Below are 288358 nucleotides of genomic sequence, written 5' to 3'. Positions count from 1 at the left end.
CCCACCTGCCTTCAGGGTTAGCACAGTCAGTGAACACTGCAGATCACTTTGTACCTCCTACCACGTAGTCTCTGGCTGTTCACAGGCAGTGGGTGACCTGGGCCAGCACTGGAGCCCCTGCTAAGAGGCTCCTCCTAAGATAACCAACCATCACTGGAGACCCTCCTAAGAGAATCAACATACCTGGAAATTGGCTCAGACCACAGCAGAATACCACCCAATTAGCCCCATAAGTGTCATACCCGAAGGGCAGTCTCAACAGACACCAGAGCCCACTGGGGCGAATTCCACTCAGTGGGGTAAGCCCCCTGTACAGCAGCCTGTAAGCTATAAACATGGCCGAACCCCATAGCCAATCAGCCTGAGGGTCAATCCCACCCGCTGATGTGCCAATAGCAATCAAGGCTCAACTATAACAGGAGGACACACACAACCCACACAAGGGACACTCCTGAAATGCCCGGTGCACGTGACCAGGGAGACTGTGCCAGGGCCCCACAGGGCACCTACTACATAAGGCCACCTGGCCAAGACTGGGAGACATAGAAGATCTACCTAATATGTAGAAACAGAGGCAGCCAAAATGAGGAAACAAAGAAATACATCCCAAATGAAAGAATAGGAGAAAAACCCAGAAAAAAAGACTAAATAAAATGGAGGCAACAAACCTACCAGAGACAGAGTTCAAAACAACGGTTATAAGGATGCTCAAGGAACTTAGGGAGAACTTCAACAAAGAGATAGCAAGCATAAAAAAGGGACATAGAAATGTAAAAAAGAACCAGTCAGACGTGAAGAATACAATAACTGACATGAAGAATGCACTAGAAGAAACTACCAGCAGACTAGATGAAGCAGAGGATCAAATCAGTGATTTGGAAGATGAAGTAGCAGAAAACACCCAATCAGAACAGCAAAAAGAAAAAAGAATCCCAAAAAATGAGGACAGGAGACCTCTGGAACAACATCAAGCATAACAACATTCGCATCATAGGGCTACCAGAAAGAGAAGAGAGAAGGCAAGGGATTGAGAACCTATTTAAAGAAATAATGACTGAAAGCCCTCAACAAGACACCTTATAATTAGAATGACAAAGGTTAAAGACAAACAGAAAATCCTAAAAGCACCAAGAGAAAGGCACCTAGTAACTTATAAGGGAGCCCCCATACGACTGTCAGCTGATTTCTCAACAGAAACTTTGCAGGCCAGAGGAACTGGCACAAAATATTCAAAGTGATGAAAAGTAAGGACCTACAACCAAGATTACTCTACCCAGCAAGGCTATCATTTAGAATCAAAGGACAGATAAAGAGCTTCTCAGACAAGAAAAAGCTAAAGGAGTTCATCACCTCTAAACCAGTATTACAAGGACTGTTAGAGGAACTTCTTTAAGATGAAAAAATAAATCAGAATTATGAATAATAAAATGGCAATAGCACATATCTATCAACAATTACTTTCAATGTAAATGGATTAAATGCTCCAATTGAAAGATATAGGAAGGCTGAATGGATAAGAAGACAAAAACCCTTATACATGCTGCCTACAAGAAAATCACTTCAGATTGAAAGACACACACAGACTGAATAAAAGGATGGAAAAAGATATTTCATGGAAATGGAAACAAACAAACAAACAAAAAATCTGGGGTAGCAATACTTATACCAGACAAAGTAGACAAAACAAAAGCTATAACAAGAGACAAAGAAGGACCTAGTAATTCCACTTCAGAGTAATTATCTGATGAAACCCAAATGCTACTTCTAGGGGATGTGTGTATCCATATGTTCTTTGCAGCATTGTTTACAATGGCCAAGATGTGGAAGCAGCCTGGGTGTCTGACAATGGAAAAATGAATAAAGAGGAGGCGGTACATATATACCATGGAATATTGATGGGCCATGGAAGCCAATGGATTCTTGCTATCCACGGCGGCATGGATGGATCTGGAAGGTACTGTGCTGAGTGGAGTGTCAGACAGAGAAAGACAGATGCAATGTAATTTGGCTTATATGTGGAATCTAAGGGGGAAAAAAAACTGAAACAAACTGATAGAAACAGAGAACATTTTGATGGTTGCCAAATAGGAGGGCAGTTGTGGGGGTGGGTGAAAAAGGGGAAGGGATTAACTATAAATTGGTTGTTATAAAGCAGTCATGGGGATGTGGGGTATAGCGTAAGGAATATAGTCAATTGTATTATAATAACTATGTATGGTGCCAGATGGGTACTAGATTTTTGGGAGAGGATAGATGGGAAGGGGGTGGGGGCAGGGTGAAAAAGGTGAAGGGATTAAGAAGTACAAACTGGTATTTACAAAATAATCATGGGGATGTAAAGTAAAGCATAGGGAATATAGTCAATATTATGGTAATAACTATGTATAGCGCCAGGTGAGTACTAGACTAGTCAGGGATAGGCTTTCCAGGTGGGAATTCCTGCCCGTTCTCAGGAATTTTTTTCACTTTCCTGAAAAAAAATCCTGAGATATAAATTTATATCCCAAGATATAAATTGTTTTCTGTTGTCCACGATGAAGCGTTTCCACAAAGTGACAGCCGATCTTGATTCAAGATCCACTTGGTTCAAGGAGCCGATTTTCCCAATTTCCCGACCAAATTTTCTCAGGATTCGGGAACGAAAAAGTGAAAACAATTCCTGAGAATGGACGGGAATTCCCACCTGGAAACCCTAGCGATAAATAGGAAAAATGTCTAAGAGATACATTGTGAGTAGTACGTTTATTTCCCATTGTGGGTATTACTGGGTTCAAGGAGTCAATTTGCCCGATTTCCCAATCAACTTTTCTCAGGATTTGGGAACAGGAAAGCGAAGGAAAAATTCCTGAGAACAGGTGGGAATTCCCACCTGGAAACCCTAGTCAGGGAGATCTTTTCTTAAATTACACAAATGCCTACCCACTATCCTGTACATTTGGAATTAATATAAAATATGATTGAATGTCACCTGTAATTGAAAAATTTTAAAAGGGGGGAAAAGGTGAAGGGGAATAAGAGGTCCAAATTTCCAGGCATAAAACAAATAAGTCACAGGATGTAATGTACAGCATAGGGAATATAGTCAATAATATTGTGATAACGTGGTACAGTGTCAGGTGGTTGCTGGACTTATCATGGTGATCACTTCTTTAGGTGTATAAATATTGAATAACTATGGTGTGCACCTGAAACTAACATAATATTGTATGTTAGCTATATTTTAATAAAAATCTGTTTGAAAAAAGAATAGAACTACCACATGATCCAGCAATTCCTCTTCTGTGCATGAAAATATTAAAACACTTATTCATAAAGATGTATGTACCCCTATGTTCATTGCAGCATTATTTGCAATAGCCAAGGCATGGAAACAACCTAATCATCCATTGATGGGTGAATGGATAAAGAAGATATGATACACACACATACACACACACACACACACACACACACACACACAATGGAATACTATTCAGTCGTAACAGAGATGAAATATTGTCATTTGTGACAACATGGATGGACCTTGAGAGTATCATGCTAAGTGAAATAAGTCAGATGGAAGGGACAAAACACATATAGTTTCACTCATAATTGGAATATAGAACAAAAAGTAACAAGCAATAAAACAAACAAAAATAAACTCATACACACAAACAACAGAATTGTGGTTGCCAGAGGGGAAGAGGGTGGAGGGAGAGCGAAGTGGGTAAAAGAGGATTAAATATCTGGTGACAGAAGGAGACTAGACTTCGGGTGGTGAGCATACAATAGAGTACACAGATGTTGAATTATAATCTTGCACACCTGAAAATTATACAATATTATTAACCAATGTTATCCCAACAAATTTAATTTTAATTGAAAATATAATAATAAAATAAAATGTAAGTTAGTATTCAAGACTACCTTCTCAGATTTCCTTTTCCTGGGCCAGCTCTGGGTACATCCTCCCAGAGTAACTGATTCTATTGAAACATTGGGGATAGCAGTTCTACTATCATCACCTGAGCCTTGGAATCATGAGCAAACTTTGACTCCAGAAGCTATTTACACATTATACTAAAACATTACACTTTGGAAACTGAGTGTTGAGTCAGATCTTAAGATCAGTTAACAACATATCGATTTTCTAGTCTAAATTGTCTAAGATGTTAAAAGATTTTGCATCATGTTATAGTAGCAACCGATATTTTCATTCACTTTCAATGAGTACTTTTTGTGTCAACACCCATTCATTCTACCATGCATGCTGACCCTTTAGTCCCTTATCTCCCTCCTCCCCACAACTGTTCCAATTTCAAATAGTCCACTGCCTTGTGAGTGGTAAGTATGTGATAAGCCCACTGTACATGCCTTCACAGCATACCATTGCATTGCACCTGCAATAAAATAAATTCCTTGATTCTAACAATGATACATAAGGAGGGGGTCCTAATTAAAATACTTTCTGCTCTAAGTCTCTTATGGTGCTAGCACTGTTTGCTTCAGTTCCTGGATATGCAAATCTAAATGTAGAATGAACATCTATCTCTCACAGTCAAGACCCATGGGTATCCACCTGGCGCCATGGATAACAGGCCAATACAATCCACCTGCCAGCTCTGGGCCTTCCTGGACTTTCTCTGTAAGTGGTCTATGGTTGATTTTGTCTCTGATGTTTTCATTGACAAGCAGAACAAGTGTTGGTCACATTTTTAGTTTATGAGAGAGATAGGAAACATCTCTTTTTTGTCTTCAAGAGCACATTTATGACTGTGTTTATCTTTATTTCCAACCAAAAATCCATATTACATTAAAATAGGAAATGTAACATAATAATTGAAACAAATTGCGTATTTCTATGATCACAATATTTATGAGTTCAAATTTCATGTGATCACATGGCAACATATTTAGTGAGTGCACGTCAGCAACATCCAAATTACACCTGATAAAATGGCCAGAGAGAGGAAGGTAACATGATTTATTTATCCTACCTAATCCGCTGTTTTATTTCAATCCCTAACTGTTCCCAACTGGCCAAATTAAGCCATTCTGTTCACCCTGAATTTTTTTATTATTACTTTCAGGTGTACAAAACAATGTATTAGTTAGACATTTATACCCCTCACAAAGTGATGACTCCCCTCGCCCATGACTTTTTGATAATGGCTGCCAGTATTTTCTGTTGGTTATTAGTAAAGTTTTCTTTGGCTGGTCAGAAATTCAGCAGGTGCGATACCCCCTGTTGTTCCCTTTTCATTCTTGTTGGTCCCCTGGGAGGAGCTAAGAAAACTTCAAAGATAAAAGGCACTTGCACTCACTTAGCTGAGTCACGCCCTGTGTCCCAAGAGCAGATTAAATCTGTGGGCTTGTCAGAGAAGAGAGGACTCCTAGGTCAGCTGCTCTCTTCAAGAGTGAGGGAAATGCCCTGGGCTGACCATGGTGGGGTGATCCTCTCTAGCAGGGGTGAGGCTCATGACCTCTTGAGTAGGCCCTCAGCTTCTCTGTCCCCAGACTGTGTCCATTTTAACCTGAGCTAGTCATTATTATCTTTCGTTCAAATTACATGTTGGAATCTGCAAGGTAATACATCCATTGAAGTGTCCTACTAACTGTCCCTCTACTACACGGACAGTATCATATAATGAAAGAAGTTAAGTATTTTGGACCCCAGTGGCACACTATAGGATTTCATCATGAAGATAGACCTAAGCCTTAAATTCATCACCTATAAACGTATGAGTAATACGTACCTACCCTGCCCACCACCGACAGCTGTTGTACGATCAAATCAAATGAGAATGAGAGCAAATGTGAACAGGCTTGGGAAACAGCCAAACCCTACCCAAATGTGAGCCAGGATTACTTAGGCTGGAAACATGCAGGGAGATTTTAGCCAAATTTGCTGCAAACACAGACAAGATCTACTACTTGAGGGTAGATGAAGCCCAGTGACAGAAATATAGGCTGGGGCCTCAAGACTCCTTATTTGAGGACCTGCCTGTCCAAGAACCAGGAGACTCTGCCTTGGAAAGCTTCCAGGGCTACGTGTCACCTCTTCTCTCTCCCCACTGTACTCTGCCCTCCCCCTCCTGAAACACTTAGAGAAGCCAGCAGGGCCACAGTCCTTTCCCCGTTCTCCTCTTCTCAGCTTGCCCCTCCTCTCTGCTTTGTCTGTAACCTCTTTCTACATCGAGACCTAAGTGATGAACTGAGTCTTTTCATACAGGCTTCTGACAGGTGACCTGCAGTTGAGGGTCAGCCAGGAGGAGAGAAGAAAGGGATTCATAAGCTGCCCCCAAATCACCACGGCAGAACTGGGAGAGAGTCCCCATATCCCTTTCCATCCACAGTCCCCAGATGGCCCTATTGTGACATCGCTGTCCTTAGAGGCAGTCTGTATGCTTTCTGAGCCATCCCCCAATGAGCCACACCCATCCGATATGTGGGCAGGCACAGGGAGCACACCCATGGACAACCTCCCCCTCACCTGTCGTCCGTTCTAACCTTCAGCACCTGAAGCATTTAAAGCCATGGCTCTGAGATCAGCCTGCTTCTCCTAAGCCACGAAGACGGCTTGGCTCTAAATAAGACAGGCATTCTCTCCTCCACCGTCTTTTGTTTACTTGGGACATATAAGATAGGATTCAGACCCATGTGCCCCACTATAAAATGTGGACAACTCACCACTAGCCATGAACAGGTGTTAATTCCTAAATGTTGATCTCAGGTGAAGTTATAGACCCAAATTTCTGAAGCATCGGCCCTGTGAGGGAATGAAGTTTTACGCAGAGAACGTGACACATAAAATGGGTCCCTGCCCAGAAGAGCTTACACACTAATACGTATATGGACAGGAGCAAAACATGTTTTTCCCATACGGCATGCTGTTGAGATCTTGCTCTTAATGGTATAAAGCTTTGTAAATCCTCCAGATTGAAAGATGAATTGAGGGAAGCTGCTGTGTAGAGCAGGAGGCATTTCAGGCTGCCTGTGGATAATGTGACAAGCCCAGAGACTCACAACCAGAGTAACTGCGTGGAGGGTCCTGCCAGGAGGGGCAGGTGCTGCTGCTGATGAATATCCCTTCAGACTGTCCTCCTGATAGCCACTAAGCCCCAGCAGCCGCCCTGCCCAGCCTAGCCCACAGCCCACCACGTGCATCTTCCCTTCCCAGGAGGAGCATGCCAAACGCCAGCCAGCAACCCTGCTGAGACCTGGCCTGAGTCATTATTGGGTTCCCAACACCCAACACCAAACCAGGCAGACAGTCCGTGCTTAATAAATACTTATTGTATGAACAAATAACTTAGTCAGTGTACCTGCAGAAAACAGCGCTCCTCAAAGAACTTTCATTACAGGATAAATATGAAATGCATCCTTGCTCAGTTTTATATATGAGTGTCTTTTTTTTTTTTTTTTTAGTTTATTGGGGTGACAATCATTAGTAAAATTACATAGATTTCAGGTGTACAATTCTGTATTACATCATCTATAAATCCCATTGTGTGTTCATCACCCAGAGTCAGTTCTCCTTCCATCACCATATATTTGATCCTCTTTACCCTCATCTCCTACCCCCCATCCCCCTTACCCTCTGGTAACCACTAAACTATTGTCTGTGTCTATGTGTTTTTGTTTCATATATGAGTGTCTTAATTATGTCACACTTGCAACATATGAGCATTGCGTTATAGATTGTTCAAGCTGGAAGGAACCTTAGATATTGGCTAGTCTTACCATTTCCTCTTCCACATGAGAAAACTTATCGATTCCAAGTGGGGAATATCTTAATTACTTACCAAAAGAGGACCTTAGTAACCAGAAGGCAAAGAATTACCTCCAGGTAGCAGAAGAACCACAAAAATCAGGCTGGACTTGTTGATGGTCATTATTAAGAGGTTTTTTTTTGTTTGTTGGTTTGTTTTTTCAGGTCTTTATGTTGATTTACATTATAAATCCCCATTTCACTGTAAATTCTACAAGGTAAGGTAGTATATCCATGGGTGAGAAAGAGATCAGCTTAAATGTTCTTTTCTCTCTCTTTTTAGGTTATAAAGAGATACTTAGCAGCAAGCAATTCTTTTAAAATTCTTTAAAATTTAACATTTACTGAATAGCTGTTACATGTAAGGAAATCTGATAGGTTCTCTAGAGGGATCCAAAGATAAATTCAATACCCCTGCCCACAGAGGCTCTTGATTTCATGAGAGGCCAGAGAAATATGTACAAATGATCTTGATACATCCTGATGCAGGGTAGACCACAGCACCTGCTTTAACAGAGGAACAAGGTTCAGAGAAAAAACAGCTGCAGAAAGTTGGGCCCAGCAGGTAGAGAGGAAAGGATGGGAGTAGGCCTTGAAGTGTATACCACGTGAAGGAATCATCATTAGCTGATACAAGGGATAGAAGGGAAGGAATATTTTCATTTTGCACCAACTATATGTTGGGCACTTACAAGTATAATCATGTCGTAGTCACAGCAACCCAATGGATCAGGTGCATCCATTTTCCAGAGGAGGACACTGAAGCTTGGAAAGATTAACAGTGTGCCAAGGGAGGGTCAAGGTTTTCTAACACATGTGGTACAGAGACAGGATTTCAATCCCTGTATGGCTGACTCCAACATCGGCGCTTTTCCCGCTTCACAAGGCTGCCTCCCAGGGAGGAGAGGGACAGCAAGCATATTTCAGGGACATTAGCTCAGTTTGGCTGGGTCATGAGGATAGGGAGGAAAGTGGAACCTGGATTGAGAGAATGAGACAGATGATAGTGGAGGGATGGAGGAAGAGACAAAGTAAGAATTTTGTTACTGGTTGTTTTTTAAGGTGAAGGAAATTAGAGTAAGTCTCAAGAACTCAGGGCTCAGAGGAAATGGGGTTTGAAGATGAAGAGAGGTAACAAAAGAGCAAGATTGCAGAGGAAGAAGACATGATAGAGCTAGGGGCATAGGCAGAAGCCTTAGCCTTAGCAAGAGTAAGAAACATTTCTTCCCCAAAACAGGATGAAAGGAAAAAAAGAATAAGAAATTATCCATGTAAAAGGAAAGAAGAGAGGAAGTGAGGAAGAAGAAAATAAAGAAGAAAGCTCAGTGCCGCGGAGGGGTGTGTTTCTTAACCAGTCTAGGAAAGTGGTCTGTTCTGGGGTGAGGAGGAGCAGGGTCAGTCAGGGCTTGAGCAGAGTGGAAACGATTCAGAGCAGCTGTTGTGGGAATCTGATAGGGAGCTAAAAATGGAGTTAAAGGAAGATGGCCGAGGACATAGCTAGAGTCTGAGACCAGGAACAGGCAGTGGGTCCGATTACTTTTGGTGCACAAATCCCTTCGACAGAATTCAGCAGTTTGGGATCAGGAGTACATGACAGGGTCATCTGGGAAGATACGGGGGAAGGTCAAGAGAGTAAGGGAATCAGGCACTTTTGAGAACTTTGCCAAGGAATCCAAACATGACAGCGAGGGAGGGAACAGATGCAACCGAATGGGTCCGAGATGCCCCCAAATAGGGAGGGCACCAGGGGCCACAGAGACAGCAAAGATGTTTATGGGACCTCTTCTTTGAGTGAATGGGTGAATGGGACAGAGGGAGGACACAGGGCTGTGGCTCCAGAGGGCAGTTCAGAGATGGAGAGCTTACAAATGGCCACCCTGCAGGGCAGTGCCGTCCAGGGTGTGTCTGTGCACTGAGAAGAGAGATGCAGGCAACCAGGACGGGAGGGAGACGTAGGAACGAAAACAGCCTTGCATGCATTGCAGAGGAGGAGGGCAGGGCAAGGTGGAGGGAGGACCAGGGGCCGTGTGCTGACACCATCTGCCAAGCACCTCGGAAGGGAAGTGGCTGACTGTGCGCTAGACAAAAATGGAAGAGTGAAGAAGGGTGGACTCATTAAAAGGGAAGTTTAACTTGATTTCTAATGAAATAGTGTCACAACTAGTACTGTTCCCCACCCCACCCCTAAAAAAAACTGCAAGTAAAATAGGCTTCGGAGAGTTCTCCTAAAATAGATGAGTTTCAGTAGGAAACAGCACAGTGAGAAGAAGTCAGGGTGAGTCAAGAGAGTAGGATGGTGAGGAACAGGCCATGGGTGTCATGGATGGGAAACTGCCAAGACTGAAAGCTTCACATTCAAAACAGCATCCACTTCATTGATCCTCTGCCTTAAACAAAGCCAGCCCACCCATCTATCCTGTATCCAGGGCTCAACACTAAAGGGCCTCTGGGCATCCTGACCCCTCCATACAACAGAAGTGCCAGACCACACACGCACACACACACACACACACACTCACACACTCACACACACACACACACACACCCTGCTGGCTTCTTTGTCGTCCCCTGCTCCAGATCTGCACAGGCCAACCTCCACTGCTCAGCCCAGGTGCACACACCCCTTTGACTTGAAAACAAGTTTGACTCCACCTGGTTGGACCTTGATCCGCTCTTGGACACAGTTTTAGACTCACCTCTGGCATCCATCACCACACCTGCCAGTCCTTGCCCACTTCAAGAGAGCATTTAATAATAGCTAATATTTAGTAGTACTTAGTAAGTACAGGGCATGGGCTGGAGAAGGCCTTCGAAGTCACGCCATTCTGTTGTGATTCCTTCTATAATATTTGCACCCAAAACCGTCCCACTGCTGCTGGCCTGCCCAGTGCCCAGGCACTCAGTCCCCATGACAGTCTGTCCTGCTGAATGGCTCTGTTGGAAACTTTCCATTCACAGTCAAGCAAAACGAGTCACATTCCTTTCCAATCTGATAGGAATCTGAAGACAACCATGGTAACTCAACAAAGCCTCCTCCTTTCCAGGAGAAACAGCTCCAGTTATTTATACCTCTTTCATGGGACACATACTCGGGCTCCTTCACCATCCTACCTGTTGCAGGTGTCAATGTCCCTCTTTAGGTGTGCTCCCTGGCATACAAACAGCCAGTGCAGCGTGCTATGTGCCTGCCAATTGCTAAACCCTTGGTGCACATGAACTCATTTAATCCTCACACCAATACTATGTGCCATATTTGGCACCATTATTAGTCCATTGGGCAGATGAGAAAACTGAGGCAGAGAGCAGTAAATCACTTGCCCAAAGCTAGTACCAGCAGAAAAGCCAAGAGTCAAGTCAGACAATTAGATGTGCTCAAAACCCCATGCCAGGGGCTCTCAAACTTGGCAGCCACTGGAATCACACTTGAAGTTTTAAACAGTCTTTAGCCTAGGATCCACTCCTAGACATTCTGATTTTCTTGGGCCATGTGTCATCTGGGCACCTGAACTTTTCAGAGATGTCCAGGTGATGCCAAGCCTGACAACAAGTCTCTGCTATATGACCACAACCCCGTCAGGGCAGCCTGGCCAGTGCAGAGCAGAGTTGGATTAGAGGGGAGCAATGGAAATTTCCACGTTTCCCTTGTGGATGATAACACAGAGACAGGCCCAGACGTGGTGAAGAGAGCAAGCCTTGCAGGAAGGCTAAGTAAACAGTCAGCTGGTGTGCGTTTAGAGGCACTGGGAGGCCCTCATTCTCAAAAAAAAAAAAAAAGATACGAGAAAGAAGATACAAAAAGCTCTCCTGATCAGACACTTGGCTGCAAGGGCTTCCTCTGGGAAGGACTTCTGCCACCACAAAGCCCACCTTGGGCACGGAGCATCATTTCCTCAGAGTACAGTTCCCTCCACAGTCACCAGTAGTACAGCCTCCTAACCTCCCTTCAAGAGCTGGAGATGGATGGGGAGGGGCTGCCAGCCCGCCTGCCCATGGAGTCCTCTTTACCCAGTGCTGAAGTGCAAGAATTAGATCAAGAAAGCCCTGGGGCTGGCGGCCCCACGGGCTGAGGAAAAGCCTGAACGCACTCTCCGACCCTTGCCTGAGGGGCTCACAGGACCCTTCAATCAGTCAGACATTGTACACACTTTCCAGCCCCTGCACGGGTGTTCTCTGTTGACCCTAAATTCAGTTTATTGCTTTTTAAAGCATGAGGGTGTTTCACTGGTTAAAGATTGGCCACCAGATGTTCTGTGGTTGCTGGAATCTTCCATAGCTTTCAGTTCCTTGAACTTACTTTTAGTGGTCTGGGTCTCAGTGCCAGGGCACAGGGTGAGGGCCTGACCCCTGAGTTGCTCCCAGGGGTATGGTCTACTTTTCCCTTCCTCCCTTTCGCCTTCCTCCCGCCTCCTCAGAGCCAGCCCTGCAAACTCCAGGCAACCATGGCAACCTGAGTGTGAATAAAAGAGAAGCTACCCTCACCCCCAAGCCCTATTAATATTTAATGCAAACATCTGAATGCAAATTGACCTCACTTTTGTTTTAATCCCTTTCCTGCATGTCCCTCTCTAGTTTAGATGCCTTTCATCCACGCCAGGCAACATGCTTCCCTCTGCAAGAGACGGTGCAGGTGGCAGTCCCGTTACTGGAGAGAGAAGCACAGCGTTGGGCCTGCAGACCCCACAGCTCCGAACTTCATGTTTGTAGAACATTTCCAAATGAGAGCGTATCCAAGGGGCTTTATTCTCTGTGGAGGTCATAGAGACTTGTGGGAGTCCCCGCCTGGGTGAGGAATTGTGCAAAAAGGGAGAGAACATTAGTAGCCTGGAAGCCCCTAAAAAAAGTCTGCCTCCAAACCTGTAAATACACTTTTTCCACAAGGAAGAAAAAGAAGATGGTTCAGCAGACAGCTTTGTTCCCATCCCTCCAAGTCTACGAACCTGGCTTTTTCCTGGTCTGTGTTGTAAAACTAAGGTTCAAAGGGTTTCATGTGGGGGGAGGGAAGGTAGTATTTAATTTTAAAAAGAAAGTGAGAAAGGCAAACATTGATACAAACATATTTAACTGCTTGGGACAGTAAAAGAATAGGTAGGTACTTGAGGAATAAGAAAATTGAACAAATCTGGGGTATTTATTAATGAGTTATGTACATTTCTGGTAAGTGGCTAGGGGCAAGGTTTTTGCAGGGAAGGGAGTGATGACAAAGAAGGGGTCCCAGGCAAACGTCTATTTACTAATACATTTCAGTTTTTTGGCTGTCTGTAAGTGGATACATGCGCAAGCGCACACAAATTTAGGACCTGTGAGAGTAGATCCTCTCTTGTGTGAGAGATATGACATGTGATCAAACAACACAGTGAACATGTAAATCAATGAAAAAAAAGTATTACAGTAAAAGACACATTGCTATTAATCCCCCTCAAAATACTCCACCTCACTTTGAACACACTTATCCCATCGTTCTTGCTACTTCCCGAAGCAGTTCTGGAAGTCCTCCTTCGTGAGTGTCTTTAGTTCATCCTCCATCATGACAAGGCTCCATCTTTAGTTGCACTGTCATGGCTGAGTCGATGTCCTGAATCATTCTGACTTTGGGGAAGAGCCAGAAGTCGCACAGTGCCAGATCCGGTGAATAAGGCGGATGAGGACACACCGTACTGTTTTTATTTGACAGAAATTGTCATACCAGAAGCGATGTGTGACATGGAATGTTGTCATGATGGAGGATAAACTAAAGACACTCATGAAAGAGGACTTCCAGAGCTGCTTCAGAAAGTGGCAAGAACAATGGGATATGTGTGTTTGGAGCTAGAGGAGGTATTTTGAGAGAGATTAATGGTAATGTGTTTTTTATTGTAATAAAAAAATTTTTATCTAAACATTCACCATGTCTTTTACTCACACCATGTATGTGTATGAGGTCTGACAATTAAGTTCACAAACTCATCCTAGAAAAAGTGCTATATACCTCACTGCTGAATATCACTATGGTCACCTTCAAAGTACTCCCCTTGGGAAGCTATGCACCTACACCAGCACCTAGTCCATCCTTCAAAGCAATTTCAGAACTCTTTTTCTGGAATGGCCATAAGAGCTGTCATCGTATTACACTTGATGTCATGAATGTCATCAAAATGACTTCCTTTCAATATTTCCTTTATCTTCGGTAAAGAAAGAAGTCATTGGGGGCCAGACAAATCAGGTGAGTAGGGAGGGTGTTCCAATACAGCTATTTGTTTGCTGGCTAAAAACGCCCTCACAGACAGTGCTGTGTGAGCTGGTGCATTGTCGTGATGCAAGAGCCATGAATTGTTGGTGAAAAGTTCAGGTCATCTAACTTTTTCATGCAGCCTTTTCAGCACTTCCAAATAGTAAACTTGGTTAACTGTCTATTTGGTACAAATTCATAATGAATAATCCCTCTGATGTCAAAAAACGGTTAGCAACATCATTGTAACAAGTTCGCAAATTTAATTGTCAGATCTTCGTATGTATAAACAATGTAAGGAACTGGGGTCAGAGAACAAATCTATTAACAGAGTTCATCTCAAATCTTCACAAACTGTCTGTGAGGACAAAGATGCCATAATTCCTCCGGAATTGCTTTCTTGATTTATAAGGAATGGGTAGCATCTAGAGCGAAGAGATTTAGCCAAACAGGCTAACTGGTATATCCAAGGCCATACACTAAGTCAGGGACACAGCCACGGAGACAGCGTCAGCCCTGCCAACTCCTCACCCCAGCTCGTGTATTTGGATGTGTTCACCCACTTACAGGAGGTGGCCATGCCCCACTGAGGTGAGTCTGAGATCACGGTGGAGGACAGTACTTTCCACTTGTCCTTCAGAACAGTTCAACAACATCAGGCTAGGAAAAGAAAACGGAGTGAAGAGGGATAAGGCAGGGGGAAGAAAAAAAATAAGCAGAATTACGTGGGTTATTCTCAGATTGTTAGATCTAGAAGTTCCTTTTTAAATCCCCAGCTAGAAAATATAATCAGTAATGAAGGCTACTTATGTAAATAGGAGCTTAATTTACATTCTCCATATTTTTTCAATGGGAGTGAAAGAGAAAATAAAACCCCAAACACCTTAACTTTAACCATAGTAGAAATGTTTTCTTTGCTGACGTGTGCAAAATAAGGGTATTTCAGTGGAAATGAAATGATGCCTGAAAAAGGAGGATGTATAATGGCATCAATGAGGATGGATATTTCCTCCCACAGGAGATTCATTCCACAGCAAGAGCTGGTACAGTAGAACCCAACTCAAGCTTTGAGAATCATGAAAATAAATAGCAAATGTTTATCTTTTCTAAGGACCTATTTCCTATGTAGTTTAGTAGGATCACACTAGATAACTCGATATTATTTGGAATTCGACATTATCAAAGCCTTGCCTCCATCACCTCCATAGGGTTGTTGTGAAGAATATATGAAGTTGGGAGGATTCATGGAGAATTTTAAATATGAAAATAGTATGAGAAACACAAGATAGCAACCATAAAATTAACTGTGGCTAGAAAAAAGATGGGTGAGAATCGTGTGTAGTTTGAAAAATCCTTCCTAACCTGGTACTATTTATGTCAGGAACACCAAAGGTATTGTTTTTTAAATACGTACTCTAAAAAAGTATAATTGAGTCAGTTCTGTCTGCCTGATAGAGAGATGTAGAGGATGCTGGGATCCTCTACGGCACTCCATCAGAGGTATATCAGAACCTGGGGATGGGTGGGTGGCAAAGGAGTATAATTTGTATATTTATAAACAGCAGATAGACATTTTAAAACATAAAAAAAAAAAAAAAAAGCAAACAATCCTACTGATTTAAAGCCTTGCAGCTCAGCAGCTGTGGCCAGGACTCCCAGAGTCAGCATCTCCTGGGATCCTGTTTGAAATGGGAAATCTCAGTCCCAGCCAAAGCCAGAGAATCAGAACCTGCATTTTATCAAGATCCCAGGAGAGTCATATGCACATGAAAGTGTGATAAACTTTGAAGCAGTTTTCAGCAAACAAACTCCCCTCAAGCCCCCCTTGGGGGATTAGAAAAGGAGTTTCATTGCCAATGAGAACACTGCGGACGTAGGGGAGAACTGACAGTAGCTAAGGGACTCTTCCCTGTATCCCCTCAAATAAGTTGTCATCTCCCTTCATGATCTTATGCACCGTTCTAACTAGCCTAGCTACATTGCATTAACTTTTGTGACAAAGTCTATCAGAAGTTTGCTATTTTTCTCTTCAATTAGCGGATGTGATATGTGGCCAGTGTTTCTTAACTATCATGAACATATATGCCTTTAATCTCTTCCTACACAGGACACATCCCACATTTTGATAAACATGTTATAATCAGCAGACTTTGCTTTTGTCCTTGTTATCCCATGCCTCCATTCGCAGGTGCTAACAGAGCCCCCCCAGTACAATGCCTGTACAGGACACATCCTGGCTGGCTTGCTAGACTCCTTCCCCTTTTGGAGGCATGTCTAATCCTCCACTCTTATAAATAGAAGTGCTGTGAATATTACTGTGCACATGACTGATTTTCCCACTTTCAAGTGATTTCCTGGGGTACATTCCCCTAAAGAGATAAGGCATGGTTCCTGGCTTCAAGGATCTTTCATGAGAGTGTGGGATGAAAAGGTGGCAATACGCGGGTCATACAGTTGGGCGGGTGCTAGACACTCACTCTGCCCCTCCTGGCACATTCTCCTCCCCTCTCTGCACTACTCTCAGCTCTAAGTTGCAGGACTCCTTTATCAATTGTATCCAAGGGTTCCCTTGCCTCCTACCTTCCATGGAGCTAACCAGTCGAGGCTCCAGGAGGAGATGGAGAATGGGAGGACAGGAGAACTCCCTCCCTGCCAGGCCACAAGTTGTCACTTTATGCACTCCCCTACCAAAGCTGTGGTAGGAGTCTGGGCTCCAGGAACCCCTTCTTTTTCGTACCTCCTCAGGCTCAGAGCTGGGCTTAGTTTCCCTGATGCTTAGCCCAGGGTGCGCCCACCTTCCCCTGTCGGTTTTCTGCAACCCTGCCCTCACCTTTGTAAACAGTCTGTTACTAAGTTCTCCTCGGTGACCCATTTAGACTGTGCCTTCTGTTTGCTGCCAGGAGCCTAAGGACTGTGCCAAGTGCTACGGGACTATTGACAAGGGACTCTAACCAATGGCGGGTGGGGGCATGGCAGTCTCGCTAGAAGTATCTGTTAAGCTGGAACCATCAAGCAGCAAACAGAGAGGGTGAGAAGAAGAACCAGTACACTCTAGAACCTCCTAGAGATTCTGGATGGCTGAGTCGTGGAAAGACAGGTGGCTGGAGAGAAAGGAGAGTGGTGGTCTCAAATGCTTCCATAAATGAGGGCCTGTCCATAAGCGGAATTTCATGTAGCTTTTAAAAGTTATGATCACAAAGACATTTTAATGACTCAGTAGATTCACTCAACAAATAAGCCCCTCGTGTATATGCCAGGCACTGCTAGGCACTGAGGATAGAGCTTGAACACAAACAAAATCCCTGGTCACATACCTTAATGACATTAAAACATGTTTGTGGTATAACAACAGTGAAGAAGGCAAAATAATTGATCTATGTAGATTCCATATGATCTCAGATGATTGAAAAAGCAGGAAGAAAACACTAAAATGTCAATTAAAGTCATCTTTAAGGGATGGAATTATGAGCTATTCTTATTTTTCTCTATATTTTTCTATATATTCCAGATCATTTTTTGACAATGTTTTGTTTCCATTTTTTTAAAGGATTATTTTTTAAATGTTTGGCATAAGATAATTCTTCCTTTGTAAAAGATGAAATCATTAATAATTGGGAAAGATTGTTGTGTGTCTTGTTTAATATTTTTCATCTAGCATTTTATTCACAGATGCCTATCAAACTCTATCTTCAAGATTACCCAAAAGAAGACAATGGAGCCAGATTTGGGCCTTTAACAAGGAGCCCTAAGCCATGGGGATTACATTGGACCACACATATCTGCTCCTCACGCTTCATTTCCTACCACCTCATTCACCTGGGCTGGCTCAGGACCTCAGCTGCAGTTCACATCCAGACACTGGTATCTGCTCCACTGGTTTCTTAAGTTTTCTACCCAACGCTTGGTGAGGGATCTTCCTGGCTTCCACCCTCAGCCTCACCCTTACCTCAAAGGCTCATGTTGACATTTTGATTGATGACAGCTGGTAATCAGCTCTCCTCACCCAGCCCTTACTTCCTGGACTCTACTTGAGGGCTCCCCCCGCTCCTTCAGAAGTGACACACTCACCTCCACCCCTCATTGTAAGGCCCTAGTTTCTGTCTTGTGTGCCGTGCCCCATGATATGTAAATGACATCCAAGCTGACACCCTCCATGGCCTCCAGAGGATATGGCAGGTTACCCAAGTATGGCATCCATTGCTAACTGTGAAATTTTTATTACCAGCTGTTAGAAACAGTTTTTAAAAAGACATTTACTTGAAGAGGGGAAATAATATTGATATTGAAGAAAAATAGGCATTTGATGAAATGCAGGAGCCAATCCTAATATTTTTTTAAATATAATAAAAACCTATTTATCAAGCCAACAACAAACATTACATTAAACAATAAATTACTAAAGCCATTAAAAACTGACTAAGACAAATGGCTCCCTCACCAAAATTATTCAATCACTTTTACAAGTTCTCATTAATACAATCAGACAAGAAAATTAACTAAGGAATATATTAGAAGAAATAAGACTATATAAAGATAGATACATAGATAGATAGATAGATAGATAGATAGATAGATAGATAGATAGATAGAAATAGATATATGTGACTGTACACCTAGAAAACTAAAAGATTCTATTTTAATAATCTATTATAAATTAATACTACGAAAATTTAATGAAGTACCTCATATAATAAATATACAAAACTCAAAAGTTCTTATTTATGTTAGCAACAACCAGTTTAGAAAGGAAATGGAGTTGTAGAATACAGGTTAATATACAGAAATCAATTGCTTTCCTATATTCCAGCAATAAACAAGTGAAATTTGAAATTAAAACCACAATACCATTTACATTAGCACTCCCTAACATGAAATACTTAGGTATAAATCTAACAAAATATGTATATGTAAGATCTATATGAGGAAAACTACAAAACTTTGATGAACAAAATCAAAGAACTAAATAAATGGAAAGATATTCCATGTTCATAGATTTAAAAAAAAAAAACACCCAGTGTTGACAAGATGTCAGTTCCTCCCAATGATCACAGATTCAATACAATCACAATCAAAAGCCCAGCAAGTAATTTTGTGGCTATTGACAAACTAATTCTAAAGTTTGTATAGAGAAGCAAAAGACCCAGAATAGCCAACATAATATTGAAGGAGAGAAACAAAGTTGAAGGACTGACACTACCTGACTTCAAGACTTACTAGAAAGCTACAATAATCATGACAGTGTAGTATTGGTAAAAGAAGGGACAAATAGATCAATGGAACTGAATAGAGAGTCCAGAAATAGACCTATATAAGCATATTCAACTGATATTTGACAAAGGAGCAAAGGCAATTCAATGGAGCAAAGATAATCTTTTCAATAAATGACGCTGAAACAACAGGACATCGACATGCAAAATAATGAGTCTAGAAACAGAAATACACCCCTCACAAAAATAAATCAAAATGGATCCCAGACCTAAATGTAATATGCAAAACTATAAAACTCCTAAAATATAACATAGGAAAAAACCTAGATGACCTGGGTGTGGTGATGATTTTTTAGATACAACACCAAAGTCAAAATTCATGAAAGAAAGAATTGATAAGCTGGACTTATTAAAATTAAAAATTACTGCCCTGTGAAATACAATGTCAAGAGAATTAGAAGACAAACCACACACTGGGAGAAAATATTTGCAAAAGACACATCTATCCAAAATAGACAAAGAACTCTTAAAACTCAACAATAAGAAAACAAGCAACCCAATTAAAAAGGCCCAAAGACCTTAACAGACACTTCACCAAGGAAAATATAGAGATGGCAAATAAACATGTAAAAACATGCTCCACATCATATGTCATCAGGGAAATTAAAATTACAAGATACTACTACACACCTACGAGAATGGTCAAAATCTGGAACACTGACAATACCAAACGCTGGCAAGGATATGGAGCAACAGGAACTCATTAATTTCTGGTGAGAATGCAAAATGGTACGGCTACTTTGGAAGACAGTTTGGCAGTATCTTACAAAATTAAACGAACTCTTACTATGCAATCCAGCAATCACGCTCCTTGGTATTTACTCAAAGGAGTTGAAAACTTATGTCCACACAAAAGCCTGCACAAGGATGTCTGTATCTTTTTTATTTATAATTACCAAAACTTGGAAACAACCAAGATGCCCGTTGGTAGGTGAATGGATAAACAAACTGTAATACATCCGAACAATGGCATATTAGTAAGTACTAAAAAGAAATGAGTTATCAAGCTATGAAAAGACATAGAGGAAACTTAAATGCATATTGTTAAGTGAAAGAAGTCAATCTGAAAAGGCTACATAGTGTATGATTCCAACTATATGACATTATGGAAAAGGCAAACACTGGAGACAGTTAAAAAGCTCAATGGTTGCCAGATAGAGGAGAGATGAGTAGAAGGAGCACAGATTTTTAGGGCAATGAAAATGACTCTGTACGATACTATGATGGATACATGTCATTATACATTTGTCCAAACTCACAGAACGTACAACACCAACAGTGAACTGTCATGTAAATTATGGACTCTGTGTGACTGTGATGTGTCAATGCAGGTTCATCGCTTGTAACAAATGTCCCTCTCTGGTAGGGAGTGTTGTGGGGGGGAGTTATATGTGTGTAGGGGCAAGGAGTATATGGGAAATTTCTTACCTTCTACTCAATTTTGCTGTGAACCTAAAACTGTGCTAAAAAAAAATAAAGTCTCAATAACAAAAAAAGGAAAAATAATTTTATTCATAATAGAGGAGAAAAATATCTTTGAATAAATGTAACAAGAAACATAAAACTTAACCTAAGTAAGCTACAGAATTTTATTAAAAGACATAAAACAAAGTGATGTGGGATAGGAAAACAATGAAATAATATATATCTTCCAAAACTAATAAAATGATTTATTAAGAATTCCAATCAGAACACCAGGAAAATGTTTACATGCTAGATAGGATAATCTTAACATTTCCATGGAAAAATAAATGTATAAAAATTGCCAAAAAATTTTTTAAACAAAAACGATGAGGGAGCTTGCCCTTCCACATATTAAAACTAATTTTAAAACTGTTATAAACTGCATAGAATTGGCACAGGAACAGACAAATAGATCAATGAGAGAAAAGAGCGCAGAAGCAGATCCAAGGGTACATGTAACTTTACTATATGACAGAGGAAGCATATCAATTCAAAGGGGGGGAAATGAATTATTTTATATATAATGTTGCTATAACTGGAAAGCATCTGGGAAAAAAATTTAATTAAACGTCCTGTTCGCATACCATATTAAAAAACATATTCCAAAAGAGATTGCATTTTAACATCAAAAATAAGCAATAAATTTTTAGAAGAAAATACTGGGGGGAAAATATCTTTGTTTAAAATAGAGAAGGTCTTAAGCAAAACAAGAACATCTCAGAAGCCAAAAAAGAAAGATCGAGATATTTGGCTAAAAAAAAATGTGCCATGTTGTCATGGTGTCTGCCTGATAAAAGATACCATAAACTCAAAAGATGAGCAATAGACTGTAAGATACTATTTATTTGTACCATTATGACAGCCCTAGGGTTAATAATCCTAATATTTTTTAATCATATAATTTAATAACAAGAAACAACCACCCAAAATATGGAAAGTTACATATAGACAGGCAATGTACAAGAGAGGAAATGCAAGTAACAGTAAGTTTGTGAAAATAATGCTCAATCTCACTAGTAATCAGAGAATTCGAAATGAAAACAATACTGAGATATCTCTGACAAAAAATTGAAACACTGACAGCATCAGTCCTTGTAAGAATGTGAAGGAATGGGCACCTCTCGGACATTGTTGGTAGCGGGGTGAATTGCTCTTTTTTTTTAAGAAATTAAACTGTTTCAATATATGTATGTTAAAATTAAAATTGGGCATACCTAAGAATCTGACTTCAAAATACCTATTCTACAGAAGTAAAAGCTTCAGTACTTGTATACACAGGATTTCAGTTGTAGTATTGTTCATAATACTAAAAAACTAGAAACAATTGGAAAGTCTACCCACAATCCATGGGACTGAATAAATTATAGCAAATTTTCATATATGAATTATGCAACTCTTAAATGACTTAGGTCTCAACACATTGACCTGGGGAGACACTCGTGATACAGTGTTAAGTAAAAAACAAATCGCAAAACAATAGGTATAATATGACTCCACTTCTTTAATAGAAAACAGTCTGATAGTGGTTTGCGTTTCCATAAAGTAGGAAAACAACAGGATTCATGTCCATTCTGTGACGATGAGGAGAGACCAGAAAAAGGGAAAAAGGGAATTCTTTTTGTGCTGTTCTTTACTGTTTAAAATTGTTTCAATCAACATGTGGCACTTTTGTAATTTAAAAAGAAAAATTATAAAAGGCCGAGAGAATTATGTACCAGGGAGAAAGAGGATGCGCCTTCATATCCGTGATGTAAAGCAGCACAGCCGGCAGAGGGGAGATCCAGCCCCAGCTGCCGGTGCGGGCAGAGCAGGGGAATGAAAACCACTGGGTTGCTGCAAGGCTGCAGATTTAGAAGACCGGTCAAAGCCTGCTGTCCAGCACAGATGGTAACATTAGCCAGTGCCCTGTGGCGTCACAAAGCACCAGGACACCAGTGCTAAACACACCACTACCTGGGTCTGCAGGACAGGGAGGGAGACTCAAAGCCAGCACCTGAGACCCTGTTCTTCACTCCAAGGTCACCTTGTTCGTTTCCAAGTTCACTCTGTGAGTCTTGTTGTGCCTTTGGCTTCTGGGTCTACCTTTCCCTTAACATTCCTTTTTAAAGAAAAATTAAATCTTAGGCATTCATAAATGACCCCCAAGAAATGCAGACTCACATTAGGAAATTCCTTTTAAGAAATAGGTAATTAAAATGTTGAGACTTGGTGCTATTTTGCTCACTCAAAGCTGTGTGTTGCTTAAGGGCCTTCTGCTTATCCTCGACTTCTGTTTCTAAGGAATTGCTGGTTAGCCTGCTACAGACTTGGCTACTCATAAACTAAGGAAGGAGATCAGAATTCACAACAGCACTTACTTATAAAAAAAAAAAATAGATTTGAGGGGTATTGCAATTTACCTCATCTGTTTGATTATTCATTTGTTGAATTCAAATTGAAGGGAAATTTGAGACTTGCACAAAGAGAGGAGCCTTTTATGGAGACTTCCATCTGGGGAGCAGATTTATGAGGCCTTTTGAGACCCAGAATAACTTTACTGTGATGAAGCAAAAGGCAGGACTACTCCCCTCCCCCCAGCCCCAAACCAAGGGTGTGAGGCTCAGGGAAACTGAAATGCAGGAAGATACCCAGATGGAAGGGTTCATGAGACATGGGTGAGACCTGAATAAAGCCAAACTTTTTAGAGTGAGTTAAATAAAACCGAACTGTTCTTTAAGTGCTAATTTTTTTTTAAAAATGACTTCTCAACAGGCGCTGCTCCGGGCTTTGGAAGTTCCATTTGAAATACAGGGACAGACAGTGAAGTTCCAGTGAAATACAGTAACAGACAGTGATGCAGCAGGGCAGCTGCCAGTCTCAAGTGAACATGTGCAGAATGTCATAAAGAAGTAAATGAGCCGGGAGCCCCAGCATCAGGCCTGAGTGCCCAAGCAGGCCACTCCATCCTCCACAGCCTTCCCTACAAACCACATGTTGGCGAGTAAACAGCAAGATCAATGGCCTGACGTGCCCTGAAATGGAATTAGAAGTGGGCAATTTCATAGCAAGATTCAAAGCAGGAAGCAAAGTAGCTTTCCCACAAGTTTATTGTCAGAGACATTTTTCCAGTCATTGTTTGCGTGGCTTTATGATACAGTATTGAAAGAGGACCCCCAAGTTGTATTCTGGGAGGCTGGAAAAAGTTTCAATTCTCAGTGCTAAAAATGCCAAGGATATGAAAATAAGCAGGCAAAATTGAAAGCAGGGGCTGGAACGGAAACAAAGGGGCCTCATCCATAATCTGAAAGTGATAGACAGCGGCACTATTCACAAGAGCCAAAGGTGGACACAACCTGAGTGTCCAACTGATGAATGGATGCCCAAAATGTGGTGTATACATGCAATGGTATATTATTCAGCCTGAAAAAGGAAGGAAATCCAGACACATGCTACAACATGGATGAACCTTGAGGACAGTATGCTAAGTGAAATAAGCTAGTCACAAAAGGACAAATACTGCTTGATTCCACTAATATGCAGTACATAGAGTAATCAAATTCACAGAGACAGAAAGGGTAATGAATGGTGGTTGCCAGGAACTGCAGGGAGGAGGGGATGGGGAGTTAATATTTAATAGATTAAGAGTTTCAGTTTGGGAAGATGAAAAATTTCTGTGGATGGAAGGTGGTGATGGTTGCACAACAATGTGACTGTCCTTAATGCCCCAGAACTGTACACATAAAAAAGTTTAAAGTGCTAAATTTTATGTTATGTGTATTGTAGCGCAATAAAAAAATTAGCAGGCAAGGCTCCATTTTTCATGAATTTCACAGGTACTACCTGAGCTTCTATCCCATGCTAAGAACACATGTGTAAGCATGTTGAGAAAATGGGATTAATTATCCAATTCACACTCTGCCAAATATCTCAATGAAAATAAAGAAAGTGAATACACTCAATGATTTAAATATTTCTATCCCAAAGTTTGGAGTCCTAAAGACAGATTACATATTCCAAAAATCTGATTTGCTTCTGTGCTAATTTAATTTCCCAACACCCATCATTTTTGCCTGTGGCCAAAAATATGTCTGCAAATAATCAATTCAAATGTTTTCAAGGTAGCAAGCTTATTTTGTATTAAGTATATCCTTAACCTCAAGTACCTTCAGAAGACACCGAACTATTCCTCTTTTGAGCTCTCCCACTTCAGAGGGCATGGGCCAGGTGAAGACCGGCTTCCTTCAGGTGAGACAGGAAAACACCAAGAGACTGAGAAGGTAAGACTCATCGGGGTGAAGTGCTAGTCAACAGTAAAGTTAAAAATAAATCCAGATCTCTTCCAGTTGCAGTTTTGAAACAGTATATGGCAGTGTGTGGTAGTGGGGAAAGCTAGACAGAAGTGCAACTTAATCCTAACTCTGCCATGGAATTAATGATGTGATGTTGGGCAAAAGCAAATTTCTGGATCTTGTACTTTCAGAGTTCAAGTGGAGGAAATCACTGCCATTTCACAAGGCAGAGCTCTCCACAGGAGGGTCTGGCGTAGGAAGGCTGCATTCTACCCTCAACCCCACTCCTACAAAAGTCCTGCTGGGGGTAGAGGGACAGATTACAGTAGACAAGAGACAATATTTTTTAACCACTACTACCACCACCACCACCACCACCCTCGTAATTATAATACACTCTGCATCCAACAGAGGGTCGTTATCATTGCAGCTTTGGGAGAGTTTAATGAGGAAAGATGTTGAACACATCTGGCAGAGTACCTAATGAGTAGCCAATATTATTACCGCATTGCTTCAGATCTCTCTCTCCAAATACCTACATGTGATGTACGTAAAACATGGGGCTTAGCCTTCAGAACTCCTGTGTTCTCTTACAGGTGATACGAGGTGTGATCAAAAAATATGGTGAATGTTTAAATTTTAAAAATTTTTACAGTAAAAGACACATCACCATTAACCCCCCTCAGAATACTCCCCCTCACTTCAAACACACCATCCCATCGTTCTTGCCACTTTCTGAAGCATTTCTGGAAGTTCTCTTCGTGAGTGTCTTTAGTTGTGCTGTTGTGGCTGCCTCGATGTCCTGAATCGATTCAAAATGTTTAACTTTCATGGTCATTTTGACTTTGGGGAAGAGCCAGAAGTTGCACGGTGCCAGAACAGGTGAATAAAGTGGATGAGGACACACCATAATGTTTTTATTTGACAGAAATTGCCATACCAGAAGTGATGTGTGACACTGAATGTTATCATGATGGAGAATGAACTAAAGATACTCACAAAAGAGGACTTCCAGAACTGCTTCAGAAAGTAGCAAGAAGAATGGGATAAGTGTGTTCGAAGAGAGGGAGAGTATTTTGAGGGGATTAATGGCAGTGTGTCTTTTACTGCCATAATTTATTTTATTTAAACATTCACCATGTCCGTTGATCACACCTTGCATGTCTTAAACATCGCTGTGCCAGTGAGGGGGGCCTGGCAGCCTGCTCTTTGTTGCCAAACAGTGGAAACCAGACCTGGAGCAGAAGGAGCTGCTTCACAAGGAAGTGGGTAGACCCAGGGGTGCAGACACAGCCCAGCCTCCAGCCAATCAGTGGAAGACTGCTCACTTGCTGAGGGCTGAAATGACCACAGATCTTGGGGGAGGAAGGCCCAGGGAGCTTGTCCACTGACCCTTTTGTAGCCATAACTCATATTTCTCTGGCACTCTTGAGTGGCTTTCAAATAAATCAAGCTGTGAAAGTCTGTCCAATTAACTTGGGCAAAGCCTACAGGTTATTTTTGCCTACCTTTAAATCTAGGACTGAGCACAGGACTTATGAGGAGTAAATAGAAGCATGGCAACTTAGCATAATGGTGACAAGCACAAGCATAAACATTAGCAAAATACGGATTTAAATATTGGCTTGGTCGCTTAACAGCAGGGTGACCTCAGTTAAGAACTTAACTTTTCCGGGTCTCCATTTCCTCATCTATAAAATAGAGAGAGAAAAAACTCACAGTTTTGTGAAGACTAACTGGGCAAAACATACAACACAGACATAGCATATAGTAATTGCTCAATAAATAAAAATGAATAACATCACAAAGGAGCAAGACTCAGGTTTTCTGTTCAAGTAATAATACCTAATATTTATCATTTATTAAGCATTTGCTATGTGAAAGGTACTGTCCTAAAAGTCACACACACACACACACACTAACTATCTTAAGCTTCACAGTAATTTTATGAGGTAAATGTTATTTTCTTTTCGTAGATGAAAACTCCCAGGTGCAGAGATGAAATGCCCTGCATGAGGCCACAGACGGAGCAGCAAGCAGAGCCAGGGTTCAAGCTGCTCTATGGCACTCGAAACCATTATCGCCTCTTATCTGAGGCGAGGTATGTAATCCTCACCTACCAAACAAGTATAATGGTAATGCCCATTTCACTTCCCTCACAAAGGGTTCACTGATATGATGGATACAGAAGGCACAGTGTGTGTAAAGAGATAGAGAAATACAGGGTGAAGGCATAATTAGAAACACGGATCCTGCTCAGAGAACCACAGTCCAGCAGGGAAGCCAGGCAAGGACCCGGATTACTATAACCCCGTGTAGGAAACAATCCACCATGACCGCAGTACCCACACAGGGCAACAGCACTCATTTTTCTTTCCTTTTTTCAGTGAAGAGGGGCAGACTAGCCGTCCTCCACAGGTGGAAGACCAAGGGGCACATCAGCCATCCCCTCTGGGACTTGAAAAGAATACACTTGCTTTGACTTGAGCTCACTTTGGCAGGAGAGGCCTTATGAGGAATAGCTATTAATATAATATACATACATTATATTGTCTTCATATCTGCTTTTAAGTATGTGTCATCCAGATAATTATGTATACTGAATGAGTTATCATTTATCTGTGGGACCACAGGGAACTCGACAAAACTGTCTTTTGAAGGCCTCTCCTGCCCTTGGAAGGAGGGGATGGACAGCCCTGTGACCATGGGCCTGGCAAAAACAGAACCCAGGACCTCTAAGCCACACAGTGTCAGAATGAGGAGGGTCCCCAAAGACCACAGGGTTCATCCCTGCTTCTGCCCCAAGCTAATGCAAGGAGCCCCCGAGCAGGAGAGCTCGTCAGCAACCCTTCTGGAATACTCTCGGGGGACTCACCACCCATCACTGCCCCCTCCTTATATCCCTATCCTGTGGCTTCTGACCATGAAACCTAGTAAACCCCTTGGGTAGGAAGCTCCTTAACAGTGGCTTTAACAATCTATTCACAGATTAGGTGACTTTCCCAGCACTTAGGAGTCTAAAATGAGAATGTGACTCTCTTCATTTGAAACCAGGTCTCAACAGCAGGTGTTAGGTGTAAAATCCCCTTTCCACATAGACATGGTGTTGTCATCATTCGCTACATGTGGGTCCATCTTCACTTGTCCACCATGGCCCTGGTCAGTCCATCACTATCCTTTCCCCCCTCACCTATTCTCATAGCTGAAGCTTGCAGACCGTCCCCTGCAGCCCAGCTCGGCTTTAGCACCCAGGATCAGGACCTACCCCAGGCAGGAGGGGCTCAAGAACCATCAGCCCACCTCTGACACTTACCATCATCTCTCACCTCATCCAACTCTGTCTAGTATTTCACCCAGCTGTGGGCTTGTGGGTGGCTCCAGACACCACACCCTACCCTACATTTCAGTTCTGAAAGATGAAATCTCCTTTCATTCCACTTATCTGGAAATCCTGGAAATTTCTGGAAATCTGCTTAGTATCCAAATTCATCTCAAATCCCCCTAGGACAGGGGTTCTGCTTTGCTTTTGCAAGGTATGGGGCATGCTACTGTGAGGGTGTGACAGGCCAGCAGGCAGCTCTGGACACCTGCTCTGTACTAGGTCACGAGGCCACCTGGGGTTCTGCTTATTGAAGCAGGTATCAGACCTTCCCCTAAAGTAGCCACTATAGACCAGCCTGACAGGTGGATTGTGACCCACCCCGTGCCCATCCTCACACTACGTCTTTATTCTTCAGGATTTCTAAATAGAATCACATAGAATCACCAGGGAGCAGAGTGGTCACAGGAAATAGAGAGTAGTACCAGGAATGGCAGTAAGCAGGGGCCACGAGGCAACCATAAAAAGAGCAAGTCTGAAGCAGCAGGAGAGCAGAGGCAGAGAACGCAGAAGTACCATAATGGGGGGAGATGTGTGGAGGGAGCCCATCTTCAGCCCTCTACCTATTTTAAAGGGGAGAACTAGTTGTTAGAGGAACACTAGATCTTGAACAACATTGCCATGAGACCTATGGAAATGTTTCCCACCTCCCTTTCTTCTCGGGTATCCCTACACCAAATCCCCAGCACCTGAGGCAACCCTCCCTGGTCTCTGCTCTTCACCACCTGAGAGAGCTGAACTAACTCAACAAGGATCCCTACCAGGGACTGGGTCCATCTCTGAGCCGGGATCGGGCCTCCCCATCTGGCTGTGCAGACTGAGGCTTGCCCAGGTCTGCACCAGAGCACAACAGCCTGTGGCCCTTACCAGTTCCCAGAAATAGCACATTTCCCAGAATAGGAAGACCCACTGTCCCAGCTTCTTCTGGCAAGTTCCATGATTTTCTTTGTGGTTATTTCCTCATCCATAAACTGAAAGCAATAGTACCTGCTCCACATACTCACAGGGACACTGGGAGGATCAGATGAGGTCACGGAAGGGCAGGGTGTCTGAAGCACCAGTCGCATGCAAGTGGAAGGTAGTATTATATTCATGATAAAGTCCTACCTCCCTATCAGTGCCCTGAGTGCAGCCATGTTGACATGGCGCTCCGTGCACCTTCCCCTGCCCTCTGACGGCTCCTGTGCTGCTCCTCAGACCCAAAGCCAGCCCACCGCATTGGTGTGTGCAAGCCCGTCTGGAGCTGCTTCCTTTGACAGGAACCTCTGCTCCATCAGCGCAAAGCCCCAAACTTCGTTTCTCACTGCATCCTTCTTTTTCTTTACTTTTGTACAAGCTGAACTCTCTCCCAGAAAAGTTTAATTTCCCTGGAGCCATGACCATCACTCAGAGACCCCGCAAGACTTTCCAACACCAACGGAGACATAAGGTGAACAAGAGGATGTGGGGTCAAACTTTGCCAATCTATACCAAGTGGAGTCCATCAAACTGTCCCCTTTCCCCTCTTCTAAACGTTCGCAGCCTGGATTTCATCGCTAAAAGGCACTTGAACCAATGGCCCACTCTGGCTCTGCTGACCTCACTGACCTTCAGGGGCTCTGTGGCCAGGTGCTATACAGTGGTTCTCAAAGTGAGGCCCTCGGAGCAGCAGCGGCAGCACCGCCTGGAAGCTCGTTAGAGATGCATAGTCTCAGGCCCCAGCCCAGGCCTCCTGAGTTAGAAATCCTGGGGTGGGGCCCAGCTCTGTGTAACAAGCCGTCCAGGTGTTGCTGACACATGTTCAATATGAGATTCGCTGTCCTAGATTATACACGTTGTCATCCCCTGGCTGCCCTGAGCCCACTGCACGCCTTCCTGGCTTCCATCCAGGGCGTGGTTGGAGACCTCCCCAAACGACTGATGAAGGCCAACAAGTTTGCTCCCGGCCCTGCTCAGCCTCTTTCCCTGTCCCGTGGCTGATTTCCCACAATAGCATCTCCAGAGGCCCTTCTTTCTCCCTAAACTCCATTCCCTCTTACTCTCTCCTTCATTAGTAATGTCCTCCTGTGTCGTCGAGAAGGCTGCTCAGGGTCAAAATAATGGGCTCTGCACTTGGAGTCGGAAGACCGAGTATCACCACTCACTTCTCTATGAGCTGAGGAAAGTGGTGAAGTGAGCAGCGGAGGTGAAGCATCCAGCCCCGCGCCCGGCAGGATCACCAAACATCGCTGCCCGGGCCGCTCTCCGTTCCTGTCCCGTCCTCTGTGTAGGCAGGACGGCAAGCCCTTCGTCCTATCGGCCACATCTTGTCCTATGCACAGCAAGATGGTCCACAGATCATCTGATAAATGTTAAGCCTCACCAGTCTAAGTATGGTCGAGCAGCAGTGGCAGCCCCCACGAGTGTGTTAGAAATGCAGAATCTCAGGCCCCACCCAGCCCAGCTGAATCAGATCCTACACTTTAGCAACTCCCCCCCCCCCGGGATTCGTCCACACCCTTGAATCTGACAAGTATGATTCCACAAACTAGGAAAACAGAAGATATTATATATGTGTTACTATCTTCAATTTCTCCATCAGCATTCCCTTCCTCTCAAGATAACACTCTTCCCTACCTTCAGAAGAAATGCCACCCCCTTTCCTAGGTTTACAGCAGTCATTAACCAGCCAGCGCTTTAGAATCGCCTGGGCCAAACCCTAGGCCAATTACATTAGATGATCTTAGAAAAGAGCCCAATATCAGTATATTTTGAAATTCCCCAGGTGACACTGTGAGCCCACGGGTGGGACACCCTACAAGCCAAGCATACTGCAGTTCTATAACCTTCATTCTGTCATCTCCTGGGACACTCTGCTGCCACACTCTCTGCCTCACCTCTCCAGAGAGGTACCTCCCTGCCTCTCCACTCGCTCCCCACCCCTGCTTCATCCACTGAGGCCCCCTTCACATCGCCATCCCCTAGCTTGCTTTTCCCTTTGGCTCCTATCACTGTACCCTGTGGTTTTCACTTGACAGGGATTTTCATGGACAGAGATTTTTAACCTCACACATGGACAAAGCCCCCAGCTGGATAAGAAATCTCCTCTTGGTCTCATCTTCCTTCTAACTCTCATGCGGACCTGATTTCTTTGCTAGCCAATCCACAAACATGGGGTCCCTGTCTGCCGCCTCCATTTCTTCAACTGGATGACACCCTCCTGTCCCTAAGTCTGAGAGCCTTTCCCACCACTTCTCTGAGGCAGTCACACCACAGTCTTCAGACTATCTGCTCAAAGCCCAGAGAACTTTGGTAAAAGGTGGTTGGTTGTTAACAGTTAATTGCTGTTGGGTAAACATGGGAGGAGTCTTCAAGGGACCTCCAGCATCCATGAAACAATAGATCAAAGAGGAGCCCAATATACCAAGGAAGGCCCAAGAAAGAAGATCAAGGCCCACCTGGGAAACACCTGCCCTCGGACTGGGGAGGTGAGGGGATCTTTCTCCTTCTGTGGCAAATGAACTGAAGAGTTCCACCTGGACCTGAAGCAGAATCCAGACAGGACCAGAAGAATGTATAATTCTTGAGGAAACATGGAAAAAAGCCCCACGGGCTATACCCTGGAGCCGAACAAAGGAATCAGGACCTCCTCCTTCCAGCAGTCATCACTAAAACCAGATAAAACTGGATGGACAAATGCCTCCCTCAGTGGTACTGTCACACACACACCTGTAGCTTGCAGGTATTGTTGAACTCTAGGAGCCTGACTTGAAAATAGTCATGGCTTACTACTTAGCCTTCAATCATTTACTCCTCAAATGTGTGACCAGTGCCTTGTCCAGGTGAGGCGACAGAAACACACATGTTTATGCCACAGCTCCTGACCTGAAGACCCCCAAGTCTAGAGGGAAAGAACGAAACAAACAAATTACAAAGTGATGCCAGTGGGTTAAAAAAAAAAAAAAAAAAAAAGGCAACTAACCAGTGCTCTATAGGAACACAGGGGAGGGACCTACCTACCTGTGGGGCCAGGAGCTAAGGCGAGGTTTATGGCCCTAAGGTCACCAAAAGCTCCAAAGATGAAAGCATAACTCACAAGGACCCCCCACCTTATGAAATGTGATCGCTTTCACCTTTTTTTCCCGTTGCCCACACAGTTAATTTACTGCAATCAGGAAATCAAAGACGACAAAGTTTAAGGTCTCGCATCAGAACTGTAAAATGGTGTCTGAAAAGGATCCCACTGGAGAATATGAGAATGTCCATTTCCACAAACCCTCAAAAACCTCAGCAGACTCATTGAAACAATGAGCATGTCACTGTGATAGGTGAAAATGAAATCTAATGGTTGGGTTGCTTTCTGTCGCTTTGATTACTAGTAAAATTGAGCATTTAAGTTTTCAAGTTTAATGATATGGAACTCACTTCTAGTTTGCTTCTTCCTTCTTTGTCCCCTATTCCAAAGCCATGTTCTTTTTCCTTGAACAATGTCACTTTACTTTGTCTCTGGATGTCGCCAGTCCAGTCTAAGCCACATCACTGCTCCCCTATTTTTATGGCCTGACTTGTCTCCCTGGCCCCAGGCTTCCCCTCCTCCAGCCCATTTCCTGCCATTGTGTTTCACTTGCTAAAGCATACCTTTCCTCAGATCATTCTGTCATTAGAAGCTCAGAGGCTCCAGGTTACCCAGGATAGAGTCCTTGGCTAGCTTTCCAGGCATGGAAGGGCCCTTCTAGTGTCCTACCACCCCCCATCTCAAGCCAGCCCTTTCCCACCCCTGACTCCCCAAGCAACACTGCACTCCTCCACGGCGTCACATTTTGGAGCTCCTCACTGACCCTTTTCCTAGTACTGGACAGGAAATCTACAACTTGTCGTTCTACGATGCAATATAGTTAGCCATTTTTGACTAAGAACCCAGTTTCCTATGGAAACATGTTAGATGTTGATAGGCTGCCAAAACAGTTGAAAATCGAAACAATTGAAAATCAGAACAGAGCTGAACCACAGCGCTGATGGTCTTTCCCTGCATTCAGGGCTCTGGGAGGTGTGTGGTACTTCTAGAAAGAGCACATCACATCAAAGAGACCACAACCCAGTAAAATCCCAGCTCTACCATTCACCACACTGTGACCTTGGGAAGGTTAACTCACTCTCTAAACTTTCATTTCCTTGGCGTCACAAGTTGGGGTTTCCTGTATAAAGATGCTGAGCTGGAGCTTGGCTTGCAGGGCATTTATGAGGAATCAATACCTGCAGACAGAGGAAGTGGAGGAATGCGGGACGGGCAGAGGGAGAGGCTGAACTGCAACCAAGTCTCAGCCAAGTCTCCGTGGGGCAGTCTGCAGCAGACGTGCTCCGTCAGGGTTGGCTCTTATTGGCTGGGGTGCTCAGGCCTTTATCCTCCTGCCTGGGCCCATCATCTATGCAGACAGTCCAGGATGTACGTAACATTGAAAAAGAGGCTGACTGCCGGGGGATCTCTGCTGACAGCACTCCCCCCACTGGGGAGACAAGCCTTTCCTTCAAGGTGGATCTGGCAGTGCATCTGTGCGCCCACTATACTTGCTTGTAGGAGGAAGATAATAATAGGACCCATACTATGTTGTTGTGACAATGACATAAGCTAAGCATTTAGCACATAGCATACCTTGTACACAGTGGGTATTCAGTAAATGTTTGCTGTTATTGCTACTGTCATCACAGATAGAGTCAGAATTGGAGGAAGGGTTCTCCCATTTCTTTAATTCATCCACTGCATACATATTGACCACTATGATGCATGAGGTACTCTTTACAACTGGGAGTGCTGGTCTACGGACACATGTATTCGTAGGTAGCCATGGCAGTCCTCATCAAAGAGAGAATACTTAAGCCAAGGCTTAAAGGAGGTGAGAAACAGATGGGACAGGCGTGCGACAGCCCTATGGAGGGAACGAGCCTAGAACGTTCAAAGCCGGGGGCAGAAACAAAACGAGCAAGAAGGAGTGGGGTAGGTGAAGTTGAACAGGTGGCAAGGTCACTCCCCAGGTGGGTTGTGTGCCACAACAAATCAAACTGAGATGTGGTCAAATGTCACCACCAACTCAGAGGTTTAGAAATATAGGTGACAGAGCAACATGGCAAACAACATCCTGGGAGGGAGGGGTAGTCAGTAAAATTAAGACTAGGAAATTCCACACGAAAAGTGAACTAGTTTCTTCAAAAACAACCAAAAATTATAAAACTTGCTTGGGAAAAAAGGTAAAGGGGAAACCTATAGATTAAAGAAGACAGGCATATCATCAATCCCACTCTATAAACCTTATTTGGATCTGGATTCAAACAAGCAAACTGTCTTATAATTAACGATAATCATCACCGTCTTACAATGGAGAAAATATAAACACTGAGTGGATATTGAATGACAATTAGGCTGAAATGGTTCTGGCAGCCACATGATTTAGGGAAGGCAGAGGCTGCATCTGGAATCTGCTGAGAATTCAGGGAGGCCTCCAGTGTCAGTGCTGCAGACAAGTATTTAGATAAAAACTCTGTTTCACTTTCCCAAATTCCTGTCCAATGTGTGTGGGAAGCGCAGCCCCAGGCTCCTTTGGACGGTATGGCCAACAGACCTAAGAATATCCCTGGTCTTGCCCGTCTTGCCACCCTTCCTTGTAATATTATGTGAGAATAAAGAAAACTCATCCTCCTCAAATTCCAGCCATGTGCAGAGCACAAAGCATTGCTGTCACTCTCTCTGCCTCCAACAGCCCCGGCTCCTTTCCCCAGATCTGAGGGTTCTTCACCATGTACTCAGGTCCTGATTGGAAGTTCGGCTTTGATCTCTAATTTCACTTGAAGACTGAAGCTTCACCAGACCCCTCAGACTTTCTCTTTCCTTAAAAGAAGACTCACACTGAGTCTGCTCCACAAACCCAAAGCATTGCACATCAGAAAGCACACCCCTAGGTCATTTGGCATACTTCTCTTAAGTATTGTAGGAAGGAGTTTCCTGAGTTAGATGATTTCTACTGATAATTTACTATGGATTCTGAAATAATTGACAAACGTAAATGCACAGCTCCTGGAAGCTTCACATGTGGGTAGTGGGTCTATTAGCAGCCCCTCCCCACACTTTTTAAAAAGAACACCTTTCCTTCATCAGCATACTCACATGATGCCCCTTTTCCCGCAAAACTAGCTTGTTTCACCTCTTGATATATCTGAGAAATTGTGCTTAGCTTTACCTGGTAACAGTGCTCTTGGGAGCCATTCCCACAGTCTCCCGCTAGTCGACAGATTTGCATTTGTTTTCTGTTAAATGGATGCAGATTTACTTGGAAGACACAATATCCAGAAAAGAATAACTTATGATATTCTTCATAAACACTGTTTCGTGAAGGGGCAACAGGAGAATAAAATACTTGAACTAGACCCAATTTTCAGACCTGCCACTAACCAGGTATGAGACATTTTTGCTTCTTGAAATATTTATTTTCTCATCTGTAAAATAAGACACCTGGACAACATAATATCCATGACCCCTTTCTGCTCTAAAATGCTGTGGTCTTTCTAATTTACTGCATTCTCTCTCACTCATCCTTCGTCATTTATTTCCAATGCAGCTAACAGGAATTGAATGTATGTTGAAAACAAATAAGATAATAAATGATTACAAGACAATACACAGTAAAGATTAAACACATCAATTAAAAGAATACAAAGTAGAAATACATGCATTTTAGAGAAGAAACACAAATAAATATCTGATGAATACATGAAAAGATGCTCAACCTCATTAGAAATTGGGAAAATTAAACTGAGATACTATTATTCCTCCATCAAACTGGTAAAAATGTAAAAGATTAATACTAACAGTTGACAAAGATGTGGAAAAAGGATAGTATAACTCAGCATAAGCTTTTTGGGGACAATTTTGCATTATCTACCAAAATGTGGAAGTTTAATACCCTTTGTCCTGGATTTATAAAACTGTGCTTTAGAATATGTATTTAGAATATATGTTACATCGCTGTGTGTAATAAAACAAAATTGGACACAAATGAAATATATTTCTATAGGGGGATAGTTAAATACAGTACAGCCATGCTGTGGAATACCATGCAGCCACTAGAAAGAATGAAGTAAATTTACATAAACTGATAGAAAATTACATCTAACATACATTGTCAAAAGATAAAAAGCAAGTGACCAAACAGTATGCAAACTATGGTCCCATTTCTACAAACCTCCTTTTCATTCTCCTCTCTCTCTCTGAGTACATGTGTCTGTGTGTACATGTGTTCATATATGCACATGTGCACATACATGTAGGTAAATGATGTGGATAGATGAAGAACTGGCCCCCTCTGAGGAGCAGAGGGGACTGCAGGAGGCCGCAGAGGTTGGGTGGCCACATATGGTTACGTAGATTGAGCACTGGGACATTCCTGCAGCGGACATGGTAGATTTGCATATTTATTGGTTTACAATTTTCTGGCAGCAGGCAGGAGCGCCTTTCTAAAATTCATGCCAACAAATCTTATAGGCTAGTAGCAGTCCTATGAAAGGGAATGTCCATCTTCATTCTGTATTCTTGTGCATTATTTATACAACAAACACACATCACTCTTGTGATTAAAGCAACTGGAAAACTTGAACAGTGCCCTTGACTTCACTTAGCTAACAATCTAACGGAAAAGCGAAAAAGAAGGGGACCAAAATCAGACCACAGCTTCCAGCTGGATCACTCTTTCCTACTTTTAGGATACCTTTTGCTTCCTGAAAATCTCTGCTGGTTCTGGTAAGTCATGCAATTTTTAAAATCACAAAAACCAGACAGCTCCATCTTGAAATTCCACTTATTCTCACAGTATATTCCAAAGTCTTCCCACATCTCCAGATACCCCTTTACTCCATGCTTCAAACTCTCTTCCATCGTTCTCCCCACCAGTCTCCCTACTCTCCAGTCCACAGTCATTCATCTTTGACAGCAAAGCTTCCTTGAAAGGATTTATTTAGGTCCAGGGACACACAGGGTCAGACACCAGCCAACTCTTCTCATAGTTAGTTACTAACTTCTCATAGTTAGTAAGTACTCTTCTCATAGGCCCCCATTCTATTTCTAATAAGACTCTTTTACATTTATTGATCAATCCTTACTTCCACACCTCCTCCTTCCCATTCTAATTATTGATTCACTGATTCAACACAAAATTATTGATCACCTGCTCTGAACTAAATCCTCTTCTAGTTGAATCAGACACATCCTTATCCTGAAAGCTCCTAGTCTAGTAAGGGACACAGAGGTGTCAACAAAGAATTGTGAGTCACAGTGCTAATGCGACATGTTGGCATGGTGTGGCAGCAGCCCAGAGACAGGGTCCCGTTTGAAAGAAGCAAAGGGCTTCAGAGCGGAAAGCCTGTTAGGACTGAGTGCTGAAGGAGAGGTGGGAAGGCAGGCAGGTGTGTGAAAGGTACCCTGTAGCCAGAGCAGTAAATGCTGGGGGAAAAGGGTGGAGGTTGACAGCATGCAAAGGAGTCTGGAATAGATTTGACCGTTCATTGGGAGCCACTGGAGGAAATTAAGCAGGGGAGAAACACAACAGCTCTGGTTTTTTGTTTGGTTGGTTGGTTGGTTTGGTTCGGTTTGTTTTAAAATAGCCCCGGTAGTGGTTTGAAAGACGGCCCAAGGAAGCAGGACAACATGAGGACGACCAGGTAGAAGGCCGGGTGCTGCAGTCCGGGCACAGGGCTTTTCAACACTGATGGGCTCATATGGGAAATGATGCTCCAAGGCAGGCCTGCCCCACGTAGTCCGAAATAAAATGCAGTATGGTATGCTGAACTTCCAATGTTCTTCCATTTGAAGCCAAGTTTGGATCTTAAATGAATACAGAAATTGAAAACTCTGGTTCCAATTACACATCCTTAAGACTCCTACCAGAAAGACAGGAGATGGCTGGATATGCTTCATCCAAAGGTTGGTTAAAGGCACTTGGCTTTCCCTTAGGAATCTGCACATTGGACTTCAGGGTTAAAGAAAAAACGTTGAGCTTAACTTTTCTAAGCCACGAACTAAAATTTGCCACGAACTGAAATCAGCCACTTAGAATTAGTCATTTCTATCTTCCTTGCATCAAGCACATTTGCTCATGTTTTAAAGTGGAAGTTCATTTCTCCACCTTCCATGTCATTTTTCAAAACAGTAGGGAGAAATCGGAAGGAAATTGGGCATGTAAAAAGAGAAACCCCATGAGAAGCCTCTCTCTGGGAGTAGAGAGCTTTTTTTTTCTTGTCTTCAAAACAAACGTATGAGTCAGCCTGAGAAATAGAACATCTTGAACAATTGCAAAATTCCACATGTCTCACCCACAGGTAACTTCAGTCTGATCTTCAGTATTTTACAGGGTCCGAAATGCCCAAGTGGAAGGGAGAAAATCCAGGTCAGCTGTAGCAGGAGGAAATCTGGCCAGGAAACAAGTCCATCAGGACAGAGGTTGTTAGTCAATCGTCAAGTTTAAACAGGACCCGAGCACTTCTAAGGGTGTACTGCCTGATGAGAAAAGAAGCTGGGTGCACAGGGGAATCTCAATCCTTAGGAGAAAAAGAGTTTCAAAAAGGTGGGTAAGGGATTCAAAGAGTGTTTGAGAAGACAGACACTTCTCACACAAAAAACAAACTTGTAGCTAAAAATTTGCCACTTTTCCAAGCATGTTAAAAATTAACTGAAAAAGAAAAAGTTGTGTTCAGCCCATTCTCTTTATGTTTGGGAAGATTTATTAAAGTTTCTGAACAAACTACATATAAATAAAACAGGAGAAGGCCTATGTAAAAACAAAAAGAAAGTATTTTCGTGGAAATAAACTAGACATAGACTCTAGGCTAAAATACTTAACCATTAAATACACTCACACATACACACATGCACACACACAGAGTAAGCAGTGGCCACTGCCACAACTGAATGCCTTTAACAGTCAGCATCCTGAAAGTTTGACCTTTCCCTCCAGGAGCCCAGTGTTTTCACAAACTCCATCTCATTTCTGTACACAACTTTCCCAGGATGATCCTACAGGCAGAGCCAATCTCCATTTTGTAACTAGAAAAAAGTGAGGTGCCAAAGGCTAACTGATTTGCCCCAGGTCAAAGAGTCATTAGCTGGGGCCCACCTGCCAGGCAGACAAAAAGAGTTCACAGGAAATTCTCTGTGCCTCTCCAGGCCCAAAGCCATCGACTCTAAAATTCTATTTTAGCATTTCAAAAACAATCATTTTGGACAGATCTTTCCCCAAGCCACACTGTAATACAGTTGTCACTTTTGTTCCAAGAATGGTGAAATGCTCTTTGATGGCGAAGAGTTCAACAAGCCTCTTCCTTGATCCAAACTGGTTTGCCCAGAACTCCTCGATCAACAGGTGGGAGGAAGTAAAAATCTGGGAACCAGGACCTGCAAACAAAGCCAACTCAAAACAATCCAATCGTCACCACAGCAAGTTTCCCCAACCTGGATACTAGGTTAATTCCCATTCTGGGCATAAAGCAGAACCTTTACACTTAGTGTAAGGACAACAACAAACCACTGACCTCACTAAGACATTTTCTCAATGTCCCCTACCATTGCCTGCTCACGCCTCCCCACCAGGCCCTTCAGGAAGAGTTCCAGGTCTTGGCCCCCTTGTCAGGGAATGTGCTGAGCTGTCTCTCACCTCTTGACCTTTGCATATGCCATGTCCCAGAAAACTCTCTGCTTGGTTCCCTCATCTGTGCCACTCCTTATCCACTTTACTCCTCCTAATGCTATATGTCACTTCCTCCAGGAAGCCTTCCTGATCTCCCTAGGTTATATATTTTCATAGCACCCTGTCCCACTCCTAGCGTAGAATGTAAGCCGACATGCCACATGGCAATTGCCCATTAACTTTTACCTCGTTTAGACCATGAACTCTACAAGGGTAGGGCCTGGGTCTGTCTCCTTTGCCATTGTTATCTCTAATACCTAGCATAATGCCCAGTTGTGAATAAATGATTGAATGAATATTTGAAATCAACAAACTTAGGGGCAGACATGCTGCTAGACACTGAGGACAGAAAGATGAAGAAGTTATGTATGTCTTCTGTCCTTGAATAAATTATAATCTATTAATTTATGATGACTTTTATCTTTATTTCACATACAGATAGATTTTTGCAAAGAAAAATAACTACCTGGTGGGTAACTGGTGAGAAGGGGCCCAGTGAGCCCTGGAGCTGGTTCCAACTAGAACAAGAAGCTCCTTCTCTTTGGTGTCAGTGATATTTCTGAAGTGTTTAGATTCAGATCTGGCCTTTAAATTGCTGCTTCATGAGAATGCTCTAGGCCACAAAGTAGCATCTTGCCTTAAAACCAATTAAATGGCCAGCTCCCAAGAGCAATGGGATTCCAACCTAATCTGAGTAGGGACAAAAGGATTGTGAGAGGGAAGGGAGATTCTGTTTTCCTTTTCTTTGCAGCTGTCCTTTTCACAAAAGAACTGCAAATGACAAGCAGCCTCCATCCCCTCTGCCTCCAGCCAACCCAGAGGGAATGCAGTCCTCAGACCCTCGACCTAATAATCTTCCCGAGCTCTGTCTATAAACTAGCCCCCACCCCTTGATACAAGCACCCTAGTCAGTGGTTCTCAAAGTGTGGTCCGTCACCTGAGAACTTATTAGAAAGGCAAATTCTGGTCCCTCCCCAAACACACTGAACCAGCAACACTTGGGGTGGGGCCCGGCCATCGGGGTGTTCACTGGCCCTCCAGGTGAGTCTGATGCAAGTTTGAGAACCACTGCCCAGTTCTTTATCTTCACAGTGCTTACCGCTCGCTGAGTTCTCTTGTTTATTTGTTTAAAAGCCTTATTTATTTCTCATCCTCCCTCGTGGGAATGGAAGATGCTTGAAAACTGGGTACTTATCTGTCTTGTTCAGGGCTCTGCATCTTTAGTGGCTTAGAACAGGCCTGTCACATAATGGTGTCTAATAAACAAACAAATCTTCCTCTTTTTGCTTGTGTTTCCCAGTTTCCCCAGGAGTTGGTCGTGAACAATCCCAGAAGGAGTTAAAACATCCTCCTGAGTCATCTGGCCAAGAGGCTGGTTATCTGTCAGCAGCTGATGCTAAAGCTCCAAGGACAGGAGAGTTGACAAGGCCGACCTCATGACTGGTTAGCTGAAGCCCCCAAGGCTAGAGCGCTCCCTCACAATGACTCTGGATTCACCCTTCCACAAGTCAGAGGCCTGGTGCTGTTCCATAATCAAGACATGCCAGGCCCCACAAGGGTTTTGGATCACCAACGATCACCCTCTGTAGGTGAATCAACTCGTTGCAGCCCTTCCACTACTTGTGACCTGGCAGGCATCCCTGTGTGGTCCCCCTACCTCAGAACGGGTGTCACCCTCCCCTTCTGACACCCACCCAGGGAAGCGGAAGCCAGCTGCTCATTGCAATGTATCAAACCCCATCTCGAGAAGAAAGATAATAGCTGCCACCTACTCCATGTTGTACTCACTGTACATACTACGGTGTCTGTTTTCCTCAGATGAGGAAATGAAGGCTTAGAGAAAAACCCTTCCGAGACCTTACAGCCATCATCGGTGGACCTTGACCTCTAACTCTGCTCTGACCCCAGAGCCATTCTTTTTTTTTTAAGGAGGGCTCAGCTCACAATGGTCCATGCAGGGATCAAACCGGCAACCTTGGTATTATTAGCACCATGCTCTAACCAACGGAGCTAACCGGCCTCCCCCACCAAGCCATTCTTAACCACTAAAAAATCATGACCATACGATGGCCCTGGGGCCCCTCCACAACACCAGCCAAGCCAGCTGGAGTATTTCACCCAAATACCTGGGCGGTAGGGAAAGAGAAAATGAACTTTCAGGAGGGCTTGAGCTGGGTGATTGAAGGGCCCAAGTTACGAGGACTCTTGGCTCCAGCCTCCCCCACCCCGCCATCCACCCTGAGGCCGCCACACCTCTCTTCCTGGCTTTGCCTTGGGCCTGCCTGGACAGTTAATATTAACCTGAGGTGATGAGCACTCTCGCTGGGTTCCCAGAGCCTCTTAGGAAAGTGGGATGCTGACTCACTGCCTGTGTGGCTGCCTCGTTTTTCCACAGCTCCCAGGCAGCAGCCAGAGGGCGGCTGCCTGTGCTAAACAGAAAGGCCTCCTTCATCGGGCAAGGAAGGAGAAACATGGCTGGTTTTCAGTGTCTCCATCAGAGGAGGAAGGGTGGAAGCACGTTGGCAATGGAGGGAGAATTTTAAAAGCTTCCCATGATTGGCTCCCTGCTTCTCCCTCTGCCTTCTGCATCTCCAAAGCGTTTGTCCATTTTCTCTCAGTCACACCAACTCACATGCAAAGCGAGGTGGGAGTACTATGGAATGGAGATTTATAAAGAGCACACTGGCACAAGCAAGGAAGGATTAAAGGCTACCTGTAATGTAAAGCAACCACAGAATGCTGAGCCTCTCCAACCAGCCCCCCTGGGTTGCAGAAGTGAAGGCCAGGTCTCCCTGACTCTCCGCTCTACCCCCAATCTTAGCCCAATTTCACCTCTGCCCCAAAGACAGAGTCATGTGAGGCTTGCACCCACCCCGAGCTGTCAGCACACCTCTGAGTAAAGATGGAGAAGCAGGGCATGGCACACCTTTCTTTCTGCTCCTTGTGCCTCCAACCAAAAACGGAATTAAGTAAAATGCAAAAGTCATGTGCCGTTAAGGTTGTGGCAACTGACGACAAACTTGGCATACACGTGGAAATAACAGGAGAGCGTAGGACCTACAGATTTTAAATTCCGTTATTCTGAATGGAAGCACTTGTGCCCTGCTGTTTCTCTTGATGCCGTTAAACCCAAAACCATCACAGCCATGCTATGACAGACTGGGGTACAGTGGAACAGGTGTATCCTTCCTCTCGGCTCTGATACCCCACACAAGTTTTGAAACCTCAATAATTTCCAGGAAAGCCACTCTCCACCCCTGAGCTGTTGGTAGTGGGGAGATGGAAACATGGCCTAGTGGAGGGAGGAGGGAGGCCTGACCGTACCTCCAGCAACAGTAAATCCAGCCCTCAGCCACAGCCCTGAAATGCAGCCCTGACTTTAGGGAGGCTGGAACTCCCGCAGCCTCTGATACGCTGAAACATGCCTGGGTGCTGCATGTTTGTGGGTGCCGGCTGATCGCACCTTCTGATTCACCCCATTATTAAGCCGGCAACTTGGGCAAGAAACAAAATCACCCAGGACCCAGCACTCCAGGCAAAAACTGAAGAGAAGAAAAAGTCAGAACACACAAACGGATGGGCGCACATTGTGTGACTTGCTGACCAACTTCTGCCCCAGACGGTGCTACTTTTCTCCCAAGGAGCGGAAAGCCTAGAGTAGAGAAGCCGCGCTCAGTCTGGACCACATTTGCTTCCCCAGGGACTCGTCACTTCCCACTGCTGTCACACCCTGTTTTAATACAGAACTACTCACTGGGTCGCTGACATCCCTCAGCAGCCTGTGCCCGCTGTGCAGGTTGGAGCACGCGGCTGACATCCCGCCAGCAGCCTGAGTTAGCTGTACCAGGGGCCCAGTGCCTGTCACTCCTGCACATGACCCCAATTGCAACAGTGGGTTAAAGTTCAGAGGCAGCCTGGTGAAAACATCCCGGGGGACCAGCTGGCAGATAACCCAGCAGGAGAGAACACATTCTACAGTACCTCTGAGCTGCCCTTCCAGCAGCCTCGCTAAGCAAGGCCTCCAACCAGTCTTTCTGCTGTGGATCTCCAATCACAACAAGATTAACGGAATTTTAATATTTTTTCCAAAATAAACAATGAGCCCAGTGCCTTATTTTTCAACATGCTGTTTCAACATCCAGCTTATTTTTATTTTTTATTCAATTTATTTAAACGAAAAAAATAGCTCACTCATTGATTATATTTAGTAAAATAAACCACCAGTCTTCCAAGCGGTGTTTTCAGAGCTAAGGCCAAGGAGGTGCTTCTCCTTTCAGGCTGCTCATGGAGTCAGGGTTTGGAATCCACCAAGAGACCCAAGAAATGTTGATTCAGTGAGTCAGCTCTGAGCCCCAGGTGGGGGCAGGAAGGGCAGGGGCGTAGGGCTTTTCTGAGGGGAACTGACCTTTGTCCTCCAGTCAAAATGCCTAACTGGGCCCAGAATCTTCAACTAGGGCTCCCCTAGCTCTTAGAAGGGACTTGTTACTAGGTTTCAATTATTTAGAATAAGGGGGAAAGGATACAAAAAGGAAGCCCTAGAGAAGTTGGGAAGACAAGAGCAAAACAAAAGTTCGCAGAAATACAGAGCTGTTGGACTCAAAACATCTCAGTATGGTCATTGTTTAGGTGGAACACGAGTGGGTTAGAGTTTAAAAGGAGGGAGTCGTCAGGAGGCAGTCACGGTAGGCTGTGGGTTTGTAAAGGGATCATGGGGGGAGGAGTTGAGTGGGATTTGATAGAAATGGAAAACAGCTGTTGTTCCTCAGGACTCCATCCTACTCTCTGCACTGTTTCTCTTTCTACACGCTTCCCTGGTGTCGTGTGGGAGACCCGGCAGGGTCTCTGCTCCCGCTCCCCACATAACGCAGGATATGGTGAGGCCAAAAAGGAACACCCACGGAGCCATAGGTAGGGGAGTCATACCACTATATTCTCTCTGGCGGCACTATACTCTCACTGGAGGCTGGATCCACACTGTCCGCAAACCGCCATCCACGCTTGCCAGCCCAGCCGCCATCTTCTTGCTAGCCCCCATTCTTCTCTCTCCTCTCCTCTGTAGCCGCAGCAGTTATATTAGCGGCTAATTGGCTACAGCTGACGGCCATCTACTACCCGAGCCAGCACTCCTCCACGTGAGGCCGAGAGCCTGGAAACTACTTTCTGGGGCTCTGCCCCCACACTCCACCCCTACAGGCTCTCGCCTCACAATCTACGCGACAAGCGTCTTCCGCGAGGGGACCTGTGCGAGGAGCCTGGGGGTGAATGCAATATCCTGGACACAGCCAGGCTCTCTGGGCACAGCCAGGGTTTCTCAGGGCACCACCAGTGCTTCTGGGCACGGCCAGACTTCCTGGACTTCTTAGGGTACCACCTGTCTTCCCGGACACAGCCAGGGTTTCTCAGGGCACCACCAGTACTTCTGGGCACAGCCAGACTTCCTGGACTTCTTAGGGTACCACCTGTCTTCCCGGACACAGCCAGGGTTTCTCAGGGCACCACCAGTACTTCTGGGCACAGCCAGACTTCCTGGGCACAGCCAGGGCATCTTCAGGGCTCAGCCAGACTTCCTGGACACAGCCAGGGCTCTCAGGGCTCAGCCACACTTTCTGGACACAGCCAGGGCTCTCAAGGCACTGCCACTCTCTCTGTGCCTCTCAGGGTACCCTGCTGGAACAACAGCGACTCACAATCAAGGTGCTTACATATTCTCAATGGCGGCCAGTCAAGAGACAAAAGCAAATATCCCCCAGTTCCACTAACAACAGTTCCCAAACAAACAGTCAAGCAGTCCATTAAATTAGGGATGGAAGGCAATTCCCCATAGTCCATAGTCATTCACCAGGGCTGTCCTGGGGGTGAGGGACGACCTTGACCTCACCCTCATCTCCCACGGAGGACTCAGCAAGCGTTACCTCCTGGGACTACAAGTCCTGCATCCGGGCTGCCTGAGCAGGAACTTCCCCGGCCCACAGGGCTGCAACGACCTTCGCTTTCTCCGGCCTGTGCTGGTTGGGGAACCGCCCACATCTTTCCACCTCTCCACGGGCTCCATCTCTGCAGCAGCTGCATGGCTTTTCCTGTGCTGGTGGGAGAACCGCCCACGCCCTCCCACCCCTCCACGGGGTCCAGCTCTCCGGCAGCTGCTCCTCCTGGTCTTCCTCAGACTGGGTGTTCATACGCACAAACTGCTCCACCGTCCTTTGGAGAGCTTTGGCCGGCACCATACCCTGCTCGCTGCGCCATTTGTCGTGCAGGGGACCCTGCTCGCTGCGCCATTTGTCATGCGGGAGACCCTGCTCGCTGCGCCATTTGTCGTGCAGGGCGTCCGGCGGGGTCTCTGCTCCCGCTCCCCACACAAGAACGCAGGATATGGTGAGGCCAAAAAGGAACACCCACGGAGCCATAGGTAGGGGAGTCATACCACTATATTCTCTCTGGCGGCACTATACTCTCACTGGAGGCTGGATCCACACTGTCCGCAAACCGCCATCCACACTTGCCAACCCAGCCACCATCTTCTTGCTAGCCCCCGTTCTTCCTCCTTTTTTCTCCTTCTCCTAGCGTAGCCACAGCAGTTATATTAGCGGCTAATTGGCTAACTGGCTACAGCTGACGGCCAATCAGCCACAGCTGACAGCCATCTACTACCTGAGCCAGCACTCCTCCACGTGAGGCCGAGAGCCTGTAAACTACTTTCTGGGGCTCTGCCCCCACACCTGGGCTATCTCACCCACAGCTTCAACTCAGTACAATGACCCACAAAGCTGTATCTCCAGCCTGGTCTTTTCTCCCCAACTCCAGATTCCAGTGGTCTATGAGGTAATTCCCCCACTGACCTAACTCTGACCTGCCACCTTTGTCCCCCTCATCCCCCCCCTCACCCCCTACCTCCACCTGCTTTGGCTCTTCTCTTAGCTCCCATCTCTGTCACCTACCAGAGGGAGATGTCCTGTCTGGACAATTATACCTTCTAATGGACTCACGAGCCTGTCCTCCTCTCCACTCCGGTTGCATTGTGTCCTCATTTCAGGTCCTCAATATTTCTGTTGCCTTCTACCTGGTCTCCCAGGCACCATCTTGGTGCCCTCTGATGTTTCATAGCAGGTTGTCTGGCTATGACAAGGGTCTTCTATTGTACTCTTTCCTTCCTCACTGGCTCCTGGTGAAGGAGCCCCCTGTGGGGACAGAGACAGGAGTGCAGTTTCCAGGCTCTCGGCCTCACGTGGAAAGGTGCTGGCTGGGGTAGTAAATGGCCATCAACTGTGATTGGATGGCCATCAGCTGTGGCTAGTTGGCCGTCAGCTGTAACCAGTGAGCCATTGGCCACTAATGTAACTGCTGCTGCTGCATTAGGGAGTGAAGTCGAGGGGAGAGTCGGTCAGTTGGCAGAAAGCAGACAGCAGGTCACACATCGTGTGAATCCAGCCTCCAGTGAGACTATAGCGGTATGACTCCCCTACCGATGGCTCCGTGGGTGTTCCTTTTTGGCCTCACTATATCCTGCGTTCTTATGTGGGGAGCGGGACCAGAGGCCCTCCAGGCCGCCCCGCATGACATCCTCTTTCCAGAGCATGGCCATAAACCTGGCTTTGCCCCAAGGCATCAAATTTTAGGAACAACATTTTAAAATAATGATTTTTCAAGCTTAGAGTGTACTTAGCAAGACTAATTCGTTATGACAGGAAGCTGCCAGGTGGTGCAAATGGTTAATGACACCCGTCAGTAAGTCACCCAGTAACACCCCCAGTTGATTGTGCAGTGCTCTTCCCTGTTGCCTCTCCCTGCACCTAAGTGGTTAGTTTGTACTCTGCACGTAAGACTTTCAAGACCAGGCCCATTTACTTGCTGGTCTCCAGGTGTCTTGAGTTCCAGCCACTTTGAACCACCTGAGGGTATCCAAATGGGCTGCTCTCGCCACATCCATGCCTGTGCATGGAATACCCCTTTCCTACCTGATTTCCCTGAGGACTCAGTGATTCTCAACCAGGGGCAGTTTTGTCCCCCAGGGGACACTTGGCTGTATCTGGAGGCACTTTTTTATTGCTATAACCTGGAGAGAGGAGGGTTGTTCTCACTGGCATCTAATGGGCAGAATCCAAGGACCTGCTCCATACCCTACAAAGCACAGGAAGCCCCCACAACAAAGAATGACCTGGCCCTACATGTCAACAGTTCCAAGGATGAGAAACCCTAGTCTAAATTTAGCTCACCCCCCACTCACCCTGCTCTTCCAAAGCTCTCTTTTCTTCCATGAAAGAGAGAGAAGCAGTCTCTCCGTAACAGCTCCAAACCTCTGCAGGAGCAGTGATCATGTTGCATGTGACTGTTTACCTCTCAGGCCCTTCCTGAAGCTTCTTGAAGGCAAGAAATTTGTCTTCTGCTGCTTGTGCCACTGGAAACTGGTACATAGTAAGGTCTCAGGGACTGACATACAAAGAGAAAAATAACTGAATCTGATTTAGGCCAAAAAGTATTGTCTAATGCAATGAGAATAATGTCTATGCCTGAGATTCCCGTCGTCTCTTACTTATACTACCATTAGTGGTGTGGGGGCAGAGTCCCAGAGAGCAGTTTCCAGGCTCTCAGCCTCACGTGGACAGGTTCTGGCTCGGGTAGTAGATGGCCATCAGCTGTTACCGGTTAGCCATTAGCCACTGTATAACTGCCATGGCTACACTGGGGAGGTGGGAGGGGGGGTTTCTTGGCAGAGAAGCAGAAAGAGGATTGCGACTAGCAAGTATGGTTAGCAAGCATGGATGGCTGATTGTGAATTGTGTGGATCCTACTTCTGGATCCTACTTCCCGTGTCTTGCCCAGCTGCCAGGGAGATTGGGGTGCAGGAAGACCCCTCGTTGGGGTACTGGCAGATGTTTGCTTTTGTGTCTCAACCAGCTGCCATCGAGAGTATAGTGGTATAAACCCCCTATCCATGGTTCCATTGGTGTTCCTTTTTGGCCTCACCATCTTGCGTGGGGAGTGGAAGCTGAGACCCTGCATGACACAGGGACTAGGGGGAGGGGGAATGGGGAGTTAATATTTAATGGGGACAGAACTTCAGTTTGGGAAGATGAGAGAGTCTTGGGGATGGATGGTGGTGACGGTTGCACAACAATGTGAATGTACTTAACACTACAGAACTGTACACTTAAAAATGGTTAAGATGGTAAATTTTATGCTTATGGATTGTTTTTTGCTTTGGCTTACACAAATGTGCTGCCTTGCAAAAAGCGAAGAAATAGAGGAAGGGACATCAGTCAGAAGAAGAAATTCTTGGAGAGATTGTGGAAAGGAAAGAGCCCTCAGAACCCCAGGAGTTATTACCCTCCCTACTGGCCATAGCAGTGAAAACTTAGGTATAAAACATGTGGAAAGAAAAAGGCCAAACCTCCCCCAATCTGCTAACTTACCCAGATTCCAGAAAGCTACCAATATTCAGCTAGTAGGAAAGCAAATGTGTGAAAAAGGCAGGAAAACATTTTTAAAAATCTGTTTTGGTCCCACCCAACTCAACCAAGTGTCTTCTTGATGGCACCCAAAAGGATGCTCAAAATGCAGGTCCCCCACGCTCTCACCACAGACACTGTCAGTGTCAAGGGCTCTTTATCCAATAACTTGGACCACCATTCATCCAGCCAGAGGAATGAAACTCACAGTCAGAAAGTACAGACATTAAGATCAACATGTGAAGTCAACAGGCTGTAAAAAGAAGAAAAACGGAAGCTAATTAGAGACAATGACCCTCCTCCTTTCACCACGCATGGATTTCCTGTTCCATTTGCAAAGGGATCAGGAGGTCCTTGCCAAAGGCATGTGTGTTAAAAGCCTCAGGCTCACTGCTGACCTCAGCATCCCACATGGAGCCATGCAGAAGACCCATGAGTGAGACCACACGCTCTCATCACTGAGGAATGCAGCTTCACCTAAGGGCTCTGCTCATATGGAACCACAGTGGGCCACCATGAGCCCCTTTAAGATGAATATGTGTGTTAGCAAGAAATGGATGTCATGCTGTGATTGTTGTGTGAGATAATAGCATTTGAAAGGGAGACCGTCTGGGATGATAACACAGTGGTGCCTCGGTTTTTGAAAGTAATCCGTTCCAGAAGACCATTTGAGTTCTGAAATGTTCAAAAACCGAGGTACGGTTTTCCCATAGAAAGTAATCAAAAGGAATTAATCCATTCCAGATCTTTAAAATCAACCCCTAAAACTGCAAATTTAGCATGAATTTTACTATCTAATACCATAGATCCATAAAATTTACAGTGTTCGTAAACCAAAATGTTTAGCCATGGAGATGTTCGAAAACCAAGGTACCACTGTATTCCCTTTTCAGATCATGATGGGCAGAGTTGCACACATGCACTCTAGAGAAGAAGTCTAATGCCCAGGTAGGCAGCAGGCCTGGCACACAGCCACAGCTGGTGAAGGGTGCCCCTGCTTCTTCTCCCAGCAAACCCAGGATTCGTGTTTGTTATTCCTCATGGGCCTTCAGTCCTCTCCCACTGGCTTCTAAGCCATCTTGTCAGGTAAAGAAGGGTCACTTTTAGGGGCTGGGCCTTCCTGGTCTCACCCCGACAGGATCGGTCGCTCTCCAGCTAACCTGCTCTTGAGGAGCTTCTACTCCAGTAGGAGAGTCAGCTGCTTAACTGGACCATTTAAACATAGTGTGGTCGGCGCTGTGGGGGAGACTTGGACAGAGCAAAGCAGAGGCTCACTTTCAAGACTAGTGTTCCGCTTGTCACTGGTAAGTACTACAGCAGTCGCACTTCAAATATCTCTCTAAAACAACACATGGAAATAAATTCTCCCTCCCACTCCCCCCCTGCAAGAATTTGGGGGTAAGAGAGAGTTGATACACCACTGGTTATAGAACCTAATCAGAAAGCATCTGTTCCATTCCAGAAAACATTTATTGAGCCTCTTCTATATGCTACCCTTCAGATGCCTATACAGTTGATAGAATTTTCAGTTAAAGAAAAAGTATATACTGTATTTTGCAGTGTATAATGCACACTTTTTTGCCCAAATTTGTGACAGAAAAATAGAATGCACATTATACATGAGTAGTACTAATTCCATACCTATATAAATATTTTTAATTATTTTATTTATGCTTATGAGTTAGAAGTGTAACTCTAGAAATCAATAACAATACCCATATGCAAAATAATAGCCTGGAATATGATCATTGGTTTTATTAAACTTAAGATGAACTTGCAATGATGAAGAGTTCTGGGCCTTCTATGATCCGTAAATATTGTAAATTTGTTATCAGTACATAAAATTTCTTGTACCTTGTAACTGTTCTTGTGTTTTGCAATTATTTGTTATATAAAATTTATTGTACTATAATATGTTTTAAAAAATACAAAAAAGTACCTAAATATAAACAAGTAAAAATTTGAATTAAAAAATTAAAGCAAAAGGTTTTTTTCCCCTGGAAGTTTGGGCCAAAACCATGAGTGTGTATTATACATGGCAAAATACGGTACCTATTTGATTTCAAGGGCAAAGAGAAAAAACATAGACTAAGGAAGAACTTTCCCCAATAAGATCAACAAACTCTTGTGGAACAAATGAAGAAATAAATTTTGTTGCTAGGTATGTAAATGCCATATCATGTTTGGGCATACGGTCGCAAGAGTATTTATTTATTAGGAAAAAAGATCACTTTTAATAGAGTATGAGGAGTTTGGTTTGTGTTTGATCAAATATTTCTATGTAATTAACCTCCTAAACCCAAAGCTAATGTACTTTCTATCTGGTTGGATGGGAAAACATGAAGAAAATACAGCTTCATAAGGCACATAATGGTGCTCGTGCTACTGTGCTTTTTGGAATGTGTACCTGTTGTTTAGTTATACCTTTAATTAAGCATGTGAATGTGCCCAACACATCACTGCACCCATTACAAAGATGCCTATCATTGCTGGTACATGTCAAGTGGTGCAGCCACTGTGCAAAACAGTGTGGTGTTTCCTCAAACACTTCAATATAGAATGACCATATGATCTAGCAATTCCACTTTTGGGTATGTGACCCAAAGAATTGAAAGCAGGATCCTCAAGTTGATATTTATACACCAAGATACACAGCAGCATTATTCACAATAGCCAAAAGGTAGAAACAACCCAAGAATCCATCAACTGGTGAACGATTAAACAAAATGTGGTCTATTCGTACAATTAAATACCATTCATCCTGAAAAAGAGAGGAAATCCTGACACACGCTGCAACACGGATGAACCTGAGGACACAATGCTCAGTGAACTAAGCCAGCCACAAAAAGACAAATATTGTCCTTTTTCCACTTACATAAAGTACCTAGAATAGTCAAATCCCTAGAAACAGAAGTAGAATAATGGTCACCAGGAACTAGGGGGAGGGGAAATGGGGAGTTAATCTTTAATGGGGACAGAGCTTCAGTTTGGGAAGATGAGAGAGTCTTGGGGATGGATGGTGGCGATGGTTGCCCAACAATGTGAATGTACTTAACACTACTGAGCTGTACACTTCAGAATGGTTAAGATGGTAAATTTTGTGCTTATGTGTATTTTACCACAATAAATAAAAGGAGAGGAAAAGTGGTGCCTACTCTGAGGCTAGCCTTCCCACTAAGACCAACCCATATTGTCTCACTGCCTGTGGCCTCACTGGCCCTGATTCTTCCCAGCCAGACCTTTAAAACTGTCACCTTTATCGATAGGTGACAGGTCGATGCTCAAAAACTTTGGGAGATGGAAACTTACTCCACCTGGGCAAGATTAACATATTTCATAAAGGAAAGAGAAAAGACCAGAAGAGGACTCATTTTCCATCAGTGAGTCAGTAACCCAACAGTGTCAATATAAACCAAAGTGCTTCAGTACCTAGTATGTATTACCAACAGGACAAAGGTGATGCTTTCTTTCTAGCTTTCCAAGGCCCTTCTGCATTAAGATAACATGACATGGTCCCTCCTAACTCCAACTGTCTGTGGCTCTTACTAACATTAAGAGGGAGAGGCAAGGTGTTGGTGGGTAGGCAAGAGAGGAAAGGAGTTAGTAGGGAGCAAAGAGGAGGGGAGAAAACTCAGATAAACTCATGTGAACCATTAAAAGCAATAAACTGGAAGCAGAGTGTAGCAGTTGTATCCATGACTTGCTAGTCCAAGAAGTCGGGGTTTCAGGGAAGAAAGAGGGAATTCATGCTTCTGAGAATTCTTTCCACAATATGGTAGCCTCTTATCTTAAACCAGCATTGCACACCATTTATCACAGCTGGAAAAAAGATTTTATCAGCCCCAGAAGCTCTAGCAACATGCAGGGGGATGGCAGTGGCGATTTAAGATAAAATAGTGCAAGGAGTTTCTTCCAAAGAATACCAATTGTTCTGCACTTTTAGCTGCTCTCCTTAAGTGTCAGGCATTTCCACCTGCTTCATAGACTGCAAAGGCAGCAGGAAGGAAGACAAGACACACACTTATTCTCAACCCTTCATGACGCAAGAAATGTATGCACTTAATCAAATTAAATTTCTACACATTACTTGGTAGTATTTTGATACTCTGTCAACAAAAAATTAAAATAAAAGAATATGCATAGGAAAGCGTTCTGTAAGTTTTAACCTCCATGTAAACAATGGTTTTCCACTAGTAATCTGTTTGGGCTGCCATAAAATACCACAGACTGGATGGCTTACACAACAGACATTTATCTTCTCACAGTTCTGGAAGTCCATGATTAAGGTGCCAGCAGTGTTGGATTCTAACGAGGTCTCTCTCCTTGGCTTGCAGACAGCCACCTTCTCACTCCCATTCACAGGGTCTCTTTTCTGTGCTCATGCAGAGGGGGAGGAGATCTCTGGTCTCTTCCTCTTATCATAAGAACACTAGTCCTGCTGCATTAGGACCCCCCTTATGACCTCATCTAACTTAAGTTACCTCCCTAAAGGCCCTATCTCCAAATTCAGTCACATTGGGAATTAGGGTTTCAACATATGAATGGGAGGGTGGGACACAATTTAGTTCCTAACAACTTGCTACCCTATTTGCATAGAAGTCTACAGTTTATTTGTCAATTACAGTTGACACTCAATATTATTTTATATTAGTTTCAGGTATACAGCATAGTGGTTAGACATTAATATAATTTACAAAGTGATTCCTTGATAAGTCCAGTACCCACATGGCACCATACATAGTTATTACAATATTATTGAGAAGTCTACAATTTTCAAAGCACTTTCATGAACACTCTCATTTTTTATCTTCACAGCAAATCTGGAGAGAAACAAGGCAGGTGTTACCCATTGTACAGAGGAGGAACCTGAGGGTTGGGGGGTTCCACAACTCACCCAGGGACACAAAACTGGTATGCAGTAGAGCTAGAATTCAAATCCAGGGCTGTGGGACTCCAGGCCATTAACAAAAATAAAGAGTTTCACTGGTTCAATTAAAAGACTATGTATTTAGTGCTTGCTATGACAATTTGCTGGGGAAAATGCAAAAATAAGAGGGTCCACATAGAGTGAAAAACACAAGACCTTGGGAGTCAGAAACACTCACTCATGTGCACTTGTGTCCAGGATGTACCTCACTTTCCTGCCCTTACCCTCATTCATATATTACATTTCCTTCAGGACATAGGTTAGGTCATTCCTTTCCCCCAAAGCCTTATAGCTCATGATGAACTTGCCCTTCTCTGACATGGTGGTCTCCCTCACTCTTTTGAAAATGAGTCCCTTTCTGCCTAGAAAATGATTCCAATTTTCATGTATTTACATTGTTCCCAGCTCAGCCATGGCTGCCTGGATAGAAGTCCAATTTTGCTCTGCAGCTTGTCCCACCACAACAGTTTCAGATTTGTTTTTAAAAGTTTTCCCTGAATCTCAGCTATCTGCTGAGAAGAAACTATTCTATTGATAACAGCATAAATTTCAGTTACATTACAATGTCCTTCTCCCAAGGTTGGAAAAACATGAAACCAAGAGCTGTAAATCTCTGCTGTCAGAGAGTCAGGATGCCACGTGCTCTGTCGTCCAGGGCATGCACGCCTGTGCGAGAAGTGTCGGGAGCATTCCTGTCTTTGTGTTTGCTTTCTTCTAGGAGATTTTCCAGAAGAAAGAGTTCATGCAAACTAGCACTTCCTGAGTATGCGGAAAGGGAGTAAATGTCCCTTCCCATAGTTCTATATTGTGTAGTTATATATATTCTAGGGACAAAGTGCCTGAGACATTAGTGAACCAAAATGTGTTAAATTCCAGACGTGAAATTGAAAAATGAAAAATTTAAGAAAGAAATTCCAAACATGAACATGTGAATAGCTGGACTCTCCAGGGAGGTAAGCCCTGTGTGCGGGTCCTCAGTCCGGCCTCTGCCAAACTCTGAAGCATTGAAAAAAACAGACATGCAGCTTGCTCATCCTAAAGAAGGGCATACTCTGTAAAGGCCTTGCTCTAAAAATGTATTTCCTTTGGGTTAATAAATGCACTTTGAGATTTCAATATCATGGCTTCATCAAGTAAACTAAATACAAGAGGTTCTTCTGACTAAAACAAGTTGTGTTTTCAATATGCAACATTATTTTTAAATTTTACCTTAACCAACTCTCCAGGTTAGCCTACAACCATGGGGTCTCCCAGGAGGCAGGGTGGAGTATTACATGGGACAGTCCTGGGCAAACTGGGACAGCTGGTCACCCTATTAAATTATGTGGAACTGGGAACCCATTATGGAGTGCATAAACTTTCGGGTGGGGCATTCATTTGGGTTATTTCATTCTTCCATACTCATTCTTACATTTGTCCTAAAACAGTGACACTACACTACTGTGTTTCCCCGAAAATAAGACCTAGCCTGACAATCAGCTCTAATGCATTTCTTGGAGCAAAAATTAATATAGGACCTGGTCTTATTTTACTTATAATGTAATATAACATAATATAATGTAACATAACATAATTTAATACTGGGTCTTGTATTAATTTTTGTTCCAAAAGACGCATTAGAGCTGATTGTCCGGCTAGGTTTTATTTTCGGGGAAACAGGGTATTACTAGCTTCTTAGCTCTGTTGTCAAAGTATTTAGCATTTGTACAAGTGTACAGAGTCAACACTTTGCAATGTTAGAGGGATCATGGGCAGGTGTGATGAATAAGGGTGCAGTTGGCTGTTCCCAGTGTCCGTAACCTGGCACCTATGTAGTTTCACTTTGAAAGGTGTCTGTGCCAAGAGGGTGTATGATATAATGAGTGACGCGGGCAAAGCTGAGGTCAAGGTCTGGGACACAAAGTTGGGCTCAGGGACACACAGACAAGTTTCAATATCAAAGGAGGAGACTGAGTCAGTATTGAGAATCCTGAGTAAGGATTCTCTCAAAGTCAGTGTTGAGTAAGATGGTCAGAAGCGTGCCTGGAGGGCATGCAGGCTGGGCCAGTCAATGGAGATGCAAGCTAGCAGTGGGCCCAGGGCACCTGTGGTCAGAGGAGAGAGGAATTTGGATCTCAGAGACCCAAACTGAGCCAGAGGGCACAATCCAGGAGTGATATCAACCATCTGGAACATGGCTAAGAAGCTAGAAATATGAAGGAAGAAAACCTCAGGGGAGCCAAAATCAATATCACAGACCCTCATAAAAAAAGCCTCTCTCAGCACTCCACAGAGCATGATGCTAAGCTGTTTGGTTATCTGTGTTCCACTGCAACCAAGAAGCCCCACCCAAATCAGCAGGAGATATTCCGTAAGCAAATACAGTGTGAACAGAAGGTGTGTCAACCATCAGTCTAATGGCAACAGGGAGAACAAAAGTAATAACAGGAACAGATAAGCCATTTACCAGATGTAACACCTGACCTTGATGGTCCATGATAAGAGGCAAATGGGGGCTGTTCTACTCTCACTCACTGATGCCACTGTCCAAGTTCACAGGATGGCTTAAGCCTTCTCAGATTTTCAAGATTACTCACGCATGCTGGGAGAATGGATAAATGGATTGTAGTACATTCCTATAACAGAATGTTTCTCGGCAATAGAAAGGAGTGAACTATTGCAAAGCGGAGCAATCTCAGAAACATTAAGTATGAGGGGGAAAGACAGATACAGAAAAGTGCATACTGTATAATTCCATCTCTATGAAATTCTAGAACAGGCAAAACTAATTAGCAACGATAGAAGTAAAAAAGTGGGTCGTTCTTGGGGGGCAGCCAGTTAGCTCAGTTGGTTAGAGCACGGTGCTCTTAACAGCAAGTTTGCTGGTTTGAATCTCCACATGGGCCATTGTGAATTGCGCCCTCCACAATCAGATTGAAACAACTACTTGACTTGGAGCTGATCGGTCCTGGAAAAACACACTTAAGATAAATAAAAGTTTAAAAAAACATTAAAACAAAAAAAAGTGGGTCATTCTTGGGGTCAGGGAAAGTGAAGGGACTTTCTGAGGCAGCGGAAATGCTCTATCTTGCCTGGGGTGGTGGTTACACAGGTGTGTACAAATTGTCAAATGTATTAACCTAAATACTGAAGACCTGTGCATTTTATTGTGTATTAATTATACACCATTGAAAAATAGTTTTAAAACCACTTTTATTGATGGCATTTTTTCCAATTCTAAAAGAACATATCAATTATCTGTTTAAAAATTCAAAAACAAAATAAGTTTTAAAAACAATGCAATTACTGAAGATTTTACACACACACACACACACACACACACACACACATCTCCTATGTGCCTGGCATTGTGCTAATCACTGGAATTACAAAGATGAATACACATTGTTCCTACCCTCCTACCACCAACAGTTAGAGGCAAGGCCAAATGCTTACACTATAGTGTGACAAGGTGTGAGAAGAAGACAGAAGAAGGGATAAGTGAGGATCTGGGAATACTTCCTAGCACCGGAGACATTTGAGCCGCGTCTTGGAAAACACATACATCACTAAGAATATGAGAAAAGACAAGATGAAGAATTCCAGGCAGAAATAGCATATGCAATGAGAGAGGCATAAAAAGTACTTTTATTGGGGAATAGGTAATCTGGGGTAGCTGATGCATGGAGTGCAGGAGAGAAACGAAAATTGAGAAGGCAGAGTGGGGCCAGACAGTGAAAGGTGTTTGGACTTTATCTTGTAGCCAACAAAGAGCCCATGGAGGTTTCAAGCAAGAGAGTGAACGATCAGGATTGTTTTATCAACAGGTAACTCTGCCACATAGTGGAGGATGGCCTAGAAGGGGAAGATGACTGGGCAAAGACACCAGGTACCCTATGTAAGGTGACAGATGTCAACTAGACTTACTGTGGGGATCATTCTGCAAGGAATACAAACATCGAATTGTCATGGTGTCCTCTTGAAACTAATGTAATAGCATATGCCAATTATACCTCAATTTTAAAAGTAAATTAATGAAATAAAAAATAAAAATGAAAAAAGGTTCCACTTCTCAACATACCAAATATATAAATGTAAACATATAAATGTAATTACAAAATAAAGTGTTACAGAGAGACAGAGAGAGAGAGACAGAGACAGAGAGACAGAGAACTTACCATGGCTGTAAAATCTGGCAGAGATAATCAAGGAACACACTACAGTGGTAATAAAGGCTAAGGGACTTGTCTGAAGGGAAAAACAAACAAACAAACAAAAAAGACTCCATAGAATTTAGTGATGTTAAGAATAAGAGAAAGTGAAGAGGTGGAGACAACTTAAGGCCATTCAGCTAGCAGGGGTGTCCAAACTGCGGCCCGCGGGCCAACTGCAGCCCGCATTCCATTTTTTATTGATCCACAGCAAATTCCAAAAATATATTTAGTTTACTTAAATAAACCAGGTGAGGCAATACATACTTCACCTCGAGTGAGTGGTACGGCTGTTTGTGTATTTTACCGCATATGGCCCTTGGTAAAAAACGTTGAAAAAAGTTTGGACACCCCTGAGCTAGGGCATGGGGCCGAGAAGTGACTTCCTTAATTGAGATCACAACTATGGGAAGAAAGGCAAACTGTGAAAGAGCAGATGATTTGCTTGAAGTTCCTGCAGAAATACCAGTTGCCTTTGTCCAGTTGGTATCTGGAAATAAACATCTGGAATTCAGAAGGCTGTTGTCAACTAGAGATTGAAGCTGGAGAATCATCCTCCCAACTGCAAACAAGTCCAGCCAGAACACAAAATGTTGACATGGGTGGTGTGAATCTGGGCTAATGAAAGAATTGCTAAAACATTTGCAACTAAGAAGCACACCTGTCCACAGTTAGGGTTAGCAAGGAGAGCATGCAGTTGGGATTCAGGAGACCAGGGTTCTAATTCCAGCACCCCATTGTGAGTATGGTGAAGGTTAGCAGAACTGAAAAGGAAGGGAAGAATGGGAGGAGAGGACGAGGGGTCAGACAGGAGAGAGGTAAAGCCAGAACCTATGGGAGAGCTCCTTCCACTCCTTCTGCCATTTATAGCCATTCTTCTTCCTGATCCCAGAAACGCCCCTCGTCACCCCGCCTGCCTCTTGAGGCCTTGGAAGTTGAGGGCAGTCATGACTCCCACAGGAGACATGGGCGTTTGAAAAGTGCAAGCGTTAGTGCTTTTAAACAAGATTGGCTGCATAGTTTCTGGGATCCACGTCAAAATGAAAATGTAGAGCCTCCAGTTTAAAAAAAAAGTGATTAAGAATTTCAAGACCATCTACGGCCATACCGCCCTGAATGCGCCCAATCTCGTCTGAATTTCAAGATGGTAACAATAGAGCATTGAACCAAACACAGGCCCCTTCTCAGCTCGGGACCAGTGCAACTACACAGATCACATGCCCATGAGCTTGAACAGTTTAATCTCTTTGAACTTTAAAATTCTCTGTAAAGTGAAGCTAATAGTACCACTTCATGACGTCCTGGGGAGGTCTAAATGATAAACGTGTGTGGGACGAGCCTGACTCCGAGTAAGTGCTCAATACCTGGTAGGATTTCTCCTGCAGCTGCTCAACTCCCTTTGCCCTCAGAATCTCTGGTGGGCTCTACTCAGCAGGCTCCCTCCTGCTGTTACCAACATCTCCTTAGAAAACAGTCAGCAGTAGTCCTGGCTTTTCTGGGTAAAAAGTGTTCAGACTAGACACTCATTAAATGACATGCTTCAGACACTCTTAGCAAATATAGCAGCAAAAACAGGAAACAAGGCAATGTTAAAGGAAGCTTCCTTCCCCTAGGAGTCAACTTCCATTTGTCATGTTTCAGTGCCCACACTGTATTGCCAGGCACTTGTATGTAGTGCTATAAATAACATATTCTACCAGGAACCCTAGGCTGGTACAGAAAGAAGGCGTTCATTTACTGAAAAGACTAGGCAGATGTGTATCACAAATGTGTTGATTTCATCTGCTGCATGATTATTTAAGCCCTATGCAACGTGGGCCATTGTGATGAAAGAATTAAAGAAACCTGTGTTCTTTAATTAATGGGTAGATGTGTAAAGATTAAATTTTTTTTCTGAATGTCTTGATTTGTAAGCTATAAGAGTTCACTCCATAGCATGCTAGGACCTCCATGGCAGGTCAGTAGGAAAGGGTCAAAATCAATTGAGCTGTATGCAGTACTATCACAGAAACAGATGCTCAGCAGTGTGATACCAAAGGCCTGAAGAGAGGTAGCAGACTCTGGCTGTCCTCAGTTCATAGAAATATCCAAAATGGCACAACATTACATTTGGCATCTTCTGTTGACTTTGGAGTCAAAAGCTCTAGGTACACACAGCCAGTGATGGTAATTAAGTCAATCCCAAAAAAGTTGCCCAAATGACAGGTTTGTGAGATGAACCAACCCGTTTCCCAGTCCTCTGATCAGACAAACTGACCTAAATCTCCTAAGTATCATAATTTCATTATTAAAATAAAATTTGGAGCCTTCTACAGACAATATCTTTATCCTAGAAGTAACCCTGATGTCCCTGATTTCTGGCATATCATTAGTACAAATATTTCAGGCAGTTGGGACCTTTGAGGCCCTTCAAATGACATTGCAAAGGCATCAGCCTGGCTTATCTGCGTAAAAGCCACACTTTGGTATGTAGACCCATGATGGAAATAGTTCATGCATTGTCAATATCCTTCCTATGTTAGGGCATTTCCAGTCTTATGAGTCCCACGTTTCCAAGGTAGAATACAGAAACTACTTTCTTAGCCTTCTCTGCAACTGGGCCAAAGACATGAGACTTAAACTCACCTGCATGAGTCAGGTACACCTGCATGAGATTTTTTTTTTTTCAGTTGTGTTAGGAAGTTTCTAAGAGGAATTATAGAGGGAATTCTGGGAGGATGGAGATAGGGGCATAATTTTTAATTTCTCTGAATCGCCACATATAAACAAATGAAATAACTAGATAACAAAACCAAATTGCTATGTACAACATTTATATCAAAACTAGATGACAATATTTCCCCCACAGACCCCAAAATACAAGATCACCAACTGTCACACATCTCCATGTTCTCAGCGTCTATGCAGGGGAAAGCAGAGAAGTAGCAAGGTGTGTGCTGGACCTGAGAACAGGAGAACTCCCAAATAGCCAACAGATGTGTAAAGGAGAGCTCAATGGGACAATCTGAACAGAAGCTGAAACTGGAAAAAAATTACTGGAGATTAAAAGAACTTTTGAGCAGCTACGCAAAAACAGATAGTGATATTTAAGATAAGAAAATTAAATATTCATCAAACGTTTTGACTGCAAGACTTTATGCCAAAAAAATAATAATGCATAAACATTCTCAGGGAGAGAAAATGTTATCCAAGGGTTTTAGATCCTGAAAACCTGACTTTAAAGGAAAAAGGGCACAAACTGCTAACATGCAAGAAATCAGGGAATATTATTGCCATCCATAACCTTTTCTGAAGAATGTACTAGAGAGCAAGCTTCAGACAACCAAAACGGCCAGAGAGACTGACATAAGAACTGGTGATGAGCCTTAAACATATAGTTTTCTGTACAACTGAGACTAAATGAGGTTTACAGTGGAGAGAGTACAGTATGCGATGACCATACGCTCAGGTAACTTAGATATATTAGAACTATTTAAAAATCGAAAGAGAACATATGAAAAAGATGTTTAGTCGCAGTAATTCCATTTGTGGTGGTAGCAGTTTAAGTTTAAGACTACTGTGTGTTCAATATGAGATAAAATAAATGAGTGATTATAGATATTCTAACTATTTCAGGATCAGGGTTTTCAGTGTGAAAGTAAGGATATATAGATTTAACATAGCAAAAGATAAATACAAATATTTTAAAAACTAGTCATACATGTGAATTGGAAGTACCAGTTATAAACACATGAAGTACTTTATCTTACCTTTATTTTATCTTAAAAAATATATAGTATTACTTATGTGCAATATTATATATATAGATCTAGCTCTATCCACTGAAACAATGGCCAACCCAGTAGCAACAAGCATTATTTGTGACCAGATCATGGTCTTGAAATGCTATTTCTCGGTAAAAGAAACCAGGGCTTCTTGAAGAAATGACTGGTTTTAGTTTGAGGCACAAAATGAGTCTGCAACTTTTTGTCATACCAGATAGTGAGGAAACTGCGAAAGACCACAAAGGTCATGTTAAAAGGACTCAGAAGCTAAACTGAAGAGGCTTCCACTAGCAAAAGACAACAATTTGAGCTTCAAAAATGGTAAGTGCAATTTGAGTGAAGCTCATCAAATATGTTTTTATTCCAGAAGTCATGATAATATATATTTTTTTAAACTGATTGGTCATCTTTAGAGAATGATGGGGTGATAAAGAACCAATTCATGATCTTGAAAACTAATCAATAAAGGGAAAAAGAAATCAAAAATTAAATATTTATCCTGCCTTTCCTTTACGACCTGAACAGCTGGGTAACCCAAAAGTAGATAAGGGAAAGAGTATCTTTATTATTAAAGTATTTCAACTAGGCCGGCTCGGTGGCTCAGGCTGTTAGAGCTCCATGCTCCTAACTCTGAAGGCTGCCGGTTCGATTCCCACATGGGCCAGTGGGCTCTCAGGCACAAGGTTGCCGATTTAAAAAAAAAAAAAAAATTATTTCAACTAAAATTGTTTAAAGAAATAGTAAAACTAGAATATCACCAATTAGAATAAACCCCAACGAATTAATGGATCTAGGCAACAATTACCAATAGATGCTATCGTCACAAAAACAAACATAATCAGATATCATATGTATCTTGATGAAAGAACATTTCGTAGGTGACGTTGTGTGTTACACCGCATCACATAGGAGACATGCTATATCAGGTTTTCTGACGATTAGGGATGCAAAATTTGATCACTTGATTCAGGTGATAAATGCGTGAGGTTTTGATTTAGAAAAGATTGTTTTAAAAAAATTAAAAATTTTTTTAAAAAAAGGAGGAAGTCACCCAGAATCCATTGTGGCAAGGTGTCAGAGCACAGGGAAGGCAGGCATCTAGCTTTCAGGGGCAACTTGGCAGAGGTTCTAGCAACAGTGCCTCATGCCCAATTTTGGCAGCAGTCACTTCTCTACTGGAACAGTCAGGCAATGTAATCATTGTAATTCAGCCATTGTTTCTAAGTGCAAAATTCTCCTGGAAAGTTTCTGAAATACCTAATTGCTGTTACTAGATTTCCACACACCCCCACCACCAGAATGGATTCTGTTGTTTGTAACTAGCAGAGCCTGACTGATAAAAGATCCAAAGGACTGAAAATTTGTGGTGTGCGTGTGTGTGTGTGTGTGTGTGTGTGTGTGTGTGTGTGTGTGTGTTTAAGTTAATGAGTCTCCAAATCCCATTAATTTCTCCAAATTCATTTTAAAACCTAGACTGGCTGACAAAAAAGGAACTATTTGCTTCGATCAGTGTTTGCCCTTGAAAGCCTTCAAGATGATAACCCAAAGCTTGGCTTTCACAGAACTGTCTTTTTGATAATTGTTGGGAATATATGGACAGTACTCTTTGGTTTTATATAAACCTGACAGGAGAGTGACAATGACGAGACTTTCTCAGAAAATTCTTAAAGAATCGTTTATTCTAGAAGCAATTGAGCCTGGAAACACACTCAGTGTTAATGTTTATTCAGCATTTCCATGTCTTTTCATTACCACATTTTCTTGTACTTCCTACAGGTTATTTTGCATATAACATTGTGGTGAACTGTAAAAGTGCTCAAAAATATTTGCTTCCTCTACCTAAGGGAGAATTATATTTTCTCTTCCCAATCATGGCAGGCGTGGCTATTTTACTTGATTTGGCCAACAGAAGGAAAGAGGTAACGCATGTCACTTCCAGCTCTAACAGCCAGTTCGGGCTTTGCCAAGCTCTCTTTTTCCTCTGTCCTGGTGTTCCAGTTAGAAGCTTCTCGGTCAGCCTGAGTCCCAAGGAAATGACCTGGAACAGAGCCACGGCTCACCCACAATGGACGTAGAGCATAAACATGTGGAAACAGAGTGGTAAGCCACTGAGATCTGGAGGCTTTTCACCACAGTGTAACCTCACTCGTCATGCCTGATACGTTGATTAATTGTTCATCATTGTTAATACCTACTATTTTTAAATCACTGTCTAGAAACTACATACTTGCACACTTATATCATGCTGAGATAGCTACTCACTTCTCCACTTTACAGATGAGGAGACACGACCTGTAGAGGTTAAATAACCTGACACCTCACTAGAACCGCATTGAGATCTACATCCGAGTCAGTTTAACGCCAGAGGTTCCTGCTCTTAAAAGTCTTCCCAAATTGAAAAACTCCTGAGAGACACAGCCATCTCTGTGTAACCTCCATAGCATTTATTATATCGTCCTTGGGCTCATGAAAGCACTCAGCAAATATTTACAGCTGACTGACTGAAAGGAAATGACTAAACGACAGTTCCTAAATGTCTGAATAAATGAACAAGTATTTATTGAATGCCAATTGACAAATTGCATTGTATAAAGTCACTTAGGATCTCTCACGGAACACAAAAAACCTGTAGACTGCAGCTTCAAAAACTACGTGATGAAGGAGCAGAATGAGTCAAACACGAGATTTGGAAGCAGTGTTGGAAGGAGGCTGTGCAGCAGACAGAGCACCGGGCCTGGAGTCTCAGGGCCTGCGTTCTAGTCTCTCCCACCACTGAAATGTCTCTTTTACAGAAAATATGAAGCATATTGATTTTTTTAAATTTTATTAAAAGTTCCGATTGAAAAAACAACACCCCCATAAAGTGCTATAAAGTTCTAAAAGGTTAAGGAATTGCTAAATTGAGGCATTTCATATATAATCTAAAACTCAGAACTTCTTGTAGGTGGACATGGTGAGAGGTAATTTCTCCCTGTTGTCATGGAGAAGCATGGAACCCACAGGTAAACATAAAAGCTCTCCACACACATATGTACATTTTCAATTAGGGCCAGGAGTATGCTGAAGCCAGCCTAAAAGTCTTCATGACAGAAAAGAACTTTGTGCTCTGGGTTACTGAATTCTAGCTTTAAAAAGATTCTCAAGGAAAAGAAAAAGGAACTAACACTCATCATATTGAGTGTCCTCTGCATAGACCAGGGGTTGGCAAAATACAAACCATGAACTAGATCCGGCCCACCACCTTTACTTTGTACCACCTGTGATTCAAGAATGGTTTTTACATTTTTAACAGATTTTTGAAAAAGAAGAATATTTTGTGACATGTCAACTGATGTGAAATTCAAATTTCAGTATCCATAAATAAAGTTTTACTGGAACATAGCCACATCTATTTATTTACATATTGTATGGCTACTTTTGTGCTACAAGGGCAGAGTGGAGTGGTTGTGACAGAAAACATATGGTCCCCAGTCTAAAATATTTACTACCTGGCCCTTTACAGAAAAAGTTTGCCATCCCTGCTCTAGACCCAATAGCCTATATTGATCCCGCCCTCTCCTTTTAACAATGAGGACACAGAAGTCCATAAAGATTGAATAAATGTGCTCCAAATTAAATATTGGGAGAGACACTGGTGTGGCAAATGAGAAATGTTAAGTGACAAGAATGGCAGATGGAGGAGGGGATCACAGATCCTAGTGCACATGGCTGGCCATGATGGAGAGGGAAAGCAGAGGAGCTGGCCCACTAGACAGGGTCCAGGAGTTCACACCAGTTTAGACCCTGGTGGAAAAGAATGGAATTGTTTGGAGAAAATGGAATGACAGGGAGGCAGGGAATTCCGGGAAGACAATCTCATCTGCAGCATGGAGGCTGGATTAAAGGAGAAAGCTAAAATACAGGGAAAGTCGCCAACCGGAGCACAGGAAATCATTCTCAGAAATTGATCTTTCATTCAGTGAAACAATAATAAATGAAAAGGTGGTACAGCCAAGTATGGCCTGTAAACTAGTCAATTGTATGGTGCTAATATCAATTTCCTGGTTTTGACAGTGAACCATATTATATGTAAGATGCCGCTGCTAGCGGAGGCTGGGTGATGGCTACATGGAACCTAGACTTTCCAAATGTTTTGTTCATCTGTTATTAAATGAAAACAAAAAGTTAAAAAAGCTATTAGATTGAATTATATGAACTTGTCAATATGGGGCTGTTTTTGACACATAAAAACAGCAATTTCATATAGCTAACTTTAGAATTAACTGAAAGGAAAGCTTTAATCTAATCAGTTGTATCTGAACCTGTCTGAAGAATTTTGGTAACAGATACAGCGTGGTCTGCATGGAGTAGGAGAAGTCAGTGGCTTTGTGGGGCAGCAGTGGTCATGAGGCTTTCTCACGGGTACCAGCTTCCTTTGTTCTGACCTCATGCCCACCAAGCAGCTTTGGGCAAAGAGCATGGTACACTTATTCCCAGAAAGATACACACCTCTTGACATGTAGGCTTACTTATGGTTCCTTTAAGAGTTTCTCTGTCACAGAGCAGCCTGGGTGAGTGAACAAAATTAAGTTCCGGGCTCTATAAGCCAAGGACAGTCCTTCAAGGGGTGATGGTCACGTGCCAGTTCACCCCTGTGAGGACCTGACTGCAGAGGAGGCAGCTCCACTCTCTGTGACATGGCTTCTGAGGGGTCAGCTCAGGCCAAAGATATATTAGGAGAGTGGACCTCAGAGGGACCCACAGTGAGAAATGGGACCTTTTAGCAACAGCTCAATGGAATAAATGACCCTGGTGTTCTGGCAGCCCTTCTGACTAGGAAGTGTGGGCAATATTTAGGCCATAGAAAAGGAGTACATTCTCTGTTAGGAAGTTTGACACAAATCTCCCAGGCAATATAAATCCTGGGACTGGATTGAGGGATCCATCACCCACGTGAGTAGCCTAAACAGTAGAATGCCAATAAAATCCCCAAGAAAAATTGTCAAATAAATTGCTTTAGAAAGTGTTGTTGTTGTTTTCATTTTGTGTCAAAAAACATTAACTAAAACTACAAGTCTTAAAATTAAATGCTATGCTTACCTCTTCCTTAATTTTTTTGCCTGGTTACCACACTCTTTTCAGTACTAAAAAAATATTTTAGAGAGCATTAAATATGTGGGTGAGAGAAAAAGCTGACAAAGACCATAGAGCAGACACCCAGTGAGGCGCTCGTCTGAGGAGCACTGAGTAGGGGGAGCGTACGACTCTGCCGGGGCGGCCACAAACTGGGGGCCTAAACAACAGAATTGTATTGTTTCACAGCTCTGGAGACCAGAAGTCCAAAACTGAGGTGTCAGCAGGATTGTTTCCTTCTGAGGACTGTGAGGGAGATTGTTCCAGGCCTCTCTCCTAGCTTCCAGTGGTTTGCTATAGAAATATCTTTGGCATGTAATAATATCACCCTGATCTCTGCCTCCATCTTCACGTTCATTGCGACATTCTCCCTGTGTGTGTCTGTGTCCAAATTTCTCTTGTTATAAGGACACCGGTCATACTGGATTAGGGGCCCACTGACTCCAGTGTGACCTCACCTTAACTAATTCCATCGCACGGACCCAGTACCAAATAAGGTCACTTCCTGAGGTGCTGGGGGTTAGGACTTCAATACATGAATTTTCCAGGATACAATTCAAGCCTATAACAAGGGGCAGAGGTCACTCTTCCCACGACACCTCCCAAACGCCTTCTCTTGCAGTCATTCTTTTTATGATTGTCCCTAGTTATACCTCTTTCACTGAATATGAAATTTATTAAAAGTAGAATATCTGAAGCACCTGGAAAGCTGCCAAAGGAGTAGAGAAACTCTGATGATGAACGAGCGAAATGAAATGATTTCAAGTATTAGAAGGCGTCTGGGCCTAGACATCAAATCACACGTCCCTGACCAGCTGACGAAGTTTAAGTGAGATGGACGGGTTCACACGTGGGTATGCAGGGGCCCTGAGAGGGTCCCCCCACCGGCTGTGTCAGAACCAGGACCAGAGCCCATATCTCTTTTTGTCTGGAGCTTCTCCCACTTCATCTCTGTCTGTCTGAGATTCCAGGCCCAGTCTCTTCTTTTTAACTCTAACTACATGCTTTAAATCTAACCTTTCCCCAAAACCCCTGACCCACCTAAAGATCGGTAAGTCACCCCATAATCTTTTCAGAAGGCCTGGTGTCTGGGCAGCCTATAATTTCCTTGACTCGCATCACCCATCCCCACAGAGCACAGAACTGTTCTCAGCAGAACAATTGCTGGTATTTAGTAGACTCTGGATTTGCTCGTCTCAGCAGATGGTTTTCCATGGCCACAGTCCACAGAAGGCTGTCTGGACATCTCATGCTGAAACCAAGTGTGGGCAACATTGCAGGTTTGCATAAAATCAGGTCCAGCACACCAAAGTTTGGTTACCTGCCACTCCTGTGCCCAGCGCGGGCCTCCACAGGAGTTCCACACATCTGAAAATGGGAAAAGCACTGAAACCTTAACCGTTTGCCTTTCCTCCAACTATCTGCCATTTTCCACTCAAAAAGAGCATAAGAAGTCCTCTTTCTTCCTCCCCATGAAAACAGTCTGAAAATGGTTAACACAGATTGCTAGTTAGCATTAACCACAGGGAGGGAAAATGTAAGATATTAATGTCACTTTTTTATACGGCAGTATGAGCATTTGAGGATAATAATAAACTCTTATTTACAGGGTCAAACACCACAATATGTACATATCGCTAAAGTGTGTTTGCAAAATAGGCAATAACTGCTCTAAATAGACTGTCGCGGAATGACTAATAAATAATAAGCATCTTGCCTTCAAAATTAACAACAGAGAAGAAGCATATTATTTTGGGCACTACGGTAAGAAGTAGCTTTCACTGGGAGGGGTGGGGGCTGTAGCAGAAGGTGTTCAGGCCTCAGTTCTTGTCCTCACATTACTCCCCATACAGTGGGGAGGCAGGGCCATGTAAAGTCGTGGCAAGAGCAGAGCCTGCAGAGTAAACACTGCCTGAACGTCAGAATCTAGATCTGGAAAGACCCTCCATATCCCTTGAACTCTAGCCTGCCCGGTTCTCACTTTATAGTAACTTGCCCAAGTTCACACAAGGCAAAGCAGGAAATGCCCATGGAATCTTTCTATCCAAGGATGTTCAGATTGTGGGGATTTGGTAGAGATACAATGGCCTTGAATGCAGGAGTCCAGCATTCAGCCCCAGCTCTGCTCCTGTGTGATTTGGGATAAATCACTAAACCTCTTGGGACAGCATGTGCTTCGGTATTAGAAGTGGCAGCACCTACATCATGTTGCTATAAGGATTAAATGAGATAATAAGCGTAACAGAACTGTGCAAAGGTAAAATATAGTAAATGAAAAGCATCAAGCAGTAATTAAGAAATGCTGTGTTTTTTAAAGGGATACTATTACAGCAATAATAAAATCTGAGAGAGTGAGTTGTTTTCAAAGTTGATAAACACCACCATCTTTGCAGCACTAAATAATTGCCCCTGGACTCATAATAACACAAAATATTTATTTGGATCTTTTCTGGTTTCCAAGTCCCTTTAAAAGAGCCATCTGAGTTGATTCTCACTGAGGAAACCAAGGGGGAAACCAAAGCTCAAAGACATGAGCAACATCCCAACGTCACCAAGTTAATGGATGGCAGGACTGGACTGCCAAAGCTACATGAGGTTCTCTGGCAACAAAACCACATGGCCTCTGGAAAGAAACTGCCTAGTTTGGGCAGACTAGAATCTCAAAGTGGTTGCCCATTGTTGACAAAGATTCATCAGGACCAGTACGGTTGTTGGTCTTGTTTATAACATCGCGTGAAGAGTTCTAGAGGGAAGGGTTGAGTGCCAAGCCTTCCCCTCACACAGCATGGTCCTCATACCACTCACTCAAGTGGGAGTTACTCCATCTCAGCCTCAATCTGTGGGCAGCAGAAAGTGAGTCTAGCCATAGCTCGAATGATGTCCCGGATCTCACATCCTCCCTCTGTCTGTCATCACTTCGTGTAAATCATTTCAAATCCCTGAATCCTTTCCAGTTCCTGATCCCAGGTCCCAACCAGACCCACACATAGAAGCAATAAGTCTATCCCTGCATTAAGAGAAATGTTCAGGTACCAAATCTCTGATAGATCCTTGAGGGGGAGAGAAATCAATCAAGTATCCAGATACTTTATTAGTGTGGTACAAATAGTACGCACATGTGAAATTACTCAGTTGGATGTGTAAACTCGTTTTTTATCAGATTATTTTTTCACTATAAAGAGAGCCACAAAGACACAAAGAAGATTCTCTGCTACTCGGTTTTCTGGTGTTAAAATTAGAGTTATTTCTGAAAGGCATTTTGGCATTATCCATCAAGTGTTTTAAAAACGTTCACACCAATTGGCGCAGTGATTCCCTTTCTAAGAAACATTATCAGAAATTCAGACAAAGACACACACATGAAAATATCATCCCTTACAATTGGGAAGAGTTAACCGTAAATGTCAGTGTTCACCACTGAAAGGAAATGTGCCAAAATATTCACAGTGATTGCCTCTTGGCAATGGAATTATAGCAGAACTCTATTTTTTTCCTTTTCTTTATGTGTCTCTGTATTTTCCAATATTATCTTTGGTGAAAAACAACTCCAATATCCATCAGCAGATGAATGGAAATGTAAGATGTGATGTACACATACAATGGAATATGATGCAGCCTTTATAAGGAAGGACATTCTGACACATGTTACAACATGGATGAACCTTGAGGACATCATGCTAACTTAAATAAGCCAGTCACAAAAGGACAAATATTGTTTGACTCCACTACTATGAGGTTCCTAGAATAGTGAAAATCATAGATACAGAAAATAGAATGGTGGGTGCCAAAGGCTGCAGGGAGGAGGAGATGGGAAGTTAGTGTTTAATGGGTTAAGAGTTTCAGTTTGGGAAGAAGAAAAAGTTCTGGAGATGGATGGTGATGATGGTTGCACAACAATGTGATTGTACTTAATGCCACTGAAATATACGCTTAAAAATGGTTAAAATATACATAACATAAAATTTATGTTATGCATATTATACCAAAATGGAAAATTTTTAAAGAAACAAAATGTATAATAAGTATGTGTTTTACTCTGATGATCAGGGGAAAATAAAATTAAGGGAAAAGGCTGGTTCTGACTAGATGGTCTCTCTTCCAGCTTTCGCCTTCCACGCCTTAATACCATGCTCAACATGGACCATCAGCATAAACATGCCGAGTGCCCCAAGGCTGAGCTAAAGAGAGATCTTCAGACTCAAAACTCAGGTGCCTAGAGATGCAGATATTTGAGTAGAAAGAATTAAGCCTATTTTCTTTTAATAAGTTGCTTTATGTTTTATATCCTCCCCCACCCCAGACAGAGAGAGAATGAGAGACAGAGGAAAAGAAAAGAAATTCCAAATTTAAACTCAGAGTTTTGGGGTAAAAGATATACTTGTCTTTAAAAAAAAAAAAACAAAAAAAGTATAATCACAAGAAAGAGAAATTAAGGATAGTATCACATTACCTGTGGATTTCCTATATTATGTCACATTTGTTCCATTTAGACAAGTGGTAATATTTGGCAAAATGTGCTACACCTTGGGTGGCAGGATGGCTCAGTTGGTTAGAGTGTGAGCTCTCAACAACAAAGTTGCTGATTCAATTCCCACATGGGGTGGTGGGCTGTGCCCCCTGCAACTAAGATTGCAAACGGCGACTGGACTTGGAGCTGAGCTGCATCCTCCACAACTAGATCGAAGGACAATGACTTGGAGCTGATGGGCCCTGGAGAAACACACTGTTCCCAATATTCCCCAATTTAAAAAAAAAAAATGTGCTACACTTTCCTGTTCAGTGACCTGCAGAACACAGATATGGCAGAGTCCCAACAGTGCCACTTCTCCACCTTTCCAAACCAACATGGCTGGAAAGCTGCTGTTTAAAAACCAGCCGAAGAATTATGGTAACACGGTTCCACTACTTGTAGCAGGTACAAACCGATAGGGCAAAATTAAATGACTACAAATGGAAATATGATGCATTTGTGTTTATGTGTTGATCAATTATCAAGTATTGAGTACTCACTCTAAGTTCAAAGCAAACTTTTTACTGTGGCAAATACACATAACATTTTAACCATTTTCTAGTGTACAGTTCAGTGACATTAAGTACACTCAAACTGTTGTGCAACCATCGCCAAGATCCATCTCTAGGACTTTTTCATGTTGCAAAACTGAAACTCTGTGCTCATTAAACACTAACTCCACATTCCCCCACCCTGAACCCCTGGCAACCACCATTCTACTTCCTGTCTCTGTGAATTTGCCTATTCTAGGAACCTGATATAAGTAGAATCATACAATATTTGTCCTTTTGTGTCTGGCTTATTTCACTTAGCATACTGTCCTCAAGATTCCTCCAGGTTGTAGCATGCATCAGAATTTCCTTCCTTTTTCAGGCTGAATCATATTCCACTGTTTGTATATACCACTTTATATTAGGTTGGTGCAAAAGTAATTGTGGTTTTTGCAGTTGCTTTTAACCTGTTAAACTGCAATTACTTTTGCACCAACCTAATATATTTATCAATGGATTCTTGGGTTGCTTCCACCTTTTGACTATTGTGGAAAATGCTGCTATGAACATGGGTATACAAATATTCAATGCAGGTTTTAAGAACTGGTGAGCCACATAGGTCCAGGAAAATTAAGTAGGTGACCTTTATCTCAGGTGCCAGGAAAGCACTCATTTCATGGAATCGGAATATGGTAGAGCAGGAAACTATTATAAAATCATCATCTACATTTATTTATAGATGAGGAAATGGACATGAACTGACTTAACTAGGAGGGTTTGTAAAATGTTTACTTACTACGTTTTTGGAGGAAGGGAACCCCTCTCCCAGGCAAAAATATCTACCCAACTTGTCATGCTACATACCTGGAATTCCCAACAGCAGAGATTTATTTACTTAGATGAAAGCATTGGTACTTTTACCGAGAATCTCCTAGTAAAATAAAAATAGCTCTGAGGGAAAGCCATTATTGACCCACACACCTTGTCTTGAAAGACTGGTTTTCCACAGAACAATAAGCTTAAAGTGAGGTTCTTAGGAAACAGAGACTGTACAGGACAGCTCGATGTGAGGACAGGAGGTGGTGTCATGAAGAATTTTAAGTATAAACACTTTACAAGGAGACAATTATGTCTTGAGGAGCTCCAAGTATCCAGGGGTAGTCAGTACCAGTGTTGAGAGTCTTACGACCCAGAAAAGTGAAGTTAGAAAAGGCTAAAGATCAACTCAGGCAACACTACCATTTTCTCTCTGGCTTGCTTGTTACTGTAGATGGTGCTTCATGCCAAAGTATAGGTTTTCTATAAATGAGTTGTGGCCATGACTCAATTCTGGATGTTAATGAAATATTTTGCTAGGTTTCCTCAGCCATACAAGGGAAGACTTTTTTTTTTCTTTTAGCAAAAATGAAAAATGCCCAAATGTATCACCAGCCAAGGAAGTCATTTTGCTTCAACAGGTTTCAATCTCTCCAGCTGCCAGATGTGCTTCATGATGGAGTTGAGGTGGCTCTGTCTGCAAAAGGTGGTGTTAGAAGACCAGGAGAACTTCATCATAACACAGTTCATTAGCAGAAACATCTGGACATCCCATGGGTCAAAAAGTGCTCATTGTAAACACAATAAGTATATTGGCTCCATCATAACAAGGTTGATTCTTAAGGGGAGTGTCATGTCCACCTCCAATTCCAACACTGTGAAGTGGCTCCACTATGCCTATGTGAGAACAATGAAATTTGAAAGAGGAAAGAGCTTGAGGAAAGCTACATATACAAATACGTTGGACAATGAACACAAACGATGTATAGAGCCTTTTGCAATCCTAAAACTCAAGGCCAACGACAAAAGAAACACTTCTATTTGTTAAAATAACAAGTAACTGAGAAGTAGGACATGAGATTTACTGTTGTATCTGCAGAGAAGTCAAGAGGATATGGAAACTGAGTAATTAAAACAGAACCAGATATCAGTAATTAGGGAAGTTTATACACATTACCTATACAGTTTATGAAACTAAGAATTTATCGTGCTTTCTTGAAAATCCAGAAAATAGTATTTCCAAGGTCCTGCCACTGTGATGTGTATAGTATCTGATAAGCAAAGTCTACACTAACAAAGTAAGTTCACACTAAATTAATCTAAACAATAAAAAAAAAATAGCAACATTAATCCAATTCCCATTGTGGTGATGTTTGGTTTGCTTCATTGGCAAGTTAATTGAGTCAACATCTGCTTTATTCCCTCGCATTTCCCAGTAGGCCAACCTCATATTACCTACCTATTAAAATCTTTCTCAGAGGTCTTCTTACCCTCCGTCTCACAGAGCCTAAGGAAGCACACTGGACTGTTTTCAGCTAACCCTTCACTGACAGAGCCCAGAGTACAGCCCTCCCCATGGTATTGATCACCTCCCAGGACCTGGTTAGGATGGTCAGAAATGCCAATTCGGGTTGTCCTTTCCAGCACTGGTAGGCTGGATTTTATTTTTTCATTAAAAAAATTATATATGCAGAACACATTACATTAGTACATTCTTGTTATGAAAGACTATAGAAGAAAGTATGGAATACTCCTTTTATCAGTTTGGTATACTCTATTCTTCCAGTAGCTTTTCTAAGTGTTTATACATGTCTTAGTCACTATTCTACAACTACAGTAGTGTATCTGGTTTAACAAATATGGCTTCGATCCTAGGTCTTCTGTAGGTTCCCTGTAGGATTTTTAGCAGAAATGTGAGAGAGGGTTGATCTCCACAGTGACCCCACCTCAGAACTTGCCCCTTCAACCTGTTCTCTGAATCTAGCCCCTCTCACTTGACTAAAAATCACATAAAAGCAAAGGAACTGTCTATCTCTACAAAATTCTGTGCCAGAAGGAATTGGCTCTGGCCAGACCAGAAAGCATGCTGGAGACCAGAGATCCAAATAAAGGTAGCAAGCGAGATAAAGCAGCACACCAAGGAAGGCCAGAGGGCAATGGTGCAGACCAAGTTACAGGACAGAGCCAAGGGCCCAGAACAAAAAGTGCTGGAGTATAAACATGTGAGCACAATATGATGTGTGGGCTGGCCAGCCAGATTTAAAGAGTCCAGGGTGGTACAGAGTAGAGTACAGACTGCTGGAAGCTGGGGCAGGGGACAATCTAGTAATAAATCAGGAAAGGGAGGAAAGAAGAAGACAGCTGTGACAGAGAATCTACTGGACTTGCGTCAGCAGGCTGTGGGAGAGTGAGAGCAGCAAGGAGACCCACATGACCCACAACAGGGAGCCGGTGATGTGGATACAGAGATGGGGAAGACAGGGCCGGGGGTTGTTTGGAAGGCATGGATGGATGAGACAAACACATTGGATGGAGAAGGTAATGGGAGAATTTCATTCTGGTTCTGTCTTTTTCCCTGACATTATTTATTATAGTGTGCCCATAAAGGAAAAGGGTGGGGTGTCTAGGTGAATAAGTAAGTTACTTCTATCTCCCTAAATAGCCCCCAGCCCACTTTTCTTTGGGTTATCACCCTTGCTTAAGTTCTCTTATCCCCTAGTGGGCTCTGGGCTCCCTAAGGAAAGCCCATCTGTCTTTGTTACCCCTGTAGCAGTTTAGAGAGTAATCAAAGAGGATTTCAGGTTTGAAAGACCTCCATCTTTCATACCTAACCTAGTCTCACCTACAGTTATCGGCAGAGCAGCAGAGGCTCTGAAGCCAACCTAAATTTTCCAAGTGCCCCCCCACTGAGAAAATGCAAGATGCAGGCTACGGAGAGAAGTACCTAACCATGGTCAGAGGAGTGGAATCTGTTCAGGAGGTCCTGGTAACAACTGAGCCACAGGAAGGAAGAAGTAGCAAAAGAGGAAAGATGGAGAAAGGCTACGCGGAAGAGACAGAAATAGGAAATTCTGGGCCATCTTCGTGGAGAGCCCTTACAAAAATATAAGTGGAAGCTATGCCTCAGGGAGAAAAGAAATGGGGAAGAAAATCCCCATAGCTTAGCAGTATTAGAAGCTATATAAAAACATTTGGAGACATTGTGACACCTTTTTGACATGGGAGCAAATACAAAAGTCGATAGATTAAACTAGGGTCTTGGGTAGCATGGTGCAGACCCTATCCTGGAAGAAGACTCCACAGGTGTGCCTGGGAGGCCTGGGCTCAAGGTCAACCGCGTGGCCCACCTGACCAGTCAGGATGATTTACTGGCAAAAGGCACTGAGGACATCTGTTTCAGCTAAGGCCTGGAACAGTAAAAGTCAGGAGCAAAGATGAAGTAAAAAAAGTTCAGGAAAAAACAGGTTTTGCCAGGGATGGGGATTAGGGCTTCTGAGAACCTTCATCCCAGTCCAATCTGCCCAAAAAACAACAGTAATACCAGTTTCTCAAAAATAAGCAAGTAGGGGCAGCCAGATGGTTCAGTTGATCAGAGCACGAGCTCTTAACAACAGGGTTGCCAGTTCAATTCCTGCGTGGGATGGTGGGCTGCGCCCCCTGCAACTAAAGATTGAAAACGGTGACTAGACTTGGAGCTGAACTGCACCCTCCACAGCTAGATTGAAAGACAACGACTTGACTTGGAGCTGATGGGTCCTGGAAAAGTGCACTGTTCCCTAATATTCCCCAATAAAAAATTTAAAAAAAAAAAAAAGCAAGTAAACATAAAGGGGCAATGTTGGAAGTGCTTTGCAATGTAAAAATAATAATTATAAAAAAGCTACTTTGCTTTCCTACACTTTGGGAAATACATTGAGGAGTGAACCAAAGAAGGGCCTTTCTGTGGAGTCAGAGTACATGAGACCAGCACACAGTCTCCAGCTTCTGGGACAACCTATCCCGTCAGCGCTTCCGTCTGGCACTTCTGCAGGTACCACCGTGGAAGAGACTTGCCAGGGTTGGAGTCAGTTTGTCACTAGGCAGTTGTGTGCCTGTATGCAATCCTAGGTCAATAATCATTATTTCATTCATTTCTCTCTCAAGGTCCAATCTGCCACAAACATTTTTTCCCCTTGCTTTTGTCACAGCAGGATTCACAACCTAAATCCCAGCCTTCTGAGGGAATGCCTGGGGCTCTAATTTTGAACAAGGAAGTGTGACTTGGAATCAAACTTTTCTGAGGAGTTGGAGGTGAAGAATTGGTGGAGGAGGGATGAGGAGAAGGGATCAAAAAGGTCAAGAAATGAGAATGGATGGACCAGGAGAGTGGAATAAGAAAGGCAAAAGGACATTTATTTCATTGGATTTACTTAATTTCCTATTTCTGTGCACTCTGCTTTATTGTATTTCCCTTGAGCAAGAAAAACCCAATATCTGCCACCCCACATCATTTAATTAATTTTACCACCTCAACTTTAGCACCACACCTATAAAATGGTTATGGGGTTAATGCCTAAGGGGTGGCATTTTTTAAAAAAGCAATTAGAAAGCTAAATTTTAGTGACATTAATTCTTAAATAATGTTTGGCACTTAAATCCAAGTATTTGATTTTCATAGTTTTAAATTATTATTTCACCAAAATCAAGTTGAGTAAAAACTGCTTTTGTCTAAAATGGTTTTGCAGACAGTGATTCTTAAGTAATTGTTTGGTTACATTTTCCACTGTGCAGTTTCACTGAAAGGCAGATTGATAAAAATCAGCCACACCAGTTTCTGGACATTACCTTCTCCCCAACAGGACAAGCCTCTGGGGCAGTCTGTACCTTTTGGCCTGTCCCCTCAGGGACTCTCCAACTACCTGGCTCTCCCAGGGAGATCTGCTGGCATTTGTCTGGAACAGACATACCAGGAAATGATATACCAGGGGTTGCAGGAAGTGCCTTCACTCTGGAAGAATGGTTGCTTCCTGCTTCGTCCAGAAGGAGGGAGCCACAGGGACCGAATGTTATCCGGAAGTCACAGGAAGAAGGGACACCTCTCTGAGTCACTGTTACTTATTCATCCAATGGACATTGGTTGCAGGTCTGTGTTAGGCAAGGAGCTCTGCCACATGCTGGGAATAGCAAGATGAGTTATCCTGGGCCTCCAGGCTCACTGGGCATTGGGGAAGTCAGATAGGAAGGCAGTTACAACACAGTGTTAAAGGTGCTAGACCCAAGAGAAGCCCAGATTCCCTGTGAACACATCAGAGCAGAGCTCAAACCAGACTGAGTTGGAGCAGGAGTCAGGGAAGACTGCCGGAGGAGGTGACCCTAGCACCGACATCCATTCAACTGATATTGTGTGCTTATCATGTTCCCGGAGCTGCTCTGAGTGCTGAGACAGAGCAGTGGACCCGATACTCGAAGTCCTCCTCCTTAGAAACATTCCAGGAGGAATGTTTGTGCATTAGTGGTAATGCACAAAAGAATGTGACAGAGAGTGACCACATGGCCAGAGAGGCCTGAGGAGTTGGTGCTTAAGCTGAGATTCTATTGATAAGATGGAAGAAGGGGGTTTTCAAGCAGAAGAAATGGGCTGCAAGGACAAGTTTGGTATGCCATTGGACTAGGGAGAAAAAGGACCAACGTGGCTAAAATTTAGTAGGGGAGGAGCCGTGTGAAGGGGCTGAGGTCAGGGAGCTAGTAAGCAAGGACGAGATCACACAAAGCTTTATAGATTAGAGCTACACGTTTGGATTTTATTGTATGCATCATGGGAAATTGTTAAAGGGTTTTAAGCCAGAAAGTGCCGTAGTTAGATTTGTGTTTTAAAGTGATCACCCCAGCTGCTCCGTCAGGCAAGGGAATGGGAAGGAGAGAGAGCGCTTGAAAGAGGCGGCATGTGTAAAGGCCCTTGGAGAGGTAGCCCATTCCACTGGACGTGTGTGAGGCCAGGTGCAGAGAACCAGGTGGGATGGAGAGAGGTGAGGCTGGAGACGGGGCCAGGGCCAGACCCCCAAAGTTGTCACGTGCTGTACCCTATGCAATGGCTTCACCCTGGAGGCGCCAGGCAGGTTCTGGAGGCCTTGAGGCAACAATGACATATTCAGGACCTACTAAGCTCACCCAATGGCTTTTCGATTCACGGGTGGTGTTAAAGTCCTGGATTCCCCAAACAGCAAACACCTGACTGTGGATTAAATTCTACCTTCAAAGACCCAAAACGTACACTATCTTTCAGAGTTACTAAAATGTATTAGTAGTTATCACAGTCTCACACACGAAGCACAATGGTTTTCTCATTCGCCAGAGTTCAGTGGGTAAAGTAGGGAAGTAATAACCCCCAAAGTGATTAATATCATTATTTCATTATTGTTGTTATTTACTTTCCTACTGTATCTCACACTGATCACTCGCTTCCTTCTTTAAACTCTAGACCACTCTGGTTTTCCTTCTTCTTGGATAAACCTTGAAAATATTATGCTAAGTGAAAGGTGCTAGTCACAAAAGAGCACATATTTACAATATCTTCTATATGAAATATCCCAAATGGGAAATCTACAAGTAGAAAGTCGATCAATGGTTGCCTACGGCTGGAGGGGGTTGGGGGAAATGGGGAGCGACAGCTAATGGTACAAGGCTTTCTTTCTGAGATGATGAAAATGTTCTAAAACTGATCGTGGTGAAGGTTGCACAAGAAACAGATTACAGTTGCTGGCAGCTAGGGGACAGGCATGTCCCTGTATATAATATATATGTGTGTGTGTATATACATATATATATATATACACACACACACACATATGTATATATATATATAATATGTTTTACTGTGTATCCTGTGTGCATATTAAATTTTGTATCACATGTATTCACAAATAAATAATATTTTACAAGAAATAACATTAGGAATGACAAAAGGGTCGTAATTATAGATTTGATAGAAATTCAAAAAATATCAGAGAGCCATATTTAAATGTTCATACCAATACATATGCAAATCTAGATGAAAAGGGTAATTTTTAGGAAAATATAAATGTCAAAAATTGACTCAAAGAAAAGATAGAAAAATAGACCAGCCTAATGGCCAGATAAGAAATTTAGAAATAGCCAAAAAGATACCTCATCCCACCCCCGCCAAAAAAGAACATCAAATTCAGCTAGCTTTATAGTTGAGTTCTGCCAATCCTTCAAAAAACAGATAATTCTTACTTATAAACTGTTTCCAGACATGGGAAGCTATCCAAGGCATCCCCACTCATTTAATAGGAATAAATATTATTGTACTAAAAAAATGAGTAAGGATAGCAAAATGGAAGGGAGGGAGGGAGAGCAGGAGGAGGCAGGGAGTGGCGGGAAGCACAATAGTGGTTTTTTTGACCCACACAATTGGTTCTATCAATTTTTTAATTAAAATATAATTAACTTATTAATTTTAATTGGCTGGATTTGTTGCTAACATTTAAAGAATGGGATTATTTTTATAAAAATCATGCTGAAATAAAACATATGCAACAATTATAATAAGAATAATAGAATATTTATATTTTTAATTCCCATGAATCACTGATGATGATGGTGATGATCACTAGCATTTATCAAGCACTTAGCATGTACAGGACCTTTTTATACAAGAAAAAGACGACTTTATAGAGTAAAAACAAAGGATATTTTTGTAGAAAACAAAAATGAGATACCATTTTTACCCATCAGGATGGCAAAACTTAAAAACTGAATATAAACTTAAAAACTTAAAAACGAATATAGTCAGTAAGAGTATGGGGAAATACTTTTATTCTCCACTGGTGGGAATGTAAGTTGGCGCAATCTTTGGGGGAACAATTGGAAGATACCTATTAAAAATTTAAATGTGCATACCTTTGAAATCCATTGCTCTAGGTCTACCCTAGAGAAATACTGGAAAATGTATTCAAATGATTGTGATATTAGTTTCCTATTGCTGCATAACAAATTACCACAAATTTAACAGTTTAAAACAACACAAAATTGTTATCTCAATTTCTGAGGGTCAAGAATCAGGCACATTTTAGTTGGGTCCTCTACCCAGGATCGCATGAAACTAAAGTCAAGATGTCTGCCCAGGGAATTTTCATCTGGAGGTTCAGTGCAGGAAGGACCTGCCTCCAAGCTCCCTCAGGCTGTTGGCAGAATTCATTTTCTTGCAGTTGCATAGGGAGGTCTTGTTTCCTCGTTAGCTGACAGACACAGACCACTCTCAGCAACTAGAGCCCACTCTTAGGACCTTGCCATGGGATCCCTTCCTTCAGTTCCCTCACACTTCAAATCTTTCATTTCAGAGATCCCCTTTGAAGGATCCCCTGTTTAACCGTCCCACCCATGATAATCCAGGTCCCAACTGCAGGAGTTATATCCCATCCTATTCACAGGCCCTGCCCACACTCAGAGGGAGGGGACTACAAGCAGTGAGTGTAACAGGGGTGGGAACCTTGGGGCTATCTCAGAATTCCACCCGCCACACCCAGGTTCCTGCCAGGAGAAAGATGTTCCTGCCAGGAGAGTTTGTAAAAATGAAAAATTAGGAACAACTTAGAACTCATTAAATAAGCTACAAACGGTTGCATAGACTATGCCTATCTATACTCCTGGTATGGAATACTGTGCGGCATCATTAAGTTGAATGAGATAGATCAATGATATAATAAGTTTTGCTAAAAGGCAAGTTACAGAACAATACATACAATAGAGTCCCATTATGTATAAATAAATAAATACTGACTTCCTGCCTCTACCCTTAGACTCTGTAATCCTCTATTCTGCTGCCAGAGGCCTTTTCAAAATTCAACTGATCCTGTCACCAAGCCTGTGCCCACCCTGCCCCCTGGCTTAAAGCTTGACCTTGGGTTCCCATCATTCTTGGGATAAAGCCTAAACACATCCTGGCCCTGGCCTTCCACGGCTCCCTAGATATATGGTTCTCCCCCACCCCTGAGCCCTCACCAGCGCTGTTCCTCTGTCTGAAATGCTCTCGGTCACCCCCTTTACACCTGGATAATTCAGATTAATTCTTCAAACCCCAATACCTCCTCCATGCCCCCAGACCAGCCAGGTCATAAGCTCTCCCCACACTCTCTTACCCTTCCTACAGTTTACAAGTATTCATTTATCTTTGTGCTTATTTGATTGATAATCTATCTCCCCCAATAGACACTAAACTCCAGAAGCACAGAACCTTGTCTGATTTGGCTCATTATTGCACCCCCAGTGCCTGGTACAATGCCTGCCACAAAATAGGGGCCTAGTCAATACTGGCTTCATGAAACGGCAAGTGGGGCTGGGGGTGGGGTGGGCAAGAAAGGTGAAAGGATTAGGAAGTACAAGTTGGTAATCACAAAATAGTCACCAGGATGTGTGTGGGGAATGTAATCAATAACGTTGTAAAGACTATGTAGGTGTCAGATGGGTACTGGACTTATCAGGGGGATCACTGCATAGTTTATATAAATGCCTGACCACTGAGCTATACACTAGAAACTAATAGAAAATAATATTAAATGTCAACTATAATTTTATATATATATATATATATATATATATATATATATATATATAGTCATGGGATGTAAAGTACAGCATAGGCAATATAGTCAATGGTACCGTAATAGCTATGTACAATGTCGGATGGGCAGTAGATTGGGGGGTATCACTTTGTGAGGGATGTAAATGTCTAATCATTATGTTTTTTGTAAACCTGAAACCAATAAAAAAAAATTAAAAAACAAAAAACAAATGAATTCCCTTCTCAGTCCCCCAGATTCCCCTTCTCGTGGAAGCTTTGCCATTCTGTATCTGTCCATCAGACATGCCCTTATCCTTGTGTATCTGTTTCCTAACACTAAGAGTTCAATACTGGATCATTTGCTCACAGACCGAGGTTCCCCACCAAACCGTGAGCCCCTCCCCATCACAACCAGCCCAGCACTCAGCCCAGAGAAGAGCTCAGTAACTGGTCGATGGGTGAACGAATGGACAAACCTGCCTGTCCACTGACTCCACGACACCCTTACAGGTGTCCTGTTTGGGGGTGACCCTGGAGGACCCATGAGGCTCGCTGCAGCAGGCTGGCACTCTTGTAGCAAAGACGGGTGAAGCAGGCTTTGGGAGAGGCAGACCCACTACTGTGGGTGGGAGGGAGGGAGTCCCTCTCAAAGGAAGAAAATGGTCAGTGGCAAGTTTCAGAACACGTGGTGAAAGTATAGTCAGCATCCAGGAGGCCCAATGCAAGGACAGCATGTCTCACTGGGCAGAAGGGACCCCAAGAGTAGATCCAGTGCTGAGTCAAAGATGAGAGAGGGATCCCTTAAGGCCTGTCCCAGGACAGGACTCTGTACTGCTGCCCAGCTGGACCACACGTCATATCCCAACCCTACCCCCACCCCTGCCTTTTGAGAACATTATCCTCTGCACTTACACCAGCACCCCATAGACTCAAATAGGTGACCTTGAGGAAAGGGTTCTGGGGCCAAGTTCAACCAGAAGCCTTGTTTTCCCAACACAGTCCAGACGGAGGAGGAGCCGGAGCCAGCTGGAAAGAAGACCAAGGTCAATGCCCACAGGGCTGTGTCCCATTCCAAGGGCTAGGCTGTAATGCTGAGAGTCGAGAGCAGAAAAGGGCAGAGCAAGAAATCAATGTGAGCAAGCAGCTCAGGAGGAAGCCTGTACACATAGCAATGGTGTGGGAGTTCCTCTCTAACATGGCACCTGATACTCAGGGGGTGGCTACTTACGGGCCTTCTGCCAGGTTGGCAGCTACCCCTCCATTAGGCCTTCCCAGGTCCTCGGCCACAACCATCCCCTACTCTCACCTATCACCAGCTTGAACCACTTGAAACCACCTAAGATCAGTGTGTTTGTCCCATAAAAATGGCAATTTCATGTGGTTCAATATACTACACCAAGCGCTTTTGATGGCAGAGCCTCTGTTTCATCTGTTTCCCCACAAGTCTTGCCATGTAGTAGATAAAATAAATATGAGCCAAAGAAGTTGTTGGTCTTGCCAATTTAATTTTACTGTACCAAGTAACTCACTAGTAGTTTCTTACAGAGTTACTCTAAAGCCCTTAAATAAAAATTGGTGTGTGCACAACATGGGATTGTGAACAGTGGGGCACACCTGCAGCCTGGGCACAATAAACACAAAGAGAAAGGGGACTGAGACAGCTGAGAATGTATTGGTGCTGCTCGCTATACCAGTGACTCACAGCGACAATCTTGAAAGGAAGATATCGTTGGTCCTATTTCAAAAATTACGGAACATGCCTTATAGACCAACCTTAAATATAATAAATCACACATTCCCTTAAAAAACTAGGGAACTGAGGCTCCCAGATGTGAAGAAATATATTGAACATCACACAGCTAGTATAAATGACAGTTTCTAATGTAGATCTATATGGTTCTAAGGCTGATGACCTTTCAACCTCACCACTAAAGAGATTTTCTTATAAAGCATTTCATTCATACCTAGTGAATGAACACACCTTAAAGATGAGTACATCTGGTAAAGCTTACAGAGAAGAAAAACCATTGAAAAGTAACAAAGCTGCCTCCTGAAAGATTCTGCTAGTATTATAGTTTCTTTGCTTTTATAAAAATATTCCATTCTGGTGTAAAATGTGCATGACCCAGGTGTACCTGTGTCAGGCAGTCCTTGCTGTCTATTTTTCCTGTGTGTTCCAATTCCATTTGGTGTAGTTTTTCTTGTCATTCTCTGGTACTTGGGAACTACAAGCTTGTCATGTGTTTCTGGAAAGGAGACACCTTTCAAGGAAACGGTCTAATACTCTATGCAAAATGAGATGCTTTAAACAATATTGGTAAGTCTACACAACAGGGGGCCTTTTTTCTGAGGCACACTTTTTTTGCACATAGTAATGTTGAAAACTACCCACCTCCGCTCTGCCTCGTGCACAGCAAGCAGCTCTCTCACACTTGATACCGCCTGTCAGTGAAGGACAAGAAATGGAACCTTGACTGGAATTCTAAGCCCTGTCTGTAGACAAATGTTTTCGGAGCAGTTTCTGCTTCTGCCTCCTGGCACTGCGTTCTCTTGCTCCTTGACTTCCCGAGTCTGAAACTGAAGAGCTGCAGCAGCGATGTGGGGCAGAAAGTAAAAGGAAAACAATGAGGTGCAGAGCAGAAAGATCAAGAAATGAAAATCTTGGGTTTAAAATGAAAATGCACCTTGCAAATTGTTGAGACTGGTACCCTCCAGTAAGAGAGGCAAGTCATAAGAGTTAGAGGAAATCATTATACCCAAGTCACTTCAAATATTTATTGGGCACCACATGCATGGTCCCCTAGCCCAAGTTCTAGGCCCTGGATCACATTGCTCCTCTCTTAAAATTCATTACTCTCCATTGTGCGTTCACTCAGATAAATCTGACTTCCGGAATCTAGACCCACAATTTACAAAATGAAAGGAAGGCAAAAACTGGGAAAACACAACTAGAGTTATCCAAAGGAACTTTAAAAATAAAAAGTCCTTTCTAACAAATGCATTAGGGTGTCCAAGAACATCGGCCCTTGCCTTTGCTGCCTTTAAAGGAACGTGCAGCATATATCAGGAGGCACTGCGAACAGCAAGGCTCTACTGGATTGCAAAAGACGAATCACTGCCAAGGGATAAGAGGGAAGGAGGGAAGGGAGAAGAAGCCTTTCAGCACTTTAAAAGCATATAAACAAATCACTGTCCCCACTCTCCTCCCTCCATCTCCAAGTTGCCTTAGTAAAATAAAGTTGGAATTAGGGTTAAATAAAGTTATCCAAGTTCCTCCCTCTATTCGATCTATGCCACAAATAATCCATTTTCTGCTGCCCGAGACCTTATCTGAAGTTTGTCTTAAGTTATCTGTATGGGGATAAGAGAATCAAATGAAAATTAAGCTACATGCTTAAGCTACTGGGGTTATGTAGAAAGTTGAACTCCATTTCTGCAAAATAAAGTAGCTACAGGGAATTTTCTAAGGGAATTTTTTCCTTTGGAAAAATTAAATTAAAAGGAAAAAAAATCACCAGTGCTCCAGAAAAAAATGAAGCACAAGAGGCATCAAGAGTGGGCACTGCATGAGCATCCAGTGGACAGCATGAGTGGCCAACATGAGTGGCCAGCAGCTGGCGAGAGCTGCCGTGAGCTGCTGTGAGTGGCCGACAAATGGTGGGCCACCAACTGTCTCAGCCCCAGCGAGACGCAAGGCTCATAACACCAGCACGGGCCAGGGAGCTGTGTCCTACACAACCTGACTGAGAAACAATGGCTTGAACCGGAGTGGGGGGGCGGGCGGGAGAAAGAGGGGGGAAGAGTGAGCCCTGGAGCCCACCTCAGTCACCCCGGCAACACCTGGCAGAGAAAGTTGCTGAGGGATTCCTGGGCCTCATTTGAATAAATGTCATTATTTCAATCATCACCTCAGTGAATTGTGATATAGGTTTATCCTCAAATAAAATTATTTTCAGTTTGCCTTAATTGAAAAAATATTGGTAGAGGGGAAGTCCTTAATCAGATAGAAAGCAACATGACAAAGGAAGTTTTAAAAAATTGGGAACTGTTAACTTATTTATGGTTCCTTCCTCGGATGCTGATACCCACCTAAAAAAATTCCCTTCTCTTTTCTCTCCTTATCCAAGTCGTTAAGGAGAACATGCTCCCTCCTTCCACCTTTCCCTCTGCATGACTCATGCAACAAATATCCAATCTCTATCCCAGCCTAAGTTTTTGTCAGTGTCAGGCAAAATTTAAAAGGCTTCATCTATCTCCCTCATTCTCTCTCTCTCTCTCTCTCTCTCTCTCTCTCTCTCTCTCTCTCTGTCTCTCATAGGTATGAAACAGGAGTCGCTAATCAGTTGATCTTAGTGGAGCAGTTCCACCAACACAGTGTCATAACCAAAAGATAACATGCTAAAAGTAAGGAACTTTATGCAAAATGTCAAAAAATAGTACACACACACACACACACACACCACCTTAAATTAAACAGGCAGAACTGTTCCTTGCAAGCTTTCTACTTCAGGGAAACAGAATGCATATTGCAAACATATTTTTAAAACATTTAGAGTTGTATCCTGATTTAGGATACAAAAATGAGGAAATATAAATCCTCAACCAATATGGATAATAAGGAATCTTTCTATTTGCCTACCCCCCCCCCAATAAAATATAGGCAGGGACAGTATGATAATTGCTAATATTTACTGAGCACTTATATGCCAAGCTCTGCATAGATTATCTCATTTAGGCCTACCGTTATTATTCCCATTTTACAGATGATCAACTGAGGCTTAAAGCATCTAGCCAGTGGCAGTACCAAGCTGTGCATTCAGACAGTCTTCCTACAGAGTCCACATTCTTAACCACTGAGCTGTACTAGTTCCCTGTTGAATAGGGGGACAGAGCACAGGAAAGGAGTCAGGAGACTGAACTGGCCTCAGGTCTGACTTCTGATACTTCCCACTAGCTCATTCTAAGACACTGAGTAAAGTTGAGGGAGATCTGAAAATGTTTGGCCAAACAATGCTCTATTGCTATTTTCTAGCTCTTCCATTCTGATTTTCCAAAAACCACAACTTTGACTTCCCTGAGTCTTAGGGATTGCCGGGGAAGGAAATGAGGCAATCTTTGCAAATAAGTGTTAAAAAGTTGAAAGGGCAGTGTCAGAGGTTGGCAACCTATCAAAAAGTGAAGTCAAGGTTCTGACTCTTTACATGGGGCCAGAAGGACAGGAAGGGGATGGGAGAAGGGCTATGGGTGTTCCCCAAACCTCCACACAATGACGGCAGCAGCAGACCCCTGTACTGCATAAACCAAACTCCTACTAAGTGCACATACTCGTACATGATAGATTGCACCTACAGTATGTTAACATTTATTCAGCAACCAATGTGTGCAAAGCTCTATGTTAATCATGATACACCTCAGCTTTTTCTTCCAAGAGCTGGTGGTCTAAGGAGATATGAGACAAATAATCGTGAAAATGACTCCAAAATATACACTAGAAAATAAAAAACAAGAAAGAGCTGTTATTAAAAGCTCAGGGGTAATGAAAGAGAAACAAATGGTGGAAATGGGTGAACTTAGACCAGGAATTGGGATAGTGGGGGCAGCAATGACAGGGCTTCTGGGGTAGAGTGGCCCTTCTCACTTAGTCACACATGTTTGAGAGATGAGACACCAGTGCCACCTGTGCTTTTGTGTTTTCCATTCTCCCAGTGAAATTTTCAGCCTTCATCTACCAAGGGAAGTCCTCTTGCATTGTAGGCGCTCAGTAAATATCTGGCTGACTCAATGAATGGGGGAGTCTTCTTATATTGGCGCATTTATTCAAAATGTTTTCATTTACTCAACAAGTCCTGTCATGGTTTTCAAATATGTCCACAAATTCTTTGATACTCTCCTCTTCAAAGTGTGACTATATTTAGTCACATCTAATTAACATGATGTGGCCAATATGGCTGAAATAATGGTCCACCTGAGACGAGGATATACAAGACATTACAAGTGTCCATGCTCTCTCTCGAATCACTGTCTCTGGGAAAATCATCTGCCATGTCATGAGGGTATTCAAACAGGCATTTGGAGAAGGTATGTAGCTAAGGCCTCCTGCCAACAGCCTTGTGAGGAAGCCATCCTAGAAGGCCCCAGTCAAGCCTTCAGATGTTTGGGAAATAACCTTGACTGCAATCTCATGAGAGACCCACCCAGCTAGGCTGCTCCCAAAGTCCCGATCCACAAAAGCTATATGATAGTAAATGCTTGTTGTTTTAAGCCATTAAGTTGTGGGTCATTTGTTACGCAGCAATGTATAACTCACACCGGCCTCTGCTCTTCTATGTGCAAGGCTCTGGAGATACAATGGCATGTCAGATAGTTCTGTCCCTGCCCTCACCGAGCTCAGTCTATTAGGCAGCACCGACAATTAATATAGAGTGACCTACGCTCTAATGAAATGATGAGCTACCAATGAGCAAGAGACTTGTGGAGCACAGAAGAGGGTCATCTAGCCTAGTCTAGTAGGTCATAGCTAAGTGATAATTATGTTTTCGATCCAAAGGATAAGCAGGAAATATCCAGATGTATTAGTCTGCTAGGGCTGCTATAACAAAGTCCCATAGACTGGATGGTTTAAACAGCAGACATTTATTCCCTCACAGTTCTAAAGGTTGAAAGTCTAAAACCAATGTGTTGACAGGGTTGGTTCCTTTTGAGGCTGTGAGGGAAAGATCTGCTCCATGTCTCTTTCTTTGGCTTATAGATGGCCATCTTCCCCCTGTGTATCTTCATACCATCTTCTCTCTACGTGTGTCTGTGTCCAAATGTCCCCTTTTTATAAGGACTCTAATCATGTTGGATCAGGACCCACCCTAGTGACCTCACTTTAACTTGACTGCCTCTGTGGAGACCCAATCTCCAAATAATGTCACACTCTCGGGTACCGGAGGTTAGGATTTCAACATATGAACTGGGGGCTGAGAGACACCAGGTGACACCAGGTGAAAGCATAAGAGGAGAGGGAGAACAGTCCAGGCAGACAGATTAGCATGTACTAAAGACTATACAGACCAGGTGTATGCAGCATGTTAAATTGGAGCATTATGAGTATAAATTGAGGGAATATAATAGAAACTGGGACCAGATCACATCACAGAGGACTAAGCTACTTTAAAGCATTGGAATTGTATCCTACGAGCAGTTAGCAACCACTGGAAAGTTTTAAGTAGGAGAGTCACAGCATCACATGTGCATTTTAGAAAATTCATTCTAGCTGCCTGGCTGAGAATGGACTGGTAGGAACAAGCACCCGTGCAGGGAAGACTGATTAGGAGGTTACTGCAGGAGGCCAGCCACAGGGGATGACGGGCATGAACTAAGGTGGTAGCAATGGGGTGGACAGAAGGAAAAGATTCAAGTAAGTATAGGATAAAAAACAACAGTACTTGTTGAAGAAATAGCTGTTGTGGGGAGAGGGAAAGATTAAAAGACGCTGTCCAGGCTCCTGGCTTGGGCAAGCGGTGCCTTTCCCAGAGAGACTGCAAGAAGACGGGTTGGGGAAAGAGGACACGTTTGGTGCTGGACCTTTTGAGTTTGAGGTTACTGTGAGCCACACAAATTCGTTGGGCATATGTTCCACACCTTAGAAGAAAGATCCAGTCTGGAGATAGCGGCTGGGGAGACCTTCACAACAAGCTGAAAACTGATGCCCGGATAATGAGTGAGATCTCTGAAAATGAGAGTGCCATGGAATAAGAGAATATATCTTTGCAGAGTACCAACGCTGAAAAGACAAATAAAGCATTTCCAGAGGGACGGGAAGAAAATGAGGAAATCAAGAGAACAGGTTCATTCAAAAGATGGTGGTCGGCAGCAGATTATACTAAAAGTCAAATAATAAGAAGTGTCTGTCATAGGCCGCTAGAATGCAGTGACAAGGACTTAGCTGAAGACCTTCGCAGGCACCTCAGCTTCAGAGATGCTCGTCTGAGGTCTACAAAGTAAGCTTAATAGTTTTCAATACATGAGAAAGAGTTTTTTCTTTATGATTAGGTAAAGGGAGAGCTACTCTGCCACTGGTGTCACCCCAAAAAAATCCCTTTCTAAGGAGATGCCCCCTCAAATGGCCCAAAGTTTTCCCTAAGTCCAACAGAGAGCTCACTGCGATGACCCTAAGGTAGGCATATGTTAAAGGAGCCTAGTACCCAAGATGTCGATGCGCTTCAGAGCACAGCAACTTCATCCGTCGTCCTGCTAGAACACAAGAAACAAATTCTTTTTGGAAACATGGAGGAGAGGACGGAATTTCTAGTGCTATCCCAGGTACAGGCAGGACCCCATCCAAAAGGGCGCTGGGCAGCTATTTTTTTTCCCTAGACAACACAGCCCCGCTGTCTACGTTTGAAATTAGCTAATAACCCTGCACCCATGACTTAACTTCCCAAGTCTCTATTCCCTCATTAGGAAAATAAAGGTGAGAATAGAATAACAGCACAAAGGACTGAGTGAGGATTAGCTGAGATTAATTAGCACAGTGTTTGGCACACAGTAAGAGCTCAGGGAAATATCTTTGTTATAAATTATAATATTATGCTGTGAATATCATGACTATCATCAGTACTAGATCCCAGGCACCTTCAGAAATCTGTCTCTTTGCACTGTAACTATGAGTCTGTGTGTCTTTCTCAACCCTCCCCATCCCTACCTGCACCTCCACCCCCCTGCCCTGCCCATAGCACTGCTCTCAGAGACCAGGAGCTCAGCCTCACAATTCTCATCACACACCCAGTGTTTAGTGTGCCTGGCACACACAGTAAATCAATAATGCTCGTGGTATGAGTTAATAAATTCAAAGTGTATCGACCAAAATGTACTGACGAGAGCAGAGAAACACTGTTTCCAGGAACGGAAAAAGTCTTGTATGAGGAGCCAAGCAAAGACCAGAAAGTCTGAAGAGGAAAAGATCTGAAGTTGACATCCTATTCTGGGTGAGAGGCACAGAAATCCACTCTTCAATGAAGTTCAGAGAATGAGCAAAGCAGCCTGACCGCACAGCAGGAAGAAAAGATAACAGCCGTGTGGGTTTTGTTGGGTTTTGCCCTTGCCGGGGAACCCCCTTTATAGGCAGCAGAACCAAGAGAGCAGTTACACACAAACGCATATCTCTTGGTGCAAATTTCTATCACATCATTAATCAGGAGGTAGGAGTGGCAACAGTTCTGGTGACCAGTGATGACTTGGGAACACCACAAAACAAACAAACCGCCAGCAGAATCCAACAAAACCCAACAAATTACATGACATTTCAGACCCCGCAGGAGATGAAACACAGACACCCCCCCACACCCGGCTCCACTCCCCAAAGAGGAAGTGATGTATTTACCCCAGGCAAATAATGAAGTCAACACTTTGAAAGCAGAAAAGAAAATCAAGTACAAAGGGACGGCCGGAATTCCTTGAAAGAACATGGAGGATGGTGTCTGAAAAGGCTACAGTTACCAGCATCCCATGCCTTTCCTCAAAAACCTCTCGCTCTGGCTCTGTCTCCCTTCCTCTCTCTCCCCCTCTCATCTAGTCAGCCCTGTGACAGGTTGCCAGATTCTGAAATGAGCGAAGAGAAATTAAAGTCTTCTTTGTAGACACCAAAAACTTCATGCAAATGATGTAACTTGAAGTCAACATGGAAAAGAACAAAAGGAGAGGGGGAGAGGATGTCATGAGTGGAAAGATGGCCCCAAAGACTGAAGCTCTTTATTCAGGGTATACCTGGAGTTGACAATAAAGATGTAATCTTCCACGTAATGATGCTTTGCAGTCATAGGACCTCTTAATCCCAGTTATCTGAAAGAAACATAAACACTAATTAGGTGTTTCCAACGTCTCTAGGGGAATTCCATTCTCATCCTTCATTTAACTGAGAAACTGAGGTACAGGGAAATGAAGGAAATCGCCTAAAGGATGACAGTGTGAGTCAGCAGCCTGACCAGGAAGCTGGGGCTCTGACTGTGGGCTTCCTGGTCTCCTCTATGAATATTAGAGTACATTCCCTTCAGAGAGGCAGCTTTCCAGGATGCATGGCCTGGAGATGCAGGTCGTCCTGGGGAGGGGCCTGATGCCTGACATAAGGCACACACACAGGTGGGCAGACACTGAAATTCCTTCAGAGATGGGGCTTTCCCCTTCCTTCACCAGCATTACTCAGCCTGGAAAATCAACTTCCCAGATGCCCTGACTTCCTGCTCCTTCAGTGAGTCTTCCCTGCTCACGTTCTAAAGCAGTGGCTGCACAAATCAGCAGCACTCTTCGGCCCTAGAGCCCCAGAACTCAGTTGTGCCCCAGTGTGTGCCAAAAGCTTCCAACTGACCGATGTGTGTGCTGTGCATTGTAAAAGGCTGGCACGTGCTTCCGCAAACAATTTTGTCCTTCTTAACGACCACCAGAAAGTTTGGCGATCTGTCCCTCCAAAGCCAAAAAAGGAAAAGAAAGAAAAGAAAAGGCTGTGAACTGCTTATTATAAGCTTCCAAAGCTACATGGAGGTTTATCCAACTTTAGGGAAAGTACACACACACACACACACACACACACACACACACACACACGCTAAACCCCAAGTTGCTTGAAGACTTCCCACTTTGTAATGCACTGGAGCTGGATTGTAGAGCAAAGGGCAGCAGCGATGATTCTTGAAGTTATGTCATAGATGGTGTAACATTACCTTCTGCCCGCTGGCATCTTATCAGCCATGTGTGCCTGGCCTATTTTGAGACCCATCTAGGCCTGCTACCTGGGACATGGGTAGTGTTAACAAATCAATGGATGGCTGACAAGGGTTTAACCTGCCTCATCTGGTCAAGAACAACAGCCAGAGCAAGCCGTCTCTTGGCAGCTGAATCTGTGGTTTGACATACTGCTGTTTCTTCCACATGAAATTTAGAGGCACAGCACAAACTGCAACTATGACCCAAATCAACCAAGTGGGGGGAAAAAACAGACACACCTTTTTATTTCAATTTGTTGGTTGTTCAGGCCAGAGGACAAATAGTATTAAAAGGTTGAGCTCTTTCCACGAGGCAGGGCTAAGAGCCGGAATCCCAGGCAGGCAGGCAGGCAGGCAGGCGTGTCAGGCCCCGGGCATGCAAAGGCTGTTGTCTGGTCTTATGTATAGGAGACCCTGGCTTCTCTCCTTGCCACTGGCAGGCAGCCAGTACTCAGGGCCTAACCTCATGCTATATTTTCAGCTATTTCCACAAAGCATGCAGCCTGTCAGTCTCACTGAGGGGTGTTAGCTGCTGTAAGAGGAAGGCAGTGTCTGGTCTTCCTGCTGTCCGGACGGTCCCCCCACCCCTCACCCCACAGGCCCTCCCTCCCCGGCTCGGGCCAGCTGCAGTGCTTGCTACCTGACACTTGGCACATGCTCTCAGCAGTGCTGTCTCACTGCTTCTTAGGACCCAGAAACCACTGCTTCTGGCCTTGCCGAGACACCCTCCTTCTTTCCAACTCCCAAATATAAATGGCTTCCTCCTACTTCTGTACCAAGGGAGTGGTCACGATTTATGCGGGCGTGGAAGGTATTATAAGATGTCAGCGTGTGTTACTGCCTACATTTGGTTTTGGTCTCATTAATAAGAGAGGGGAAAGAGTTTATTTCTGGCAGATGCTTTAAAGTGGGGGCGGGGTTAGAAAGGCTTCATCTCCATCCAGCTCAAAATGAGGAAGATGATGATGGCAAAATGGCTTAGGGTTCTGAAATGAGTTTAAGAGGTGAGAGTGAGTTCCATGTCAAAGCACTCGGGAGGGTAGAAGTGAGGTCATACCAAGATGTCTCTTTTTTTTAGCCACCATATGTGTCGAAGAGTGGGCTCTTTCAGCTTCCACATGTCATTACTGACTTAATAGCTATTATGTGCAATATCCTCTTAATGAACTTCTACTGGGACAAATGATAAATAAATAATCTCCTTTTCTATGGGAAAGCTAGGACCCATTTGCCCCCAAAATAATTTTTCTCTTCTTTAAGGTAGTAAGACCTAAGTAAGTCTTTCAAAATCTCCCCTTTTTTGATGACTATCTCTAGAAGTGAAATGTTAGGAAGGCGGAGTAACTAGGTGAAGTCATAACCAGCCCAGTGCCATCTATGCATAGAATGTGCAGTTGATCTTGGCAATAGGAAGCCACTTGCTAACCTACTATTCCCTGGGAAGTGAGGAAGGAAGAAGTGACTATGACGGATGGTCTAAGGGAACAGCTGTCATTATTTTGGTTCAGTTTACAGCAATTCTTGCCTTTCTATAGATGAGAATAGGCAGATGCGAAGGACATTAAACCTAAGAGCTGGAGAGGAGGCCCACAAGAATTTAAACTCCTCTCTAAGGAGGAGAGAGTAGCCTGTGCTGATTAAGGGTTTGGAGTCATAGACCAAGGTTCAAATCCTACTTCTGTCACTTGCTGGCTGAATGACCTTAGATAAATTACCTTACCTCTTTATTGTGTAAATTTCCTCATCTGTAAAATGGAATAATGATAATATTCACCTTCTAGGGTTGTTGTGAAGATTGATATACGTGCCAGGTGCAGAATAAGGGTTTAGTAAGTGTCAAATAATTATTGGAAAATAAATGAAGTAAAGAGGATTTGTTAATAAACAAGACTCTCCCAACTAATCCCACCTCCAATTATGACTTGGGAGCTCAGTGTATCATCCTTCACACTGGACCAACTCACATGCCATCTGCTTGCTTGCTTGCTCTAATAATCCAAGACTAATGTCCCCTAAAAAGACAAAAAGAAAAAGAAACGATACCTTGCTGAAGGCAGAGTGTATAGAGAGCAAGTAGAGAAATTTAGAGAATACAAATTTACTCTGTGTTAAGGTCCTTCTGAAACACTCTGAACATCGTTTGCATTTCTCACAAGTATCACCTAATTTTAAATTTCCATTACTGTAATGTAAAAAGCTCCCACGGAGATCTATATCCTGGATATTTCAGGTGTGATAGTGTGCATAGATTGTGAAAACTTTCCTTGGCTTTGGACACTAAAGTGAGTGTATTAGATAAGTATAAAAAAGTGGCAAGAAGTTTTGCCTAGAACTCCCAGTTCTGACGGCCAAATGATAAAACAAATCAGATGAGTGCATTGAATTGTCCCTGGTACCATTTTATCTCTTGGGTCATATAATACATAATTAAACAAAAAAGTTATCTGTTGTTTAGAATAAGGCTAGAAAGGAAATTTGCTTTACCAAACTGATGAAGAAGAGCCTCTCACCTAGAGAGCTGGTTCTCCTCTTTTGCCCCCTTCACACAGTACAGCTGACCCTTGGACAATGCTGGGGTTAAGGATGCCAACTCCCTGCACAGTCGAAAATCCACATATAAATTTTGATTCCCCAAAAACTTAACTAACAGACGACTGCTGTTGACCAGAAGTCTCAACATATAACATAAGGTCGTTTAACATATTTTTGCATGTTATATGTATTATATTTTGTATTTTTACAATAAAGTGAGAGATATGAAAATGTTAAGAAAAGCATACAGAAAACACATTTACGGTACTGTACGCATTTATTGAAAAAAATCCATGTATAAGTGGACTCACGCAGTTCAAACCGGTGTTGTTCAAGGGTCAGTTGTAGTTGCATTTTCAGTATTCATTGTTAAAAGATACATAAGAACAAAGTGATAGTATAAATTTAGAAAAACTTTTAAATGAATTTGTAGTTTATTAATTAATGACACACATATAATTGGACAGAGTACATTTCTGTGCCAGTCATTTTATTATTCAGTCTACAGAAAGTGTTTGATGCACATAAAGCATCTCTGACCTCTTGCAGTAACTCGGTGTCCCGGAGGGGGTATTCAGCCACCAACTGGGACCCCCTGACTTAGAGGTGAAACACGATGTGAAAACAGGAAGGGATGCTCAACACATCCTTAAACTGTTTCCTGTAATTTAAGCAAGGTGAGATAAAACTGCTTTCCACTAAACATCTGAGCACATGAAGTTAGTCTCATCTTGAAATTAGTTTCATTTCTAGGTATGTGCTTGGAAATCCCACCCATGTTACAGTTTTCCAGCTCTCTACAAAACAAGAAGTATTGCCAATAAAATATTTATTGAATGATAATGATCTTGCTTATAACCTCTGTGGTGTCTATCCCTTTAATTAACCACATTCATTGTGTTGTCTTTGTGATATTTTGATAGTTTCCAGATGCAGGTATACCTTATATGAATAGAAAGGGGAAAAAAAAAAAAAAACAAAGTAAGTCAAAATAGAACCAGAACTGTAGCTACCACATGTGTTTTAAATATATTACCCATACAATTAAGAATACAGTATTATAAACCAGCTCTATAAATCTTATAATAAAAACAGTAACACACCAACTCTTCTTAGCCGCAAAGAGGCCCTTAATAACACTATCGAGGCCATGATGATGTGGCTTTGAGATTGGCTAATAGTCCGTAGGAAGAATGTTAACCCGCTGAAATAAATCCTAACACACCCCCTTCTTTGTATCTAAAGTGAAGGGGAAAATATCTTCTTGCAAGGCAGAAGCAGCTCAGCATGTGCCTCACTTCAGTATTCCTGGATATCCTTCGGATTTTTACTACCATTTAAAAGTGCTAAGAAAATTTAATTTTCAGACAGGGCTTCAGGCACTGTTCTGTACGGAGCACAGTTGAGAACTTTTGCTTTCAGCTTCAGACCTCAACAGATCAGGAGCGTGAGGAAAGGTCTGTGTTGATGTGAAGAGAGTTTGTAAATTATAAGGCGCTAGTCTATGCAAATGTCAGCAATTAAAATGACTGATTATGTTTCTCCCTCTCCTTGACTCAACTGTTAGGAAAAAATAACTTTCTGAAACTTCCAGCAAGAAGGTATTTCACCATTACAAAGAGATTTTTTTTCCTGGGGTGGGGGGAAAAAGAAGTGATAAATTTTTCTTTTATATAGACAAACGAAGTCTTATTTTGGAAATTTTTGAAGATACACAAAAGTGGAGATAATAGTATAATGAACTCTCACATACCATACCTACCACCTCCTAGCTTCACTGCATGGCATTGTATTTCATTTATAGTCTTCGTTTCCTCCCCTCCCCCACCAAAAATGCTGGATTATTTTAATACCAGACATCACATGTATTCAGTGCAAATATTTCACTATAAACATCCAAGAGAACTCCTTATTTATTTATTTATTTTAATTAAAGTTCATTGGGGTGACAATTGTTAGTAAAGTTACATAAGTTTCAGATGTACAATTCTGTAATACATCATCTACATATCGCATTGTGTGAGGACTCCTTTTTTAAAAAATAGTATAATCACAAATCCACTCAAACTAGTAACAATAACTCCTTAATATTCTCTAATATGTAGTCAGTGTTCAAATTTTCCCCAAATGTCCCTTATTTATTTTTTATCAAATATATCTTCACCTTTTAAGGATAGTGGCTGTTTTTAAGGAACTCACATAGCTGAAATGTCCTTGCAGTTCCTCTTAGAAATATTAAGTAAGTGCTTAGTCATGGGGCATTTTATCACAGATTTAACAATCACTCTAGGCCTTTATTAAGATGGGCCCACACACTGAATAACAGGAGAAACAGACTCGGCTGAGGCTATTTCTCACTATCTCTTACTGTAAGGCAGCACTTTACAATGCAAAGAGTTGGGAGTCAGGAAACCTTGATGCTAATCTTAATTCGGTCCTTACATAACTGTGTAACCTTAAGCAGATCCATTTTCTTCTCTGTCTCAATTTCTAGGCCTGAAAAATGAGTGGGTTAGCCTATGTAATCTCTAAATTTCCTCCTGACTCTTAAGATTCAACATGTGTGATGTTATGTTCAGTTGTTTCAAATATTATATCTACATGATCTTATTTGTAAAGATGAGAACGTATCTATTATAGAAGAGAGCAAGGTATCTGAAATCCTAAAATGTGTTAAATCCTGACTCTAATTCTCCTGGGTAAGTCGTTAACATTTCTAAGCCTCAATGTCATACTATATTACAATTATTTATCTTACTTATCTATCTCGCCTAACAGACGTAACTTCTACAGAGGGGTATTTTCTCATATTTATCTATCATCAAAGTCTCGTGTCCTGCCTGGAACCTGGTAGGTACTTTGACACACACTTACAAGGTCGGACAATTAAGTTCTCAAACTCATCCTAGAAAAAGTGCTACATACCTCATTGCTGAATATCACTACGGTCACCTTCAAAGTAATCCCCTTGGAAAGCTATGCATTGATGCTAGTGCCTAGTTCACGCTTCAAAGAAATTTTGGAACTCTTTTTCTGGAATGGCCATCAGAGCCATATTACTACCCTTGATGTCCTGAATGTCACCAAAATGTCTTCCTTTCGATATTTCCTTTATATTTGAGTAAAGAAAGAAGTCTTTGGGGGCCAGATCAGGTGAGTAGGGAGAGTGTTCCAATGCAGTTATTTGATTGTGGCTAAAAACTCCCTCACAGACAGTGCAGTGTGAGCCAGCGCATTTTTGTGGTGCAAGAGCCATGAATTGTTAGCGAAAAGTTCAGGTCGTCTAATTTTTTCACGCAGCCTTTTCAGCACTTCCAAACAGTAATCTTGGTTAACTGTTTGTCCAGTTGGTACAAATTCATAATGAATAACCCCTCTGGTATCAAAAAAGGTTAGCAACATCGTTGCAACAAGTTTGCGAACTTAATTGTCAGACCTCATATATAAACAAATGGATGGGTATGCAAGCTGAGGGTCAGAATGATTGTTCCATCTACTTTATAAGATTATTATATGCTGAAATGAGCTCATATCTGAAAATGCATCTTTTATATTAAAAACATTAAATGTTATTATTTGTTTGAAACATTCCAAGTAGAATATTGTATTCACTCATAAAAATCTGATCTTGCCTCTAACCTTTGCTAAGGGATGAATAACATGCATTTTTTTCTTTCCTGTGCTAAATTTCATCCTATTTGGGAATTTTTATATGCTTCTTTCTCTTTGTTTCTAATTAACATTATACTTCTATGCACTCACTCTTTTTTTCTTTTCATAGCAATCTTTTAGGGGGATTTTTTGGAGTAACTGGTTGATAGCTTAATGCCAGTTTTATTTAAATAAGGCGTTTTTATTAACTTCTACAAATCAAACTAATGCAGGAGGTAGTGTAACAGCAACTGTATATATCAGATACATGAATTTTCTGATGATTTGTATGTTCACTGGAACTAGTTCCCTAAAGATGATCCAGATTCAGTTTCTATTGTAGCCAAATATGAACAGTTCTTTCTGCCTTTGGATAGTTCCCCAAATGAGCTCTCTTTTTTTGTAATGACATTAATCTAGTTTATCATTTAATGACTCCTGGTTATACTCAAGTACAATTTGAAAGGTGAACATTTCCCTTAACTGTGTTCAAATCTGGCACAAGCCCTACAGCAGCATTTCCTGAAAGGAATACCAGTCCTAAGCAATGGTGCTCACAAAAACTGGTGACTGGACAAATACATTTAGGAAAGTTTGCATATTACAACCTCTTGTCGGTGATTCACAAACACCTCAGCACACAGAAGATTCGGAAAGGCCTTGCTATAAAGCTATATATTGCATTTTTGTGTGTGTGGTATAACAAATAAATCCTTTAACTCAGCATTTCTCTAACTTCCTTATTGCATGTACCACTAAGGAAAAAAAACCACTGCCAATAGGGCTTAATGCTAAGATGCCATCAAATATGACATCAGGGATGTTAAAACTCTAAAATAAGTGCGTCTTGGAATCGATGAAATGTGGTATATGACCGCAGAGTCCCCCCAGCACCCTTTTATTTTTCAAACATCATCCCTGGACATAGAGGATCTAGTGTTCTCCAGAACAACACTCTAGAAAACAGTGCCCTGGTCTAGAGCTATCACAATTATTTCAGAGATACAGAGTAAAGGCTTTTTTTTCCTATTAAGAAGTAAAAGAACTAATAATTTTGAATTTAAAAAAAAGAGAGAGAAGAAAAGAAATACTGGTCACCCGTTTGGGGTGTGAAATAGACCTTGTTCAGTTAGAAACTAATTTCCAGGTCCACATCAGAATTTAACTGACCAGTTGGGTTCAGTGAGCATGTAAATCTCTTTAAATTAAGATGGCATGTAATTAAATTATTCAGCCGGTTGACAGGCTTCTCCACGCAGGTAGTTTACTTTCACTTGAAGTAACTGCTTTGCCTCTGAGAGGCCTCACACCCCGAAGTGACTCAACTTCATAACATCGCCTTTCAAATCTCTAGCACTTTACAAGCAATCGGCTTGGGCGTAAAGCGTCAGTAACCCTACAGTGAGTCAGATGAAGTTTGTGAGTGTTGGGGGGAATTTGGAGGATTAGTACATCTGTTTACAGGGAAAGGGTGCTGTGGATGGCCAGGCTCTTCAGGCTCCCTATGCATGGGTACACAGCCCAGCCCAAATCTGCCCAATTACATTCTCTCCATCTTGACAATCCGACTCCTGAGGGGGTGTGGGCCTGACTTAGGGACAGCGTGCACCACCCCAGGCTGCCCCAGGTTCCCTGTCTTCCGCCGCACGCCCAAGTTTAGCCCCTCAGACGCTTCTGAAAATCTGAACTGGATGAATCCACCTTTCTGGACGCGGGATCTGGGGGTTCCCCCAAGTTCTCCAGTCTGGCGGGACCGGCCAGGGCCTCGCGCCGTGCTTCGTGCCTGGAACAAACAGCCGATGACCCCCGGAGGGCCAAATCACCTTCACACTCGCCTTTGCCCACCACCTCGCAGCCCTCTTCCCTGCCCCAGGGCTGGTCTCCCCCGCCGGCCTTCCGCCGGACTAGGGCCTGGCTCCCCAGGCGGCGCCCACCTTCCCTGGCCCGGAGGGGGATACGGGGCGGCAGGAAAAACTTGGGCGAGCTCGGCCGCGCTTCCCAGGACGCTGCATCCGCCGCCGAGATGCTGGCAGCCTGGCGACGGCCTCGCGCGGCCCTCTCCTTATTTATCCACCCCGCACAGTTTCCATGGCTCCGCCGCCATCCTCCGCCCCCTTCCTCGCTCCCAGCCCCTCCGGGTGGGGGCCGCGGGGGGCGTGCGCGGCTCCGGGACCGCGCGTCGTTTCTAAGCTTGGGGCGCATGGAGGCGCACCCCGTCTTCCCCCTGGGCAGCTGTGCCACTCCTGCAGCCCCAGCCCAGCCCTCTCCTACTCGCCAGTACCCCGGTCTGTCCCCTGCGGGGCCCGGCGCCGGGGCCCCTAGGCGCAGCAGCGCAGCCCCCGGCCCGGCGGCGCGGGGGAGGGGCGCGGCGCAGTCAAAGTTGCTGAGTTGCTCTGCACGCTCAGAAGTTGCAGCTGAGACGGCAGCTTCCCGCCCCCTTCCTGGACTCGGCGGCTCGGAACACACACCCACCCGTCACCACCCGCTACCTGCCCTCACCCCTGCGGCCCCCGCCTGACTCGGCAGGCTCCCTCCCGGCGTCCGCGAGGAGCCCAGGTTTCCAGCGGAGGCGGGCTGAGGGCGGGAGCACCCCACCTCCCCGCTCTGCCGGGTGGGGGCGGGTATTGAGGGGGTGGAGGATCCCTTCCACCCAGTTGCCGCGCGGCTGTGGCGCTTTTGCACTTTGCAAAGCTGAACGTCTGGGCAGGTTTCGCCCGCCGGCCTCCGCGCCCTCCGGGAGGAAAGCGGGGTGTGCAGAACGGGACGGGAACCCGGCGGAGTTCCTATCCCCTCCGGCAGGGGGCTTAGCCAGGGGCGGCGGGAGGGGCTCCACCGGGGGCTGAGGTCGCCAACAGGTGCTCGCGAGCCCATGTGACTAGGGAGGGGCCGCGCAGGGGAAGCCGGGGATGGTGGCGGGGGCCGGCTGTCTCTGGGTACCCGGCAGAGCCCGACGGTGGGAGCACCCGCCGGCGGCAGCCTGGGGATTACTGGCGGGTGGCAGTTTCTAGCGCCGGAGCCCTCGCGGCCTGCCCAGGAGGAGAAGGAAGAGGAGGGGGAGGGAGGGGATGCGAAAGTGGGTCAGGAATGTAACTGGACGCTACGCACCCCCCACGCACCCCCTCCACCCCGGTTGCGGGCAGACGCGGCCAGAGCCAGCCTTGGAAAGCGAGTCTCTGCTGTTGTGGTTCCCCGGCTTTATCGGTGGACGGTTACCAGGGAATCCCGAGGGATGTTTCTCTGTGACCCTTTGGGAAGAAAAATTTAGTTGCCTCAGTAACCGAGTTTGGCTTGGATGCAATGATACAGTAAATGTTCTAGGTGAGCCTGGCCGAGAGGAGGCTGCAGTTGCACTAGGGAGTGGATTAACTTCTTTACTGAACCAAACGTGAAAGGAAGGCCGGCGAGGAGGTAGTTTTTTGCCCTGTTTCGTGTTCGTTTTTTACTGGTCCAGAGAACATAAACGTTTTTGCGTTAGAGTTCGAGTCTCCCAAATGCAGGCCCAGGCTGCCATAAATTTATCAGAGTTCTTAACAGATGCTAACTTGATTGATACAAAGATTTGAAGTTGGTATCCTAAGAGTTAGAAGGAGCAGGGGACAGTGACAGTTTTGTAATTTGGAAACTGCCTGAGAAACAAACATGAAAAGGCCTCTATTAAAAGAAGAAGAGGGAAAAAAAAAAAAACACCAAAAACCCCAATCCTCCTCAAAGCAGAAGAAGTGAGAGCAGGCCAGTCAGTTCCCCCCTGAGCACAGTGGCACTTCACACCCAAACTTGGGATTAAAAGAGGGAGGGATCCAGATTTAAAAGTGATGGGCTTTGGGTTTGAATGCTGGTGACACAAGCAGAGTCAAGGAAAAAATAATAAAAGATGAGACTGCAGAGAGAAAGCTTAATTGTGTTGAGTTTGCAGCCCAAACTCTTCTTGAGCACCTTTCCTGAATTTTGTCCCATTGTTCCTCCTGTTGGTTTTGTCCAGTGGACTTTAGTCACAGAGTGCAGGACCAGGCTGTGGATGCAAGGCCCAAAGAAGCATGAAGCCTAAAATAGAAACTTGTGTAGCTGCTGGAGTTTCATTCAGAAGCAAAAAGGGTGTGTTACCCTCTAAAAAGTGTGAGATCTTAAGAATTATCTGAAAAGCTGACTTTGGAATTAATGTAAATTTCTTATTTCCAAGGCAACCCTAAATAAAGAAATCTAAACTGAGATGTATTTTGCATTAAAGAGTATATTTTCATAGAAAGCAAAAACTAGTAAGTTGAATCTTTATAAATTGAATCATGTTCTAAATATGTAAAAGATTATTTTGTTGTGAAAACTTATGGAGATCTAACCATCCTCAGTTTGCTTTTATTTTTTAAACTTCACTGAGTTGTCTCTTTAGTAGAATGAGAATAATAATCGTAATAATAGTTGGTCTCCTTTGGGGTGATAGACTGGACTTTTTACATTACTTTCTAGATACAGGATCTTCAGTTCAACCGGCAAAAGCCTTTATTTTCACTTATGGTGTTTGCCTAAACTGTGGAAAAACTATAGTTGAAAGCTGACAAATTCCATACATTGAATAGTCTTGCATTCTGAATGAAAATGGCAGGGTTATACAAAAGTTTTCTGGAAGTTTGAAAAAAAGGAACACGTTCATGATCTTAGATTTTGTCACTCTGTTAAGGAACGTGATTTCCTTCTTTGTGAGATAATTAGGCTTTAAAATCTTGGTTCAAACCAGAAGTGTTGCTATAGAAATGAATTGAAAATTTAAGTTAAAAATGAAGTGACACACTTCCCTTTTCCTCCCATCACTTCTCTCCAACCCCAAATTTCATCTGAATTCATGAAACATTTATATAGAGGGTGATTTTATTTATAAATCATATTTATAAAGCAAATTAAATTAAGGAATGAATATCTATTTAAAAAGGATTAACAATAGGGTCCTTAATATTGTGAAGTAGTCTATATTTAAAACATTTGTTACATCAATTTTTGGGCACTTTTCAAGAAATCATCTATGTATCAGGTTTTCACATAGATTATTTTGGACAGTGCTCATTTGTAACCATTTACTCACTGCCACCCCGAAAATATTTTCATGAATGAGCATGTGCTTTATCTTAGCCACCTACTTTGTGTATAGAATTGTGTTTAGCACTCTGGAGATTACAGAGAAGCATATTCATGTTCCTAAAAGAGTCGAGTCTAATATGGTTTAGTTGGGGACGAAACCTAGATGACGTTTAAGTTTAACTGTTCAGGAGTTAAATAGAAACACCAGTTTAAAAAAAAAAGTGCATATATGCGTAAGAAGAGATGATGCATTCGTAGATGAAGATTACAATGAGTTGAAAAGTGGACTAATGAGAGATTAAAACAATTGTTTTCATCTATTTATTCTCTAAGATGTTCACAATGAACCTGTATTGCTTCTGTGGAAGAATCAAAGTTTGCTTATTTTAGGAAGATGTTGCCAGGCCCACATTGTATGGTTGACTGCCAATGGGAATTCAGTCATAAAGTGCCTGGAACTTCCAGGGGGAGGGCGCAGAGAGCAAAGGGTGAGAGGGAAGGTAAGAGAGGACACACCCTTACTTAAGAAAGGCTCCTGCAGCATGCTTGCATTCTGGGAGGGCAGCTGTCAGGTGGCAGCCATCAGGAAGTGCTCTAGAGGGTGTTGGTAGAACTTGAACTTAGGTCTTAAAGGATATACCCAATTTTTATAGCTAGGGAGTGAAAAGCATTCCTAGTGGAGAAGTGAGGTAAGCCAAGGGACAAGAAGTTCCTGGGCACATTTGGGGAATCTGAATAGGTCAGCTTTGCTACAGGCGATGGATCAAGTATGAAATTGTCATTTGAATGATAGGTTAGAGACAGACCAATAAGAAACCATAAATGCTTGGCCAAGTTTGGTGTTAGGGGGCACCACTTCTTGTACCTTTTTGGCTATGAAGGTAATGGGGAATTGTGACAGGATTCTGAGTAAGGGAAATACACAGTCAAAGTTAGATTTGGGGAAGGTTAATCTTGTGAGTTAGATTGGAGTGAGGGTTTAGGGACCACAGTGGTATTGCAGGGATCCAAGAGGGACTAGAAAAGGGTAGTATCACTGGGAATTGGTTGGATGGCAATGAATTGTGAGTTGTTACAAAAGGAAAATTGACAATATTTTATAGTGTTTGGATGTGGGGGGCAGTGGAGTTGAAAAGTCAAAGATGACTGACAACTTAAATCTAGATACCTTGAGAGGTGGCACTGTCAACGGAAATTGAAACAGGAAGCCAGAGTTCAAGGTAAACTGAAGCGTTGATTTGAGAAATGTAATTCGAAGTTGTGATTGGTAGCTCGGTTTAAGAAAGATGGATGGGGCTTGGCTGAAAGTAAAGGTGTGAGTCATCTACATAGAAGTAGGTGACTGTTGGTTAGAGGTACAGAATGAACTCTTAAATTTGAACTTGATGGCAAAGGACCGGTTTCAGGGGACATTAGAACACACACACACACACACACACACACACACACAATTTTTCAAAATTCTCTTCCTTCTTCATAAAGCACAAAGTAGTCATTCCTGGGGCTTTAGTTAGAGATACTTATTGAATCAGTACTGTTGAACCCAGGTGCTTTAACCCAGCAGCTCCCTAACCTGGCTGATCACATTAAAGAGTCCCACCCCATGGGCACTAAATCACAATCTCTTGGGCTAGCAGTCCGTGTTTTTAATAACCTTTACAGGTCACTCTGGTGTGGATTCCTTTTGGGGAACCAGTGCGTTCTGCAGAGCTCCCCCTGAGCCCCTGTCTTCCCTGGGGAGAGCAAGAGTTTTTACTTTTCATATGTTGGTTTCAACCTGTTCTTTGGCTTTTGTGTCTGATGGACAGCTATTGATTGGCAGTGCTTGAAGTTGTTTATATCTAGATGACCTGCTGCTTTCCAAATTTAGCACTGGTTTGGAAGCCCGGATGGATGTGTTAAAAGTCTTCCTCCCTGCTGGTAGGAAGAATTGGGGTTGAAGTACCATGTGTGTGCTGAGTGACTCACACTGTGTCCATGAAGCATGTTTAGGCTGATGCAATAACCTGGGCCCTGGGCAGACCACTTCCTGCACCTTTGGCTGTGCAGACCCAGGGTGTGGTATTTGGCAGTATTCTCAGGAGGAGACTGGCTGATCCTCTCCAGGGAAGCTGAGTAGTCAGAGGTAAGGCGAGGCAAACTGTCAGCTCTGAACAGCACAGGTATTCTAGTTTAGCGAGAAATGAGGAGTCAGAAATGTGGGGTTAGATTTCTGAAAGGTGACGACTGTTCACACCTCTTTCAAGGAATACCTGTTTCTGTTTATTCCTTTGTTGTCTGAAAATCAAAAGTCTGTCCTGTTGAGCAGCAGCAATCATTTGGTCACAGCCAACTTTCAGGTGGCCTGATGCTAACGATCTGGCTACAAATGATCATTTGCTCTTCCTTTCCCTTCTTGTTTATAAGCTTATAAAGAGACAAATTCACACGTCCACATCATTATAGGTCTGGTGGACTAACGGGCAGAAACTAATGGTTAAAATTGATGGTGAAGGTTGTAGGGGCAGAGGCCTCTCCCCCTCCCCCCACATAAGAATTTAAACTCTCCATTTTTCTAAGTCTAACTGTCGAAGCCAAGGGTGGGTTATTTTGTTGTTGAGCTTCCCCCGTGCCCCAAGAACAGTAGAAGATGACAGAATCTACGTCTGGTTTTTTTCCTTAATTGTGGTAAAATACATATTGCATAAAATTTACCATCTTCACCATTTTTAAGTGTGCGGTTCAGCACTGTTCAGTACATTCACTTAGGCATGCAATAGAATCCAGGTTTTTAAAATTAATTTAGAATATGAGGGAGTATTCTAAAAATGTCACAAAGTGAAACCCAGGTTAGACAAAAAACTGAATGAGAGACAATGGCATTAAGTGCAAACAGAGCATTCATAGTCTCTTCTAAGGGAAGGCAGATGGATGGTTCTTGCAGGATGGGCTTGCCCAAATACATCCTGTCACAGCAGCTAATTATGAAGTAAATCAGTACAGAGGAAAGCGGCAATTTTGTGCTTGAGATTTCTTTAAGAAACTAGAAATAGTGCTACAGATCTTGATACAGATTTTTTAAAAAGTTTTCTTGAAGCTATGAGTGTAGAATGAGAGAAAATGCTCAAATGTGAATTTACAGAATTTAATTTACACAATTTCCTGGAGTTTCCAGAGCTTGTTGTTGTATGTTCTATGGAAATACCAGAGATGCCAAAAAAAGAAATGTATTGAAGTGGACACTTTGGTCAACGTTGCTCAAGCAGTAGTTCGCCGTAATCAGAAGTGTCTGGACGCTGATGGTAACCACTTTGAGCACCTCTTGTAATTACAGGAGTCAAACGTGACTTGTATTCATCTTTTGTTATCGGTATATATTGAGTATTACAATTTTAATACATTTTGTTTGCCTCCCCACCTCGTTATTTTCTTGACGCACACTGAGGGGTAGGCAATATTTGCAGCTGTTATCCTAGTATTTTTAGTGAAATGCGTCTTATTATTTATGAAAATACGGGTATCAAAAACCAAAAATATTCTAAATGAGCAAGAACCTCTACATTTATTATGTAAATGATCACATCAAATGAAACTTTTTAAGGTTAAATTAATTAAGATTCACAGAAAAGATTGGAAACTTTATTGCTGTTCATTGGAGTTCTTAAGTGAACCCAAATCTACTAACAGGACACTTTTTTTTTTTTTACATTAGAAAATTTATTTTCACAACCCCTTACTGTTTGCACTCAGTCATTCATAATACCCACAAAACAGGTTTGAAGCTAGTCAGTCCAACAGGATGTCGACTGCAGTTCCGAAGAAGTTGTGGATTCGTGTTTTACCAGGGGAGACATGCTTTCATTTATCTTGCCTGGCTTTGGAGATGACCAGCCTTCCATTTTAAAAAGTGCTGCCGAATGTGAGAAAACTTATAGACTCCTCCTGAATTTACCTTATTCAGAACTGCTTTAGTAACTTTTGCTTATCAGTCCTCAGAAGATGTGTTAAAACCAGTTTGGCAACTTTTTTTAATATAGCATGCTAGAGGGCCTTGAGAAAGAGTTTTGAAACAATATCAGCGTTGGAACTAAAACTGATTTTCTTTTTAACAAGAATATTCATGATGTATATTTCTGTGTGCTTGGGAGACTCATCTTTTAAAAACCAAGATTTCATGGTAGGACCTAATTACCAATGGAAGTAAGGGTAGCAATACCAGGCAATTCCTGCATAGTCACAATTCTGTACACACCGCACGCAGTATATTATAATTTACCGATTCTGTTTAGAAGCAGACATAGATTTTTAAAAATATTTTGTACTCATACAAAAATACAGTGTATCAGATGAGAGAGAGAGAGAGCTCTCTCTGAAGGATTAATTTGGGAGTCAATCACTTGAGTGATTTGAAGGGTATGAATCAACTGTTTCATACTGCAGTTTTAGAAGGGTTTTTCCTTTCCAGTGCAGTGTAATCATGAGCTTCAACTGATTTCCCAAAAGGAAAGCAGCAGTTACTTCATCCTGCTGCATCACAAGTCTATAAAAAATACAAATTCAGATGGTCCTGGGGGTCTAGCATATCTCAAGTTTGACTTTTCTTTCCAAGCTGAGTTTTTACATTTTGCTAGAAAAATACTCCAGCTTTTAAAATCAAACCATCCCCAATCTACATGAGCCTATTTTATGGTGAAACTGGGTGATAAACATTTCTGTGCTGCATGTTAGTACAGAAATACATTGTTCCACAGCCATGCCCCTTTGCTTTGTCATTTCTGTGTTTAACAGGACCTTCTGCCTCCTGAAATGTCAGCCTAGCCCTCAGACTCCTGTGTATTTAGCTTTTGATTACCTTGGTCCTTGGCCAGCCTCACCTTCGACACTTTGCATAGGCGGTCTAGGTGCTGCTTGATGTTGAGCTGTTAATCTTTTTATTATTTCCTGTCACTTTTCCCCATGATTGATGCTCTTGAGCCTGAGGGGGGAAAAGTGATGAAAATGACTGTGAAAAGGACTATTTTAAGTTGGATTTGGGTCTTACCTGAGACCATAAAACGATTGAAAAAGCACACAGTCTGTTTTGTAAGGCGGTGCTTGAACACTTTGTAGTAGAAGTGAAGAGGCTTTTCCTGGTGTTTTTTTGCAGTGATTGGGAGCTCTCGGTCTCTGGTGTGAGGTATGGTAGAACTCACACATGGTCTGGATTCAGTTCTGTGGGAAGTTTTACAGAAAGGGGTCCTCTTTCCTTTGAAATTAAAAATAAAATTATTTTCGATTGTAGGCATTACCAAAACGCCTGTTATCTCCCCAATATTCCCTCTACCCCATAGCTGATTCACCAGTTCTTGATTTGACTTTGGAAGCTCTGCCCTCACCCTCCGCCCAGCCCTTTAGCATGCAGGGTAACCCACTAGAATATGAGGAAAACAGTCTTAGAACCTCTGCTGTATTTTCAGTTAGTACTTCTTTTCTCTTTGTTAAAATTGTGGTAAAATAGATAAAACATAAAATTTGCTATTGTAATAGTTTTTAAGAATACAATTCAGTGGAATTAATTATATTCAGTGTGTTGTACAACCACCACCACTGTCTATTTCCAAAAGTTTTTTCTCCCCAGATGGAAACCTCATACCAATTAAACAATAACTCCCCATGTCCACCTTTACCCTCTAATCTACTTTCTGTCTTGTATGCCCATTCTAGATATTTCATATTAATGGAATCATACAATACATGTCCTTTTCGGTCTGGCTTATTTCACTTAGCATAATGTTTTCCAAGTTCATTCATGTTGTAGCATGTGTCAGTGCTTCACTTCTATTTATGGGTGAATAATATTCCTTTGTCTGTGTAACCACAGTTTGTTTATCCATTCATCTGTTGATGGACATTTGGGTGGTTTTCATACTTTGGCGATTTTGAATAATGCTGCTGTGAGCGTGGCTGTACAAATTATCAGTTCAAATCCTTGTTTCCAGTTCTTTTGAGGAACCAGCACACTGTTTTCCACAGTGGCTGTACCATTTTTCATTCCCACTAACAATGTACAAGAGTTACAATTTCTCCCCATCTTTGCCAGCCCTTGTTTTTTTCTTTTTCTTTTTCTTTTTCTTTTTTTTAAATCATAGTCATCCTAGTGGATATGAAGTGGCATCTCGTGGCTTTGATTTTCATTTCCCTGATGACTAATGATGTTGAGCATCTCTTCATGTGCTTATTTGTCAGTTGTATGTCTTCTTTAGAGGAATGTCTATTAAGTCCTTTGTGTTGTCCATTTTTGTGTCTATGTTTTATAATGTCTAGTAGTAGTATATAGTTTATAAATTAAAATATGCATATGCTTGTATATATGCAAAATATTTTTTAAATGGGAATATACTTTAAGAAGTTTGGAGATCATTATTATTATGGACAAGAGTAATGATCCATTTTATTTATTTGCATGACATTAGCAGGAAACTATTGATGAAAATTCTTAAGCAAATCTGATTTGATCAAATATAATGTGTTTACTAGAGTGTCCCCATATGAAACTAACCACATGATCCCAAGGATATCCTTCAGAATGTTTCATTTTGGTACTTACCAAAGTAAATCTTGGCTGGGCTTCAAGTTAGACTTGCCTATGCTCAATCCTATTTTGTGGTTAATAATGGCATTTCGGGGTTCTAGCGTATCTTAGAAGAGATAGAAATGGTTTTCTATGCCATGTCACATAGGAGAGCCAGAAGGCATAGAATACATCTAAAGGGAAGAGTTTGGCTCTAAAATAGTAATAGTAATTATTATTAGAATGTCATTTATAAAACTCGTTGGATTATATAAAGTGGTTAGCTTTTGGGGGGATTGAACTGGCCTATTTAATGACACAGTAAGAGCATTTTAGGCCTTGGGGGTTGCTTTTTTAAACAGGTTTTCCTATTGTTCTATTCTTTGAAAGTAAACTTTGTGAAGTTGCCCTAAAATACCAGCTTCTATCAAGGGTGTGACATCACCATCCTAGCACATCCTGGTGTATTTCTTGGAAAGTGTCCACACTGGCAGGCGTTTTCCAAATAAAACATTTGTTTCAGTAAACAAGTGTTTTATCCAGCAGCCCAAGTGGAGAATTTTAAAACCAGTGTTTGTTTTGCCAGCAAACATTTTGTTTCAATCCTTGCAGCTAAACAAGTGGGTAAAATTTAAGTGGCCTCCTAGTAAAAACAAATGCAGAACTGGTTTCAGAAAACTGGCTGAGCAGAAGAAATCTATTTGATGTCACAATGTCAGTTTAGATATTCGGGGAAAAATTTTACTTTCTGTATAGTTTTGTACTTACTTGCAGTCAGAGTGGAAAGTCTTAGGTTTGGCAAGGGCTCTTAATTATTTTTTTTAAAAAATAAGGAAGATAAAGATGAAGAAATATAGAAGAATTGTTAGATAAAAAGTATTGTATTGCTATTTTTAAATTTTATAGCTTGCCTTTAAAATGTGACTAAAATATCATCAGGGATTTGCTCTGCTCTGCAGTTCTTAGGTCTTTTCAAATTATTTTAATGGTAATTCCTCAGGTGTATAATACATCCCAACATCTATGTTAATTATCAGGGTTTGTCTTTTAACTTACATAAAAATGGTAGTAAAATCAGATTTTGGTGAGCTTTTGGTTGCTTTCATGTAGGACTCCTTGTAATTGAACATTCTTGCAGTCTTTAATGGATTATCTTCTGAAATATATCTTTGAATTTTTAAATTTAGAAGTTTGTGGTGTGCTTTTCTTTTTGAAAAGCAGGTCGCTTTCCTAGTTAGGAAAATGAATTGTACTTTCTTAAGAGGATAATCATAAATTATGAAATATAGCGTACATGCAGAAGAATATAGAATTTGGATGTATATGCTTTAATGAATAATTGGCAAATGGACACATATGTAGCCCCCATGCACATTAAGAAATAGAATATTGCCTTAGAACCCTCTCTACTTCAAAACCCCCTTCCTCTTCTCTCCACAAGGAAGCTTACAATTATGTAGGTATCCTTAAAGGGCATCAATTAATTTTACAAGTGTTTGGTATATGTTACTTTTTACTTGTTTGTCTATCAACAATATGATTGCAAGACTTAGCCACGTTGATGCCTATAGCTGAGCTTTTTGGTTTTCACAATGGGGTATTAATCCATTTTAGTGTTGATGGACATTTCAACTGTTTCCAGTTTTTGGCTTTTATGAAAAAAGACTGGTAAGAACATATGTGTGTGTGTGTATGTGTGTGTGTGTTCTTTGCACACACACATATGTGCAAAGGATTTCTAGGGTGTATATTGGAGGTGGCTTGCAGGGTCATAGGATATTTGTGTGTCTAACTTCACACTATAATTCCAAACTATTTTCCAAAATGTTTATAATCCCTCCAACAGTGACTGAGAGTTCTTGTTGCTTCACAGTTTCACCACCGCTTGGTATTACTAGATTTTCTAATCTTTGTCAATCTGGTGAATGTAATATGGTGTCTCATTGTGGTTTTAATTTGCTTTTCCCTGACTGAGGCTTATAGGCCGTTTGGATACTCTTTTATTTTAAGTGTTTATTCAAACATTTTGCCTATTTTTTCATAGATTGCCTTTTTCTTACTGATTTGTAGGACTCTTTTATATATTCTGGTGTGAATCTTTTGTCGATTTTATGTGTTGCAAATATCTTTTGCCGCTTTGTCACTTGTCTTTTTACTTTGTTTATGATGCCTTTGGAGGCACACAAACTCTTAATTTTAACGTTGTTGGGTGTATTGATCATTTCCTTTAAGGTCAATACCTTTTGTATCTTGTTTAAGAAATTCTTCCTGGGGCCGGCCTGGTGGCTCAGGTAATTGGAGCGCCGTGCTCCTAATGCTGAGATCACCGGTTCGATTCCCACATGAGCCAGGGAGCTGCGCCCTCTATAGCTAAGATTGTGAACAACGACTCTCCCTGGAGCTGGGTGGGCCGCTGTGGGCTACCGAGTGGCCCATGGCCGGCAGCTGGCGAGGTTGGCTGGCAGCTGCTGTGAGCGGCCAACCACTGCCTCAGCAGGGGGAGTGCAAGGCTCATAACACCAGCACGGGCCAGGGAGCTGTGTCCTACACAACTAGACTGAGAAGCAATGGCTTGAACCAGAGTTGGGGCAGGAGAAAGGGGGGAAAAAAAAGAAATTCTTCCCTATCCTAGGTTAGTGAAGATACTTTACTGTATTCTTTAGAGTTTTGCCTTTCACGTGTTATTTTATTCATCTAAAACTGATTTCTGTGAGTGTTGTAAGGTAGGGATCTATTTTTATTTGTTATCTAAATGGATAAATGGTTGTCCAAGCACGATTTATTGACGTGCCCATCTTTCCCACATAATCTGGAATATTGTGTGTGCCATTTATCAAGTGGCCATTTAGGCGGTATCTGTTTCTGTGCCTTCTATTCCACTGTTCTCTTTGTCAACCCCTGACCCAACCCTACACTGTGTTAATTATCACAGCTTCACCGTGAATCATGACATCCAGGAGGGCCTGTTCTTCCCCCTAGTTCTTCAGTCATGTCTTGTTCTTGGCTTTTTGCCTTTCTATATAAATTTTAGAAACAGCTCAAATTCCCTAACAGAACCTCTTGGAGTTTTTATTAGGACTGCACTGAATCTGCAGACCAAGTTAGGGAGAACTGACATGTTTACAGTAGGGAGTCTACCACACTGCAAGGCAGTGTGCGTGTGCAGTCTTTAAAAGGATGGTACCCAACTTCCTGGGTTCAGATCCTGGCTCCACTCCTCAGTGGCCTTATGACCCTGGGGAATTTATTTAACCTTAGTGTGCCTCAATTTCCTCACTTGTAAAATACGGATCATAATAGGACCTACCTTGTAGGGTAAGTGAGAGGATTAAATGATTAAATGTGTTGCATATAATATGTGTAAAGTGCTTAATATAGTGCCCGGTACGTAGGTAGCACTGTGTAAGTGCATGATTTCTCTATGTTTATTTATATTCTCTTCAATGTCCCAAGAAAGTTTTATAATTTTCTTTATAAACTATATATATATATATATATATAATATATAAAATGTATTGCTACATATACGTATAACATAGAAACATATATATAATATATATTCCCAGGAACCTTAACATTTTTGATGCTGTTATAAGTGGTATTTTTAAAGTTTTTTTGGGGGGTCTACAATGTGTTTTATGAGCTGATTATAGTAATGCTTGATTAATAATTATTAAGTTCTTGCGTTGCATACGATACTTCTAGGAGCTGTCAAGATATTTGGATATTTCCATCTGGATGATTGCCCATCACAATTGCTGCTCTGGTTTCATGGGGTTGAACATTTTATGAATTTTGCATAATTTTAAACCATTGTATCCCATTGACTTCTGTTGTTGAAAGCCATCTGAGAATTGTGGCAGTCTGGTTTGTTTTATCTTGTATATCAGGCTACTTTCAGTTCATTATTTCTTTTAAATTTATGAGGTTATTATATTTCAAAATTTGCTTATAGACTATCCACTGAGTGCTTCAGACCCTTGCAGGTTTTATTTCCAATGCTTTTGTTTTTCCTTAAATTCTATAGTAAAGATGCCACAGCCTTTGAGAATGGAGTCACAACTTTGTACATTGACTTGCATCCAGCATAAGTAAGCTTTATCTGGACAAAAAGCTCATGTTGTTCCTTTTTCGTTTGTCGCACAAGCATCTATGGTGTTATAATTTCTTTTTTTTTAATAAAAAGAAAGTAAAGGAAAAAAGTAGAGAGTCCCCTTGACTTATGTGTTCCTCTGGTTTCAGTTCTGAGCTTTCTGGTCATGTGGCGCTTCACCTCCCGTGGGAGGTGAAGACCCAACTGTCAGGCTCTGTATGATTTCACTTTGTGTCGTAGGAGGCAGAAACTCAAAGTGAAACCAATGACAAAACCAATATGTTCTTAATGGTTTTTACCTAAACCATAAATCTGTCTCTTGGAGGGAGAGGGGAATCACCCAACATTTGATCCGGTTTCTTCAGCATGTTCCAGAGGAGTATTTGTCAGTTCACTGACCACCGACAGGGACCCACTCAAGAGGTTCATTAAAAATGCAGATTCCTGGGCCTGACCTAGACCAATGGAATAAGACAAGGGGACTGGAGGAGGCAGGGATCTGAATATTTGAAAAGTTTCTCTGGTGGTCCTGACAGTCAGCAGGACCTGGCCACAGTGTTTAGGTATGGAAGGCTCAGGTTTTTATTGATCACATATCACTTAATGGAACATTTCACAAGAGGTCTGAAATGATACAGCCAATACCTATCCAGTGCCGTGTGTCAGGCACTTCACGTTTAAACCTAGGAGTAGTGTATGGTTATTAGTGCCATTTCACAGAAGAAGAAATTGAGGCACAGAGAGGTTAAATAACTTGCCCCACAGTCAAACAGCTGATGCAGATTTGTCATTGTCTTTATGGATCCTCAAAACAAAACTGATCTTTGTTAATTATTAAAAAAAAACAAAAAAAAACAAAACTGGTTTACAGCAGACATGGGCCCCAAGGATCTACTTGGATCATAAGCGTACCTTGGTACTGTGTTATGTGCCTTACAGATTATTCCTTTAGGAAGTCCTTACTGAGCATTTGGACTCCTCATGGCCTGGGATAGGGATTCCACAAAAGAAACTTACAGTCTCTCAGACAAACTAGTAACTTCTTGGCAGATACTAATGCATAGATGAGAGGACTTTGGGATGGAATAAAGGAACCACTGTTCATTGAGCTATACCTTGTACCGGCCTCTGTGATAAGTGTTTTACATGTATTTTCCAATTTATTCCTCACCAGAACCCTCTTAACTTCTATTAATAATCAGTTGAACAGGAAACTAAGGCTCAGTAGCAGAAAGAAACTCGCCCGTGGTCATACAATTTGTACATCTCGTGGTTGTGATAGGAAAATAATGCCTCTCTCTCTCCAGGGCCTAGCCTTGTTCCACTGTATTTTCTGCCCTTCGCTATGCAGTCAAATAGCATTTTCTGTTTTCTACAGAATTGCTGTCTATGTGACAGTGACCCAGACAGCCCTGTCATTAAGATCACTCTGAGGTTGATCTTTTCATGGCTTATAGTGTCATTCATCTTTCGCTTGGCCTGCCCCTTTTCACCCCCTGGTTCTTTTGTCTTTGCCTGGCCTCTGGGCCAGGTAAGAATCCTTCGGAGGTAGGTTCATGGCCTCTAGCAAGATTGACAGGTGTCTAGGAACTGGAGGAGGCCCAGATATTTTGAAGGAACATCATAGCATTGCCCATAAGTACTCCATTTGCTTACCACTGTGTGAAAGGGGGTGGGCCTTCTGTGCCCTAATTGGGCTCCTTAATTTTCATGACAGTATGTTCAGTTTCTGGTATCATGCCATGTGCAGGTGGGAATTCCATAGAATTATTTTTGAGCCATCTCAGAATTTTAGAGTATTTGGTTATAAAGAAATCTTAGAAATCATCTAGTTCAATTTCTCCATCTTACTGAAAAGGGAAGGAAAATCTACATATTAAGTGACTTGTTCAAGGTAACAGGTTAGTGGCAGGACTAGAACCTGGTTCCTGATAATACCCAGTTCACTACCTTCATTCTACACCTTTAATCTCATTTTATACCGGCACTGCCTTAGTCAAGCTGAATCATGTCATGACTAAGCCATAAGAATTCTAACTTCAAAATGATTCATATGGTAGGGCTTTCTTTTAAAGGCAGATTTATCTTCCTTATTATGTATTATTTAGGCTAGTGATAAAGTTATTTTACATCTCTAAACATACAATGGCAGATGCTGGGAGAAGCTCTCCTAAAATATTGTCAGGCCTGCAGGAGAGTTTAATACCCAGTAAAGTGGAAAACCTACTCATGGATATTCCATTTGCTTACATATGTTTTTAATGATGAAGAAGACCTAACAAAGAGATAATAAATGGGAGAGTTACATATTGTTGTTATCATCATTATTACTTTTTAATCTATTCTAGGCCCCCTACCTTACTGTGGAGGCCTCAGACACACAGGCTTGGGTTATAACTTATGCCATCCCTCGATCCCAGTGTCCTTGGAGAATGAACATGTGACTGGAGGAGACCTAATACAGAATCCATTCATTAAATGTACTGTTTCGTTCATTAAGAACAATCCCATCAGTGCTGAGTGAAGGCAATGGCATCAGGGCCTAGCCTCTATCTCACACTTTGTCCTTCCGTTGCACTTCATACTAGTCTTGTCCCATTGACTTCACCCTGAGATATAGTAGAAGGGCCCCAGGGCCTTTTTCTTTCCATTGCAGCATTTTAAGGAAGTGTAATATTCGCACAGAAAAGTGCACATATCATAAAAGGACAGCTCCCTGAATTTCACCAAATGAACACTCCCTGGCAGCATTTGAGTACCACAGACCTGGTTTCATAACCTGGCTTCCCCGCTTACCACCTGTGTAACCTTAGGCAAAGGATTTGACCTTTTTGAGCCTCAGTTTTCTCACCTACCAAATAAGAAAGAAATATTAGGTTGGTGCAAAGTGATTGTGGTTTTTGCAATTATTTTTCACCTTTTAAACTGCAGTTACTTTCGTACCAACCTCATAATAGCATTTCATAGGTATTTGTTGGGAGTGAAAGATAATACGTATAATTTACCTGGTGTTCTTCTTTCTTGCCATAATCCCAGGAGAGTTTTTGCAAATGAACACCCACTAAGTGGGTTAGATGTATGTAGCTGAAAGTTTGTAATGTTAAGTAACAGCTCATAGGAATCTAGAAGTGTATTTAATAATATAGACTACAGAAAACAAATGTCTAAAAGTTTCTCTACTTTCTATTTTGCTACAACTGATTTTGGCCCATTCTCTTTAAGGGCTCATCTGAGAAACTTGGTTTGAAGTAGATTAAAGACTCACGCTATGTGTTTGTTCATATGTACCCTGCTTCATCCCAAGAAGGGATTACAGAAATACACGTAGTATACCACTGTTTAAAGATGAACAAGTGTGTGAATTGAGGCTAACATAGAGTTGTAAGCTAAAGTCTGGGTGAGGTGGCTAACACAAAATTCTATCATGAAATCCAGACCATTTGCCAGATGTGGGTTTCAGAGCTGGGTTTGCGCTTCCTAGCACTCAAAGCAAATAAGGGAAATGATTAGTAGTAAGATTCAGAGGGCCCTTGTGATGTCAAAACAAACCAGTTGTGCAGGAGAAACAGAGTTTTATCTTTGGCACGCAGACCTTCCTTCCGTGGGTCTTCATTGGAGAACATGATGTAAAAAATGGTAGGATTCCCTGTAATAAATAAAATTATCTGATTTATAGTGCTGTGTCTTAGGCTCTGTCTCAGTATACACAGGTGGCACAAAACGAATGCCTAATTGAGTAAAAATAGTTTTACAAATGACCATAAACTGATGAAATTCTATTTTCCATTTTATATTACAATGATACAATGAAAATCAACCCAGGCGGGTTTACAGGTATCCGATAAATCCATTCATAAAGTTTCTAAGTCTACCAAACAGTGGCATGGTAAATGGGAAGTGTGTGTTTAAGCCGGATGGGGAAAGAAGACTTTTCGATTTCTCTTCTGAAGAAGACTCTAAGGAGGAAGCATGATTTTCAGGAAGCGCTTGGGAAAATGAGGTTGAGAGAAGCTGAGATAGAGTGGACTTTCGAGGTATCAGTTCCAGTCGGAGAGAGGATGCAGGTCTGTGCCTTGAAGGACTTGACTTTGGGGAGGTGAAAAATGTGCTTCATTGAAAAAATTATGGTCCCCTCACCACTGAGAAGCAGGTGTGGAGGTAGGATAAGGCATCAGTTTTGGACATCAGGTTTGCAGCCCCCCGCGTGGGAAGTTATATTACACACACACACACACACACACACACACACACACACACACACCCTTGTTAGGTTAGCTAGAGTACCTAGCAGATTGCAGCTAAATCAGAGCATATACATAAAGGCAAATGAAAAAAATACGGTTCAAATTTGAAATGCAGATGTTAGTAAAATAAAACCACCCTTAATAGTAGAAGCAAATATGTTTCATCGTCATCATTGGTGAAGCAATGGGTCTCAAAGTCTGGTTTGGGGAAACCTGGGGATCCCTGATATCTTTTCAGCAGGTCCCTGAGGTCAGAACTGTTTTTATAACAATAATAAGATTTGCTTTTTCACTCTTTCACTCTCTAGACTAACCCAGAGGGTACGATGTGAGGTATCACGACAGACAGCAGAGAATCCAGTCATCTCTAGAGCCCAGCATTAAAAGAGATGTGCAAAAACGGAAAGCAGTGTACACTTCTCGTTAAGTTTGGTTTCGGAAAACAGTTATTTTTCACAAAAATGTGCTGCTTATGTTAACGTGATAATCATTGTTATTTTAGATAAGTTAGATTTAGATTAATTTCTAACATGGAAAATGCCAGTTGATAAAACCGACACACACGGAAGCTCTTTGGGGTCATCAAAGGAGTCCGGAAACCAAAAAGTGCGAACCGCTGTGTTAGACGTATGCGTACCATGGACTGTGTTGGTGCCAGGCACTACTAGTGGCACACAAAGCAGTGTGGTGCCTAAGATCTGAGCAACGCTCCTCTGCCACGCTGCCTGGACACAAACAGATAGGTAAACACACATGATGGTTCCAGATACTGTTGGCATTTCCACTTTGTTTATTAATGTGTTCATACAACAGATGTTTACTTAACACTGGGATTTTGACAGTAAAACAGAAACAATTTCTGTCTTCTTGGAACTTATTTCTAGTAAATGTTGAGAAAGCGGATTGTTAAGCATTTGCAGTACTGTATATAAAAGGTCAGTATATACAGTTGGTATCCAGTTGTGAGTCTGGAATTGGAAGGAAGTGAACCTCTGATTGAATGAATACCGTTTATGGGCCAGGCCCTGTGCTGAGTGCTTGTGTGTGTTATTTAATTTTATAACAATCCTGTGTAGTATATAACATCGTGTGTCTTTGTAGGTGAAGAAATTGAAACTCAGAAAGGTTAGATAATTTGTCTAAGTTGCCAGCTGATGAGAGAGAGAGAATCAGGATTTGTGCATTTTTATAGCATCTTTGATTTAGGTAGTCTTTCTATTACAAAGAAACAATAGACTTCCCCTTTAACCAGCCCTACACCCCTGTTAGAGAAAGGGACTGGCCTTGCCATGCTGTGGCAGTGTGTCTTGGACCATGTTCTCACACGTGCAGAGAGCAATGGTATAGAAACTTCCATGTCCAGTGGGGAACCTTCCGCCACAGAAGCAGCCAATGCAATAACCATGGCAAGGCCTGTTTTCTCAGGCCGTCGTTCTGCCACAGCCAGTACCGATGTCAAATCTCTTCTTTCTTTGCTAGAGAAGATTATTGTGAAGGGTCTCCTAGAGGTGATGTTTCTGGACCTGTAAATGGTGTAATTTTGACGCTGATATGTGTGGTGGGCCCGATCTAGGAGCACCTATGGCTTCCAAGCCAGGAAGTTTCAGCCCCTTGGGTTTTCCTGGCAGCTGTCATGGCAGGTACTTCTGGTCTTGGAGGGGCCTCCTCTGAGCTCTCTAATGCACCCCCTCCCTTCCCACATCCACCCTCCCAGAGAACTTTCTCTCTCAACTACCAGAAGGATATTGTCACCTGTGGTCAGAGCCCAGTGTAGTGACTTCCCTGCAGAAAACAGTGCAATATTTGTGCCCAACTTTGGAATCTTTCAGAAGTCTCAGAAACTGGAAATAAGTCTCTTTCAAATGGAGAGCACACATGCATACACACCCATAAATATTCTTCATTTCAGGATGGAATTAGGGCCTCTGCTTGCCAGATTTTTGAGTTATATCCTAACTCCATGCATATCGTTCTATAATTTGCAACACTCATTGTAAGTGTAGCTGATGAAGCATGGAGAGGTAGCTGGTAGTGTAAACCATTTATCATATATTTGAGTTCAAAACGTTCAGTTTTACCAGTTTCCTCTGGATGGTTTCTTCTGTTGAAAAATTACTTACTATAGCTATGAAATGAAGCCCTCTCCCTTGTGCATGCCGTGTTTCATCTCCTCATTTTCCTCGCCTTTCTGGTGGCTGCTCATCACAGCATTTAAGTAGCTACAGTAGTCTCGGCGGCAGATCTCTTGCCCAACTTATGAATCGCTCCCTAATCTTTGTCCTGTTAGCTTGGTGAACTTTTGGTACATGCGCAGGGCAGGCAGGAACACAATACCTCTGTGCTCAGAACGGTTTTCCCCCTTTCATCCCACAATCCTCCTTATCACTGTAACTCTTTCGACATGGTTTAAATAAGGACCCTTCCCTTCCTTTCTCAAATCTTGAGTCTTGGTTTGCATCTGAGGAAAGGGAATAGCAATTCAAGTAGGGTATTTACAGCTAAGTGTGTGTTTAGCTGACAAGAGGCATTCATAAATTTACTCCCTTGTCTCAGAAAACGGGTTGTCAGCTTCTCCCTTCCATCTGGCATTTCAGCAGCCCTGTCACTTCTTGTCCTCAGGTAAGGCACGTCGTTCGGGACGGTGCTGTGCAGCAGGCTGATGCCCTGCAGAGTTGTCTGAACAAAGCAAGTTAGAATTGTTGGTCTAGTTTAACCACAGCCCCTTTGAAGAGAGTCAGAATCCGTATTTCAAGTAGGGGCCAACCCAGTCGGAGGGACCCTCACTGGTCTGGTTTCTGGAACAGTGGTTGTAAGGTGGGGACTTGAGAGTAAGACAGGCTCACCCTAACCTTGAGCAATTGAACCTCTCTAACCTTGTCTTCTACAAAATGGGGGCATATATCTGCCTCCATGGGCAGGGACAAGGGTTAAATGGATCAGGTAAGCAACCCACTGGGCTCAGGATTGAGTCAAGGCTCTTGGTATATGCGAACTTTTATTTGTATCTGACTTCATGATCCAAACCTGTTCACAGTGCAAGTTTTTGTTGCTCTGAAAACCCCCCTACAATTCGCATTAATAAGGCCAAAGGAGACATGTCCGTGAGGGGATCTTTAGCTGCTTGGAAAGACGGAAGAGACAGAGAACAGAGCAGGAAGTAAAAGCAATGCTTCAAGCAATTTGAGACGCTGGGAGAACTGCTAGAGAGAAAGGCTGGAGGCAGATGAAAAGCACACAGAGCAATGCACGCTCCCGGAACCGTCTGGGTGTGTTTGCACCCCAGCCTGCCGGCCCTTAGGTGCTTTCCCCTCTCTTGCTGACTTACTACTGACCGGGCTGCCACCAGACAGCTGCAGAGCTTGGCAGCGTTCTGGGAATCTGTACCAATGCCACACATCCCAAGGACAGAGCAGACACGGGTGGTGCTTGCACACAGCAACATGGCCTTGTCAGGCCGCTTTCTGACTGATGCTAGCTAGTTCCAGTGAATGCTTTCAGATTCCCAGGAGTGAGAAGAGTACTAAGCTGTGGGAATCAGGAGGCCTGAATCCAGGCTCCCACTTTGTGTAGCTTTGGACCTTCAGCAAGTCACATCTGCTCTGCACCCAGTTTCCTATACATACATAAGTATTATGAATGTGTGCGTCTGTGTGTGTGTACACTATACTACACTACGCAGGTCCTGAGATCCTTCCCACACTGATGTGTATGCATTTGAAACGCTCTCTCCAGCCCTTCTTAGAGGCAGCACCACCCGCCAGGATTAGCATCTGAGGGGCAGTCTCTGACAACCAGCACCTCTTACACCCCGATCCATTTTTGAAAAAGTATAGTTTTTGGACTCTGTTATACACAACTGTGACCAAGGTTGCTGAAACAACGAACTCACCATTTCCCAGCATACCTTGCAGCCCAGCTGCTCTACTACTTCCCCCTCAGTTCAGCCTTTCTCGGCTTCCACCTTGAGCCTACTTCTGTTCTGCCACACAGCCTGAGAGTTAGAAACTCATCAATGAATCTTTGACTCTTGGTGTGCTCTTCCTGAGTGAATTGTAACTTCCTTTTTTTCCCCCCGCCTAACTTTGCTCTCTGATCTCAAGGGCCACATCCAACAGGATGCTCAGGTTAAAAAAAAAAAAAAAGTTTTTTTTTCAATATCTCTTTCTCTATTAATCAAAATCCCTTCCGTTCAAATTAAATGCCTTACACAGAACTCATTTAGAAGACGAGCTGTTCGCTAGAAAGTGAAAGTAGCCGATAATCCTTTTTTATATGTGAAAAAACTGGTGAGTCATTTAAATCTTTTTCCTCCTGGTAACTTAGAAAAAATAAGCCAAGTTCCTTGAATTTGTCACCTTTTATTTTTCTCTCCTTGTGCCCACGATAAAGATGTTGTAGAGGCTTTTATGTTCCACACTCCTGCTAAACTCTTTAGGTAGGAGAAATAATTGGCTTTTTCCTTGAGAGGAGGGTAGTAACAGACTGTGTCTGAGCTATTCTCTTGCAAATCCCCGTGGGTACTGAATAATAAAGTCTGTCTAGCTTCTAGTCTGCAACTCTTCTCGCTTTCCTTTGAACAAGGGCAGTAAGTTGCTCTTTTTCTGCCCAGTTCTCGCACTGAAAAAATCCAGTAGGTGGCCAAAGAGTCTTTAGAAGACTAAAGACAGCTTCACAGAGCCTTTGGACCAGGTTTTAAAAAGAAAAGTGTGCTTGTATCTTTGTACAGCAAACAATGCTGGAGGAGTTGAATGGTGCTTCAGGACCCTGGCTTAGGAACAGGTGACTTATTTAGGCAAGTTACAAATTGACATGTTTGACTATAGCTAAATTAAGTTCTCAAAATAATCCCTGAAACTGGAGCTCAGACCGCTGAAGCAAGTAGTGAGACCAGACCTCTCAGCCAGCCTCCTTTTACCCTCCTCCTGTGCTGTCATCCTTTGCAGCTCCACAGAAAGAGCCTCTCAGGTATTCTCTCCGGAGCATGAAAGAACTCTGTCAGCACCACAGGAGCCAAACCCCAGGAGTTCTGTGGGCTGAGAACTTTGCCCTGTGTGAATTACTTTTGTAAAAAATTCTAAGTTGAGGAGATGGCGATAAGGAAATTGCTCGGCACTGTTTTATGGTTCCAGCATTCAGTTTCCTGTGGTGTCCCGTGTTCTTTGATTTGAGTCATGCGAAGCCTAAGAAGCAAGCACAACCCTGCTCTCAGTTACCTAGAATGGACCACGGCTCCGTGTATGTCCCGTGTACTCAGCCACAGGTTCGAGTATGAGCTGTGTGTCACTGGGATGTTGCCAGGAGCAACTGCATCTTTGAATAAAATATTCACTGAACGTGACTGGTGCCTTTAGCATTCGTGTGACAATGGTCTCCCTCTATATATAACATACGTGATATAAATATATCAGTAAAATATACAGTACATAAAATTTACCATTTTAACCATTTTTCAGTGGCATTAAATACCTTCACATTGTTGTGCTGTCATCAGCACCATCCACCCCCAGGGCTCTCTCATCTTCTGAAACTCTGTCTCCATTAAATACTAACTCCCCATTCCCCCTCCCTCCAGCCCCTGGCAACCACCATTCTACTTTCTGTCTCTATGAATTTGACTCCTCTAGGTACCTTATGTAATTGGAATCATGCAATATTTGTGCTGTCCTGTCTGGCTTATTTCAGTCAGCATGTCTTCAAGGTTTATCTGTGTTGTAGCAGGTGTCAGTACTTCGTTCCTTTTTAAGACTGTGTAATACTCCATTATATGAATATACTACATTTTGTTTATCCATTCATCTTTGAACATCTGGGTTGCTTCCACTTTTTAGCTGTTGTGAGTAATGGGTGTTCAAAATATGCTTTCGATTCTTTTGAGTATTTATGCAGAAGTGGAATCACTGGATCATAGGGTAGTTCTATTTTTAATTTTTTGAGGAACTTCCATACTGTTTTTCGTAGAGGCTGTACTATTTTACATTGCCACCAGCAGTGCACAAGTGTTCCATTTTCTCCATATCCTTGCCAACAGTTGTTGATTTCTGTTTTTTTGGTTTTTTTAGGCATCCTAATGAGTGTAAGGTGGTATCTCATGGTGGCTTTGGACAATAGTTGCTTTAACATTGATGTTTGGTGGCATGCATAGCTGGACTGTGTTTCTGTGTGATGGAACAAGGCACAAAGAGAAGTCTCCTTCCCCTTTTGTTGTCTGCAGTCTAGCGATCTAAGCATAAGTTCTGGTCTGCCCCAGCTAAGCTCTTTTGGGCAACTATAGAGAAAAGACGTGTGATCAGGACTTGCTCCTAGCTCTATCTGGAGAAGGGAGCATGTAGCAACTTGGTGTGGGTTGGGATTCCTTGAAGATCTTTTTCCAAAGCATGAGGGCAGGAGCAGAGGCACTTAAATTGACCTGTCTGCTGAGGGGTGTGCTTCTACTGGGAGGCTAACTCACCACTGACACATTTTTAGTTTTACAGAGATGTCCTACTCCTTCCACTGCTTTTTAGAGAAAACAAAAGCCTAAGTTTCCCAGGGTAAATAGAAAAATGCAAGACCTATTTATTGCAGGTTTATGTTTTAAGTGGAATGATGGCTTTTTAGATGATTTTGAAAATTGTGTCTCCAATCCCAGATTCTGTCATACAAGGAGATAACACATAAAGTTCAATATAGGTAAGATTAAGTCTAATTAAATTAGTAATATGATAATGCCATTACATCAAATTTGGGAAATTTGGGAAATTTGGGAAAAAATATAACCCATTTCCATCACTCTGATATTTTTTTTATCATTTTGGTAAAATTCTCTCCAGTTTTTTTTTTCACTTTTTTTAAACACATAGTTGTAATAATACGTGCATAAAGTATGTAAATAAAGCTTTCCAAAAGGCTAATGCCCATTTACAATGCTATTAGCAATATAGCATATGAAAATATCCACTCATTTCATTACATCTTGGTGGACTTTCAGTATTTTTCTAGAGAAAAATTAAACACTACTTTGCTTAAATATATATTTCTTTTGTAATTTTTATTACAAAATATTTTTTTCTGTTTTTTTCTCTTCTTTTGCTTTTTAAATTTTTGACATAGAGAAGGTTCAGCTATTTATAGTTTTCATTTTTATATCCCTTTAATTTCTAATTTTATATAGTCTAATCCTATTTGCATTCAAGTTTTAAAATTTCTTTCCCCTCTACCATAGTGGTATGATACATTTTTTCTTTCTCTCCGGGAGTATGACACATTTTGTCTTTATCTTATTTTTCTGTTTTAAAAATACATCTCTTGTTACTCCTAAGGAATTTATTTGATGAATAGTGTGAAGTAAGAATTTACCTTGATTCCCCCCATCCCAGATTAGTAGCCAATTATTCCAACAATGATTAATTACTGAATAATTCTTTCCATCTCTGATGATTGCTGGTGCTTCCTTTATCGTAAACGGAATTCTAATAAGTATATTAGACAGATCTATTCCTAGTTTATCTATTTTGTTCTGTTAATTAGTTTGTTTTTTCTTGCATAATCCCATGCTCTTTCAATTATAGACTTATAATTGTTATAATATATAGTACCCCTTCTTCCTATAGTTCTTTACAAAATTTTCTTTACTATTATTCTTACCTGTTTGTTTCTTTTAGACACGTGTGGGAATTATCTTGCTATATTTCTCCCTATAAAATATTTTATAGAATTGGGGTTCTGATCAGAATTACATTTAACATATAAATTTAGAATATACATTTTAAAATAAAAGTTTATTCTTCCTATCTAAATCTCACTTCATGTTTATTTCTTTGTGTCTGTCTGTCTCGGTGGGTTTTTTCTTTTATTGATTATGCACAAACATAGTTGAATTTGTTGCTCTGTGAAAGGGGTTTTTTAAATTGGACTTTTGTGATGGGTATTCCTTTCATATAGGAAGTGTGTGTGTGTGTGTGTGTGTGTGTGTGTGTGTGCACGAGCGCGTACACATTATAACTATCCATTTTACAGAGCAAAGCGTTGAAAAGAATAGTCTGTGGAGTCTTTGGACTCAGTCAGAGTTTGGTTTGAATCCCAGCTCTACTACTTACCAGATATCTGACTCTGAGAATATAGCACTGCAGTGTGGGAGATATAGATTTCAATAAATGATAGCTATTACTATTCTCTTTCTCTTGAATATAATTTTCCATTCATTTCTTTGGGTTTTCTAGCTAGACAATGATACCATCTATAAAGAATGATAATGTTAACTTTTTTCCCCCCAACATTTAAATCTGTTTATCTGTTTCATGTCGTATTGCATTGGCCAAAAAAGCTTGCAGAACAAAACTAAATAATTTTTTCTTCCTGGGAGATTTTTATTCTTATTTTTAAAGGACTTCCTCTAGCTTTTCACTATGAAATATAATGTTGGCTAACTGTTTTACTTGTTTGTTACTGCCATCATGATATCATTTAAATAACTTTAAGATGATTATGAGCAACTTCACTTTATAAGTATCTCATATGTATAGACAGGCACACATATATACATCTATCTATCTATCTATCTATCTATCTATCTATCTATCTATCTATCTATATATGCTCATAAATGGATGATCATCATGTAGCAGTTAAGAAATAATGACCTTGATGTGGCACTATTCTGTTTTTTTTCAAAAAAAGATGAATAGCTGCAGTTTACTTACACCAGCCATGGCCCAGATGCCAATGCCTTATTATGCATGTCATATCTTCCCCCCACACACACTTTTTAGAATTAGTTTCAGGTCTACAAAACAACATAGTAATTAGACATTTATATAATTTATGAAGTGATCCCCTGATTAGTCTACTACCCACCTGACACTACACATAGTTTTTACAATACTATTGACAATGTTCCTCATGCTGTACTGTGCATCCCCGTGACTCCTATAACTGTCAATTTCTACTTCATCCCTTCACCTTTCTCACCAAGCCCCCCAAGCCCCCTTTTTGTCCTTATAACAAATCATTGCATGCTTACCGTAGAGAAATAAAAAAATAGAGATAAGCAGAATGGCAAAAGAGAAAACCCCTCATAATCCCACTACCTGGAAATAACCACTGGTTAACTTTTTGGTGTTTACCTCTTCTGTCTTATAAAATTTGTATGTAAGTATAACTTTTTGTTGTTTACAAAAATGGGACTATCTACTTGTAGTAAGCTTTTTTACTTAAAAGTATAGCATGCATTTTTTAAATTAACTGTTCTTCTCAAGGATTATTTTTTTAAAAATTTTAAGTATAGTTGGTATACAATATTATATTACTTTCAGGTATACAATATGGTGATTTGACATTTTTATACCTTATAGAGTGATCACCCCACTGATTATAGTAATCATTTGTCACCATGCAAACTTATCAATATTGTTGACTATTTTCCCCTACCTTTTTCACCTACCTCCCCACTACTTTCCCCTCTGGCAACCACCCCTTTGGTCTCTGTCCAGGATCATTTTAATAAGTGTAAAGTATTCATTTCATGGATACATGATATTTTTAATAGTTATTTTCATATTCTTAAACATGTTGCTTCCAGTTGCCTTTATGTGTAGTATTATCACAAATTTGTCTTACCATAATATCAGCTAATACTGTCTTGCTCCTTTAGGCTCTTCTCATTCTATTGTGTCTCCATGTAGGCAATGGCATCCCAACATCCTAGCTTATACAGTAGTTCTGATAAAATTGTTCTAGCTTACAGGTATTTTCTACACTTGGGCAGATAAAGTTTAGGCTTGGGAGGCTGTGTTAGTCTCCTACGGCTGCCATAACAAAGTACACATTGTTATTTTCAGTATTTACAAATGGTCAGGGTTTTTCACGGCTACCTAATTGTGTGATTTACTGCAACTTCTTCAGCACTTTTTACAGTGGAAAACTCTGATTTGATCCTTTGACCTGGGAACATGGGGACCTGTTCTATGAGCAAGGTGACCAGTGGCCAGGCAGTGTGGACAGAGTCATTGGGAATACTAAAGCATTGGGAGTGGTCTCCACTTAAAAGTACCGTTTGGGGTACTTAACTGACACTGCAGAAATTTTACTTTGGTTCTATGCGTTCCTCTTGAACACACAACACATACATACTTCTTATTGAAGAAGTATTTATTTCACTTATTTATACTCTGGCTTGTGAATGAAGAGCTCTATCTTTCAAAGAAACAAATATTGAATTATTAGTACAGGTATTTTAGCAAAAAAAGAATCTTCATCCAATGAAAGTAGAATCATTTTTTCTAATATCTGCTATTTTGTCTGAAGTCAGAAGGAGGGATAGGTGACCCTTTCCGTGTCCCCTGAAGCTAAATCATTTAAAAGTAGTAAGTAATGAACTGATGTCATGGAGGGAAAGTTGGCTTAGAAGAGTTATTCAATCTTCCCTAATATTCTAATATCTTTCAAGCAACTTGTTTAGTTTAGGGATATGCTAACAACTCATCAATCTAAAACCCACCTAAGAATCAACAAATAAGCAACTTTTGGCTTCTGGGCAGCAAAAGAAGATGCTTGTGTTCATGATTGTTTTCCATGCATTTCTAATGATCTTGGTTATCCACTTTCCTAACCACTGTAGTTTAGAAACAATCAATCAGAAAGGGCAGAGGAGCTTGCTATTGGGAGGCACATACTGAATTCAGAAAAAAGTGACAAGCCATAACCAGTTAGTGAGGGAGGACAAAACCAGACAAAAAATCAAATTGGAATTTACTGTGGAGTCCTAGGGTATCCTAGCAAATAGCTATTACATACCTCAAGGATGTCTAATTTCTTAGGATGTGACCATCTTGTAGCCTAGTATAAATCTTGTTTATAGAAAGTTATCTTTGTATCACAATCCCATATAATATTTGAAATGTATGATATCATTTTGTTCCTATATTAACTTTCTGATTTTTTTTGTAGAAAAGGGAGAAAAGGCGAGGCAGTGCACAATACATTTTAGAAAAAATTTCTACTCCAAATGGTTAAAATTTAAAGGGAAAACTGTCAACCATCAGAAATAATGCATTCCTCAAGTTACCTGGGTAGCTAAAGTAATAATTTAGGATAACAGAAGTTGTATAAAGGTGTTCTCATAGCCCACCCCTAAGACTGCCCTGCTTGTCTGAGAGAAATAGTTTAATTGGCTGCATTGCTAAGGGGACTGGGAAATTCTAAATGACATCTCACCCCTGCCTCTCACCCTTCTACTATAGTCGGCACTCCTAGGCAAACCCTTCCTCCAGGAACTGCCCCCGTGTGTCCAACCCTTTTCAGGTCATTCCCGCCTCTCCTATATGCCTCTTCCACCTCTGCACACTGAAAAGTCTATTCACTAAGAACCTGCAGTATGCCAGTCCTGTGCTGGTTTTGGGTTAGAGAAATCATTAGCCAAGACTTGTTCCTGCCACGAAGAGACGTCCTGTCCACGAAGGCTGTGGAGCCCCTTGTTCTAAGAAACTCTCATTCTCAGCCTTCCCCACAGCATTTCCCCTACCTCTACACTCCAGTTGGAACTTGGTTTCTCCTTAGAGATATCACTTCATTCAAAAGCGTTTCCTCAGGAAGACTATTCTCCCAGTTCACGGAGGAGGCCATGGAGTCTACGAATGTGTTTCCTACTGTCCTTTCCACACCTGGCTCACCATCGTCTTTGAGTTCCTCCTGTCTGTATCAGTCAGCTCGGGCTGCTGTAACAAAGTACCACACGCAGGGGGGCTTTAACAACAGAAACTTATTTCCTCAACATTCTAGAGGTTGGAAGTCTGAGATCAAGGTGTTGGCAGGGGTGGTTTCTTCTGAGTCCTCTCTCCTTGGCTTGTAGATGCTGCCTTCTCTCTGAGTCCTCATTTGGTCTTTCGTGTGAGTGTGTGTGTGTGTCCTAATCTCATATAAGGACACCAGTCCTATTGGATTAGGGCCCACCCCAATTACCTCATTTCACCTTAATTACCTCTATAAAGGCCTTATCTCCAAATATAGTCACATTCTGAGGTACCGGAGGCTAGGACTTCAACATATGAATTTGGGGGACACATTGTAGCCCATAATACCTCCTTTGATGTTGGTGTCATCTGTTTATGCCTGCTTCTCATCTGTACCCCAATCACCTACTGATCTCTAAGACACCCTTTCTTCACCGTGAACCTAGAGACCAACTTCACATTTTTCCTCTCGAGCCTGTCCCCTTCTTCATTTTCAGTGACAGGACCATCCATATCAAGACTCATGTCCTGTCCTTTTTTTTACAGTTTTCTCCATTTCCTGAACCCTGTGAGTAGGTTTTCCGCTTCATCTCAGAAGAGTCATTTGGTTCTCTTTCTCTTCTGAGGGCTCCGTCCCTGTTGCCCCAGCCTCAGCCCCCCTTCTGTCCCTCACGCCTTGCCTCACCCTCCCAGCCACTGAACCTGCTTTCCTTCCTCATCTTCTTGTCCCCAGACCACTCCTAGTTCTCACAGCCTCAGCCCCCTTCCGGTGTCATCCCCTTGTGATGGATTTTACTCATTTCAATTTCCAACCGTCAGTAATCCCTACCATATGTTTTTTGTCCTCTGTGGCTCCATGGCATTGAAGCTAAAACAGGGCTGAAGTTTTCTACCACTGAGTCCTGGTTTCTTTAAGTCTCAGCTGCATGCTGCTCCCAGGCTCTCCTACACTGCTGCTTTGCCAGAGCCAGGGCCACCTAATGGGAAGTCCCAGAGCTTGCCTTCTTCTCCACTCATTTCTCAGTATGTTCCTGCTATTGTGTTTCCCTTCCCTTCTATCGTAAAATGTAAATTAGCCTTCTTTTTTCCCCAAGGCTGATCTCTCTACCATGTTTTCTCTGCCATAGACACACACACACCCCTGTCTTCAAAGGTTGTTTCTGTCTCATAGATCTGTATTCTCTCCCCCCTGGATTTACATTCCTTCCTGTTGACATGCATGGTCTGGGTGGTTTACCCACTCTAAAACCCCTTTCCCAGACTCTGATAGTTTTCAAGGCACCGTTGAGCAGGGTGTCTCAACCTCGGCATGACTGCCATTTGGGGCCAGATCATTCCTTGTTGTGGGGCCGTCCTGTGCATTGCAGGATGTTTAGCAGCATCCCTGGCCTTCGCCCATAGATACCAGTGGTACCCCTCCCTCAATTTGTGACAACCAAAAATGTCTCCCAACATTGCTGAATGTCCCTGGGCGGCGGGGGAGTCACACCAGTTGAAAACTGCCGGTGTAGACGTTAAGAGGGCAGTCTCTGGTTGATCATCTCTGGGCTCCTGTCCTGGGTACATAAAATATCCAGCTACCACTTTAGAATGTAGTCTGCACGTATGGATCATAATACTTGGAGAACAGAAAGAGGTTTGTACTTTAGGTTGAGGTGAAGGAGAGATGGTTAGAAACCAAATTAGCAACACTTAAATCTGCACATTCACTTATCTTTCCAATTAAATCCTTGTTAAACAACTGCACAGACAATAATGGCCCTTCTGCAAAAGTCCAAGCAAGAGCATTTTATTGAGATTAGTCGAGACTATCAAGTAGGCATTGTTATTAGCACACTAATTCTCAATTAACTAACAATAGCGGTGACAGCAATACAAGAGTGGGGTTCTGGGGTCAGACTGCCTGGTGTGCATCTCATCTCTGCCTCTTCCCAGCTGTGTGATGTCTGGACTCCAGTTGAGTCAGTTGCAGAATGGGAACGATAATAGCGCCTACCAGATCTGAGGCTGGGTGGGAGTAAGCAAGATAATACACCTGAGGCCCTTAGAACAGTGCCTGGCACATAGTAGGTATTCCATAAATACTAGCTGCCATTATGCTGTTACTTTCCTTTCTCTCCCTTTTATCACCTAACTTCTCACAAAGCATGGGCTTCATTTCCTCTTCTTCCAGTTACTCTTTAACCCTTTGTTTTCTGGCCCCTGTCTTCTACTCTCAAATCAATTTACTTTCTCAGATCTCACCCCCTTTTCACCTACTTGCCTTGGTGTCTCTACATTTTAACAGGTAATCACCTTTTCCCTTGGCAGCCCCCACTGCTTTGGCTGTTCTGCTTCTTTCGAGGTAAAAGAGTGCACTTGTCACTCCTCCTTCAGCCATCTAATTGCAGACATTGCCCTGGGTTCAGCCTCTAGCCCTTCACTGTCCACCCTCTCTGTCCCTCAGATGTCTCTCCAGGGCTTTTTCCTGGGTCTGATCACCTTTCGTCTTCCACACACCACCCTCCCCCCATGACTCGTGCCCCTGGTGAATGGACCTACCACCCATCCAGGTACCCACAACTGAGACCAGAGAAACCTTCCTAATTCTCTCTTCTTCTCACCCCAAAACCAACTGAGACCAAGCCCAGTGGACTCCATCTCTTTAATATCTCCTACCTCTAGTACATCTCCTACCTCCACCTATCCCACTGTTTTCGCTTTAATCCCTGCACTGTCATTTGTCGCTCTACCACTGCAGTGGTTTATTTTGGTGGCACACTCCTTGGTCAGTGCTCCAGAGGGATTTTTGTTTTCCTTCCTCTCATCGAATTGGTCAAATTCTGTTGAATCCATGTCCTAATTATGTCTCAAATCACTCCATTCCTCTCCACCTCTCCAGCCAGTGGTTTACTAGGTCCTTATTATATCTTAGATGGATCATCTATTAATTCCTAACTAGCCTTCCTGTCCGAGGCTTCCAGACCCTTCTCCACAGTACCATGAGGGATGCTCTGTCTCCCCTATTCCTTAAGTCCTTTCAGGGCTTCACCATTGGATAAAATCCAAGTCAGCAGCCAGCTGCACAGAACTCTGGGCGGTCTGGCCCACAACATCCTCCTCCCTTTGCTCCAGCTACAGAGTGAGGTATTTGTAGTTTAAGAAACTGACCTTGTTTTACACCTCAGTGCCCTTGAGTTTACTACTCACTGCTCCCTCTGCCTGGAGGGCCCTGCCCCGTCCTCTCTGCCTGGGGGACACCTACATATGAGATTCAGCAGAATGTGTCACCTCATCCAAGTGGCCTTCTCCAACATCCACATCCTTTTTCTTCTTGATCCTCTTTCATGGCCGAGCTCTGTGTTTTCCATTTATTTTTGCCTCAAGCTCAGTATCACCTAGTCTTTCATCTTCTACCTCAATGAGTTCTTACCTCTGACTTTCTCATGTTGTCCTTCATTCTCTCAGGCAACTGGCTAAGACCCAGGCATCATCTTGGCTCTCACTTCTTCACCCCCACATTCCTGGTCCACCAGTTGCTTTCTCGTCAATTCTTCCTCTGAAGTGGCTCTTGATCATCTACTCTCTATTACCTCTGCCCCTACCCTCATACCTGAGGTTTTCCATGGATCATATTAAAAAATTCTGTGTGAGATAGCTTCAGCTTGTTTACCTTTCAGTCTCATTACCTATATATTCCTATATATATTGTAATCCAGCCACACTGGAATCCTTAGTGATCTCTGAAGAGGACCCATGACTTGCTACAATAATGCCTTTGCAAATCTGCTGTTTCTAATCTCAGTCTCCACCTATGAAATTTCTAGCCATTCTCCATGGCTCAGCTCCATTGCTTTCTCTTCCATGAAGCTTTCTCCAATGATTCTTATTAGAAGTGACCTCTTTTCTCTGAACCCATGAATTTTGTATCTATTTGATGGTTCCTCCTTATTGTTGATTTGCATTTCATGATTACTTCCTGTGCAGAGATTAGATTCTGAACTGTTTTAAGGCACAGGTTATAAATTACCCATTTTTGTATTGTTTCTCCACTATAGAACCTAGCACACTTTTTAGCTATTACAAATAATGCTGCTATGAACATTCATGTACGTGTTCTCCTGTGGATATGTTTTCATTTTTTGTGTATATATATACAATTTCATGTATATATATATACATACCAGCTTTATTGAGATATAACTTACATACCCTACCATTCACCCATTTAAAATATACAATTCAGTGGTTTTTAATATATTCAGAGTTGTGCAACCATCACCACAATCATAGAACATTTCTATCACCCCAAAAAGAAACCCCACACACATGAGCAGTCAATCCCTATTTCCCCCCAAACCCTCAGCCCTAGGCAAACAATCTATTTTCTGTCTCTATACATTTGCCTATTCTGGACATTTCATATAAACCGAATCATAAAGTATTTGTCCATTTGGGTCAGGCTTATTTCATTTAGGATGTTTTCAAAGTTGATCCAGGTTGTAGCGTATATTGGTACTTTATTCTTCTTACGGCTGAATAATGTTCCATGTATGGATAGATCACATTTTGTTTACCCATTAATCAGTTGATGCGTATTTGGGTTGTTTCCACTTTTTAGCTATTACAAATAATGCTGCTATGAACATTCATGTACGTGTTCTCCTGTGGATATGTTTTCATTTTTTGTGTATATACCTAGGAGTGGACTAGCTGGGTTATATACTCAATGTTTAACATTTTGAGGAACTTCCAAGCTGTTTTTAAAGGCGGCTGCACCATTTTACAATCCCACCAGCAATGCACGAGGGTTCCAATTTCTCCACATCCTTGCCAACACTTGTTTCTGTCTTTTTTATTATAGCCATCCTAGTGGGTGTGAAGTAACACCTCATCATGGTTTTGATAGCATGGCTCTTTTTACCTATTAGATGTTCAACAAATAGGTATTTGTCCAATAAATGATATTTATATGTAATATGAATAAACACACCTTTGAACAGGTTGACTTATAAATTTATTAATTAGCTAGAAAAAATGAACACAAGGCCTATATCATTAGATTTAATTTTTAAAAGTTACTTTTAAACTGTTTTCTCTCTTTTTTAGTTGCTGATGTTATCTAGACATAAAAGTAGTGATTTATCATGAAAATTCATGTAACTTTGCAGGTTTGAATGTATTTTATAGAATAAGTGAAATTACCAGCAAAATTCCAACTTTGATGTTGTTTCTGGTCAAACTCTACCACTGAATGGGGAGACCAGGAAAGGCTAACTCCTGAATCCAGGCAGGACAAATGAATAAAGTAGCATTCCCTAAATGGACCTTCCTTTGCTTTCTCATTGGAACATGTTAAAAGTCTGAAGCTCCATACACCAGTTCTGTGGTGACTGTGTGAACTCTTACTCCTGTTTAGAGATTTGCCCATTTCCTCCAGGGGCAGGCCTGTCTTCAGAAAAGCATTTGATAATATACTTGGGGACATGGGGTGGGGGAGGGGGAGACTTAGAAAAATGCAAGTGCCGAAGTTTCTCTCGATAGAATTTTCCTCAGTAAACAGTAGACCATGGGAAACATAACAGGTTCTGAAAACTTAATTTTGATGACTCTGGACGTCAGGGAAACAGCCAGCTGAATCAGTTCCCTCCTGGGCTGTGGTTTAGCCTACTTATCTCGTCAGAGGTAATGGCCCAACTGCTTTTGCTTGGTTCTAGAGAGTTCTATCTGGGCCAGAACCCATCCATTTAGTCCATCCCTAGATAGATACTTTTATCTGCAGCCCTGAAAACCAGCGTTCCCCTGAAAGTTGCAAATTAAAGGCCCATGATTGGGCCTAAAACTTTGTATAATGTGCAGGTGTCCTCAGAGAAGTCCGTGTGGTGGAGTCAGGGTGAAAGGTCATAGTAAGTAGAGTAGCCAGCTTTCTGTATGTATAACATCATCTTGCCTAACTAGTCTCAAATGCGTGATTCTACAGTAGTAGCCAGCTTTCTGTATAACATCACCTTGCCTGACTAGTCTTAAATGCCTAATTCAATAGTAGTATTCTCTGCAACCAGTTAAGAGGCATATTTGTCTTGAGGATTTCAGGTGTGTGTTTATTTTCCACAACCACAGTCACTCTTATCTGTCTGATGATGTTTCCAAAGCCTGAGAACAGGCCCTTTCAGAACCTCAGTAGGAAAAATATTAACAGTTGGAAACATGTCAGCTGCTTCATGGAGGAAGCATAGCCCAGGCCTGGTTTCCCTGGGCTGAGTGATAACTTGGGCCTCAACAGCAAGAGCTAAGCGTGGTGGTGGGAGCTGTAGAGATGGAGAGTGCCCTGCTTTTCAGAGTTGAAACAGGAGCCCTCTGAGAGAAAGAGATATTGCATGTGGCTTCCCTGATGCCTCAGAGGGCGATATGGATGACACAGCATCAGCCGTTCCATCGCGGGGTGGGGACACTGGCTGTAGGAGCCTCTGCCATCCTCGGCCCCTTAGGAGCCAGCAGACCCCGCTTAAGCATCAGTTGTTGAGTGTGGTAAAGGAAAAGTGACAAAAGCCGAGTGAACGTTGAATTTGTTGGACGGAGAACACGCTCCGGAACGGCAGCACCAGAGCTAAAAGAACGGGGCCCTGGGAGAGAAACAGCCCAAAGTTGGGGGCGGGGTGAAGCGCTGGTTCCTTAATCTCCTGACCCAGCATCTACTCGCCCCACCTGGATGCGGAGCAAGGACCGCGTGGAGAGGGAACAGCGCGGGTGGGGCTCACCCTCCCATTTGTTTCCTAGACTGTGAGCGGCGGCGCCAGACCAAGTGACCGCGACCCCACGCCACCCCCCTCCCGGCCTCCGAGGCGCCCCTCTCGCGCCTCAGGGGCATCACTGCCTATCCCCTCCTCCGTTAAAATAGTGAAACAAACTCTAGAGTGATGTGATGGAAAGCTGGGGGCGGAGAGTCGCTTGCAGTGAGGGGCTAGAGAGGAGGGGGCGAAGTGGTCCAAGGTGGCCGGCCGGCGAGCGCTGGGCTGACCAAGATCCGGCTCAGCTGCGGCCGCTGAGACCCTTTCCCTGGGGCGGCCCGGCCCATCCTCTGGCCCGGGGCGCCTGCGGAGGCTGTGGGGCAAACCTGGGGCCGCGGTGGGGGTGGGGTGGGGAACTCCACCTCCATCCATCCCGGGATGGAAACTGCGGTCACCCCGCTAAAATCGGGGCGGGGGCGACAGGCGGGTACCGCGGTCCCTCCCACCCCCCAGCCCGAGACGCCGCCGCCGCCGCCGCGGCCGCTCAGTAACACGTCCCCAGGAGACTCGCAGGAGCAACACGTGATGTGTCTACTTATCAGGGTGAGAGGGGGAGAGCGAGTCTCCGAGCGTGCGGGCGAGGAAGCGGGGCGGGGGGCCGAGGCGGGGGCCGGGACTACGGCTGGGGCGCCGGGGTCGTCAGCTCCTCGCCCACCTCCCTCCCTGTGGGAGAAGAGGAGGAGGGGAAGTGACTGCGGAGTTGATGAACTTTGCACATCCAGAAACGCCATTTTGATTCCTTTTCCGGAACAAGTTTGCATCTCTCCTCGTTCTCTCCCCGAAGCCCACCGGTCCCTACGGCATCATGCCTGGGAGCCAAGCGCCCTGCCCGGCCGTAAGTACGCGCCCGGGGTTCCGGCTCGCGGGACTCGGGTGGCAGCGAGATGTCTGGGGCTAAGAGGGAGCGACCTTTTAAAGAACTTTTGGGGATGGGGAGGGTGAAGTCTGTGGAGCGCGTTGTACTTTTTTAAACTCGCCGTTTCCCAGAGCTGAGGACCCGAGTGCCCCACGCCGCGCTACGTGCGCTCTGGCGGTGGGGCCGGACGGGGATGAGCTGGGCAGCCCTCTCCCCTCGGGCTGCGCGCCGGGCCGCTCCTCCTCCTCCCCTCCTCCTCCTCCCCTTCCTCCGCTCCTTTCCCCTTCCCGAGCTGCCGGCTCTGCCAACCAGCTCCCAGCGCGAGCCGCCGCGGTCGCCGCAGCGCCCCGCCGCCAGGACCTGATGCGCATCCATATTAGCCGTCCGAGCGCAGGAATCCGGCCCGACCCGCGCCGCCGCGCCCGCCGCCCAATTTATTTTTAACCAACACCGCCGGGACTCGGATGGTGCACGCACCGCCGGCCAGAAACATCTTCCCAGCGCTGCTCTCCATCTTCCGCCCTCGCTCCCCCGACATCCTCCCCCCCATGTGGGAGGGGAAACTTTTCTCCTACATACTTTCGAGTCCCTCTCGGGCCGAGCAGCGCGGAGATGACGGCGCCCGCCCGCCGCCGCAAGGTATCCGGGGGTGCCCGTTCGGAGTGCCTGCCTGGGGTGCTGGCTCGGGGTGCCTGCTCGGGGCTGCGCGGTGGGAGCATCCGCCGCGCCCTGCTCTGCGGACTTTGATCCTCCCCGGCGGACGGCGCCGGCTGGGAGGGGGCCGCGGCCACCCTGCGCCCTCGCCCGTTCTAGGCTCGTGGCTGTGGGTCACGAAGAGCACTGTCCCGGGTAACTAGGGGAGGAGGGGGCCAGAGCCCTGTCCGCGTATTGTTCCCTTGCCCTTCGGTTGGCCGTGTGTTTTCGTGGGAGCCATCGGTGTGGAGCGGAGCCTGCATCGCGGGGGGGCTCGGCGCCCGGCGCCGTCACGAGCACAGGAAGGAGGCCGGGAGCATCCGAGGCGGGGCCGGCCGCCGGGGCCCGCTTCGCCGCCCAGCTGTGGAGCGCGCTCGGAAACTTTTGTCCGCCGCCCGCTGGACCAATTTTTTGCGAGTTCTGGGGCTTCCCTTCCTCCTCCCATCCCGGCCCGCTGTGCGGAGCCGGGGTGGGTGGGGGCGGCGTCGAGAGGCTGGGGACCCAGTGCGCCCCCCCACCGCCTTGGGCCCGGCCCCCTGCGCCCCCTCCCCGCTCGCGGTCTCTTAGGAAACTGCGACCTTAATGGTTGCTAAGGAGCAGAGGAGGTCCTTCCCGTCGCCGGCCCCCACCCTGGGAAGCGGCGTGTTTTCTGAACCGGGCCGAGGGTCGCGTCGAGGATGTAGTTAGTGACTCGCTCCCCGGCTACCTTCCGGGCCGGGCGAGGCGCGTGAGTGCGGGACGCGGAGGCCGAGCCCGCTTGTTGGCGAGGCTACTTTACTTTTCGGGCGGGGGGAGGCGGGGGCGGCCCCGGAGAGGGAAGAGGCGCTGGGGGCTTGAGGACCCAGGGGTCGCGGGGACCAGCAGGCCGGCGGGCCGGTTGACAGGCGCAGCGTGCAGCTCGCGTCCAGCGGCCGCGGTGCATCCGTGATGGGTTATAAAAGAGGAGGAAAGTATTTCTCCTTGCTCAGCAGATTTGCCCTCCCTCGCTCCTTACTGGTTAGAAGATAGAACGTGAGCCCAGATCCGGACGAGCAGTTCACATTCCATTACGAAATTCTACACGGCTTCAGAGCCAGCAGCAGCACACATTCGGGGCACTTTGGAGTTTTTTCCCTCTTTTTGGGGGGATGGTGATGGTGGTGGAGAGCGATAGAAAGAAAGGTGAATAAAAATACAACTTTTTGGTATGCTGAAAAACCTGTCCTAGAGTTTTCATCAGTAGCAGAATTAACCCTCATGCTTGTTTTAGAGTTTAGATTTAAGCTTAGCCTTTTGAAAGCCAGTGGAAATAAAGTTTTCCTGTTCGATAAGGAACCTGGAAAATAGCGAGGTATTTCTGTCTTGAAGAGGAGACTTGAGGTGATTTCTGCAAAGGCTGGGTTGCTAATGTGCATCCCATATTTTTTGAGATATTTTTTTCTTTTAGACATGCAGTGGTATATGCATGCATGTGCGTGTGTTCTGAAATAAGTTTAATTGAAGTGGAAGTTGGAGAAAAGGGAACTGCAAAGAAAAGAATGGTTTTCGTTTTGTTTTTTGGGGTGCCCCGGCCACCACCACCACCCATCCACCTTCACAGCCCTTAAAAGCATCCTCTAGATCTGGTGCTTTTTCTAGTGGGCAGGTATGATTCTAAGACATGTAACCCGGAAGTCTAAGAGGCCAAAGTCTTGGCTGAAACTTTTTTCCTCTTGTTTGCAAACGTTTAGTTCTGTGCTTCCTTCAAGAGTCACAAAGAACTTTTGAAGGAATGGGTTTGAAGTTATTCTTCAAGTAATTTAAGCAAAGGTGAGCCACTAATTTTAGGGTTTTGTTTGTTTTTGTTTTTTTACCTCTGCCCTTTGGAGGGAGACTTCTGGGTTCGGGCTGATGGATCCTGCTTTGATGTGTTTTGAGCTTTGGTTACACTGATGAATTAAACATTTGAATGGCTTTTATCAAGTTTTAAATGTGTGAAAAAATACCTTCCCTCCTTCACCCCTTTTACAAAAGAAAGGGAGAGAGCCCTTTGATTTAGTTATTTGTTTTGCTTGTGCTCCATTTTCGGTTGTTAATGAACTTGCACTGTTTTATCATTTTTAAAAAAATACTGCTAAACTGATTGCATTTTAGGATGTTTTGTTCTTTAAAGAGGACTTGCTGGTTACGTGATACTCTTAAATGCTTCAGATGCTTACTGTTATATGGTATATCATTCTCTGGGTTGTTCTAGATACTACTTATTTCTCATCAGAAAATCAGAGTCTAAGCCCTTATGGCAGAGAAGTGTTTATGTGAAGGGGAAGATGGGTCTGACTCAGCTGGCAAGGTGGTGCGTCCATTCCTAACTGTTTACGTCATCCAACAAGTGACCTTTTGATTGAAGGGTCTTTTATTTTAAATTTCTTCATGCTGAGTCCTGCGGTCTCATTTGCATCCAAGACAGGTACAGAATATTGGAGGAAAATAAAACCTAATGTTGTTAGTTCTGCACCTGATCAACAGCTGTTTATCAGTTACATGCTCTATGTCAGGCAGGAGCTAGGTGCCATTAGGTAGCTTTCATTTTTACTGTTCAATTTTGAATTGCTGTGTTGGTCCACTTCCTACGTCAGTTTAGAAATCATATGCTCATTTTTCAACATCACTTATTACCTTCAGCAAAGGATATTTCCTGATTAATAAAGTTTTAAAACTTCTACTTTTTTAAGTTTTGTATGGCATAGTAAATATAAATCGAAGTCCTACAATAATTGGTTAACCATGTTCACTAGAAACAGTCAGAAGTGAATCCTTTTGATGTTTCAATTCATTATCCTTCTGAAAAGTAGGTGATGCTTAAAAGGTCATAGGATAAGGGTTGCTAAGCAGCTAAACAGAAGGATGCTAAAATTAACCAAAGCATTTTTGAAAAGGAGTCCTTCCCTGTTTTACATTATTTACTAGATTTATTTAATTTCTGAGTTCTCTGTGTCCTTTGACCCAAGAAGGTAGGATGTTGAGTTTTTGTTTTTATCATATTTAAGTAATTTCTCTTTCTTTTGTACGGTGTCTTAATTGAAGTTCATGCTCTCTGACCAACTCTGGTGTCAGATGGCAGCTTGTCTGGGCAGACTTCTTGTCTATTACCCGTGTGTTCAGGTTAAACCTTCCCTTCCCTAGGATATATGTGAGTAACATCACTGTATTTCATTTATTAATAACGGAACGTTTAGTTTGTTTTGGAAAATCTACCTAATACACAAAGTGATGTTCTCCTTCACTCCTTTTTAATAGATTTGCATTTAAAAGATAAAAATGAAATAATAGTATCAATAGGAAGTGTGTGATATAGATTCTCCTGATAACAGGACGATAATTTTCTTCCCCTTTTTACTGAGATTCCCTTAGGCTTTGATAGGGCTTGTTCTTTTCACTTCACTTCTCCATCTCAGTTTATTCAGCCCAGTTCTTAATACCTTTTTAAAAATAATTGTATTAGGTTTAGAGTATGTCTGAAAGGGCTGACATTTCCCTCACAAATATTAGGGGGAAAATTGTGATTTACATTACATTTCTGCCATAAGTATGTTAAAGGATCTTGGAGTTTTTCAGTGAGATAAAATGGTTGCAATTGAACTGAAGCCATGGTTGGTAACCAGGCCAGTCCACTGTAAGTCACAAGTTTCCCTGCTTTAAGGTTACTTGTGTACATCTGACCTACCAAACAGGCAGATCTGAGCAATATTTTTTCTATCCAAATATAATTAAGAAATTGGATAGGTTCTTGAAGGGGGTGCAGGGTAAATGAACTTTCTCTCCCTCTGACTTAGGAAGTGATTTTTGAGTAGAAATAGACATGGCCCTCTTCAAAAAGCAGGGGTCAGATAGTGATTTCCATGCCCTGGGGGGCCTCCCCATAAATCAGAAGTAAAAGGTGTACCATATGAAACACAGAGGGAAGCATACTATGTGCTTTCTGAAATGCATCACCTATTTTTAATTTCCCCCACTCCCATAAGAAGCAGAATACAGAGAGGAAGACCATCTGCTGTGTTTGCATCAGGACTGAGGTGGAAGAATGAGGAAGATGGGGACTGAGGGTGATGGACATTTTTCCTTTTATGTTAGCTATGCTGTGGGATCGAATGCGCTGGGCTCAGTTTCTCTTGTCACCTTCCCTGGGTGTTGACTACTGGTATGAAGTCAAGCCAAGTACCTGGAGATTGCGCTCTGACATTGGTTGGTGGCGATGGGGTGGGGTGGACAGGAAGGGAGGCCCTGAGAGGAGGGCACAGAGAGCTGTTCCTTCCAGCTACTGGTGCATCTTGTTTCTGATGGTACTTCAGGATACAGGTGAGCCAGTCAGCCATCTGTAAAGGTGGCTGCCTGTGAATAGGTGCTTCAGACAAAAGAAGTGGGAGAGGGTGGAGACTGTTTGTTCAGTGTGATTCAAGCAAGTAATGCTAAGAGAATTTGAAAGCCTCTGTAAAATCCCCAAGACCGGGTACTGACTGCTCCTGCAGGATTCACCTGAGGCCTCTCAGACTCCATGAGGGCGGGTGGTCCTGATAGGGAGGAGAAAGCCCAATGAAAACCTTCACATTCTTTGTCAGCCAGCCAGACGGCAGAGAAAAAGCCTCAGTGGGGGTAATTAGATAAAGCTTTTAAATGGCTCTATTTGTTTTTCCCCTGGCCTGCTTGGTATCTCATCTCTTTTTCCCCCCTTTTCAGAGACTGGGGTAGGATTGTTACACGAATGTTTGAGACCTTAAATGGTTTAATTACTTTGAAAATTTCCTTTTTCGTTAGGGTGTACCTTGGACCAAGTTAACTTCACCCTGCTTTTGTGAAGGCCTTTAACAAAGATTCCAATTTTATCCTCGAGCAACAGAGTGAGGTTGGGTGGGTATATTAACCCATTTTACAACTGTGCCAATTTCCACCCAGTGGCTGGTAATAAATCAAGCTTAGGACCCAGAACTCCTAAGCCCAGTCTAGCTCAGTACAACACCTGCTTTTTAAAGTCAGCATGGCCTCAAGACTGAGCGTTAAATATACAGTGCCTCGTCTGTGTGTGTGTGTGTGTGTGTGTGTGTGTGTGTGTGTGTTTAAAATGAGACTGGATTCTTTTCACAATACTGTGGTTAAATTTGAAGATGTAAGGCAATTAAAGAAGAAACCTTTTAGTCTTTGGCAGCATTTCTGTTGATGAAGATGATTATACACATTTTTTTCAGTAGATTTTCTACATCATGGGGTTGTTGTAAGGATGAAATAAATGGTCCAGAAAGTCAAAATCTATATATGGAAGAAAGTGGTATATTTTGAGCTCAGGAAGCTTTGTGGGTGCCCACTCTGGATTTCCTTTCCCGAATTGTGCACCATTACTGTAGACAGAATTTGCCTAGGAGTTTATGTTCAAATCGGGTAAGGCAGCACTTTCTTTTTGCTTTGAGTGCCGAGACAAACAACTAGCAAATTATTCTTAGTGAAGTTTACGTAGGACTGGATTCTAAGGACAAGGCAGTGTGCAAGCTTTAGATTCCCCCTTAAATGCAGTGGTACTCAAGGGAGGTTTTGCCTCCAGGGGCATTTGGCAATGTCTGGAGACCTTTTTGATGGCTTGGCTGGGGGTTGGGGGGTCAGGTGCTCCTGGCCAGAATGCTGCTACCCATCCCACAGTGATGGCCCCACAACAAAGGATTACCCAGCCCCCAGTGTCAGTGCAGGATGAGAAAGCCTGCCTTAAAGGTCCTGCAGCTGTGGCCTGTGGCGTCTGCACAGGTAGCCTGGGTAGACGCGCAGAATTGCACGTGATACAGTTGGACATCTGAAGTTTCATAAAGCAAGTAAGCTCTTATTACATGCCTGTAAGTTACGATGGTTGGCAAGTTCAAAGTTTCACAGAAAACTTGGGGTTGGGGAAAACGTTGTGGCATTAAACGTATTTGAAAACCTCTTAGTAAATAAAAGGTCTAGAACTCATCTGCTTCTAAAACAGACCAGATTGGTTGGCACAGAGAAGCTGTCTGGTGGGTGGTTCGGCTTTCTGAGTCACTTCTTCAGTCATTTAGGAAGGTTGCTCTGGTGCTGTCAGCTGCTGTCCACCGTCATGTTTTAACTTCATGTGGAGTACACCCCTCCCCCCTGCCCTTTTTAAAAACGTCTTAAAACTAGCCCTTACTCCTTTGACAGTTGATGTTTCTGCACTAGTAGTCTCCCTTACTTGGTTTTCTCTGGTTTTCACAAAATTCTTACATAAGGATCTACCTTCTTTACAGGGTAGTATTTTGGAGTCTGGTCTTCTGTCCATACATCTTCCCTTGAGAGGGTGGATAGCAGATGGCTGGAAGGGATGGAGAGGGAACCATGGTTATTTTTATGTTCTTGGGACTTCCAGACTTCAAATACACAAAAAGGTGGTTGATTTAAAGTAAAAAAAATGTGGCGTACAGATATAAAACTAAATTTTCTCAGACCGCTGATGTCTTGGATAGTGACAGGAGTGATCTTTTAGCCACAGGTGCCACTTGTCCTGGGTCCTCCCCAGGGCTATCACACTGGCAGGAGGCGAGGATGAAATCCTGGCGAGACAGAGGGTTGCCTGTGGTGGGAAGTGATAGTTCCCCCAAAATGACATGGACTCTCACTTAGCTTCTAGAAATGGGTAACTCGCTTGAAGGTAGCTTTTTTTCACATCCTAAATCAGTGGACAGACTGTCAGCGTCCAGTTCAGATCCATTTGTGCTGATGGTACCCAGTGACCTGCTCTGAAGCCACGTGTGTCCTCCCATACCTGCTAATAAGAGCCATGGATTCTGGTGCTTTCCTGCTGTCTCTTCTAACCTGTAAACTGGCAGGTAGCTCCTGCTCTCTATGCCCATTTATAGCTTTTCATAAGCTGGGACCTTTTGTCACCTGGACCACCGGCAGCCACCTCAGAGGCAACTTATAAAGATAAAAGTCATTTCCCTCATTTTTAGGTGATCTGAAATGCAGCGTCCCCCAAGTCTTCCAGGCCAGAAAGCGTGTTGCTGTCCATGACTTGGGGCTCCCAGCCTCAGCTTCAGTCCCCAGACCCTCCCCCCAGTTTCTCTCCATTCTGACTGATAATTAGCTGTCCCACTGCTCCTGACCTGAGGCTCTCATCATGTCACAAAGGCCTCCTAAGTTAGTTTCCTACCACCTGTGTCTCCCTATTCCAGCTCATTCTCTGCTCTGCTCAAAAACTAAGCTGCACATGGCGTTTGCCTGCTGAAAAACATTGCTTGGCTTCCTTTTGTCTGCAGGAAGAAGCCCAAACTCCTCACCTTGGCACTCGAGGACCATCAGCATCAGCTCTAAACTGTCTTTCTAGTCCCAGCTCTTGTCACTCTCTCTCCTACACCATTGCTACCCTGAGTAATGGCTCACTGCTCCTTCTTCTGCCTGGATTGTTCATTCTGTTTCCTACCCATCCACTTCTGGCAAACATTTCTTAAATCTTCTTTCACGACGCATCTCAAATACCATCTCTTGTAGGGAGAATTAGGTCCTCCACCCAGAATGATGCTTACCCCCGCCTGTCCAGTCTGTCATAATTTACCTGTTGACATGTTTTCCCTACCTCAAGAATAGGGAGGAACTTTTACTCAGATTTTTCTGCCTTCTGTATGCATTTCAAAGATGGCATAGGTGGGGCTTATTCGATAATGTGTATTGATTGGAGCTGTTTTCTAATACAAAAATGAGTTTTTGAAGAGGTGTGGGTTATTTTTAGAGAAGAACTCATGTAATTTGGAAGCTAAGTTCTAAATATCAGTACAAAGTAAGAGAAGGAAACAAAAGTAAACTAATGTTTTTGGCCCACCTGTCATGCAGAAATTTGGTGCTAAGTGCACACTGGTGAGAAAGAACTTTGAGTTACAGACATTTGCTCGGCTTAATTTACTCCAAGAGAAAAAAATCTTTGTGAATGCCTGATTGCACTAAAAGCTGTCACACTCTGGCCCTTACTAATTATAACCACTTTTCATGGCTCTTGGTTTGAAGTTTATATTAAATAGGAGAGATGGGCGCAGAGATCAAAGACCAGAATCATTTCAGAGCTCCAATGTGTGGGCCCATTTTCTCTGCTTAGTTAGATTTTTATTTCATTAGTGGTATGAGTTAATAGGAGTGTCGGTCTGTGTATAATTTAACTTTTCTTTTTTCCCGTTACTCCTTGGATTTGAAACAAAATACCAAACCAGAAACCTATGGGGTCTGGGTCTTGCTTTCTGTGTGTGTGTGTGTGTGTGCATGCGATATACATACTTGATAGAAGTTGATTATAGATAATGTTTAGAGAAAGAATCATTTTCGCTGTTTTAGGGTAGCTTCATTTATGCTGAGACTTTATTGTAAAAAAAACAACAAACTTCTGAATATACATAAACATCTCAAAATCTTTTCTTTCTTTAAAAAGCGGTACATACCATATCTCCAGAATAGGGAAGATAGCAGGAAGATGAGGTGAGAGGCGTTTTGTTTATGGGCTTTTGTATCTGTGCATTTTGAACCATGTGAATGGCTTTCCTTTTCACACAAGGAATTAAAAACATGTTTTAAGCCATTTTCTCTTCCACTTTAGGGCTTTTAATGGTTGTTTTGAGGGATAACTATATAAAACTGTTTAATGAACTTCTCAAACAGGTTTCCCATGACTTGGTTAGTTAAATCTAGATTGGATATAGACTGTTCTATGATATTTAAAATTTTAAACCAAGTATAATTTAAAAGGAGGCTTAACTCTTACATCTTTGAATTTAATTTGTATTTAAATCGTGAAAATAAGGTTTCTGAGAACTATTTGTGGTTCAGGAGTTTAGCAAAGCTTCACAACCCCTTTTTCTAAACTATTATAGTATCAAAAATTCAAGTATCAAAAATTCAGTATCCTTTTGGAAAATGCATTTTTCTAACCCCAGATTTGCCAGCCTCATGGTGTTTTTTTTTTTTTTAACATTTACAGATCTTCATTTGTTGATTTTTCATTTATTCAATAAATATTTTAATATCTACTATGTGAAGCTGTGATAAGGACCAAGGGTACTAGTATGAGAAAGAGACAGTTGCTAGCTGCTTCATAAATGTTGAAAGAGATATATTCAACCTCTGAGTTATTTCCATCTGTGCTAAGCGCTAAAAGTTAAGTAGGACAAGAACATATGAAGTGAAGTTTGGCCTCTGTGTCTGCGGGAGGAGTGGAGGATGCTGGGAGCAGGTCAAGGAAGGCGTCCCACAGAAGTAGCATTTGAGCTAATATCTGGAAGGATGTGTGAAGGGAAGGCAAGTGCGTTGGAGAATAGTTTGTGCAAAGGCCCTGAGGTTGGAGTGGCGAGTGTCTACTGAGGTAAGACGCGGGGTGTATGTGTGTGGAGGGTGAAAAGACAGAAGGAGTAAATGACATGCATGGTGAGGTAGGTAGGGGCTAGAGCACGCTGCTTGTAGCTCACATTTACTTGGAAATTTTTCTTAAGTCTGGGAAGCTATAAAGGATGTTAGGCCAAGGATTGGCATGATGAGATTTGCATTTTAACAGGTTACCCCTGTCCGGAGTGGAGAATAGACTGGACCAGAAGGAGGCAACTATTTTGCCTTCTGTTTGCAAGATTTGTGAGATGGCTAGTTTTTCAAAACTTTGAAAACCAGTGGTGGCTTGGAGTGTGGTGGTGAGAGGGCAGGGGAGACTAGATGCGTTCGATAGAGCTTTAAGTGATAGGAAGCGCTGGTTGCTGGGTGGGGTGGGGTAGGCTGGGGAAGAGAGAGGTGACTTCCAGGTCTCCGGCTTTTGTAGCGGGTGGATGGTGCTTCGCCTTTCTCCGATAACAGAATGCGGGATAAAGCAAGATTTGTTATGAACAAGGTACATATCCTACCCTTTGAAGAGTTACATTTTTATGTTTTCAACTTTTTTTCAGCATTTTCTCTGCTTGGTTAAAAATTATATACCTGGCATGGATGAAGCATGAAAAAAGTTCTTATAAAAGTGAGAAAGGAAAGTTATGTTCTCTGTGGAAACGGCTTCCTTCTTTCCTCTCCCGTCCCCTCCTTCTTCCTTTTAATTTCCTGATGCCAAAAGGAACATGGAAGATTCTTGTAGATAGCCTGAGCTTTGAATGGTTTTCAGGTGAGATATAAAACTAAATCTGGGGAGCATTTAAGTTGCTGTCTGTTTTCCTGATGCTTTGTTAGTGTGAGTTATAACGGTGGGCTGAGAGGAAGAGGTAAGAACCAAGTCAGGACTCTCAAAACCACTGGAGCCTCTTACTTAGGAGTGCCAAGATTCCTCTCATGACCTGATTTTCCAATTTATTTATTCGTTTCTCAGTGGTCACCTTATCTTCTGAATGTTTTAAACCTACATCAGTGTTTTGCTTAATCAGTATTCTGTGTGAAAACAAAGTCCATTTAGTAAACAAAACTTGTGTATCTGCTGTGTGCCGGGCTTTACACTAGATCTGTGGGTGCCAAAGGAAAAGACTTACTCCCTTCCACAAGGAGTGGAGTTTGTCCCCATTGAGCCATCGTCTAGTCTGTATTTGAACACCTCTGGTGATGGCAGATTTGCTACCCCCAGGCAGTCCTTGGGTTTTGTTTGTTTGTTTGTTTGTTTTTACTTTATTAAGGTAAAGATAATTAATTAGGGCTGTTCATCATAAAGTTCTTAAGAGAGTGAAAATATATTTTTAAAAGACATAACTGATAAAGGGCTGTTGCCCAAAATATACAAGGAACTCTTACTACTCAGCAATAAGAAAATGAACAACCCAATTAAAAAATGGACAAAAGACCTGAACAGACACTTCATCCAGAAGATATACAGTATCTTAGTCAACTCGGGCTGCTATGACAAAACAGCGTAGATTAGGTAGATTAAAGAACAGATACTCATTTCTCACTGATACTCATTTCTTCCTTGAGGAAGGGAAGTCCAGAATGCTGCTGCTGGTAGATCGGGCTCCTGGCGATGACCATCTTTCTGGCTTGCAGATGGCCATCTGCTTGCTGTGTTCTCACCATGGCAGAACGGTCCTTGGGTTTTTACTGCATTGACCGTTTTTGTTGTTTTTTCAAGGCAGACAAAATCTTTGTGGAACAAGATAGAAAGTGATGTATTTTCTGCTGAGTAGGTACAACTAGAAGCTGGAGCGCAGGCGTGCTGCCCGTGCACTCTGACCCTCCCAGAGTTCCATCCTTGAGTGCTCTGGGCAACTCATGAGTGCCACCCTCTGTTACTCTCTCCCCTGTACTGGAACTCCTGCTTCTGAGGGCGTGTCTGCCTCACTCCTGCACAGCCATCCCCTGGTGTGTGAGCTGGGACACATCCTTTCACACCATCTCACAAAAAAGTCTTAGCAGCACTTGGGTAATGCTTTTCTCTGATGTCATCCAAACGATTCATGAAAACCTCAGGTGAGCCCCAGTGTGCCCCAAAGATGCTTTTCCTTTGTGGTATCGGTCCTGACGGATGTAAACGGAAGGTCTCCTTGGGCACCAGGTAAAGCTGGTGGTTGGCCCACAGTGGGGAGAAGGTGATTTTCCATCTGTGACTAGGAGCATGGGTGTTCCTGCCTAAATCCCGTGAGAACAGGTCACACTTTATTCCAGCCTTCCATTTGATAAAATTAACAATTAGGGGCAAAAACCTCAAAAAAGACCTCGCCCCCTCCCACTTCTCTCCAACTGAAATAGCTTTGTAAGGAGATGCCGGGAAGAAAACTTTTTAAAACTGGGTTTAAACGTGGTTTCTGAAAATTTTAATCTTAAGATATTGTACAAACAACTGTCTTGCACCTCACTGTGACCCAAGCAGAAGCGTGGATTTGGGGGTCTTGTAAGTTTGTTGGAACTATTGCTCCTAGAATGTCCAGAATTGGTGTCAGTAGCACATTCAGCAGCCAGTATCTGGTGACAAACGTATATAAGCTCAACTTTGGGATAAGCCACCCATCCAGAGCTGCTAGATAGTGCTGCCAGAGGCACTCTCTCTGCTGGATAATCCTTTCTCTTTACACAGTTGTGTGCTTGCATCCCTGGTGTTGCTTTGTGAAGGGTTTGTGGTGTTGGGTTCCCCAGCCTTTGGGGTGTTGGAATATCTTCTACTTCGCTGCCTTCTGGATATGTTAGACCATCTGCTGTGTTAAGATTGACTGAATGAACATTGAATATATCTTATGTAAAGCTCTCGAAGAGGTTATTGAAACTAGGTAATAAAGAAATACATGCTTTGGAATTTCAGTGAGCTTTCTTCAGAGAAGTATAAAGTGGTAACAGTCAGGCCAGGCCATGTGATGCTTATTAAGGGTCTCTGTGATATGTCCCTTCATTGTCAACCCAAAGCCACTGTGGCCATGCTAAGAGTGTGACATGGGGATGCGTGCTGCAAAGATTGTTGTGCCTTACAGCGGTGGGTGCCGTGCATGGCGGGTCGTGTTGTGGGGTGAAGTGCTGAGGATGGGGTGGTTACCCCTCTTCTCATTTTCGTTGTTGTCTCTGTTTCTCTTTTTGAGCAGCTCTTGATGTAGCTAGGGTGAATGATTGTGGCACGTGTTTTCTGAAGCTTGCTTTGGGTCTTTATCAGTCCACTGAAAGTAGATGGTGTGTAGTCATGTGTCCATGTTGTGTCGTAGTCAAGATAAAAAGGGGCAAGTGTATGCGTATCGGGGAGGTAGTGTGGTTAGCACTGGTCATATTATATTTAGAGAACGTGATCAAAATGGCCCAGCAGCTTTATGGCATGGTTATCTTCGTGGTAAATGGAATTTTGGAAGGGCGCCTTCGGCTGGCTTGTCTCGGGGAAGCCTGATAGTAAGTAGTTAGTGCTGCTGCCTCCTGCATCTCCATGGAGGACGGGAGGCATAGAAATCCAGCCTTAAATAGCAGAAACGATGATTACAAGAGAATCTACCTGGGGAGCATTTCAGTAAGCTCAGCAGACGGCCTTGGAGTTATAACCACCTTTGGTGGAAAACATCACCAGTCAAGGCCCCCCAGCCCCATATTTGCTTTAAATCAGATAAGCCAGAAGTTAAGTCTTTCAGTTTGTCTTCTGGCCTTGCTAGACTTAATCTGTATGGCTGCAGTCTGATAAGTCAAAAATCTTAAGTTTTTCCACTTTGATTTTCACCCATTTTTGGTTGTTGGAAAAGCTCCCAGCATGGGAGTAGTGGGAATAGGGTAACCAGCTCTAGCATTTATGGAGCAAGTACTAGTTACCATTGTCCTAAATCCTTGACATGGAGCATCGCATTCATTCCTCACCGCTCTTTGACCCTATGATGTAGGTATAATCATTAACCTCAATATTCAGATGAGGAAATTGAGCTCGTCAGAGTCCGAGTGCAGCCTGACTCCGTGTGTGCTTGCAGCCATTGCCACACTACCTCCCGTACTGCATGAGATAGTCGCCAAATAAACATCCCCTGAAAACGTGCCGTAGGCAGAGCTCTGTGCTGCACACAAGGGGAAAGGTGGGCAGGGACCCGTGTGAGGGGGTTGTTGGCTTCTGGAAATAGCAAGTCGTTCTGTCTGGTGTTTGACACAGTGAGTTAACCCATCACTTCTGTGGAAGATGCGGAGGGGACACTTGCAGAGGTGGTGCTGGTTCACAGGTCAGCCAGTGGGGAAGTGGCTGCCCCCAGAGCCCCCCGGCCAGCCCTGCAGGTGAGACCCCGTGGAGGTAGGGTCACACTGCTGGAGGGTCACATTTCCCCGCGTTCCCATGCGAGAGTTTGCAGTGGAAGGGAGGTGGTCTCACATGATGGCAGACGCTCCTGCAGGGGGAGACGGAGGGCTTGGGGCTTGTGATGGCCGTGCGCCTGCCTGCAGCTTCCTTCTTGTGCACACCTGCTCTGACCTCCGGAAAAGTGCTTGGGCTCTGTTTCTAACTAAGAGCAGTGTGTCAGCCACTTTTGAGGAGCCTGGAAACTACAAGCTCTGTAAGCATTTGGGGGGTTGAGTGTTGCTTTGGGTTTCTGTAGGGCCAGTGCCTTGAAAACAGGTCCTTTGTTTTTAATGTTATAATGGGTGATTGTCATTTTATTTAATATATAAATTCAAGATTTTTGCCTTAAAATCAGTCTTGGGGGGGGGGTCAGGATTGGCGATATAAGAGGCCCAATGATCTGGGTGACGTAGGCGCAGCCTTTGGAATTACTAACCTAATCTTAAAGTTTGTCCATATTCAAAGGATACAATGTGTCGGGGGGTATGTTTGCTTTGCTTTGTAAACAGCAGGAGCCATGTGCACGGCAGGACAGTGATTGGAGGATGTCCTGTCGCTCAGGATGTTTTTGGGGTGGGGTCACCAGTATGTGGTTCCTCCCCTTTTGTGGGGGTACCTGAGCAAGTTATGGAACTGGCAGATTTTGACTTAGGATGGGCACTTGATGGTCTGTTTCCTGTTTCTGATGGGTCAGTTGAGAAGGACTGTTGGGAAATTAGTAACAAATAGAAACTTTCAGCCTTGTGTGCCAGCAGCTCAGTTATAACTGAGCTACCTCTTATTTATTACCACTGCTGTTACTGTAATAGTTGTCATTTGGCTCATGGCAATCTCCTGGTTTCGGCAGAAGAGTAGTGACAAGAAATCTGGACTGGGAGACTAGCATTCTGTGCTTTTTCTCACCTGTGGCATGCCACCATCAGCTCCCGTGTAGCAGGAGCAGCTTTTTGACACCTACCCCAGGCTCTGGGGACACAGGGATGAGTACAACATGGTCCCCGCCCTAAAATTAACCAGCGCGGCAAACCAGCAGGGACACCAGGACAAGCAGAGGACCTGGAAGTGGGAAGTGATGGGGAAAGAGGAAGTGATGTCTTCAGCTGTGAAGGGCTAAGCATGTGGGGAAAGGAAAGTGGACTTCCAGGCAAAAGAGCAGTGTAAGTACAGGCCCTGGAGTACCAAGCAGAGGTTTGTTGGGGGTGGGATGGGGCGGGCAGCAGTGTGATAGAGAATAACGTTGGGGTGCTGTGTTGCGTTGCGATGAGATGGGTATTGAGAGGTGACTAGAAAAACAGGAGCTCAGCTGTGTCGGCAGTTGTGGGCCATCAGGTGCTTTGAAGCAGGGCCGTGGTGTGAGCAGCTCTCTCAGCGAACACTGCTAACGTGTTAGAAAAATCAGGCAGTAGAGGAGACCTGTTCAACACAGTGCACGATGAACTTGGAATTTGGTGCCATATTTAGCAGAATAATTTCTTCCCTCTTTTTTTTTCCCCAAGAGATTTTTCAGCCAAGGACTTGTGTGCAGCCATCTGAAGTGAAATGATTAGAAAGGTGGCACCTTTATTTTCAACAAATTGAATTTAATCTAACAATGTTTGAACTTCCGTAGTTGCGTTTTACTCATTGGTACTTATTGAAGCTCATCAGGTAGTGGAATTAGAGGAGAGAGACTCGCTTTTTCCCTTTAAAATATTGAAGGTGGACACTGATTGTTGGGTGGGGACTGTTTACTCATTATAATCACCACGTCGCCTGCTGAGAGTGAATGGGGTTTCGAAAGAGAGCAGGCGGAGGGCTGGCGATTTGCAGTCTTGATGACCCTGTGGATGAAGGTTTTAGGGTCTGAAAACTACTGGTGGAAATAGAATCTGATCATAAAGATGGGCTGACTTTGAACAAGGGCCATGCTCACCTGCGTAGCATCCGCACTCACCCAGGTAGTGGCTCTGCCCCTCCTGTGTTCCCAGGCCTCTGCTGAGAGGCCGGCTCCCTCCCTGCCGGTGAGCTTAGCCGGGAAAGGGGGCCTGTGTGCTGCCCAAGGCTTAAAAACTCCCTGGCCTGGATGTGAAGGGAGTCAGAGAGCAGGCCTCAAAGACAGTTTACTGGTTTATTAATTATTGTAGAGACACTGTATTGCTTTTTACTCATAGGTTTTCAGAGTCCTCTGTCTTCTGGGGAGAACATACTCTCTTTTTCTGCACGTGTGACTTTATTTCAAAGTCCATACCCACGGACTAAGGGAACAGGATGAGACGATTGTGAAAAATTGGGTAGGTAGGCCCGTGTAGATTCGGGAGGTTGGATACAACCTTAAAGTTAATAATTCTCATCACCTAAAACTGATTTATGTATGTTATGATTTAACAAACTATTGGCAACGTGTGTTTTTTTCTTTTTCGTTTTTTTTTTAGTTTTGTTTGTTAATGTTTTCTCTCATTTACGCTAGAATTATGCAGGAGGAAGTGGGATGCTGGTTAGCTGTAGGGGCTTTGGAGGCCCAGGAGGGGAATTGGGGCGAGGAGGCATTGAAAGTGCCGCTTGGTGGTTCCCTGTGCCTGGGTGACCAGCCTGGGCATATTGGTGAGGGAAGGAAGGCGCCCTTATCCCCAGGGCTTGTGCTGAGTGGTGGCATTTGTTATTCCATGGTTGAGGGGTAGGTATTATTCTCCTTTTCTAAAGACAGGAAACAAGCTTAGAGATCTGCACATTTCTGAGACGGTGCAGCCAGAGTTAGACTACCAGGAAGGTTTGTGACCCATCTCCACAGGCTAAAGGGATGTTCTTTTGTTATACAAAATCTCATTAGACCTTGGTAGCTGGAGAGTGCCTAGCCCAGCAATTCTGAACCTTTTCTTGGTTCATTTGTCTTGATTCTTCAACAGATTGCTTGGATTTGAGCATAACGCATTATTCGCCTGCCTCAAAATTCATCTGAAATATCTCTAATTGAGCACCTCCTGTGTTTAGGACACTAGGTTTAGGCATGGTGGGTCATGGTTGTTCTCGCCTTTGGGAGTTTGCATTACGAAGGGGATTCGCAGTGCTGTGTGGACTCCGAGCCAGGTACCCCTTGGAAGGCGGAGGCTTACAGAAAAAGCAAAAAGCGTGACTGAGGTCCAAGCGGGAAGACACATGATGAGGTGGAATTTCAGGTGTAATTTGGGGTTGAGGACCTGTACTGGAAGATGGTAGGGTTGGAGGGCTACCTGAGGGGGAGGTGGGAGGCAGCCTCACCCCCCACGTGGGAGGGAATCCCATGATTTTGAGCAGGGAAGTGGCTGGTGGCATGCTGAGGCTTTGGAGACGTCCTCAGAATGGGGAGTGTGGCCGTGCCGTGCTGGGTGGCTGCTGTGGCTCACTTCGTGTATTTCTGGCCCAAGGCAGAGAGCACATCCCACTCAACTGGTACAGGACGCCCCAGTCAGCACTCGGGGTCTCTGAATTGCCCGCAGTCACTGGAGTGATGTACACACACAGGCAGACTTTATTTCTTTATAGCCACAGACTTACTCAAAAGCTGAATCATATACTCGGGCTTAGTACTTGACTTCGTAGCTACCAGCTTCAGGTGAGCCACCGTCCAGAGAGTGATGTGTGGTGCGAAGCGTGCGCGGGGTAACGGGAGACCTTCCAGTGTGGGCCCTGGTGGAGGAGGTTTGGTCTGATACAGCGCTTTGGGGTTGTTTGCTTAAATACTCGATCGTTTTTATAATGTTGGCATGCTGGTTTATATACTCACATTAATAACACTGGTTTAGTGAAGGTAGGGTGGGAGGCTCTCCTGGCACACGTGTGTGCTGCATTGTGGTGTGTGGAGACCTGGTCCACGCTGTGAACACTTGCTGACCGTGTGGCAGCCGTGGCGGGACTTGAGCCCAGCCTGCCCACCCCCTCACCCCCAGTCTGAAGTCTTTAGCATTTGGCATCCTGGTCACCACCAGGAATACTAGTATTGTCTGCCACAGCCCAAAAGGAGAGACGGGATGCCTTCTCCTGCCCTGATTGAGGGCAACAGGAGGTCTGGATGTCTGAGTTTTACCGATAATCCCCCGGATCATTTTTCCCCTCCACAGCCAGCAAGCCTTCCTCTAGAACCCTGTAAAGTATAACCCCCTTTCCGTTGCTTTCCTTTGCTTCTTCAGCCCTCTGGTGAAGCTGGAAGTGCCGAAAGGAGAGGGGACCAGAACTAGGGCCGACAACCTACACAACTCTGGATGCCACCCCAGTGACTCCGATTCAGTTGATTTCTCATTTCACAATCACCTACATCTGATCCTGCTCTGTGAACACACTCAGCACCTCTGTTAAGAGCAGGGCACTCTTCCCTGGCTCCTAAGCCCAGATGTGGCCTCCCCAGCCCTTTCTCTGTGGAGCTCTGTGCCTGGGGATGCCATCCTTGCCTCTTCCCCATTCATTTGTTTAATAGTCTTTTTTTAAATAAATGTTATTGGGGAATATTGGGGAACAGTGTGTTTCTCCAGGGCCCATCAGCTCCAGTCGTTGTCCTTCAATCTAGTTGTGGAGGGCGCAGCTCAGCTCCAAGTCCAGTTAATAGTCATTTTTAGGAAGTAAATATGTACCATCATATATGCCAGTTGTGTTAAATGCTTCTCATGCATTGTCTCATTGTCACAACAGACCTCCCAAGCTTATGTAATTGTCCATTTGTGCAGATGTGGAAATGGGTCTTGACAAGATCATACCAGGTATCCTTAATATATAGGAGGCACTGTATTCTCTGCTTTTTGTCCTTTGTTTCGTGTAATCATTGTATCGATCTTATGAGGTCATCATTTCCATTTTACAGATGGGAAAACTGAGGCTTAGAGAGTATAAATAACTTATCTGAGGTCACTCCAGCCATCAGTGACTGAATCAGAATTTGAGCCCAGCTCGTGTACTCCAGTATAAGTGCTCTTAACCTTTGTTCTTCTGGATTTGTTTACTAAATAAAAATTTCTAGTTTGGGGCTGATTTAAAGCTGGCAGTTTCTATTGGGTTTGTTTTCTCATGCTTTTCCATTTCTAAAGGGGGAAGAGAGAGAGCTAACATTCATCAAACACCCACTGTGTTTTCGGTTTGTATTACCTGTTCTCTTGGTGCTAGAGTGTAAGCTCCATGAGAGCTTTTTGTCCCTTTTTCTCTGTTTTGTTCACCCATGATTCAGAGCACCGACCTCAGTGCCTGGCACTTCCTGGAGGATCGGTCAATATTTGTTGAATGAGTTAAGGAGGCGGGGGTTATTCTACCTGTTTTATAGGTGCAGGCATTGAGACAGAGCAGTTGGGTAACTTGCCCACGGGCACACACCACAGTTGAAAAGAACTTTTGCTCTTCACAGATCTTTTGTTTTTTTCAGCAGATCCTTTTCACCCATGTAAAATTTAGGGAGTAATCAGATCTATGTCATGGGATCATCGAGCATGATATAAAGCACTATAAATACTTAGCCAGGGTCTGGCACAGTGGGCACATTCAATGCGTGGCACTGCGGTGGCTGTGTTGGAGGCCTCTGGACTGCATATGCCTCCATTTGGGGCAGGGTTGCCATACAAATCAGCAGGCTGAAAATCTGCTAGCCACTGAAACTTGTAGAAGCATGTTTTATTAATCGAATGTTCTTGTCTTTGCTGTACTGTCTATCAAGTGATACAAGTAGTGAAATTGGGGAAATCAGTTTGAATCTACCCTGGGCAAGTGGTTATGACTGGCAAGATTTGATTAAACTGTATTTGCATCTTCTATGTTTACAATCAGAATATTGTCCTGGAAGGGGCCTCAGGGATCACTGCCCAGTTATTGTCCTTACCCCCTTTAACTTACAGGCGAGAAACAGGAGGCTGGGTGAGATGCAGGGGCGGGGCTGGAGGGGAACCTCTGTCTTGTGTATGAGAGTCTCTTCCGTGTCAGCAGCCCTGCCAAGTCCGGGGGTTAGGCCCTCCGGGCTAGTCTGAGCGGCTCGTGTGGTAGAGCCATCATCACTCCTGCTAAGGACGTTAGTGAGCAGATTGTATGTCAAGAACCCACCAAGAGCTGGTGAGTCAAAATCACAGAACTATGGAAACATTTTTTCTCATTATAAAATGTTCATATTCACTGTAAGATAATATGAGGGAGTGTGAAGAAAATAAAAAACACCTGTCATCCTGGGAAAAAGTTTTTATACTTGGGAATATTTCCTTTGTAATCTCTGGCTAAGTATAAAAATTTTCTCCTGTTGAATTTTTATTTCATTGCACATATGATTCATATTCACCATAAATTCTAAATGAACAGAAAGGAAGAAAAATCTAATAAAACACAAGAAAATAAAGTAAAATTATTTACTTTCATGAGTCAGAGATAACTTTATATATCTCCTCTAGATGGTTTTCTAAGACTATATACACATCACAGAAATGAGATTTATTACATTTGTGGACAATAAAGAAAAGCTCATTTTTGTACATGCCTTTAAATTATGCCCCATCTATTAAAATTGGTGATAAGTATTTTCTTATGTATTCAAATGTTATTTGACATGAAAATCACATTTCAATGTGCCATAATTTGTTGAGGGGGGTCACAGGCTAGTATTTGAATTATTTTATATTTCCTGAGTATTCTCTGTGTGAGGTGAAGATGGGTATTTTCCTATGTTAAATGAAGTGGATCTGGGACTAAAATTGTTACTATAAATACCTGGGGTGCCAAAAAAACATAATACACATGACTTGTATTCATCTTTTGTTATCGGTATATACTGCATATTACAATTTTAATACAGTTTTTTCCTTTCTTATAATGTGTGTACGTTTTTTGGCACCTTCTGTATATGAATACATAGTTAATCAGAAATCAATTATTCTAAAGAGGAAAATACTGCACTAACAAATTTATTTTTTGATTAACATATGATCTGTCATCTTATTACTCCAAATAGATGAGTCACCTATGGAAAAAAAAGCAGTTCAAAAAGTCCTTGTAAAGGGTCAAATTCTTTTAAGAGGAAGGTGTTTTCCATCTTATAGGATATTGTGTTGTGAATTTAATGAATGATGTGATATGTCATTTACCTGTGGTTGTATTTTTAATTGGGTATTTTTGCTTTAATCAATGTATGTTATTTAAACATTTAAGAGCAATTATTCCCAATCTTTTCAAATATAAAGACCTCTTTTAATGTAAAAATGTTTCCAGAGCAAACATAATTTTAGCGATATTTTTAGAATTTATTGGGAAGCTCTTACAAAAAGTTCTTCAAAATACTTTTAGTGGAATTTATCAATAGTAATTACATCAGTATCTTCATACACTTGCCAAATAATAATACATATGGAATATGTGTATGATTTGCTTGGTTTGAAGATGTTTGATGAGTTTATCCGTAAGTGGACCCCCTGAAACAGCTCCCCGGGAGGCCTATGCAGATGGAGTCTGCATATGAATAACTCTAAGGTCTGATGTTTGGGATACAACAGTCAGATCAGCTCTGAAGAAGAGTGAAATTCTCAACTCTAGGCCTGACTGTAAGTGGAGCTCTGAGGGCCATTGCATGACAAGTTAGGAAGACGCATGTTGTTCCTACCTGCTCACTGCTGAGGTTTCTAGAGCTGCCCACCTCGCTTCATTCTCCTCTTCATTCAGAAAGAAGGAATGTTGTTGGAGAAGTGAACTGAACCAGAAACAGTTCAACATACCGCGTTACCTTCCTTAGTCCTTTTAATTAATTTCGTGTGATCTGTTAGATCTTTTCTTCCTTCCTTCCTTCCTTTAAGGAGGGCACAGCTCACAGTGGCCCATGTGGGGACTGAACTGGCAGTCTTGGTGTTATTAGCACCACGCTCTAACCAAATGAGCTAACAGGCCGCCCTCACATGATCTATTAGAGGGAGGGCTGGCTTTGTTAGCTAAGAAACTAAGGTCTTAAACCCAAGCCTGACCTTGATTATAGTTAATGAAAAAATATAATATTGGTGCCTTGGTTTTTCCATCTGTAAAATGGACTGAATCTCTTTCCTTGAACATATTCTTAGGAAGTGACATAATGCGCCAGGCAGCATTTTCTTTCTTTTTATTCAGTAAAAACAAACAGAAAAATCTTTGTGAGTTTAGAAGCTATTGTTTTCATATAAAGGAGAAAAGTACCATCACGTTCTGGGAATTCTAAGCATCCTGAAAGCTTCTTTAAGGCAGAAGGCAGGGCAGCAGCCAAAAGTCCTGCCAGTGGAGTGACCTTCCTCAAAAACCTTATCTGTGGTCCGATTTTCTTCTCTCTAAAATGAGGGTGTTAGTAACTTAGTACTTGTTATTCAGCAGTGGTGCCGCTAATGCTATCCTAGGGCTCTGACAGCAAAATTATTGTATTGCTTAAAGCCCAAGACGCTGGTAGGAGAAGAAGCTGCCTCACTGCTGACGTCCCCTTACTATCTGAAGGCAACTTGTCCCAGTGTTTCCCCTTTTCCTAGGAGTCAGGGCTGGGAGCAGCTGCTCTGGTTGTGTGGTGAACGTTGAATGTAATCTTTATTTCAGACTTGTGGTTACTTTTCAGGTTGCTCTAGGGAATCTTAAGCAGTTTTTTTTTTTTTTTTAGCAAAACAGGGTCACAGTAAGCACATACCGGCCGAGCCTGGGGAGGAGTAGGGTTTGGGAAACTACTCCCCTGAAAAGACCATGCTATTGGGGTTTTCTGCAAATAATAAAACGGGATTCTTACAAAGCAGGCAGAAAGAGTTCCGTGCTTCAGTAAGTGGACCTGGTGAGAAAGACGGCATTGACTACAGCCCACAGACCTCAGTGACAGGGTAGTGGCCATCTGTCCATTGGGGCCAGTGCCTCCCCTGACTGTGTGCTCCGCCACCGTGAGGCTCCTGTAGACGCACGGAAGGCAGTGGTCACTTCTGAGGGACACTGACCTCACAAAGGTCTCCAAGGAAAAACTCTCCAAGCCTAATTTCAAGAATTCCAAAGCAATTTTACAATTCTGATTCTAAAAGTTTTGATTTGAAAGGGGATCCCATCAGCACCTTCTCTTGCCTTGGTTTTATAGATGTTATTATCTTTTTGAAAAAACAGAAACAGAAATGAATAATAAATTATATCTTAAGGACTTTATTTTAAAGAATTGTTTAATCAATTGGGATTTCCCCCCTTCAGTAACGTGCCTCAGATCCCAGTGACTAGGCAATAATAGCAACAAAACTGTTTGTAAGAGATGTTATTTGAGGAGGGTGTTATGAATACATAATAAACAGGAATACAAAAGTAGAGTTTTCTCTTTGAGGAGAAAAGATGATTTTTAGGCATAATAGTGCACAAAATAATGTATACCAATCTCTAAAGACATTACAATTTAAATCTACAAAGCATAAAGATCTTTGTTCAAAATGGATTCAGTTCTGGACCCTGACACTTCCAAGAGTGCTTTATTATGAGGTGGCTTGTAAAAGCATGCCCTTAATCAAACCTGTTGTGTATCCTGCAGAATTTCACTTAAAAGGTATGCATCGATTCACATATCCATTATGGGAGGGGGCAGTGAAACAAAACTTGATAGAAATACTGAGGAAAGAAAAAGATAAAGCCACCGTGGCACCTGGGCCTCCTCTTTTCACTTCCTTTCCCAACCCTGCCCCTTTGAGAAGATGGAGGAAGCTGCTAGCGGTTGGGGTCATCACTCTGGATCTGGGGAAGGGAGTGGCTAAGCACTGGGAGTTCCTTCCTTAAAGCCCAGCGCTGACTCTTCACATTCAGACCTGTCCCGGTTTCCCTGGGAAGGCCTGAGAGGCGGAGGCAGGAGCAGGGAGCGACTGAGAAAAGTGCCTTCCTCAGTCCACGCCCCCCCGCCCCCCCCACACACACACACTGTCCTCTGGGCCACCAGAGAAGGAGCTGCCTTCTGGAATGGGGGCAGGGTGGGGGACAGGGAGTTGGAATCCAGAGTCTCAGAGGGTTGGAGGGGGTGACCAAGCAATGGTTCGGAAGTTGTCGGCTGTTGGCTTTTTGTCTGCAGGTTTTGGCATTCAGTGAATGCATTTGATAAATTTCTGGTTTGTGAATATAAGTGTGATATGTATGTACATCTTTGCGGTACTGAATAGGCAATAAAATTAAGAAGCCAAACGTTAAAATAGTTGTTTCACTGATTAATTGAAGCAAGCTTAACTGGCCAAACTGGGAGTCGTTTGCCCAAACTATTTCAGTTAGTAATTTTTGTTTGGTCTACTAAAAAAACTACTTGGAAAGGTGCAACATCAGATAAAGTAGTGGAAGGCTCCAGTTCTGCTTTCGTTGGGCGCCTGCTCTGTTCTCTCTCTGTGATGCTGGAAGGAGAGGATAGGAGATGAGAGTCACTTCTCAGCTGCCTTTCTGACTCCTCCTCTTCCTCTCCCTGCCCTGGAACCACAGCTTCAGTTTTTAGAGTATCAGGGCTGGTGCTACGCCCAGTGGTTATGCTTTAAAGTATTTCCCGGCAGTTTTCAGGATTATCAGTCATCACTTGCAGAGTTCCTTTTCATTTTCAAGGGCACCCAGTATAACCGTTGAGCTCCCTTTCAATAGCCCTCCTCACTAACTTATGCCCCATGAGGAAGATTAATAATGTTAACTGATTTACTATCCCTGGGAAAAAAAGCATTACTTTTACACCTCAGTCAGATGGCATTAAACACTTTTTGTGCACTTTAACTCAAGGATGTTAAAGACCTAAATCTTTGAGAAAAAAGAAAAGAAAGGACAGGGACTTTATCCAATTTAAGCTGCATGTTGGTCCATGTTAATTAGGCATTCGTCCCTTAGCTTGGAGGTGATAGAAAACCCTGTGGTATTTAACTGACATCAAACTCCCATCCAAATAATTCAGTTGGGCCCAGCCTTCTCTCTTAAGTGGTGAAAAGGAAAACGTCAGCACACACCCAGAATAAGGAGGAAACTGTTACTTATATTTAACATTTAAAAATTTCATTCTGAAGGATCTGAATGAAGAACACTTAACATTTTTTATTAACTAGTTAGTTGAGCTTTTTAAAAACAGTAACAGGAATCTCCCTGAAAACTCCAGCTACCCCAAATGATTGGCTTTTGTAAATCTTCAATAAATGATAGCTTAGTAATTGTTATTCAAGGTTTAAAAAGTGGTTATTGTTATTCAGGGCCCTTATAAATTTATGTATCTGTTTGGTGCCATTTTAAAAAATTGAATCTAATTTTCTAGCTTAGAGTCAGATTTATGAAATACCAAAAATTCACAAGTGGATTAAGGTGCTCAGCAATACACATGTTTTAAAAACCAATATATGGTGGCATATTAAAAGAAAAATGACATGACGTTTTGTAGGAGTAATTAGATGAAACATGTTTTTTTTTAAAAAAAATGTATTTTAAGCAACTTCTTCCTGGTTGCTGGAGAAGGTAATTTTCAGTGACAACAGTGTAGTTTATCGTATTTATAAGATACGTAAAACAATTCTAAAAATAATGAAAAAAAATTTTTTTTTTTCTAACTAGGGGTAGCCTTATTTGACAAACCTTACTCACTTTGTCTATGGTTTCTAGCCAAAGGTTCACACATTTGAGAGCACTTCATTTTCTGCACTGAACTACTTTTTCGTGCACTGAATGAATGCAATATGTTAACACTCCTGTACGGCCCAGAATTGCTCTGGCTGCCCCTTGGCCTGCCTGCCTGGTACTGGCTGAAAAGGTACCATTGTTTGTTCTGCAAACACTGGGTGATGTTTGTTTCCAAGGTGACTGGTTCTATTGCTGCCCTTTAAGCAAAGGGGGGATGGGGGAGAGAGAAAGTTGGCTTTTAAACACCTGAGAGCATCCTGTTCTGGATACAGTCTGGGTGTGTGTGTATGTGTGTAAGTTGAATATTATTTTAACTAAGATAATGGGAGAAAGGGGATAGTGTGCAAATGAGAGAAAGAGATTATCATTAAGTTAAAAATTTCAGAAAGTTTGATATTTAACTCCGTATACTTAGAGTGAATGTAATATTAAGTAAGAGATGTTAGAATTAAAGATCTGATTAGACTGAAATTAAATCTTTTTACATTTGAAAAACTAAATCAAGGGAAGAAAAATATTTTAGATGGTAACCATTGAAATGTTAAGTTTATTTTTGCATGAGATAGTTCTTCAGCTATAACCTGTAAGTAGCCACTTAAATGAACAGCTGAGAGTATAATTTAAACTCGTTATTGATCAGGTAGCTGGGCCTTCAAAAAAAGTGAGAGAACACGAGCTATAAAGAGATTGGTTTCAGTTTTAAATCCTATTTTAAAAAATTTGGAAAAATGTTAAATAATTGAAGTATATGTGTGTCAAAAAATTCCTGAAAGGATAAAATAGATTACAAGCATCTTTGGTGATGGATAGCAATTTATTCACCAGTGAGAAAATTTAAGTTCGAACTAGAAAGAAAAAAACAATTTCTTCCTTCTTGGTTCCCCCTCACCCCCCTTAGTTATTGTACATGGATGCTGTTAACAGAACTTTGCCTTTTCGCTCCTATCAGGTTTAGTACAGTTCATGCGCAGGTTTCAGTAAACATTAACTACTTTTATCAGGGCTTGCAGTGTGCTGAATTGTTAGCAAAGAGAGTGTACTGCAAGAGACAGATGAAAATGAGAGAGTCCAAGGTCACATGGATGTTGCATTTTTAAAAATTGACAATTTAGGGAAAAGACACTGTTTCACACTAAATATCTCTTTAGTTATGTGGGCCTAAGACAAGGTTTGGGTTTGCCTACCATTTCCGCATATTGGGGTTAAAACAGTTGTTTTCAGATGCTCCCTCTGAATGGCAAGGCAAGTGACTTTAAAACATTGTTTTTCTTTCATTAGGAAAAAAATAAAATCTCGGCTTTACTCAGGGCTGCCGTCTAGGATGAAGGTTCTCAAGGTTCCAGCAAATACAACGTTTATCATGGCAATTCTGAAGCTAAGCTCTCTTTCAGTTTTATAGGGATTCCCTTTGTTTCATTTCTCAAAGATTATTTGGGATTGCTCCCTGATAACCAATTTCATTTCCGGAGTTAGCACAGTAAGTCATAAACCAAGTGCTGGAATGAAAAATTGCCAAACATAGATTGAACATGCTTGTTTTGGGGAATCATGTAATATTTGAAAACTCTCGCCTTTCTATCCTTTTCGAACACAGGAATGTGATTATTCTTTTTAATTAAAAGGGCATGCAAGTTTTAAAAAATTACTGACAATAACATTATCCTCTTACTGCCCTTCAATTCAGTATGTATGGAAGCACCCAAATAAAGTTTGCCACTGGGCATTGTTTTTTGCTCCCTTAGCTGCGCGGTGGTTCCTGCCTTCGCTCTGGCGACTTACTCGCAGACAGCTCTGAAGGGTAAAGCTGCAAAGAGAAAACACGAGTTGCTCCGTAGGGTCGTGTCCCTTCCCTGGAAGCACTGAATTGAGGCTGTCAGGCCGGATTTGGGTCTTGTGCTCCGAACGGGCGTCAGAAAGGCGTCCTGAGAGGTGGGCTAGGCCCTGTGAGGGGTCGGAGGATGCCTGAGACTGGGCAGGCGGGCCTTGCCCTCGGGCCAAGGAGCCTTTGTGCACAAGGGACTCCGTCTAAGCTGAAGTGTGTTTGCACCGCTGAAAACGCATCAGCTGTCGACCCCGGGGACTCCTGTAGGGTTCCGCGTGGGTGCCTCGAGTGGTGAGCGGGCAGAGGACCGGGTCCACGGAGGGCTGGTCCAGCCCGGGCCCTCTCGGCCGCTTGCCCCACCTCAGCGCCGGTGCTGGGCGGCCCCGTGAACGGGTAGCGGGGCCGTCAGTCAGGGCAGCGGGCCCCGATTGGCCAGCGGGGGCGGGGCAGGGGCGGGGCCCGGGGCCATTTTTCCCTGGCGGGTAGCACCCGTGTCTCTTCCAATACCTTAATACGCTCTCCTCTCCGGAGTAGCAATTGAATGAACGACCAGAGGTCTTCAGAGAACCCAGTCCATAATTGAGCTCATTTTTTAAAAAATGAATTCCTCTTAGGGAGAGAGTTGAAAATGTGTGCGCTCTGAGCGAAGTCCTCCCCCTCCATTTTTTTGGGGGGGAGGCTAATTTGAGGCCATTTAGCCTGTGACCACTTCTAAATTTTCAGAAGTCTTGCATAGGTGTCAGCTTGTTCACTCAACATTTTGTGTTTATTTCCCAGAAGGAGTGCACGTTAAGACATTTGGTTTACCTAATTGCTGTTTTAAAATGAAAACATAGCATGTAGCTAAAAAAGAAAAAACTACCTGCGGAGCCCTTTATTACAAGGAAGAGGGTTGTGGACATTACAGCACTAAACCTGAACCTGGAAGGAAAAAGAATGTGTGGAGGAGAAAGGAGAGCAGAGTGGCTTCTGTGTAATGAGTCAGGAGAATGTCAGCAGTGGGGTGCGTTGAGCTTGGAGGCAGGACAGCTTCGGGTTTTTTCTGTCCTTTTCCAAAGAATATTGGGCAACTGTTTTCTCCTTTCTAATATGACCCACCTTCTGAGAATGGAGGTAGAGGGGCAAAAATACAACCAAATAAGTGACAGTGGCTTCAGGTTTTAAATCTCAACCACTTCCCAGCACTGCTGGAGTCAGACCTTGTGTACCCCTCCTGAAAGTGAGGTACCCCATTCTCCCTCCAGACTCAGTGTGTGAATGTTTAGCCCATTCAGCTGGGAGGCAGTTTCTTGATGTTCTGTACTTCCCGTACATGACCAGTTAGGACAACAGGTCTTTTGGTAACCATCAGCCCTATTTCTGATGGCTGAAGTCCACCTGCCACCGAGGCACCCTGCTGAGTGCCCTGTTCTCCCCAGGCAGACCCTGTTCTGTGAGCTGGCACAGTGGACGATGCACTTGGCTCCTGCCTGCTTCTCTGTTCAGTTAGATGGCTGGGCCAAAACCCGAGGTGGCCAGCCACCTGAACCAGGGACCCTGCCGTCTGCACCAGGGAGACTTTGCTCCACTCCATGAGCAAGAATAGTACAGTAGAACAATTCCAGTGACTTAACGTTGCACAGCCTCTCCACTTTGTGACTTGTTTCATTTTTGGTGTGATTTCTTTGGTGATCACTTTTTCTGTGGGCTGCACCATCTAAAACGGTTGAGTCTTGAACTGGAGAAACCTTTTCCCCAACACAACATGTCAGGGCCCACTTCAGGAGATTGAGATGTAGTAGGTCTGTTGTAAGGCTGGAGCTTGTCCATTTGAAAATGCTCCCCTGTGATTCAAACAGGTTCCTTTTAGAATTGTGTCTAATGAGACAAAGGAATACATTTGAGGCACCGGGATTTTTTTTTTTAACAGACTTAGGAATTGACATATAAACTTTGAAATTCTTCCATCTGATGCTTGCTTGTTGCAACCCTCAGTTTCCTATCGAGCAAGGTATTGTGGTACCTGTGCTAGAACCCTGATAGGCCATCTGCATTGGCAGGTGTAAATGCCACTAATTAATTTTTTAAGAAGTTGGCAGTCTGACAGAATTATCAGGGATGCTGAGTAGCTGGTACCAGATGTTTCTTTTGTTGAGGCCATGGAGAGGTAATGTCACAGGTAATAAGGCTATGGGCGTTTAATCCTTTGGTCTGAGGCTGTGGATTTCGGGATGCTGAATGACTGACTGTTTTCTTCACAGAAGGCAGGGGGAGGATGTACACTCTGGTTTCTCCTGGGCCGTTTCCCCTCGCAAGGCCCTTATAGTATTATCTATGTAGAGGTGTTTACTCAATTATCATTGGGCCCAGCTCTTGTTAGAAAAGGGTATGTGGCACTTGGGACTTCTTTATCTAGATCGTCTTGCTCACCGTTTTGCCACAGCTGAAGGGACCGCCTGTCCCTCTAACTGAATTCAGTCGTCCTTTCACTGCTGGGAAACAACAGCAGAGACGGCTGCTCATCATTTCGTGTGCAGACTCTACAGCCTCTGAACAGCCCCTGCTTTTGCAGTTGATGAATGCACCATTTGTTGTTTTCGAGCACAACTGTTAGTTACAACTGGCCTTGCAGCCCACTCTGCCTGAGACCGGAGTGCATCACTGTGGCCCTTTTTTTTCCCCTTTTCTTTCCTTTCCCTTTTTTTTTTTTTTTTCTGCATAAGCCAGATTTTTACTTTAAATACCACCATTTTATCCACATTGGGTCAAGTTTCTTTGACCCAACTTAACATTTTCACAATGTAAGTTTCAGAGATAGAGTTTAATTTGCTCAAATTCTTAGTAGGGGGGTTCTGAATGAGCAGGAGTCTTTTACTTTATTAAAGGAGGAGGTTATGGCTTAGTTTTGCATACATGCTTTTTTTTAATAACCTCAGAACCATGTGACTCTGAAAATTTTGTTTGAAATTGCTTTGAAGTTAGAAAGTTTGGTTTTTCCCTGGATCATTGTATTTCCTTCTTTTTAAGCTTTACACACAATCTCTTTTTCATGAAGTATTGTCTTCAGTTTTGAATTTAAGGGAAGCTATCAAAATCAAACTCTCAATGTGGTCTTCTAAAGGATTTGAATATCATCATTACAAATAACAGTTTAATTTATCATCCATTTCTCTTCTTGAAATAGGTTCCCATCTGAGAAGGATACCATTAATGTTAATATTTTCACTTCTATTTTGTTTCTGTCACGTATATATCCTTGGGCCCTGCAATTATATATGTGTTATATATACATACCTTGATAGTATCCCTTCTTTACATTTTATGTAATTGTATTTTTGTTAAAAGTATATTGACATATTTTTCTGCCGTGTTTTACATATTCAACAACTGAGCTAAATTGTTAGTTCTAACCGCCTTTAGGCCTTCCTTGCTCTGGCTAAGGAGACAAATTTCTGTTAGGAAAAAAAAAGCAGTAAGCATCCTACAGCAACCAGCTGTATCAACCTCAGCATCCTGGAGCTTCCAAAAATGAAACAGTCATTTGCTGAAAATGGAGAAGCTTTCTGTAGTTGAATTTTAAACTGGACATTTGGGTTTCAAGGAATATTTGTTATACTCTTTCGAAGAGGTTATGGAGGCCTTGGGTTGCATTGGCATTTTTGTTAAAATTGAGATATACTAACATGTTTAAGGAAAAAAGTATAACCTTTTGTGAGAGTCATGCTTTCTTTTTCATCTCAGTATGTAGAGGGGGAATCAGCCTTTTCTGTGAGGATTAATTCTCCCACTGCCTGAAGAGTCCTGGAGACTAAGCAGTTACATACAAGTTCAGGGGAAAGTGAGCCCAGGTTTTACTGCTTCCAAGAGCAGTTTTCTGAACCCTGCATCTGCTCTTAACTTTTAGAGCGCTGTTTTCCATATGCGGTCCTGCATTTTCATGCTTGGTTTTGATCTGTACCCTTAAGCTGGGTAAGCTCTCCCTGGACTTTTATCCCTCACATTGTTTCTTGACTGCTCTTCTCATGTGATTAATATGTGTGTTGCTTAAAATGGCAACTGAAACATCACCAGGTATATTCACCAGGTAGAAACTGCTTTTCCTATGTCAAAACAACCAGTGAGGCTTAGTTGATGCTTCTGTTGCTAAGCAGGTAGATTTCTGGTCTGCAGGCTGTCTGTTAACCGTGTAAATGCCTAATGTCAAGCAAAAAACAAGAAGAAACACCATCAACTTTATGCTTCCTTCTTACACGGTGCTTTGTTCAAGTGTATGAAAATTGGGCCTGGCTCAACCTAACTTCGACTTAACCTATTTTTGAGGAGCTAACCTCAATTTCTGTATTTTCAAGGGGAGGAAGAGGGTTAGGAGCTGCAGATGGCTGGAAAGTTCATAATATTCAACAAGATGACAGCCTGAGGAGCTGGTAGTGAGGGTCTCAGTTATACGATAAAAATTATGGGTTTGAGTGTGGTCAGTAATGGGGTTAGCCTTTTTCTTTGAGACCCGTTCTATACAAGCCTGCCTTAAATTGCAATATGGCTGTGGGAAAGAAGAGGAAAGAAAAGGGTTGCTGTTTGCATCCATTTGCCAGAAAGGAGTTAACAGAACATACCGCAGAACAGGTTGGGCAAGACTGTTAAAGCCAGTGATGAAGCGCTCTCTCTCTCTCTCTCTCTCTCTCTCTCTCTCTCTCTCTCTCTCTCTCTCTCTCTCTCTCTCCCTCTCCCTCCTTCCTCCCTCCTCTCTCTCCCTTCCTCTGTCCCTCTCTCCCCCTTCCCCCCAACCTCCCTCTCTCCCTCTCTTGCCCTCCTTCCTCCTCTGTTCCCCCTTTCCTCTCCAGGACTTTGAAACATCTTCAGATCATCCCCTACACTCCCACCCCCCATTTCAGTGTCTGGCTTTCCCTCTCCAGGGCAGAACACTTGATGTGATGAAAATACTTTGTGGGGATGACGAGCCTATGTGAAAGGCCTCAGCCTGGCCAGCTGTTTCTCAAGGAATTGATGGCGCGCTTGTCTGTGCCCTTCATCATGTAACATAGGCTCCATTCAGCAGAGACATTCTTCAGCGTGCATTTATGCCTCTGTGGGCCTGGGGGCGGGTGCCTGTGAGGGGGAAGTGGGAGGCAGGGAGGGGCCGAGGCGAGGTCAGGATGGAGAGTGGAAGGCATGAGGGCAGTCAGTGCTCCCAGGGCCAGAAGTCATGCGACACTGCTTCTTGAAGCATCTGGAGTTAGCTTGCACTTAGAGGATATGTTGTGGCCATAAATGCGGAGAAACGGAGCTCTTTCAAAGCCAGCCTGGTCTGCTAGAAGTTCTGCGTGATGTTTGTGTCAGATCCCGCCGTAAACATACCATATATAGGCATGCTTGAGCTCACTATAACATTGCAGGGGAAACTCCTAATGCACAGATCCTAGGTGCTTAGCAGCAGGCCCGGGCTATTTCTGGTGTGGCTTTCTTTTTTTCTTTTTGGAGGCAGGGCGAAGGGGGCTTTTTTTCTTTCCGTCTTCACAATGTTTGAAACATGTTTCTGATCCTAGTGTGTTTGGCACTCTGAAAACTAAAGAAACTGTTGTCATGTGAGGAGAAACTGAATTCTCCTTGTGCATCTGTTTTAGAATAAAAACCTTGTTTTTCTTAGTATCTTTAACAGCACACACATTCTGTGTTTTATGGTTCCCTGTCTTCAACTGTTTGTTTTTGGAGCATCTTAGCACTGTGAGGGTGAGCTGTCCCCTGTAACATACGTTACTGTCACCAGTGGATAAGTTGCTTTAGTGCCTGTGTCCCTCCCCCCACCCCCATTTCCTCTCAGATCCTTCCTGAGCTGTCCTGTTTACAACGCTTCACCCTCGGATTGCCAGGGCAAAGCATGCAGCTCTCCACAGAACTGATGGCAGCTGTTTTGCACTGCTGGGGTTGGGTCTGTGAAGCGGAGAGGACACAATAATAAGAAAGAAATGCAGTTATGTTTTCCCTCGGAATACCTAGGCTAGGCACTTGCGCTTGCTGGAGTGAGCCTTGGGAGGCACTTGTGGTTCAGATAAGAGACTTCTTCCTCTTCCTCTTCTTTTCCTTCCTTCCCTCCTCCCTCCAAAGGCTATTTCCTTTCTTCTCAGGCCACATGTATAGATAACCCTTGAGGAAAAGGTGGTTTGCGATGCTGGGATATCTGGGTATTAATGTAAAGAGACAAGATGGGCACTTTCTTTGCTTTGTTTTTTTTCTTTGGCCTCATCAGAGTGAATTATATCAAACTATGACAGTTAATTGTACCATCCTTCCCATTTCTTAAGCTGTTAAGCCCCTTTCTGTCTGCCTCCATCAGGCCTCTTTGTTTGAGACGTTCCTAATGCAAAAGAACAAAGTGACAGTTTTTTTTTGTTATTTACTGAAGTCTCTAAAGCACATTTATTATGCTCTTTATCATATCTTTTTTAGAACTTTATTTCTTCAACTTATATAATTGTTCCAAGTAGTACAAGTGACTGATGAGTTAAAACTTCCTCAAACACGTCAGTGAGTACAGAAAAGGAATTAATATTTTTAAGGCTATGTGTATTCATTTCAAAGTATTAAGAGGGCATGTTAGAAAATGTTCAGAGTAGGACACTGGGTACTGCCAGAGTACCAGGTACCAGTGTGGAAACAGCAACCGATCAGCTAGTATTCAGTTGATGGAAAAGTAATATGTCAGTTACATAGAAGTCATGCGTTTGGCATTCTCAGGCCCAGAATACTCAGCATGTGAGTGACGGAGGGTCAGCAGGAAGCGGGGACATGCGAGATAGAGCTTTCAAAAGCCCTACCGGTGTGGCAAGTCCTGGGACCGACCCTCCCCTCGATTCATGATGATCTTTTAGGTCACACTTAGCACTGTTTATTCTTACTGTACATAAGGCCCTGGCCATCTTGTTGCTCCCAATTCTAGTCAACATTAAATTAGAGGCCAGAGGTGGTGGTTCAGGGTGGAGCAAAGCCATCAGAAGGAGAAACACGGACAGCAGTGGACAGCAGTAAGAAAGGATGTCGCGGGATGAGACAAGGACGCACACAGAACAGCTGCGTACCATTGGGGGAAACAGGGCAGAGTGAAGAGAGGAGCCAGCCCTCTGTGTTGCTTCTTACAACTGCATCAGCATCCGCAATGTTCTCAATAAAAATTTTCAGGGGTGGCCGGTTAGCTCAGTAGGTTGGAGCATGGTGCTGATAACACCAAGGTTGCCAGTTCAATCCCCGCATGGGCCACTGTGAGCTGCGCCTTCCTTAAAAAAATAAAATAAAAATAAAATTTTGAGTTAAAACAGAAAAAAAGCATGGCTGACTTGAGGGCATGTGGTATAGGGGCAGAACTGAAGCAGGAGGGATGTGACACTAATTTTTGAAGGCTTTTTGTGTAATAGTTATTCATTGTAATGACGCTGAGTCACTGACCAGAAAAGTTAGATTAATCATACATTGATTCACCATGCTCTCCTTAAGGAGAGGGGAAGTTTGAATGATACTTTAGAATGATTTACACCCAGGATTTTGATAGAGAAAAACTTCTGAACACCCCTTAGCAATGTGCAGCTGCTTTATGAGTTAACATTAAGGGTTAGAATGAACCTTCCAGTGTATACTGAAATATAATTTACTTAGCTACTAAAATATAATTTGCCCAGATTTGCAGGAAAAAAGTGTTTCATTAACAGAGTCGTATGATGTCCAAATACCATTACCAGGTTGTTTATCTGTATTCCTAATGTGAATTGTTCTTTCATGTTTTTAACTAAAATAATACACAATAATAGGTCATGGCTTTTAAAAAGTACGTACATTTAAAAAGTGGGCACCAGAGAAATCATAGAAACCCTGGGAGACACAGTCTCTGAAAAAAAGGAGTTCTAAGCTTAAAGGAAGCCTTAGAAAACTTAACTATTTAAAGACATTAACTTTAAACCATCCAATGACAAATGGAAGGAAGAAATGGTATGTTTCCCTTCATCCCAACTACACTCTCATTCTAAGAACTATAGAATTTAGGGCCAGAAGGGGCTTTAGCAGTCACTTGGTCTGTTTTTATGAGTTTGCCTTCATTTTACTCAGTATTCTTTCATAATTCATATCTGTGCCAAGAATTGAATATGTCACCCAGAGTAGTGTCTGCATGGCTTTTTTGTCCAGGAAGAATAATCCTAACTTGAAAATTTTAATGTGTTCCCTTGGCAGAGTTTGTTATTTTTCAGGGTATTTGTCAATTTTATTCTTCTTAGTGGCTCCATTTTACAGATGGAGATGACCCCCGCACTCCATGGTGGTATACCAAAATCTGTCTTGGCATTGTTAAGGATTTTCAGACATTTTTATGGAAATCTCAGGGTTGAAAATTCTCCAGTGTAGCTAAAGGTTTTAACCTACTAAAGGTTTTCAAGCATTTTGATTTTACCTGAAGCAGTATGGAGCATGGATAAGTTTTAACCATACTCGTAGATGCATTTTAAATATTCCCACATTAGCTTCTAATAATTCTAAGTTTAAGTCTTTTGTGCATTTAGATTTGCTGTAATTCATAGTTAACTTATGAGTAAGGCTCGTATAAACTTTTCTGCTCCTGAATCAAGTAGGTTGTTGTTTCTTTAATTAAGAGAAATTGTTCCCTTTGAAAATATAATTAGTTTTGAAATTTGGTCTTCTGAACGTTGGTGGGGACTGTACCTCCTGATAGCCATGATGAAGGGGGAAAGTATTCTCTTCTGGTTAGACATCTGTGCCTGTCAGGGAAGGGAAATGTATGTGAACCGCATATATGAAATAAAAATCAGTTCTCTGGGTGTTAGATGCTCACAGCAGATGAAAAAGTAGTAAGAGCCATCACTTCTAAGGAAACAAGGAGCAGAGACTCCTTGGGTGGGAACAACGCAGAGAGGGCTGGCCGGCAGGCAGGAGGGCAGTGGCACACGGGGCTTGTGCCTCATTCTGTGTGTAACCTGTGAAGTGACCTGCAGCTACTGGCGTTGGCTCGTTTGAGATGATGTGCTTGTAGCATCCATTGGGTAAGGGGGCCTCAAGGACAACTGTGGCTGGAGGTGCAGGGGAGGAAAACATCCAGGCGTGGATTTGAACAGCTGCTGGCTGCCTAGAGATCAGCCTCCATGAATCGCAGGCCCAGAGAACTCATCTGTGTGACGGAGGCTGACGATGAACAAGGAAGGGAGCATGCTGTCAGTTAATACTCGGATGCCCCCGGAGCACTTTAAAAGCATGACAGAAATTGGCCAGGCACTTATTAGCATTTCAGTCCATAACGTTCATTGTTTGTTTGAAAGCTTTCCCCTCCTTCTCATAATCCTAATCTTTTAAATAAAGTAAATGCTGTCAGTCTGCCTTAAAAAGCGGACTAACATGGCTTTTACTGGACATCTCGTTATTTGTTGGGGGAGGGGGTGTTGAGAGCCAAAGAGAAGAACGTGATCAATTGATTTGAGGCTGTTGGAGGATTGAAGTGTTAATTGATTGCTGATCTTAACCAGGATTTCGAGATTTCAAGGAAAAGTGGACAGTGCTTGCTTTTTATCCGGGGAGTTTCAGTAGTCATATGATCTGCAAATCAGCCCGAGGAGCTGCACTACACGCGCAGCAGTCTCTGCAGAGGAGTCCGTGGAGAGAGCAGGAACTTCAGAGTGCATGGGATGTGATAGTTTGGGACTCATTTAACCAAGAACTGGTTTTGGTTGCGGTCTTAGGTCTGCATAAAAGTTGGCACATCGCAGGGACATGACATTTGTGTGGCTTTAGATTTATTTGGGTGCAAGTTGGAGGAGGCAGCAATCGTAAGAGCAAAGGGAGCAGCTCTGCTGATGTGCGCAGGCAGTTCCCTGCACCCCCTGGAAGGAGGTGGCCGGCCCTGCTGGGACAGGCAGAGGGAATGGACCGAACCATTTTGTTAAGCTCCCAAATCAATTCCTGACATATGGACAATATGTAGAAAGAAGTCTGCAACCACAAACCCTTCTGGGCGTAAGTTAATGGAAAGAGGCTTTTGGCTATATTATAAAGCACAATGTTTAAAATTCCCAGGAATTTACTTATAGCTTGATTCTCATTATGAATATGACTGGAAGAAGTAAACCGAGCAAGTCAACTACAAAAATCACATGAGATCTTTTATATGGCTTTCGTTTTCTAAATGCGGATGTTCCTATTATATTTCCCTTGTAGAGATGCACACACAGTGAGTCTGATTTGAGGCTGGGTTATGAGTGTTATAAAATCAACTTGCTTAATAGGGAGTTTTCAGGGGCTTTTAGGAGAGTGCCGGCAAGATGTGATGCTGAGTTTTGGGCTTTTTTTTTTTTTTTCAGCTCTGTGATTATTAATACAGCCACCTATTATCAAATTGCACATTATTCCTACTATCTCTGGTATCCTAAGAGAATGTCCCCCAGTGTTAGCTCCTTAATGAAAAGTGAAGAATAAAACCTTTTTGTAGGGTATGCATGGAGACTATTGGTCTTCCTCATGTCTTAACGGTAGTATGTCATATGATTTTTTTAAAAAATAGAGACGTTTAAAATTTCAGATTTTCATTTTTCAAATGTCTCCTAAAAGAAAAACAAAAAGAAACCCATTCACCAACAAAACCCAACAGTTGCTGAGTAGCTATAAAACATTAATATTAGAGAAATTCAGCTTTTCTCATTGGGGTCTTTTTATTATTTTCAACTCTGATTTTATAACTGAGTTGTAATATGTGACCAAATACATCACGAGTATTTACCTTTTTTTTTTCTTTTTGGCCACATGGAAGTACCTAAAGAGATGGAATGTGACACACCCAGAGAAGGAGGCACTCAAATGGCCTAAGAACTTGAGAAGGCCAGAAGCAGCAGAATCCCCCATCTCAAGGCTGAGCTTTACCAGTCGGATTGGGGAGCAGAGAGCCACTGAACTCCTTGGAAAATGAGTTGGAAAGAGTGTGTGTGTGTGTGTGTGTGTACACACAAAGGGGTTGTTCTCCTGCCCTTTGTAGAAAGAGTTAAGGAGAATTCTCTCACCTTTGAGATTAGTTGTAGATCCCACTAATTAAAGCCCTCCTCAAGGGCCCTGCAAAGTGCTGCTCTCTAGACCAGGAGACCTAAGTCATTCCAGTACATGTTTTTAAATTCTTTTGCCTCAATTATTCTAAATTTTGTATTTCATAAATTTTCTAGTTAGTGTTGTCAATTGAGTTCTAGATTATACTTGGTTTCGCGTGTGTGTGTTTGGTGGTAATTTTTGTGTAAGGAGAATCTTTATTATGTTTAATTCCACATGGCCTAGAAGGACTTTTCCTCGGTTGACTAGAAATTATTATTATATATATTTTAAGAACAGTTTTGTCGTTAAATGATGATGTTTTTACCTTAAAGAGACAACCTTCTCCCATTTCGGCAAAATATGTTATCAAGTCATACATGATTTGATAAGTAAAAACGGGAGACCCTTTCCCCCTGGCCTGCCCCTATAGCATTAGTACATGTGCATTGTTTTGTGGGGCTCGATCTGAAGCCTTCCGTGTACTTTAATGTTCCCATTTTCCACTTCTTAGCATACCTAGCTTCCTCAATTGTTGACAACGGTTACATAATTATGTTGTAGTGAAAAATTTTTATATTTGGTGAGAAACAGACCCCAAATAGGTGTTTTTTAAAAAAATCCCTCATCTATTTTGAAGAATTAAAGTGAATGAGAGTAGGGTAGGAATCCCAACTAACTGATTTTATTATAAAATGCCTCACATCTGTATTTGATGGGTTAGACCAAATAAGACTGATGTGGAGGTTTTTGATGATGATAGGAATTGTTTTAGTCATGTTGAGTTAAGCGAGGCTGAGTATCAAACCAGCTTTAAGATCTCAGTGGCTTAACCCATAAAATGCCTTTGCTTGTTCATGTGGAATCTGCTGCAGGTCTAGCAGCTCTCTAGTATAGCTCCCTTCCAAGCAGTGGCCCAGGGATCCAGGCTGCTGTCATCTTCTAGCTACCCCTGCCGTTACACATGCTTCTAGATCACCACAGTAAGGAAAGGCTAGCCAGCTAAACGTACTCTCATATGTGAGGGCATATGTCACACATCAGGTTTTAAAAGCTTCAGACTGGAAGGGAGGTGTGTCATCTTTCCTTACAGCAGCCGATTGGCCAGAACTTGTCATGTGGTCTGCCATGTGCAGACGTGTAGGGGTGCTAGGCAACATGGAAGAACACACGGGTATTCTCTTGCAGCAAACCTCTTTGCCACAGGCATATTTGCCACTCTGCTTTCTTATTCTATCTCCTTAAGGCTCACTGAACACAGAAGTATAGGCGAGGCTTAGGCCTGAAGCATAGAACATGAGGAGTTAAGCGGTCCGTAGAGCAGTGGTTCTCAAAGTTTCATTTCCATACCAGCCACCAGCCTCACCTGGGAACTGGGGAGAAACAGATTCTTAGGCCGCACCCCAGACCTCCGGAATCAGAAACTAGAGGTGGGGCCCAGAAATCTGTTACAAACCTGATGCATGCTTAGATTTGAGAACCACTGTGCTGGATGAATGGAATGTCTTTACCATCTGTTAACTGATAATTAGTGAATCAGCCCTGAAGTGCTGACACGCACTTGCTAGTGTATTTGTGTAGTAAACGTACTCTCAGATGTGAGGGCATATGTGATAATAGAAGCACTTAGAAGGTTTGTACTATATGCCCCAGACTGTGTTTAAGCACTTTACAGATTTAACTCATTGTTTCTCACAACCACATGAAGTAGGTGTTATCATTGTCTCCATCTTACAGATGAGGAAACTGAGGCAGAAAGAGGTTCCACAACTGTCTAAGGGCAGTGCTGTAAGTCAGGCCACTTAGCAGAGCTGCCAAGTGGAAGAGGGAGGATTTGAACCTGGGCAGGGTGGCTCCCGAGCCCACTCCTTAACTGCTGTGCAATTCTACTTGCTGAGCTTAGGGTGATAACACACCAGGTTCTGCAGTAGTTTTTCACTTTTTCTTGAATGGAGGCCGTCTGTCAGAATTAGCAGGAAGTGTGGTGTGTTGGTGGCAGTTCACATTACAAGTCCCCTCACCACGAGCTTCATTCGTTGGTGGTTTACATGTGTGGTGGGCTGGTTGGCAGTGTTGGCCAATCCTGGAGATGCATGGCTAGGCAGCAGTTGCCCAGTCATTTAAAACAGAACGATAAATAGCGTGAGGTTGGGAGGGGTAGAACAGCGTTGCTCGCGGGAAGTACTTTCTCAGAGTGAGCTTGTTCAGTCGCGTCAGAGGAACATTTTCTTCAGTTAACCGGTGTGTGAGCTTCAGGCTGATGGGAGAAGCCTGTGCTCATAATCTTCCCTTTTGATTCTTCTTGTGTCTTCCATTTTCCATCAGCATCTGCTCTCCCTGAGAAGTTCATCTGGGGCCTGATCCTGTGAGACAGTCTGAAGAGGGTTTCTGTTAAGTTTTTATGAGCAGGACTTGAGTTTTAATAGGCAAAATGTATTTTTCCTCCAAGAAAATTAACAAAAGGGTTCTGCCTCTTCCGCTTGGGAAATTCAGGTAGAGTTAGACATGATTTAGTCTCTTGAATTTTGAACTGATTTGATTGAAAAGGATTTGCCCAGACCAGCTTGCCCTGGAAGAAAGGCTGGGACCAAATGGCATTGAGAACTACTTTTCAGGCAGTTCTTTTTCCTCGCATCCTTTAAACATTTTTAATTATTAACTGCATTTTCTTTCTCACAGGTGAGCTATTATTTGTTGTTATTTAGGTGTACTTTGCTGGCCCATGCATTCCCTTGCCTTCTTTGTCTCTTGTGCTCAGCGGACTAGAACTGAGACGGCTTCTTGGCAGCTCTGCCCAGGACGGTACCAGCTTTGAGCCTAGGTAGAGGATAAAGATAGCATCACCCCTTTCGGTTTTCATGTTGACTAGGAACAGCTGCTATGCTTTGTATAGCTCTGAACGTAACATTTCATTCCAGAATTGCTGAAATTTTTAGTTTTCTGTAAGCCAGGGCTTAACCATGGGGTTTTCACATTCAGACTTAGAGTCTAGAATTTTCCTTTGAGAAACAATTCCTTGTCTAGGAGTCTGGGAATTTAAGAGAACAACGATGGTGGAGGGGGGAGAGTGGAGATTATTTGCCTATGTTTTAAAGATCCAGTTCCTTTCCTTCCCCTTCATCACTTCCTTTGCCATCATCATTTTAAATGGTTTCATTTGCTTAGGTACTTTAACAGAGGTGTAGATAATGGAAGTAAATCTTGAGTCAGATCTAAACAAAAGAAAGAACTGACCTAAAAAAGAGCAACTGAACTCACACTAATTGAATCACAGAGCCTTGCGTGCGCATTTGCCCAGACCAGCTTGCCCTGGGAGAAAGGCTGGGACCCGTGCTCAGGGTGGGCTGTGTGCCTCCTACGAACCAAGTCCCGCGAGTCCCGTGTGGTGTCCCGCTGGCATTCTGCACGGAGGTGCATCTGGGTTAGATTTGTAAAGTGCAGCCTGAAAAAAAAGTGAAAGCCATTTTGGGTTGGGTGTTTGGAAAACGTTCTCTCTTCTCTGGGAGACCTGATGCCCTTGGTGTCTGTAAAGAGAGTCCACATGTTTACTGTTCAGGGGAGCAGCTACCTGTATGAACTGGGCATCTGTTGGAAGAAACGTTAACAGGTTTGCCTCAAATAGCAGTAATAAAAGATGCAACCATTTGAAACAGCACGGGTTTCCTCCCTCCTCCTGACCCAGCCATTCAGAGTAGGAAACAGGATGCCAAACGCACCCTGAGTGGGAGAGGGTTCCAGAGGGCGGCCTCGTTGCAGCCCTGAGCCTGATTTTGTTCCAGAGCACATTGAGACCCTGTGGTTGTAAACATGGAAGCTAACCCAGAGCCCCTGCTCTGTTCAGCTTCGTCGTCCCTGCCCCGGGGAGGCCTTTATTGTCGCTGCCACTGTGCTCCTCCCGCCAGCTCCTTGGCGTCCTTTGCTCCTTAAGCCATCAGTTCCCCTTTTCTCTTCCTCCTACTCACAGCACATGACCAGCTGCCTATTTTCTTGAGATTACTAATCAGTAAAATACATGAATGCCTACTGTGTGCTCAAGATTAAGACCATCTACCCGTGAGCTTCCCTGAGCATCCCCTCAAGTGTTCTTTCTGTTACGCTCATCTTCCCAGACTCAGAAGGGTTATGCCCCTGCATTGCTAACGTTTTCACATTTATTTGGACACCACACACATTCTCCTCCTTCCTGGAGACCGCATTCCTACCAGACCTTATTCCTACCTCGGCAGCTTAAAATGTGTGTTCCATCTGGACGCTCTTTCTGTGAGTCTCAGTTCACCTAGCTCAGGCTTTACCTCTCTGTAGAAGGTTGATCCCGTGCATTCATTAGCTCCAATTTCTCGCCAGTATACTAATCCCATAGTACCAAGACTTTCTCTCCTTTTCTTCACTTTCCAGAGTGTCTGAAAAGGATTTAGCCCAACCCCTTACGATCACCATTCAGGTGCCCCAGGAGATCTAGCCTGTGGCAAAGTGACTTACTCCTTAGCACCCTCTGCTCTTTGCATTGTATACCGGCCTGCTTCCAGGTTCCTGCAGTTCTTTGAAAGGTGTTCAGGTTTACCTTTCCCTGTCTACTTCCTTTGTTCCCATTTCTAGGCAGGTCTCTCTCCCCTGCAGCCCCATACCATGTTCAGACAGGTTTTCTTAAAACTGACGTCATCTTCTCATGCCTCCACAGAGCCGACACCTACTACCCCAGCTTGCCCGGCTCTCGTAATTTGCCCCTGTGCACCCTCTGTGATCTGGACCTGGTTCCTAGCTTTTCCTGGTCCTTACTCGGTATCAGCTTCTCCCACCCTCTCTTCCACCTCTGATACCTCTTTCACTTACTCAGGCCAGTGTTTTTTCTGGACTGAAAATTAATATTGCGTAGACACGCTTAATTCTCTTACTTTTTCATGTTTTCTTTTTTTCTTTCAGCTAAGCTAGGTGGTGAGCTCTTGGAACCCCCCTCCGCCCACCCTCAATCTAGTAGTAGATCAATAGTTAACTAATTGAGATAACTGACAAATGCATTTTTATCATCAAGCAATATTTGAGGGCCTTAAGTGGAATCCCCCCCCCCAAAATCATTTGAAGGGAGATCGCAGGTCCCATTTATTTTTTCAGAAAGGTTTTTTTTTTGTTTTGTTTTCACCTTCAAAGAACATGTGAGAAAACAAGGAAAGAGCCCCCCCCCAAAAAAAAAACCATACCTTTTAATCACACTTTTCCTACTCCCCTGGTTTTGACTGTTGAATTTTATAGTTGATATAATCCTCCCTTTTATAGCCAATTTACTTTATTTACGCATTACAATTTAAGTAAGAACTGTTAGGTGCATAGAGGACTCCGGTTTAGTTCTTGGCTTCTATTTAAAAGGCTCACTAATGCCTCCCTTACCTTTTGTTAATTGCAAAACAAACATCCTCCACAAGACCACACACTGTTCTGGGACCCCTTTGAGATTCCCAGGAATTGCTTGGGCCAGCCACATTTACATCTATACACAGATTACAGAGAACCTCCTTGGTGCCTTGGATGGTCCAGAGATGGCGATAATATGCATTCAGGAAGTTTTAACCTAATAGTCAGAATCAAGAAACCCACTCTTATTAGCCTCCTAACAGTTATTGGAATGTTTTTCCTGGAATAACTGGGACAGAACGAAACCACAGACACATAGTGACATAGATGGGGCTCACCCCGCCATCCTTTCTGTAGGGTGAGTTCTGTTCTAAAATTATAACTGTTTATAGCAGGCATTGGGAGATTGTTCAGGGGATTGATTTCACTAACTTTTATTGACTTATTGCCATGTATGTGTCAGGTACTATTTAAAGTGAATTACATGGTTGATCTCATCTTTACAAGAAAAGGAAGGTTTGAAAGTCTGATCAAATTTATGGACTCTTCCACCGCAAAATGAATACCCATAAATTTTACATATGTGGTAATACTTTTACATACTTTTACATACAAGTTTCATGGGTATGAATCTTGTACTTGTCTGTAGAACCTGAGCATATCAACTCCTAATAGGTGGGTGGCCCATAATAGGCTCATATTTACAGAATGAACTAAGCAAATGCCTACTGTGTGCCAGACACTTGGCTATGACTAGATATAAATTGTGGAGGGAAGAAGGGGAACAGTTTCACATCTTAAGAAGGAGTGCAGTTTGATTATTTTATTTCTTGTGTGTTTTTTTTGTTTTTGTTTTCATTTTAAGAAGGGCGCAGCTCACATTGGCCCATGTGGGGATCGAACCGGCAAACCTTGGTGCTATTAGCATCACGCTCCAACCTACTGAGCAACCAGCCGCTCCATTTCTTGTATATTTTTAAAAAATAATTTTAAATTACAAATAATCAAGTTTACAGTGACATTAAGTTATACTTGTATTGTTTTGAAAATCACCGTATTTCAGTGACACTGCAGGGTGCATCTTCCAGCCTTTGTCCATAGACACATTCTCATAACGTAGAGCGCGTAAATGTACTGACTTGCTTTTTAAACTTGATCTAACTTTAAAAACATTTTGCCGTGCTTTCACACATTGATCTTCGTGTTTGAGGTGGGACCAGGCCTAAGCAGGTTTTGGGTAGATGGGGCATGGTGATGACTCACCACTAGGACGAGTCAGTCTGTTTAGATGTCCCTCTGTTTTTGGTTTCATGGGTTGTTTCCCTTTATACATTGAAACTCTGATAAACACCAGGAAGAAAGGAGAATCATAGCAAAGGAAGTTACTTCAGGGATCAGCTTATGGTCCCCTCCCTTGCCTGCAGGTAAAAACCACACTATATCACCTTTATTCCTGCCTTTAGGCTAAAAACCCCAGGAAGCAAACAAAATAAGGACTACAGTCTAGAAACCCAAGATTACCCGAGAGAGAAAAAATACCATCCACCTGTGCTGTCTGATACAAAAGCCGGACAGACACTAGCCACATGTAGCTATTTAAGTTTTAAGTGAAGCGTAAATAAAAATTTAAAGTTTAGCTACTCACATTAGCCTCATTTCAAGTGCAAATGGTCATGTGTGGCTACTGGCTATCATATGGGCATCGCATACAAGGAGTGTTTTCATCCTTACAGAACTCTAAGCCGGACAGCATTGCTCCAGAGCATATCAACTCAGTAAAGTGTTTTAACTCCGTAACTAGCATGTTAGGAAGAGTGAGGGAAGGAGGGATTTTGTTGGTGTTTTATATTTGGTATAATTTCGTGTAGACTTGTAACTTTAAGTTAAGGCTTTTTAAGCGCTTCCCCCCACGTCAGCTGCTTATCATGGTCAATTTTCGTTGCCAGAGTCTGCTCTGACGACGGCACGTACATTTGTGTGGCTCCTATGTTAGGTAGGTGTTCAGTAATCACACGCGTTTCACCCCCCGTGCCTGGGAGCCCCCGGCTCTCCTTGCCCATCTCCTCCAGCACCGGCTCCGCCTTCCCCTCTGCTCCTGTCTGTGGACATTCTTAGGTTTTCTTTGACACAGAGCTCCTCTCAAGCCTGCTGCTCCACATCCAGTCTCCTCCTGTTCTATTTTCTTTATCCTCTGCTGTTGGGAATTTCTTCTGTATCTCAGTGAACTGCCTCGCTGCCCATTCTCTTGCTAATGCAGGAAGCCCAGCGTCTCTCTCATCCTCATTCCTCACAGCATGGTGGGTCCCTTGGTGGCATTTTCTGGATCCCGGTGCTCCTTATGTCTGTCCCTTAGTATTGCAGTAGCTTCTTAACTGGGTATGTGCCTCTAATCTTCCGTCTTTTAAACTGCTGCCCAGAGCTTTTTAAATATGGATATGATTATTTCATCCCGGGGTTAAAACAAAAGTGGGGGACCCTTCAGTGGGTTCCCGTGGCCACAGGATAAAGTCCGTCCCTGTGAGGTGGAACCTTGACCTCTGCATAATTGCATAATTTTGCCAGCCCCTCTTTGCCATCTCCCCCACTCCTCTTCCTCCTCTCCACAATGCGCTGCTCTAGTTGGGTCTCCCAGGGGCTCTGTTTTCATGGGCCAGGAACGTAAGGCAGAACGCTTGCAGTTAGACACTGGATTGCCACTTTTTCTTTTTCCAAATAAGGACATTAAAAAACAGTCCCCATCATCTGCTATCTTTATCATCTCATTTTAAAAAGGGGGTATTTTAACCTAACAAAAAAGAAAATGCATTCAGCATTGTGAGAATCTCAATAAATTTTTTCATTTCACTGGAGAAGGGTGAAAACAGACATTTAAGAAGTAATGTTTTCGCGACCCTGCTCCATCCAGATGTACCTCTTCGGTCTCTGCTTTCCCACACGCATTCCCTTCTAAGTGGAATGCCCAGTCTTTCGAAAGCCAGATCTTGCCTTCAAGCTCAGGTTTGCTTTTGCTTACTGCCCTCATGCTTGATGACACACCCCTGGGGAGCCCTGCAGCCCTTAGAGTGTTTGACTCAAAATACATTTTCCCCTGGATTGGAATTTATCTCTTTGTGTCATGTCTACTCTATCTCCCCAGCCTGAGCATCAGCCTTGGGGGCCAGGGGCTTTGTCTCTCAGCTCCTGGTGGTTCTCACAGCTGGAATATTAGTAGACAAATTCCGAGAATGACCATCTTATTTCAAGTCTTCACATTGATACCAAATCTTGCCCTATGTAAGAATGGTATAGGGCACAAAAATAGTATAGAACATCTTAAGCAACTGATTTTAAGACCCTGCAGAGAATGCACATTTTTCTGTGCACGCTCCTGAACTTTGGTTTGAGCATACTGAAAAGAGCAAGGATGGCCCTGGGACTCAAACAGCAGGAAACTAAAGAGACCACCCATTTGTGAAATGTAACCTGTTTGGTGGCCAGAGCCATAGGAAGCCATATAAACGATAAGTGTGAATAGGCTGTGAAAGTTTTAAGTCCTGGCAAATCTGATGGGGTAATGTGTCCCTTTGTTTTCTCTTTCTGCAAGCTAAAAAAAATGAAAGGAGCATTTGCCTAATGTTGTGAATGAGCATAATAATATTTGACTATAAATTTGGGTTGTACAGAATATATGAGTAGTACTGTTCTTTCAAAATCTTTATGTAAGACAGGCAGATGCAGGATTACTTTTCATATCTGTCTTCCAAACCTTCATCCCATTAAATAAATCTTGGCTAGTAGGGTTGAAAAAAAAAAGCCATCCTCACAATTAGCAGTTTCTTGTGGGTGCAGCCTTGAAATGATCACTCTTGCCTTGCCCTGAGCACAGCATTAGGAAAAAGAGACACGAAGGGTTTTTTCCTGACGTCCTGCATACAGCATTTTCACTGTGGCCAGCTAGCAAATTTTTGTATAATCTGTTAGACCTTTTTTCCCTCCTTAGGAAAATGCTGTTTCCAGATTGGGAACATGCCAGGATGTCACTGACCTCTAATAGAGTTTATGGAAAAGTGTCAGTTACAATTCCAAACCTGTTAAGCAACCAGGGCCACTCTCTTGAGTTATATTTTGAACTGTGTGTTTTAGCTGTGGGGCCAGCAGAGCATGAAATTGGGTTTGTGTGAACATGTGCATGCCTGGGTGTAGTGGACGGCTTTTTCTTTCCAGAATTGTAATGAAGCATCTTAAAGGGCTTTGAAAAAGTTTCCTCGGGCATATTGAGTGAGCACGGTAGATGCCGTGGTTTCGCAAGTTTCCTACTTTCTTTGTCTGTACAGGTTGTTCCTGACTTCATGGCTGGGAGGAACTGAGGATGTGAAAGAGTGCCTGCCGTTTGGCCGGTGGGGCCAAACCGGTTAGCTGGCTCCTGTTCTCAGATGGGCCAATGACAGTGCCAAGTCCTGTGGCTATAGGTGAGGGGCCACCCAGAATGCAGCACACTAGGTTTTGCATGGAGCTAGCATGGCTGCCCTGGTTTCTGCACACCCTTTGTTACTCTACTGTCTAGCCTTGTTTTAAAAAAAGATCCTAAAAATACCAGCTCTGGAGTTTTGGAGAGCTGGCATAGAAATTAACCTTGTGAGTTTAATCTGTAACCTGGCTTCTGTCGCTCGTTGCCACCATTTTCTCCATAGCCTCGCACCTACTGTCAGCACTCCATTGTCTTTCTTACCCAGCCTTCTTACCTCTGAGATCGTGAGGGGTTAAAGGGTACTTAGGCAAGGACGTTTTTCTTTGCTTTAATTGATTCTGGAAAGATTCCTTATACTCCAGAAAGGAACACTGGCGGACTGTTTTAAACATCTGATCTTATCCTCTGAACCCATTAACCTCACAGATGCTGATGTGATGCCAAGACAATGAAACTCCGGGCCTTGAGTGGCAGGGAGTCAGGGTCTTCTGCCCTGATGTGTGAACTCCCGCTGGCCAGCCCGTCCCATAAGTGGCACACGGTCCCACAACTGCCTGGATTAAGAAGTGGAGTTTGCTGCTATTCCTAGTCCTGGATAGATATTCACAGGAATGCTCACAGCATTAGGAGGTGGAAGTGCTTTGGACGCTGGACATAAAAGCACACAGGCGTTCCAGTACAGTTGACTGTCATACGCAGACTCAGGCCTGGGAGGGACGTCAGAGGACATGGTCTCACCACTGCACAAGAGGGGTTCACTGTGTTCCTGGCCATTTGCTTATGCAAGGACACACGTGGTGTCCTGTTCTGTGTGCTGGTGAGTTATTGTAATAACAGTAGTATAAACTCAGCTTTACTTGAGCTACCATAACTCATTTCTAGGGAAGTTATGTGGACTTCGCTGAAGATAGTTCTTACGTTTGCTGCAGACAGAAAGCAAATATGTACGTGAGCCCAGAAACCGAGTTCTCTTTCTTGGAAGTGGCCAAGTCTCTCCCACACTGAAGCACGGGGAATGCTGGTATACTGGACTTGGAGACCTTTTAAAGTTGAAGCTGAAATGGATGCTGGGTAGGTGTTGCTTGGGCATCGTTCCAAGGTTCTGGAGGCCAGCAATATTTTAAACGAGTCAAACAGCCCCTCTAGGCGAGCTGCAGGAAATCCAGCCCTTGGCTTCATGTTGCTGCGTGGTCAGCGGGAGATAAAAGTGTGGACTGTTGGAGGCAAGGCCCCTCCTATCAGTGGATGGCAAACTGTTAAGGGAAGATAAAAGCAAAGAGCAGGGACGTTCTTTCTGAACAACCGGAGGGTGCCTTTATCACAGACATTCACGTCAAATGAAGGGGTGAGCAAGAGACCCTCAGCTTTATGATTGCAAGCGCATTAAAGGATTCTATTGAGAAGCAGGACATGGTTTCACAAATGCACTAAAACAATTTCTTGTCATGAAAATATTGGTAGAGGTCCTTCTTTTTTCATCTAAAACAGTCCATTTGACTGGGAGTGTTTGCCTTATGTATACTGCTGAAGTCAATGGGCGTTAGCTTGGGTTTCCAAAGCTTTGTGCTCCAGAGATTTTCCCTGTGGATGGATGTGACCCCTGGGGACCTGGTGAAAGTGTCAGGCTGTCTCTGGGCCGAGCGGAAGAGACGGCAGCCCCTCACTGCAGCTGTGTACCCCGTTTGCCAGTGGGGATGCAGCCCGCACTTGCATACCTGGCTGAAACCGCGACCTGTCAGGCTGGTGTACATCTCTCCCCTTTTAGATTTTCCTTCCTGTCCTCTGTAACTTTGGTGTGTGGGGGTGGGGGGCTTGTAGGAGCTTGCAAACGGGTTGTCTGTTTCGCAGGGTGGGGTTTATAAAATGTGAACCCACATTGAAGAGCCTGGGCATGGTCAGCGGCCTGTGCGAGCTTCGTCAACACGCAGAGGAACAAATGTGCTTTGGGTGCATGATACTTGTTTCAGACCCTGCTGGGCCAGCAGCAGTAGCGGCAGCTCAGTTAGACACCCCAGGGTGTCCCGTTGTCCTCCCTTCAGTAGGTTAGGAGAGAAATAACCAGGAGGACCTCAGTGCCTCCAACTTCCTCCAGGCCCACACCCCTGCCTTCCTTTCAAGGTGCCACTGCTGGTCAGCTTATTAGTGCTGGGGGTGGGGGCAGAAACCTGCCCCACGTGTCACCTTCCCTCCCAACGTCCCATCCTGCCCTGCAGTAGCCTTTGGGTTTGCTCAGTTTACTTTAAGAAAATCCATTGGCTTGCTAGTGTTTTTGGTTGGTTGGCTTGCGATAAACACTTATCAACCACTTACATCTTGGAGTATTTGTTTTCTTCATAGACATAGTAGTGAATAATTTTCTTAGCGGCAAAACAGAGGGGAACAAGGTCATCCAGTAGAAGGCACAAAGGCAGGCCATCAGCTCCTGGTACATTCACCGAGCACAGTCATTGTCAGCTGATGGTTTGTAATGTCTGGTTACCCACTGTGAAATTTTAACCACAGCTGACCACTTTTCCAGTGGGCGAGGAAAGATGTGATCTCCTTCCACTGCCTTCTTTGAGCTGTTAGGGTAGAAGCATTTCGAGTAACACTGTTTCACAAGGTCACTTGGGTTATATTTATAAGGGCTGTCCTGCTGAATTGCCCTGAATCCTGGCAATTTAAAGCCCCAGATGGTAGGTTAACCACCTGCCTTGGGGTACTTAGCTTGTATCCAGCTCCTTCTGGGGGTTGGGGGGTTGGGGGGAGTAGAGAATCCTGTTTCTGCAGCTGCTGACCCTTTAACTCAGCATGTCAGAAAGGCCTGTTAAAGACTTGCAGGATATTGCCTAAAACTCTCTGCAAACTCCTGCCCCCCACTGAACTTGACCCCAGCCTGCTCCCGAGCTGTAAATGTGACTGAAGAAACTGAGGTCCTCTTCAGAGTCCTGTCCAAACAGTCCCATTGCTATGGTCCATCCAGTGCCTGAGAGTCTGAAGCTAGGGGCTGGGTGTCAGCTGCACCGGATCAGATTCTGCCGCTGGGAGGGACGAGGTGTGGGAGAGTAAGGAAGAGTGAGCCTCGCCCTTGGGAGCCAGCAGTGCCTACTCCCTTGATAAAGCAAATGCGAAGCCGACCAGGACTTGTTTCAGTGGCGAGCTGAAGCTGGAGGGGCTTTATTTCCTGCTCCTTACTGTTGATGGGATTGCATGTACGATGAGCTAAATTATATTTGTATTTCATTGCTAAGCTTAGGGGCTGGAGCAGAAAATTTTTAAGGTCATCAAACTGGCCCTGCCCTCAAAGCACTGGCAGTCCAGTGGCGGAGGGGGTGGCGGGTGAGTGAATCACGGAGTTGGGGAGAGCTGCCCAGGGCTAAGTGAACCAGAATGTTGGGGGGTAAAGAGAACAACATCAATAGCTTGTCCTGCGGGGTGCTGTACCATTTGTCAAGTGTTGTAATCAGTGTTTCTTTGATGGATTTCTGTACTATAAGGTGTGGAGGGCAGGTATTACTGGCTTCGTTTTCTGGACGAGAGCGCTGAGGCTCAGACTTGGAGTTGTTCCACTGGTGGCAAGCGGAGTTTCCAGTCCAAGATTTAAGACTCTGTGTCATGTGCTGTTTAAGTTACACTACCGTGCTTTATTTTCCTGGTGCTTGTTTTGGAATCTCACGGTATTATCAAAAAGGGACCGCCCTCTTAGAAGCACAGAATCCAGATCTGATTCGGTCTCCCGCACTGCAGGGCTCTGTGCTGGAAACTCCCAGGGAGAGCAAGCTCATTGCCTTCTGGGCCTCATCCCCTTTGTGGGCAGCATTCGTTGTGCAAAGCTCTGGTAGAGAGAATTGAGGAGTCCCAGACGGGCTTCTCTGTGCCTGCCACCCTAACTTTATTTCTGCCGTAGTGGGCACGCGGGGAGAGTGTGCCCCTCTTCCCTGCACCAGGCCTGCAGATGTTCGCAGCTGCCCTTGCCCGTCTCCACTTCTTTCTTTTCGATGGGCTGAGCATCTCTAGTTCCTTCAGCCATTTCTTGTTTCCCCCTGACTTGGTTTCTCAATCCTGTAGTTTGCTAATCACCCTTCTCTGAATGATTTTTCAGTGATCCTCTTTGTGGTACAGCAGAAAGTACAAGAGTTTTGGCCCTGCCCCTTAAAAGCTGTGTACTACCCAGCAAATAATCTAATCATTACCTTACAAGATTTGGAAAAGATACATGTAAAGTGCCTAACACATTTTCTGGCCTTAGAGGTTATGTCACAAATAGTTAATGCTACACACCCCCACACCCCCAGTTATTGGGGAAGGGACGTGTAATTGGATATACACTGGACTTCTGACATTCTCTGACTTAAACCCTGTTTTCTATTCTAGCAATAGCCTCCTTTTCTGTTTTTAAACTCCTGGGCCAAGGTATGGTGTGGAAAGGGCCTCTCCCTACCCTCTCCTGATAAGGCAGCAGGAGGAGATCTTAGGGTCGGGCGGGGTCTTCCCCGCTAATCCCCTGCAGGGTGCTCTTCCTGCCCCAGCCGGGATACCCTGCCCTGCCCCCGGGGTGGTGGTGGCAGCAGTGCTCCCTTATTAGGCCCCCTTGGCCACCCACCTCCTTTCTCACCAGCTTCTTCAGGCAGAATAGAGAACCGTACAGGTTCCTGCTAAGTGGGGCAACAAGGTGATGAAATGCAGGTCCTGGTGGCAGAAAAGCAGTGTTTAGGGAAAGACTGGCTCACCTGGGGAGAGGGACAGGGTCCCCTCCCGGAAGAGCAGGCACGGATAATGGCTGCCATGTGGCTTCTCTGGTCTGGCAGTAGTCAGATCATGTCAGTAAGACCTATTCCCAGGAGCCGAGCTGCAAGGCGTGGAGTCAGCTTCTTCATAGTCTTGTTTACTGACAGAAAAGCTTATAATCGGACGTTGCCCCATTTCCTCCTTCTCAAGACGCCGAGAGCCTGCGGAGAGATAAATGCAGGAAGAAGAATGGGGGGGCCATAGGATAGTTTTATCTAGCTTGTACCAGAAAATCTGTCCACCTTTCCAGCAGTTCATATTTTAACTAGTACATTTAATCTGACTTACGTAGATGAATTTGGAAGCAAGAACCCGGTCTTCCTAGTCAATACTTGCCTCCCTGCTGAAGCTGGGTGTTTGTAACATAACAATTAAAATATCTAAGTGACTTTTAAGAGAGAAACTGCTTCTGGCGTGGAACCTGTCCCTCTCACGTAAGCCCCTCCTTCCCCCCTTCACTTGACAGAACATTAAAGTGTTCCTTTCCCTAAGGAGCGTGAACGTGCCTTTTGAAAAGTAGCACCAGCAGCTTGCTGGTCCTGGTACCCACTGGGCGGCACCTGAGACCCTCTCAGGAAGGGGCAGTCGTGTTAGGCTGCAGGAATGATCTCCTTTTGATTTTTCCTCCTCCATCCATGAGTCTCAGTAAGAGAGGAACCACGGTAGACGGTGAGGTGGTTTGGGGGCGGGGGAACCATAGGCAGAGTTGCTTTCCCTCAGGATTATCCTTAACTTTTCCTTCTCACCTGCCCCTTGTGGCACACTTACTGCCCAGAGGCAGTAGAGAAATTTGGGGGGACCATGAGTTTGTCCAAGACCACTAGAAATTCTGGCCAAAGGGCTCCACTTGGGAGACCATCCCACAGCACCCACCAGGAAGCCTTTCCACAAGTGGCACAGCTTGGTGAGGCCGGTTGCTGGAGAGATGGTTGTGAGGCTCTAGGGCTGCAAGGAGGCCAGGGGCTGAGTGGCCCGGCCCTGCCTGACGCTCACATCTGACACATCTGTTCCTCAGGAAGCTAAAATAGGCCCTGCATAGGTTAATCGCCCCTTGTTTATTTATTATTTTATTGGGTTGAACAGAGCTAAAATCAGAACCAGCACCTTGATTTTTGCTTTGAGGGTGTGATAAACTAGTCGTTCCTGAACCCTCACAGAGGAAGGTTTTTCGGGGAGATCCTTGGTCACCCATCTTCCAGAATTCTTCGAAAAGACATGAGCCCTGGTTCTCAAGGTTGGCTCACAGTCCCCTGGAGCCCAGAGGAGTTTCTGAGGCAGCAGTTCAGGGGTAAGGCCTGAGAATCTTTTTCTTTCATTTTCTGGAACTACAATGACACGGTACTGTGTAAGTTTAAGGTGTCATACAATGACTTCCATGTATTGAGAATCTGCATTTCTAAAAACAGTCTGCGACGCTGCTGGGTGGAGACTACTCTTCGGGGTGGCTGTACTGGCGGGTGAGTGGCAGGTAACTTCTCGTTCACTAGTTGAGACTGTTTGTAAGGTTCCCTTCGCCTGGTGTTTGCTTAATTTTTGAACTGTGCCGTTCTGCCTACTCACTCCCACCATCTGTGCTCCCCATCTCCTGCCCCCCACTACTTCCTATACTCACACCTTGTTGGAACCCCAGCACCTGAACGTGTGGGCTCCCCCATCAGAGCTTCCTCTTGCTACAGGTCTGCATTCACTTTCCATGGAAGCAGAAGTGACTGGAGCACACAGGTCACTGCTGAGCTCAGGCTCACTCACACTGGTGGATCAGTTGGATCCCACGACTCGGACAGGATGGGGCTGTGTGGCTTCGTCTGGTCCTGGCCTGGCTAGTTCTAGAACACAGTGGTGACGGGTGTGGAGTCCGTTCCCTTTGTTCAGCAAGGGCTGTGAGTGAATGATTGCAAACTCTTGCCCTGTGCAGTAAGCTTTTTAGTGTGAGATAAAAGTCCAGTCCTGCCTCCTGGCACAGAAAGGAAGGAACAGGTAAAGGCGAGAGGAGAGAGCCACTTTTTCCTGCCTCTCCTCTCACAGAAATGAGAGGCCAGGTACTGAGCAGTCTGGAGGGGCAGAAATGACTCAGAATATGATTGTAAGAAGTCAGAGAATGTGACTGAGGGGAGTGCATCTGTTCTCTCAAGCCATGTGCCAGGAGTTGCAACTTTTGTCCAAAAGAAACTTAACAGAGATTAGAAATTGGATTTACTTCGCTCTACCACCATGATCTTGGGGGCAGGTTATTTAACCCCTAAACCTTAATTTTCTCATCTGTACACCCTCATAGGGTGTTTATTATAAAGGTTAAAGCATGTGGATTCAAAGGTGTTGGCTACTGTTGCTGCTGCTACCACTACTATAGAGTTCAAGTTTGGAACCAAGAGCCTGGGGTCAGTGGGAATCAGGGAGGCTGCGTGTGGAAAGTGGCCCCTGAGGGATGAGGTGGCCGGGGAATGCAGGCGGGTGTTCTGCGGGAAGAAATTGAACAGAGAGGTAACAGTGGGGACTGGTGGGCAAGATGGCCAGAAGGTAAACTGAGGCCAGAGCATGGAGGGCTTTGAATGGCAACTTAGAAAGTCAGACCATTTCTTGTAGTCCTGAGACGGAGATCAGAAGACAACCCAAGTGGGGGCCCGCAGCCCCTCCCTCTCCTCTCTGCACTCTGCTGTCTTGAAACCTGGGCCAAGAGGTATATCCCCCGCTCCTCCCCTTCTTAATGGTCCCTCCTCACCCAGGGGAAGATCCAGAACTGGCTGGAGCATCCCTTTGCACCCGCTTGTGCAAGGCCTGCTCACACGTTCTGTGTGACAGTCTAAGGCTCCGTTTGTCAGCAAGGGGGGAGGGTGACTTGCATGGGTTGCCGCCCCATCCAAGGCACAGACTGAACCCTAAGCCAAGAAACACATCAATTTCCTGGAACTCAGAGCCATCATCACAGCTGTCTTAGCCTTCAGAGCACACGCGAGGCTGTCCTGGTTAGGGGAGATGGTTTTGCCCTGAGCTTGGCAGGCAGGGGAGAGTAAACAGGCAATGCCATGGTGCCACATGTAGCCTGGTTTGCTTCTGTCCCCAGCTAGCCAAGACTGGGCAAGAACATTGCCTTTCGTCCTCAGCCCATCCCTCCAGAGACGTTAAGCTCCACCGCTCACAGCATTTTCATGTCTGAACTCTTCTTCAGCTCTTTTAGCCTGTCCTGGGTTGGCCAGAAGTGGCCAGCCAGGCTGGTACTAGGGTGTTCCCGCCATTGGATCCATCATCCCACGTGTCTGAGGACGGCCATGCAGGCCCAGCACTGCACCTTCCTGGTTCGGTATTGTCAAGCTCACTGTTGCAGTGTCCTGGGGGCCTCTTATGTCATCCCAGGCATCTCAGCTTAGCTCGTCTTTCCTGGAAGCCTGAGGACAGATTTTAGATTTCACTTTAAGAATCTGCAGGTTTTTCAGAAGCTGGAAAGCTTTGTTTCTAGAGCATCTTCTCTTTTATCTTTCATCTCTTCTTTGCTATCTTGGACCTGGGGACAGGCTCCTTAAATCTCCTCTTTCTGGCTTTACATAGCATTGACCCTTATCTCCTCGGAGGCTGGGGGCTGGCCTTCCCTTCCCCCTCATCTGCACAGATGGACCTCTGCCCTCTCCAAGTCACCCCGCTTCCACTGGGTCTGAGCAAAGCCTGTGAGGGATGCAAATCCAGGAATCCAGCATCCTCCCTGAGGAGCCACTACACCCACGCCTCCCCAGCCTGGCTTCTGTCACATTTGCCTCCAAGAGTCAGCTCCTAGGGCGCAGCCTCTCCTCACCAGTCTTTTTTCGCCCCCTGAGGCAGTGTTGATAGAGGTAAGGGGTATCTTGAATTTTCTTCCAAGATCTGTCCTGTACTTTTCCACTCTCTGAGTTCTATGAATCCCTCCAGCCTGGTGGAACCCAAAACAAACAGGATGGTGACTCTTGTTACTCAGCTTAATTGCAAGGCCTTCTCAGTGTTCAAGTAATTTACATCCAAGATCGGAGGAAAACAGTCTCAGGGGCAAGTCTGTCAGGCTGGCCTCTGTGGGTGCTGAGGAGCTTACTTGGACATTTTAAAGTCTCTTTTTTTAAATGAGGGGAGGGATTGGGTCCAAATTTTAATGGGAGTCTTAGTTATATTCTGAAAAATATTTTAATTCCAGAGACTTGTCTCTCTGATGTGTGTTTTTGTTAATTATGTATAGAACTTAAATTCACTTATTCTGAGATCTTGGTGGTTTCTAGAAAAAATCATGGAGCTATTTATTCCTCTCTAGACTTTCTTCCTAATAAAATCTACCATTAATTTAAAAATGAATAATAACAGGGAAACCTTGCTTGCTTTTGTGTGTGTGTGTGTGTGTGTGTGTGTGTGTGTGTGTGTCTGTCTGTGTGTTTAATTTCACCTTAGGAATCTTTAAGTTCAGATGGGTGGAGATGATTTGAAAGGATGTTTTGTTCCTGTATTTCTGAAACCTCATGAGAATTTTAATAAAAATTGATTCAATTCATAGTTTCAAGGAAGGTGGGTTATATATATATCAAGTAAAACCAGGATTCTTGTCCTACCTTTCCCTGATGGGTTTCTGGGGCCCCTGAAGGAAAATGTTAGACTGTGCATTTTTCTGTGGGAGGGTCCGTAATCTTCATAAGATCCTCAGGGAAGGTCTAGCCCCCAAGAAACATTGAGAATTACTAGGGTAGTAGGAAGGGTTCCTCCAGGCTTACGGGGTCTCTGCCCCATTCAAGGGCTGTCCAGTATGAGTCACCCCTTGTTTCTTGATACTTTGTTCAAAATCCAAAGGACTTTTCAAGAGAGGCACAAAGAAAAAAAGATGGCGAATGGAAGCAGTGAGATGTAAAGAGACAGAAACTGTTCAGTGTCAGAAGTTGTGAGGAGCTGTTTCTAACAGAAAGGGCTGGTGGGGCTTTCTTGCCCCCAACTGACCGGTCTGGCAGGGGTGTGCCACCTCTGGTGCTCAGTAACTGCGGTGGTGTGGACAAAGTGAGTGAGATTCAAGGTGATAACTGGGTGTGTCACATGATTGGGTAGCTTTTCCCAACTCCAAAAAGGGAGAAAAACGAGAACACATACCAGGCAAATATTTCTCTAGAGGTTTTGTCCGTGTTGTGGTTTATTTTACTTATTTAGTTCTCCCAGTTTTTCACTCTTGAGCTTAGCTGCGGGATGCTGTTTTCAGAGACCTAGAGAGTGTGGCTGAACGCTGTAGCTCCGGAAAATGCTGCATTCCAGTTTTCTCTCACTTTGCAGAGGACCAGACGGTTTTCTCCCAGGTCAGGTATTTGAGGCCCTTGGCACCCAGAGCAGACATTCTCAAACTCTTGAAGGGCGCCTGTAATTTGAGTAGTTTTCTGCATCTTCTCTACAGAAACGAAAAAAATACTCATTTGGTCCTATTTGAACTGTTATATGGACACTTCCCCCGTCACTCAGGAAAAGATCTAATACTTTCTCCTTTACAGTGAGGGACTGTTCCATATTTTTTACTTTCTTCGGCTCTTCTTTTTTCCTCTCTATTTCTGATAGCACTTAGTGATGTCTCAGCCTTCTCTACTCTTGAAACACGCCCTTCAGATGCTTGAGCTCCCCTTGGAGCCAGTGGTCCCAGCCATCCTCAGGTGATGTTGCTCCGACATGGTGGGAGCCTGCTTTGGGAGCTCCCGTTGGTCTAAGGCACACTTGCCTCCTGTCGCTGTTGCTCCGATGCTAGTAGACGACAGGGAGGAATCAACCTGGCAGCTGGAAGCTTATAAAGTACAGGCAGGGGTGGGAAATGTTTTACTGTCCTTAGCTTGTGACTCCTGGTAGCATTGAGTGGAGAAATAGATACAGAGATGCGATCGTTCATAACGTCATCTTTTCTCATTTTTGTAGGTTGCTCTGATTCTCCTCCAGAGGTGGTTGCTTTGAGGTGTGCCCCTGCCCACGTTTGGGCCCAGCCAGCACCAGCTCCTCAGTAAGGAGGGCCAGCTTGATAAGACGAGGTAAACAGGTCAGTTAAACTTTATTGACTTTCCTTGAGTCACAATAACTTTGAATGTTGAGTCTTCCTTTCCCTCCATCTCCCTCCCTCTTCTGCAGTAAAATTGTAACTGAATTGCTAGTTCTTGCCTGAGGTGTGGGATGAGAACTCTTGGAAAGGGTGTCTAGTGTTTGTCTCACAAGAAGCTACACTTCAGACACCCCCATTCTGGGCTTCTCCCTCCCCACTCCCAAATCCAGACTGTTGTGTTAAAAGCTGGATACCAGGCCAGTCTGCTTGGCCGTGTCCATGAAGACAGTGATTTCTTCTCATATGTATGATTTTCATCTGAGTTCCCAATCCTCTCTGATTCCAGTTGGAGATTGTATTAGAATGGGGTCAGTGATTTTTATTTTTATTTCATTTATTATTATTTGCAGTGGTGGGGCTGATGTGTGGATGCTGTCAGGGGGAAGAAATGGGGCAAAGGAGAGAGTGAAAATATTAATACCCATAAAGGAAAATGTGCTTTGTAAAAAGCCCTTAAGCTGTTAACCTTATCTTTCGTTGCCTGAGCTGGAGTATCGGAAGGTTTAGGTTGGGTGGGTGGGGCTACAGTGCAGCCCAGAGGCAGACGTGGGGTAGGTGCAGCTCCCCAACACTGGCCCCTGGCGTCTGGGTAAATGAGCGCATACGTGAGCCTTCGTGTTCACGTAGATCGTTTTCCCCAGCACGGAACAGTGTTCTGCATTGTGTCTCATCCTAGGTGCTTTCCCTTTTCCCTGTGCCATAGTCCCAAAGGAGGATTCACGTATAAGACACAGGAGCAAACTGGAGTGAAATCTTGCTCCAAGGGGCTGGTTTGGGTTCCACCTGAAGCAGCTCTTCAAGGATGAGTGTAGCTGGGAGTTTTATTTTGTTAATTGCACTTTCAGAGTAGAAATGAGAAGGGTCTCTATTGTTTTAAAAAATTGCTGTTTACTTACCTTTCAGCCAGGAAAAAGAAGTAAATGTAGGTGATCTTGGTGTCATCAATGGGGAATGTCACACTACAGTTTATCCCAAAGGAGGAAATAAATTTTTAGCAAGTGTCTTCCTGTCTAGACAGAATGGGAAACATGTTTGCATGACTTTTCTCCTTTTCCAATTGGGATGAGCCCTTGGGACGTTCAGCCCTCGTGTTGGTTAGGTATAGTGACTATTGCTAGGTATCCCATACTTAAAACACTTACGTAGTTTGCAAGAATGTGTCCTTTTTTCTCTCTATTACAAATGTTTGTGACCTCAAGAACGCAAGTCAACAGTCCTTCGAACCTTCACAACAGACCTTTGTAATCACCAGAAAGCTCTTTGCACTGTGTCGCCAACAGCCTGAGAAACCCAGCGTCATAACAAGCTACAGAATAAGTATACACTTTCTGGTTGCTTAAGCAAGGATTTTTCTTTGATGTTATAGGGACAGTGACAAAAGTTGTTACTGGCGGTTTGGCTCTGCTTAGTGAATACATTTTTGTTAATATCATATGGACTATTTACCTCCTCTCCACTCCAATGATAGAATTAAAAAAATTTTTTTGTACCTTAAAATTTTATAGTTAGTCCTAAAGGTGTTTGCTCTAACCTAAGTCCCAGATTTGAGTAAACTCGACCACATTTTTCTTTTTGAAGTATAGTCATAGGACAAAAGCAAGATCATCTTCTAAACTCCTACTGTAAGTTGGTAGAAAGGTTAATTTTCTTTTTACTGACATAACATAATTACAGCAAAGATTTCTAGTCAGTTGTTTTATAATTTACTATACATTAAATCTATGGGGAAGTATATTTAAAGATGATTTTGATGTTGAAGGTGTCCATTTTTTTGAATCAAACAACTATGCGCTGACTGATTACAACAGTTCTAGGAAACTCATGATACTTTTGTTAGAAATCCATTATGAAAGATGTGTGTGTGTGTGTGTGTGTGTGTGTGTGTGTGTTTATGCGCGCGCGCGTCATGTCACATATTTTTTCCTAGAGAGAAATCTGCCAAATAAACTTTCAAAGACAGTTAACAATGGGAAGTTTGAAGCACAATTTTTAATAAGTTTCAGTGGTCTCCTACCATGGGGGGAAACTTCATAGACACCAGTTTGGTTTTTTCTTTAATTTTGATCACAACATTCTTCTCTTGACAGGGAAATATGTGAGAAGTGAGGCTGAATCAGTTGTCTTAAGGTGTATGTTTCTGTACATAGTCCTACTATTTAGAAAACCATTGGGTTAGTATCTTCAAAATGCCTATTAACAAGAAGGCATATTTTGTCTTTGACAAGAAAAGTACTGTCCTGAGATCCTTGGCGACTCTGGTAGGATTTTAGAGGCAGGACTTGTGAGCTGGTGGCAACATTACTTAATAAAGTTTATATTCCCAGGAGGCTGTTCCCGCTCTGGTGCTGGAAACATTTGTAGCTGCTTGGGGTGTTACCATGTGTCACCCTAGGCTGCTTGCCTAAAGTTGGAGGAGGAAACCACAAGAAATCATGCTCTTTCTAAGCATGCATGTGTTGTTCCTAAGCGCTCACTTTGCTGTTGAGATAATGGGCTTGATCTTTGGTGGCACTTGTGGACTTCTCGTATTTTCTAATGCACACTGTCGGATCATAGGGTTTGTGGCTTACTGGCAGGACCTCAGCTATAAAATAATATCTTCCCAAATAACATGAGACAAATTGTGTACCCTAGACTTAGTTTGGACCATACCTATGGCCGTAGTATTTCTAGTTACAAGGAATACAACTAGAAGGGGCCTGAAGAAGGAACTTTTGATGTGCCCATGGGCCAGTTTTCCTTGGATCATTCTTCTCATATTCCCTGGTTTCTGAGCCTTTAGTGAATTCCCCAACTGCCTGTCTTTGGTCAATTTTAGGTAGAGGTGGGAGGTGGGTCAAGTCAGAGTCGGGGAGTCCTTATGGAGGGGTGGGTAGAACAGGAAAGAAAATATATATATACCGTGTTTCTCCAAAAATAAGACCTCACCAGAAACTAAGCCCTAGCATGATCTTTCAGGATGACATCTGCTGAACATAAGCCCTAATGCGTCTTTTGGAGCAAAAATTAATGTAAGACCCGGTCTTATTTTCGGGGAAACATGGTACATATATGCTTCAGAAAGAAAAATACCGCAGAATTATTTGTTGGGAGGATGACAGCGCCGCAGGGAACGTCAGTTAAGGATGAAAAACAACCACAGAACACAGTTTGGGAAGGAAAAGAAGGCTTAGAAATTGCATCTCGCTTGTGCTCCCTGTGTTCTCGTGAATATCATGGTCTGAGATGATGGCAAATAATGGTTTCACTTTTTTCTTCACTAAGTGAAAAGACAGTCACTAAATCTTTTTATCTTTGTTTCCCTTCCAGCGTCAACGAGTGATACCAAGAGAAGGAAAAAAAAAGAGTGAAACACAGACTCATTTCCTCCTCCACGTGGATGATAGCTATAGCAGGGGAAATTTCATAGTGTATCAGTTGGGGCAGAAAATGGAGGTAATTGGCAGTGGGGGCTGGATTTTCTTCTGTCCATTTTCTGGGGTGTAGGCATATTACCTACTTGTGTTTTTTAAGAAACAGTCTTTTTTATGTCGATTGAAATTTGGTTATAATCCTGTTAGGGTTGGCATCTCAGCTGGCACAGACAGCTCTCTTCCTGCTGAAATCACTGGATAGCAGCAGTGGAGTGAAGTGACACCTGACGAGCCTCACCGTTAGCGGTCAGGTCTGCAACATGCCCCTAGCAGTACATGAGTTACGTTACTAGGAGGGTGCCGGCCAAATAGCAGCTCCCTGGGCCGCCTAATTATTGGCTCAGCCTTTCCCACTCTGCCTAATGAAAGATTAGGAAAGGCCAAGAGACTTGCCTCGAGTGGCTTTGGGAGTTGTGTCGGTGGCGTACTAGGAAGCAAAGGTATTCTTTGGAATGATAATACTTCATTTAGATGAAAGCTTAAGTCATTATGGTACGAGTGTCAGCTTGAACTGGAGAAGGAGGGGTTTAGGTGTTTTGACCAGACTTACAGTTATGGTAGCTATGGCCAGTGCCAGCTGGCTCTAGCAGAAGCCTAAATTTCCCAGTGATCACATCAGCAATTTCCAATTTTCAGTTCTGTGACAGAGGCTTCTTAGAAGCTTAAACCCTTGTCCCAATGACGTCAAGTTCGCCCATTGGATTGGAAGGTTCAGACTTGTCTTCCATCAACACCATGATGTCAGCGGTAATGAGTGTAGGGAAGGTCACGGAGAATGGCGGGAGCCCCCCAAGCGTCAAGTCCCCCGCGAAGCCGCCAGGACCAAATCGGATTGGCAGGAGGAACCAGGTAAGCGTTTGTGCGCGAGGCGGGGAGCTGTGGTGGCTTCAGTCTGAGAGCGTTGGGAGCCCAGCTCCCTAAGACAGTCTTGGATGTGTTCAGAATTAACTAGACATACCTAGAAGTTGTAACCATTTTTTAAGAGCGAGCTTTTCATAGCTTATTTCAGTGTCTTCACGTGGAGAAAATTTTCAATTCTGTGGTGTCAATATTGGTGAAGGCACCCTGTAATTTGATTTGCATGTCAGCTTTCTTCACATGATGGTCAAGACAAAGAAGTTGACTTAGTCCTCTACCGTGATGTGGCTCATTTCCTTACACATCTGGTTAATTTGGTTTTCGAAGCCATCTCCTTGATTATTTTTTAAGTGTCTTCAGATTAGGGAACAAGTAACTACAGACCGACGTGCGGGAGCCGCTGTCCAGCTTCCCATCCAGACAAAGCACAGAACGGGGCTCCAGAGAGTTGATCTTAGGAGGCAATTTCGTCCTGTTGAACTTTTAGTGGGCTTCGAATTTTTAGTCAGATCAGGAGAAGTGGGAAAGAGTCAATGAGTCAATGAGGACGGAGCCTGGCAGGATTAATGACGCTATAGAAGCCTGGGAAATAAGATGCATCTTTTAATTAAGGTACAGATGGGCCACTTGAAAAGTTGTTGCTCTCCTGTTAGCAACATTTTCAACGAAACTCAAGAAATGAGGCAGAGCGCAAATAGTTCTCATTTCTTCTTCTGAATCCACGTATTAGGAACTGACTCCTTCACATTTAGTTTTCAGTTTAACTGATTTAATGGGGTGTCACCAAACCCTTGGGGAGAAGGCAGTCTTACGAGTTTGTCCAGATACCAGGGATGGGGACGAAAGTAAACCTGTTGGGCTTTTGTGAATTAATTTTCTTTTTTAAGTAATAATCCTGCAGTGACTGTCCTTATACAGATCGTCTAGTACATCCATGATGGTTTTTCTGTGAATTCTTAGAAGTAGAACACGAATGAAGGCTTTTGATATAACTTACCCTTCAGGAAGAGTTGTACCAGCCTGAAGTCCCTCCAGCAGTGTGGGAGAGCGTCCACTTTCTCCACACCTTCCTCAAGGCTGAAGACTTGGCAGAGCTAACCAATGTTTTAGGGTTGGAACATTGATACCTTTCTCTCTCTTTTTTCCCTCGTCTCCGTGTGCCTCTCTTCCTATGGGTACCCAAGAAAATACTCAGCCTGCATGACTGTGGCCTGAGTCAAGAAGCAGCGCTAGCTCTGGGAAGAAAAGGTTTATTTCCACTCTCACATGACTGTCTCTCCATCCATCTATTCGTCCATCTCTCCATCCATCCATTTCACAGTATATACCCAGCTCCTCCTTTCTGCCAGGTACTACCCTGGGTTCACGCATTTCAGAATGAACGAGACAGAAAAGGTCATTGTCTCCTCTTCCTCCCCTGTTGTACTAGGAAAAAGTGCAGTGGGTAGGGATAAGCTCTTCCTTAAATAGCCCGGCATTGCCCCAGCTCAGGCAGACTTGGCACAAGTCCAGGCTCGAATCCTTTCCCCTGCGTGGTTCACAGACAGTAGCTAGAGCTGTAGAGGGGACCCACAGCACTTCCATCCTTGTGTGGTAAGTGGAGGTGACCCTGCATGTGTGGTGAAGCAAATGGTGCAGGTGTGTGCCTGGGTCTTTTTTCACCTGCCTCCTGTAGTCTCCAGGGTTCCTCAGGGCACTGGCTTAGTTTTTGAAAGGGAGGGGTGGGCCAGAGGTAGCATGGGAACGACAGTGCATTAAAAAAGAAACAAAAACAATAATGGTGCAGTTGGGGGCAGAGAGAGTTCTTCCTCCTCACCTGGGACTGGATGGGGAGTGTTGAGAGGGAGCCCTGGGGAAACGTCCCATCAGCGCTAGCACTGAGTTCCAGGACAGATTACCACAGCCGGACGCTGACACAGGTGCCAGATTGTCTCGTTATGGAATGGTTAGTTATCACATTAGCTGCTAATGTTATCTGTCAGCTCAGGAAGTGTGCTCTTTCCACTTGCACGGCCCCATAACTGGATTCAGAATTCTCTAGTATGGCTTCTTTCAGCATCATATTGCTCCCTTTTCTATTTGGTTTGATTATAAAAATTAAATCTGAGTTCACAGACATCCTTCTCCCAAACCATAGGATTTTGTGGGCCTGTAGTATGCCACTGCCAGCCTCAGAGAAAGTTTGGGTCCCAGTTCATGATAAACCCCAGAATCAAGGCCGGTAGCCCCATGAGCTGCTCAGTATGTCTCGTGTCTCCCTCAAAGGGAATGAAAGACGGTCTCGTTGCATTTTTTAATGAACCTCCTCAAGAAGCTGGTCATTTGGAGACCTGGCTTTTTAACATTTATTTACATCCTCCTGATGAATCTTTAAAAAATTTTAAATACATATTATTGCTAACCTAATAATTTAACAAAAACACCCAAAGACTGAGTTTTGGCCGGGCTGTGAGACATTCTCATTATTACAGCGAGTGCTCTTATTTTGTTGTTTCTACTTTTGTTTTTGGTTTTTCTGTTTGATGGTTCTTAGCCAGACCCATTCTGACTTTGTAGAACTGGGATGAGAAGGTCTGACACCCCCACCTCACACCCCAAACACACACACATTAGCACCTTATACCTCTGGGAGGAGTGAAAGTGTGTGGATGGCTGGGTGAGACTGGCAGGTTTTTTGTTTTTTTGTGTTTTGTTTTGTTTTTGTTGTCTGTGGGTTAATCAACTTCCTTAGAATTCATATCAGTAATTCTTTAAAATTTGAGAGTGAAAAAATGTATACCTTACCTAGTTCTCAGACCGAGTGCCACAGACCAGGAAACGGTTTGTCTAGTGGTCCCCCCTTCTCCACAGGGGACACTCTGCAAGAGAAGACCCCCAGTGGATGCCTAAAACCATGAATAGTACTGAACCTTACACACACACACACAGTTTTTTCCTATACATACAAACCTTTTCACCTAAAAGGAAACACTTTACAGCTTCTCATTGGCATATCCGAATTGCCAGCATCACTGCTCTTGCACTTTGGGGCCATTATTAAGTAAAATAAGGGTGACTTGAACACAAGCACTGCGATACCACGACAGCTAACCTGGTAACCGAGCTGGCTACTACGTGACTAGTGGGTGTCCGCAGCATGGAGATGCTGGGCAAAGGATGATTCACGTCCCTGGCGCACAGAGCCGGATGGCGCAAGATTTCATCCCACGACTCAGAATGGTTCAGAATTTAAAACTTACGAATTGTTTATTTCTAGAATTTTCCGTTTAATATTTTTGGACTGTAGTTGACCGTGGGTAACTGAACTCGCAAGAAGTGAAACTGTGGATGAGGGGGGACTCCTGTATTGCTTAAAGTGGAACTTGCCAAGTCTTGAAGAGGAGAGAGAGAGAACCACTGTAGGCAGCCACACAAATCATTGTGCATTCGCTCCACTCCGTCTGGGTTATGGTGCCATGCGTTTTATAGTCTTCAAGGTGACTGTTATTTTCATCATCTCTCATAAGCCAACCACAAAGGTGTTTGTGTCCGTTCTGTGCCTTGGGGTTACTCTTTTCTTTTTTTTTGTCAGATTTATATAGCACAGTGATGGGGGGCATGAGCTGCCGAGCAGCTGGCCTGAGTTTTAATCCTGGGTTTGCTACATAATAGTCTTGTGATTTGGGGCTGATTAGTTGCCTCTCTTTACCCCAGTTTCCTCATCCAGAAAATGGGATCTGTAATAGTGGCTGTCTCTTAGTGGTTGTGAAAAAACTAGCGTTTCTATTATGTACAGAGTTTAGCACATAGTAAGTGTTCAATAACTGGTATTTTTGGAAGGAACAGAAACTCATTCAAATGAGTACAAGGAAAAAGAGGTCTGTTGAAAGATGCCCGCGGGTGCAGCCCACCCTCTTTGTCAGGCTGCCAGGTATGATGCCCACACGTCTCGTGGCTTGGGCTCATGACGATGCTGTGTCTGCCCCAGCCCTACGTGAACTTTTCAGTCAAGTGCTTGTGATCATGTAACATAGTAACTTAGCCCCAAACCCGGGCACGTACCAACCGCTCCTGGGGAGCTTGTGAAACAAACAGATTCCTGGACTTCAGCCCCCCACTTTCCCCAATGATTCTGATTCAGCCTGTCGTGAGTCTGGTAGAAATCTGTATTTCAGAAAGCTCTACCGATCTTTGGAAACCCACTGATCTTGGTCTCTAAGCCTCTCTACTCCAAATTCCTGGGAGAGGTGACCAGGCCTTGATGCCGTTAGCTCTGGGGATGTGACAGAGACCTGTGGAGCTCAGGGCCTGTGTGGGTGAGGAGGCGATGACAGACAGACGTGTCCATGGCAACCCTCCATGAATTATTTTGAAAGGATTTACAGCATATGCTCAGTGAAGGAGCTTGTCATTTTCCTTAAAAAGGTGAAATCTATTGCTTGAAGGAAGCTTGTCCTATTCATTTTGAGGGAACAGAACATGAGCCACTTCGCCTAGTGAGCTGGTTCTTTTGTCACCTCTGTGGACGTCTTCAGTTTGGGTTGTCATTCCCTATCAGTTTCGACAGGCTGACATTCTCATTCTCATTCTTAGCTATTTAGGAACAGTGTTGGGCAGGCGCTGGCTGGCAACAAGCAAAAGGGTCACACTGATGCCTGTTAGGCGCACAGCTGGGCTCTGGCCTTCCATTGGGAGGGTGGGTTTTGTCCTGAGAACTTCACTGCCTCTCATGTGTTTTGGGGACCTCGAGACCAGGTAGAAAATAGTGGCAGGATCCTGGGTCAGACTTGGGGAGAAGTATATTCCTTTTCTAGCTCTGCCATGACTTAGTGCTTAATTTCTCACTATCACTGATTAATGAAACGGTGTTGGTCTGATAAGAACACTAATATTTACGGAGCACTTACGCTGTGCCAGGCACCATTTCCAGTGCTTTCCATGTGTTAACTGAATTAATCCTCATCACAGTGCGATGTGGTTAGATGCTGTTACTCTTCCCATTTTACAGATAAGGAAACTGAGGTCTACCAGGATGGTGTCTTGCCTGAGCTCATGCCAGACAGGCTCTGGAGCCCATGCTCTCAGCTGTTTCATTGCTACAGCTCGAGACACAGGTGCTTATAATAGAAATAAGAGGTACTGGTTTACTGTGAAGTGAAATTGATTCTCCCTTTATTATATCTTTTCAGGAAATGAAAGAGGAGAAGTCTTCCTACAACTGTCCCCTGTGTGAAAAGATTTGCACTACACAGCATCAGTTAACTATGCACATTCGTCAGGTTTGCTGCTGCTTTTATATTTTTGTTTTAAATCATTCTTTATTAAGAGAGGGCAAAATGATTTGATCCTAATGATGAATAGTGGCTGTGTTTAATTTAGATTGACTTTTAATTATGTTGAGGGGTGGTTATAAAATAATTTTTGTGTGTCCGTGTTATTGTGGCAAAGTCCCAGTTCAATACAGAATACCTTTTCAGACTTGAGCAGGCATAGACTTAACTGACCACATATAAGGAAGACTGCACCATGCATCACTTGTCAGCATGAACAGATCCCCTTACAGTAAGTACAGTGAGATTGGAGGTGTGGACCCCTGTTCTTTCTATTGCTGTAACCTTGTCAGGCAGCAGGGAACTGGCTGGATGTGGGATCTCTTTGGGCTCTTGTCCTGTGTTAGGAGATTTTTTTCCTCCTCCCTCACTTGCTATTGGTCATTCATAACAAAGTACTGATGAATCTAGAGCAATGAAGGAGTGATAAAATTATAACATGGTACTGAAGAATAACACCATTTAGTAACTTGGGTTTGGATGGACATGTTCCATCTTATTTCAGAGGCCAGAACTCTCAGGTGGTTTCCCTTCTCTTTCCCTGACAGCAAGACTGAGTCATCAAACTTGAGGACTGGACATTGACCATATTTCACATGTTTGCTTCATAGCCAAGAGTCTTCTGTTCATGTTCATATATGTGGCCAGTTAATCTATATGTATCTCCAAGAAAGACCTTCAGAGATTCCACCTCTCTGAGTCTTGCGCAAGAAGTATTTTTCAAAACTAGAACATAGGAATGGAAGAAGATGGTGCAAAGTATTTATTTGCCTTTGTTCCTGGTAGAATTTGACATTCAGGAAGGTATTGAAAATGAAACAGAAAAAAAAATTGCTGAGCAACTTGATGGGGTTTTGCAAAGCCCTGAATTTGCATCCCCCAGTTTTGACCCATCTTCCCAAGTGACCCCTGTGATGCCTGCTCTCTGCAGCACAACACGGACACCGGAGGGGCAGACCACTCATGCAGCATCTGCGGGAAGTCGCTGAGCTCGGCCAGCTCCCTGGACCGTCACATGCTGGTGCATTCCGGCGAGAGGCCTTACAAGTGCACTGTGTGCGGCCAGTCTTTTACCACCAATGGGAACATGCACAGGTGGGTGAGGGCCGCCGGGGCTGGTGGCTGGGTCTGGAGGCTGACAGAGTGGCCTAAAGCCATTATGAGTTCTGAGTTCTGTTCGCTGTATGGAAAGGCCGGAAGCGGTTCTGGGTGTGCATACTGTCTCCTGTGTAGTAGGGGTGTTTCGCTGTGGGAAACAGAAAGGCCTGGGCAGCTCTTTGGCTCTTTGGCCCTTTGGGGATCAGGGTGAAAGAGTCCTTCCCCCTTTGCCAATTGGAGTTTCTTTGTTTGGGTGCCAGAGGTGGGCAGCTTATCAGATAATAGAGGAACCCTCAAGGAGTAACACGGTAACCCTGGCCTTTTTGAAAGTACTTGCATATGTCCACAGGTTTTCTCGCAAAAACTTTCTGGGGCCTTTGAATAAATAGTTAAGTGACCTGGTCCTGGAGCTTCAGGATAGGAGAAAATGAAGGGGGAAAATCTGATAAACGTCAGGAATTGACTTCCTGAGGGAGAAAGAAGCTTAGCTGAGTGGTGGGCATATTAAAATTTTATCTGTAAATACTAATATAAGATGGTCCAGTTTGTTCCACCTAAAATCACTTCATGAACCACTGATGGTATTTGGGACATACTGGTATAGTGGTAAAGTCTTGGATTTTGGAATTAGGCACCTGATTTCAAATGTGAACTCTGCCACTTGTCAATTTCCCATCCTTTAGCAAGTTGCTTAACCTTTGTACCTCAGTTATCTCCTCTTTAAAATGATATTTTTAATGGTATTCACATATTGGACTAGGATGAGGACTAGGAAATACGTTCAGATTGCAGGTCCTGGCACACAGTAAGACTCAATAAATGTTACTCGTTATTGTTTGCATTTGTAAGTAATACTGCAATAATTTAAAGCCTATGGATTTCTCAGTCTGAACTGTTGGAAATGAAGTACAGTATGATTTCCTGGAAGGGCCTTTTAAAAAGTGTTCTGGGTTTTTTTCCCCATAATAAAAACTTCAATCCTCTTTGCCCCTCATCTCCTCCTAGGAGTCTTTTTGATACAATGAAGGAGTGAATCCTGTTGCCATTTTTTAATATGATATTTTGCATTTTAGCTTTTTGCTTTTTACCACCGTATCAGACTGTTAGTATCATTTTGCCTTCTGTTTGCCAATTTGTTTTGTTTTGCCTACTTCTCTCTCCCCCATGTCCTTCCTTACATACTTGCCCTCTCAGAATCTGGTCCTAGAGGTATTCCTGCCTGCCTATTCCCTTCTTGGGCGGTTTCACTGCTGTCTCTTCCCGAGCCCCCTGCTCAGTGGCACTCCCCCAAGGACCAGCTCTAATGGGCAGAGGGTGATGGGCACCTCGTGAGAAGTACCCTCCTCCTGGCTGCTGTGGGCCTGGCCACTTACTGGTCATGAGCTTTCATGAGCCTCTCTGGTCTGAGGCCCAATCACTTCTGATTTGGAGAATTTCCATTTTGAGACAGTATCTGTGATTCACTCTGGCGCATGTTAAACACACCTGTAAAAGGTGTGTTACTGCCTTCTACAGTGACGTCTCTGACAATATATAAAACAATCATAACTAAAGCTGTGGTGCACTGTGTATCAGGCTAAGCACTTTCTACTTATTTTAAAAAAACTTGTTCCCATCTTTATGAGATACAATCTATACACTATACATTACATTTCACCCATTTGAAGTGTGCAATTCAGTGGGGTTTAGTAATATTCACAGTTATGCAACCATCACTACAATCAATTTTAGGATATTTTCATCACCCCAAAAAGAAACCCGTACCCAGTAGTAGTCACTTCCCATTATTTCCCATCTTCCAGCGCTAGGAAAACACTAACCTACTTTCTGTCTCTGGATTTGCATAGTCTGCACATGTCATATAAATGGAATCATAATATGTGGTCTTTTGTGACTGGCTTCCTTCATTTGGCATGAAGTTTTCAAGATTCATCAGTGTTGTAGCGTATGTCAGTACTTCATTCCGTTTTATTGTCAAATGATAGTCCATTGAGTCCATTGTATGCATACCACATTTTACTTATCTCTTCTTTGGTTGGTGGGCATTTGAGTTGTTTCCACTTTTTGGCCATTATGAATAATGACCATTATTGAACAGTTTTTTGTGCAGACACCTGTTTTCACTTCTCTTGGGTAGATACCTAGGAGTGGAATTGTTGGCTTGTGGAACTCCATGTTTAATATCCCAAGGGCCTGCCGCACTGCTTCCCAAAGCAGCTACGTCAGCACTTTACATTCCCACCAGCAGTGTATGAGGGGTCCAGTTTTCCACATCCTTGGCAACCCATGTTAACTTGCTGTCTTTCTCATTACAGCCATCCTAATAGGTGTGAAGTGAAATCTCATGAGTTTCATAATTTTAGTTCTTAACATTTAAGTCTGTGATCTATTTGAGTTAATATTTGTGTATAGCATAAGGAATGAGTCCAAGTTCAGTCTTTTGCACTATTGGTTGAAAAGACTTTTCTTTCCCTATTGAATTGTCTTTCCACCTTTGTCAAAATTCAGTTGACGGTAAATGTAAGGATTTATTTCTGTACTCTCAGTTCTCTTCCGTTGAGCTACATGTGTATCCTGGCTAACACTATATTGATTACTGTAGCTTTGGGGTAAGTTTTGGAATCAGGCGGTGTCGGTCCTCCAGCTTAGATCTTTTTCAAGATTGTTTTGGCTATTCTGGGTTGCTTGCATTTCTGTATGAATTTTAGGATCAGCTTGTCAATTTCTGCAAAAAAAGCAGCTGGAATAATTTTAGGCATTGCAAAATGTATAAATCAATTTGGGGGCATTGCCACTTAGCCATATTAAATCTGTGACCATGGGACTTTTTCCATTTCCATAGGTCTTACTGGATTTCTTTCAACTATGTGTTATAGTTTTCAGAGTGCAAGTTTTATATTCTGTTAAATTTATTCTTAAGTTTTTTTTTCTTTTTGGTGGTACTGTAAGTGGAATTATTTTCTAATTTCGTTTTTTGATTTTGCATTGCTAGTGTATAAAAACAATTCAGAATTTATGTTTGTCTCGTTTTATGCAATCTCACTGACCTTGTTTACTCATTCTAATAGTTATTTAGTGAATTCCTTAGGATGTTCTGTATACAAGGTCATGGCATCTACAAGTAGTTTTATTTCTCCTTTGAAACTAATCTGAATACCTTTTATTTTTCTTACCTGCTCGCCCTGGTTAGACCCTCCAGCACAGTGTTAAGTAGAAACGAAGAGAATAGACATCCTTGTCTTTTTTCTGATCTTAGGGAGAAAGCATTCAGTCTTTTCACATTTAAATATGATGGTAGTTGTGGTTTTTCATAAATGCCCTTTTATCAATTGAGGTTTCTTTCTATTCATAGTTTGCTGAGTGTTTTGATCATGACAGAGTGTTGGATTTTGTCAGATGCTTTTCCTGCATCTACTGAGATGGTCAGGTTGTTTTTGTTCTTTTTTCTGTTTTTGGGTATTAAACTAACATTATTCCAGGTATAAATCCCACTTGGTCACCATGTATAATCATTTTCATATATTGATGGATTTGGTTTGCTAGTATTTTGTTAAAGATTTTTGCCTGTATTCATAGGAGATACTGATCGGTTTTGTTTTCTTGTGATGTCTGTGCATGGTTGTTAGTCAGTGTAATACCAGCCTCGTAGAGTGAGCTGGGAAGTACTTCCTCCTCCTCTGTTTTTGAAAGAGTTTGTAAAGAGTTGGTATTAATTCTTCTTTAAATATTTGATAGAATTCACCCGTGAAACCATCTGGGTTTTTCTTTCTGAGAAGTTTTTAAATTACTAATTCAGTCTCTTTACTTATGATGGGCCTGCTCATACTTTCTATTTATTCTTGAGTCAGTTTCAGTATTTTATGTCTTTTCCAGGAATTTTGCCATTTACATAAGTTATCTAATTGGTTGGCCTACAGTTGTTCATAGTGTTCCCCTATAATCCTTTTTATCCTGTAAGGTCGGTAGTATTGTCGCCTTTCATTCCTGATTTTAATAATTTGAGTCTTCTCTATTTTTTCCCCTTAATCAATTGTAGCCAAATATATGTCAATTCTGTTGGTCTTTTCAAAGAAGCAACTTTTAGTTCCATTGATTTTTCCTCTATTGCTTTTCTGTTCTCTATTCCATTAATTTTCTGCTCTAAACATTATTTCCCTCTCTCTACTTGTTTTAAGTTTAGTTTGCTCTTTTTTCAGTGTTTTAAGGTAGAAAAGATGAGGTTATTGATTTGAAAACTTATTTTTTAATATAGACATTTACAGCTATAAATTTCTCTTTAAAATTGCTTTAGTCGCGTCCCATAAGATTTTGTATATTGTATTTTTCTTTCATTCATCACAAAGTATGTTCTAATTTTTCTTGTGATTTCTTCTTTGACCCATTGGTTATTTAGGAGTGTGTTGTTCAATTTCCACATATTTGAGACTTTTCAAATTTCCTTCCCTTAATAATTTCTGATTTCATGCCATAATAGTTGGTGAACATTCTTTGTATGATTTCAATCATTTTAAATTTATTTAGGCTCATTTTATGGCTTAGCATATGTCCATATTGGAGAATATCCCATGTCTGTTTGAGAAGAGTGTGTATTCTGCTGTTGCTGGGTGCAGTGCTCTCTAGATGTGCTGATGTATATACATTGTTAAAATCTCCTATTTCCTTGTCGATCTCCATTTATTTTTATGTGCTCCACCTGTAAGGTTTGTAGCATTATTATCCCATTTTGCATATAAGGAAAGTTGCTTAGGATCAGAGTAACAGACAGTGCTGTGATTTGCACTTAGTCTTAGAGGCCATACTTTTAACTACAATGTGAGGAATAATTGTGTACCTTCCATCTCCTCGGCATGTTAGAAAAAAAGTACTGCCCCCCCCCCACCACCACCACCCAAAAAAAACAATTCCATATTGCCATAGAGTGTTATTTTCACTGTTAAACTATTTCAGCCGTCCTACTAGGACAGTGCATTGTATTTAGTGAGGATGGAATAATAGCTTTTTATTGAGTTTTATTACGATGTGTTGTTTGGGTATACATGGATAGACTTAGAAAAGATCTTGAATTTTTTATAGCACAGCCCTTGATTTTATCCTAAGACACATTTCTCACTTATGAACAGTGTATATTGGAGTGGTGTGTAAATTACTGTTGTTATTTTTTAAAATCAGGCCTTAGAGATGTTTGTGCTAATTTTGGGTTTTGTACTGATTTTATTGTGAATCATCTTGATTTGGAGGCGAGGACTAATTGTTGGGGACTGAGTTCTAGTCCTAATCCTGCAGAACTTTGCAGAAATCTCTGTAATTTTTCTACACTTTAACAAAATGGCATAGAAGAACCTCATTTAGAACTCATGCTCAGATGCAGTAATGTTTGTGGAAGCATTGTGAAGGCTGGCAGTGTACTATGGAAATGTCCCGGGTGGGGGGTGTTCCTGAGTTTGTATTGTTAGCGCTGAGGCCACCCTGTGATAGTCTGTGAGAGGCCTGCCACTCCTAGCTGTGTGACCCGAGACCGTTACTTGACCTCCCCGTGTCTCAGTTACTTCATCTGTAGAAGTCCGTGATACGTGTACTAACATCTTGGGAACGTTGTGGAGATTCGTCAGTGAATACTTGCAAAGCGTTTAGGATGATGTTTGTTAAATAGTGCTTATAAATAAATGGTCACTAATATTGTGTGTGCCACTGAGGGAAAATATACCAAGTAAACGTTCATATAATGCCAGATAATAAATTGAGAGGTTGTTTTTTGTTTTTGTTTTGCTTTTTGCTAGATGAAATTTATAATTTAAATAACAAAAAGCCTATTTAGAATATTTGAGTTTATCACACTACGTTTATTTTATGTTCTCTGCAGAAAATTTCAAATAATGGGTTAAAAGAATATTTGCTGTTTGGTAATCAGTCACAATCACTACCATCTTCATTTGTTGGTAAAACTGTAGTTTTGAAAAAAGAGATTATAAAAATGTGAAAATAGTTACAAAAATGTGCCAGAGAGAGTGGAGTTGGATTTATTTGTCCGGATGGATCTGTTCCAGAATCCCAGACTGAGTAGTGATCTGTGATCTGGGCACATACCTGTGTTAACATTAATCAGGGGCCAGAGCTGCCCTGGGACACGTGTGCAGGAATTAAACAGAATTGTGAAAACCCGAACTGATTAGCTGCATCCTCACTTGCTTGACAAAGCGTGGAAGGAAGTCAGTTGACTGCGTTTGTGTTGAAGACCGAAGTCCTCTTTTTTTTCATTTTCCTTCCTCTGCTGCTGCTTCCCAAAGTCTGTGGACAAGCTAGGACTGAGCAGAGCCAGGAGCTGCCGTGGGGGAAGGAGGGGAGGTGTGGAGCCCATGCTGAGTTGAGTGATTAGAGACCCTCAGGCCTGGCTTCGTGTGCCCTGAGCACCACCCCCCACCGTGTCCCCATTCATCTTGTTTGTAACCTGCTCTTGACCCCCCTTGCCGTGTAGGCTTCATGTGACATCATCGCTCTGTGCTCAGATTCTCGGTCCCCTCCCTGAGGGATGCAGATTGAATGGGACTTCTGCTGTGACTGGAGTCCCTGTGTGTGCATTTCCAGCTCCCTTTCTCCAGTGGGCCTGGAACACGGGGTATTTAGGAGCACGTGGCTCACCTGCCCTGGCCTCCTGCTCACCGCCCCGTTGTGAAGGTTGCCTGTGCACGCACGTGTGATGCGTATCTCCGCGTGTGCACATTCCTCTAGATAAGCGTCGCCTGCCCCATGTTTACTGTTGAGCAGCGTGCTGTAGGAGGCAGGTCTGGGCTCTTCAGATTTCTGTTGCTGCGACACTCAGAGGGCCTCATGACACATCTTACCACATGGACCCCAAGAACTGCATCCTTTTCAATGTTATTCTTAACTGGTGTGAGGTATTCTTTGTAGCCACTCACTTTGTAGAACAACTCACTGCATTTCCTTTGACTACTGGTCATTTTATGAGGATGTGTTAGTTTCCTTTATCTTAGTTTTATGAGAGGACCGTCAGCACATAATCAACTCAATAGAACTGTTATATTAGTAAAAGAAAATAAACTGTTGGGGTGGCCAGTTAGCTCAGTTGGTTAGAGCATGGTGCTAATAGTAACACCAAGGTTTCCGGTTCCATCCCCACATGGGCCACTGTGAGCTGTGCCCTCCTTACAAAAAAGAAAAAGAAAATAAACCGCAGAATCAGCATATTAAATTATGTTAGGTGTTATCGTGTTCACAGTTGCATTGCAGCTCTGATAAAGCCCAAAACTTCTTATAATTTAATTCTAGTAAATAAATTCAAATATTTAAAAAGTAATTGTGTATTTGGTAACTAAGGAGACAACACTGATGTAATTATAGCTCATTTTGAGACAGGTTGGGGAAGAGACCTCAATTTATTACCATAGCTGGTACAGTGTTTTAAGTTGCCACTTCCCTGTCTGCGGATTTTTGTGCTTCTGGGGTTTGAAAATCCTGTATCCCAAACCTTCCTAACCACCGCTCAGTTCCTGAGCAGGATAACACTTTGCCATCAAGTACAAAACATGTATCATGGAAACATCACCGTGGCTCCAGCTTTTAACTTCCCAGAACTCTTTATCAGTTGCTCCCACGTTGAAAATTTAAACGAGCGGTGCTTGTCTTCCAAAACAAACTTGGGAAACTGAGCCAGAGCACGCCCTCTGGGAGAGCTTGATGTAGGAAAAAGGGCATTGAGCTTTGTGATTTGCAAAACTTTCCAGAAAGTGCTGGACTGCAGAGGTAGGAAGAGGTGATGATACTTGAAAGAGAGGGTTGAAACAGACCTCATTTGAAAGAAATCTTATCTCTGAAATGGGTGTTTTCTCTTCTGCAGACTGTAAAATAGGAAATTAGCTTCCACTTTGCTCCTCATTTTACAAACTGTAGCCTTGTAAGCTGTAGAGAGAGTTGTGGTATGTATCTTATGGTAAGGACACGCTGAAGAGCCTGGCAGGAGTCCCAGCTAACTTCTCCGTTTGTTCTCCAGAGAGCAAGGGTGTGCTCGCATCTCAGCTGTGGCATCAGCAGAGTGAGGATGAGGGAGGGAAGTCCCTGCAACATCCTCTACTTGTTTGCCAAGGGCTTTCTTTCCTCCTGCAGCGAGCATGACGTTTTCTGTTGCTAAGTACAGGAACATAGCCCCTGAGGATGCCGCTGGATAATGGACAGTCTTCAGGAACAGAGGCTTATGTGTTCCTATTATGCTGGAAGAAAACATTCGCTGCACAGAAATGTGACCTACTCCATGACAAATGAGACCGCGGAGGCTCTGAATTTAGCACGCTCCTCTCAGAGGCTCGGGCAGAGCCAGCCCTTGGCATGCACAGGCCGAACTTGGGTATCTGAACAGGTGGCCGACATTAAAGGACAGAAGGAGCAGAGGTGGGCCAGTGTCTCGGAAGGAGCAGTCCCTTTTCCCCTTCTGAGCACAGCAAGAGGAAGGGTGCTGTGGGTTTCCAGTGTGGTAATACCGAGCATCTAGAGACACGCTGTAACTAGCTCTGGCACTTGCTACCTTCTCAAGAGTGGAAGTGACCACTGAAAGGCTCAGCTAGTTCCATTTTGAAACAAGTCTTAGTCTCCAGGTGCCTGCTCCCCTGACAAATTCCTGTGAGGGAAGGAAGGTATCGGGCCAGTTCACATGGGAAGAAATTATTTGTAGAATAAAAATCTGTGGGTCAGCCTACTCAGGACTGTTATGAACATTTGCTTTTTGGGGGGAAATACTTCTTTTAAAAAGAAGGGGGAAATGATTATATAATAACACTTCAGTTATCTACAACTAAGTATCTCTCCCTTGGGAGAAAGACAAGTGAGAAGAAGATATCTTTTGAGGATGCTCAAAGATCTGACGATACTCAGCTCCACTTAGAGATGATAAGTGCTCCGTGCTCTGTACAAAGGGGGTTGAGAGGTTTGTGTCAATGAGACTTTGATGATGTAGACACAGCATATCCGTATGAACTGTGCTGGACATGCGATCCTGACGTATGGTGGGCGTTCAGCTGAGTATTTGGTAGTTTCCTGATGGTAGTACTTGGTATCAAGGCAGTGTCTGTACATTTAGTGCTGTGTGTCCTGAAATAGACATACTTTTTAAATATAGTTTAAAAATCATTTCTTTAATAAGGGTTGAAACATTTTTTCACCAGAGGGGGAAAAAGTCAGAAGTCTGTTGTTTGATTATATGTAAATGATTTTAGCCTCTTTTTAAATCTCATCAGCCAGAATTGAAGCCTGTTTGCTTTTATTTTAACTTCAGTAGTGGTTTCAGTAAAGGCGGCCTCTGTGTGTGTCCTGCGAGCTCTTCCTCCCTCTCTGCCTAGGACCAAATACAAGGTGCTCACGAAATGGTGAAGAGTCTCCCTTTTCTTCATCTCTAACAGGGTAATGTTTTGCTCACTGAGTTACTGTGGGAATTAAATGCTATCATATATACCCAAGCCTCTGGCTCACATGAGATGTTCAACAAATTGTGGTTCCCTCCCTTTCTCATCTTCCTTAGGAAAGTTTACCCCATCAGTCCCTGTGCATGCTGGGAAGCAAGTGTATTTTACAAAACCAAGAAAATACCATGTTTCCCCGAAAATAAGATCTAGCCAGACAATCAGCTCTAATGCGTCTTTTGGAGCAAAAAGTAATATAAAAAATAATATATATATTATATAATATTATATAAGACCCGGTCTTATAGGAAAATAAGACCGGCTCTTATTAATTTTTGCTCTAAAAGAAGCATTAAGAGCTGATTGTCCGGCTAGGTCTTCTTTTCGGGGAAACACAGTAGATTTTGTGCCCTTCAGGCACCAGCATGCGGAAGCTGTGTTCTCAGAACCCAACTAACGGCCTGAGAGCCGTGCTTTGTAGGGGAGCTGTGTGCTCTGTGCCCACATTTCATTTTCTGAATTGTGGAAATCTTCATTATTATTTGAACACTGTTTTGGAGCTTGCTTGTTCTGTGGTGTTTTTATTTTTTTCATGTGGATAAGCATTTATACTATTAAATGAGCATCTGTGGTCCCTTTCAGAATTCTCTACATTTTAGAAATCTGTAAACAACAGTATTTGTTCCCTGAGAAAAGAAACACGTCAGTGTGCAAATAGCAAATCATGACATTGTCCATCTGGAACTAATATAATGCTATGTCAGTTGTACCTCAATTTTAAAAAGGGACAGGTAAGAGCGATTTGTCACATAACTATTATTCAAATGAGATGAAAAAGTGTAAGAAAATAGCAAAGCTGAAAGGACCCATTTCAGCCGATGGTCTCTGTGCAGCCTCTTTTGTGCTTGCTAGACTGACATTCTCTGAAACATTTTTTCCTCCACTTTGTTTTTTGTTTTCTTTTCTAGTGCTCCTTAACAATCAGAGTAATTTATCTTATATTTTTTGAAAGGATATTTGAAAAATGTGGCTCGTGCTCACTTTTGATTCTGTATTTTTTCCTGACGGACCAGTTCAAGTTCAGTTATGCCACAGAGTTTGCCCATAAAACCATCAAGTTTGGGATGTGTTAAACACGGGTCAAGCCTTTTTCATCCTATCGCTGATTCTCAAATTTATGACCTGCTTCATAATTAAATAGTTAATAGTTCATTGTCATTCGGCCAACTGGATGCTGTCGTTTTTAACTTAGGTTTTCTTCTGTTTTGGCAGAGATGGTGTTTGTCTATTAGTTTGCTTTTGGAGATTAAGCAGATGCAAAAGAAATATTCTCTTGAATGCAGGCAGTATGGCAGTTTTGACATATCTTGTTGACATATTTCAGAAGCTCAGTTGCACCAGGTAAAACTGGTGAGTGGCATCACAGTCTGCAGCACCCTTGCTTGCCCGCACTTGAACAACCTGGCAATTGTCAGCTAGAAATTAGGTCACAGAAGGTACGGGATGTGTCCGCTGGGGGTGTGAAGAGGAGCGGAGAGCTGGCCGGCTGATCACAGGCGGCGTGCCCCTCTCCCCCCACTCCACCCTGCCGTCCTGAGAACTCTGGACAGATCTCGAGTGGGTGTCCCATTTCGTTGGACAATACGAAAGCATTAACGTGGAGAGGAGGAGAGCGAGTCTGGGCGCCCGCGTTAGATCACAGACTTAAACCTGCAGGTGCTGGCTGCAGCTCCTCCACAGCACGTCCTGCTTTACACCTTGCATTTTTCCACCTTTGTTTAAATATTCAACCTGTCCAACCTGTTTGGGCTGAACAAGCTGGTGCTAGCAAACATCTAAACCTGCCCACTCACTGTCAACCTCTTTCTGATTCGTTAAGGAAGGTGATTAGCAACAAAATCTGCCCCCACCCCTCTACTAAAAGGTGACCCAGCAGCGGCAGAAATCTTAGCATATGTATATGTCACACTGGGTCCCACTCACCTCCCCTTGGGCGTGTGTGCATGCCCGTGGGCCTCTCTTCTCTGCTTCCTCTAAGACTCTGGGTTGATGGAGTGCTTGTTGGCCTTCCATGGGGAGAGATACTGTATCTCCTTAAACCAGAGACTCAGTTGCATGATGGGTTCATTGGTATGTGAGGTCTGCACTTAACTCTTATTCTTCATGCTTATATCAGCCAGCTCACTCAAGAGGATTATTCTAGGTCTACAGGTAGAAAAACCAAAGTCTGCAATGTTATGGGGTTCAGCTAAGGTCAGAAGCAAATCCTGGCCCCTTCTTCTTGGGCTCCTCATCTCCCCGGGTTCCTGGTGATAGAGCAGCGTGCTGTTCTCCCTGCAACACATCGTTTGATGACACGTGTCACCTGTGGCAAGCAGAGGCTGTACACTGCATTCATCCCATTTTAGATAAAAGGTGACCGCCCTGCTGCAGTCACAGAGCAGGGACTGTGTGGCCTACTTGGTTTTTGCAGGTGATGTTTCTCTTTGGATTCATTTTCGTTATTTCTCTCTTGACTCACAGGTGACCTGATCTTGGTACCCCGTTCCTCCTCCACGGCCCCTGATAGTGTAAAATGCTGTCCCTGTAGTGGTGGTGACTTTCCTTTTCACAGGGCTCTTTCTCTGCTCCCACCACCCACACCTGCCATTTCCCTCTGTGGCCCGGCAGGCCGTCTCCAAGGGCATGGCCCGAGCATTTTATGTTCCTCTTTTGGAAGTGTCTGAGGAGCAGCAGACAGTGACTTGGCACCGCCTTCTTACGGAGATAATCATCTCTTCCTCCTCTGCAAGAAGAAAGGGGATGTGAATGGCCAGCTTCTGCCATCTTGAGAAAGCTAGTGCTAATTCCCTCAGGGCTGAAGTGAGAAAAGGTCTCTGTGACTTCGTGACTTGAGTGTGTGTTTCCGTTGTGCCATAAGCTTAGGCTTGGGGATTGGCTTGACTCGTGGTTTTTAGCCATTTGCCACAGAAGGGCCTGCTCCCGAGTGCGGTGGTGATGGCTTCCCTCAGAGGTATGGCTCTGGGCTGAGGAGGCCACTTGGGGGCTATCAGCTCCGATGGGCTTCATCACCTAGGACCATAGGTCCCGGAGTCCTGGGACAGGGCAGCTCTGACTTGTGATTGGGACTCTGGGCTGTAGGGGAGACTGAAGAAATGGAGGGAGAAGAACCTGGGGAAGGAGAAGAGTCCATTACAACACGGTGGCTGCCTGGAAATACCTAAGGAAAAGTGGTGACTTCCCACTTATCATTTCTCTGGATTAGCACAGGGAAGGTCCAGGCAGGCCGATTTCACTGCATGAACGAGGCAGCTCTCTGGGTGAGAGAGAGGACAACTCATCCAACTTCTGAGGTCTTTTGTTTGCTTTTTAAGAACTTGTGGTTTTATATGGAAACATGTACTATGTGTCTTTTTGTGGGTATTATAAACAGGAGTCCAGAGGGGCCAGATAATGTATGGAGAGTGTTAAAACAAATGAGAAATTATTTTAGCAAAACAAGGGCGGGCAAAGAAAAAAATTGTACAAGAAGATGTGGGGTGTACTGATTCAAAGGCATGGCAGTTAGGAACAGGGTCTAGTCTAGAATCAAGACCTTTTAAAAGTTGATATTTATTGACACGGGCCTCCTGCCAAGCTCCCCTGCACTGTATTTAAAAGTCAGGAGAGGAGGAAGGAGTTTTAGAATGAGCAGTGAAGGGCCCTCTGTTTTCTAAGTAGACAGTCAATAACGGGAAAACATTATAACTCAGTTGTGTTCTGAGGTCAGCAGCTTCCAGTATCAGCATGAAAGAAAGGGAAAGGAATGCCCTAGCCAAAAGGTTGCCTTTCTCCTACCTGGAGGATAGCTGAGAGATTGGGAACACTGAGGAAAAAATATTCTCAGACGTCATCCTCCCAGCTGTCCATCAGCGAGGAAGTGTTTGTACCAGGGTCTTACACGAGACCAAGATGCAGAAGGAATTCCCTTCTCCAACCTGACACAGGAGACAGGAGCTGATGGGACAGGAGAACAGCGTGTGTGCGCAGGTGGCGGGGGGGGGGGGGGGTGTCCAGCCAGAACTGCGCCCCTGTGTTGGTCGGAGAGCAACTTTGGGCTGAGGAGTGGTAGGGACAGCACAAACGCAATAGTTAATGAGTAGTATGAACCTGAATCCCCAGCACATTGGAGTTAAGCTCCCCTAACTGTTCATACAGTTTGGATGATGGCGCCATCCGAGTGTCAGACTGCAGTCTACAAGGTGGTATGTGGGGTGTGGTCTTTTGGACCCCGCCCTCCTCTTTTGCCCTGCAGGGTTGCAGAGGCAGCAGGAGTAAACCTGAGTATTAGGACCAAAATGCAAAACTTCTTTTGGCTTCTGCTACTCCCATTGCCGGTGTCAGAGGTCATGGAATCTCACTGGCTTTGGTGGGGTGGGCGCACAGCCCAGCAACGCACGAGCCCTGGGGGCAGCCTGGCAGAGGCGTTGCCACAGCCCACCTGCAGACAGCAGCAGCACCTCGCTGAGGTTTGCACTTCAAATCTTTCTGAGAATGCTGTCTCCTTGGTCAGCTTACACCATTGTCGAACTTCCCTCTGCACCCAGGCACAGCTGGTGCAACCTGCCTTCTGGATAAGCATGACTGAACCTGAACAACCCCTGAATTACTAGAAGGTGCCTTTGAGCTCACACGTGGAACCACAGTGGCAATGGCTTGGTGAATACCTTGCCAGCCTGTCCCCAGCCTCCCTTCCACCTCCATCTTCACTCCCCATCCCCTTATTTGCTGGCACAAGACACAGTTGACATTACACATGTCACTCACAGCTTCCCCACCCTTAAATGCCCCCTGTAAACATCTGTTACAGAAACATACACAAATCTTTCTGGAGGTTTGCTTTTCTTTGGCCCAAAACATAGGTTGTCGAGTTGCGATGCTTCTGAATCTCATTCATTCCCTCTTTGGTTATTGTCACAAGGCGTTGTTGAAAAAGCAAAGGTAGCACAGGGTACGGGGTAGGCGTGGAGGTGTGAGGTGTGTCTGTAATCAGGCCGTAAAAACTGTTAGAATCCGTTGGCTTCAGTTTGGCGGGCTGGGTGCTGGTGCTGTTTGTGTACAGTTGGTGTCCTGTGTCCTGAGATAATGACCTTTCCTATAATGCCATCACTCAGAGAATCTAATTCAGCTCCTGGATTAATAAAAGCTCTGAGGAAATTAAGACGGAAAAGTTCGCAGATACTGGGAGTGTCGAGATCTCACTTGAGCTCTGACCCTCACACGTGCATTAGATATGGGAAAGCTTGAAGCGTTTGAGACTTGCCTTAACACCTTCTACTGCATGATCCTTTACACTTGGTGAGAGTTTTCCAAAGGCTTTCACCCCCAAAATAATTTTACGTATGTTAAACTTCCCAACTTATTTGGTTATGTATTTATACCTGCTAAAGTGGTGCAGGGACTGCTGGTATGCTGCGGGTGAGCCTGGGAGAGGTTTTAGTACTTTAGGTCGTTAACCAGACCTGTGAAAAGTATGAAGGGATCGGATTTTCCTGTGACCTAGTGATTCTCACACTTGATCTGGCATGAGTGTCACCTTGGAGGCCCATGGAAACCCAGGCCAGGCCTGAGAACTTGCATTTGTAACCGGCTCCCAGGTGAGGCTCTGCTGCTGGTGAGAGTGTCTGTTTGAACACCAGCACCCCGGCAGACGGGTGGTATTCTCCGGGCACATTTCAGGTGTGGACGCTGAAGCCGAGGCCGCCTAAATAACTTGGGAAGTCCCTGTGTTTATTCGTTGGTGAGACCAGGACAATGGTTTCTGGCATGTCTCCCAGCTCCCAGACTGTCCCAAGACCTCATTGCCATCACGTGGTCTCTCTCTCCTGCACCATCTTCCCACCCAGATTGGCTTGTTCGTCCCAATTCCTGCTTGCTTCTCAGAGCAAGCCAGTGCTCAAATGGTTAAGAGTTTCCCTCCATTTCCAGATCTACAAATTTACATACCTGAAAAGGTTCCCAGAAAGTTCCTGTATTTGGAACTGGCTCCTGGAAGGTTCAGAGAGGAGGGGGGATATGCCTTAGAGATGGGTCTGTCTCCTTTCATTTACTAGATCTTCATTCAGCCCTTTACAAGGTGTATTTGGCTTAGCTCTGATACATTCTGTATCCTTACAGATAGCCCACCCTCGCTACAATGGATCTTTTCACATGTTAGAATATGAATGGTTATATTTACAGAAGGAAATCAGCATCCATCCCAAAATTCAAAGTAGGCCCCTATCAGTGCAAAAAAGTACTCAGATTCAGACTTTTTTTCCTAGTTTAAGAAACGTCTGCAGTATTTGTTTGGGTTCATTACTGTTAAAGCCCCTCCAAGTGTTATGAATCGGAGAAAACTTTCCTTAACTCCTGAGAGTTCTGATAAAATTCCTGCTTTAGACCACAGTGTGGCAGGATTGCTATGAAACTGGCATGCCTGCAAAAGAAAATTCTAGAATTTAATCTAAAAGCAGATGCTGACCAACTTGACATTAACCTCTCTCGACTATAAATGTAGGTGTAGCTTTGAATGTATGAACACAGATAAATTCCAATAGAGAAAAAATTAGCACATGTCCTCTGTTCATATTTGGGGTGTTTTTCATTAAAGTCTCTTCATTGTGGCACTGTTTACTATAATACAGTGTCATCAAATTTGCTGACATTAAATCCTAGTAAATTATAAGTTGTGTTAGAAACTGAGGACATACGTTGTGATACTGCAAGTAGAAAAGATTTTAGGTATATATTTCATCCGTCCGCCCATCCCTCCATTAAGTGACTGAACAAATACTTACTCATTCGTTGCTTCATTCATTGGGCAATTGGCAGATATTTATTGACCACCTACTACTGGTGTATGCCGCCAGGGGCTGGTGCAGAGAACGAGAGAGACAAGGTTCTTGCTGTAATGGAACTTACTTTCGACTGAGGCTGAGGAGGCAATCCAACGAGTAATTAGATGATGTTTGCAGTTACTGCTGTGTGCTGTGAAGAAAGTAAACCTGGGTAGGGGGCTTGGGAGCATCTGCCTGAGTGGGTTGGGGCACCTGATGAGAAACCTGATGGCAGGAGCCGGCCCTCCAAGGTCGAGTGGAGCAGCCCAGGCAGAAGGACCCCAATGCGTTTGAGGAAGCCAGAGAGAGCTGGTGTGTCTGAGGGCTGTGGGGTTGGGGCAGGGGGCACGCCAATGAGGTCAGAGAAGTAGGCTGAGGCCAGACTGGCTTCTAAGAGCGGCACCGTCTGCAGGAGCGGTATGATTTGATCCGTGTTTTAGATGCTCACTCTGCCTGCTGTGTGGAGAGTGGAGAGTAGGAGGGCAAAGAGGGAAAGCAGGGTGGCCGATTTAAACTGTTAAGACTAACTGGTTGAAAAGTCTCTGTTGTTAGTGTTCGTCTGTTGTGTCTGTCTGTGAACGATGATACATCAATCCTTGTACATAGATCTTTGCACATTTGCCCAATTATCATTCTTTAAGACAAGGTTCTAGAAGTGAAATTACTGAGATAAAAGGGTGTATATATTTAAAATCTGATCCCCGTAGCTCAGGCACTTTACAGAAGGGTTTTTACCAGTTTTCACTCCCATCAGCAGCGTGTTAGAGTTCCAGTGCATGTGTTGTAGTGATAACTGCACGTGTAACAGATTTTCTGCATGTGCTTCATTCATCCATCCCTCCATTCAGTGATTCAGCAAATATTTACTCATTCGTTTATTCATTCAATCAGCGATTTGATCCCCCCTAATGGGCTAGTGCAGAGAATGAGAGAGAGACTTCACCACACCACCACTGCGTACTTTTCTTCCTTGCCAATCTGGAAAACGTGGAAAGATGTTAATTGTTCAGGTACAGAATGAATAGCAGTTTGAATGAAGAAATCATGGGGGTCTTAGTAGGAACTGAGGGGGTAGCGTCCCTGTAAAACACACACAAAGAAACCCAGCTCTGTTTACACAGCCTCTGGAGGGTGGTCCCAGCCTGTGGCTTTCACTCTCAGACCACATCCAAATTGGTGTTAGCGTCTGATCCAACATTTCATGAAAGACATTCACAGACTGGAGAGTATTCCAAGGTTAGTAGTGATCGGTATAATTCAACAGACTGGAGAGCAGAGCTTGGGGGGCCTAGCTGAAGGAGCAGAGTTGTTCTATTTTAAGAAAGCTTTTAAGAAATGCGGTCATCATCCTGAACTGTTGGAAGAGCTGCCATGTGGAAGAGAATGCAGATTGATTCTGCGTTGCCCAGAGGACAGATAGACATTTAAAGGAAGGATGGAATTTTTGACTCAGCATGTGGAAGGTGATTTTAACAGTTAGCACTGTGGAAAATGGAGAAGTCCTTGTGGCTGAAAGTCTGCAAGCAGAACTAAGTGATGGTCTCTCCAGTGTGCTGTGGACAGGACTTCCTGTGCCGAGTCGGAGGTTGGATAGCATCTCAGCTCTTCTCCAGTTCCGAGGCTCATTGTAACTTACTGATTCTTAAGGCACGTGGAAATTAATGAATTTGCCCTTGAAATAAAACCCAAGAGAAAAACAGACCCAGGCCTTCTAGAGAAGAGAAACAGAATTGTCTCCTCCCCGCTAGCCCTCTGTTTTGGCCACATTCTGCGGAAAAGAGGCCATGGCTGGCTCATCGTGGTGAGTCGCCCCACTTCCTGTGAGCGTTTGGGAGGAAATGGACTGCCAGTGTTGCTGCTCGTCCTGTCAGAGGCCAGGGAAGAAGAGCAGGGGTCAGGGTGGGGAGAGTCCTTAACTACAGATCACATCCCACTTCAGAAATGGCTGGAGCTCCGAACCTGGCAGCTCAACTATTGACTGAATTAAGTTCTTAAATGAGCCTGCAGCTGTTGGTCAGCATGTAGCTGACTGGACAGATTGGGAACAGCCCGTGTCTTGGCCAGCAACCGGAGATTTAACCCTAGAATGGAGCAGTGCTTGAGCTCCAAACCTGGGCCTCTGGCTGAGCTCCGTCAGACACCTGGAGTGGGTTGGTGCTCAGCAGCCTGTACTTGCCGCCAAGCTCCTGAGGTAGCTTTGACCCGGTCTCCTCCCCCGGCTTTGGCAGAGACGCACTTCAGGGGCATCCCCTGTTTTTCAGAACAAGAGAGACAGGACTAGAGGTGGGGCATGTTCTCTGCCTGACCTCGGGCCCTTCACTCCCTGTGGACATTTGGTTATTAGTTTGGTAACAACTGCAGGGCCTTGGGCCACAGTCACTCAGAAAGGAAGTGTCTGGGTTCAGGTTCAAGCCTTAAGATGGCAGCCTGTGATCCAGAATGCAGATCCCAAGGCTTTAGAGGAAGAGCATGGACTTTGGAGTCGGCACACCTGGGTCTGTGCCAGCTGTGAGGCCCTGGGTGTGTCAGCCTCTCCGCACCTCAGCTGTCTCATCTGCAAAATGGAAATAATCTGTGTGAGTCCCCCCTGGGTCCTCCCTCACTGAGTGCTCGCTCTCGTCCCTCATCTTCCTCTGTCTGTGAAAACAACTTCTGTCGTAAGTCCCAAGAGCTGGATCATAAAGCATCGTTTTATAAATGTTAGTGTCATGACAGAAAATAAGCTGCTGAACTGCTGACAGTTGTCAATCTCCAATTTCCAAATTTCTCACAGGTTATTGTAGCTTCATGTTGATTTGCACTAGTAACGTGTCGACTGTTGAAAAGAGTATTGATTTTTTTTTATTTATTAATTTTGAGCGATTTATTGAAAAAGGTAGGTAATGTACTAATTTATATCTTTTAGTATCATTCTTCCTCAATTCTTAATGCTTCAAAAAAGGTTTTTGTCTTTTTTTTGTTTCTTTTTTTATATTTCTAAAGATGGAATATGCCATACAATAAATGTCAAAAGAAACTTGCTGGTCTTTCATTTTTCCTTCCAAGCGCTGATATTAAATGATGGTTGCCTTAAATCACCTTAGAATAGAGCAGGTACTTCAAACAAGGCTACTTGCTTCCATTAAGTTTCCCAAGGCTTTAGGTGACCAAGAGCTAATAAGGAAGCATCCTTCCCTAATAATCTAAGCATAGCAATCTAAGCAAGGAATTATGTGGACGTGGGCAGATGGTTGTGATGCCTTTCCATTCTCTCCCACTGGGTGTTTCTGCTTCTCCACACTGATTCCCCCTAAGAGAACAGAGGTTTGGCCTCCGCCTCGCTCCCTGAGGCCCATTTCCTCAAAGGTTAAGCCACCTCTCAACTGCCGGCCAATGGTTGCACTTGGGGCAGGGCCTGAAGCAGGGACCCCTCCACATTCTAGAGTGGAAGCAGAACAAGAGAAGTCAGCGTCTTACCTCCACACACTCAGAAAAGGGGTCTCCCAGGCATGGCGGTCCCAGAGCTATGGGAGGGAAGGCGTGCTCTCAGCCCTGGCCTTGAATCCCTGGCCTCACAGCCTGATTGTTGCTGCTTGTGCTTAGCGAGCTGCTTCACTTTTTCATCCTCAGCCTGCCTCCTCTGGAGAAGGCACAGCAGAAAGGGAGCTGAACTTGCTTTTGAAAGTGTGACAGGATAGTCTGTGAAAACACGGCTGTCGTTTCCCATGCCTAAGAACGTCACCATTACGATAATCCTATACAAGAGCTATTTATAAAAGGCTGTGGCTTCTTTCCTATGTCTGGCACAGTTTAACCCCAGTCAGAGATAGATGATGGTGGTGATGGTTGTCATTAGGAAAACTAAACTTTTTTTGTCATAGAGCAGGGAAATTGAGACTGACTATCTTTGTATAATGTCATTCATCCCTATAGGTCTTGGGACCTTATTTTTAGGATGTTTGTTTTAGAACTTGATAAAGTTAGGCCACTTAAATCAGGTCATCCATAAAACTCTCTTCATCCATATCCATCTGGTATGTGTATGTAATATTTCCTCATACGTGTACTCCTCGTCCCATAGGTGTCAGGGTTGCAACATGTAATTTCCTCATTTCATTGTCCCAGATATTCTCATAATCTATTAACCCATGTAATACCATGAACAACATGGAAGGGCTTTCAGGCCTTCATAAGCACTCCAGACATTTGCTCTGTTGGCACTTCTCAGATTTGACCCTTCAGAGGGCAGAATAGAAAGGACATATGCCACTAGTAGGTGGGGCTGAGTTCTGGAGCAAATGCAACGTGATGATTTGGTTTATGAAAACGCAGTATCTGGGAATTCCTTATTCTATAGAATTATGTGTCCTCAAATAATTTACTTGGTCTCAGTAAGAACAGGTCATCAGACAGTTTGTTTTTATCTCAGTGCCAGTGGAGTTCATGAGTATCTCCCCACAGACAGCAAGGCATTAAGTGATAGTTTTTGGATAACACTTGCAAGGCTTTAAGGGGTTCGGGTTATAAGGTTTTAAAAAGAGAGAAGTCACTATATAAATTATACTCCATATCTCTAAAGAAAATTTACCAACATCTAAACATAAAAAATGTAACAGAAATAAACCAACTCAGTTTTTTGCTGAATCACATTGTGTGTGTATGTGTGTGTTCTCTAGACACATGAAGATCCATGAGAAGGACCCGAACAGTGCTGCTGCTGCAGCCCCTCCTTCCCCACTGAAGCGCAGGCGGCTGTCCTCCAAAAGGAAACTGAGTCACGATGCCGAGTCGGAGAAGGAAGACCCAGCGCCTGCTAAAAAGGTTCTCTCTGCTCCCAGCACAGATGTGCCTAGCTACGGGACATGGGGCAGATATCTCTGGTCTTTATTTGTACAGTTTTGGGGACTTGGCAGACATACAGCCTTAGCTTTTAACTGTTTTCCACACTGTTTTATAAGGTGTCTGCAGAAAAGAGGACCTGTGCACTTCCTCTGTGGAACCCCCTCACTGAGCCCACTGATGAAGAGCTTGTTCCATTGTTCACGTGCTTTGTCTGTTTTTCCAGCTAGAATGGGAGCTCCATAAGTGTTAGGGACTCTTTTGTCCTCACTCTTCTATTCCCAGAGCCTGTTAGATGTTAGGTGCTCTATAACTATTTGGTGAATGGATGAGTGGGTTGAGGGTGGGTGAGTGGGTGGGTGGATGGGTGGATGGGTGGTGGGTGGATGTCTCAGTGGATGGGTGGATGGATGCCTGGGTGGATAGGTGGATGGATGGATGCCTGGGCGGATGGATGTCTGAGTGGATGGATGTCTGGGTGGATAGGTGGATGGATGGATGCCTGGGCGGATGGATGTCTGAGTGGATGGATGTCTGGGTGGATAGGTGGATGGATGGATGCCTGGGTGGATGGATGTCTGAGTGGATGGATGTCTGGGTGGATAGGTGGGTGAATGGTAGTATTCAGTGAGTATTTGTCACATGAATGAGGAACTACTCAGTAGCATCTTTAATACCTGGGAGGGAGGCATCCCTTTCCTTTTAGATAGCCGCTGGATTTAGTGCTGGTTTCTCTTCAGAAGCGAACACATGTGAGGGGCCTCCTTCATGACTGCACTTTTTTCCTTTCCCCTAAGATGGTAGAAGATGGGCATTCGGGTGACTTGGAAAAGAAGGCTGATGAAGTGTTTCACTGCCCAGTATGTTTCAAGGAGTTTGTTTGCAAGTATGGACTGGAGACCCACATGGAGACGCACTCAGATAACCCACTGAGGTAGGAGGAGGGGGAGCATATCTGTACTCTGGAAAGGTCTTCTTCTTCCTGTTTCTTCTGGCATATCCTTATTTCCCATTACTTCCCACTGGGCTGAAATGATTTCACTTGGGTGTGATGACATTAGTAAGGCCGTTAAGAATGGTGTGTGGTGTAAGGAAGAAGTCGGACTGAAAGGTGTGAGACACAAGGTGGCTGTGGCCACAGGATGTGTTCACCGAGGTTCCGTCTGCTTCCTTCACTCCTGGCCAGGCCCCTGGAGCCATCACCCGAGCTCCCCATGCACAGGGCTTCCTCTCACAGGGGTCTGTGGGCAGCAGACACGTTGTCTTCACAGAGCTGTTGCAACCCAAATGATCGTTAGCTGTGCATGAATGTGTGGTAAGGACAGGAAAGGCATATCAGGTGTCTGTAGGTGTTTGGACTGGACTGAACTAGTAGCACCGAACACTAAGAACGCATTTTGGGGTAAGACCAGGTTCTAATTCAGGTAAGACAGTCGACCCAAAGTGAAGCACGTCACAGGAGAACAGTGATAGGTGATTGTTCTGCTGCTCCAGCCTCAGTTTTAGATCTTTGCTGGCTCTGGTTTCTCTTATCCTCAGCCTTCCCAGGCAGAAAACGTGGATGGTTATATGACTTTCCAGCAGAATCGGGGTTTATGCGGGGCAGGGGAGTCGGCTTTCTTTCCCTCCCTTCTCTCAGAACTTTTTCGTCAAGCAGCAAGTCCTGTGTTCTTAGTGAGCAGATACGCTTGGCACCTTTTCCTACAGAACTGCCACTTTAAAAATGCTACATAGCCTGTAAGCACTCAAAAGAGCGAGGTGCCATCAGGGACCCTGGTGCAAGGCAGGACTGGGAGGTGGCATGTTGCCAGGGTCACCAGAGCAGAGGTGACTGTGTGCGTGGCTGCAGCTTGGGGTCTCAGATGACAGCTTGGAAGTGGCGAAATCTGGACATCTGTGTGGCTTACCGATATATGGACTATTTTTCCTTCCTGAAGACACGTGTTTGGTCATGACTTAGTAGAGAAAAGGTCTGAGCAAGCTGAAGACTTTTGTGTTAGGGGGAAGTCTTATTGTACGGTAACTTAAAGCCATGTCAAATATCATTATCCTTAATCACATTAGCTTGACATTTTTCCACTGGGGTTGGGGGGAAGGATTTATGAAGAGTTTAAACTGCTGAGCAGTTGAAGTGCTAGGAAATGTCTTTACTTACCTCCCCCCATCTCGGGAAACTGCACGGTGTGTGGGAGTGGGCTGGACCCCTGGGTCCCAGTGGCGTCTCTGCTCACAGGGGAACTGGGCCACATAATCCCCGTGTTCCCTTTCGGGCTTCAAACTCTGTGATTCTGAAACCTGTCCCTTTACAGTTGTTCTTCTGTCTACCAGGAAAAGCGTTTGGCTCCTCCTTTAAAGGCCCTGCATGTCTGAGAGATTCAGGAACTTCACGGTTTCATTAACGTTCACAGCATCCCCAGGATGTGGGCTTGTGGGTGATGAGTATTGAAATAGTTTGCTAGACTGAGGACCTGAGCAAATAGAGCTCACGGTACCAGACGACCCTCACACGGCGAGTCGTGGCCAGAGGCAGGAAGAGCCCGTGGAACCCCCGACTCCCATGTCTGCCGAACAGCCATCTAACCCAGGCTGCAAAGTAAACACACTGCTAGTCAGTCTCTGAGTTCCTTCATGTGTTTCGTTTCACTTCATGCTTTATTCTGTGCTCAGATACTAGGAACTATCCATTTGCCCCTTCTAGATAATTCTATCTTACAGGGAAAAGAAGTTGGCTCTCAGGAGAGACGTCTGAGTGGCTGAAGCCTGCACAGCAGTGTATAGCGGTGATAAAGATCAGTGTCCCCTTCTTAAATGCTGGCCTGGACAAGGGTGTGGGTGCTTCTGGCGCGGGGCCTTCTGGATACGCACCTACTCCAGGGCCAGGCTGGGCTGCTGTTCAGAGAGGATGGAGCTGGGCCTGGCATGGGCCCTGGCTGTTCCTTTCTGCACGATTCGGTGGGTAATTCACTCGCCATGACTCCTGCATAGGCCCCAGGTCGTCGGCGGGCTATGAAGTTGAACCTCAGCCTTGCGTGTTTTCCTTGCCTGCTCAGTAGTAACGCCCTTTGTTTGGTGAGGGGGTGATGGGAGAAGTTTTGTAATCTGGTGGGGACTCAGCCTCTCCTGGCAGCTTCCCTCCCACTGGAGCCCTGGACGCTGCGCCCACAGCACCTGGCAGAGAGTGTTGCCTTGCGTCCCTTGTGGGGAACAGCCAGGCCATTCCCTGTCTGGTGGCTTTTGCTAGATGGGGTGGGACTTGTGTCTGGAAACCAAAAGGAGTTGATTACAGAACATAGTTAATTTTCCTTTTCTCCTCTCTGCTCTGCCGTTCCACATAATAGCCTGCTATCAGAAGAGGCCATTGGGGCAGGCAGGAGCCAGCAGGGCCCAGCCAAGCAGTGAACTGTGACAGTAGCTAGTGGGAGAAACTGCTTGTTAACCCAGAGCTAAAATAGACACCAACTCCATTTGCAGACTCCAAAGGCAGCAGAACCACCGCGCGATGGATGCTACCAGTTTAGACAAAATTTTTAACTCAAAACAGTTGTTCGCTTCTTTCTGTCCCGCCCTTACCCCCCACCCCGAAAGGTGGCAAGGTGCCCGTTGTTTCTTAATAAAAAGTATTGGAAATCCAAACTGTAAACACTGAGGCCAATCTCCTCCATTCCCCTGTGTTTCAAATTAACGAAGTGTCAGCGCAGAACAAAAGGAAGACACAAAGCCGCTTGTAGTGCTTCTGGCTCTTGGTGCCGGCTGTTGCTCGCATCCTGGCACGACCGGCAGTAAATCCACCCCTCTGCACAGCTCCCCAGACCAGGAGAAGCGCAGAGCTTCTTGAGGTGACGGGCAAGAGTGTTCACTGAGCAGGTGGATCCAAACAGGACATCCCTGAGCGGGGCTGTTTCGGGGTGTGGAATATTTTGCTTGGTTATAAGAATAGAACAGAGTAACAGGCCATCCACTGCCGTGAATAAAGTCAGCTGGGAGGGAACCAGTCAGCACCCACCTATACAACCGTGTTTCCCCAAAAATAAGACCTAGCCGGACCATCAGTTCTCATGCGTCTTTTGGAGCAAAAATTAATATAAGACCGGGTCTTATATTATGTTACATAAGACCCGGTCTTGTATTATAGTAAAATAAGACTGGGGTCTTATATTAATTTTTGCTCCAAAAGACGCATGAGAGCTGATGGTCCGGCTAGGTCTTATTTTCGGGGAAACACGGAAATAAGATGAGAGCTACATGGATCATTTAAATTCTTCTAGTAGCCACATTTTTAAAAAAAAGAAAGTGAAATTGATCATGCTTTGTTGTTCTGCCAGTATATCCCAAATATGTCAGTATAGATTTACTGTAAAAATCGTCAGTAATACATTTTACATTCTTGTTTACATGCTAAGTCTTTGCAGTCCAGAGTGTGTGGTACGATCCCAGCCCATCTCAGCCTGAACGGGCGCGCCTCCAGGGCTCGGCAGCCCCGCTGCACACACAGGCCCGCGGTGGCGGGAGGCACCAAGGCCGCGGCTTTGCCTCGGAGGCCCTGCTCCTGTGTCTGAACAACTTCTGTCCGGCTGACCAGGGTGAGGCTGGGTCAGATGACCCCTGGGCGGGTGATCACCATATTGATGTGGCTGCAGTGGGGGGCAAAATTGGCAAAAGTTGTGCAATCTTACATGGCTTCTTGATTAAAGGAGATCAGGTAACAAATCATTTTTAAATTATTTCAGTTGAAAGGTACCCAGCAAATGATTGAGTGCTTATTATGTGTCAGGCATTTAACCAGACTTGAGGGGAAAAATGATGCTATTAGAGACAGGGCCCCTGAGGGGCCAGTCAGAAAACAAGTAAAGGGCTGTTCTGAAACAAAGCAAAGGGGTAAATTCAGGGCCGAGTGGGGCTCGGAGCCTGTGGTCCGAGCAGAAGGAGCCTGATCAGCTGGTGCAGCGCCCCTCGGCGTTTTCTGTCGGGTGTTAGCCCGTCGCTGTGTTTCCCCCCGTGGGCGCCTTCCTCGTTCTGGTCAAATTATTGATCTTGGTTGTTGGTGAGGTGATTTTCAATTTTAAGGCGATACCCTTAAGTCTGTGTCAGGAATTAGTAAGTGGGGAACCCGAATGGGCTCTGCCAGGCACGGCTGTGTGAGGGGAGGGTGTCGCTGCAGGCGTGGAGGGTGGGCTGGGGGCCAGCCCTCATCTTGCCAGTGGTAAGAGGTGCCAGAACCTTCTTTCTTTTGGATTCTCAAGTGTTCCAAGGAGTTTTCAACTCCCCTTACTGCCCTCCACACACACCCCCATCACCTGCAGGAAGACCCTCAGAGTAATTCACATCGCACTGGCCCTAATTCACTTGTTAAATGCCATTCTAAAAATAGGGAGGGGTTTGTCAGCATCTTGTATTTAAGAGTCTCAGGGTTGCTAGGCTTGGCCAGGCTGAAGCGGATTTAAAATGATGCTGAAGGACACGCCCCTTCTCCCCAGCCCCCAACTCCTGCTTCTGCCCAGGAAGCTGGAAGGTGCCTCTGTCAGGACTGGCCCCTCTCCACCTGCCCAAGGGTCCTCTCTGTGACTTGGTCTGTGCTGGGCAGGGACAGCCCCCAGCTTCTGGGCTCACCCCGGCCCTCCCGTGGTGAAGTCCTAGACCTGCCCAGGCTTCATGGCACGCTGGTGTGGTTGAACAGTCTGAGCTGGGTGTCGGGAGGCGGTGTGCAGCCTGGTGGATTCCTGGTGTGGGGAGGGCAGGCTGCCACCCTCCACTGGCCAGGGCCGTCACAGGGCCCACACTGTTGCTCCCAGCAACTGGGAGAGATTAGTGCAGCTGTTGGATGTCAGTTCTCGGCTGGGACTGATGTAGAGGGGAGGGTGGGCTGGAGGGAAGAGGAATGTCTGAATTGGGCGGGGTTCCGAGAGGTGATTTGCACTTAGCCCTTCTTGCCTCCAGAAACAGAGCAGGAAAAATGAAGCATGAAATCCCTTTAAAAAAGGAATGTCAGAGTCTCGATTAAAACGCTATAATGAGCAATAAATCCAGTGTCTCAGGGAAGTGGCCAGGGCGAGCGGCAGCTTTCTCAGCAAGGTATTTCGCAGGTTCTGAGGATGGGCTGGGCTTGCTGGCTGCCTGCAGAGTTGGTGGGAGGAAAGGCTCCCTGTGAGCCGCTGTCCAGTGTCAGGCATTAAGAATGTGGCCTGGGTTGTAGAAGGAGCTGGGCCTCTGCAATAACTGTCCTCTGAACAGACAGCAAAGGAGAACAGCAGGGAGGAGTTAAGCCACTGGCTCCATGCCAGCTGCACGGCAGCTCCATGGCCACAGGCGAGTTGAGACTCAGTTTCCCCATCTGGAAAATGAATTTGAGGACTGCTGTGAGGATAAAGGGGGCAGTCCATAGTCCTCAGACTGTAACAAAGGCTAAGTGAACATTTACCTCTGATATTATTTAGATTGTGTACTTTTTGATATTTTAAACCTGACAACATTTACAGTCAGGTTCTGTGCCACTCTTTGGGGTACCCCGTTCCAGTGAAATTGAGAAGGAGTCAAATTTCTGGGTTTCTCCCAGGTACTGTTTACTTGACAGGGAACATGAAAGCAGGTTGTCCTTTAGTCCTTATTGTTATAAAGAGCTGCTTTTGTCTAGTTTTGCTTTTGTTAAAATTGGGAAACTGAGTGGCTATTTAAATTTGATTTGAGTCCTACCTACCAAATTTTGTAATCCAGATATTGTGGGTATTGTGTTGAAAGCCAGATATTTAGAAGCGTAAAGGGACTTGATACCTTTAAGTAATAGAACCACACATCATTTTCCTTAGATTGTTGGGGAAATCTGAGATTCTAAAAAAATGTGTTTCCTTATGTTTGAGATTTGCCAAAACATTCTTTTGAAAATATATTTAGCATAATTTTTTTTAAAAAAGTTTTTGGGTTTTTTTTTTTTTACCCTTTCTTAATGGGGTCATCTGTCTGTCTACCTGCTATGATGGTTGACTTGATAGAAGGATGTAAAAGTCAAATGCCCGAGGTTTATTGTTTTGGGCTGCTCTTAAGCGTTTTTGGTTGACTTCAAGATCTTCTTCTTGTACTGGAGAGTTAAGGTCACCAGGTGAATAAAATATTATCGTAGCAAGAACTGGGAGGAGCTAATCCTGTAATTGTTTCGCCACCAGGTTTGGAAAAAAGGTTTTTTGGTGGTCTTGTTTCCCATTCCTATAAACCCCATTTCTGATAAGTTTGCCTCCCTGGCTGACTCTTAGTCTTTGATGTGTATGCGTGCTCCCATCCCATTTTGGGTACTTTGGGAAGGTTATTTGGGAAACAGGCTTTAGTCACTGGTTATCAGGGCTGATTCCTTTAATGGTGACAGTCATTCCTGTTAAGTACCTGTTAGCCCTACTGCGCGCCCTCAGAACAGCTGGCTGTACTTATCTTGTTCCCTTGCTCCTGCACACAATGCATACCCATGCCGTAATAACACATCTGTCACACCGCATTTCTACCCCACCCCAAATTAGGCACGTTTCTTTCAAAAAATGAAAGAAAAGAAAAAGAACCGATACCGGGGTGCTCTGCCCCATGAGGCGAGTTGTGGTACATTTCAGTTCTCAGTTCAGTAAGTTTAAAACTTTAACTTTTGTTTTCTTAAGACGAGTGGGCCTGGCTATGAGCAAGCACACCATTCATTTGCAGTAAAGTCCTTTGAGAATTGAAAGGACAAACCCTCAGTTAAGGAAGGAGAGTATTTCCTCGGACTACCAAAGCTGGCTTGTTGCAGCCCTTAGCTTGCTGTCCCTTTACCTGTGGCAGCCAGAGGCAGAGGCGGACAGCACTGGCGGGCAGGCTGGGTCTCTCTGTGGCTTCAGGACCAGGGCAGCTGGCTGTTCTTGTGAGAGTCAGACTTCGCTGACCACATGAGCAATGTACTCTTTCCAGCCCAGCCAGTCTCAAGGCCGGAGCCAGTGTGTTGTGGGATTTTGCTCGTTTGTCAGATTTCCAAAGGAGAAGGCACACAAGGAGGGCTGCAAGTATATGTCGAAGGCTCCCTGTGATCGGGGTTCCTCCCCCTGGCCCCAGCATTGGCAGCCCCCATTCCTGCCATCTGTCCTTTGCATACCAGGGGCCACAGTGGAAACTGGGCTCATCCCACTGCATGCTGCCAGGAGGCATTTCCCTGCCCCGTCACCCCACCTCAGCCCTCCCCTGTCTGTACTTCACACCTACTCCTATCCCTTCTGTGACATTACAAGTGGTGCTAAGGGAGGCAGAGAGAGAGGAGACAAGCTGCAGGCAGGTGCTTTTCCCCTCTGCTCTTCAGGAAAGCCTGCCTCTGCATACCCAAAACTAGCTCCTTTCTTTCCACCTACCCCCTAACAGCTAACTAGAGTCCTGCCCCGTCACAGGAGCCACCACGATGGAGCAGCCCTGCGAGAAGCAGGACCCACAGTTCAGGGGCTGGGATGGCACATGTGGGGGAGTGGGGAGTGCTGAAATCTCACTCTAGTCTTCTAAATTATCTTACCTTAGAGAAGCCTTTGCTAGCATGCACTGGAATTCATGTGAGATAGGCGCAGGTGAGCTGCCTTGGGGTACAGAAACACTGTATCTGCGAGCAAAGTGAGTTGGCGTTCTCACACAGGTGATGCTCCTTTTGTAATTTGAGGACAGGTTGAATGCCCACATTAGCATTCATCCCTGTGTTTCATATGTGATCTCACCTTTACTTAAATTGTCCTTTGCAGTTTTTCTACTGATGAATTTTTGTTTTCCTTAGAGTAAGGTATTTTGTATTTGCATTTCCATATGTGATTTAAAAAGAAAACAAGCAAGTTTTGTTTTTAGGAGAGTTGATGGGGTACTATTATCTTGTTTAAATCCTACAGCTGGATACACTTTGTCCCAAATGTACTTGTCTTACGGCAAAGTTAGTTTCTCTTTGGAGCAGTTACCCTCAGTTTCCAACAGAGGGCCATCTCAGGGTGCCAGAAAATCAGAAAGCAGCCTTGGGTTTGTAAAATTTCCCTCTGGCACATTGTCAAAATCACTTGCAGAATGAAATCCTCCCCTCTCCTATGATACAGTTCTACTCCATTGAAATATTTTGCAATCATTCTGTTCACAAGTTCCTGGCAGAGTTGAGAGATTCCCCCAGACTAGGAGTAAGGAGAGAGTTGTGGGGACCACCCAGACCAATGGCTGTGGCCTTAATGAAGACTGACAGGCCCACGCAAAGTTAGCAAATACCCCATGACCAATGGATGCCTGCATAGGCTCAGCATCCAGCAGCATTGCTTACAGATTTACAATGACCTTCATTGTCCTTGAAGAGCTGCTTAGAAACAAAGTTGCAAAGTATTCTTCCTTGGACCTTGGGAGGGCTGGTTGAAGGAGAGTGTCTCTGGCTGACAGAGGCCAATCTAAATGTTCCTGGGTGATGGGTTTCCACACTGGTTTTATTTAAGGTCTGTCAACAGGTGCCAAGTATGAGATGGGAGGCACTGTTTTTCTGTGGGTGTTTTGTTTATGTGTGTGTGTCTTTTTTTTTCTTTTTAACCAGCCTCAAGATGTGCTTCTGGTTTCAAAGCAGATTTTTTTTTTTCTCTGCTGCTTGCAAGCTGCTTGTTTGTGAGATGACATTCTATATCTTTTATGAAGTGAAACAGGAATACACCTTGGTTGAAATCCCATGAAAACAGAGGTGTGAAGTTGTAGATCTAGGGCCTTATTTAGACGTTATTAGAAGGCTTGGAGCGGGTGTGCAGGCTGGGAAGGTACACACTTCTCTTGGTGAGCTGTGGCTCCAGGAGGCGTGGCAGGGGTGGTGAGGAAGCAGATGTTGTATGTAGGACAGAGGGTTTACCAGGAGGAACACACGTTTCTCCCCACAAGTCTCAAGATTAAACACTAGATAGAGGTAGAGACCATTGGGAAGTTCTTGACAGTGAAAAGAGAGAACGCATCCTTTTGAAATTAAAATTCCATTTTCCTGCATTTGGAATAGCACCTTGCAGTTTTCCAAGCATTTTGTTATCTGTTATTATTCACAGTAACTCAAAAAATCCCCATGTTGTAGATGAGAAAGAAAACAGGCTTAGAGAAGGAAGGATAAGGCACTCCACAGGCTTGTAGCTGAAGGTGTTTATAGATTCGAGATCCTCTCACTTGTCACTATACTTTGTTTTCCAAACTTGTCTAACTCTGAATCACCTGGTGTGCTTGTTCACATACAGATTTCGGGGCCCATTCTCTAGTTACTTGGATTCTGGTTTCTTAACAGGCCATGAGGGGATTCTTAGTTCATGCATGTTTGGGAAATTTTACATCGCAGGCAGCTGAAATGCAAATGAAATAAGTCATCTAAGGTCACGCAATCTGAGCTTGCCCTGCAGTGCCTCTGGTCCCTGGGCCCATCCCCACATTGCTCCACAACTGCCTTCCACAGAGGACACGGGTTTGGGGGGCGCTGGTGCGCTGGTTCGTTCTGCCATGTGTTTATTGAGCACCTCATCACTGTGCGACTGTCCTAAATGCCAAAAACAGGAGGGATTTGCAGCTGAACTAGAGAGTAAAGGAGGAGCTAGACGTATAGAAATAAGTGATGAAAACATGATGTTAAACATTAATTGCTACAGTAGGAGTGCAGCAAACTCTGATTATTAGGAGAGACTCTCCATTGTTTCTATAAAACCTATTTGTGATGCCCCTCACACTGAGTTCTTATGGCCAGTAGGCTGTGCACTTGTCTCAAAGGGGAGGGTGTTCAGAAAGAACTCTGGGGGATACAAAAAAAAGTAACAACTTTCTTTTTATCTTGCCCTTTAAAAATTTCTATTTTTACATTTTATAATATACCTGGCATATTATATGTGTGTGCAGATATGTGTGTGTATATAAATACTTATCAGCTACAATACACATTTCTCAGTTAAACACCAAATACAAGGACTCATGCTCGAAAATGTTTTAATTACAAGTACAGCTCCCAAAGTTTGCAGTCCACTTCTCAGGTCTACCTGCTCACTTTTTACAGCTCACTTACCTGCTACTAAAAATCCGTATTATTTCTTACCAACTTGTTTATGTCAGTGACACTTGTAATTATTTGCTATAATTTCATTAAATTTTATATAAGCCAACGAGATACTGTTTTTTTTAAAAAAAGGAATAGTCTCTGAAAACTAAGTTGGGCAGACTTGTTTATAGTCCAAATTAGACAGGTTTTTTTTGTTGTTTGTTTTTTCGTTTTTGTTTGTTTGTTTGCTTGTTTTGTTTTGTTTTGTCAAATTGAGGGTGGGCAAGGGGCAGCCGTATGGCTCAGTTGGTTAGAGCACGAGCTCTCAACAACAAAGGTGCGGGTTCAATTCCCACATGGGGTGGTGGGCTGCATCCCCTGCAACTAAGATTGAAAATGGTGACTGGACTTGGAGCTGAGCTGCGCCCTCCACAACTAGATAGAAGGACAGCAACTTAGAGCTGATGGGGCCTGGAGAAACACACTGTTGCCCAAAATCCCCCAGTAAAATTTATTAAAAAAAAAAAAAAATTGAGGATGGGCAAGATGCCTATGAACAGTTGAGAGAGATAATCATAAAAACCTAGGATTCTGATTTAGTTTGGTTTATAAAAGTCTAGGTTCTTGCTCTACCTTAAAGGATCTAAAACTGGAAATCAAAGATGTTATGATTCATGCGATGACAGTGACCCTGGAACTAGACTCAAACGTAAATGGGCAGGTGGCTGTCCAGCCAAATCTTGTCAGACACAGTAGTCGTGCTCCATAAAGTCACCGTGAACACAGACTGCGGGGCCATTGTTCCCGGGGAAACACAGGGTCACAGCATGCTCATCAACTCATCACCTTGTTTCATACGTTTCTGTTTAAAGGCACCTTGGTTAATAAATACTATGGATTCATTAACATTAAGCTCATGACCAACAGCACTGCAAGTCATGCCCAAACGAAGCTCATCGAACACACGTCTGTTCTCCATAAGGCACGTCACAGCCTTCTTACACTTAGGAATGCTAGGCAGCACATCAGCACTATGCTTGGGACCATTTCAAAAAGCGAAGCCACCAACACAAAGCACTAAATAGACTGTGGCATTATACAGAAGTGTGACACTAAATAGACTGCAAAAGACACTTGTTTACAGCATGAGAGCTGACGAGAGAAGGCAGAGCATCTGCTTGTGCGACCTCAGCTGGGCGTGTGTGCGTAGGGCAGCTCAGGTTTCCCCATGCTGTGCATGTCCACGAGTAACCGAGAAAGTACTGTGAGTACTGATTTGGGGGTTACAAGTAAATTTTAACAAATAGGCAAACTCACAAATACAGAACCCACAAACCATGAGGATCAACTGTGTTTATTTAACTGTATAGGTTAAGTAAAATACTTAAGGTGTGCATGAATTCTGAGCACCGTCTCCCCTTTCCCTGACTTTAATTAACTAGCCCCTCCCTCCAAGGCAAAGTAAGCCCTGCTGTCTTCACAGGGAAAAGGTGGGCCAGGACAGGCCTTCCCCTTCAGGTGTGAGTGAACGATCGCACTGTCACTGATTCTTACTAATGCTGTTTGTCTCACTGTGCCATCAGGATGAAATGTGTCTCAATATTGGTTGAAACGTGCCAGCAGCCAGCACAGTGCCTGGCACTGGTAAGCATTCATTTGAAACACTCTGCCAATGTTCTACGCAAAATGGATATAGGCACTGCTAATTAGACCCCGAGAAGTATGAGTTAGTGTAGACTTCCAGTGGAAGATGTCTGTAGGACCACTGGGTGACAGCTCTCTACCGCCTTGCCCCCGCCCCAGTCTTCCTTACCTCCTTCTCTTAGTCTCACCTTCTAGGGAAGGCACACAGTGCATCCATCTCCCACAGCTCCCCAAACCTCGTCCGCTCATGCCCCAAACAGGACAGAGGGGAAGGGAGAAAGAAAATCTGAAGTAGCTCTGGTTCATAAAGTACCACAGTAGGTGGGCTACAGGTGTGCCCCCCCCCCCAGTCCGCCCTATCCTAGGTGGCTCGCTGCCAGCCTGTGAATCCCACGGTGGGGGGCCTTCCTGACCCCTGGCCCCTCCACTTTTCCCCAGAGGTTCTGATTGTCCAGTGCGTTTGCTGGAGAAATGGGCTCCTTCACATTACCTGTGCCACGATGATTCTCGGTGTAGGAGCTTCTCTTTCAGAGTTTTTATAAGTTGAGCCTCCTCACACACACACCCCCCACACACACAGACCTGCAGCAAATAGTGGACATTGTTGAAACTTGAAGAAAGAGGCAAAAGTCAGCCCACTCTCATTAGCCGTTTGCAATGAGATATTTCTTTTAGCTGTATTAAGGAATATTTCAAACATAAGCAGAAGTAGAGAGAATAGTCTAATGACCTGCCATACACTCATCACCCAGTTTCAGGAATTATCAGTTTGGCCAATTGTGTTTCATCTCTTCCCTGCCCCAGATTTCAAAACAAATCCCAGGCAACACATTTCATTTATAAATATTTCATTATATATCTATAAAGGAAAAGAACTTTTTTAAAAAGTGTGGCCAACATATGACCATAACTAAAAAATTAACAGTAATATGTTAATATCATCTGATATCTGGTTAGTGTTAAATTTCCCCAATTCGGATGTTTCTCTTATCCTTTCAATTCAGTACAGAGCTTTCAGCTGACTGGTGGTGTGGTGATTGGTTGGTGAGCATGTGAAGTGTGCAGTTGAACTTGAGCGTGGGAGGACTAAAGTCGGGGTGCTAGAAGAGAAAGAGCCTTCAACAAGGGCAGTAGGACAGAGCAGCTGTGAGGCTCCAAGGGTGGCAGCCCCGCCCGGAGAATGTGTGTGTAACTTGAATGTGTTCTGCCAGAAAGAGCCTCCCCCAGAGTGGCTGCAACCATTCTTCTTTCCTACACAGCTCTCTGGTACTTTTGGCAAGGAATGTTTCCTATGGTTTGGGGCTCATTCCCCCAGAGCACGGCCTACATGCAAGGGATTGCCAGGGAGCAGGGCCAGGAGAGGGAAGGAAGCTGCACTGTCTGGGCCCCTGGCTGAGAGAACTTTGATTACCTAAAGGTGTTTGGGGCTCTCTGAAGCCATCTTGTCCCTGGAGCCTCTATCACAGTTGGTGAGCTTAAGCATAATTCCCTCAAAAGCAGTTTTGCGTGTTGAGTGGCTCGGAGGAACCTGGTATTCTACATGTAATTGAATGATGACAGGAATGTTGATGGCAAGATGGGGCCGAGTTAGCAGTGGAGATGGGAGAGGCAGATACATGGCAGGGCCGCGTTGGCTGTGTCCTGCCACAACGTGATAAGGGGAGCAGAGTTGCACATACTTGGCACTTCTTTCCTTCGTCACCAGATGAAAATGAGCTCAGCTGCTTCACAGGTGATTTCGTTATCTCTTTATTTCCAGAGAAGAATTTCAAAGCAAAAAAAAGTTTCCATTAAGGTGTGTGCAGTGTGAACTTGAGCAGGTTGCTTTACTCCTCTGCTCCCTAGTTCTCTCTCTATAAAACAATAGTAGGACCTGCCTTAGAGGTTTGGGAAGTGGCAGATGTGCTTGCATGTGTCAATACTGGAATGATGCTTGGCACAGGGCATGGGGGCCATGGAAATGTGCTAGGTCTGCACTGCCTGACACAGTGGAGCCCGTGAAATGAGGCTGACATGACTGAGGAAACTTGAAATTTAATCTGCCACATGTGGCTCTTGTGGCTACTGTAATGGTGCCCGTCAAGGGGATATTGGTAATATCCTAATGACTGTCTGCTTTTCAAGATGGTGGTTCTCAGCACAGACCTAGAAGATGACACTGAGGTGAAAAGGAGTTTATTACACATCTGTGTGGCCCAGGACACAGTGTCCTGGTGAAGGAGCTGAAGGAGCATGTCCTCTCTAAAGTGAAACATGATCTTTAGAGGGACTGCATTTGTGGGGTCTTTTTCTAGAAAAGGGAGGCAGCCGGGTGATAGGTGAGGGTGGGAGTATGAACAGGACTCACATTTTGTCATTGCTTCATACTGGCTGTGTGACGTGAGCCTCAGTGTTTTCACCTGTAAGGTGAGGGTCAGGATACCCACCCGCCAGGATACCGGGGCCAAGCGCTTTGCCTCATGGGGTGTCCTGCATGCTGTGTGGGCTCAGTGGGTAGGCGCTATGGCCATTTTTCAGATGCTAATGGTAACAATATCAGAACTGAATACATAGTCACTGTCACATGCTACTACTTCAGTTGGAGAATTTGATGATTATTTTATCCTGATCAGATACCAGGGATGCTGATGTGATTGCTCTAGATGCTGTGTAAATGTGTGCTTTTTGGCTTTTAAACACTTTTGATGCTTAGAACCCATTGAGCAGAGGGAGGGAGAAAACCTCTGAAATGATCACTCTATGTGACATAATTCCAGTAAGAACAAGGAGGCCTGTGACAGTGGCTATCATCTCGTACGCACTTGCGCTGTCTGCAGAGATTGGATATCCAGAAGTTGCTAGAACATACATTTTTAAAGGAAGAGTTTTGTTGCTAACTGTGAACAGACTGTTTTCTTGATGTCATAACATTTTTATTATAATGATTTGTTACATCATTTTATTTTCATTTACAAATGAAGCGACAAAAAAATATAATAAGGCTAATGGACAAGTGGAAATTCTGACCCGGCAGCCTCCTTATATCCTGTCCCTTTCTTCTCTCAGATGTGACATTTGCTGTGTCACCTTTCGGACACATCGAGGATTGCTACGCCACAATGCACTTGTCCACAAACAGCTTCCCAGAGACGCAATGGGAAGGCCTTTCATCCAGAACAACCCTTCCATTCCTGCTGGCTTCCATGACTTAGGATTCACTGACTTCTCCTGTAGGAAGTTTCCTTGGATTTCTCAGGTATGCTGATCGACCAGGAGAACTGGAAGCTACCTCCACAGTCTGCATAGATGGACTAAACTTCCTTACCCTGATGTTTCTTTTGCTTAATTAAAGTGTTGTCCGTTGGGATTTTTGTTTTTTGTTTTTTTGGTTTTTTCCCCCTTTTTCCGCTTCCCCCGCCCACTCCACTTGAAGCCGTTGTTTCTCAGTCTAGTTGTGTAGGACACAGCTCTCTGGCCCATGCTGCTGTTATGAGCCTTACAGCCCCCTCCACCCCCACCCCGCTGAGGCATTCGGTTGCCGGTCGCTGGTCGGCCACTCATGGCAGCTCTCACCAGCTGTTCACGATGGCTGCCGGCCGCTCACAATGCATGCTGGCTGCCAGCTGCTCATGGCAGCATACAGCAGCTCACGATGGTTGCCGGCCAGTCACGCTGGCTGCCAGCCACTCACACTGGCTGCAGGCCACTCACATTGGCTGCAGGCCACTCATGCTGGCCACCAGTTGCTCATGGCAGCACACGGTAGCCCACGGCAGCACACAGCAGCCCGCAGCAGCCTGCGGCAACTCACGCCAACCTCCAGCTGCTCACGGCAGCCCAGCTCCAGCGAGAACTGTTGTTCACCATCTTAGCTGTAGAGGGCACAGCTCAGTGGCCCATGTGGGAATCGAACTGGCCACCTCTGCATTAGGAGCAGGGTGCTGCAACCACCTGAGCCACCAGGCCAGCCCTTTTCTTTTTTTTTTTTAAATAACTTTTCTCTTGAAATTCAGCTTGGCCCTCTTAGTCTTCATTGGCGGTTGTGTCAAGAGGTGTAGATGGCCTTTTATTTTGTGTTGAATTTCATATTTGCACCTGAGTCTAGCTCATCAGTACTTCTGCCCATTCTTGGGGCATTTGGATTTAAAGTTGTGAATTGTTTTCCACCTCCACCCAGCCCTATCAGAATTGAATTTGTATTTTTTAAAATATTTCTTTAAATATATTATAGCTTTAATTGGCCTTATAGCTAAATATTTTCAGTATTGTAGTTTTTATTTAAAATGTTTTGGGTTATTATTAACCTGAGCCATATTTGTTCTCTGCTTATAAGCACCTGCTAAAACTACTTTCAAACTATTTTTTTCCAATATTTAAAAATTGAAATGGAAGGTATCAACAGTGAAATTCTTCAGATGCCTAAGTCTCAAGCTCAATGAATTATTATTGCATGTGTATACACCCATATGTAGGCCTCCGTGTGTGTACACTCCTGTAACGCCCAGATGGTGCACCCACGTGTGTGCCCCTTCTCAGCCAGTGCCCTCTTTTCAGATACAACAGAAGTAGCTGATGGCAAGTAGGTAGTCCCCATCAGTTAGTTTTGCAGGGCACACATTTTAAAAAAGCAAATCCTACCTTTGCGGTGTTATTATTTAACCATACTTCCTGCTTCTCTGCCGAGATACCCTGGGAGTTGGTCCTTCATCAAGCAAACCTGATTCTTAAGATGCTTTATGGTTTTCCTTATTCATTCAGTCCAGGAGTTAGCAAGCAAGGAAAGGTCAGCTCCTTATATGTAATGGACAAAGGCTGGGTACTGGGCAGTTGTATAAACTCTTTCTGCATCTCAGTTTAGTGATGATTTTTAAACCCTCCTCTGTATTTCTTTGCTTTTGCTGACCTGGCTTCCGTGCAGGCCTGGTGTGAAACAAACCTGCGAAGGTGCATCAGCGAGCAGCACCGTTTCGTCTGTGACATCTGCGACAAGGCATTCCCCATGCTCTCCTCGCTCGCCCTGCACAAGCCGACTCACGTCGCTGCGGACCAGGGACGGGAAAGACTGCAGGCCAAGAGCCTGTGTGGCGATGCGCTGGAGCAGAAGGTCTTCCTGGCCTTGCTGGGCCTGCAGCACACCAAAGACAGCAGACCCGCTCCGGCCGAGGAGCCCCTGCCGGACGACAACCAAGCAATACAGCTCCAGGCACTCAAGTGTCAGCTACCTCAGGACCCAGGCTGCACCAACATGCTGAGGCTGTCTCCTTTTGAAGCTGCTTCCCTGGGCGGTTCTCTCACGGTGCTCCCGGCTACCAAGGAGGGCATGAAGCACCTGTCCCTGCAGCCCTTCCAGAAGGGCTTCATCATCCAGCCCGACAGTAGTATTGTGGTCAAGCCCATCTCTGGGGAGTCTGCCCTCGAGCTGGCCGACATCCAGCAGATCCTGAAGATGGCAGCCTCAGCGCCCCCTCAAATCAGTCTTCCGCCTCTCTCCAAGGCCCCTGCGGCCCCTCTACAGGCGATTTTCAAACACATGCCCCCTCTGAAGCCAAAGCCCCTGGTCACACCACGGACGGTGGTGGCCACCTCCACGCCCCCCCCTCTCATCAATGCCCAGCAGGCCTCCCCGGGCTGCATTAGCCCCAGCCTGCCCCCGCCGCCCTTGAAGCTCCTCAAAGGCTCCGTGGAAGTGGCCTCCAGCACCCACCTGCTGCAAACCAAGTCCGGGGCCCAGCCAAACACGGCCATGCAGCTCTTCCTGCAGCAGCCGCGGGTGGATCTGCCAGGCCAGGCTGAGATGAAGACGCAGCTGGAGCAGGACAGCATCATCGAGGCCCTGTTGCCCCTGAACATGGAGGCCAAGATCAAGCAGGAGATAACGGAGGGGGACCTCAAAGCCATCATGACAGGCCCCAGCAGCAAGAAATCGCCGGCCATGCGCAAGGTGCTCTACCCCTGCCGCTTTTGCAACCAGGTGTTTGCCTTTTCGGGGGTCCTGCGCGCGCACGTGCGCTCCCACCTGGGCATCTCGCCTTACCAGTGCAACATCTGCGACTACATCGCCGCCGACAAGGCCGCACTCATCCGCCACCTGCGCACGCACAGTGGCGAGCGGCCCTACATCTGCAAGATCTGTCACTACCCCTTCACTGTCAAGGCCAACTGCGAGCGGCACCTGCGCAAGAAGCACCTCAAAGCCACCCGCAAGGACATTGAGAAGAACATCGAGTACGTGACGAGCAGCGCGGCCGAGATGGTGGACGCCTTCTGCTCCCCGGACACGGTGTGCCGGCTGTGCGGCGAGGACCTGAAGCACTACCGCGCCCTGCGCATCCACATGCGCACGCACTGCGGCCGCGGCCTGGGCGGCTGCCCCAAGGGCCGCAAGCCTTTCGAGTGCAAGGAGTGCAGCGCTGCCTTCTCGGCCAAGCGCAACTGCATCCACCACATCCTTAAGCAGCACCTGCACGTGCCCGAGCACGACATCGAGAACTACATCCTGGCAGCCGACAGCCTGGGCCCCAAGGAAGCCCCAGTGGCTGAGGCCTCGGGGAGGATGGAGGAGGGCGCCGCAGCCTTTGGCGAGCGCAAACCCCTTGCCACCTTCCTGGAGTCCCAGAACGGCTATCTTCATGGGGGCCCCACCCAGCCGCCACCGCCTCACATCTCGGTCAAGTTGGAGCCCACTAGCAACTTTGCAGTGGACTTCAATGAGCCCTTGGACTTCTCCCAGAAGGGCCTGGCCCTGGTCCAAGTGAAGCAGGAAAACGCGGCCTTGTTCCTAAGCCCCTCTTCCTCCGCCCCCTATGACTATTCTATGGAGCCCATTGACCTGTCTATCCCCAAGAACGTCAGGAGAGGAGACAAGGATTTGGCTGCTCCCAGCGAAGCCAAGAAGCCTGAGCAGGAAGCCGAGAGCAGGGACGTACCCTCTCCCTGTCCACCACCGTGCCCTACCCTGCCAGTGACCTTGGGCCCCAGCGGGATCCTGGAAAAACCTGTGGCCCCTGCAGCAACAGCCTTGACAGCCACCACTCTGGAAGCCCACGCTCAGCCCCTGCAGGGCTCTGTCCAGCTTGCTGTCCCCATTTACTCATCAGCCCTTGTCAACAGCTCTTCCCTCTTGGGCAACTCTACCCTCATAAGCAGTCCAGCCTTGTTGCGGCCGCTGCGCCCCAAGCCCCCCCTGCTCTTGCCAAAGCCCCCCGTGACAGAAGAGCTACCCCCACTGGCCTCCATTGCCCAGATCATCTCATCCGTGTCCTCGGCCCCCACCTTGCTGAAAACCAAGGTGGCTGAACCAGGGCCCACAAGCACCAGCAGTAACACCACAGCTTCAGACAGCTTAGGAGGCACCATCCCCAAAGCTGCCACCACCTCCACCGACACCACCAGCCCCAAAGAACCCAGCAACCCACTCCCTGCTGCCAACAGTCCAGAGGCAGCCTCGCCCACGGAGCAGGGACCAGCTGGTTTGTCAAAGAAGAGGGGCCGGAAAAGGGGACTGAGGAGCCGCCCCCGCGCCACCAGTGGCGGGGTGGACCTAGACTCCAGTGGGGAGTTTGCCAGCATCGAGAAGATGCTGGCCACCACAGACACCAACAAGTTCAGTCCGTTTCTGCAGACCACGGAGGACAGTGCCCAGGATGAGGTGGCTGGCGCCCCCGCGGACCACAACGGACCCAGTGATGAAGAGCAGGGCAGCCCCCCGGAAGACAAACTGCTGAGGGCCAAGCGGAACTCCTACGCCAACTGCCTGCAAAAGATCAGCTGTCCCCACTGCCCCCGCGTCTTCCCTTGGGCTAGCTCCCTCCAGCGGCACATGCTCACACACACTGGTAAGGGGGCCCACCAGGCTGTGGGTGCTACTGCCCAGAAGGGAGACTTGCCAGCCACCGACCAGGGTGAGGGAGAGCGAGGGCTGGGCTTGAAAACATGGGACCCTTTTCCCATTCCCAGTCTCGGAAGCAGGGTGCTTGCCGGCTTGGGCCATGTGCTCGGGTAACCAGAATGGCCTGCTCCTATTGTCTGAGCTCTCTGAGGGCTCCTGGTGAAGGAAGTGTGAAAAGTAGGGGGTCTTTAGGTTGAAAAATGGTCCTAAGCCCATGGGATCACTCACTGCCATCCACCCCATTCTTTCTGAAGAAGGTGGCAAGATTATGCACTTGGTTACCCCAGGGAGACAGCCAGGGAGAAGTGGAACTTTGTATCAAAGTATTGGGCCAGGGTATTAGGAGGAGAAATTGCATCCTGGTGTTCTCAAGGCAGCTTTTAAAATTTTCAACATTCTGTGAAGTTCTTTTGACTGCCATGTATTCCTAAAGGGAAATACTGCAAATTTTGCAGTTATCTTTCAGTTCACTAAAGTAGTGGCATCTTCTTTTGTTGATTGTGAAAATCAGTGATGAATAGTTTTAGAATTTAAAGAAGTTTTTATACTGAAATTGTCAGCTGTTCTGTTGAAACACACAAATATAGATTCTAATTAACAGACTTAAATTACCAAAACAATATCCCAAAAGTGTTTTTCAAATGTTAGTTTCTGTAACCTTCATTTTAAAAGAGAAGTTTAAGATAAGAAATACACTTTAAATAATTTTATACCAGGTACTTCTGTTGTTCAAATGACCATACAACTCTCTTCTTAATTCTAATTTACTGAATATTAATAAGGGATTCATATCATCAGACTAAGGAGAAATTGGGTGAGATCCGTAACCTTTAGATAATATTTTGAAAACCCAGATATTAACGGATAGGACCTAAAACCAAATAAAAAAATGTAGGGTAACAGGATTGCCAGATAAAATACAGGATGCCAGTTAAATCTGAATTTCAAATAAGTAACAATTTTTTAGTGTACATATTTTTCATGCAGTATTTGGGATAAAAAATTATCTGGTATCTCTCTGAAATTCAAGTTTAGATGGGCAGCCTGTATTTTTAGTTGCTAAGTTTAGGTGGTTAGGAGGCTTGCCTGGTGTGGTGAGGGGGATGGTGGGAAATGGGTATGAGCTGTGTTGTGCACCCAGGTGGAAACACTTCATTCAGGGTTGGTCCTCACTTGATACTTGGGAGAAGCCCATGGAGGAAGGCTGTTTCTACGAAGGGGAAATCGAAGGGAGCGTACAAAGCGCTTGGGAGGGGACCTCTAGCTGTGGGGTGTCTCTAAGGCTGGGTGCCGTGGAGGTGCGGCCTTTCTCTCTGGTGTGCAGGGCCTTGCATCCAGGGACCCAGCGGTGGTACGTCAGGCTTGTCCACGGTGGACTCATTGAACAGGAACCAGAACTTCTAGGTTTGTAAGGTATATGCTGCGTTTTCAGGCTGCCATTTTCTTTCCATTTGAAATCTGTTAAGCCTGACAAAGTAACACTGCTAATGAAGAAAGCAGTTCAGAAAAGGAGCTGCCGCTTAGAGGGAAGGTGCCCCACACAGCAGTCTCTCTTGCTGCCCTTTTTTGGGTGACACCTATTTGTCACCTGCAGAGTCTGGAGAAGTGAGTATTTCTGTTACCGCTTTTCAGAAAGCAGATGGTCTGGATCTGATGGTGAGCGTGGCTCTTGCCCTCCCCACTCCCCCTGCTGTTACCAGCCTCCCCACCACCTTCCTCCAGCTGGGGTTCCTGTGCGTGGTAGATTGATCCTGTGTATGTGATGAGGCCCTTTGTTCCCGGACATTCTCCTCCCAGCAAACCACTGTCTCCCCGGGAGGACTGGCATGGCCGGGACTTCTGTCTGCCTTTGCAGCTGCCTGGTATCAGTTCCCCTTGTGAATCCAGTCATTTCGATTGCCTGGCTTTTGAATGCCAGAAGTTTCTAGTTGGTTTAAGATTTCGTAGCAGCTGAAATGCAGCGAGGCAGAGAGGAGGTTTGTTGAAGATGGGCTAGGGTGGGTGGGTGTGAATAGACACGTGTCGTGCCACTTCTCCCTCCACAGTTACTGGCCTCCTTCATGGCTGTGTCTGTTTTGGTCCTGTCGCTGACATCCTGTCATGTCACGCTGTGTCCTTATAGTGGGGTTGCAGGCCTTGACCCATGAGGGCCTTGATTCGGAGTTTGTCGAGAAAAACTTTTAGAGCCACTCTTTGTGATGGTGTGGTCCCAGGAGGGCAGTGTCGTCCACATTTTGCCCTGAGGAAATGGAGGCTTAGGAAGGCTGAGTAACTTGCCTATGGTCGGGAGTAATGAACAATGAGCAGTCGAGCTGGGGTTCAAAGCCAGGGTCAAGACCCCTGCTGCTGCCCCGGTCAGGGTGGTGTGGCTGCTGGTCATCTATCTGAAGATGCACAGGCCGTGCCTCCTCCCTCTGTATCCTCGCATGCCCCAACGTGGAAGATTGGTAAGAGGTTTAAGAAAAGGCTAGAACACAGAGACTGAACGACCATGGAATGGTAATAGCCACACGCATAGACATGTAAAGTTGGCTCCCATTGGGCTCTGTTAACTTCCTTTGCTGTGGCACTGCTTCAGCTTCCAGCAACAATCTCAGCATCACCTCTGTTAAATCATTTTCTAGAGCGCTTGGCTATGTCTGGTGCTGTGTTAGAAAATTTTCCATTCATCAAGCACGAGAGCTGGACAGAGCCTGGGGAACAATCCCGTCCACCCCCTCTCCCGCAGACCAGTGTTTTCCTGTAGGCAGCTCTGCCATTGAAGAATCTCTGAGCTGGCAGCTCCCCGCTCCCCAGCTTTCTGAGACATGCTCTCTCCAGAAACTTTGAAATAGGACTAAGGCTCACACGTAAGAGTAATTAATAGAATTTAGAGATGGACTCTGAAATCATCCTGTGAACAGTGTTACACAGGGAAGAGCCTTTTTCTTTTTTTTGGTAGCATTCAAATCTAGCTGCGGTCCAGCCAGCAGCTTTGAGCAGTGTCTAGTTTTGGACTGCATTTAGGAGAACTGTGTCTGTATCTTCTTGAGTCAGCCTCCTCCCAACCCCTCAGCAAATGCATGGATTACCATGATGTCTGTACGTAGTTTCATAGACATGCTTCCAGACCACCCCACCCTCCAAATGGGCAGCGTTAAGTAGACCAAATATACGTGTCCAGCCAGGGGTTCACTGTTGCTGTGGGTTAGGAGCAGCTGGTTTCAGCCCTTTCTGCGTGGCTCGGGTTCTAGGAATTGTGACTTATGAGGAAGCTGGCGTCGGCTGTCATATTTCACATCACCCAGTGTGTTCTGCACACACAGCTGAATTTTTTCCTTCCATTCCTCTCCTAGCCCACAATGTCCTGTTGATCAGGGACATTTCCTGATTCCTTACCTTTCTCTGTCTGAACAGTGTGGGCTCTTTAGGGGAGGACAGTTCACTGTTCCTTCCTTTTCCGCCTTGTGAGCATCTCATGTGTTTTTAGGCCACAGGTGGGGGAGTGGGTGCCAGAAAAACACAGCCCGTCCGTTTCCAGCCTGTCCTCACCTTTTCCTCCTGTGCTCCCTTCCTCCTCAACATGAAAGGGTCGGGACCCTGTGATGTCTGAGGTGCCCTCCAGCTCTGACATTCTGGGATCCCTGGCTCACTCACTTTCTCACGGTTGGATTTCACCCCTTTTCTTTACCAGCCTGGGGCCCTCCCCACTTAGCTCTCCTCCCCGCTGTTCTCAAGCCACAGGCGTCATAGTTAATAAGATGTACAAACCTAAGGGTGGAAATCACTTCTGACACCAGGTGTGTTTGTCTGCTTTTAACTTTCTTAAGGGGCAGCTTTGGCCCTTCTTACCCAGCCAGCCCTGTGTGCCCCTCTGCCAGATACAGAAAGAAACCTTCGCCGCGAGTGGAGGGAGGATGGAGAGAAGTCTGAGGTGTGAAGCTGCGTCATGTACCTCATTCTCCTCGTTCATCCTGCTACTCTCTGTTGCCCCAATGCCTGCCACGTAATATCATCTAGTATAAAAGTTCTCTTGTCCTTTCTTGACTGTTCTGTGAGAGTGAAAATTGGAACACCCCTGCTGAAGCATTAATTTGTGGCAGTTACCAAATAAATAAAATCATTTGGTACTTTCCATATAGATGACCAGTCAACAAGTTTTTTTGAAACCTGTACGATTATAAAATACTGAAAGGGCTTACGTTTTCCTCTATACAATCTGGAGAGTGCACTGCGATTTAAAGTGTAAGACTTATGCTGTGACATGTGAACTTTTAAGCACTTCTGTTAGTGTAGCTTTGGGAATCTTCCTAATTTGATACAATACTTCGTCGTCATTGAATTATCTTCATGGGACCTTAGCCTGACTGTCCAAACCAACTGTGAAAGGAAAACATTTACCAATTTGAAAATTACAGAGTAAGTCATGTAATAGGTAGAAGCAAGAACCCAATAGTTGTATTTGGAATCAAGAATCCTACCATAGTTCCTAGTCGTAGCTTCTGACCTGTTTCCCTCTCAGCCCAGTTCTCTCCCTGTCATCCGGCCTGGCTCAGAGAAGCCATGATGTTGCCTTTTGACAATAAAATCTTAAAGGAAAAGTATTTCCTTCTTCCTTAAAACAGAGCCCAAATAATTATTAACTATTATTTTCAATGTTTAGTCAAAAGCAGGAATAATTTGGAGGGTGCACCATCAACATTAATTAAAGTACTTTTTTTTTAAAATTTTTTATTGGGGAATATTGGCAAACTGTTTCTTCAGGACCGCTCAGCTCCAAGTCTAGTCGCAGTTTTCAATCTTAGCTGCAGGGGTCGCAGCCCACCCTCCCATGCGGGAATTGAACCGGCAACCTTGTAAATAAATAGCTCACGCTCTAACCAACTGAGCCATCCAGCCGCGGTGGCAGCTCGTTGTCTTCAATCTAGTTGTGGAGGGCGCAGCTCACTGGCCCATGTGGGAATGGAACTGGCAACCCTGTTGTTCAGAGTTTGTGCTCTAACTGAGCCATCCGGCCGCCCCTAACATACTTTTTAAACTAATCTTCACGCAAAAGCATTTTTGTTTGTAAACGTGGTCATTTTTATAATTTTAGCAGAAAATACCTACTGAGCTCTGTGAACGGAAACTTTAAAGCAGTCAGTGGCTTCTCCTCTTTATGCTGGAGGCTCTTGTGGAGTTCCTTAAAATTTCACATGCTGGGTTTCCTAGGTTCCTAATTCCCTGCCTTTGATTGTTCCAGGCACCTGCGTTCTTTGAAAGCTCAGGAACTGTCACCTGAAAGGTCTTTCGATTCAGAAGTGGCTGAACATCCCCTTTCTTTGATTAGTACTGATGCTTGAATTTGGCCAGGCAGTGATTCTGGTGGTGGTGGGTCACACACCAGGATGCTCTGTGTGAATGGCTCCCCCTGGAGTGTGCAGCACAGCAGTGATGGTGGTGGTGGTGGTGGTCCTTCCTTCCCCTTCTGCAAAGCCCAGCTGCCAAGCCATGTTGTGCATTTGCAGTGAGTACTGGGTTTGTGTACCTGCACTTCCATAGTAACCTAAATAGAAGGCTAAAGGGCCCCATGATTGGTGTATTTTGAGGGAAATGTGCAGGTTGACTTTCCTATCATATTTTTTTCCTAATCAACAGTCATAACTAAATTTTATCAGTTAACCCAAAAATGTTCTTTTGAGCTATTTTTTTACCAATCTATATAATCTAGTCTGGATTCATGCATTGCATTTAGTGTCATGCCTTTTTATTATTTTTTTCTATTTTTATTATTATTTTTTATTCCCACTCCCCCGTCCACTTCCCCTTTGGCAACCATCAGCTTGTTTTCTGTATCTGTAGGTCTGTTTCTGTTTTGTGTATTCATTTGTTTTTTTAGATTCCACATATAAGTGAAATCATATGGTATTTGTCTTTGTCTGAGTTATTTCACTCAGCATAATACCCTCTAGGTCCATCCATGTTGTTGCAAATGGTAAGATTTTGTTCTCTGTTACTGGTGAATAATATTCACTGTGTGCGTGCTTGTGTGTGTGTGTGTGTGTGTGTGTGTGTGTGTGTGTGTGTTACATCTCCTTTATCCATTTATCTACAGATGGACACCTAGGTTACTTCCACATCTTGGGTCTTACTAGTAATACTGCAGTGAACCTAGGGGTACAGACATCTTTTCAAATTAGTGTTTCTGTTTTCTTCTGATAAATACCCAGTGGTAGAATCGCTGGATCATATGGCAGCTCTATTTTTATTTTTTTTCCTGCCACTTTTTAACATGCGTGTCTGACTGTGGCAACCCCAAGGTTACGAGACAGACACACTGGGCTGCGACTATGAACTTTTCACCCTGTAAAATCGGAAACTGGGACCTTGGAATCTGGTGACTGGGTGAAAACTGAAGAATCCAGTGATACAGTAAATGACGTACCCCCATCCTCTCTCCTGAGGCCCCCCTAATCGCTTCCCTACTTCCCCTCTCCCCCCTTACTTCTTTCTGTCCACACTTTCTGCCCTGACCATTGCTCATCCACGCAAACAAGGGACAAGTTGCAGAGTAGCTTGGCTTACATTTTGAAACATCATGTTTACAGTACAGAAGGAATCCAGATAAAAATAGGATAGGCAAAGCAAAGCAGGTAACTCCTCGGGTGGCGGGGGAGTCATGCTCCTCTTCGGACACATGACCCCATTTGTGGAGGAGGGTGGGACTGGGGGCTGCTCAGTGACTTCTTTTCTTCGCATGCAGGTTTTTTGAGTGGAGTATATGATCTCCTAATGCAAACTCAGTTGTTTGTTGGTCACTTACTACTAGCAAGAGCTTAGAGCAGGGGGACAAAGAACCTTTCATGCAGCGAACCGACCTCCTCTGACTTGCTGGTTAGGGCCACAGTGACCTTGAACAGAGGTCACTGCGGGACTTCTCTGCAAGTCAGCCAGGAGGGGTCCTGAGAAGTCAGAATTCACGGTTTCCCATCCGCTGTGGGAGGCCAGGCCCACTTAGGTCAGGAAGAGGGGGCTAACCTCCAAAGACATCCAGGGGGTTCCACATTCCTCTGGGGGGCCTGAGCATCCTATTGGATTTTCCAGTGTGTATAGTACTTGCCATGCTAGAAATTGTTAAAAGTTATCTTCTTATGACAAGACTATAGGTGTTTTCTTGCTGTGCTCACTTTTCATTGTTGTTATTAAGATTTTTAATTGTAATGCTGTTATTTTACTTAAAACGTTTGTGTATCTTGGTTTCATTGTTAACTTTTAGTATTTTGAAATCAAAACATTCACTCTATTCCACTCAGGCTAAGGGAGATGATCGTTTGACTTATTGGTGTTCTCAGTAATTTTTTTTTTACTGTTTTGTTTATTTTCTTAAAAGAGCAGGGTGGAGGAAGGGGGGAAACAATAATGCCAATAATCCCAGGAGAATGAACCAAAAGCAACTTTTCTTTTTCATTGCAGTAGAAAGCCAGATAAATATCTATTTTTTTTCCTGCTTCAGGTCAGAAACCCTTCCCTTGTCAAAAATGCGATGCCTTCTTTTCTACCAAATCTAACTGTGAACGCCACCAGTTGCGCAAACACGGAGTTACCAACTGCTCCCTGAGAAGAAACGGGCTTATCCCCCAGTCAAAAGAGAGTGATGTTGGACCCCATGATAGCACAGGTAGTGCTTCCAGGTGATGGAGCGGAGGAGAGGGCGAGAGGAGGGCCAGTGGTCAGCCTCGGCTAGCCTAGCAGACTGCAGCCCTCCCAGCAAGGCAGGGCTGCCTTCTCCACTTCCCTGTAGGATTCCACAGTCCAGAAAGGTGGGCCCTGGTGAGGGCTGCGAGCAAGCAGCAGGGTGGGGTGTGGGGAACCACGACACGCCCCGATGTGCTTCTCTGAGCTGCAGAGAAGCTCTGTGCCTTCCCAGCGGACCCGTTTTTTCAGGCTGTTGGGCTCCACTGGAGGTGGGACATGAGGGAGGGTGTAGTCTGAGCTCTTGGTAGGAACGCACCGAAAAGGGATGTGAAACCTTAAAGGCCTGGGGTGTTTTCTCCAACCCCAGCCTCTGCTGCATCCTGCAGAGCAGGGATGGGCTCACCATGTCAGGGTTTTGCAGGAACTAGGGATGCCCAGCCCTTGACAGGGAGGGGCAGGGTGGGGTGGGAGTGTTTTTCTTTTCAATAACTCTCTTCCCAGTAAAAACAACAAACAACAAACAACTTTGTCTTGTTTGGAATAGCACTCTGCATGTCCTTTCTTTAATCACAGCTCTGCTTGACCTGAATTCAGGTAGTGTTCTCCTGTACTGATGTGTGCTTCCTTCCTCCGACCCCCTCAGAGCAATTAACAGCTGCCCAGTGCATCTCCTGCCACCTTCCCCCCTTCCAGCTTCTGTATTTACCTATGTCCTGTATTCAGTACATCCGTCATCTCCCAACTGCTGGGGCTCTGCCCCCCCCCCCGCACAATACTAGGCTGCTATAGGTCACTTAGTTACCAGCGAGCTGGCCATTTCACTGGTTCCTAAGTCTCACAGGTATGCATTCAGGGCTGCAGATCTTGAAAGCTTGACGTTTCCCCCATTGCTTGAAGCAGATGAGAGTCCCCCAAATGTACTTTTCTAGGTTTATAATTGTGTCCTGTGCTTCTCACCCTCAGATTTGGGTGGGGATGGGGAGCTGTATTGTCTGGGAGTCATTGCCCCAGTCAGTATAGACTAAAGGGTCAGGCTTTAGTCGTAGCCCCCTTACCCTTATCGCAGGGACTGGGGGACAGGTGCATATGGATGGGTAGCAGATCCAGAAAGAGGATTTGATCTGGAACCCTCTGCCTGTTTCCCCTGTACCTCCTTAGTGAAAGAAATTCTTGAACTGCCAGGCCGTTTGATTAGGATTAAACAAACCCTCTAAGGCAGGGATGTCCAAACTTTTTTCAACGGCTTTCAGCAAGGGCCATATGCGGTAAAATACACAAACAGCCGGGCCACTCACTTGAGGTGAAGTACGTATTGCCTCACCTGGTTTATTTAAGTAAACTAAATGTACTTTTGGAATTTGCTGCAGGCCAACTAACAATGGATCGCGGGCCACAGTTAGCCCGCGGGCCGCAGTTTGGACACCCTGCTCTAAGGGCACAAGAATGAAGGCCAGTTTGCTGGCTCCACCCCTAGCTTCCATTTCCACATAATCTGCTAGGATCTTTGAGTAAAGAAAGATGTGGATGCCCACAGAATCTTGCCATGACTTGGATCCCCTTGAGCCAAAGGTGGCAGATGATGTATTCATCCCCTAGGAAACCCACAGAGACACTGGCAGAACTTGAGTTTGCTGCTGACGATCACTCTTCATATTTAACAGTGGGCACTGTGTGACCTGGTGGCCAGCATATGTCCTCGCAGCCTGGTTTAGAAAGCAGCCGTGTGATTCTACCCACAGTGGTTCCAAAGGAGGGAGAGAAACATAATTGAGGTGATCAAGGGGAGCCCTTCGTTTCCCGAGTTTGCAGATAATTAAAAGTGTAGTAACTGTGTGCTAGATGCGTATTTGGGGTTCAGCTTGTTGATCATAAGGAGAAACACCAAATCTGGGGCTCCCGCTGATGGCAGGGGGCAGCTGCAGTCAAAGCCTGCAGACACACAGCTGATCAGAATTTATATCTTAGCTTCTGTTCGGCACCAAGTTTTGCATTCTGGGTGTGTTTAGTTTTTAAATTTGCAGTTACAAGGGTTTTCCCAAGTCCCATCAGCCTTTCCTCACCTCTGCCCTGGAAGTTGTGTAGGTTTTCTCTAAGGGACAAGGCCTCTGGAAAAAGAGAATTCACTGAAAGTTGTAATGTGAAACCAGCAAAGAGAAAATACATGTTTGATTTTTAATTGTGGTCACAATCCATGGTAAGAAAGAGGACTGAGATTTAAGAATGGGAAGAAAAGGGTCAGGGAGGTGGAATTCAGTGATTTCAAGGAGAATTTTTAAAGCTAGGTGAGTATGATGGAGAGGGTGAAGGTTTCCTTCTGGTGCTTCCTCCCATGAAGTTAAAAGTGAGGCCGGAGAGGAAGACCATTAAAAACACACACACAAAGGCAGGAAATGACCACGGAAGTTCTTGAGGGGTTTTCTAGGTTTATATGCCTGGGTTGCATTCTCTTAAAATCCCTAAATGTGTTTTATTACGTAGGTCTGACTTTTTCAATCACATAGGTCTTTCACGAAAATATACCCTAGATTCTCCCCAAAGGAATGCTGAACATGCTATGATGGGGGCGGTTCTAGCTTAAAGGGGCACACTGATCATTGAGAGCTAAACTCTTCATTTACTTTCCTGTGGGCAGAGAGGGCCCTTGGGGAGTACTCACGCTTCTTCCTTGGATGCTGCCTATAGGAGCCTTCGTATTTGTGGGCACCTACGTATGACTTTTTACATCAGCGTAAATGTGGACATTTTTAAACTGTCCCTGAATGGTGGCCGCCCTGACCAGCCCCGAAGCCCCACATGCCAGCATGGACTACACCACAGGACGGGCTTCTCGGTAGATGAAGTACAAGCAGAGAGACTTTGACAGCTGTGTCCTTGCCCAGTCAGTCAGATTAAGTACCTATTTAGGTTGGTTGTCACATCAGCTGAGTAACTTGGACTTTCTAGGAAGCTATCGCTACTTCATTTCATTGTCGAGTTGACATGAAAGCCTCCGTTTTCCCATAGGAGGAGCTGTGGGCTTATTATCTGCTAGTGCCATCAGGATTCTGTCTCCTTCCTTTGGCACATTTCTTAGATTTAGCATCACCAGTGAGGGACTGACTGACGGGGGCAGAGAAGCAAGGTGTCAAGGTGGTAGCATTGCTTACAGAAGTCATCAGTTCAGCGACCTGCACTTGGAAGTGTGAGTGGTTGAGAAGGACAGGGATCAAAATAGAACCTGGTACTATAAGCTGGATATTCATGAGGTGACTAGAAGCAGTTAAGTCTATTGTTTCAAGAATCACTAATTAAAATCAGTTGGAGTTGCTTGGAGCGTGAAGGGCATGGGCTGCCCTGCTCAAACACTCCCCCTAGTGGAAGTTTGTGGAGCACAGCCAAGCCCCCTTTGTTCACCAGAGGAAGCGAGTTGGCCTCTCTCTTTGCATTCAGGGTGAGCTCTCCATTATCCACACTGAGAAAGGGCCCATGAATGAGAATGATTTGATCTTCGTATATTTACTTGGTTTTGGTTTCAGAGTGCATGATTTTTTTTCCAGAGTCATCTTAATATGTTCTGCAGTTAAACTTGAAAATAACCCATGTTCTTTGGTGAAACGAAAAATAATTTAAGAGAAACAATCTACAATGTACTGGGACAAATAGGAAGTAACCAGAGAGTAAGCCTTCTTTTTTAAAATATAACTACCTACAAAGCCAACATATAAGAAACTGAGCGTTTTATTTTTTTATTGTAGAGTTTATACCAAAGTCCATTTAATAGATGCTCCCATATTGGCATGATTCAAGAAAATGAGCGTCTAGTTTTTCCTTAGAATATGGCCTAGACATTGGTGTGTATAGCTCAGGATTCTTCTTTAAACTTTCGGATAATTTTCAAAAATCATTGTCAGAAATTTTATATTCACACCAAAATGATTTGTTTCCTTCTGATACCTCTTGAGATACTCAGACACTGGCTGTCAAAAGGTATGGTGAGAATAAAAACAATGAAATGATGTAAGTGGAAGTGCTGAGAGAGGGTTGTAGGTAAGCAGAAGCCCCAGGCAGGTGTGACCCCTGCAGGACTGGTGCCAGCTCCTTGACCCTCAGCCCAGAACCACCTTGAGGGCAGCTGATTGAGCATGTGACTGAGAGGGCATGATGGATGTGGGTGGACATTGTTGTGTGAGTGACCACATCAGGTGAGGGTCCAGGTTAGGTGATGAATCCACTGGCCCATGAGGGAGGCACAGCTAATGTATGTGCTGTGAAACGGAATTTCGTCAGCCTAATAAATTGGCCATTGGGTCTATTACTTACATACCGTGTTTCCCCGAAAATAAGACCTAACCGGAAAATAAGCCCTGACATGATTTTTCAGGATGACATCCCCTGAACATAAGCCCTAATGCGTCTTTTGGAGCAAAAATTAATATAAGACCCGGTCTTGTTCTTGGGGAAACACAGCAGTAGGTCTCAGCAGACAGCTGCCCTGCCGTAGCACATAATTAAAGAGTCATTAAGTCCTTGTTCAACCCGAATGAAGAGAAAGTGGTGCTTTTGATAAATACTGCCATCTGTTTAGTGTCATTAGTTTTGTCACAGTGCCATTCCTTAAGAAGGCCTTAAATACGTTCTGCTGTGGAGAGTGCACAGGTAGGAACAAATCGAGAGACAAGATGTGTTTCCATTCCTTGCAGGGAGTCCTGACAGCAGCCAGGAAGGCCCACAGGTGTGCATGCGTCTCCTTTTGCCTTGGAACCCGACCTGGAAATTAGGCGTCAGGCGAGAGCGTGTACCATAGCGCAGCGTACATGCTTTGGGCCATTTCCTCCTCAGACACCATGTTTGGGGTGTTTGGGCGTAGTCCCGTGTATGTTGCATGTCTGTATAATCTGCACTGGAAAAATAACTGTTACAGCTCAGCTTCCTCAGCCTCCCTAGCGCTGTGAATCTCTGGAATGCAACAACTCTGCCTCTCTCGCCGTCTCTTCTATCTGCGCTGCCCTCAAGCGCTCACACCTTCCTGGGGCCTGAGCACCCGTGTGTGGCAGGGGAGGGCACCGGGCACGGCCAGTGGGCAGGAAAGGGGAGGACAGGGGTTCCGAGGCACACTCAGCCCTGAGTCCCCAGCCTGTGTGTATGTAGAGGCTTTTTCTACCTTTTATAAATTAGCCCCAGATTCATCTGGGTCCTCCAGGGAAGTAAGGGGGGATGAGGGTTCAGGGTGCGTCAAATCCTTGCTGGGGTTGGGGGTTGGGTCCAGCTGAGAGTCACGACAGAGCCCTTGGAAGGGAAGTGTGCGGTGGCATTTGGTCTCAACCCGGTCCCCTGTGCTTGTTCCCACAGACAGCCAATCCGATGTGGAGACATCAGCCACAGGAGGCGAAGTGCTGGATCTCACGTCTCGGGAGAAAGAGCAGCCATCGTCAGAGGGGGCCCCTGAGCCCAGCCAAGCCAAAGAGGAGCTCCCCGGGGAAGAGGTGACTCTTGGAGCAACAGAGCCCATAGATAGGGAGGAGCTGGGAAGCGAGGAGACCCTGGAGCCAGAGGAGAAGCATAGTGTGGAAGAGAGGGACGCGGACGCCGACGGCCCTGAGGAAGACACCGTCAGCAACAAGAGCCTGGACCTCAACCTGGCCAGCAAGCTCATGGGCTTCAAGCTGGCCGAGGGTGACAGCGGAGCCGTGGGCAGCGGAGGCGCGGCCCAGCAGGACCAGAAGCATGCCTGTGATATCTGTGGCAAGAGCTTCAAGTTCCTGGGGACCCTGAGCCGCCACAGAAAGGCCCACGGCCGGGAGGAGCCCAGGGAGGAGAGTGCGCTCCCTCAGGAGGGCCAGGGCGAGAGCGGGGCGGCCGAAGGGCTACTGCCTGTGCCCGCCACCCCTGCCCTCGAGCCAGAGGAGAATCCCCAGCCCCAAGCTGACGGGGAGGCCGCGTCAGAAGGCTCAGCGGAGAAGCAGAGCGAGGAGGCTGAGGGCGTCTCTGACGGGGAGGGCGCGGCCGAGAAGAAGTCCTCCGAGAAGAGAGATGATGACAAGAAGCCAAAGACAGACGCCTGCAGAAGCGCGCCCAGCAAGGCGGACAAGAGGAAGAAGGTCTGCGCCGTGTGCAACAAGAGATTCTGGTCTCTGCAGGACCTGACCCGGCACATGAGGTCCCACACGGGTAAGGGCGGGTGGCTCCGGGCCCTGCGGTCGTGTCAGGGAGGACTCAGGCCAAGCCCATGAGGGGACGAGTTTGGTTCCTGCCTCTTCCCTCTGACCTGCCCACGTCAGGAGGAACCTCCCCTCAAGCAGTGACCAAACCCAGGCCAGAGGCCAGAGAGAATTGACTCAGCTTGTACATGTCCCCGTTACACCCAGTAAACTAGGAACTTAGTAAGTTGTTCTCCTAGCACGTGAGACATACAGGCTCCTTGCAGCGAAGCAGTGGCGTGTTCCCTCAGCAGTGGTGTTCTGCAGAGCACTTTGAGAGTCCCTCAGCCTTCTGAGCCTCAGTCTTCCTAGCTATAGAACGGGGATGATGGCTGCCTTTTCTCATATGAGCATCTAGAACAGGGGTGTCCAAACTTTTTTCAACGTTTTTTTACCATGGGCCATATGCGGTAAAATACACAAACAACCGGGCCACTCACTCCAGGTGAAGTATGTATTGCCTCACCTGGTTTATTGAAGTAAACTAAATATATTTTTGGAATTTGCTGCGGGCCAATTAACAATGGATCGCAGGCAGCAGTTGGCCCGCGGGCCACACTTTGGATTCCCCTGGCCTAGAAGAATGTGGGTGATTGGCATTTGGGCCTGTGGTCTCCTCAAGTCTAGGGACAGGCACGTGGGGGGCCCCGTGGGAATGCACCTGGGTCCATGTCCGCATCAGCCTTCAGGTGGGAGGTTTGCTGCAGACCCACCCGCCAGGGGCTTTTCGTGTCTCGGCTCTGCAGCAGCTGGGCCAATGGGACTGACGGGGTCATCACCTGGCTGCCGCACAGGCCACGCGGGCATCTGGGCCCTGCACATGTCATTATCCAGGAACTCCCCAGCTACAGGGGTGAGGCCACAAACTTCACTGCAGGGCCGTTGTTTGGGTAGAAAGCAGGAGACCTGGATATACTCATGAAGCCAGACAAGGCAAGCACATCACCACACCCACGTCCCCACCCCCACCTCCACCCCCATCAAAAAAACAAAACTTAGTCCCTCTGTCTCGTCTTGGCTCCCTTCTTCCATCCGGCCGTAGCCCACAGTGCACACACGTGCTCTGCACCTTCCCAACACCTTGTCCAGTCAGCCCAGCCCTGGGCTGGGGGACTTGGACGGCTGGGCCTGGCTCCCCAGCAGAGGGATTCTTGAGCTCCTGGCAGGTGGTGGTCTCAGCTGTTCACAGCCCAGTGTTTGTGAGTGAGAGGGAAGCCCCAGCTGCTTCGTGTCAGAACACACAGAGTATCGTCTGCCTTTGACTTAGGAGGTGCCACTGTCAGTAGAGCCCTCTGAAATGGTGCCGGTCCCTGTGGGAGGCACGACTGCTGTCCTTCCATGAGATCCTTTTCAGGCCAGTCTGGATGTCCCTGAGGCTTCCCCTTCTGAGATTCTGGTTCCTGGTTTGAGAGATGAAAGGGAGAGAAGCCATGGCTGGTCCCTGGCATTTCTGCTTCCCCATTTTGCTAGTTCAAACAAATAAGAGGGTTTCCCTGAGTAGAAGGGAGTCCTGGCCCCAGCCTGCCCACTATCCCTTGGCTTTTTCTCGTGGCTGCTCTTGCATGGAGCAGAGAGGCGATTAGTGGTGGCCTTACCATTAACGGACATCATTTCTTTTCCCCATTGCTCCAGGAGAAAGGCCATACAAATGTCAGACCTGCGAGCGAACCTTCACCTTGAAGCACAGCCTGGTTCGCCACCAGCGGGTCCACCAGAAAACCAGGCACGCCAAACACCACGGGAAGGACAGCGACAAAGACGAGCGGTGTGATGAGGACAGTGAGAGCGAGTCTACCCACAGCGGCAACAACCCCGTCTCAGAGAATGAGGCTGACTCAGCTTTGCTAGCCAGCAACCACGTGGCTGTCACCCGGAGCCGGAAGGAGAGCCTGGCCAAGGATGCCAGCCGCAGGGAGGAGAAGGCGGCAGGTCGGACGGCTGGTGCCGGGCAGGCGGAAGCCAGCAGGAGTGCCCCCAAGGCCACTCCCGCGGGCAGCCCCAAGGAGCAGGCGCCTCAGGGTGACCCTGACCCAGAGAGCCCGGCTGCCCTGGTGCAGGACGTGCTGGAGCTGCACGGCCAGCGGCCTGCCCACCCCCTCCTGGCCGCCGCAGAGGGCGCCTCGCCACTCCTGGGAATGGACTGACAGCTCGTGCTGTCCCCCAGCACACAGACAAAAGCCAGCAGAGCAAAGTATCCTGAATCTATGTTTCATGAGGTTTTCTCAGTGCCCTTCAGCTGCCTGGGAGTGAGAAAGAGAGTGGGACGAGCAGGGGCGGCTGACGCTTGGTGCCATAGCCTTACACGTGCCCGTGCAAGAGACCAGCACGGACAATTCGAGTGCCTTAACTACTTACTGGTCCTTCAGTGTCGTCCTGGGTGTTGCGTTTTCCCAAAATGACTTTATAAAACAGAGCAAATATTTTAATGAATTATTTGGACAGGACCTTTTCATTTAAGCATTAACGTTACCTTCTGTGTTGGTGTGTGTGAGCTTGTTCTTGCAAATCTGTGATAGAAACGTTTGTTCTGTGAGCTGGAAACAAGAAAAAACATGCCCTTGGACACTCATAGCCAATAACTGGAAGAAAATGATGTGAATTTCATGTAAATTACCAGAGGAAATATGGATGAGATGCTTATTTCTTGAATAGACCTTTTTTTTTCTTTCTTTTTTTTGTCTGCTACATGATGGAGCTATAATTTGGCCCTTGGTATTACAGGATGTGGTTGATGAAGGTTTCCAATTTGGTTCAAGCCAAAACCAGGAAAGATTCTAGCTTCAACCTCATACATGTTTTCACTCTTTCAGCGTAGACATGCTGTTACTGTTCAAGTTTCAAGACGTTTGTTCTTAACTTACAGAGAAGAGTTACCCTGGCAACTTAATCTATGGAGAACATACACAGATGTCACATATCTGATTTCCCGCTTTCGATATATGTATTATTAATATTATTATTATTATTTTTAGTTCATCAGTTTGTTGGTCTCTGCAGTCAGCAGAAACAAATGGGCAATATTTGTCCTGGAGACCTGGGCTGCCCCCCCGCCCCGCCCCGGGTCCCCGTGTAAGCGTCTGCCCGCAGTTTTCCTTGCCACCGTTGGGTGGGAGCTCTTCTACTGTACTTAGACAAGCCTTTCTTCCGTGACTGCAGAATCCAGCGGGGGCCGTGAATGGTCCTCTGCCTGTGGCTGAGGAGCAGCTCAGAGGGGAGGGCAGGGGTGCGTGTGCCCGGGGCTTCTGAGAAAGCCAGGCATCAAGGAGACCTGTAACTCACCGGTCTTCTGCCAAACCCAGCCCAAGCCTTACCCGTCTGTGCTACTGTCATTTGCAAAGCGAAGAAATACTACTACTGGTAATGAAACTGCACATGCAAAGTTGAAGATGAGAAATAGATTTATATTTACCTTCCTGCGATTTGGGATCGGTGCTTGATGATAACGTATTGTTTCTAGTTTCTGAAACAGCCTGAACCCCTGGGTGCAAAAAGGCAGGATTTGTTTGTTTGTTCGTGAGCATCCTATGCAGACGATAGCCTTCCCTCACTGTAGCCGCCAGCAGTGAAAAGAAATAAATCCTACTGTAGCTGAGCTTGTGTTCAGCACCCTGTCCTTTAGCCAGGACCTCTAGGACGCCTCTAGGAGGCTCAGTGCTGCGGGGCCTCCTGTGCTGCTCCCCCACTCAGATCCTCTCGCCTTGCCTAGGGGAGCCTCCCCATACCTCCACTGTGTCCCAGCCCCGCACCCCCCGGGATCCTGACCTTCTGACCCTAAGTGCTTCTCCTTTATACTCAGCTAAGTGCTCAGACAGCTGCACAGACCCTTTCCTCCATTTCCTCACCAGTTTCTGGTGGCCAAAATCCAACCGCCCAGACTTCAAAGGAAGATGCATATTCTTGAGGTAATGAAAAGTGATATCTTTGCATGTGAAAGGAAAAAAGTTGAGGTATATATAATTTTTAACTGTATTGGGGATGTACGAACCAGTTTCAAAACGAGGTTTTCTTTACTCTAGATGAACACATCAGAAGCAGTGATCCCCCTGGATCACTTCATACCAAGTGTGGTCTGCGTAGTTAAAACCAGTTCATGCATCCCTTAATTTTGTATGACGATTGTTGTTATTTTCATGTTATTATTATTTGGGGTTTCTTGTGTTTTGTTTTTCTTTGCAACTCTCCACACTAAAACTCGCAACATGTGGGGAGAAGCCATGACTTAACTCTACGCTGCAGTAAGATGTAGCACAAATCGCCCGGCAACACAGCCGAGGCTGCAGCTCGCAATAATCACTATTGATTTAAAGCTTTATTTAGCCTTCATCTGTACCCTCGTAGTCAATAAGGTCTTGCCACATTTTATTAGTGAGGTTGAGAAATGTATTATTTGTTTGTTGTTCTACCCCTCTCCCCCAATATTAAACTGTGAAATTTGTGATTTGTTTAAACTCTGGGTGAATCATAGCTTAGTTTGCATGTCCAGCTAATTTGTTTCCATACATTTTGTTTGATTCTCTTTCTCCTTCTCTCAGGGCTTTTACAAAAAATAAAATATATATATATATATAGATAGATATAAATATATCTATCTATATATATATCTATATATATATATGGATCTTCTGAAAAGTTTTTTGAGGTGCAAGTTTTTCTCTTTTTGTTTTTCTCTTTGATTTGTGGAGACAATGCTGAGATTCAATCACTACATGAAACTCCTGGCTGTGAAAATAAAACAAAAAACCCAAAGGGCTGTTTTTCCAAGTGGCCCCCAGGGAAGCTACATGACAGTCGGACGCCGGTTTCGGAAAGAGTCATCGTACCTTCGATCCTCTGTTCGCCTTTCCTCTCCTCTCTTTCTTCAAGAAGGAAGTTGATCCTAGTGATTTCAGCCCATGCATTAAACAGGAAACAATAATAAATGTGTAGAATTCATATTTTTCTAAAGGGAACTTAAAAACTGCTGCTACATGTTATGTACAAAACTGGTTTATGCCACATGAACAGAATCACAAGTTGGGTTTTGGTACTTTGTGTTCCTCTTTGTATTCAGTTGTATAGTACTTCCAAATTCAAAATGAGAAGAAAAGCTGTTCTGTATCAAACCATCTAAGCAATAAATGTTATATTTTAAAAATGGCAGATTGCCTGTCGTACAGCTGTCCTGTTATTTGCCTGCTTCCTGTCAGCTTGTCCTACGTCCCGTCAGCATGCGCATCCATGGTACCCACGAAAGCTCCGTCCCCCAGCGGCCCCTTGAGCTTGGCCATGGTTGTGACTTCATCCCAAGAGCAGAGGGCGGTCTTTCCCAGGGCACGTGGGTGGGCCCCAAGCGTTTCAGCAACAGCTAAAGCCAGGAATTCTGTTTTCTAGGCAGCAGCTCCTCAGAAGTCTACGTTTCGTTCTCTTCCCACCTACAAGAGTTAGAGTTGCTTCTGGGTCGGGGAGAACCCCCATAATTCAAAATGGGGGCCTGGATGGGACGGTAACCCCAGGTCCAACTCTGCATTGGGGAAGGTCTGTCATTGTAAAGCAGCAAAAGAACAGAGTCCTGAGTTTTATAAGCCGGGAGGTTCTTGAAAAACAACTCTGAAGGAAGCTAGGCTGGGGGCAAGCTAAATGTAGACGATGCTTAAAATGTGTTGACTGCTAGGGTTCTCAGCGCCAGGTCACAGCAAGAAAGACAAGAGTTACAGTGTTCTAGTCCTTAAGGCTTCCCAGGGTCCTCTGCTGCTGCCCCCCCCAACACACACATATACACAGCCACACACCCGTCCCTCAGCTGCAGGATACAGGCTGTGCTGACAAAGCAGTGAAGGGTCCTGACTTGTACTAAGTGAAACAACCAGATAACTCGGGAATGGTTGTAGCAAGCAGTTCACAAGAGACAAGCCCCCCAGCATTTCCAGTTGTGAGGGTGAGTGCCACTGGCCCCTGACAAGCAACATTTACAGTCTTCCACGTGGGTGGAATCATTTTCCTGATGGGATTCGGACTGTCTGCTCTAAGTGAAGAGCGAAGGGGCAGCCCTGTAGAATGTGATAGAAAAGACCAGAATGCAGACCGTGTAGGAAACGTCGCCCACCCACCCAGAGCCTGCCGTGCATGGAGCACAGCCCTGGGTCTGGGCTACACTGGGAGAAGGCACACAGGAGGTGCAAAGATGGAATGTATCGAGTTCTGCCTGTTAGAGATCTGGTGTCGAGCAGATGCAGTGCATGTGGGCTGGCGCCTGGGAGCTGACTTGGGCCTCGGGAATGAACTGCCTGCTCCTACGACCCCACTGCTCTCCTGCATCCCCTCACTCTCCCCAGTGTCCTGTCCCCATGCCCTCGAGTGTCTTCTGCGCTAGCTGAAACCGAGGACAGACGGTGGAGAAAGCCCAGGTCTTGGGTCATGTCCAGTTTTCCAGGTAGTTGTCTTGGAAGAAGAAGGCAGTTAGGCATGGGCAGAGTGGACATTTTTTGCAGAATTTAATTTTTGACTCCAATGGTGATTGAGCCTCATCCTGAAGAATGTGTGTATTAAGTGAAAAAATGGTTTTGGGTTTTCTCTTCAGCTGTGCCTTTGGAGAATGCCAGCCAAGCACAGGCAATCCGCCCGGAGCCAATGGCTGCCTTCGTCAGCTCTTTCTGCATCTCCCTTCAACCCTGTTCTTGGCATTGATGTTGACTTTCCTGATTAGAACACAAAAATGAAAGGAGCTTCTGTTTAAAAATCAGTTTTACTTATGTAGTTGTCAAACCGCGGCTAAAGCCTGTGACCTAAACTGAGCTGTGGGGTGTTCTAGCTGTCTGTTCGGCCCAGGCTCCAGGAAACCTTGATGATGCCTTTATTCCACAAAGTGTTCACTGGGCAGCTACTGTGTGCCAGGCATTGTCCTAGGCACGGAGAATACAAGGAACAAAACAGATTTCTTCCCATGTGGAACTTAGCTTTTAACAGTGGGAGAGAGTAAAAGGACTAGATGAGGAAAATTATAGCGTTAATGCAAGTCCAAGGGTAAGAGTGGGCCACAAGGGGCGGGGCCTGGCAGGCACAGAGCAGGATGGCCAGAGAGGCCTGAGCACAGCAGGCAGGAGGAAAGCCACCCACCCAGAAGTGCAGGGAGGACCCTGAAGAGAAAGGCCCTGGGGAGGGAACGTGCAGGCCCCACAGAAGCCCCCGTCACTGGAGTGGGTGATCAAGGGGTGGGGCAGTAACGGACGAGCGTGGAGGGGCGCTGGCTATGTATTGACAGTGGGGTGAGGGGACGGGCAGATGCAGGCGGCCACAGTAATGCAGGAGGTGATGACAGTGGCTGGGAGCAGACTGATGGGGGTGAAGGCGTTGAGAAGACGTTGGGTTTGGGGTATATTTTCAAGAGGAGCCAATGGGAGTGATTGACAAATCAGACACACGAGCTAGAAGTCAAAGCTTTGAGAGTCCACCCAGAATACAGACTTGGAGGTAAACTGTGACTTCTAGACGTTTGGAATTATTTTTAAAAGAGGGGGCTTCACTCTTGGAAAATAATCCTAGTAGAAGATATGTTGCCAAGGGGAAAAAAAAAAAAAAGAGAAGAAATCCTTGATATTCTCTGTGCGCCCCACATAAGCACCCTATTTCTAGGAAGTGGCTTCTGGGGCATGGGAGTCTTTCTGTGGTGGCTCCCAAAGAAAGAGCACCCTTCTCCCCCGGGTGATTTCTGGGCCTGCCCCCAGCACCCCGATACCTGCCCTCATCCTTATGTGGGTACAGTGTTGGCCCATCCTGCCTGCTGCTCCTGAAGGTCACAAACCCAGCAGAGGCTCCGGGCCCTTCCCTGAGAATGTCCCTAACGGACAAGAGGCTGGAGCACCAGACACCTTGTCCTAATGGGACTGTTCCCAAGGGGCGGGAAAGCCTGAGGATTTCGAGTTCCTGATGGCATCCCGGGGGCTCTGCCCGAGCAAGATGAGCTTTGATGGGATGAGTGGACAGACGCCCAAAGGGCCCTGCCTTCAATTTCCATTACAGGCAGAGAATGCGCCCATGACAGCAAAGCGGGCACAAGTACAAGCGAGTCGTGCGGGTAGCTCCCTCTGCTTTGGCCCTCGCTGGGGGAGCCACAGCCAGTGAGTGGGGCTGGGTGTGGCTTGCTGGACTCCAAGGTCAAGGCTCCTGACCCACAAGGGGACCCCCAGTCCCTCTGTGCCTTCAGGATTTAGTCCAAGTCGGCCCTTTTATCATGAGCCTCCCCCAAGAAATAGCGTTATGGAGTAAGTGCTTACCTCTTGCCACTGATCTCGTTAGAACACCTGTTATTTCTGTGTGTGTGATAAAATACATAACATAAAATTTACCATCTTAACATTTTTCAAGTGTACAGGTCAGTGGCATTAAGTACATTCACACATGGCTGTGTAACCATCACCACCTTCCACCTGCAGAGCTTTTCATCTTGTAAAACTGACACTGTCCCCATTAAATACTAACTCCTGCTCCCTGCCCCAGCCCCTGGCAACCACCTTTCTACTTTCTGTCTCTAAGAATTTGACTACTCTAAGTACCTCACATAAGTAGAAAGAACATCATCACATGTCCGAGAGACACAGAATTTTTTTCTGAAAAAAAAAAAAAAAATTTATTCTAGTAACAAAAGTAATACATGCATAATGCAGGAAACTTTAAAATACAGAAGAGCACAAAGAAAAAGAAACTCGTAGATAATCCCACCATCCAGAGATGTCCACTTTATCACTTCATCACTTTAGGTATGTGTGGATCCATGTTAATATATGCACACATATACAATATATATCGTGCACACACACTACAGTTTTTACAAAATGGATATGATTCTGCACACACTGCTGTGGAAGCTGTTACTTTTCACTAAGCAATAGATCATAAACACTTTCCCCTGTCAAGAAATTGTTTTCTACTACAATATGATTTTTACTGGCTATGTAGTATTCCATTCGCACACTGGCTCTAGAGCAAATCTATAAAAGGAACAACCTTAAATCTTTAAGAGACAAAGAATTGAATCAACACCCTGAGAGCCTGATATGTGGGAACACAGACGGGATGTGGCTGCAGGGAATTTATCAAGGGCAAAGGTGGAGGGGAACCACCCCCGGGGGGAGGGTCTCAAATGGCAAGTCCTCCTGCTTGAAGACACAGCCAGCTGTCTGCCCTGCGTCAGAAAGGTGGGGTAGAGAAATGGCCAAGAGCTAGGTCTTGGGACAAGCAGGTTGGCATGCAAATCCCAGCGCCGCCTCTTATACCTGATCAATGGACTTGTGCCTCAGTTTCCCCACTAAGAAAGGGTTAACAGCAGTAACTGCCTCACAGGATTGTTGTGCAGACTCATGAAGTGCTTGGGACAGCATCTGCTGCGGAGTAAACATGACAGGAATTGTCGGCATCTCTTGTTATTGTGGTTTCTGTGGACGTCTCTTCCTAAGAATGCTGCAGTTGTTGCCCAGGCGGCAAGTGGGCAGAGCCTCCACAGGACACACTCGTTCCACAGATGTTGGGGAATAGCCTGAGGAGGGGGCTTGTGGGAGATGACTGAGCTTCAGGTACTGCCCTGGAGGTCACCCCCTCCTCTCTGGCTGACAGAGCCCCTGCTGGCTGGACCCCTGGGTGGGGGACTGAAGACAAACAAACAGGGAAGGTCCTGGATCCTGACCAGCTTTGGGCACCACTCAGTCCCGGAGATCCCAGTCAGCTGGGGGGGTGGGGGGCCACAATGCCTGTTTCCTCCCACCCCTCTGCGGACCTGGCCTTCACCAGTTTGACTGAAGGAGCAGAAATGGATTCAGGAGAACATCGCAGGAGCCTCCCACGTGCCCCTGGGGCCACCTGCTCTGCTGCCCACCCAGGGTTGCAGGAGCGTGGGGTCCCAACCTCGCCCAGCCAGTCATCATGCTCCCTACAAAGGAGGAAGGTCCCAGAGAGCGGCCAGCCTCCTGTGGCTCTGCAGTTCAGTCACCTGCCCTCTCCCAGCCACCAGCCTCACTGTGGCCCAAGATGTCTGGCCCTGAGGTTTGGTGTGGGGTGGGGGAGCCCCTTGAGCTCTCACTCCTCCCTCACTCCAGGTGGCGTCCTGGGAGCCCCAGGTCTCAGCCCCCCACTGCAGTGCAGTACCCTCTGTGTACATGAGGGCACCGCGCAGGCGCAGCCCCAGCACCTGGATGAGGCCCAGCCTTTGTGGCCTGGCTGCTCCAAGTGTGGGCTGCGGACCTGCAGCAAGAGCGCCCCCTCAGTGGCTGGCTAGAAAGGAGCCCCTCAGCCGGCCCAGAAGGGCGGAGTCAGCAGCGCTGCCTGGTAACAGGACCCCAGGGATTCGTGCACACACCGAATGTGTGAGAAGTCCCGCCCAGAGCCCAAAGCTGGGTTCCGCAGAAGATGGCCCTGGCAACCACTGCAGAGACGGCTGAAGATGCTCACTTAAAAGAGAGAAACCGTCCCAGGAAGAGGAATGTGACCCAGATGGGATTGTGGAGTCCTGGCCCCCCTGGTGGCAACTGCTCCAGCCCCTGCTTCAGCCACTGCCAAACACAAGCTACCCAAAAATCTCCTTCACGGTTTCTACACTTTTGCCCTACTCATGGGTTCCAAAGGCTCATTGAAGGGGCCAAGGAGTGAGAAAGATATTCCTGCGTGCTGCTGACCGCCCAGCTGTCTGCTCCACGTCTGGTGCCAAGCAGCCTGGGCCCCTCCTTTTCCATCCCCAACTCCCCAAGGTACCAGGAACTAGGGAGGACAACTGGGTTTATTTTAAACTTAAAATTGAAGGTTGCTGTTTAACAACAACAAAACAGTGCCCTCTGATTCTAGGCTGCCAAAGTCAATGTCCTAAATAAGAAACCAGCGGGCGCTCCTTTCCCGATTTACTTTTAGGGGAAGGAAGCCACAGCCAAATGTGGAGTGACAGTACCTGATGGCCCCTGCTGCTGGCAGTCGGGCAGGGTCAGTGCAGGCCGGCGGAGGAGGCCAGCGCCCGGCAGCCACTCTCCAGACCCTGCCTTCGTCCTTGGACCTGGGACAACTCTTTTACGGGACTTTTAAATAAAAGTGATACCTGCTCAGTTTAGAAAATTTGGGAGCTGCAGGAAAATATGAAGAAAAATATTGAAGCAGTCATCTCGCTTCTCAGATGCTATTTTATTCATTGACTATTAGTTTTAATTAGTCCCAACTTTTTTTCCTTTCTCATTTTTGGACACGTTTTGTACAGCACTTTGGACATTGCAGAGTGTTTTTCTGTGGTTTTTGGTTTTTGTCTTCACCCACATGCAATAAGTTGGGTAGGAAAAATCCCTTATCGCCTCAGAGCAGAGATGAGGGTTGAAATGATTTGCCCCGGTTGACCAGCTAATGAGAGGCCTCGTTAGGATGAAATTGCCCACCAGAAAAATTCTAAAACTGAACATGGATGGTGTGGGGTATCTGTGAGGTGTCTTGTCCACTGAAAGGGTACTTACCAAAAACTAGGAGCACATGCTTTTGGTTTTTACACCAAACTTTGTACACAGAGGGCAAGGAGAGACTGAACAGAGACATAGACCAGGCTGGTAGGTGGCAATTTTAAAAAGCAAACAACTGACATACAAGGCTTGTCTTGGGCAATCACAAGATGAGGTCTCCACACCCCGTGCCAGAATCTTAAAAGTTTATAGAGAGGCCTTAACTGGCTTCGGTCCCATGTACCGTCCGGGTGGTCTCAACAATATCTTACCCTCTCAAGGCTGCATCCTTGAAAATGGCTCCAACTGTGGGGACAGTGGATAGAACATACATGTCAAGGACAGAGGAGCCTCAGATTGCCCAGGTCCAGCTCAAGAGTCAACCAGTGGTCATGTCCTTTTAATGACCAACTCCAACACATGCTTCTGAGAAACATGGAAGCACCTGTGACTTAGGTGCCATCCATATATTCCCAAGGTCACTTAGTGGATTGCCCACTGTTCCAGCTCTTTTTTGCTGCTAAACAAATGACACCAAAACTTAGGGTCAGGATTTGGCGGTGGGCAGTGCTCTGCAGGGATGGTTCCCCTCTGCCCCACAGGTGTCTGCCGAGCCAGGACCTCCAGAAGTTTCTTCTCCCTCCCACAAGGGACCTCAGTGTGGGTAACCCACCCACTGAAAAGAATTGCCTGGATTGCTTGTTAAAATTTCCATTTCAGACCTATTGATTCTGGATCTCAAGAGATGGGACCCAGCCATTTCCATTTTTAGGAAATGGACAGAGACTTCTGAAGCCCAGGAAAGTGAAAACCACTGCTCCGGAAGTTAGAGATGATCCCAGACTTCTGCCCTCAGTTGTCCCTTGGCACCATGTTCGGCGAGCCAGTGCCTCTCCCTGATTTGCCTTCCTGGAATTTTGGGCTGCCCTGTCTTCTGATACCCACTTGTTCCTTAGCCAGGGCTAGATGCGTACTTTGCATGACCTAGTACACAATGAAAATGTGGAGTCCTGGTTCAAGTAGCAGGAAAAACCTTTTCCCTTCCTTCTTTCTTCTCTCTTGTCTCTCTCTCTCCTTCCCTCCATGGTGTTTTTAAGGTCACACTCACTCGGCCTTGGCGACATGGTGGCCACAGGTGTCTGGGACCTCCCTTGAAACCAGGCACATGGGACACACACACACACACACACACACACACCTACCTTTCTTGCATCCACACCCAGGCCTCCACAAGACACAGAAGGAGCCACAATCTCTAGGCAATGGTGGGGAGTGGGCAGCCAAGACCCCATCCCAGAGAGGCAGGAGGTGGAGGGAGACAGGACCACACATGAGCCAAGGCTCCAAGCCCCAGCACACTTTGCATTGTGTCATTAGACTTCACTTACAAAATCCAGTTCAAAGATAAACTCATAAAGAATTTCAAGATGGCAGCTGAGAGCACGAAGCTCTAAGCACTGGGCCCTGCGGAACTGCACTGCTCCTGTGACACTGCTCCGCCCTCCTCTCTGAGGCCCGCACCTCAGGTCCAGAAACCAGAACTGTGTGTTTCCATTGCCCCAGCCCCAGCGCCCCGGCCTTAGTGTCTCAGGCCAGGCCGCTGGTTTCCTGAGGGGCTGCTGTCCCCCCACTAACCTCAAGCCCAGAACTTACTTCCTCTCCCTGGGTCTGCAAACAGTGGTGTTTGCTGCTTTCCTGAAAATGATATCTAGTTTCATGATCAGAGCGAGTGAGGCTCAGTGAAGCCAGCAGAAATGTTGGGTTTGCCTTCCTTCCATCTTCACCACACAAGGCCCGTGCCAAGCCCTGCCCTGAGCTCTTGGTGAAAGCGCAGAACTCTTGATGTGTGGTGTGTGGTTGCTCACCAGTAACGCCCTTCCTCCAGCTCTGGGACCTGTGGGCTATGAGGGGACATACCAGAGAGCATACCTGCCCCCTGCCTCGCACAAGGTAAGTGCTGATTCTCAGAGCCTTGGATCCTGCTGGAGAAAGGTAGGGCTGAAATGTGAATGGCTCGGTGACCCTGAGTGAAGAGAGAAGGGGAGGAGGCAGGCCCGAGAGCGAGTCCGAGAGGGGCCCCTCCAGTGTGAAAAGGACACAGTGAAAATCCAGGGAGGATGTGGGCAAAGGGGATAGAGGATGTGTGCTGTAAAAATAAACAGAGGAAAACACTTAGTAAGTTTTTTATTGAAACTGAATTACACCATGCCAAATTTCCCTGTTGTGTATTGTCTCTTTTTTTAAGACTTTTTTTTAGAGCGGTTTTAGGTTCACAGCATAACTGAGAGGAAGATACATAGATTTCCCGTATGCCCCCTGCCCCCACACCTGCACAGCCTCCCCCACCATCAACACCCCCACCAGAGGGGACATTTGTTATAACTGATGAACCTACGTTGGCACCAGTATCACCCAGAGGCCATTTGTGATATCAGAGCTCAGTCTTGGTCTTGTACATTTTGTGAGTTTGGACAACTGTGTGATGACACGCACCCACCATCACGTACAGAATAACCTCACTGCCCTCAAAATCGCCTGTGCTCCCTCCTGGCGTTGTCTTGTGTTGGGACGTCAGGGCCAGGGGGCCCTGGGCAGAGTGCAGGGAGGAAGCTTTTTGTTTAATTGGGGGAAAGAAAGGAGCAAGAAAAGTGTCTGCACATTGGCTTCTCTGAGATGAGTGTTGGGGGAACATGGCTAGGCAGATAGGAAAAGGGGCTCTCTGTCCAGTGGGAGTCACCTGGACAGAGATGGGTCAGAGGACGAAGGAGGAGCTGGGGCCCAGGAGGCTGCGTGGTCAGGCGTGTCCATTCTTCGTTCATTCAGCGCCCAGATGTGCAGGCCATAGCTCAGGGGTGTCCAAAGTTTTTTCAACGGTTTTCAGCAAGGGCCATATGTGGTAAAATACACAAACAGCCGGGCCACTCACTCGAGGTGAAGTACGTATTGCCTCACCTGGTTTATTTAGTAAACTAAATATATTTTTAGAATTTTCTGTGGGCCAATTAACAATGGATTGTGGGCCGCAGTTGGCCCCTGGGCTGCAGTTTGGACACCCCTGCTCTAGTAGGAAATCCACAGGTGAGAGAAACACAGACTCTGCTCTCCAGGAGTCTAGGCAGGGAAGATGCATCCACGTAACCTGGTAGGAGGACAGCGCAGTATGACAGTGCAGAGGCACCGTGGGCGCTCAGAGGCGGGAGGCGCGCCAGGCCCAGGGGCGCCTGGGGCGCAGGGTGGGGGGCCCGGGGAGTGAGGTGGGCTAATGGCTGACCCACACCGTGGACAGTGAAAAATACATGAGCAAGTGAATTAGGAGAGCTTTGAATACTTGAGCTAGATTCTGGTGGCAAGTGGGATCACTGAAGGTCGTGGAGCATATCAGATAGCAGGTCAGAGCTGCATCCTGGAAACACCCAAGCAGCAGAACGTAGGGTAGAGTGGAGGCAGAAAGCCCAGTGAGAAAGTGTTAAAACGGTCAAGGCTGGAGATAACAAGGGTTTGAAGTGGGGTGGAGAAGAGAGGAGCGATGGAGATAGAACACTTGGCACTGTGCCTGATGGAAGGTTAGAGAGGGAGGGGTCAAAGGTCGGAGGTGTAGGTGCCAGGCTGGAAGAGGAGGGGGCCGTGAATGAAGCCTGGAAAGCTGAGGAGCTGGTCTGCTGGGTCATGGAGGTCGTGGATTCAGTCTTGTTTGAGGTTCCCATAGGAGGCCTTCAATAGCAGGGACAGAAGCTCAACCCAGAGCAGCTTACGCACAGATGGGCCTGGGTTAGCCCACGGTGCTGAACGTCCCAGAGCAGGGGCTCTATGCACAGCCAGATACAGATGCTCAAGCGATGGCAGTTGCCTTGTCCCTTCTCCCCGCTCTGCTTCCTTTATGCTGCTTTTGTCCTGAAGCGGGCGCACCAGCCAGCATGGCAGCAACACCGGCCCAGCAGCTCACCCTCATAATCAATGCTTTGGCAAACCCAGCTGTAAGTTCTAACTGGGTGTGGGGACAGAGCCCCAGAGAGTAGTTTACAGGTTCTCGGCCTCACGTGGATAGGTGCTGGCTCGGCTGTGGCTGATTGGCTGTCGGCTGTGGCCGGTTAGCCGATTGGCCGCTGGTATAACTGCTGCGGCTACGGAGCAGAGCCGAGGATTGCCGAGGAGCCGAGGAGAGCGGAAGAGGAGAGCTGAAGCGAGCGGAAGAGAGGAGAGGAACAGGGTCGAGAGAGTGGAGGGGAGTCGTCGGTCGGTCGGTCGGTTGGCAGAAAGGCGGATGGCAGGTCGCGCGTCCAGTGGGCCCAGCCTCCAGTGAGACCATAGTGGTATGACTCCCCTACCTATGGCTCCGTGGGTGTTCCCTTTTGGCCTCACCATGTCCTGCGTTCTTGTGTGGGGAGCGGGAGCAGAGACCTCGCAGGCAGCCCCGCCTGAAAAATGGCGCAGCGAGCAGGGTCTCCCGCACGAGACTGGGCATCAGGATTTATTCATTCTGGCTTGTCTGTGCCACATGACCATCTCTGGGTCACGTGCCAGATGTCCCTGAACTGCTGGATGGAAAGTTCCCCAAGAGGAGAACTTAGGGTGGCGGCCAGGATGAGAAAGAGTTTGCAGGGTCCACTACAGGCATCCAGGCGGGGATGCCTGTAGCTTAGGGGACAGGTGAGAGCTAGGGCTGGATTTGAGTCATATGGGACGTGAAGCTCTAGGAATGAATGAGATCACAAACCGCCAAGCAGGAGGGGCGTGGAGGCAGAAGCTCAATGGAAGCAGCTGGGACATGAGTGGAAGTGAAGATGTGAAGATAAGAGACAGGAAGGAGCGAGGTAAGATTGTCACCAGATGGGATTGCAGGGTCCGGGAGCATGAAGACAGGCTGTAGGGTTTGTGACTTGCTGCCACCCGCCAAGCAGGAGGGGCGTGGAGGCAGAAGCTCAATGGAAGCAGCTGGGACATGAGTGGAAGTGAAGATGTGAAGATAAGAGACAGGAAGGAGCGAGGTAAGATTGTCACCAGATGGGATTGCAGGGTCCGGGGGAGACTTTCAAGGATCAAAGGAAAAAACATGTTTTTCAAGGGGTGGGGAGAAAATTCCCTCTCCCACTGGGGAGGGGATCATTGACAAGGCAAGAGAGAAAGTTGTCTAAGGTGCTGGAGGAGGCAGAAGTGAGGAAGGGATGACCTGGGTGTGAAGGCTGGATTCCTCTGAGAAGGGAGCCCAGGAAGGGAGGAAAATGCAGGCCCCTCGAGGAGAAACCCTGAGAACTGCAGATGAGACCTGCAGATGAGAAAGTTCCCTTGTTTCGGGGCAGTGAGAGATTCTCTCACTGCAAAGAGCAAGGTCGGAGGCAGAGATGGTGGGGACCTGGGGACAGTGGGGGGGGGTGCAGAGCAGCCCCTGTGACAAAGTGACAGGGACCAGTCAGGGCTGGATCAACAGTGATGCACCCCCGCTTCACTTTGCAACACAAATGCAGCTCAGCTCGAGACAAGTCTCACGGAGATCTGTTAATCTCTGCGCGTCCAAGAACAGGGCCCTCATTCCAGGGTTGAGAGGGAGGGACTGAGGGTGGGTCTGGGAGAGAGGAGGGGCCAGGGAGGCAGGTGAGCCGAAAAGGGAGAGACCAGCTGGCAGACCGGTGAGCTGGAGGGAAGGACCAGAGGACTTACTTGGGCTCTTGTGAATGCAAAACAGCAGGAATAGAGTGGCTGGCTTAAGTCCGTGGACGTCCAGGTCCTTTTCTCTGCAGGGCATCTCGGGGATGCTGGGTCCTCCCGGCCACCTCTGAATTCCCAGGCAAGCACATCTGATTGGCCTGGTTGGGGTCAGGGGTGACCCTGGATCAATCAGCTGTGGCCAGGGGCAGGGACTCATCAGGACAGGGAGAACCCCTGAGTATTTAGATGTTTCCAGAAAAGAGAGAATCAGGGTGAGAAAGCCAACTGCCTAAAGGGGGCCCCCTTGGGAGAAGGGGAGGAGAGGGCAGCAGGACTGGGGAGTTCAAGCTTTTAGGCTGGAGAGTGAAGAAGGTCCAAAGGGCAGCCCTTGTTTTCCTGAAAAGAAGGCAGAGGCTGGGCCTGCCCCACAGCCTGGGGCAGGGGCAGGTGTGGGAGCTGATCTGGAGCTCTGCCCCCAGCCCTGCCCTCAGGTAGAAAAGGGGGGCATCTGAAGTAGCTTTACCAGTTCCCCTCTGGCCAGCGAAACTGCAACACTCCTCCTGCCTACAGGGCCCCCAGAAGCAGCTGTACATTCTCCTGTCCCTGGAGAAAGGTTAACCTGCTTCACTGCTTCACGCTGAAGCCTTAGTGAGTGTGTGTGTGTGTGTGTGTGTGTGTGTGTGCGCGTGCCTGTGCGTGTGTAGGGCAGTGGGACCAGGGGGTCTCTTGACAGCAAACACCTGTCTGTCTTTTCCTTCCCAGGGCTGCTGTCACTATGGGTGAGTGCTTGGCTGGGGGGGGGTGGGGCTAGGGTGAGGACACTGACAAATGGATGCTGGCACAGACCAGATGAAGCCACCCTAAGAGGCTTCCCTGCCCAACACCGCCCATGGCCCCAGGGCTTGGGGAATGACCTTTAAACTCCGCTTCCCAAACCTGACACAGCCGACCCTGCCTCCTAATGGGCCTCTCCCTTACATGACCAGCACCCCCAGACCAGCGCAACCTCTTGGCAGACCCTTCCCCGTCGGTCCTGCTCCTTCCGCCTCACCCCCTCCTGGAGGCCTTCCCTGACTACTCTTGAAAGCTCACTGGCCACTTGGCTCTTATCATATGCTGAAATATATTTGTCATTTTTTCCCCTTTTTTTTTGGCTGAGTTGTGTGTTGTCAGCTAGACTGAAGGACAGGGCAGGGGTAATTATTCTTCTTTGTGTCCCCTCCAAAATTTAGCGCAGTGCCCTGCACATTTTAGCTACTCAAGATCTGTATTCTCACAGATGGGAACGAAGCCCTGATTCGCAGTTCCCAAGGGGCTCTGTGGGTGGGTGTCATGCAGGGTGTCATGCGGGGTCTCTGGTCCCACTCCCCATGTAAGAACGCAGGATATGGTGAAGCCAAAAAGAGCACCCACGGAGCCATAAATGGGGGGTTCATACCACTATATTCTCGCTGGCGGCTGGGTTGGAGACACAGGAAGCAGGAGCCACACGATGCACAATCCACTGGCTGCTTCTCTGCCAACCAACCAACCACCTTGTGAGCCACAATCCACGCTTGCTAGCATAGCCACGGAAGTTGTATCAGTGGCCAATAGCTAAATGCTCTCTGGGACTCTGTCCCCACAATGGGACACCAAGTTTTGACATCCCAAAGGCAGGACTGGTGTGTTTGCCCAAGCCAAGCTGACATGAAAATTTTCAATTAATGACTCCCTCTTACCTCGTGGAAAGCACACTTTGTAGCTTTGACCTTCCCAAGTGCTTCTCAGGGAAGGTGGTTGTTCTCCGCCCCAGCTGCCTATTAGACTCACCTGGGGACCATTTAGGTCCCTTATGGTGGGGCCTCATCCCAGGCCAATTTCATCAAAGTCTCTGAGGTTCAGCTGCACGCTGTTTTAAACCTTCCCTGGAGCTTTCTAATGTAAAGGAAGCTCAGACCAGGCCACTCACAGGTATCCTGGAGGGTGATACAATGCAAACCTTCTGCAATTTGGCGCCAAAGAACCCTGGGTTCAAATCCCACCTTCACCCTTTGTGTGTAGTCCTGCTCCTCTGGATGGTGGTATCTGTCTCCAAAATGGGTATAAAATGCCCATTTCCCCGAATGTACAATACAGAGCTTCAAATAAGTAGAAGCCCCCTAAAATGACAGCCCCCAGGCCTCCTTGAGTACGTAAGGCCTTCACTGAGGTAGACCATCAGTCTTCCATATCTAGGGACATGTGGGGACGGTGAAGCCCCTTCAGTGAGTGCTATGACTCAGACGATGGCAGCCTGTCATTTCACAGAGCTGGAAAAAGAAAAGCCTTCATTTCACTTCTGATTATAGAGGGGACAATTCATAATCTCCCTAACTTGACCCTTTTAAATGCTTCTACATGTTATACAAAATGATCATATGTTCCCTATTCATTTTAGAATTTGTCATTTTCTGAAGGGCAGCGAGGGCCCCTGAATCAGGGCGGGCAGTCTGGGTGCAGGCCAGCCTGTGACAGCCTGGTGCTGCATCCCGCTGCCGGTGAGCCCTGGTGTCATTCCCGCCCGAGCCCTGAGGAGGGGCCAGGACTGTGGCTAATATCCCTTCCCCTCTCTCTCCACGAAGGAGTGTGAGCCCGTCCTCCTGTGGCTGCACTGTCCGTGGGTGTGTGAGGAGCATCGGCCAGTGAGGGCCATGGGTCTCTTCTGTGTCCCAGGACAAGACCCTCTGCATAATGTCACAGGTGGGACATACTGGGCCCAGAGTTCAATTTCTTATTGATACTAGAGAGAGGTTCACCAAGAAGCCACTTAGAGTTCTAAACATGGAATGAGCTTCACACATTTTCAAGAGTTTGGAGGCTGCAAATCTTATGTGTTTATCTGAAGACAAACTTCACAGGATCATGATGTAAGGAAGGGCAGCGTACACTTGAGAGATGGTACTTCTTAAATTATTATTCAAAGCCCTCAACCATGTGTATATTCAACTTTATAGTGAAGAAAACACTGCCTGTTATGGACTGAATTGTTTCCCCTCACCCCAAAATTCATATGTTCAATTTGTTAAAATCGAAAGCCAATGGAGGGTCTGCTCAGTTGGTTAGAGCGTGAGCACTTAACAACAGGGTTGCCAGTTTAATTCCTGCATGGGATGGTGGGCTGCACCCCATGCAACTAAAGACTGAAAACAGTGACTGGACTTGGAGCTGAGCTTTGCCCTCCACAGCTAGATTGAAGGACAATGACTTGACTTGGAGCAGATGGGCCCTGGAGAAACACAGTTTCCCAATATTCCCCAATAAAATTTATATATATATAAAAGCCAATGGAGACCAGCCTTGAAGATTCCAGGGCAGACAAACCAGTTTAGTCATACAAACAGAGCTTACTTTAGCTTATTTTGCAAGACTAGGTTGGTCTGGGTCATTTCTTGCTTATGCTTCTGGAAATCATAAACAAGACTTGAACTGTTTCCCAAGGTTGATATAAGGTAACCACTGACCAATTCCCTGTCATTTAAGAAAATTCTAATACAACCAATCGCTGTGAAGAATAAACAGTCACTGATTTCTGATCACTTAAGCTGCGTTGTAACAATGCACCCCTGAGCCCACCCCATGTTTGGTTTGAGTGCTCTGGTTTGCAAACTCTGGTGTGTGCACAATAAGATTTTACCAAGTACTACTCCAGTGATTCATTGGTTTTACTTCGATGATTTCTGAACTTTTGACAAATTGCATCCTGCCCCACCCCACCCAAATTCAACCCCTAGTATCTCTGAATATGACTGTGTCTGTGGATAGGACCTTTACAGAGGTAGTTAAGTTAAAATGAGGTTGTTAGGGTGGGCCTTAATCCAATCTGACTGGTGTCCTTATAAGAGGACATTTGGACACAGAGAGAGACACCAGGATTAGGGTTTCCGGGTGGGAATTCCTGTCCATTCTCAGGAATTTTTTTCACTTTCCCGTTCCCGAATCCCGAGATACAAACTGTTTTCTGTTCTCCACAAAGTGACAGCCGATACTACCAACGATTTGGGTTCAAGGAACCGACTTTCCCTGATTTCTTGACCAACTTTTCTCAGGATTCGGAAACGGAAAAGCGAAAAAACTTCCCGAGAACGGGCGGGAATTCCCACCCGGAAACCCTAACCAGGACACATGTGCACAGAGGAAAGACCATGTGAGGACACAGAGAAAGTGGCCCTCTGCAAGCCAAGGAGAGGGGCCTCGGGAGAAGCCAACCCTGCCCACACCTTGATCCAGGGCTTCCAGCCTCCAGAACTGTGAGGAAATGAATGTCTGTCATTTAACCCTCCCAGTCTATGATATTTGTTATGAAAGCCCTAGCAGAGGAAGATACTTCCTTGGTTTGATTTTCCTGGTGTACTTGATACCTGACAAGTGGATTATTTTGGGGTGAGGGGAGAAGAAAGAAAACGGAGTCTCATGAGCTCCTGCTTGCAAAGCACATAGCAGAGGGTCAGGTATGCAGGCAGCACTCGATAAACATTAGGGATTGTTACTAGCATTACTGGGAAAGGTTATCTTGGTATTCACCAGAGGAGAACACATGGCCCAGTTTCCCAGGGCTGTGCCAGCTGAGGTAGCCAGGCGAGGTAAACATCAAATCAATAAATCTTTGCTGGGCCCTACAATGCCCAGCTCAATGTGTAAAGGGTTGTGTTCGTCACACGGTCTTTTCTTCATATTTCATTAAAAATATCTCTATACAATCAGAAAAATAAGAAAGTAAATTTTGCTTTGTTTTGTTTTTTTGAAAGTCAGGCTATTCCCCGGGCCTATAATTAGCCAACCTTTGACTTGGGTTCTCTTGGGGATGGAAGTATTTATTCACTTAAATGAGGTTTTTCAACTCTGGGTGTAAAATGGGTGTCAAGAGTCTACTTGCCCATTTAAATGGCCAAAGCCCTGTGGGAGACAGAGTGAGGTAGTGAGGGTTTAGCCGTCCCTCTCTCCACCCTAACCAGCTGTATAGCCTGGATCAAGTCATTTGGCATCTATAATGTGAAGGGACTTGACAGAGAAGCTCTTAAGGCCCCTTCTAATTCCCCAGTTTGATTCCTCTGATCAAAGAATAAATTTGCCAAACTCCTATAACCTGGACGCTTTTGTCAAGAACTGCACAATCTTTGGGAATTGTGCCACCCATCAATTTAGTGTTGTGCAGCTCCAAATTCACCATATGTTGGCTCTCTGAGAAAGTGGATCTGGGTCTTTTAAATATTTGTCCTTTGCTGGCTGGCACAATGTTAATTTCTGTCAGCAGAGGACAGAGGAGAGATGTTGCAAGAAGACTGGGTTTCTGTGTGCCCACTCAGCCGGCTCCTGCAGCGCGCGGGGATTCTCCAGGCAAGGCTCCTGCAATGCACGGTGGGCAGCAGCATCCCGCAGCCGGTCCTTCCTCTGGCATCACCCTCAAATGGTCTGGTAGCAAGCTTCTGCTAGTAAGATGCTTCCCAGTGGACAGCGTGCCCTGGGAACCCCGAGGCTGGATTCTCAGCCAGCCCCACCAGTGTGGCACCACCGGCAACTGGTCGGCCATTCAGTGAGTTGCCGCAGAGCTCTCACAAATGAGCACTGATCTCGGCCCTGGGGGTGGGGGACTCTTCCTTGAGTGGGCTAGGGGAGAGGCTTCTCCTTACAGCTGCTGTTGCCATGTTATTTAGAGTTCTGTTTTTTCTTACTAGCCAATCCTTCATTATTCTAACCCCCGGTTATAGCTACATCAAGCTTTCCCTGTTCAAATTAACATGTGGTTTCCTCTTGATTGGACCTTGACTGATAGGGAACTGATACCACGAGGAGTCCCAGGTGATACCCACAAAGCTGGTGTATGGGAATTGGCTTAGTTGTGCCTTTGGGCATGAGCACAGTGCTGAGCTCTTCGCCAGTGGAAAATGGGATGGCAGCAAGAGCAGCAGACTTGCTATTTCAAGGGGAGCCAGATTTCAATTGTTTGTAGGCTACTAATAAATACCTCCAGAATGAGGCAGTGACCAGGCCCCAAGGGCGATGGTAGGCACAGCCCTTCCAAGGGGTATCTGGGGATTTCACCTGTTACCTTGGGGAAACCCAAACCATTTCTCGTTGCAGAAATCTAGGCATTGCATTGATCCCTATAAATGCATTGAGGTGGCCTCAGAGCCATAGGCCTCTGAAGGGCCTGCTTGGGAGATAGCACAACCCTGGGACACCGAAATGCCGTGGCTGGCATTATTGGACAGCTTGGCTCAGGCTTGCCCACCTTCAGATCAGTGAGTACTGGCATCTGTCACACGCCCAAGTGCCACACTTCTGTCAGAAGGTTTGAAACCTAGGGTGGGTATACAGATAAGACTGATGCATCTGGTCAGATCTAAGTGCTCCATATTCTGTGACTGTCTTGACTCCTCAGAGCCTCAGAAAAGCCACGAGACCTCCTTCAGTCTGGTTTGATTCCTCAAAATCTCTCTCAGATCAGTGCCCTTTGAGCTGTCTGTGTCCCAACAGCGTGAGCACCACCTACCTGGCAACTTACCAACAAAGCAAATACTGAGCCCTCCCTTCCCCGTGCCCCGCCCGACCTACTGACTCAGAATCTCAGGAGTCTGTGTCAACGAGCCTTCCAGGGGACTCTGATGTGCCCGCAAGTGATAGTCACTTGCCACAGGAACTAAACCACCTTAGCACAGGAAGTGGCTCCCGCTCACCTAGCAGAGGCTCGCCCCCACCTCCTGACAGTGAGTCTCCAACTTTGAA

General features: G+C 44.7%; 1 protein-coding gene across 13 annotated transcripts; it reads left to right on the top strand.

Moving 5' to 3' along the window:
• The first annotated feature begins 102173 nt into the window (after positions 1-102173).
• RREB1 (ras responsive element binding protein 1) lies at positions 102174-269686 on the top strand. 13 transcript variants are annotated; one of them, XM_019745404.2, is made up of 13 exons: positions 102174-102307; positions 198269-198386; positions 201756-201881; positions 202496-202708; positions 207886-207975; positions 208958-209121; positions 230041-230185; positions 231001-231137; positions 245886-246075; positions 247738-250654; positions 258179-258343; positions 263689-264507; positions 266169-269686. In XM_019745404.2, exons 4-13 carry the CDS (start codon positions 202538-202540, stop codon positions 266678-266680), a joined length of 5310 nt encoding a protein of 1769 aa, XP_019600963.2. In that variant the 5' UTR covers positions 102174-102307; positions 198269-198386; positions 201756-201881; positions 202496-202537; the 3' UTR covers positions 266681-269686. The 13 variants fall into 13 exon arrangements, with proteins under 13 accessions (XP_019600963.2, XP_019600962.2, XP_019600959.2 ...); XM_019745403.2 differs by lacking the exon at positions 102174-102307 and adding an exon at positions 138616-138699; XM_019745400.2 differs by lacking the exon at positions 102174-102307 and adding an exon at positions 138706-138991.
• Positions 269687-288358: the final 18672 nt, after the last annotated feature.

This window comes from Rhinolophus sinicus, linkage group LG06 (genome assembly GCF_036562045.2).
Source record: "Rhinolophus sinicus isolate RSC01 linkage group LG06, ASM3656204v1, whole genome shotgun sequence".
Taxonomy (NCBI): Eukaryota; Metazoa; Chordata; class Mammalia; order Chiroptera; family Rhinolophidae; genus Rhinolophus; species Rhinolophus sinicus.
The sequence above is the reverse complement of the archived record's forward strand: the minus strand, read 5'-3'. Positions and strand labels throughout refer to the sequence as shown.

Bases quoted from the DNA above. Each gene is read 5' to 3' on its own strand.
- RREB1 (XM_019745404.2), top strand. From the start codon at position 202,538: ATGACGTCAAGTTCGCCCATTGGATTGGAAGGTTCAGACTTGTCTTCC. The intron at 231,138-245,885 runs GTAGGAGGAGGG...TTCTTCTCTCAG, and splicing joins CACTCAGATAACCCACTGAG to ATGTGACATTTGCTGTGTCA. The intron at 264,508-266,168 runs GTAAGGGCGGGT...CCATTGCTCCAG, and splicing joins GCACATGAGGTCCCACACGG to GAGAAAGGCCATACAAATGT.